Raw genomic sequence first — 255,842 nt, 5'->3', positions numbered from 1 at the left:
CCACTCAGAACTTTGTACCAAATCTGTTTTTTTTTGTTTTTGTTTTTTTTTTTCATTTACACTGGGAACAATGCAGAGCAAATTTCCACAAACAGGAGCAAAATGTGTGATACATTTAGGTCTTTGAGGATAAATTAAAACAGGGAAATTCTCAGATGCCCCCAAAAGGTCAAAGGTCACGTATCTCATGTCTGTAAATAACAAAGAGGCGCCTGCTTCAGCTGTTACACTATGCTAAACAATATCATGTAAAAGCCATAAACGTAGCAAAGTCAATACAGGTGAAGGCAAATTAAATAGCTCATCTCTGTGTGTGATGTTGACAACTCTACCTAACATTATGTGCAGTCTGTATTGAAATTGTGTGTATTGTTTGTTTTCTGTTGTTTAAGGTTGTATATAATTGCTTCTACTCAATATGGTTTGAAGACATGGTCTACCATGTGATGTTACCTGTCACATTAATTCATCTGACTCCTCACCTGTTGCACTGACCTCACATCTGATCATGTGAGTCATCAACGTCTACAAAAAACAGGTCAGAAGCAACCGTTTGGATGATGTAGCAGACTTTTAATTCATCAACTTTGTGAGTGCCTCTTACTTCAATGCCACCATTTATATAATATTTAGTGATTGTTAGAAAAAACAAAATCTAGTTTGAATATTTTTAATTTTTTTAAATGTAAAATGACACTCATAGAGACAGTGATAAGAACATGTGAGGTGTTGTTTTCAGTAGATGTCACAAAAATGGTGCTTCTTTTTAAGTCAACAACACCTTCTTGAATTGTATTTATTTTAGTTAAAATCTGTATCTGTTCCAACCAAACTGAACCCCTTGTGAATCCTAGATCTAGGAGAGTCTCACCATCAGCTCTGGAGGATAGCATGATGGTGTCATATGCCATTGTAGGTATCATGTGATGGATATGCGACACAGCATGGTAAATGTCCGTAAAATCGCTCTGCTAATTTATCTTTAAATATACCAAGCTGTTGAAAAATAAAGGAGCATGAAATGGGCTGAATTTTCTTTAAAGCAGCTGCTCACATGGGATGTCCTGCTCCTCAGATAAGCCAGGACATATACTTCTTCTGACCAGTCACCTGATTAGCTTATCAGGTATGTTAAAAAACACAATGGCTACAATACAACTTGAGTGATTTTTTTTTTTTTAATTCAAAGGGCAAGAGCTGCAAAGTGTCCCTATAGCTATATACATCATAGAAAATGGTCATACATTCACTGGGTTAACTACATGAGGGATGCACACATCCAATGCAAATCATATTCACATAGGTCTAAGGCATGACTGTCTGGACAAATGTACAGATAGAATGCCAAGCTTATGTTTTCCTTTTGTGATTTTAGGCAATGCAGGATCAGCAGCAAATAAAGGGTTGAGTAAGACATCAAATTTAACTTTATACAAATACCTACAACTGTTTGCATAAATACTGAGGGACTGACAATGTAGCAGATGCTAAAATGCCATGATGTACAAACATGGATCTTCTTCCTCGTTGTCTTCAACATTATTGATATGAACATTTATGAGCACGGTTTAGCATGGAGTTTCAACACATTCCTGAGGAATGTTGCAGGTTGTCTGCTTATGACTACATTACATGTGATACACTGCAACAGAGAGACTGATTGCAGATTAATGACCAAAATGCAACTACAACTTTGATCCTAAATCATTTAATTTTGGGCAATTTTTAAAGAGGATTTAATTGTTTAAAAAAAAAAAAAACAAAAAAAAAAGATGTGTAATTCCCTGAAAAAAGGAATTGTGTGTTTTTGTTTTTTTAAACCTTAGAATGATCTGTTTCTATTTACACACAGAGAGGGCCCACCATATAATCTTTTACAGTTTTACAGTATAAGTAGCTTTAAGGTACATTAAATATATATTTACATCCCATACTATGACAGTGGCCCAGAGTTAATATTACCTTAACTAAAAGGCCCAGAATGAACAAAATAAACACTGGCTCTAATGGAAGACTGATCACATGTTTCAATGGAACTGTAAAGAAAAATATGGAATTAAGTTGTTTGCAGTATGCATCTTCATTCATCTAAATCTTGCAGTTAAAGTGCCTTTACATGCTGTTCTGTTCTCAACACACCCTTGAGAAACCAAGAAACCACCTTGATTTAATAGTAAATCATTAAATTACAGTAATATTATGTTTAATATAATAATAACATTGTGAAGACCTCAAATCTCTCCAAAGTGTTGGGATTCTACTTCTTGTATTTACCTTCTTCCATAGCTCCAGTTTATATTTTGTCTAAAAAAAAAAAAAAAAAAACGTTATGTCCATTTTTAAATTCAGTCTTTTCTCTGATTTTGATGCTGATGTCCTCTTAAGCACTAATATTGTTTTTGAATGTGTCACAACCATGTGACCAAAGTTTCACTTCATGACCATGTGATGACAACTCCACAAAAAAGAGTTAAGATGCAGTTGAAAGTGTCCAGTTCATAGGTGGACGTCAAGGTTTTTGTAAATAATCAATCTCCAGCGTAGATAATCTTTATGGTGGCCACATCTTGCTCTTCTCCAGCTTTTGAATTGTTCACTTCATCATTTCCTGTAGAGAAGAGGCTGGAGTTGACTTTAAGGACCCACTCTGTGATCCTCTGATCTGTGTAATACTCATCATCATCACTGTCCCCCCTCAGCCTCTCTAGATTACCTTCGTCTTCAGAGTCTCCAGATTCTGTTTCAATAACCGAGTCATCCGAGCAGAAATCTCTTTGTTGCCTTGCTTTGCAAAGACTGGCATCATGTTTAACCCCGTCTGGCATCATCGTACCGCTGGCGTTGGCACAGGGATCACTCGTGTCATTTTTCTTTTGTCTTTCTGAAGGGTCCACTGGTGCTGGAGTCAATGTTGCAGCTGGCTGGGCATCAAAAGATCGTTTAATCAGTCTGTTGCCAGTCACTGAATCCTGGATGGCGGCTTTGTTTGCTGCTGCAAGAGCAACACTGATTTTTTTATAAGTATTTGACTTCTGACTCGCTTTCCCATTTGTAACCAGCACATGAAACAGCTGATTTTCTTTCATTCTGTTACATGTTGGTAAATTGGTATTATGTCCTTTCAGGAAGGCCGTTTCCTTTCTGTTTAGTGATTGAGCAGAAGAGCGTTCCACTTTTCCAGAGATGCTTCTGGACCTGCTGATAGGTGGCAGAGGGAGGTTTCCAGTCTGTCTTATCTTAGACAGACCTGTGTGTCGTCTAGACCTGGTCAGTGCGTGTGCAGGGTTGACTTGAAGACTGACAGACGATCTTGCTGTTTTGTTGTCCGCAGCATTGTACTTGTCAATCCCCTCAGCAGTGATCTCCAAGTTTGGATTTGTCTTTTCACTAACAGTCACTCCCCATCGTCCAGGCCTTCTGCTCCTGTTTAAATCTGACCGATCCTGCTTATTCTGAACATATGGGTTTGGACCTTTCATGGCTTCTCTGTCAAACAAACTGACCCATCTTTGATGCACATGGACCCACCTGACTGCTGACTTTCTTTTATAACGTATGTCTGTACAAGACGCCGCCCACTCACACACAAACACAACCCCTAAGAGTCACTTGATCTGTAACAGGACCCTTTAGAGCTCAACCTCTGAGGACCTGAACACTCTCACAGCTGATGAAGGACCATGTATAAGCAACACAGAACTACATAAAAGACTAGCATTGGTAACTTTAACATGATTGATTATTGGTGATAACATGGGTCTTGATGGTTAAATAGCTTCCAATCCCAGCCTTACTTAATAACAGTTAAAGCGCCAAAGTCACAATTTTGCTACATAAATGAATGAAACAGACGAAAGCTCCAGAGAGAGTTGCCAAATTTTGTTACCACCTCCCACCAATAAATGGCGGACATGTGCCCCTAGCACCATTTCAGGGCATGTTTCTACTCAAAGTGAAGAAAAAAAATCCAGTTTGAAAGGGGTGATCCTGAGGTGGTTTAGTAAGTAAGTAAAGTTTTGAAACGTGATTATCAAAATGTAAATTTTTTTTTTAAAACTCCGGCACCTAAAGGGTTAATATTCTGAAACTACAAGTCAGTTTTAGCCTTTGAAAATCCACTCTTTTAGTAGAACTTTAAGGTAAGAGATAGGGTTATCACTGAATAAAGATAAAGTTAATATGCATGTGTTCGATTTAATTTGAAAGAGAATATCATCTATTTTCTGTGTCTGTCTATGAATGAAAAACATCCTACACTACATTAGATCAACAACCCATTATCCAGGATAATCCTAAACTCTAAAGAGTGTTGTTAGTGACCTGGATGTTAAGGGGTTGGAGACCTTTGGTTCTAACTACAATTCATTCAAGTTTTCATTTGCTGACTCTAAACCCAGAGGTGTGTTAGTGATGTAACCATTTCCAAATGTCCAGCACTTGCTAAATTAACCTAAACATGTCATTTAGAAACGAAGAGTGCTTTCCCAAATGTCAAACTTCTCTTTCAAATAAAACTCTTAAACTGTTTCATCCTTTGTTCCTGCATCATCTCTGATGTATTTCTTTTATTTGACCAACTTATGGCCAACCAGATCGATCCTCCTGTTTAAAAAGCTGCTGAAATATTCACTACTGAAGGTATCCGATCTGTCACCGACTATAAATCTTCAGTGGAGGAAACAGCAAATGCGTACTGCAAACCTAAACCAGAGGCTTCAGTTTCAGGTCACGTTTTCTGTTTGGAGCTCTGTTGTGGCTCCCTGTGAACCCACTTTCTGCTTATTTGATTAAGAGTTTGTTCAAATGGGGAAAAGGAGGAAGGGATCCTTTAGCAGTTCTGACAAATATAGGCTATGTGGGTTGTGATGAGAAAGACATCTATACGCCATATCATTTTGACAAGAAAACCTCAGAGTGTACCAGCTTTGACCTAACCTGCTGAATGTCTTATGTAAGCACATCAGTCTCAAATGTTCTCACAAATACTGAACAGGCAAAATGAACAACATTGTTTGTTTCACATTCAGTTTGTTTGGACATGTACGTCACAACAACGTGTCTGAGACAGACATCAGATATAGAGTTGCAGTGGATGTTCTATGAGCTGAGTGCTCTGGTCAGTGTCACTATACACCGACTGCACGGGTCGGTCAGCCGGCTGGCCACAGTGAGCTCATTTGTTCCATTGAGAGCCAAGAATCAGTGGAATCAGGAAAAGAAGGTCAGAAAAGAGATGACAGTACAATGTTGAATGTGACTCTAGGTTGAATTAATCCTCAATGGAAAACATGCAACACAACCTACAGGTAGGTTTGACAATTATTAAGTTGAAATAACATGTAATTATTTTATTGATTATATTATTTTGATAGAAAAAAACATAACAAAATAGTAACAACTGGATTTACTCTAATACTAAATTATACATCAAGTCAGTGAGCTTCAATATGTTTCAAGAAGTTTCCAGTTTTTAAATTATAAATCCTGCGCACAGTGTGAGTTGTAGAAGAGAATGAAAATAAATAAACTGTGACAACAAAATGACACATAACACGACTGAACAGGTTTCAAACTTTTTGAAACTTTTTTTTTACTAAAATTATTTATATAAATGTAACTAAATGTTACCAGAAGCCATGGTAGATATAAAAATTTTTTGGTGAAGTATTTACCTGACTATATTTAAAAAAAAACAAACAAAAAAAAAACCCATTTCTATTCATATTTTATCACTTTACATTTTCTCTATAATTCCATTATTCTCTATTGCCATATTTTTGTAAGTAATCAGTGGTTATTTTTATGATATTTAACACATAAATTATGAAAAAGACCTCAGGGTCTGTGTAAGTGACACTAGATACCAGCATCAAAACACATGGATTTTTTTTATTGTTCTATAGTAAACTGAAAAGGATTTGTCAGTGTAACTTAGTCAGACCCGTTTTACCCTCAAAGCTTTTACCCTAAAGATAGTTCAGGAATAATGTAAAATTTAAAGGTCTACAAAACCTAACATCTCAACCAAGTTGGGTTTTGTAACTGTGATAAAGCCATGACAACTGCAGCAGAGGATCAGACATATAGGCTATGTAATATTCTGTAACATTTAAGTTTTTTGGCATTTTTTTGGAAGATGATTAGTTAATGTATGTATGTATGTATATGTGTGTGTGTGTGTGTGTATGTATGTGTGTGTATATATATATATATATATATATATATATTTTTTTTTTTTTTTTTTTTTTTTTTTTTTTTTTTTAGTGTAAATGTTAAAGGAATGAGACACCAAGAATACATGAAGCGTCATTTGACTGGAAACATTTTTACTCTTCTTCTGTAATATAATGAAAGTAACAACATCCCATCATTTACTATGATTCATAAGCCTGCCTAGAATGAGCACTGACTTGCTCACACACAGATCACAGGGTCATCATTATTGTAAGCATTACAGGGCAGTGAATAAAGACATTCTCACTGACATAATCTAATAATGTTATTGCTTTATTGGAGGCTGTCATGTGAATATATCATGGTGGATTAGATTTATTATTGAAAATTGTCTTTGAAAAAAATACATAGATATATCTAAGAATACACACACACACGCACACACACACACACACACACACACACACACACACACACAAACACACACACACACACTGTATATACACACATACATACATACATTCATATATACATACATACATACACACACATAGTAGGTCAGAGTTATTCTTAGAGAGTGAGGCATAATAACATATGGGGGCAGTAATGCTTTAGCCCAGAAGACCTATGATGTGCTGCATTCAGTGTAAGAGATACTTAATGCTTTATAGTTCACTCATAGAAATACTCTGAAATTCAAAATTTCAACAATAGTGTACTATTGGAGGACATAACAAGACTTTATTACTTTTGCTAAAATTTTCAAATTTTTTATTGTCATATAGAAAATAAAGGTCAGTGAAGTTACCATGTTTAGTTCCTTTCCTGTATGTGGCAAAATAAATAAATAAAAATCCAAGAAATAAATATAAAAAATAAAAACAAACAAACAAAAAAAAACAACCCACATGTAATGGGAAAGGAACATGTATATTGGAACATTAGAACATCACTTTTAGAACATTAGAACAACATACGTGCTGATGTAGACACCTGTCAACATCCACATTATCCCTCTGAACATCATTCCTTCCATTAGTACCATTGCTTCATGGTACCTAACAAAGCAGGTACACTCACTGTTCATGCAGAGGTGGACCTTACAGACCCTGTAGACCACATTGGACCTGAGATTGTTGCCTCACTGTCCTCACTGTATCTGGTGCTATCACTATCTTGTAATGTGAATGTGTGCAGAAATTATTAAAAACAGTCACTTGCCAGACAAAGGGTTAAAGGAATGCACTGTTAATTCTTGGTTCTATTTTAACATGGTGTCAAATAATTATGTGGTTATCATAAATTAAACCATTTTGCTTGGGGAATCCTTGGTATTTGCCTCGTTCATTTAGTTAATTGAATATTGTATTGTTATTTCATGCAACCTGTAGCTCGTGAAAAGTCTCAACCTTTCAGTTTACACAATGGAATTTAAGGCACCATTAGAGATTGTGCTGGAAATGCTGGGTGTCTTTTAATGCATTATGGTGCAACTGTGGATAAAACTACAACATGGCATATTATCAAAAGCTACATCCACTGTCCAGCAGGTTAGTGGTTCTAAACACAGGCATACTTTATAAAAAATGCTGTTCAGCCCCCAAAAAAACAGTGCAAAAGTCAATTATAAATAAGTTCATAGTATAAGTAAATAAGGTAGAAAAGTCCATGATATAAGGGTGCTTCTATGAAACTGGGTACATTTTGGTACCTGGCACTTTTTAGACCCAAGAATAAAAGAGAAATTTATACATATTCACTCCAAGGATGTACCTAATGATGACCTCAGATAAATGCAAAAAAACATATCTTCTTCCTTTAAGCCATCCCAAAATTAATGAATTTTTAATAAAATATTGGGGCCAAAAATAGGACCAAAATTGGGACATAAAAAACTACCTAGGTGTTAGTACATTTGATCTGGACCACATAGCTTGAAATGGTCTTATTTATCACTATAAATAAAGACACTATGTTAAATTGGATAGTCCCAGTGGTCTTTGTCACCCTGACATGTGGGTTTTTCACGAATCTTATTCTCATTCCAGGTTTTGTATGTAACTCATCATGTCCACTTGCGTTACATGCCGAACCTGCCCTTTTAAACACATATAAATCGCAAATGATTTTGCAACAGTGGTCATTTTTGTGAAACACTCTGCCTTGCATCATTAGTTCAATTCCCAAAATGTACCTGTGAGAGAATAAAGAGATATTACAAAAAAAAAAAAAAACTTGTAGTGCGTAATTTTCGTGTCCTTTTGATCATGTTACATGCAGATTTTTGTATTAAATATAATGTCAAATGATATAAAAATGTGTTTTATCTGAAAAATAGTTTATCTTTTATATCAGTAAATATTTGTTTTTAAAATAGTCCCAAAATGCTTCCAAACTTGCTTCATAACATTAGTCTACATCTGGTTTGAATTTTTAGCCCCTCTGTCCTGTTTTTAGGGACAAGTTTCATAGAAGCACAACTGGATCTTATTAGAAAACTGCATATTTAAGGTAAACAGCTGTATCTCATGCTGCAGGGTTAATGTATGTGACTGTTTCATACTGACTCCCTTACTGTTAACTGGTTTATGAATTAACAACACCATTTTCTTTACAGCTCACTTATCATTTTATCTTGAACCTCTAATTAATTGGTTTTTTACCACCATTTTCAGTTTATCAGCAGTGACACAGGTGATTTTGTCCTCCACTTTGAAATCTGCTTCAGCACTGATACACCTTAAAATCTATTAAGATCATTCTTTAAATCCATCCACTGTAGCCTCCTCTCTATCAGTATAATAGCCTAACTGTGCACTTTTCATGTGACATGATATCCCATTTTGTACATTTAAACACCATAATTTTACCATTAATGCTCAAACATGTATGCACTTGACTGGAATAGGACCTGAGGACTGAATGAAATATCCACTGTGGATTCAAGGTTACAAACAGGACATACTGAGGTTTCACACCACATCTTGACATAATAATAGACTTCCATCACTAGAGGGCGATATTGGGACACTGTACTTCAAAGTGACATACAGCGAGACAATTCTTGTCTCTAACTGCACCTAAATGTGACTAGAATCACTTAACATTTTATGAAGGTGAAACTAAAGTGTCACTGTGTGAAACATTGTGAAGCTTAGTGACTTCAAGATACAAAAAATACTACACTAATTCATCAATACAACACATGACAACAGGCATGACTGTGAAGTAGGCTAGTACATGAATAGTGCTGATCATTATTCATACAGAAAAAGGAAATGTTGAATGAAGGAAGCCCATGCTGTACTTGAAGATGAATACCAACAACATGGAAAGTTATGTTTTGCTCTTATGTTCCAAGTAATGCATGTTCATGGTATAAATCTGTGGAATTCATGTCTTGTTGTGTAACAGGTCATAGTATACTGTATATCAGGGAGGTTCACACCCTGGTTGGGGCCCTACATTTATTTGGTGCCAGAAGCTCCATTCTGATTCTCACAAATGTACAAAAAACACGAATACCCACCCAAATATCCATGAGAAATACTTCATTATAGATGAGATTCCTCAGTTTGATACTTGGGGATTATACTAACTATGACACAGACTGAAGTATCTCATTTAATGTCTTGTTTATCTGCCATTTAAAGTGTAAACTGGGTCAAACTCAGTGTAACGACACTGCGCATGCGCCCCTCAGAGCCTGGTAGTGCCATAGCAACCGGAGCCGACATCAACATCAAGATGGTAAGTGTTAGTGTTGTCGGCTTATTTCTGTTGCTTTTTTGTGTTTAATAGGTAATTTACTCAGTTCGCAATACCCTATATTAAAAGTGAAGTCACTTAGTGTCCGAACGCCTGGTTGGCATCAAATGCTAAATATGTGTAGCTTAGAGCTAACGTGGGCTAACTAACTTTAATTAGCTGGCTAGCTAACCTTACTGTAAATCGCCCAGTAACATGTGCTGTGTCCAGAAAAATCTGTATGTCTACATGCAGTTTACCCTTTTCCACAAAACTATATCCTATATCGAGTGGTGGAAGAGGAAGTGTCCGTGAAGTCAGGCTGGAGAAAGGCTTCAATATCGCTTTAAAACAAATGATAATATTCAAGTAATTACATGTGGAAATCCTGTAAATCTTAATAGAGGTACTGGTTTAGCGATCGACTGTGTAAATCTTGTCAGATTCATTTTTATTTTGTCATCACAACAGCTTCTCTTTCATTAAATGTGATATAGTTAATACTTCAAATCGATACAGTGTCCAAATTAATGTTATGTAATGTCCCCAGGCGAAGGCAACGACTGTAAAGGAAGCTCTTGCCAAATGGGTGAGTGGCAATTAAATGATTAGCGAGTTAATTACTTATAGTCATATATAATGTTTAGTTCATGTATTAAAGTTTATTCGGAGGTTCATTGTGTATGTATGTGTTCGCAGGAGGAGAAGTCAGGGGAGAAGGTGACTGAAGCCAAAGCTGTAAAACTTTACGGTCAGGTTCCTCCTATAGAGAAGATGGATGCCTCTCTGTCCACACTTACCAACTGCGAGTAAGTCCTTCAAATGGAAAAGACAGTGTTTTTATGATGTTTTTGAACAAGGAGTAGCACTGGTCTACAAGTAAAATGCCTCTAGAATAAAGTAGTGAAACTTTACCAAGTTTGAGTCTCTAATAAAGAAAATTAAGTCAAAAATGCTGGTTGGCTGTAGTTTCCAAGATGCAGTCATTTCATTGTATTTTTCTTTAACTGTTCCTTTCATAAAAAAAAATGCAGAATAACACAATATATAATTGGGAGACAAATTGATTACACATAAAAATCAAGACTTTTCATGATTGGAAAGGAGCAGTTAGAAGAATATAATGTTCCCCTTACTTGTCTTGGGTCAAAATGTGAAATTCTGAGAATTATTGAGACAGTGGGTTTTACTCTAAAGGAGTATTCATCTCAGAGATACCAGATGTACTTCAAAACACTGTCTGCACATTACAATACATTCACTTTAAAGGTTTTGCTAGTAGAAGATTTATAAATCTACCATGCACCTAGGTCATGGAATAATGAACAAAACGTTCTTACACTAAAAACATTCACATCCATTAATGATTTTAAGAGTATCATAAAGAATGCAATGAGGGAGGCATGTCATTGTTGCTTGAATAGCTGTTATTGTGTTTTATTGTTCATTCATGCACCTTTCTTGTTTCAGCTGCTACCTTGGCCAGTTGTCCCTTGCATAAGAGATTTCTGATCTTGAGGGGAATTCTTGGTTAAATAAAAGTAAATAAATAAAGGAAATATGTTGTATAAATATACATAAATCAATATAAGTGTAATAGCACTATCATATACATTGAAAACATCAGTCAATCAGCACTTTCGTCATCAACAAGCAAAAAAAATTTGTAGACTTGGGTAATTATATCAGAATAAATCATGCAAGGACTAAAAAGTTTTCTATTGTGTGGAGAATCATGCGCACCTCTTTATATCCCTGGGTCAGGTCAAGACCATTTTTATTTATATAACCCAAAATCAGGCTTTACAGTCTTGGCAGTGTACAACATTCTATGTCCTTCCACCCATGGTTCAAAGTAGACAAAAGTCACCCACAAATACCTTTAACTGGATGAACAATGTCCATTTGGTCAAAACTAGAAATGTAGTTCATGTAATTTAATCAATCAATCAAATTTTATTTATATAACACCAGATCTTGATCAAGAAACCAGGTTAGAAAACACCTTTTAATTGCTTATGTATTATTCTGGGAAAGATCTGACATGTGATTGTGTTGTTTTCCACAGGAAATTATCACTATCCACAAACTGCATAGAGAAAATAACCAACCTGAATGGCCTGAGTGAGTACTAATCCCAGAAAAAGCCTTGGTGTGTCTTAAGGTCAGGGATGATAATGTGATGTTGTGTTGTGTTATTCCAGAAAACCTAAGGATATTGTCATTAGGTAGAAACAATATTAAGGCACTCAATGGGCTGGTAAGTTACATAAAATGGTTTCACATTTTTCTTTCTGACCTTTATTAGATGTTTTCAGAGTGAGTCTTGGTTTTTCAGTGTTTTGCATTAGCTGTGTGTATGTGTGTACAGGAGGCAGTAGGGGACACATTAGAGGAGTTGTGGATCTCATATAACTTGATCGAGAAACTGAAAGGAATTCAGTGCATGAAGAATCTGAAGGTCCTGTACATGTCCAACAACCTGGTCAAAGAATGGGGTGAGTCAGGTTTATAAGAGTCAATAAAAATTAAAAAGAGGTTGTCATCTTATTACTCAGATTTCTTAATTTATGGAATATTCATGAAGCTCAGTGACACGTTTAAAGCCCTTGCTTTTATTGAAGAATATAAATATGTCAGCATTGATTTTTTCAGTCTTCTTGGTCTGGGGATAAGTATTCTGTACAATTTAATGTACTCATGACTTGTTAAAGTGAATACTCTCCATGTGGCATACTTTATCATAGGGTATTATGTGTGTTCTGTGGTATGTAGCGGAGTTTGTCAGGCTAGCTGATCTGCCATGCTTGGTGGACCTGGTGTTTGTTGGAAACCCACTGGAGGAGAAACATTCATCAGAGGGAAATTGGATGGAAGAAGCCTCTAAAAGACTACCCAACCTAAAGAAACTAGATGGTAAGATTGTTCTTGTAGCAATATGTAGAAGAGTATGCAAAGTAACAGTCTTATATTTTAGGGCACATATTTTACATTACATGGACGTGGCTTTTTGCTCTTTGGTTTTATTGTAGTTACAAGGCACAAAAATAGCATTAAGTCCTTTGTTTGCTGATATGATTGTAGATCAGTGTTTCTCTTGTGTCCAGGTACCCCTGTCATCAAACAGGAAGATGGAGAAGAAGGAGATGGAGAGAGCTGAGAAGCATAACTGCCTGCAGGACTATGACCACATATGCCCAAGAGTCCTCTCTTTTTTAAGTTTTCTTACTGTTTTCATGGTGCTTTTCTTTATAGTAAATGTTTTTACAGCAACATGATTATTTGTTGTAGATCAACAAGCACAAAACCAACACAAAAAGTGTACGTTTTGTGTATGTATGACTTTAAAAAAATGTCAGTGAACACTGACAATACTTAAGCCTTGTGGGTTTGTGGGTACCAGAGAAGTTTTGATGAAACCTTAATAAGCACATCTCCTAATGTTATTCATAGCATAGGGAGATTTTTACTAACTGTTAACCTATGAAGGATGTTGACGCTAATACAGTTTATTTTTGTTTGAATAAGACTGCAAGCATTACTAGAACCAAAGCACAGTTTGGCTCAGACACTAATGAGCAGGGGCATTTGTGAGGACCAGATGATGATCGGGTAATACCATTAGCTCCATGCTGCTGGACCTCCTCCAACCTAATAGGAGTTGGCTGTAAATACCCAGTGCTTCCTCCCCCTCTAACATCACCATGGCAAAACAGTCGACATGTTAACATCTAGCCAGATTATTCTACAGTTGTGTCACATTAGATTAAACACTGAGACAATGTAAAAAGTGACCAGTGGATGAAGGTTACTCCCAGTCTGCTTAGAGAGCAGTGAAGGATACAGTAGCCAATTGAACTGCACAATTCAGCAAATAGCTACTTGTGACTTTGGCACACTCCTGTGCTTACATTAGTATCATTATCAGAGTGTACCAGGGTCCATTACCCAACTCTGACTACTCAGGTAGTGGATTTACATCATCACTGGATTGTTGTAGCATTAAAATTCGATTTTTTAGTATCTTCTATACTGCACTGACGACAAAAAGGGACCACATTCTGTAATTTTATTGTTCACTGTAGGACTGTGAGGCCACATGACCAAGACAGATTCTTAGCAATGTTTGGCACTGTGTTGTTTGAGATCTTCCAAACGATATAATACTGATGCATTAATTTAAGACTGTTTATAATTAGATCTGAACAAAATATGCACTGTTATGAGGTCTAATGTTTTTCATTTTGGGATTAAAACTGAAGTGCTGTATTGTTCTGTCAGCTTTAGGTTGACTTTGTGCACATTTTCATAAAGTTCCTGTTCATGAGGATGTGATAGTTAATGCATGTGGCATGTCTTAATTACCACTGTCAAATGATTTACATGTTTTAAATTATTTTAGCATGTTGTTTATACAATTGTGAGATGTTTATGATTTTAAATGAATTTGATATTTGAAATAAACACTGAAGAAACATTGACACATTCTCTTTGACACTTGATTTTGTGCATGTGATTTATGATTATGTAAAAAAAAAAAAAAAGAACCAAAAAACCCCAAAACAAAACCAAAACAGGCTGTGGTAATTTAAAGGACGAATACAAAGTCCAACTAAAAGTAGTATATGTAATGTATTTTAAAATCCAAATTCCCTCCTGTTGTTAAAAGTGAAATTTTCCTGTTTGTTACTAATTTTTTGTGCAAATGAGGTCTGTGAACATTGTCCTCCTTTAATACATATGCCATCTGTATGCTGTTTATTTTTGGATCTGACTGATTTTCATCACTTTGTTTTTCTAGTGTTTGTGGCTGAAGTTAAGTTTGAAAAAATGTTTTCTGGACTAAAATTTCTAAGACTAAATCCGACTTAAGTCAGAATAGATTCATCATCATTTGCATCCAAAATATCCCAGTAATAAACACGCCTTAAAAAAAAAAAAAAAAAAGAAAAAAGTAATAAAAACGCTTTTCCTGACAATGACCTAATGGCAAGTCCGGAACATTCGCCTTTTTGCCAATCGTATTCATGATTGGTCAGGATAAATGTCAATCATTAAATTTTTCCGGTCGTTTCCTTGGTAACGTTGTTAAGCCCGGAAATTATAGTTATCGCCGTGAAATTACAAGGAACTGATTAACAAACGCTGTATGAATGTGGACTGAAGTGTTTTATATTATTTATAATATGTACTAATTGATAAATACATCTAAACGTTTGATTCGAGAGTAGTGTGTTCTATTCGTAATGCAGAGGAATTAAGCTTTTGTGAGTGTTGAAGTAAAGACAGTAATTGGAGCTCTATGTAAAGTCCTAGCAGATGCTGGGCTGGACTCTGTCCCCACACCAGACCTTCAGACGGGCCAGACAAATGCAAAAATGAAAAAACAAACAAACAAACAAACAAATAATAATAATAATAATAATAATAATAATAATAATAATAATAATAATAATAATAATAATATTCTTCCTCTAAGCCATCCCAAAATTAGTGAATTTTTAATAAAATATTGGGGCCAAAAATAGGACCAAAATTGGGACGTAAAAAAACACGTAGGTGTCAGTACATTTGATCTGGACCACATAGCTTGAAATGGTCTTATATATCACTATAAATAAAGACACTATGTTAAGTTTGATGGTCCCAGTGGTTTTTCTCACCTTGACATGTGGGTTTTTCACGAATCTTAGTCTCATTCCAGGTTTTGTATGTAACTCATCGTGTCCACTTGCGTTACATGCCGAACCTGCCCTTTTAAACACATATAAATTGCGAATGATTTTGCAACAGTGGTCATTTTTGTGAAACACTCTCCCTTGCATCATTAGTTCAATTCCCAAAATGTACCTGTGAGAGAATAAAGAGATATTACAAAAAAAAAAAAAAAAAATAGTAGTGCGTAATTTTCGTGTCCTTTTGATCATGTTACATGCAGATTTTTGTATTAAATATAATGTCAAATGATATAAAAAATGTGTTTTATCTGAAAAATAGTTTCTCTTTTATACCAGTAAATATTTATTTTTAAAATAGTCCCAAAGTGCTTCCAAACTTGCTTCATAACATTAGTCTACATCTGGTTTGAATTTTTAGCCCCTCTGTCCTGTTTTTAGGGACAAGTTTCATAGAAGCACCCATAAGAGAAACCAGTAGGAATCACAACTGGATGTTATTGGAAAACTGCACATTTGAGGTAAACAGCTGTATCTCATGCTGCAGGGTTAATGTATGTGACTGTTTCATACTGACTCCCTTACTGTTAACTGGTTTATGAATTAACAACACCATTTTCTTTACAGCTCACTTATCATTTTATCTTGAACCTCTAATTAATCGGTTTGGTTTTTTATTTATTTTTTTTTTTTTTACCACCATTTTCAGTTTATCAGCAGTGACACAGGTGATTTTGTCCTCCACTTTGAAATCTGCTTCAGCACTGATACACCTTAAAATCTATTAAGATCGTTCTTTAAATCCATCCACTGTAGCCTCCTCTCTATCAGTATAATAGCCTAACTGTGCACTTTTCATGTGACATGATATCCCATTTTGTACATTTAAACACCATAATTTTACCATTAATGCTCAAACATGTATGCACTTGACTGGAATAGGACCTGAGGACTGAATGAAATATCCACTGTGGATTCAAGGTTACAAACAGGACATACTGAGGTTTCACACCACATCTTGACATAATAATAGACTTCCATCACTAGAGGGCGATATTGGGACACTACTTCAAAGTGACATACAGCGAGACAATTCTTGTCTCTAACTGCACCTAAATGTGACTAGAATCACTTAACATTTTATGAAGGTGAAACTAAAGTGTCACTGTGTGAAACATTGTGAAGCTTAGTGACTTCAAGATACAAAAAAATACTACACTAATTCATCAATACAACACATGACAACAGGCATGACTGTGAAGTAGGCTAGTACATGAATAGTGCTGATCATTATTCATACAGAAAAAGGAAATGTTGAATGAAGGAAGCCCATGCTGTACTTGAAGATGAACACCAACAACATGGAAGGTTATGTTTGGCTCTTATGTTCCAAGTAATGCATGTTCATGGTATAAATCTGTGGAATTCATGTCTTGTTGTGTAACAGGTCATAGTATACTGTATATCAGGGAGGTTCACACCCTGGTTGGGGCCCTACATTTATTTGGTGCCAGAAGCTCCATTCTGATTCTCACAAATGTACAAAAAAACACGAATACCCACCCACATATCCATGAGAAATACTTCATTATAGATGAGATTCCTCAGTTTGATACTTGGGGATTATACTAACTATGACACAGACTGAAGTATCTCATTTAATGTCTTGTTTATCTGCCATTTAAAGTGTAAACTGGGTCAAGCTCAGTGTAACGACACTGCGCATGCGCCCCTCAGAGCCTGTCAGTGCCATAGCAACCGGAGCCGACATCAACATCAAGATGGTAAGCGTTAGTGTTGTCGGCTTATTTCTGTTGCCTTTTTTTGTGTTTAATAGGTAATTTACTCAGTTCGCAATACCCTATATTAAAAGTGAAGTCACTTAGTGTCCGAACGCCTGGTTGGCATCAAATGCTAAATATGTGTAGCTTAGAGCTAACGTGGGCTAACTAACTTTAATTAGCTGGCTAGCTAACCTTACTGTAAATCGCCCAGTAACATGTGCTGTGTCCAGAAAAATCTGTATGTCTACATGCAGTTTACCCTTTTCCACAAAACTATATCCTATATCGAGTGGTGGAAGAGGGAGTGTCCGTGAAGTCAGGCTGGAGAAAGGCTTCAATATCGCTTTAAAACAAATGATAATATTCAAGTAATTACATGTGGAAATCCTGTAAATCTTAATAGAGGTACTGGTTTAGCGATCGACTGTGTAAATCTTGTCAGATTCATTTTTATTTTGTCATCACAACAGCTTCTCTTTCATTAAATGTGATATAGTTAATACTTCAAATCGATACAGTGTCCAAATTAATGTTATGTAATGTCCCCAGGCGAAGGCAACGACTGTAAAGGAAGCTCTTGCCAAATGGGTGAGTGGCAATTAAATGATTAGCGAGTTAATTACTTATAGTCATATATAATGTTTAGTTCATGTATTAAAGTTTATTCGGAGGTTCATTGTGTATGTATGTGTTCGCAGGAGGAGAAGTCAGGGGAGAAGGTGACTGAAGCCAAAGCTGTAAAACTTTACGGTCAGGTTCCTCCTATAGAGAAGATGGATGCCTCTCTGTCCACACTTACCAACTGCGAGTAAGTCCTTCAAATGGAAAAGACAGTGTTTTTATGATGTTTTTGAACAAGGAGTAGCACTGGTCTACAAGTAAAATGCCTCTAGAATAAAGTAGTGAAACTTTACCAAGTTTGAGTCTCTAATAAAGAAAATTAAGTCAAAAATGCTGGTTGGCTGTAGTTTCCAAGATGCAGTCATTTCATTGTATTTTTCTTTAACTGTTCCTTTCATAAAAAAAAATGCAGAATAACACAATATATAATTGGGAGACAAATTGATTACACATAAAAATCAAGACTTTTCATGATTGGAAAGGAGCAGTTAGAAGAATATAATGTTCCCCTTACTTGTCTTGGGTCAAAATGTGAAATTCTGAGAATTATTGAGACAGTGGGTTTTACTCTAAAGGAGTATTCATCTCAGAGATACCAGATGTACTTCAAAACACTGTCTGCACATTACAATACATTCACTTTAAAGGTTTTGCTAGTAGAAGATTTATAAATCTACCATGCACCTAGGTCATGGAATAATGAACAAAACGTTCTTACACTAAAAACATTCACGTCCATTAATGATTTTAAGAGTATCATAAAGAATGCAATGAGGGAGGAATGTCATTGTTTTTCTTGAGAGGCCATTGTTGCACTTTTGTCATTTGTTTTCCAATTCATCTAATGAAAGTATGCAAGTTTTAGCGCATTTAATCTCTGAAACACATCATTTCTAAAACAAGCAAAAAAAAATTAAAAAAAATGGTAGACTTCGGTAATTGTATTGGAATGAATCATGCAAGAAGGACTAACAAGTTTTCTACTGTGTGGAGAATCATGCGCACCTCTTTATATCCCTGGGTCAGGTCAAGACCATTTTTGTTTATATAACCCAAAATCAGGCTTTACAGTCTTGGCAGTGTACAACATCCTATGTCCTTCCACCCATGGTTCAAAGTAGACAAGTCACTCCCAAATACCTTTAACTGGATGAAAAATGTCCATTTGGTCAAAACTAGAAATGTAGTTCATGTAATTTAATCAGTCAATCAAAATTTATTTATATAACACCAGATCTTGATCAAGAAACCAGGTTAGAAAACACCTTTTAATTACTTATGTATTATTCTTGGAAAGATCTGTTTTGTGATTGTATTGTTTTCCACAGGAAATTATCACTATCCACAAACTGCATAGAGAAAATAACCAACCTGAATGGCCTGAGTGAGTACTAATCCCAGAAAAAGCCTTGGTGTGTCTTAAGGTCAGGGATGATAATGTGATGTTGTGCTGTGTTATTCCAGAAAACCTAAGGATATTGTCATTAGGTAGAAACCGTATTAAGGCACTCAATGGGCTGGTATGTTACATAAAATGGTTTCACATTTTTCTTTCTGACCTTTATTAGATGTTTTCAGAGTGATTCTTGATTTTTCAGTGTTTTGCATTAGCTGTGTGTATGTGTGTACAGGAGGCAGTAGGGGACACGTTAGAGGAGTTGTGGATCTCATATAACTTGATCGAGAAACTGAAAGGAATTCAGTGCATGAAGAATCTGAAGGTCCTGTACATGTCCAACAACCTGGTCAAAGAATGGGGTGAGTCAGGTTTATAAGAGTCAATAAAAATTAAAAAGAGGTAGCCATCTAATTACTCAGATGTCTTAATTTATGGAATATTCATGAAGCTCAGTGACACGTTTAAAGCCCTTGCTTTTATTGAAGAATATAAATATGTCAGCATTGATTTTTTTCAGTCTTCTTGGTCTGGGGATAAGTATTCTGTACAATTTAATGTACTCATGACTTGTTAAAGTGAATATTCTCCATGTGGCATACTTTATCATAGGGTATTATGTGTGTTCTGTGGTATGTAGCGGAGTTTGTCAGGCTAGCTGATCTGCCATGCTTGGTGGACCTGGTGTTTGTTGGAAACCCACTGGAGGAGAAACATTCATCAGAGGGAAATTGGATGGAAGAAGCCTCTAAAAGACTACCCAACCTAAAGAAACTAGATGGTAAGATTGTTCTTGTAGCAATATGTAGAAGAGTATGCAAAGTAACAGTCTTATATTTTAGGGCACATATTTTACATTACATGGACGTGGCTTTTTGCTCTTTGGTTTTATTGTAGTTACAAGGCACAAAAATAGCATTAAGTCCTTTGTTTGCTGATATGATTGTAGATCAGTGTTTCTCTTGTGTCCAGGTACCCCTGTCATCAAACAGGAAGATGGAGAAGAAGGAGATGGAGAGAGCTGAGAAGCATAACTGCCTGCAGGACTATGACCACATATGCCCAAGAGTCCTCTCTTTTTTAAGTTTTCTTACTGTTTTCATGGTGCTTTTCTTTATAGTAAATGTTTTTACAGCAACATGATTATTTGTTGTAGATCAACAAGCACAAAACCAACACAAAAAGTGTACGTTTTGTGTATGTATGACTTTAAAAAAATGTCAGTGAACACTGACAATACTTAAGCCTTGTGGGTTTGTGGGTACCAGAGAAGTTTTGATGAAACCTTAATAAGCACATCTCCTAATGTTATTCATAGCATAGGGAGATTTTTACTAACTGTTAACCTATGAAGGATGTTGACGCTAATACAGTTTATTTTTGTTTGAATAAGACTGCAAGCATTACTAGAACCAAAGCACAGTTTGGCTCAGACACTAGTGAGCAGAGGCATTTGTGAGGACCAGATGATGATCGGGTAATACCATTAGCTCCATGCTGCTGGACCTCCTCCAACCTAATAGGAGTTGGCTGTAAATACCCAGTGCTTCCTCCCCCTCTAACATCACCATGGCAAAACAGTCGACATGTTAACATCTAGCCAGATTATTCTACAGTTGTGTCACATTAGATTAAACACTGAGACAATGTAAAAAGTGACCAGTGGATGAAGGTTACTCCCAGTCTGCTTAGAGAGCAGTGAAGGATACAGTAGCCAATTGAACTGCACAATTCAGCAAATAGCTACTTGTGACTTTGGCACACTCCTGTGCTTACATTAGTATCATTATCAGAGTGTACCAGGGTCCATTACCCAACTCTGACTACTCAGGTAGTGGATTTACATCATCACTGGATTGTTATAGCATTAAAATTCAGTTTTTTAGTATCTTCTATACTGCACTGACAACAAAAAGGGACCACATTCTGTAATTTTATTGTTCACTGTAGGACTGTGAGGCTACATGACCAAGACAGATTCTTAGCAATGTTTGGCACTGTGTTGTTTGAGATCTTCCAAACGATATAATACTGATGCATTAATTTAAGACTGTTTATAATTAGATCTGAACAAAATATGCACTGTTATGAGGTCTAATGTTTTTCATTTTGGGATTAAAACTGAAGTGCTGTATTGTTCTGTCAGCTTTAGGTTGACTTTGTGCACATTTTCATAAAGTTCCTGTTCATGAGGATGTGATAGTTAATGCATGTGGCATGTCTTAATTACCACTGTCAAATGATTTACATGTCTTAAATTATTTTAGCATGTTTATACAATTGTGAGATGTTTATGATTTTTAAATTAATTTGATATTTGAAATAAACACTGAAGAAGCATGGTGTTTTCTCTATGACACTTGATTTTGTCCATGTGATTTATCATTATGTAAAAAAAGAACAAAAAAAAAACAAAAAAAAAAAACAGGCTGTGGTAATTTAAAGGACAAATAGAAAGTCAAACTAAAAGTAATATATGTAATATATTTTAATATACAAATTCCCTCCTCTTGTAAGAAGTGAAATTCTCCTTGTTACTTATTTTTTGTGAACATTGTCCTCATTTAATACACATGCCATCTATTTGTTGTTTATTTCTGGATCTGACTGATTTCATTTCTTTCTTTTTCTAGTGTTTGTGGCTGAAGTTAAGTTTGAAAAAATGTTTTCTGGACTAAAAATTCTAAAACTAAATCCGACTTTAGTCAGAATCATCATCATTCGCATCCAAAATATCCCAGTAATAAAGACGCCTAAAAAAAAAAAAAGTAATAAAAATGCTTTTCCTGACAATGAACCAATGGCAAGTCCGGAACATTCGCCTTTTTTCCAATAGTGTTCATGATTGGTCAGGATATACGTCAATCATTAAGTTTTTCCGGTCGCTTCCTTGGTAACGTCGTTAAACCCGGAAGTTGTTATCGCCGCGAAATTATAAGGAACTGCATTACAAAACCTGTATGAATGCGGACTAAAGTGTTTTATATTATTTGCAGTTTGTACTATTGATAAATGCATATAAACGTATGATTCGAGAGTAGTATGTTCTATTCGTAATGCAGAGGAAGAAAGCTTCTGTGAGTGTTGAAGTAAAGACAGTAATTGGAGCTCTATGTAAAGTCCTAGCAGCTGCTGGGCTGGACTCTGTCCCCACACCAGAGACCTTCAGACGGGCCAAGTTCGGCGGTGGATCCGACGTGGTACGTTTATGTATTCTTTATATTTTTAGTTACTGTATGACTCTTCACTCAGATAAACCCAGCAACCCAGGCACTGATGTACCTACTGTACATAGAATGGAACCATTGTGAATAATCTGCACAATGTTCTTTTTCTATTCTTTTTCTGAAGTACTTCAACATGTCTCATGTAAAAAAAGATCTATTCCTTTGCAGTGTAGAGGTAAAATAAAAAGAGATTTCATCAGTCATTGAAATTAAAATTATGTTTAAATAAATAAATAAAAAATATGTGAAACTTTTTCAGTTTGTCCCTCTTCAGGAAGGCAAAATATGCCAGGCATACATAACCACAAGATATGTGTTTGCTTACAGGAGGAACACTTTTGGCAGCTGCTGTCTAAAATCCTTCACAAAACTAGCACTGTTTCCTTTGAAGCCATAGCAGGTCTGTGATCATTGTCCTCATTTAATACATGCCACCTGTTTACTGTTTCCCTCTGGATCTGACTGATTTTCAATTTTCTTTTGTAGTTTTAAAGCACCATACTCCATAATTTGACTTACATGCCCTGTCTTGTGTCTTTTCACAGCCTCAGAGACCTGGAAGCTGGTGGCTGCAGGACTCTGGCAGGCTGGTTACTATGCTGACTGGATGTATGAAATGGACAAAGCAAGAGAAGGGGCAGAAAAGAGTTTCTCCAGCAGAGATCTGCTTGTAGCCTTGGGCTGGCTTCTCGCTACAGGAGCAATGGAGAAGCTACTGTCACAGCGAGTACAACAGCTGGACAAAACACTGCTCACACCTGCACCTGCACAGCTGGTAGGGCATTAACAACACTGGAGTACAGTGGAGACACTTATTCTGTATTTGCAGATGTTTACACCCATAAACTCCTTTGCGTCTCAGGTGAGTCCTCAGCTTTCTGACAATCTCCAGTTGGACTCCGCCTCCATGAGGAGACTTCAGTGGCTGATTGGGCGTCTGCGACACCAGGGGCGGACCCTGCTGTCCATGCAAGAAGAACGGGCTCGGCTGCTTCACACTGTGAGAAAATCCCTTCTTTTCAAAATCCTCTATTGTAGAACAACACAATATGAATTATTTCATAGACTTGAAGTTTGAGGGTACTGAAACACCAACCACCGCTGCTTATCATGCCTTCTGACTTCTCAATTTGATCTTAACTATACGTACAAAAATGTGCATTTTACACTAAACAGCTGGTTTTTATCTGACCAAAAGAGGTGAAACTGAATCCTGGTTTGTTTTTGTATTCAGGGTGACAACATTTTTTAGAAGCTGCAGATCACTTACAAGGAGTGATACAAGGTTATTGTCAGTAATAAACAAAAGAAGAAGCAAAGCAAACAGAAGGAGTTAAAAATTAGCTGAATTAACAACATGCAAAGTTGTTGAGTCTGCTCCCAAACTGCAGAGTGAAGGCCAAACTAAATGGACTGGAATGTACACAGTGGATACATCGGTTCAGACTTTTAGATGTGAAAACTCACTACAAAGCAAAATATACTGCCTTAAGACTTACATTTTGAGTTCTGAAAGGTATTATTTGACACTTTAATCATTCTTCTTGGTCAAACTGGTCCTGCAGAGCTCCCCTTTTCTCTTCTCAGAATTACTATGAATCCGCTAAACCTTTACTTGTACTTTTGCTGAATTACAGAATGCATTCTTTCATGTATAACTCATTAATGTTCAGCTATCATGTCAGCGTTACAATGAGACACTCATGAAATATACCACACCTAAGATTTGATGCTTGATATATTGTGACATCAACTCAAATGTTTTCTGCAGGTTTTATCTGTCAGCCTCCCCTCATCTGTGCCCTCCTCCTGTACTGATCAAAGCTCCATGCTAGTAAGAGAGGTAAGCCTTTTCTTTATGTGGATGTAAATATTTTTTCACATAATATCATGTGTAGTAATAGAATAATAATCTGTAATCTAGTAGAATTTCAGCTGTTGTTAAAATGGCTGTATATTGTGTGTGTTTAAGGATTGTGCGCGTATGCAGGAGCTCTGTAACCTCCTGGAAGCATATCTGAACTGGAAACAAGTGGAGAATATTTTCTGGACATGGATGGTGAGATACCCATCACCCCACAGGGATCACAGCGAAACATTATAATTGTTATACAGTCACTGCATTGACCCACAGGACTGACCAGTTTCTTAATAAGTCCTGTGTGTGTGTCTAATATGTGTATTTGTAGGACAGTGTGGTTGACTGCCATCTAACAGATCTCATTGTCAACAAACCCACACAAGTACCTGAAAGAACTTCAGAAATTTGTCACCATGGAAACCGGGGGCTGGAGAAGTTGGATGACATGCTTCAGAGATTTCCCACAGCACAGGTACACAACACAACCAAACACACCATTTACACATACAACACTTACTACTGATTATTGTATTGACACGATGTTTACATGCACTAAATATTCTGGTTTTTGACCTTCTTCCTGAAAATACAACATTCCTACTAAGCTGCAGCTGTTTATATATGAAAGAAGAAAAAAGCCTTAACATGTTGTTTATCATATTGTCAGTGGAGCCAGATGTGCTTCTGTTTGTAAGAGTAGTCTTCACAATCGCCCACCAGTGGAAACTATGAAAATGCTTCATGAATATCCAACAAAAGGCACAATGAATGCTTCAAGAACTGTAATAAATATTGGTTTATATCATGTCTTAATATGAAAATGCTACATACAGAAGACACTCTGAAAACTGAATGTAATGTCCTCAACTTTTGTTTCATGAAAAACTGAAACTGGTGAAAACTGAAAAGGTGCATGATGGGAAATTCTATATGGATCATGTTAAACCTTTGACTAGAGTCAGAGACAGAGTACTAAATCCTTACTGCAGTAAAAGTTTTTTGATTCACCACCTGATGTCTTGAAATACCTCGCTCTCAATGAGGATATAGTGGAAGTCATATTTATTTTCTACAGTGATGAAGTAATATCTTTGATGTGGATGGTGACAGTTACTGTTTGTTGTTGTTATTTTTTGTGGATGCATATGTGTGTTGGTTTTTATCCCTCATCAGTCTTCTACTGGATTCAGTTATTTTTGTCACACAGTTGCCTCTCATTGGCTGTGGTTTTTGTGTAGCTGTTGCTACACCTGCGTTGTATTTATTCATAGTTCTGACAAAGACTGTTTTATGGTTGAAACATGTTGGCTTTTCAGATGATTTAGGCATGACAGTACAAACTTTTTATGCTTCTTTTCTCTCACTGGTGCCTGGATCATCATTGGAATTGGAGCTGAAACAATTAATCAATTAATTGACTCAATTTCAGTAAAATTTTCCTGAATCGAAGCATTGTTTTCTTAATTTTGCTACTGCTAAACAGTGGGTCCACTGTTGTATTTCACTCTGACATTTATTGTGACTTTTTATTGGGATTATTGATGCCAGGATCAATACTATTTAGTGTAATTAGTTTATTGTGGTTGTTTCAGGGGGTTCTGTTATAAAAGACAAGTTATTGGTCATTTTCAGACATGTCTTTTTCAACTACATTTTTTTTTTTGCCTATTTAAATAATCATTTAATTGAATCAAAGACAAAAATTGACAGCTGCAGCTCTAATTACAATACAGCCACATTATCAATAATAGTGTAATGTTACTGTTGTAAACATTGTAGTGCAGATACATGAAACAAAGGCTCCTTTTCTTCTAAATCTCTGTCTCTTCTAAATTGTGTCCAGAAACGGCAGAGCAAACACAGAGCAGATGTGGAGGACAGAGGACATGGATCAGAGAAGGGACGCGGTACACTGGACACTCTTCTCTCCTCTCCCCCCTACGTGCCCTCGTTCGTCCACGTTTACCGAGCCCGGCTGCAGGATAAGAGACCGGTCCGATCCGGAGGGGCCGAGAGTCTGTATGAGGTCCCGGTGACTCAGGCTGTGCAGCAGCTCCTGCAGACTGAGGCCCAGCTGGTGGAGAGGCGGGACCAGCAGAGACGGGCCAATAGGACGCAGCTGGAGGATATGATTAGCAGCATGGACGAGCTGGTGTTGATACCGCCATAGACCCTTTACTGAATATGATCAGACAGTTGAGGAGCGCCTTTACAGATCCACCCTTGTGTTTAAGATATGTTTTTTCTTTACACCATAAATATGGGTTTTGTACATTCAAATATTTCTCATGTTCTTGTCTTGGTTGCAAAGATTATCATAATCCTAATGTCTTAAAAAAAAGTCACTGTAATAGTGCTGCAAAATTGCTATGAGGCACAAATGCAAGATTTAAATTTTTTCACAAGTTTTAATTGGTAAATATTAGATTACTTTAGATTTAGATTAGAGTAGATCAGATTAGATAGCCCTCAGGAAATTAAGATTAAATATGTAATTGGATCTTACAGATGCTAAAAATAGGTCATACCTTAACATGAATTTTGATCCCCTAATATCTCAAAAACTACAAACAATACAAGGTTGGAATTCAGTATGATGTTTACTGGGGTTAATAACATTTTGGGAAAATATTAAGAAAACTAGAGATAATGAGTCAAGAATATTTTCTAAAAGCTGGAGATTTGAAGTGGATTTACCCACTGGCATTTCCATAAAAGTACAGAATAATGTGCTGTGTAGTTAACAGAAATCAACTACGTTCATCTGTTAACCTGAGGCTCATTTGTCAGAATGTCTTGAAGATGAATAAGATGAACTTTAATCCATCACTATTTTCAAAGTTAGAAGGGGATTGAAAAACATAATTGCATTAAAGTAATATTTTGAGAAGTTGCTTTGTTTTGGCAGTCAGTGCTACAGTGGGTGAATGAAAGCAGGAGGACACAGCTAACTAGCTTTACTCTCAACAAAGTTTCAACATGTTCATTATCATGTTGTATCTACCTCTACATTTATAAAAAAAAGACCACAGTTAAATGGGAGTGTTATTAGGTACACATGTTGTCCATCTGCCATAGCTATGTTAACCTTCTAACCCCTGATGTGACTGTGGTGAGCATTCTGAATGTATGATTTATTTTAAATATTCATTAAAATGAAAGTATCTGCTCAAAAGGAAAAATTTCAAACCGTGCTGATAGGATAGACATGGTTCTTTCCATGGAAATCTGAGCTGGCTCAGTGCACCCCCCACTGCCTGTGTAATGGGGGGCAAAACACACAGAGCAGTGAGTGAGACAGATGGTAATAGATGGTTTGGGCTTTTTTTTTTTTTTTTTTTACAGTTTTCCTTGTTGATTTTTGTTTTATACTGTTGTTTGCAGTGTTGTGTGGTAATTTTCTTTTTTTTTTTTCCCATTATTATTGCTATTTTTTTATTTTTATTTTTTTACAATGTTTTGACTGAGTTTTGACCATGTAACTGCTTTTTGGAGTTCAACCAGGTGCCAAAAAGCAGCTGGACTGATTTATGAACAAAAGAGCCCCAAAACAAAAACTACTAGGCCAAAATTCAAACACTTGTTGTTCAGTGTGTTCCAGTTCACAGTTCATGTTCAACATCCTAAATCTCTTACTGATGTATATTCTGAGTGCCTTATTTAGTAAAAACCTATAAAAGTTACATTCCTCTCTTTGTCTTTTTCTGTTATTCCACCCTGTTTTGACCCTAAAACACACAGTAAAACGAAACCACTGAAGAAAAGGAACACAAGCACATACTCATAGGAGCTTTTATGACACTGAAACAGACACAAATGCACAGCAGCATGTTTACCTGGAATAATGTCTCTGGGGTTAAAGGGTTAACAAATCCTTCCTTTTTAAAACTGAGCCAATGGGTATAGAATAGTAATGAGGATGAAGTTAAAGTAAAAACAAACCAGGTGCTGTTATTGAAAACATCTATATTTTTACAAATATACATTAGCTACCAGAAAATAGAATGACAAAAAGCTGCAGTGGAAGCAGAGTAAGTGTGTACGGAGTGAGAAGGGTTTTTGAGGATTACAGCAGCTCTTTTGACTTTAATGCCTCCAGGATCTTCTCATTAAACAACCGACTGAGACACGTCAGTGTAGATGTTGGTGACAGGTTTGAAGTTTGGATCAAATTATCTGGAAGAATTAACCACCAGTAGTTTCTGCATGTAGGAGTTCAGCCACTTCTGTCTCTCCATGGATGTGAGCAGTCTACTCTTCTCCCTGAAGGCGGCGTCGTCGGCCACCACATTCCTCTTTATCATTCCCACGTCAGGAGGTGACCACAAACGCTCCACACTAGGAAAGACAGACACAATGCCGAAAAAATTAAACCTGCATCGTTAAAGTCTAACAAAATATTTATGTTGTTTTCCACCTGAGCTCACTAGATGAATAGTTTCTGATAGATTCTGTTGGGTTTCTGTAAATTGACTTAGAGTCTGGTTTTGACCAACTCTATATATAAAATGTCAAGAGATAACTTTTTTGTGATCTGGCGCTATATAAATAAAATTTGATTGATTGAGTGATTTAATTGGTTTTCCCCTGTAAGTCGCTTTGGAAAAAAGCGTCTGCCAAATGCGTAAACATAAACATAAACGTAAACATAAACATGAATAGAACTATATTTGGTTTTAATAGTCTATGAACTTCATGTTGCCCTGAGGAGTCTGAGTGTATTTTGGCTTTTTTTTTTTATACTTTTGATTTTGCCTTTATATTTCTCATTAAATAACTGTTTACCTTGTCTTATTTGGTATATATTTTTTCAGCACAACCTCACCTGTGTGATTTTACAGTTATTTCTTTCATTTGATATTAACACGCTGAACATAAAATCACACAAAAAACATGAAATCTGAGTAGGAAACACTTTCTTTTCTTTACTCTTTTTCAATAGAAACACCTTGAACGAGACATTTTTATTGCTTAGAATGAACATATAAATTGAAAACTTAAAAAAAAAAATTACAAATATAGCAAATAAAGTTACTAAAGTTAGCAAACATACAACTGTTTACAGGAAAACTAAATAGCTATTTACAAAACAATCTGGTGTCACAATATGAAGCCACAAACATGTTCACTGACTCAGAAAACTATATACAACTGCTTATAAAATTAGGTGTCACAAGACACCACACATCTGATTGGTTGATGTAGTGCACTGTTCCACCAAACACAGTGACATGATTTTTTTTTTTGTTTTTTTTCATGCAAGCTCTTCTCTTAAAAACCCATTTTTACCATCTTTTCCTGCACCAAACATGATGACAATATTGCAAAAAATTACTTTTTTTATTGTGTATCATAAGTCTGGTTTTATTTGGCCTTTCAACACAATTGACTTCACAGTATTTACTTTAGCATCTGCAATCAGTTATGTGATTTGAATTAAAGGGTGCATCCAGGGAAATGAAATAATAAAGAAGAGGAAATAGAATTTTACATGAAGTGTAAACATTCTATTGGTCAGCCTTGTTTTCAGTCAGGTTCATTCCAAACCTTTGACACTGGGTCTGAAATTAGACTCTGGTCTTGTAACTAAAGGTTGATTTTGGAGATACAATAAGGATATTTAGAAGCAGGAAAAAAGTGACTGGTGGTTAATGGGCCGATATCATACTCACTCCTCCTCCTCCCAGTAAAAAAAAAATTAAAACTACCTGAAATAAACTATCTGTGGCTTTTAGAAATTGGAAAACTGTTGAAGTGAACATCAATCTACCACATTTTTTTTTTTTGTGCTACTATTTTCCTTCACTGTCAATATTTCCAGTGGAGAACCCCAACATTAACATATGTATCGGCCACTTTCAGAGCCAAGTTTATCAGCCAAACTAATAAATCATCTTATCTCCACACTCTCATTGTGGTCATTATAATTCTAGAATATTACCATTCTCTATCAAACTCTAATTCCAACTTCATTCCAGTGTTTTCTGTCCCTGTGGCATTATCTTACCTTGCCTCTGCCCTCTCTGGGGCAAAAAGCCACGCCCCCCTCATCATTCCGGTCTTGGTGTTGGCTCTGAATCCAGGAGACGACATCTGGACGCTCCAGTCACGGAGAGAGATGGAGGGAAACAAGGTGTCCCAGTCATCTCGCTTTGGTTCCTCCGAATCATCACTACATTTGGAATCAAAGACAGAATCGAGACAAAATATTAAGTACAACCTGCCTGGTGAGAAGCTGCAAAATAAATGAATCCAATAAAAAAAATAGAAATAAAATACATTGAATCTCATATCCTTACAACTGTATCTATTGCATAAATTTGTTGTATAATCTTGTGCATCATACAAGCCAAAATTGTGCAGGTGCGTAAGTACCACAGAATGCAGGGGCTGATGTAATTTTACATGTTTTTCCACAGACTTTGAGAGATTATCTTGACACCCAAATCAGTTTCTATCAAGGTTGACAGGACATTCACTAGTGTCAGTGACAGTCATGTATTCACTGACTTCTCCACATTACTGCCACTTGAAAAAAATACAAGGACTACATGATGATGATGATGATGATGATGATGATCATTATTATCCATGCTATTCAGTTATCTCTACCTTACTTTAACCTTTAAAAACCCAAACAGCCACAGGCAACCAAAATCTAAATCTAAATGTTTAAAACCTGTTGAACTGCTAATCTTATCAATACATAATAATTATTATAAATAATGAGTTAGTTTGTCATCTTTTCACGGTCATCAGATATGACCCATTTGGACATTCAGAGGCTTCGTAGTGAACGTGGAAACAACAATATCTTCTGCAACATTGACTCACTAATAAAACCCACAGATTTTGACAAATGACAGTGGAAGAAGACACTTCTTTATATGTTCAGATATTTCTATCTTTGCTGAAAAAAAATCACCTTTTCTTTGTTTTGTAATATAATAACCCTCAACTTTACTCTGAGCTTATATGAACTTCTACATGATCAGTAAATTAAACATAAGAAAATACTTGATTTTCACTGAAAAATGGAAAATACAGAGGATAATAGTATGATAAATTATCATAAATGACTTAAGAAAGGTTAAATAGAGAGAAAAATTAATTTGGGAACTGCCACAAAAGTAGCACTGGGTGTTTATGGGGTAAGTGTATGACTGTCATCATTACTGAATAATCTGAATCTGAGGACAGGGCCAAGGATTTCTCACTTCCCTATTAAAGAATGACAAAACTGCTGATGTCTAACTGAATCTTCTGTTTTACTAATTATAACCTGTGATGGTGATGGTAGAGATGATCCACTCACTTCCATCATGATTCTTCAAATCTGTTACACGGTTTGCAAATGAGAACAAGTGATGCCAGGCACAACAAACCCCGCCCCTCGAACGTATTGTATCTTATTTTGGCATCGATCCAGCTGATGTCATCATGTCTATGTTTGTGTTGATGTCAGCATATCAGTTGCCTCTATATATGTGCCAAGTTTGAAGTAAATTGAAACAAAATTGATGTTTTTATAGACATTTGAAATTTCACCTATTATAAGTAAATGGAAAAAGAAAAAGATTGAAAAATTCATAAAAATTTTGAACTTTGACCTACTTTTCCCAAAATGTAACCACTTATATTCTGGGTCACAGGCAATCTATAAACCCAATTTGGTATGAATTCAACTAAGAGTTTTGCTGCTACAGTGTTACAAACAAAGGAACAAACCGAACCAAAAACAATAACCCTTGCCTCCCCTTCCGGGGGGTGGGGTACTAAGAGAGATTAAGGGAGAATTCACCTGAGAGGCAGTCGGGTCTGAGGGAAGCCAGTGGTCACCAAAGTCATACCCAGAATACAAAGCAACAGCAAAGACATACAAGGGACAACAGGCATCCTTAAAGAGAACAGAAAATACCATCAGTTCAATTACATGTGAACTAACCTGGGTTTGTGTAACTGTTTATGAAGACGCTCATAAATACTGCTGTTGATATATGACTAGTTGTTCCATTTACAGAACATCCCTTTTCACTTTCTACAATTGCACAGATTGAATATTAACCCTTTCATGCATGAATGGTTCATAAACTAGTGGTATTTTTTGACATAAAACATCAGATTTCTTCAGTATCTTATTTCTTTTCACTGTAGTGGATTCCATTCATAAACAGATTAACATATAATGGTATTGATTTTTTTAAGCATAAACGCACCCATAAAGCTCTTTCTGCAAAGACAGTATATCACCACTTTCAGAAATCATATTATTTCAGTGTAAAATGTAACTGTCCACTGTGGTGAATGTCATGAATTATTTTCTGAATTCAATATATCTGATTATATTCTGGGAAACTTCAGCCACTGACACAAAATGACAAAAACCATAAGGACTAAAGTGTAACTTATTAGAGAATTTCTACATAACCACATATTTTGGATTCATTAAACAACATATCAGGATAAAATGGGACTTTAATTATCCCAGACTCATGAGTGTCAGCCACGTTAAGTTAAGTGAGCCTAAAAAATATTAGAAAACACAAAGGGATGACAATTAAGAGTTGGAGTCATTACTGCAAATAATGTAGCTTTAATTCAAGACTGAATAACTGTCCACTGCAGTAATATCATGCATGAAGGGGTTGATATATTTATTTCATTTAAGCAGCTTGATTTTAGAAGGTGGTGATTCTTACCTGCTTCAGCTCAAGTAAATGGCAGTTAGTTGAAAAGTTGAAAAGCAAGCAGCGTTTTGGGTCAAAGTTCAGTCGTTGCACAAATGAAGAAACGTTGCAGGATGAACCACCATTAAAAATACAAATGTTCAACAGCGTAGAAACGGTTTAACGTTGTGTTCTGTGTCCACGTATTTAAAAAAAACTTCCAACTCATTTAGTATTTCTTCAGTTCGATGCATCTGTACATGTGCTCATGTGCTTGAAAACCCTCAGTGTCCTGTTTTACATACTTATATACCCTGGAGTGATTTAACCCTCATCCCCCTGACCCACCCACCCACCCACACACACACATATACACGGCTGTAGACACCTCTATAGATCAAACCAGCTTTGAGTTTAGGATGCGGCCACCCCTTGTGGAAGTATTGTCAGCTTGTTAGTGTCCTGTTTCAGAGGCAGGTTGTCACGGTGCATCATTACTGACATTCATTATAGTGTATATGTATGTGTTCATTCACAACTTGGAGCAGGTAAAGAAAAACCTGTAGATGTTGCTTCTTACACACATCAGGAGGTGAAGAAAAGTCAATGTTGGCACACACTTGTATTTTAATGTTTTTGTTTAAATATGTTTATACTATCCACAAAACCTCACACATAACCCTCAAATACACCCTAATTCCTCAAATACATCAATGCAGTACACATAAACCATCATATAAACTAACACTGGTGTGGGTTATGGCTTTTAGTTTGTGTGCACAACATATGTGTTTAAGACCCACACTCACACACATGTTGCCTTTTAAGATGCACTAAGTGAAGAACCCAAGCACCCAAAAGAAGAAAAAAAAAAAAATTGATATAACATGCAACACTTTCAAAATAATGTTCAACAAATGGTGCCAGGCTCAACAAACACCGCCCCTTGCACGTATTGTAGCTTATTTTGGCATCGATCCAGCTGATGTCATCATGTCCATGCGTGTGCTGATGTCAGCATATCAATTGCCTCTATATATGTGCCAAGTTTGAAGTAAATTGAAACAAAATTGATGTTTTTATAGACATTTGAAATTTCGCTCATTATAAGTAAATGGAAGAAAAAAAAGAATAAAAAAATAAATAAATAAAATAAAAATAAAAATTTGAACTTTGACCTACTGTTCCCAAAATGTAGACCTATTCTGGGTCAATGGTAATCTATTAACCCAATCTGGTATGAATTCAACAAATAGTTTTGCTGCTAGAGTGTTAACAAACCAACAAAACAAACAAACCGAACCAAAAACAATACCCCTTGCCTCCTCTTCGGGGGGTGGGGTAATGATGTACTTTACTATGTAAACACAATGGAGACCAGCTTACGAGTCTGGGACACAACGACAAAAAGTCAGTCACAAATAGCAACATAGCAAGAAGTAATGGTAATGACCTACTAGCAACACGCTACACACCAACTAAAGCTTTAACACACACACTTTTTTTTTAATCTTGTGTGCAGCATGTGACCTTCCTTCCTCTATTTTACTATTGCAGGTACAAAAATACATTTCACTGTGCATTGTACTATATTGTATAACTGTGTATGTGACAAATACACCTATTGTATGTGATCTAGCCTTGCAGACACTGAACAGACCAGCACCAAAAAATACTGGTTCAGTCAGGAATAGTTTAGCTCAGTTATTATTTTTTTAATTTATATTTAGTTATTTAGGTAAGTATATTTATAAATGTTACACTACCAATCAGCAACTCAATATAATCATGTTTAAGCATCTGGTTTCGACCAGCTCTATATGTAATGTGTCATGAGATCATTTTTGTTACGATTTGGAGCTGTTTAAATAATATTTGATTTATTGATTATCTGCTCTGTGTCCTAATGCTAAATTTACAGGAGACAGTGCTATATGCTGCCTGTTATTAACAAGTTAGTGGTTAATTTAGTGTGTTGAAGGCTAATACTGAATATGACCATGAGTTGTTATCTGCTCATCCAATGACATCTAAACTCTAAACTTGTTTCAGCAGAAGACGTGTCAGAAATACCTCAGCGTAAAGATATCTCGTTAGCGTTTTAGCATTGAAAAGATTTCTCACCAAACCATCTTTAGAGGAATTAATGCAGAAATCCCCTGTGTCCACTAACACCTGTGTATTGTTTATATTTAAGTGCATGAAACAGCTTCTTTATGTGGGTGACTGCCGCAACAAGAAACCAGACCAAAGGTGACGGAAGGATAGGAGGACTACGCTGGCCCACAGGAAGCTTGTTACCATGTAAGGACCTTGTTATGGGCCTTGTTGCAAATAATGAATGGCCTGAGGACAGGAAGCAGCTGGCTTTAACAATAGCTCTGCAACACACTGATTTCATCAAGATAACAAGCCTAAGGCCGACACTCTGACTCACTGTTCTTGTTAGAAATGCCTTCAAACCCATCTCTGCCTCAAGTCAATCCTGTGTTTACGCTCTCATCAATAGGACGTGACGACACTGGAGAAATGGGTGAAAGATGGTGGGAAATTTTAGGACTGGGTGACCTCACTAAAGGTCAGAGGTAACAGTGGGCAATTTAGTTTAAAATAGCAAAACGGGCAGAAGCTGCGAAGACATAAATGAAGGTGGTGAACAAAAGGGCTGTAAATCTTCTGCTTAGAAAAGGCTGAGCTGAGGCACAGTGTGAGCAGGAGTCATTGCGGGAAGTAAATCAACTAACCTCGATTGGCTGCAGAAAACACACAAAGCACCCACTGGGTGTGTGTCCATACGCTGAAGAGAAAATTAATTCTTCACCTCCTGATTAGATGCTGCAAGCTTGTTAGTATCCACCTATTCTTGTCTGTCACATCTCTGGGTTTACTCTGACCTAGCCACGAGAAAAATAATAGTGTTACATCTAACATGCTGTACTGTGTCGCATCATATACTGTAGTGTCACATAGCGTCAACGTATGTCATTAGAATGTGAATAAGAGTGACTGGCAGTGGTTTGAGAGGTGTTCTGTAACTAAAATCTACCCTGTGATGGAAGGTTTTAGGATTATCAGAGAGATGGAAGGAATACATATGTGACTGGCAGCTTTAAATAGCAAATTCTGTTAAACAGGTGGTAAATGAGCAGATACTCTGGCCTTCTTCAGAAATAAAATGTGCTAAACATTACATACTTTGGCAAGATGAAGTGGAAAACAAATGACAAAATAGGACTAATGTGCCTGTATCTCACCGGCATGTTCTATCAACAATCAATAACAAGTAGAATTTGCAAGGTTGTCAAGTTCTGGTGCTATGTTAGAGTCCTGTGCTGTTGATGCAGGAGATCAATCTCCCAATAGAATTGGGTGGTACTTTCACTGGAGGGGAACTCAGCTAATTCTATGGAAGTCCATATATGATCATATATGTCCATATAAATAAAAGCCAATTTTCAATATTTCAAGAATTAGTAAAAATGCAAAAACCTAAATGTCAAAACTGTGAACAAACTTTGCACATATTGTCCCAAGGAAGCTGCATAAAGAAATTGAAATGAATCTGACCAGTAGTTTTGGATAGGAAAACTGTTGGAATGACTTTAATAATTACAGTCTCCGGTCCAGGATCTGTTTTTTCTACATGCTCCAAAAGTCAGAACAGAACTGGGAGAAAGCTTTTAAATGTTCTGCTCCCACTGCCTGGAACAACCTACAGAAGGAGATAAAACTGAAGGGACTGGTCTCTGTAATACATTCAAAGTCCATTTATCTTTTACATTTTTGATGGTGTTTTATATGTATGTTTTTAGTTTGGTGTTTTATGTATGGTTTTAGAAATGAGTTTTTATGAGTTTTATATTTGTTTTTAATGTGGCGGAAATTTCTATTTTGTGTAACTTCTGCTACTGCTGTGTTGGTCAGGACACTCATGCAAAATAAAAAATAATATATACACACGCACACACACGAACGCACGCACGCATGCACACACACACAGAAAACCTTCAGCAAAAGAAAAAATACTGCTTTGATTTTACACAGTACGTGTTTCTGCTCAGGTTCACTGAATCCAAAACATCACCATACACACACTGAATCACTATATTTCAGCTGTGCCATTATATAATTGCACATTTTGATGGAAATTTAATTATCTGTGGAGCTCCACTAAGTATAGTAAGAGGTATTAAGTGTCATAATTTTTTGTTCTGTATGTTTCCTACATTTCAAAGAGGGTTTTCAAACCTCTTTTAAACATCGCTGCCCCAAACAAGAAAGAGAAGTGGTAAAAGCACCTTTATTTACAGTACAATCATTACCAGTATAAAGAAGACAGATGTGGAATGTAATGTATTAATGCTTATTGATGCGTGTTGATGAGGGTTTTAGAATAAAAATATTGGTCCAAATGTAGCTGCACTGATTTCATGTGCTTCATTATACTATAAAATAATAAAAATACCATTTTGATTTGAAACAAGTGTTGTAGCAGCTCTTGTTCATAAGGTACTACAAATCTAATCTGCTGTGGTTTATTGAGAAAGTTTAGTTTCATCATGATATTGGATTCCTGATCCAATGAAAATGTCCTCATCTCTCCGAATATTTGAGCATCACAGTAGCATCAAGTATAATAATAAGAGCTTAGACAGTAAAAACAACATATATGTGCATTACATGGATCTTTACATTCTATAAAAGCAGATCCTCTGCAGTCCTTGGGGTTCCAGACCCCATGTTAAAATAGAGAATCGTATTTCTTGGTCATGCATGTAGTATGTGCTCTCATACTTCCCATTACATACAATCATTGTGGTTATTTTCTGAACTAACTGGTCATCTCTGTCTTTGATAAAGAGTTGAAGACATTGGAAAAACCTGAAAAACAGCAAATAATTCAGGCTTTATGTCATTTAAATTAGCTTTTTGCGCCTGAGATGAAAACATATGGCTTAAATGTAGTTCCCCTTTTCTTTTAATTTAGTGGTTTGGTGATGCAGTCGCCACTGGGATGCAGTTACCATAGCGATGCAGCAGCAGCCACTAGTTACAAGCTGATCAGACTCCCTTCTTCTGTGTCTGGAGGCACAGCGTCAGCAGCTGCAGTGTCAGCTGGGTAAAGGGTCTCAACGGGCGGAGCTGGTGGTGGGTCGGTGGGGCAGCTGCGGCTTCGGCGGGTGGCGGGCTGATCAGCGGGGTGATAGACGAAGCAGTAGGCCCCTGGCAGGCAGGTGGCCTTAACGCTGAGGGCCAGCTCTGTCGGCGCCAAGGGCTGGTGAATGTCATCGATGTACACACTGAGTATGTAGGAATCTGAGAGAAATACACAAGGAGGCATGGATGAGACCTTAAATTCACCAGGATGTAGACCTGAGGAGTCTGGGTGTGTTTTGGCTGTTTTGGAATACTTTTGATTTTGCCTTTATATTTCTGATTAAAAAACTGTTTAACTTGCCTTGTTTGATACATTTTTTTTCAGCACACCCTCACCTGTATAACTGTACCATGTGTTATTTTTTTTGATTTGACATTTTGTATTAACAGACTGAACCTAAAATCACATAAAAAAATGAAATCTGGGCAGGAAAAAGGTAGATTCTTTACTGTTTTTCCAAAAAAAAAAAAAAAAAAAAAAAAAAAAAGAAAAAAAGAAAAAAAAGACAAATTTAGCAAATAACAAAATTATATACAACTATTTACATGAAAATACAGGCCATGTCTCAGGCGTTTTTTAGGAAAACTATATACAACTATTTACAAAATTATCTGGTTTCATAATATGATGCCACAAATTTGTTCAATTAACCATTTTTACAACTCAGAAAAGTATATGCAACTATTTATAAAAACAGTTAGGTGTCCCCAGATACCACACATTTGATTAGTTGATGCATGCATGATGTAGTAATGACAATATTATTATATTCTGTTTTTATGGTTGGTATTTGATGCTAAACTGGTCTGTTGTGGTAAAGAGGGAGCTAAGCTGAAAGGCGAAGCTCTTGATTTACTGGTCGATCCACGTTCTGACCCTCACCTATGGTCATGAGCTCTGGGTAATGACCGAAAAAATGAGGTTGCGAGTACAAACAGCTGAAATGAGTTTCCTCCGCAGGGTGGCCGGGCTCAGTGCTCAGAGATAGGGTGAGGAGCTCGGACATCCGGGAGGGACTCAGAGTAAAGCCACTGCTCCTCCATGTTGAGAGGAGCCAGTTGAGGTGGTTTGGGAATCTAGTGAGGGTGCCTTCTGGATGCCTCCCTGGGGAGGTATTTTGGGCATGTCTGTCTGGGAGGAGCCCTCGGGGGCCAACCCAGGACACGCTGGAGGGATTATATCTCAGGGCTGGTCTGGGAACGCCTCGGGATTCTCCCAGAAGAGCTCTTGGAAGTGGCTGGGGAGAGGGATATCTAGGCTTCTTTGCTGAGGCTGCTGCCCCCACGGATTGGATAATCGGATGAAGACGGTACTGTATGTTTTTTTTTTTTTTTGTAAATCATAAATCTGGTTTTCCTTGGTCTCTCAACACAATTGTATTCGCAGTATTACTTCACATCTGCACTGAAAGGAAGACTCAGTGAGCCTCCATCCCCTGCTTTGTCATCTTAAATCGGTTTGTGATTTGGACATGAGGGTGTATCCAGGGACTCTTAAGGGTTAATATATTTTAGAAAATATAATCATTGAAGGATGTATGTGAACGTATGTGAAGGGGACATTTCCTACAGCAAAAGTAACTTCCATCTGAGAGACAGATTATGAAGAGACTGTGGAAGTAAACAATTGCAAACCCAGGCAGTAGCTCATCATTTTCATATGTTAATCTTCTATTAATAAACATCTGTCTACATCCTCCCATAAAGTTGTAACAATTGTTTTATTCCTATTTCTACACATCAGTAACCAATTTAACCAGATGCAATGATTACATACTGTGTCCCAGTTACATTTTATCTATCAAGAATTAAGACTAACATTGTATTTTTTTTTTTTTTTTTTTATACTGTACTTGAGAAATTAGATGCTAATGTATTTTTATTTAAAGCTGTATTCCAACTCATCATGTGAGGCCTGAAACAACAACAATCTCTTGTGGAAGAAGTCATGAGATTAGTCATATGGAGAAGTTTTCAATCTAACAAAATGTCCTTTATGTTAATATGGGGCTGATGTTCAGTGTTGTAACAAGTGTGGACTAGAGGGTCCGGCTGTGTCAGGACCCCAGGACAAATGTGGAAGACCTCATCTCTCCTCTGTAGTGCTGAAAAAAGCACAGCTCCTTGTATGTGCTGCATAGGTGGAGGAGGTATAAGACTAGGCTGAAGTGTTAAATAATCCAACCAAATGGAAAAAAGAGAAGCCTGAATTTGACTCTGGCCTTGGTAGGATCAGTGCTGACCTCTCGGAACAGTAATTTACTGTACTCTGGCTCTGAACAAATCATTTTACAAAAAACATGAGCTTAAAGTTTCAAGGCATGAAGATTTTGGCTGTTTTCAGTGTGGTGGTTTCTCAGAATGGCATCAAGTCATCTGTCATTATATTTGGTCTTTTGATTTGGACTGAGAGGACAGAGCTGTAGCAGGAAGGGTATATTTTTTCTGGCTTTAACCACTGCTACCCAACTCACAACAAGGAAACTAGTGCATAAATGGATGCTTCTGTGAAACTGGTCCCTAAAAACAGGGCAGAGGGGCTAGAAATTCAAACAAGATGTAGACTAATGTTATGAAGCAAGTTTGGAAGCACTTTCTATTTTAAAAATAAATATTTAATAAGATAAAAGAGAAACTATTTTTCAGATAAAACACATTTTTGTATAATTTTTATACAAAAATCCACATGTAACACGGTAAAAAGGACACGAAATTACACGCTACTATTTTTTCAAATATCTTTTTTACTCTCACAGGTACATTTTGGGAATCAAACTAATTATGCAAGGCAGAGTGTTTCACAAAGATGACTGCTATTGCAAAATCATTGACGATTTATATGTATTTAAATGGGCAGGTTCTACATGTAATGCAAGTGGACATGATGGGTTACACACAAAACCTGGAATGAGACTGAGATTCATGAAAAACCCGCATCTGAATAAGAAAAACCACTAGGATCCTCAAATTTAACACAGTGTCTTTATTTATAGCAGTATGTAAGACCATTTACAGCCATGTTTTCAAGATAAAATGCACTGACACCTGGGTAGTTTTTCCTGTCCCAATTTTGGTCCTATTTTTGGCCCTAGTATTTGATTAAAAATTCATTAATTTTGTGATGACTCAGAGCAAGAGAATTTTTTTTACACTTAGAGGTCTTCATTAGGTACATCCTGGAGGGAAATATGTCTAAATTTCTCTTTTACTATTGGGTCTAAAAAGCTGGGAAAGTGCCAGATACCAAAATAAACCCAGTTTCATAGAAGCACCCAGATATAAACATTCCTTCCACATCACTGATTCAAGATTATATTATATATATATATGTATTCAAGATTCAAGATTCAAGAATGTTTATTGTCATTATGTGTACCCATAACAAAATTCTGACAGGTGATTCTCGGCTAAGAAGGTAAAAAAAGACTTAAATACTCAGATAAAACACAACACACAGTATCATCAAACCATTCTAAAGAGATATATCACATCTTACTTTCGGCATAAGTTGCTGAATACGTACATATGTTAAATGTTATAGTGAGTTAAATGACTTGTTTTTCTTTGCTAATGAGTAAAACAGACAATGTAAGGGTTCTAAAGCATGCTGAGAGTATGTGGAAATACTTGAGAGGCACATTTCAAGCATCCTCAACAGAAAAATAAATGAATATCTACCTTGTTCAAAGCGTGCGGCACACTGCTCTGCCAGCTGTTGGATAGTTGTGGTAGGAAGCACACCCAGCGTTCTGGGGTTGGCTCCGATCTCAGGACAGCACACGGTCAGGAAGTCCTACAAACAAACAAACAAACAAACACTGGAGGGTTAAACTCATCATGGTTCCGGGTTTACTGTCTCTATGAAGTATTCAGATTCACTTTTGTTCTGGGATTTTTATGTAATAGTAAAACATATGTATAATCTAATAATCATAACTGAACCCACGTTCATAGTTTGTGCGTTGAGATTTAACCCTTTCATGCATGGTGTCACTCAAATTTCACTTAAAACTGTAATATTAGAAAGAATTACACCTTATTATTAATTTTTGGTCCAGATATTAATTATTAATACATATATATCCACTACAGTTACATTTAAGTTTCCATAAATCAAACATATGTTGGTTTTAGGAAGAGAGGCTTTTGGACACCATGTTAAAAAACATATTTATGATTAAAGTTGTGTTTAAGCTACAAACGGTTGATTGTAATTCACACATCTCACGAATTAATCCAATCGCACACAATTAAGTCTTTTTAGGAGAAATAACTATGTTCACTTTTCTAATAATTCATGCATGAAAGGGTTAAGTCAAGTAATTTTAACCTGTATTTATCTTGTAGGAGCCATTTCTGACTGTTGATGTATTAGTTATAAGGGGCCAACAGTTCTTTGACCATACCACTGTGACGCTTTTGTATAAGTAAATAAGGTTAATTTCTTATGTATGTATATATATATATATATATATATATATATATATATATATATATATATGAAAGTATGTATTATTTTGATGGACAGTAAAGATCAACATTGGTCAGCAAAGATTCTCTTCTGTACCTTTTCAAGTAGAGGTCGACCGATATGGGTTTTTTAAAAGGCCGATGCTGATTTTTAAAAAATTTGGTCAATATTTACAGCCAATTTTTGAGGCCAATATTTAAGGCAGTTTTTTTTTTTTAAAGCACATTTGACCGTAAAATACAATTGAAACACTGAAATAACTAAGATTTTTATGCAGCAATATAAATGAAATTATTAATACACGTACACATAGTAGTCTTTACATAACATTTATTGAACTTAAAGTGCTGCCCACACAGGTGCCTGATCAAATCTCTTATACGAATTTTTACTACTGATTAAATATCGGCTTTCAAAAAAAAATTAAGGCCAATGGCCAATATTGAAAAAAAAAAAAAAAATCAATATATTGGCCCAATATATCAGTCTACCTCTATTTTCAACTACTTATCTTATTATATGTGACAATTTTTTGTGCTTTGTTAACTCCACAGATCACTTTTATTATTGCACTTTATAGGATTTTAGCTGCTATAGATTTTGACATACTTTTATTCTATTTATCTATAGTTCATAATATACAGTTCTAATTCTGTGTTGTTCTGTGTACATTTATGTTCTAGTGAAGGACAATAGAGTCTAAGTATACATATTCAATTCACTGCTTTTCAACTACTACAATATCAGCCCTTCAGTGGCTTAATCAGCGAAATAGACGATACAAAATGAATTTTCTCTGGAATTTGGAATCAGTAGAAAAACTCAGAAAACCTGCCATTCGCATGTGTGAAGAAAATAAGTACATATTTTCATGTCCAACAGGAAACAAGCAGAATTATTCTATCACTGTATTTCCTGCTTTGTATATCATATCATACCCTGATACACATTACATCTACCTCTTCATCAGTGAATACATTTTTCTAATGACGCTGGTGATTGCGTCCTGTGTATGTGTGTGTATATAATAGTGCATGTGTGGCTCTGCACCCGAACTGATCCCTGTGACACACGTTCCTGGTTGAGCGTGCGTCGTCTCTCCCAGCGGTGGATGGAGTCCTGAACCTCTCTGCTGAGCTGCCGTGTTGCTGACCTCTGCTGGTCGAAAGTCTTAATGTGCTCCAGCGCTCCATAAGTGGTGGTCAAGTAATAGGAACCTGAACACACACAGGCACGGAGGTCAACTGCATCAACAATATTGAAGCCAACGGGCTTTGTATTTGTGCAGTGTGCGTATGAATTTTACAGCATGGCTCAGTGTAAAACTGTAAAAATGTGTGCACCTTCTCCTAGTGTTAAAGCTGGGTCCATCAACTCCATCATGTACTCAACATCCAGCTGCAAAGCTGACAGATTGGATCTCGCCAGGACGTACATCATTACAGGAAGGAAGTCATCAGCACCATGGGCCCGCCCTTCACACACACACACACACACACGCACACGCACACGCACACGCACACACAGATGTTGATTCCAGAGAAAAGAATAATTAATGTGGGGAAGTTCATCCATGTTATGTAACCTGTTTAAGTATGTATGCTTCAGTTTGAATATTTTAATGGGTATTATTATGACGGATTGATGCAGGAAGGTGAACAGAAGTGGAGAGGTCTGAGTTATTACACACATCTTACTGAGAGTCAATAACTTTCTAAAATTGATTAACATCCTCAGATTGTAGAGATTTGCCCCTTTAACTGATACCCAGCATGCTGAATACACACAAAAAAACCCTGTTAAGTCAGGAATGGTCATGTAAAAATGGTGTATGGTAAATAGTGCTAATGCTAATGCTAAATGATATTTAGAAATTAACATTTGCCCTCAGTTCTGGAAGAAGAACAAGAAAATGATATTTGTGATGCAGTGTCTGTATGATTTTTTTTTACATGGTAGTAGGTGTCTTTATTTCTAAGAAAATGGCAAAAATGTCTAAAAGTGCCAAAGGGGAAGAATCCTTTACAGAAAATTCAAGAATCCAGATCCAGGTCTGAGCTATCTTTGAGAAGACTGACATATGGTAAAGACCTACTTTGCAAATAAATTTCAGGTTGAAAACTGTTGTAGATTTTGCATTATGGCTACAGACAGAAAGACAGAACCAACTGCAATATTACAGCAAGATTTGCAATAAAAGTTTGTTTCTATTGCTGGATGTGTGCATAGTAAAACAACAGCCTGTTAAACACGCAATAAATATTTGTAATATGAAAAGTAAGACAGGGCAAGGAAATGACTTCATTCCAGAATTCGGTTCAGGGTAGAAAGTCCTGTATTTTATGTTGATGATATCCTTGGTACTAAGTAAGTGTTAAAATATTGTAATTTAGTGGTTCCCAATAGTTGTGTTACACCCTAAAAGTTGACCACAAAGATGAGTCACCATCATTAAAAAAAACATATGACTTGCTCAAAGTTAAATGTCAGTATCAGACGTCATTTCACTTAATGGAGATTTCAGTTTTTCATAAGTATGAGGAAGAATCTAATATTTAACACAGTCATAAGCTTTAAATGAAACCTGGTGCTGACCTGGGGAGCTGACAGACATGGAGTCATAGATGATCTTGCAGGTTTTCAGCAGCAGCTCAATCTTTTTCTGAGGAGAATACTCCAGATGGAGGTTGTTCAGTTTGATGCTGATCTTCTCCATAGCGGACGCCTCAGGGACGGCAGTGGTGATGCCTAATGCTGTGGTGGTGCTGCCTAATACCACAGACTGACACAACAAAACACACTGTCAGCATCACAACTCCTACTATTTATTTGTTTACTCTGAAACATGAAGAACTCAATGTCCTGTCACACCTGGTTCTGGGCCACTTTGCTCAGACTTCCGTTGTCATTCTGCAGTTTCTCCAGACTTTGGTATATCGGCTCTCTCAGCGGCTTCAGGACACTTTTACAAAGAGCAGCTTCCACTATGCTCTCTGCAAAAATACAGACAAATACACAAAGAATACACACCTTTACTGTATAATCCCCACAAACATTTATTGCCAGGTAGAGTATCTAATTAAGTGCTAATAGAAATCGGTTACTTAAATAATTTGAATCAATAATAAAAAGAGAGTAAAATTCCATGGGAAAATAATGAAAATTTCCCCTTGTCATTTATGGAGACTAGTAAAACCTAGACTTCTTCAGTATTTACCCTCAAGTCTGTAATACTATATAAATATCAGTTTTTGCCATACCTGCTTATAATCACCTTTTTAGGCACGTCATATAACTTCATACTCATGTGTTGACTATCAGAATGTGCAGAAAATTCTCAGCTATCAGTAAAGTAAAGACTCATCTGTACTGGAACACTGTCATGAAAATATTGGGCCCTGAAGCCGAAAAATTTGAACTATGTGTGAATTACTACGTGTACATGGAAATTTGGAGATTACATGTTGATTTGGCAATGTGTTTTGTTCACAAAAGTACTGTAACATGAAAAATAGCCAAATAAATGGACATTTTTTAAGTGAAACTGTTTTTTTTACTTTTTCATTGTTTTTTTTTTTTTTTTTTTACATAGAAAGCTCTAACCAATGGAGACTCAGAGAAGGGGGGGGTGCTGCCTTTAGGGACTGATTAGAGGCTCTGTAAATCTCAAAATTCACCGTACATAAAACATTTTCTACACAACTATGTTAACTGACTGATATATAAATTATTTCTATGCATGTTTTTTGGCAGAGATTTTACTAGAAAGATGCGGTGCTGGCTCATGCGTGGGCACCGCTTCTAGGGGATAAATGCTCTTTATGTGGACAATCCCCCAGTTAAATGAGTTGCTTCTATACATCATAACCTGAGGTAAAGAGGATTATTATGATAAATAATAAGAGTAAACTTAAACTAGGGATAACAAATAATTGTGCCAGGTGAAAGGAATAAGGTAAAAAATATTAATAGAGTGCTCTTACATAATAAAGAGCCATGCTATTTATATTATTAAACAGCATGTTTGAAATTTGTACAGGAACTAACTTAAATGTAATGACATTTTACAGAGCCCTCTGGAGTCACAGACAACATTAAACAGCTGCTGTCAGAGGCTGAGGGGAATTATATAAAAATGAAAACTTGGACCACATGGCTAATCCTGAAAAACAATGGATGGTAAACACATGAGAGTGGAGTTACCCAGTTTGTCTTGTGCGTACTGATGCTGTGGCTCCAGCATGGCTTGCAGCTCTGTGCTCTGCAGGAGGTAGCTCTTCAGTTGAGTCATCATCTGTCTGATCTCCTGTAATAGCTCAGTAGAGGAAGAGTGGTTTGTCATGGTCTCCAGAGTGAACGCACGGTGCTCTTTAACCTACAAACAAGACATTGAAAAAAAAAAAACCTCATTCCACCTACATATAATGCAGTTCTTACCAGTGCTGAACAGAAGTTGAATAACAATTTCAGTTGAGTTTAAATAACTTGTGCTCCACCTCCCTCAGTGTACTCACCAGGTTACCAAAGTAGCTCTGAGGGTCACGGGCCAGCTCTACGATCCGCTGTGTGAGGCGGCGGTCGTGGCTGATGAGTCCGGTGAGGACTGTGGACAGACGGTAGCGGGCTCGGTCCAACATGACAGTGGTGGGGATTCGCCTCACGCCTACCTTGGGGCTGCGGCTTTCTACAGGACGACTGCGAAACGAATGAATGCTTCTATTATTCTTATGTTAAATGCTAACCCTCTTCCACAGGGGAAATGATCACACACATTTAAATATAGAAAAAACACATGACGTACTTGAAGTCTATTCTAATCTCTTTATCAGACTTAAAATATGATGAGAAAAATGTTTAGGGATTGTCCTTTAATACGTACAAAGCTGATCGACCCAGGCCACAGTACTGACAGCATTTACTACAAACACCATTTGGACAGGGCAGAAGTGTCATTCATGTTATATTTCTATTTGAATTAGAACTTCACCTATAAATAAAGTTCCTCTTTGTGTTATTAATACATACTTAGTAGCGGGTTAAACCCACTCTGCATGTAAAGTGAAGAACATCCTTTGTTTGTAGAGGGGTGTAGAGAGCTGAACTACACTGAACACATTTGTCAACACAGATTTAAGCAGAAATCGATAGTGTTAAATTTCTCAAACTGAGAGATGTCACAATGTACAGACTCAGTTTTCTTGATGCACTGTGAAATATTTATGGAATCAATATTTGGTCAAAAAGATTTGTACTTGAATGCCAAGATTTGTATTTGTATAACAAAACTGCTACATGTACTACTAAATAATTCTATCTGTGAAAAAGAAACAAGATTCATATCTATTAAAAAAAAAGTGTCCATGTCCAGTTTTGTGCAATCTGAGAAATGATTTGTATTCATACAGCAGAAATTAAAGTCGAGCTTAAGTTGTTCACAATACATCTGTCTATGAAATATTTTCTTCCCACCACTAGCTCTGTGTCATTGTGTTTTGTAGTGATATTTGGTGAACCACAAATATCTATTCTAAAAGTCTTCTTCCTTTTTACATACTGTTGGGGCCTGTACTCTGACACATTAATTATAAAAGCAATAGACTGCTCTGGTCTGCATTTAACTATTAATATTTGTCCGATATTAAATTCTGGTTAAACAAGGCTTACACTGTCAGGGTATATCCCAAGGGTATATCCCTGACATCCCCCCAGTCCTCTGCTATATAATAAAGCAAATACAAAACACAATGCACATACAATGTACAATGTGACATCAACTAAACTTCGAGTAACATGGAAAGGATAGATATTTTTGGATGAACCAATTTGAGGTTGTTGGCCTACTACATCTATTAATGATGTCCAAAAAACCCTGATTTTTCAACAGATGGACAAGTGATAATATTCACGGAATACCCAAAATCAATAGGGTTCTTCCCCTAGGGGTCACCTATGTTGGTGCTAAAGAGGGATAGTTATCACATTCACACGAAGGATATCCAGCCTGAACAATGTCAGAAAATTATTTGCTAAATAGTCAATATGAACCAAGTTTGAGCTTGATTGGCCTACTATTTCCTTAATGATGTCTGAAAAAACTCTCCCAGAAGCTCCCCCAGCCATTTGGAAAAAACACACCAGCTGGTATAAAAATATGACATCATGTAAACTCAAGGCAGTGGCATGAAGAAAGATAATTGTTCGACAATCAATATGAACTCAGTTTGAGCTACATCGACCTGATAGTGGCAGTGGTCAGAAAACCAATTTTTCTCCACAAAACTCCACCTAGTGAATGAAAATGACACCATATGAACTCTGGATGGTAGCGAGAAAAAGGACATTTGTAAGACGACCAATATGAACCAAATTTTATTTCAATAAGCCAATTATTGCTTGATTTATGTCCAAAAAACTGATTTTCAACCAAAGAGCCCCCATTTGGATGACTTATAAAACTCACAGAGAAGCTGAAATCGATAGAGTTCTTCTACTAGGGGTGCCCTATTTTGGTTATCAAGGGAGAAGAAATCCAACCAAATCTGTCCTAGTTATCACTTTCATATTAAGGATATACGGTGACGGAAGATATGGTGGATCTGGTGGCGGCGTACAGGGTACAACCATGAAACTCCATTTCAGGAATATAGTAATTATCTATATCTGATGGATACCTGATGGATATGGTTTTAATTCAACAGTTAAAATTTAATTTGCCCTGTGTATTCCTTGTACACTTCTGGAAAGCACAGAATTAAGTCATATCTTTAGTTGTATTTAAAGGTGAAATATGTAACAGCTGCAGAGGCTTGCATGCTTACGTGTGGTCATTTGTTGACGTTAGTGAACTCCATGTAACTTTCACCGAGAGGCAATGATAAAATCACTGCCAACATCTCATATTGTAGTAGCTTTAAATTAGTAATGTCATTATTTTCTAAACTATTTTTAGTTTTTGGTCTTTTGGCTAAACTAATAAGACTTGTGCTTCAACAAAATTTGCTAAATTTCAGTATTTTTGGCCTTCTTTAACATCACCCATTGCTTAATTTAACATTTCTTTTTAAGTTAGGAGTTTAGAAAGGTTTTGGATGTCACCATCTTTGGCTTCTGGAACCAAAAGTGATTATATTTGGACAAAAAGGTGGAGGTGATGGAGTAGTACGGGTGAAGGGTTAGATAATGCTATACATTATAGAACATACAGTAGCTTGCTGACAAAGCAAAATGAGAAACTTCATAGATCATTTATGTAACCCAATCATTTTGATGGTGTTGTTAGTGGAACCCATCAGCCGTGGCTACATTAGAGCTGTCTGTCAGAGAAAAAAATGCTGAAATCAATAAACATAACCTTTAAAATCAGACTCAGATAGGCGAGCTGTTATAGACACTTGTCAATCAAAGTCTCTATTTGCTGCAGTATGTTATTAATGCAGGAATAATTTAAAGATGGACTACCACAACACTCACTGAGCACAAATAAAACTAATGAAACCAGAATGACTAATAAATATTACTGTAACACTATGGGAGATGGGGCTTTTTGGAGATACCATCTAGTGGCTGTCAGTGGTATTACACTTCAAGAGATTTAAGAAAATGAATCACTGCTAAAAATGAGAAGTTGTGGGTCTGTATATGTATATATATATATATATATATATATATATATATATATATATATATATATATATATATATATATATATATATATAACTAACTAACATGTTCAACTCTCTACGAGCAAAAGTATTACAGGCAGACAAGAAATCACATGCAGAGGACTGAAGAACATCTTGATTTGTCTGTAGGTTCCCAGCTTTTGAAGACAGATTAATGCCATCAGTCAAAAATGGTTTGCTCATGCAAACTATGAGATTTAACCGTTAACCTGCTTCTGTTAACTCCAGACCTACTTGTGGTTGTGCTCGTGGTCCTGGTTCATCTCTCCCTCCTCCTCTGTGCTGCTGTTGGAGGCGGAGTCAGGGTCGGTCCCCAGCACAGCCCCGCCCTGTGGCGAGTACAGCGACACATCAGGGCGCCGCGCTGGCGAAGGGGGGACGGCTCTCGTCTGACTGGGTAAACCTCCTGCCACAGGTGTATCAGGTGAGGATGGTTTCCTCCTGGGTGGAGGAACTGGACGGGATGGTTTCTTTACTGACGGCTGAGAGCTGGACTTTTGTTGTTTGTCGTCCTTTGGGTCTTTAGCTGTTATCGTCTCCTTTTCCTCCTTCTCATCTTCCTTGTCTTTCTCCCCAGCATTTTTAACTTGTTCTTCTTGTTGGCTACTGTTCTCTTTCCCTAACCCCTCTTTCTCAGTTTGCTTTGCAGAATTTTGTCCCTTCTCTCTCTCCGTCGCCTCTCCTCTCTCTGGGTCAGTGTTTTTCCTGGAGGTGGAGCGTCGTAGCGGAGCAGGAGGCAGAGGAGGAGCAGCTCGGCTCTGCAGAGGAACAGGAGGCCTGGATGGAGGAGGTGATGTTGACACTGACTTCCTCTCTTCTTTCTCCCCTCCTACCTTTCCTTCCTCTTTCTTCTCAACTGCTGTACTCAGAGAAGGTGAAGTGTGAAGTGAGGGAGGAGGAGAGAAGAGGAGGCCCATCCCAGACCCCGAGCCCAGGCTGGGGGGTCGCGGAGGAGGTCGCTTGTACTTTATTTCTGGGTTGGGCATTGTTTTAGTCTGACCTTTGACCTCTGGGCTGACCTTCTGTGGGGCTTCTCCATTCTGCAGGGATGAGTTCTGAGATGTAATGGTTTCAAGTGTGGAGATAGATGAGTGGTTCAGGTCTTTGGTGGTGTTCTCCTCCACAGTGACCGGATTCACATACAAGTAGGGATTACTGTGCTTCTGATCCACATCCAGGTCCTGTGTCTGTGCATGCTGGTTCAGATCTGATGTCCAGAAATCTGCAAAACATTGGATTATGTTAGAAAAACATATTAATCTACAAAAGAGAAATTGAGTTTGGTCAATCTGAAAATACTAATATTAAATATTTTTAAGTACTTTTTTTTTTTTTTTACGTTTTTAATTTTATGTTGCAGATACCAGACAGATACCCCAGGTAAAGCACATCAATAAGTCAGTCTGCAAAGCATAAAAACACATTTTAAGGGGACATTTACAAATTTGCTACGACTGATTAATGCGATACAAGACCAACATTGTACACGCTGTACAGTATATGTACCAGTTTATGTTACTTAATCTTATTTACTGTCCTATCCATCGATTGTAAACAGTAGTGTTTGCGCCCATGTCCATCTGTGTCTAAACATGCATTGTTTCTTCACAGTACGTCTCATACAGGTTTAACCTCATGTTTCAGCTTTGTATTTATCGGTAAAGTCTATCAAAATAATGTGGAACTGAAATGTACGCTTTTGTGGCATATGGCTTAATGACTTGTGCTAACCCCTGGCTACAGTAGCCCCTGTTGTATTTTATTAACACGATAAAATTTTATAGTCTGTTACGCCATCTTATCATATTCCACAGTAGAGATGATATTCTACAGAAACTTCCATACAAACACATCAACACATTTCTATACCTTGTAGTTTTCAATATATACTATATGTGCTGTACCTATACTCTACTGATGTATGTCTCTATGGGATAAACAAAGGCACATGTCTTCACCTGTACCAGTAGCACGGATGACCTCTAGCTCCTCTTTTTTAGTTGCTGTGGTAATGGCCTGGGGTAACATCAGTGGGATAGCCAGGATGTCCCTGATTGGTGGATTGAATGTGAAGACACCAGAGTAAGTACGAGTAAACAGTGAGTGCAATACATTACATAACCATCTTAACCATAGTGTATTTGCATGAATTAGAAGATACATATTTTCATTGTGCACGGTCATGCATTATTATAAACATTCATGTAACTGCATTTGTGCTTTTGTTGTATATATATGGATTTAACATGTTAATTGTGTTTATGTGCGTACATGGTAATACTTTGTTGTATTACTATGTTTACTCATAATACTACAACATTTATTTGTGAAGGTGTGGGTTACCTGCTAACACAGTAAAATAAGATCAGCTTGAAGATGTCATCAAAAACCAGCGAAGAGCCATCCAAGTGGAGAACTGGGACAAGAAATAATATAAGCACAGTAATGTCTCATTAAATGCTCACCCATATTAACTGTACTCAGCAGTTGTGTACAGTGATTAATGTAACACATACATGTCTTGTGCTGTTTGACCGCCAGGTTGTGTACCAGTGGCACTCCTTGTTCATCAGGCAGCCGCACTGACAGCATCATGCCCTTTTCTTCTGTGCTGTGAACCAGGAAGGCCTGAAAATATCAACATGATTGGTTACACATTGAGGCCAGAATGGATATCAGGTACTGTAAAATGCTGAATGCCATTTTTACAAGAGTACAACCAGGAAACTGCTGGCTAGTATCATATTAAGGCATATTTTCCTTTTAGCTACTTTAGTCTGTGTAATTATACATATAACTGCAAAAAACTGCAATTTAAAGGCCCACTTCAGCCTTCCATATATTCTACAATCATTGCGACATGACCAAGTTGTGCAGGCATAATTAAATTTATTTCATTTATTTTGAGGTTGAGGCCTTATTTCCAATAACACAATACTTGTACAAACTAATAAAAAAAACAATAAAAGCAATTCAGCAAAACAATACGACAATAAAACTATTGAGTGCATTCTTATTACATCAAAAATATACTGAATGTTCTAAAAAAAATCTGTTGATAAATATTATGCATGTGGGTTATGTATGGGGGTGGAAGCTAGTAAGCATATCATATGATTCACATGATTTCTTATGAATCCTGTAAAGACTAACCTTTCTGTTGTTGGACTATTGTGTTTCTTCTGGATGGTTAGCCCGTCAGCTGCTTTAAGAGATACTATGTTCAGCCAAAACCTCACTCAACCTTGTGATTAGAAGCATTATCAGATTGTAACAACGTAGGAAGTGAGTGTTATGGTTTTAAAATGCACATATTCTACCCCTTTTTAACAAGATAATTTAACTCTGAGACGTCCATATACTTTGCTTTTCAGCGTTGTATCAAATAGGCTGTTTCCGTATCTGCTACTTTAAAAAACCCTTTCCTGCCTGCGTCATGAACTCCATCCTGTAGACACCCTGGTAGATCATCCCAGGATGTCGGGATGGTTGTGGTGGGTCTAGTGGTTCTGGAGAACTAACTGAGGACACAGACTGTGTAGTTGTGACATCCTGAGTGTACACAACTCTAAACAGCTTATGTCAGGCACAGAACAGGAACTGTGTGTTTATGCTTCAAGTCAATGCCCTGATACTTGTACAGTATTTTTAGAACCCACATTCTTATATTAGGACATGATTTATACCAGGACATTTTCAGCTAATCTTCAGCAGAGTATTTTTCTGTGTCACTAGTTGGGGGATTCCTTAAAGAAAACAGAGGCTACTACTTCAGCTGGTATATGACAACAGAAAATAACAGCTAAAATATTCCCAGGCTGACAGTGAAAGATGAAGCTCGTTAATGTGAGACCTCATGTTCTCACCTGAACAGATGTTTGTTAGCGATAGGTTAGTTGAAATATATTCACATATATTTGGAGATATCAGCTTCATTGACTTGCCTGGTCAAAGTCATTTGTCAATAAACAATAAATTCCCTTCAATCTCTGCATGTACTTTAGAGATGGTGATTCAATTAGTTCAATAACAACAGAAGCTGCGACACTAATAATAGATAACGGCTGCCAATCTGCCAAAAACAGAGCGCCGCCAAAGCACAAAAAAACGCTCTGAGGCAAGAAACAGTAGCGGTTTAATCTGCCAATTATTTTCCCTATTAAAATTATCTGTCGATCTGTCAAATGTTACAAAAATTATGAGAAATGCCTACAAACCCCAAGGTAACACCCATTAACTGTTTGTTTAATATAACAGTCTTTGGGATGTGTGCTTTGCTTCCTTTTAGCGAGGTGGATAACAATACTGAATCTCATTTCTGTGGGGTAAACATTGACGTCATGTAAGAATGTGGTTTGCATCACAAAATGTGACCCCTGGCCATTTCCACTATGGAAAAACAGACCTACTGACACATTTAAGGCTTATCATTTCACTTGCTGCACACTGCTCTCACCTCTATTTCAATAGTAATGTAAAAAGGCAGAAACACTCCTGTCTAAAAACTGCAGGAGAGCCAAGGGAAAACATGATGATGATGATGATGATGAAGACAATGATGAGAAATTTTGGGATATTTTTTGCTTTGCATTTCTTCTTTCCCTCATCTTCATCATCATGTATCATTATCTAAGTATGATTCATACGATGATAATGATTCAACAGTGATTCACTATGGAGGTCCACTGTGGACGACTCAAAGGAGATTTAGGATGATAAGTATGATGTTAACAATGGAATATAATTGTCTTTTCAGTATTGTATAATGACCTTGAAATAAAAATGATTGTGTTTTCTTGACCTTAGAATGAGCCAATTATATCTACAGAGTGTGGACTAGAGATAATGTCCCCTTAACTAAAAGGTCCAGATAGACAAAACAACTTTCATGTTATTATCTCTACTATATGTCAGTAAATATTACACATTAAACCTTTAATAAATCCACTAGCGTTCATGTTATTCTCACCATTACCAAGAAGAAGCAGTGACACAATACCCTTTAAGTGTACCTGTACTGGTCATACTTATGACACTATTTGTGCTTTGTGTATTACGTATAAGAAAGACCGGCGCAAATTCAGTAAAAAATTGAAATATATTCTCCACACTGGACCTTTTTATGATGTGAATTACATGCAGGGGTAGCACCTGTGGGGAGCAGCCATTGCCAGACGTAAGTGATGTACCTGTTGTTGATTCTGGTTGATGAGTGTGAGTAAACAAGCAGCAGTCAGTGAGCAAGATTGAGTTAAAGCCCATGTTCGCACTTCCTGTTTGTGCAGCCGAAAGCTTTGCACTCCACCATTGTCCTAGAAACGATAATGGCCGATAATGTGTCATCTTAGATTGGTGTCTGCTGCTCGGGGTCAGTGATTAGTCCATCTCAGCCCAGGTAATCAGACAAAACAATGAGTCTGCATCACTACCGGTGCTGGAACAGCCTGTGAAGGAGGCAACATGTCTCCGACCATGACTTACTGTCGGAGCAATGACTTAGTACTTGTATGTACTTGACAACGTAAGTTACCAGACGGAACCGCTTGTATTATACGTGATCTTTTGAGATAGCTAGCAATGAGAATTCACAACAGGTGCCCTTTAAGTTCTCTCACTTAAACTCGAATATTAGCCTGGCTCACTGCATGTACTTTGATGGAATATGGGTGAATATTTCTATCAGCAGTGGCAGGATTGTTGTTCTCCTTCCCTCCACTACCTGCAAGTCCCCCTCACTGCACAAAAGAACACCACCCTCCAAGCTGAAGTTATACCCCTAAAAATGGAAAGTTTTGACAAAGGCATGTCTTTTTCTGTGCTGTTGTCTTTTGTGGGGTTTCAGTTATTTTAATACCGCAACACACTTCCTCCCTCGTTCCACTTCTCTACTGACACTACTTTGCTAATTGACTTTCACAGCACCACCTCAGAACTAGCCAAGCAGCCCAGAGAACTTCTAGTCCCATTCCAGAGCAGTAGTGGAGGGTGTCAGACCTGTCTAGAGCACTGACACGGGGCTAATGAAATGTGGAGATAGATCTGACTATGCAGAAAGACAAAAAAACGTTCTTGAAGTCAACCACTGTAAAAATAACAGAATGAGAAGAACAAATTGCCACAATGGTGCTCAAAAGTATAAAGCAGAAAGCTGGTGCTACTTTTTATCTGTGTTTTTGTTTGAGCTGTTACTCCTACTGTTGTTTCTGACCATGAAGATGTTTTTGTCAGAGTGTGTATCTTACCCCGGCTTTCTCTTTCTCCATAATACTTGTTGCTTGGTCTTGGTTGAGACCTTTGGGCTGCCATACTGAGGATGTCCCAATCAGCCGGTCTATAGGACTCAGAACTGCAGGAGTTGGAGAAGATGGAGGGATAGATGGGACAGAAATGGGAGGAAGAAAGGGGGTCGAAGAGGAGGAAGAAGATGCGGCTGTCGGAGATAAAGGGGGAGGAAGAGGAGAAGATGGGGTTACATCAGAGGGGGTTTGTGGGAGAGAAACCGGGGCTGAAGGGGAGGCAGGAGTCGGGGTGAGAGGGGGAGGAAGAGTTGACGGAGGGTTGAGGGAGACAGGAGGAGCCGACTTGGAGGTGGGGGGGAGCGGAGGAGGGAGGGACGGAGGGGTGGCTGGAGGCAGAGGAGGTCGGGAGGGGAGCTGGGAGGAGGATTTCACAGTCGGGGGTGGTGGCCTGGGGCGTAATGGCCGAGTTGGGGGATGGGATGAGGAGGAGGGCTGGGGAGGGGGAGAGATGGGAGAAGATGGAGGGAGGGAGGCAGGAGAGGGAGTGACTAGAGTGTCCGGAGATCCTGTCAGAGGGCTGGTTTGGCTGTAAATGGGAAAAGGAAAAGGGTGAAGGTGAGGGATGAACAAGGTGTAACTGTACAGATATCGAAAAGTATCTTACAGGTGTTAAGTCAAAAATCAAACAAGGCAGGAACAGGAAAACCAAGGTTTCAGATGCACATAGATTTTCATCAGGCCTTTTCAGACCACCATCGTAAAGCTGCACAGCGATACAGCACATAAACGTAAAACTTAACACTCCTGTGAGTACGGTAACTCATTACATTTAATTATGACTTGACTGAGCTGCACAATTAATTAAGTTGCAATCACAGGCTGTGCAATTATATAATTGCAAAGGGCTATAATTTAAAGGCCCCTTTTGTGTCTGATGATATTCTGGATTAGGTGAGATGCAAACATGCAAAGTGAAAGTCATTGTACAATCTTTCTGATCACTTTTCTAACTAGACAATAACTGAAAAGTAAAAAAAAAAAACAGCTTTAAAGCAGGCAGTGTAAACCTCACAGCAATACTCAACACTGGTAACTGTCATTCATTCATTTGCATTTCCTCAAAACAAGTTGAATTACAGTAAAATGGGAGTGGTTACACTTTGCTTGTAGTCTAAATAATTGACAGCTGTTCTCTGATGGGCTGGACCAAAGGAAAGAGAAGAAATAACAAGACACAGCAACACCACTGTTTTACTCTACAGACACATACTGAATCCAGCTAACTCATAATATATCTTAGATCACATGAACCATCATATTAGCCTCATAGCATAATTGCCTAAGTTATATTTTTTCAGATCATAGCCAATGATGCAAAATGAAGTAGCAGTTTTAGAGGAGTAAAGTTTCCCAGATCTCAACATGGCCAAAAATATGACTTAGATATATGGAAATTAGCCATTAAGGCTAAATATTGTAGAAAAATACATTGAGTCATGTAAATCACAATCATACCAGTGTTGTTTCTTTTATGATTTGTAAACATTTTAGTGCCTTTATAAGCTCTAAAATATTGCTTAACTAAAACTGCTGTGTGTTGACCTTTAGTTTAGATTCCTGCCATGAAGGTCAGGGATTGAAATAACAGCAGAAGGATTTGTTTATGCCTGGTCTCAGTTTGAGTTTGACTCATGTGGTGAGCAAATATAAGAAGACATTCTCTACCAGGTCAGAATGAATGATTACCAGCGGTGGAATGTACGGAAGCACTGACGACGGATGTTTTTGTGAAAAAGTTGACTTTTCACAAATACATAGTTCTCATAGAATGGAGTGATCTTGGAGAGTTTGATGCATTGCTTTAGATTAAACAATTAGTTTTATAAAGTACGTCAAATGAGCTCAGCCATGAACATCTACAGCAGTGAAATACAGCATATACATGAACATAGCAGTAATTTTAACCCATAAAGACCCAATGTTACCTCTGTGGCAGTTCCCAAATGAATTTTTCTCCCCATTTAACCTTTACTAAGTGATTTATCACCATTCATTATGATATTATCCTCTGTATTTTGCATTTTTCAGTGAAAATCAGGTATTTTCCTCTGTCTAATTTACTGATCATGTAGATGTTCATAATAGCTCAAATTAAAGTTGAGGGTTTATATTTTTTAAAAACTGAGAAAACTGAAGAAAAAGTGACTTTTTCAGCAAAGATATCAATAACTGAACATAAAAATATGGATCTACAACCATTGTCATTTATCAGACTCTATGGGTTTTACTGGTGGATCAATGTTGCAGAAGATGACAGTGTTTCCACGTTCACTACGGAGCCTCTGAACATCCAAATGGGTCATATCTGACGACCATGAAAAGGTGACAAACTGCATTTTACACCAATTATTTACATGTATTGATAGGATTAATGAATCAACAGGTATTAATCAGTTTACATCATTGCATGGTTTTGGTCACTGGTGGATGTTTGGGTCTTTATGGATTCACAGTAAAACACTACAACAGACCGATGTGTTGCGCGACTTGTTCTTTTCATACTTTAAGTACTTTTCATTGGCATACTTTTACTTTAACTTTAGTGCAGTACTTTCATAGTACTTTTACTTCATTGAGAGACCTGAATACTTCTTCCCCCACTGATAACTGCTGCCAGGAAAAGTTGTTCTTACCTTTTTCATATTAGAAATCAACATGCTAAAGTGCCAAAGCTATTTGGATTAAACATGTCTAATACGAATGGCACTACAACTAGCGAGAGGCAGTGAACACCATTCTTGTGGTCTGGTGGTTTTACTTAAATAGTACTGACATATTGTATACACCAGCATGAGCTCTATTTGTTCAATGTCTCCCTTGCGCTGCTTTAGATTTTGCAGTGTGTTCACATGGCTTTGGGTTCATTCTGTTCCATTCAATCTGTTCAGCTGCATCAGGTAAAAATGTAAAAATGAGGAAACGATTAGTTCATATCAGGCCAATACTGGCTTCATATAGTGGTTTTGTGAGAAATTCATTGTTTCCTTTTTTTCCCCCTGCATAGCAGAGCACGCTAACACTAGTTACAGTGTCTTGTTCGCAAACATTGTCTTGCATTGCAAACATGATCTAATGTGCTACGTGTGGCCTTTGAGCTCCTACTTCCTCTGCCTTTATACTTGTAGCGGAGATGTGTGTCCAAGCTGAAAACCACTACAATCAATCCTGTGATTCACCTGGGCCCTAAGAACTAGTATGCAGTAAATATTAGTTTTGGAAGAGAACTAAACATGCAATACTTGATGTTTTGAAGATTTAGTACCCTCCATTCAGTCAGTTTCATGCTTTTAAAGGAGTGATATTTTGCTTTTTTTAAATGGAATTATGCATTCTAAAACATTTCCCTGTGGTCTACATAAACTGTAAATGCTATGCTTGGGTCTGAATTCTTCATTAACTCAACTCCACAGGTCCATCTTCAAACCTATTTCTGAGTAATGACACCAGAAAGGTCATTTTGAGCACTGGCCCTTTAAATGCAAATGAGCCACTTCACATCCCACCCCATCCAGGCTGTTGGCTGTACTGCTCTGTATCGTTCAATCAACAACTGAACATTTTAGGTAATCATCTTGAAGTTTGAACATATTTTCAGTATGGACTACAACTGCTGCTCCTGACAAACAATTATGGCATACTCAGAGAAATGTTTGTTGAAAGTCTTGACCTTATATGTGCAAATGTCATGACGTAACTAGTTACAGACTTAACAAATTGAGCAGGAATAAAAACGGGTTGTAGAAATCCACTACATTTTTGCCAAAATGAATGTAAAGATAGCTTTGCAGCACCTGGAGGGTTCAAATTCAAACTTTTTGAACTATTAGGATCCCCAAATACACAGATAAATGAACCAAAGACTAATAAAAGTGGGTTTAGCAAAATATGACCCTTTAAATGAACTCTATTAAAGGTATTAATAGATGAGTAACTTACAAAAAATATATGTACATACTGTATATGTCCAAGTTTTATCTGTCTCTGAGATTTCTGCCCTTAAATTAAACTTAGTTTAACCATCATGTAGAAAAATGTTCACTACAATAATTCAATGACATCATCGTTACTTTTCACTGGAATCTGGCCTTTCCAGCAGTCCTGATGTGAACTCAGGTCTGTCGAAAAACAAGTGAAGAGGAAACTTTCTTTGAAGCAGGATGTTGTGACCATATTCATTTAAATACATATATAAACAACAACAAAAAAAAAAAGGTTGACGGCAGACGTTTAAGGAACACATGTCCAAAAATAACACAAATATGCAAGGCTATTGAGGAAATTACATGTTATTATAAAATAGGGTTAAACTGACTGCTTTATATTTTTCATTACAAAATAGGCCCATTGTAGAAATAAACACCTTTTCTGTTATTCTTATATTCATTTCAATGTGTAAGCGAGATTACTGTGAAATTTTAAGAAATCACATGACTAAACATAGAACACACCCCAGGAGTCCTGCTGTCTATGGCTCAAAAAAAATAACTGTCAGGTCAGCTAAAAAGCAAAATTGAAAAAAAAAAAAAAAAAAAAAAAACGCTAGTTAGCAAAGAGATTGGGAAACATATCTAAGTATCTCCAGAAACATAATAGGGTCATACTGGGAAAAGTCTCATCTACTGAGCCCATATAAATAAACAGATGTGTGGTATAAATGACAATGAAAATCACAGCGTTAAAATCATATTAATATTGAAATACTCTTTTTAAGATGTGAGGCTGTTCAACCAAGTGCATCAAGGCTTGGGGTTGGAGTTGAAAGTGTAAAACTGCAAACTTTCATGTGATGTTCCAACCATTAGCTGCTTACATTTAGAGGAAAACATGCTAGGAATTCCCACGAACCTTCATAACGGTCTCATCTGCTTTTTCAACTTTCAGCTACGCATTCCTTCATATAAACTCCATACGTGTGAACAAACAAGCTCCACATATAAGAAAACCAATAATATTCATTAGGTCAGAATTAGGAATGTGATTTGTTGAAGTGACATGAAATCAGGCCTTCACGTCTGACAAAAACTAGCCACTGACCTATATATTAGTGAGTCATCACATCTGTTTTTCCTGCTCTGGCTCTCTTTGACTTTCGACCCCCGACTCCCCCTCCTCCTCACTTCAACGGTTACAACCCCCCCTCCCCTGTTTCAACAGAGTACACTTCCTGCATTGTATTTTCCTCTGTACTTGATCCACATACAACTGCAGACCTCTCAAACTCACCCTGTGTCTTGGGAAACAACGCTGACTTCCATCATATCTCCGCAGATTGAGTACTGGACTGCTCTCAGTCACTCTCAGTGTCTCGCAGCTCCATCGAAGACCCCGCCTCTTCTCTGGCTCCCCCCTTTTCTCTTCCTCCTGTTGCACAGAGCAGGACTGAATAAGGAAAAAACGAAAAGGCAAAGGGAAAATCTTTTTCTGTGTGTGTCAGCCCTCCCTCTGCTGATTCTGTCTTGACTTCCTGAGCTGACTGTCAGGCAGGAAGAGGCCGAGCCCTCTGGTCAGACTTCCTCTGCTCTTTCTATCTTCTTTTTTTTTCTTTTTAATGACGTGCTCTTTTACAGCTTCTTTGTCTTTTTCTGCACTCACAACTTTCTGCTGATACACCTAACTTTACTGTTTATCTTTTAATAACCACTTAAAAGACTAAACACTTTTCATTGTTTCTAAAATCCAGAAACAGTAACACGACTCCTTCTCAGATTCTAAATATTCAGCAGATGCTCCTTATGCCACCTCCTCCTTTCCTTCTTTAGCCCCTCCCCTCTGCTTTAAAGATTTCCAGATGCTACCCCAGCTCAAACAGTGGAATGCACAACTTCACATTTCCCTCAAAGCAGCACTTCTTTTACCAACTCCTCAATATTTTCCATTTCTCTTCCTGCCTAGTTTTACCTCTCTCATGTGTTTTTTCTGTTTTAATTAAAGTTACTTTTGAAGTTTTTTTTTTTTCTTTTCACTTAAAAATCTCCTCACTGATGCTTATCTCCTCTCTCATTTATAATGATTTTCTTCTCCTCTTGGGATTTTCCGAGTTATGACTGCACTGATCCAACAGAGTACGCCTTTCAAAGTCATAAAGGCCATGTAAGGTTTTCCTACCCTGAGGAAACACATTCTTTTAAGTTTGAGAGCATGAAAATAGTCAAAAGTGGACAGAAAAGCATGGTCTTGAATCCATTCTCCATGAATTTGTATGCATTCATCAAGTCAACATCAATTTTCTGCATTTTCTTTTAAAACTATCAGTTTAAGCTAAAGTAACATCAGCTCCTGTTCTACTCGAGTGTCATTTACTGTAAAGTCTTTCCATGCTCAGGTTCATGTTTGTTCTGTGGTCTGAAACCAACACATTCAGTCATAATGCAGCCAAGCGACACTGACTGTGCAGCTGCTTCCTGTACAAACACCAGTGGACATGCATGTTTTGACTCTGCACAATCTCCTGTAATACTCTTCTGCTCAGCTGAATGTGGTGACCAGGTGTGGAGCTGGTGGTGAGCAACCACTGGAGGGAGCTACTGTACAGAACATTTCACTCCATGGTTACATGGTGGTAACTATGGTGGTGGTCTAACATGGACATTTCTGTCCATAATTAGACTAAAAGGACCATCTAGGTTATGATATTTTTATCAATCTGTCAATCAAAGCTGATCTGTATTGCTCAACTAAAGCCTGGTTTTACTGATCAAGGCTCCATTAAATAAACCAGACAATTTAGAAGACATAAGTAGAAACACAGCCATTTTTTCACGCATTTATGACCATAAGTCCAATATTCCCACTGCTTTTGAATGTTGTTTTACTCTATAAAAGTACATGAGAAAAATATCTGGTACTTAATACAGGAGTCTGCTGATTTTATCAACTGTTGGTTAAGTAACCCATTTAAACCAAGGGGGAAGGACTTTGAAAGTGAGCTAAAAAAAAAAAAAAAAAAATCACAAAGTGTAATACTGCTGGCAACCACTAGATGGTGTCTCCAAAAAGCCAGGCAGCCATAGAATTACATTAAAAACACTAATGGAACACTGAATCAAGAATTTTTTACAAGAGACCATCTCTAAAATTTTCCCCATTAAAAGATTTAGGGGCCAATAAAAGGCCTTGATGTTGACTGTTTGGGTACCGAGGGAAAGGGTCATGTCTCCAAAATGAAGCTGATGTTTACGTATCCTACAGTTGTAATATCACTGAGCTTGTTTCCAAAGAACTCTAGTTCCCATAGATTTATATCAAACTTCTCTCTAAAAACACTAATAATTTTTCCACAACTCATTACAGCCTCATTTCTTTAATTTGGAACCTTTAAGTGATCTGGTGGTCCATCTTTAAATTTTTCCTCAGTGAATCAAATCTCAGTAAAACTACAAAGCTTTGAAGTCTGCAGTTTCAGGCTTTAATTGACAAGTCTGTATGACAGCTCATTTTTCTGCCAAGTCATACTTTTGAAGTGTCTGTTTACTTTCTAAAACACACAGTTCCTCTGTAGTTTTATGCTGCGTTTCAGGCAGGTTTTAGAGCCCGTAAGTCACGACTTCAAGCCACGACTCATGACTTTGTAGCATTCCAGGCAAGTCATGCCAAACTGCCTGAGGGCAAGGAACTATGGTAGCTATATGTAAACAAACCAGCATGGCGGACTGTACATGGCTTATGCCCATTTGCAATCATTTCTATCGCTAGAAGTGCTTGCTCCTTGCTTATTTGAGGGAAACAGAGGAGGAAAAATGGTGCATAACACAAGAGAAGCTGTTATACTTTTTATGTTATTTGTATATTTGGATACATATTTTGTGTTAATTTATTCTTGCACTTCAATGGACTGAAAACTAGCTAACGATAGAGTACCCGTTGATTATGCAGAACATTTACGGATAAATAACATTAGAGCAATACCTTGTTTTAATAGACAACTTGCATAAATACCGCATCCACAGGAGCTGCCATTGTAGTTTCACGGGCTATGTGACGTCAGAGTGCGGAACTGGGAGTACATCGATCTAGTAAGAGTTCACAGGTGGGAAGTCACAGCTTTAACTGCCATTCCAGTGCATTTTCACTGGTAGAAGGTTGGAAAAACACAGGTTACAGGTTGCCTGGAATGCAGCAGTAGTTAATAGGTTCCACTAACAGGACTATGAAAAAGACTTTATTACAGAGTGCTAACTGGCTCCTGCAGTTGTGCCCCTTTTGTCCAAATACGGTCACTTCAAAATTGCAAACTACAGGCTTCAAAATGGCAGATCAGAAACCAATAGGTGATATTGCAGTTCCATATAGTTGTGTAGCTATTTTGCTCCCCTGTTGAGCTACACTTTTGAGTTAGCACTTCAGCCTTACGCTAACCCAACTCAACATCTTTCACCCAAATATGGTAATTTCTGGCTCCAACAAACCAAGATGGCCACAACTAAACTTCTGTCATCAAAATAGCTCTAAAAAAAACTGGACTGGTTACTTTCACCTATATATAGTGTGTGGTTTAACAGCTGTAGTTGAAAATGGGAGCAATAATGAGAGTATGATGCCCAAAGACAAATTAAGTTAACAACATCTACAGTGTCAAACAGCAGAAATGGGATCATTCCAAGTAAATAATCATAACTTTATGCTTATCACCAAGGAAAATCGTTAACAAACAGTTAACCATATACATCAACCTTATTAATATGGGTTTTGTTTGCTTTTGAGCTGAATATTTATTCTGCTTTTAGGTCTATATTGGTCCCCACAACTTCTGAAAAACTAGAAAACTTAAACTCGTAAAAGTGTGGACTATAAAAGGAAAACAATCCGCTAAATAGACATATTAGTGCAACTTTAACTGTAAAATTTAACTAACTCTACATGAATAATGACCACAATTACTTTTACAACAAGTATGTCAGTCTTTGGCAGTCAAAAGATGGTAAAAAATATTCAACATTACAAAGCTCTGATTAGGGCTGCACGATTAATCAATTTTAAATCGAAATCGGATTTTTTAATTAGGACGATTTTTAAAAAAGGGAAGTCGTCAAATCGATTTCATCTCTCTTGTGCCTCCAGGTCGTGCGCCAGCGGGCTACCGTAGGCTCCTCCTCCTATCTGTGAGTGTGATCTTTCACAGAACTCCCTGTAATGACCACAAACCTTAAATCTGTGATGGGTCTGCAGTAGTGATACCAATGTAAGCCGTGGTCCATGCATGGATCCCCCAATTTAAATATAATCGCATGGGGATTATTCATCTTACATGCTCCACGCACGCATGACTGATGCTTGTCACTGACTTACATTGGTATAACTTCTGTGGGCCCATCACAGAATTTTTGGGGATTCCGTGATACCATCTCAGATTTGAGGTGGGAAGCAGTGCCTTGCCTTGCGGGCTGCTCATGAAAACGACATGACAACTTTTATTGTCTTTTGTGGTTTTACCAAAAATCGAAAACTGAGTGTTTAGAAGAAAAAAAATCAGGATTTTATTTTTGGTCAAAATCGTGCAGCCCCAGTTCTTATATGAGAATTTATTTACTGTACATAATTGTAATTTTAAGCCACGTTTCTTGTAGGACTCTGCTCTACTTGGCAAGCTTTCTGCTCTTCCTGTGAAAATGTGATTTGTGGTATTTGTGTCAGTTACAGGGCACCATATGCTGCACCAGAAGCCTACTGTGGTCCTTCTATGTTTTGTATTTTATCATTTTATTTGCAGCATTTTATCATTTTTTTTGGACTTCCACACACAGCTGCCACTGTTGTGCTTTAGCCGAAGCACAGACTGAACATTTGGTCGAGGTGATTCATTTGTTTTGCGGATACCGTCTGCAGGATGCCACAGTCTTTCAGCATTCTTTACCAATGACAATAAATGAGGGGTAGTGATTGAGAGGAGCAGCTGTGTGCTCTTTCAGAATGAGGTTTGATCCTGCAGATGTATGACCATGGACATATTAAAGCTGTCACTGTAAAACTAAATACCATCATATTTATCCAATACAGTATTATCTGGGTCTCATGGTCATCTTGATACAACACAGTCACTGAGTTCATATATAAAGCTGCATGTTATTACAAACTAGATGAGCTGTGAGAACATTTTACAGGCCTAATGTGTCAGATTTCATATTCATAATTATGTTTTCATTGCTGCAAAATCACACAAAAAACTAGAATTGTTCGTATTTGAATGAGTGGGAGTGGGTCATCTCCATGTTACACCAATATGTTTCTAAAGTAGTTTAGAATGAACTTCCTCTTCACCTTTTTTTCCATTTTGGAGTGGGTGGTATCCAGCATTACTGCACCACCGCCACCTACTATGTCAAAGTCTGGAGCAGAGTTTAAATGAAAAGCCCAGAAAAAGCAGAGAATGGATGGAACAAACACTGCCTCTAATGAGGGACTTTTTTTTGGTGGCCACTGTATATTAGTATGAGGATATTCAGTGTTTTGCAATTATGACTAGATGTGAATAGAAACAACACATTCGAGCTTTAAACTCTAACTTCTCATATATTTAATCGGCCCTCCAACTCCAACTACATTACAGTCTGATTAAATGTTAATTAAATATTCATATACTGTTTATAAAGTGATAAAAGGAAACTGATCACATTTAGAGTCTATGACAGAAGGGCTGGTAATGTGAATACAGTGAATAATGACCCTTCCATTTTGAAACACATTGCATCCATGTCTTTCTCGACTATTTATCTACAACTGTGCAGTCAGAGCTGAACAAAGGCTGAGGCCGGCTGAAGATCACACTACAGAGGTGATTCATGTCTGAATACATTAGGCGTGAGCAGCAGCAAATACTCAAAGGATTCAAGTGCTGTGGGAACAAGTGTTTTCACAAAAGCTTGGGGGCTCAAGGGTCAGAGAAAGCAACTGCCTAACCTCCCCTTGCAGATGAAGATAAAAGTGAAGTTTTACCTTCATTAGCAACACAGAAATATATATCCCAGACAAATAAAATCAGAAGCGAAATGAGAAAATCCTTCTGAAATAAATTCCTGACATGATGCATGCCTCTGACACCTACAGAGGCTGGATGATTCTGGAGAAAATGTGAAACACGCTTTTCTCATGATTCTTGTGCAGCGCTTTCATCTTTGTTATTAATATTTTTTGTGTTATACATTGTCTTTGTGAAGATAAGAATCAAATTAACTTCTCGCAACAGGACAAACACCCCCGTTTTTAACAATTACCAAGTGCAAGAATTGATAAATATCCCGTTGCTTGTTAATTCTCACACCTTCAAACTAATGGTTTTGTCTGTGTGTATTTATGTTTACACATCAAAATGGCAGCAACACACCAAACAACACACAACCATACAGCGCAAGACAAGAGTAGCATCTCATTAGCCCCTGTGCACTCTCAGACTGGCTTTGAAAAAACTTCTGTCCTCACCACAATGTCCTTGGCTCATTTGGTGCTTCATTTTGAAGCGTTTTATTTCACACATTAGATTTCTGTTTTAAATCTGCTCCATCTACCTGAATACAGACTGTCACGTAGTTATGCAGTTCTACCATTTGTTGAAAAGGGTGGTTTGGTTATGCAAACAGGCAGAATTGTCATGAAAAGATGAGATTGCAGAGGTGTGCACAAGTTGAAAGTGATTCAAAAATGATAGTGTGCAGCCCTAGTGTGGACACGCCAAGCTGTGCAGCAACAGATTTGCAGGCAAACTTACTCTTTTTTTTCAGACAATGTAATGACTGTGAGATCTTCTCTTCCTGCCTCTGCTTGCTTCACTCCTGTGTCTGTCTCTCTCTCACGCTTGCAGAGTCAACACCACTTGAGCTCACATCGAAAACAAGCTCAATAACGGGGAGTGTGAGTCAGTCTTCGTCTCTGTCAGTCAAATACAACATCTTGGCGAAGACTGGCCCAGTTTTAACAAGACTACAGTGAATGGTACAGCACACACCTTCAAAGTTTCAGTTTTTGCATGATCTTCACATCACATCTTAGCTATATGTTTATATTCTAATGCAGATTGCTTGCATTGCCCAAAAAGAAAAAAACAAAACAAACGTATTTTATTTAGTCTATTCATTGGATTAGTAGAGAGAGGATTTGATGTTTCATACTGGTATTACTGATTCGGTTCAGAAAAACTGATTATGTGAACAGTTTGGGTCCAAAGTGTAATAATTATCATTATCATATTTTATACTGTTCATCTGCTTATGTCAGCCCTATGACGAACTCCCACGAGAACTAAGAGATTAAAAAAATGATGGATTTTTAATGCTTTTGGATTTTGAATAATCATCTTTCAAATGTATTTTTTCATTTGTCTATTTATACCTTAGCAGGATAGATCCAAATGCTATGGTAAAGTTTTGGCAGAAGGTTGGTCAGCTCAATGTTGCACTAACACAGACTAACACTTTGTTCATTGGGTGATATTTAGAAATATCTGGTGGTGAAGTTGGAGATTACAAGCCACTGACTACCTTCTTCATCCTCCCTATGGTGGCTGCAAAAAAGAGCAAAGCCCATCATTAGAGCCATTGTTTGTTCTGGGTTTCTTAGCAAAGTGCATATTAACTCTGGCCCACTCTTAAAAACAGAACTGTAGACGGGACAATAAGTCTGTTCGGAGTTATTGTAGAAACACTGTGGTTTAATATGTCGGGTGGTGTGGAGGTAGAGCTGCTCCTGTGGATCTTAGCGGTTCATTATAAAAACTACAACACTAAGGTTCTTATTTTTGTGTGATTGTACATTAATCAAAGCATACATTTTAATATAATATTCCATTTCAGCAATTATATCCTACTAAATCCTCCTAAGACTTGCACACTGGGCATTTAAGTTGAGCTTAACTAACGATAAAACTTTAAGCTGCTTTGACAGAGGAGAAGTGCTGTACTCAGACAAAGCACCAAGCAAATTCTAATGGGTTACTTCAAATTATTACCCCACCCATTTCCAATAAGCCAAACTAACAGTAAAGATAGTTGATTTAAAGACGGTAACACATGAATGCGCCTATTGTCAAGCAAATTCTATGAAAATGTCTGTAGAAAATGCCTCATGTTGAGTGAATAAGCTACAAGACGCTCTGATTGGAGAACAGAGTTGGGGACTGTTATAATCAAACAAGAAAAACAGGTGATTGTTGCCATCTGATGCTGCCACTCACTGAGCTGGAGGTATTGATTAAATAATTGCAGATTTAAAAAAAAACGGTGACAAACTTGTAAGCAAGGCAAAAGTTGAAGTGTGCTTCATCTGAACAGCATGATATGTGATGCATTCAGTCATTGTATTGAGTGTCCTCATCAAAACATAATCATATGCACATCAAACTGAAAACAGATAAGGCCTAAAATTACACTTTGGGCTATGTAGTGCCAGTGAATGTGAAATAAGAGTCTATAAATACAGTAGTATTGATTTAAATTTGTGCAGTTGCTGTCGGGTTGCATTACAGAGATAATGAAGAACAGGGCAGAAATGCTGTCATCATAAATTCACTGATCATCGCATGATTTCATTGGCTCCCTCAGCCACCTTATATGGTATAGATTCTGACTGTGGAATACAGAGTGATGGATGGCGTTTTGGCTCATCACACCCTGACAAACATCTTGCAAGACTAAAAAAAGAAGAAATCAGGAAAAAAAATTCAAACCTGCAGGCCTGTCCGTTCAATGCTCATTGTTTATCAACCTGTATATTTAGATGCACATTACACATTTCTAAACATGGTCTTATTTTAACCATCATCCCCCAAATTCATTGACTGGCATTGCAGAGATTTGCATAATTGAAAGTTTTTTTTTTTCACTGGATCCACATATTCTCTTGTCAGTCAAACAATGTGGGCAGCACCATGACATCTTCTTCCTTGAACTTATTTATTTTCAAGATGAAATTTGGGTTTCCGTAGGTGGCACTCATTTCTACATCCATAGCTAGTGGCTGCTGCTGCTCATGTTACTTGCTCAGTTCTCCATTTTACAATTTATTCTGGGCACCAAAACATGTAAAATAAAAGCTACCTTTTCTATCAGTCACACAGACAGGAGGCAAAAATAAATCCATTAAAATGCAGCTGAATGTTACTCCGACATCCCTGCAATGATAATACAAATGTAAAAAAAAGAAAAAAAAAAAAAGGATCCTGCTGTTCCAGGTGCACGCAGCTGTTTACGGTCAAATGATGCTGCTGATGACGATGCTCTTAAAAAGGCTTGTACAGTACGTGAGTGTACATTGTTACTCTTTCTTTCCCTGTCTTTCTCTCTCTCCCTCACGCCTCCACAGTGATGCGTGTTGCATTAACGCTGAGGTGAAGAGTGGGAGGTAGAGGGCAAACTGAGAGGGCTACAAGAGGGATGGAGAGAACCAGAGAAGAAAAGAATGTGTGGGAGATTGAAACATAGAAATAAGAGTGATTAGATGGATAGATAGACAGACAGACAGACAGACAGACAGACAGACAGATAGATAGATAGATAGATAGATAGATAGATAGATAGATAGATAGATAGATAGATAGATAGATAGATAGATAGATAGATAGATAGATAGATAGATAGATTTGTCCTTCCTTCTTTCTCTCCTATGTTACCTCATTTCTAAAATGCCTAGTGGTGATGATTTCCCAAGGGAAACCCACTCAGGTCAAACTAAATCTAGAAAGGAAGGAGAGAAGGGGAAGAGAGAACGTTAGCAAAACAGAGGTGATGATGACAGAGAAAGATAGAGGAGATGGAGGAAAAGAGGAAAAAGGGAAAGGCAGATGGAGAGGAGAAGTTGGTCTCTTTGCAGCTCCAAAGCTCTTAAAGCCCCGGAGCTGTGTGGAGTATAAATGGGAGGGAGATATAGAGAGAGAGAGAGAGAGAGAGAGAGAGAGAGAGAGAGAGAGAGAGAGAGAGAGAGAGAGAGAGAGAGAGAGAGCGAAAGAGAGAGAGGTAGAGGAGGAGAAGGAGGGAGCAAGAGGTAGAGAGAGGCTGAATAGAGGAGACAAAAAATCAGAGGAGAGAGAGAGTGAAAGGGAGAGGAGGAGGTGGTGGTGGTGGTGGTGGAGGAGGAGGGTTTGCGTTGGTGTGTTGGTTGGCAGAGAGTGCTTGTCAAAAAAACCTTCCACTGACAGAAGGCATGATTCACAGCAGAGAGAGAGAGGGAGAAAGGGTGAGGGAGGGAGACAAGCGACAGAGAATAAGAAAAACGGCAGAGATAAAGAGAGAGAGAGAGAGAGAGAGAGAGAGAGAGAGAGAGAGAGAGAGAGAGAGAGAGAGAGAGAGAGAGAGAGAGAGAGAGGACAGTGGCAGAGATGCCGGTAGGAGAAAACAAACGGAGCGCGATGCTGATTTGAGGCAGGATGACACAACACACGTTACCAGGACGGGACGACTGATCGACGGGCGGCTGCACTGACTGATGGCTTTAAATGACTGTGACCGTGTTGATAAGGTTCTGACTTTTCTATTGATCGGTGGTGGGGGGGTGGGGGGGTAGATATAGCAGGTGGCAGTGGCGGTGATGAAAGAAGGGGAAGAGGGAGAGGAGCAGAGAGGATGCTTAAGAACATAGTCAAGCTGAAAAGATAGGGAAAGAGAGATGAGGAACGATTCACTGTCAATGGGCTCCTTTGATAGAACTCAGTTCATTAGCGAGGCATCAGGGAGATGCGCAAATTGTGTATGTGATAGTAGCATCAATACTTGTGAGAAAGATGTATTAAGATGTTTGGTGCTGTGTGAAACTGCTCTTTTCCTTTATGCGGGAGAAGAGACAACACTTACAAAGATTATTTGCTCTTTAAGTTTTCATGGTGAAACAGTCGGTGTCAACCTGAGGTTATCAGATTCTCAGACCATGCTTCTGTTGTCGAAAACTGGTGTTTGTAAATGCTTCTTTTCTCGTGTTGTTGGTGAAGCTTGTGCTCCATACTAAACACCATTACCTCCCATACGACAAGAGTTAGCTGGCTAGCTGCTTCAGACCGTAAACTGGGATTTTACAGTTATTACACAATACAATGCTTCAAATTCAACTATTCTTTGAAAATAATGTTGACGTCATCTTGATTTTATTTATGGCACAGAATTTGCATGGGATTTAAGTCTGCTTGGTGTGGGCTGTCGCATTAACAATTCTCCGTCTTGAAAATGTTTTGCTTTATTGTTTGAGGTTTTTATCTTTCGTTACCTCGTGAAGAGCTTTTATCTTTTAGGTTCCACAAATAAACAGCTGCTAAAAATGCTTAGAAACAGCCAAAATAATTTATCAAAAAGTTGAAAATCAGTAGTTATTTTATCACCTCAGCTCTTTCTTGGAAGAATAACAGTAAATTTTACATTGGAGGAGACTATCTTTTGTTATCTTGACTGCTGTTCTTTTACATTATGCAGATATTTGATAGATTGTACCAATGGTTGACAAATTAATTTAATATTTAAGTGTTTCTATGATGTGTTGAGCCAGTGTCTGCCTCCAGAACAACTTCAATGGCTATTGGTTCTACAATTCTCCAATTGCAAATACGTTCCTTATTTGGTGATTTGATGATGAAGGTGGGGAGTACTGTCTGACATTTCAGTCTACAATCTCCCATTGGTGTTCAGTTGGTTTCAGATCTAGTGACAGTGAAGGCCACAACATATGATTCACATCATTTTCATAATCACTGAACCATTTAATGAGTCCTCATCCACTGTCATGCGGAAAGAGACCACTCTTATCAGGTTTTTTCTTTCATTTGACATCCATCTCTATATCTTAATATATATGTTTTAGCAAAGTAACCGTGAAGATAAATAACCACGGGTCGAAAAAGTTAGAATTCTAGATAAAGTACATGATATTTTAAGTATATGATTTTTATTTTTTGTTGTACTCAATTGGAATTTTTGGCTCTGTTAGAATATTATTATAAAATATTATTAACAAGACTAAATAAGAATAATTATTTTTGTAGGAGTGCATATGTATAAACAATGTTTATGAATGATTTACCTTGCAAATTAGAAAAGGCCAAGGTTCGGTCAATTCCATCAGGCTTTTCTAGTCCTGTGCGCTTCCCTCCTCAGATTTACTGATAATCCACTGATGGATGAAGATCCTTCAGTCGGTGCTGTTTGGACTGAGTGCATCATTTAACATGACTAATGCTAATATTCTAATCAATACACAGAGGAAGTTCTTTTTTCCTAATACAGCTATGGGCTACTTTTCTGCTCAGCCGTTTGTCATGTGTCATTCAGACTTTTGGAGTTACGTTGAAATTAATGAGGCATTTTTGCAATTAGGGTGAAACTTTTATTAAGTTGCCCTAGATCCTATATTTTCCAATGCTAATAATATTTTGATGGCATGTTTTTTCAGATTTAACTTGCGTCATCTACTTGCAAAGAATAACTGGTCAAAATGTGAACAATCACTGGATTTCCCTTTTAATTGGACATGCAAGAGATTATGAAATACCGTCCTAATATTGAATATGCAAATTTATTTTACTTTGATATTCATAGGGACATTTCTTCAAGCTGTCATCTGTTGAAATCTTTTGTTGTTTGCTTTGTTTTTCACAGCCTGAAGACGGTAATCAACAAACACAGCCAGAATGAGAGGAGACGATTTGACTGGATTCAGTCCTACATCCACTGTGCTCGGTCTTTCTGTCGCTATGTGTCTGACTGACAAACGCTCCAGTGGATAAAGACTTAATTGGCTCTGAACACACAGTTAGAACAATAAACAGCCAGAATAAATACAAATGCAGTCGAGCCGGCCCGAGAGTGGGAGAGAAGAAAAGCTAACACCAGTAACCCTGTGGACATAAAAAACTGGACATATCTTGTCTTATCTTTTTGTTTTCTCCAGAATGTGGCTGGAATATTTGTCACTTTAGGATTTCATTGCCAAACATTTCTAGGACACGTTTTTAAGTCATGGAGCTTTTGACAAGATGATATTTTTGCAAGACTGAAGTACTTTGATCACAATGTTGCCCTGACTGCTCATTAAAACACAAACATTATGGTTCGGGATTTTTTCCAGAACTGAAAAAGTTGTTTGACATTTCTCCTTATTTATATTATTTTTTTTATTTATTTTATTTTCTAACTTGCCATGGCTGTCTCAAAGCTAGCTGCCATGTGTTGCTCTGAATACAAAATTTTTCAGATATAGTGATATTAACGACTTCACAATTCACACTTCAAACTTCACACGTGCCTCCCACCAATCCCTCCCACCCTCAGCCGTCCGACCAATCATGGGCAAGCCGCTTAGCCGTCCTGGATGTTTCAGGAAGAGCTCCTGCTGCCTGGAGAAACATGGAGCTGGGGACGGAGGAGTGGGAGGGCGTGATGGGGGAGTGGAAGGGGGGTATGGAGATGGCTACATACCTCAGCGTTCCATCTATGACACCATGTGCATCAACCAACAGATAGACAGCCACCACCACCACCCTGGGGGCTCCATACGGCGAGATATGGGAGGAGAAGGAAGTTTTAGCTACTCTGCCAGTGGCTCCCTCAGGGTTAGCAGGTCTCCAGCTGACATGTTTGACACACAGCCTCGCTCTTTGACCCCCAACCCCTCGTTTGTCCGCCGACTTGATGAAAGAGCCATCTACGATTCATTAAAACTTGGAAGTCAGGATGCTGATGGTGGCTGCCATTCGCCAGGGCGTTACACTCGATCAGTTTCTCCCTCGGTCTCCTCATTCTCAGCACCAGGAGTATCTTCATCATCATCAAAGAAGCACCATCACCACCACCATCACCATGGAGACAGCACAAAGAGCAGAGATAGCCGACATTCCTGGAAAGTGCTTACGCCTCCAAAACAGCTGGAGTGTTTGGAGCTCACTACAACTGAAATGATGGACAGAGGAGGGGGATATCTGAATCCAGCCCACTACCCTCCCCCTGGAGGGCAGTCCTCCTCTCTCACTTCCCCCCTCATTTCTCCCTTCTCTGGCTCACCTCTGTCTTCAGGTTACCATACTCCGGTCTTTTTCTCCCCTGCCAAACCTCGCCCAAGTCAGACCCAAAGCTTGCGCTGCTCCCCTCCCCATGTCATCCAGCCAAGGCATTATTCTCAAACCCAGAGCCTCAGGCTGTCCCCACCCCATGAGCTGAGACGATCTCCCTACAGAGCTCCACTGGTCCAACTGTCCGCCCATGACCTCGAGCAGGACCTGAGGGAACGAGGAGGAGGATGGGGTCGGAGTGAGCGCGAAAGAGAGTGGGAAAGGGAAAGAGAAAGGGAGATGGAGCGAGGGTGGGCACAGAGAGAGTGGGAAAGGGAGAGGGAGAGGGGGAGGCTGGAGAGGGAAAGAGCGAGAGAGAGGGAAAGGAGGGAAACTTCAACATTTGGGACCTTCGGGTACGGTCGACCAGTCCCTCTACGCTCAGACAGGGATTCTGTGTTTTTAGACCCAGACCAAGTTTTAGACACAACGCCTCTGTTGCTTCCTCAGCCATCACCTTCACCTTCCCCAAGTGCTGCCCCTAGAATGGGCACATGCGCTGTGGGTAGGAACAGAGCTGGGTCAAAGGTTGGGCCTGATTGCATAGGTGGAGTTATGATTCCTAAATATGACAATGGCAGTGTTGGTTTGGTGCTAGTTGACAGTAAAACTGGCTGTGGGCAAAGGTACGTAAATGAAGTAGGGCCTGGAAGCATGTCAGAGGCTGAGATCAGGGCAGGAATACAAGAACAAAATGCAGCTGAAAGTTGGAGCAAATATGACAATGGATACCGTGCTAGCATTAAAAATGGCTCTGAGACAAGAATGGGCTCCCAAGTGAAAACAAGACCAGGGGGACGGGAGTTGGAAGGAAAAGTACAATCAGGGATGGAGGTAGAAAATGTGGCCCCACTTGTGAACAGGGATGGACACAGGGTAGGGGGACGGAGTGGAGATAAAGCTGGACGGGTGGCTAAACCTGAACCTATTACTGACATGACGCAGCCAACTTTGACTGAGGCTGAGAACAGAGATGAGTATGGAGATAGGTTTGAGATGGGAGCTGCATCTCAACTAGGGATGAAGATGGAGATAGAGGGAGTAGTTGAAGGTAAATCAAATATGACACAGCTGGTACACAAGCCTGTAACAGAGGATGAGGCTATGACTAAAGTTAAGAACGAGCCAGCAACAGAGCCCAGATTAGAAACTAAATCTGAGGCAGAAGATATCATTAGACCCTCAACTGAGCCTGAGGCAGTACAAGATGGAATGGATAATGAGACAGGGACTAAGAGTGGTACTGAGACTGAGGTGGTCAGCGAAGCCCAGAATATTACAAATATGACAGAGAAAGCTCAGATAGAAGTTGGAGTTGTGAATAAAACTGAGACCATCCTTGCAGATCAAAGTGAGAAGAAACCTTTGGACATTAATAAAAAGGACTCAACTCGTGCAGATAAAGGGTCTAGATCTCATAAGTCAAAATCATCTAAGTCCACTTCTAGGACTCGTCCTGGCACGGCCACGGGGCTCCGACCAGGTGTTGTCAGTCCACGACTAAGCAGGGGTCTTGCTGACCTTGAGTCAACAGGTCCTGCTGAGGGTATAGAGTCCACCTGGCCGCGCCGGATCATTGTCAGAAAGAGGACTGTCCGACAGGGAGGGGCGCTTCACAACCTCCCCATCCTCCCCCCACTCCCCTCGGTCCTGTCAGCATTGGAGAAGAGGCGCCCACATGGCCTCCTCCACCCCTGTCCAGGCCACTTCTCTGAGAACCCGCTCACACAGTCTACAAATATTGTGGGACGATGCTCCCTTAAAGAGCCTTCTCATGCAGAACCGGGACAGGGGACTGGTTTAGTGGGCCGGGCTTCTTTGAAAGAACAGAACCTGGAGCACTGGAGGGTTTGCAGAGATCAAGAAGAACCTAAAAGATCCAGATCAAGGAGTAAGGAGAAACAAGGAGAAAAAAGCAAGGAGAATGACAGGGAGGAGAAGAAAGGGAAGGAAGACAGAAGAGAGGAGAAGAGAGATGAAAAAGACAAAACAGAAGAGAAACTTAGTAAAGACAAAGAGAAGGTAGATATCTATGAGGAGCTAGCAGAAGACAGAAAACTAGAAAAGGTAGAAAGAAAGGCTGAAGTCCACAATGGAAACCAGGAGGTGAAGGTGATGGTGGAGGATAGTAGCATCCAAGTGAGGGATGAAATAAAAGAACGGCATGGGCAGGAGTTGCAGGAGGTTGTGGCAAAGTTAAATAAAGAAGAAGTTGAGCTGGAGGGAGAAGTGGGGACATTTAGAGAAGAAGGGGGGATGGAAAGCTGGGATGCCGTGCTTGATATGGTCAACACATTGTGGGATGACGGCTGGGAGAAGGGGGGAGGAGGAGCAGGAGGTGACAATGATTCCCTCTCGGGTTCGCTCCAACGTTGGCCTCTTCTCCGGCCTCCGGTTGGCTTTGGAGGCTCACACCCCCCCTCCTCCGCAGCCTCGGAGCTCAGCCTGACAGAGCTGGAGAGGAGAGCCCGGGAACTGGACTCTGACCTGGAACACCTGGACTTGTCTCAGCCTCACAGGGATGGCCAGGATTTATACCCAACGCTCCTTGAGCCACAGAGGGAACGTGCTGACATGTACCAAACACACCCAGGGCCACAGAGAGAGAAAACTGCAGTCTTGACAGGTAGATATGAAATGCTGTTCATTTCCATTTTTCTCATTTTTACCCCAGCATGAACGGGGAGGCTCCATCTATTCCATCAACATGAGATCAGTTTTCTTGTCAAGAGGAGTAGGGGTGGGAATCACATCAAGGGCTATCTTATCTTATGATACAATAATATCACAAGATTTTCCCATCTATAACAATATATCACAACATGGTCACCACAGAGAAATAAACTGATACATATGACTATGACTGTACCAGGGCTCTTTGTGTGCATTTAACCTTTTATCCCTGGCATCATAAAAAGAAGTGGTAAAACATTTTTTTTAAAAAATATTTTACAGTAATAAATTTGACAGCAGCATTTGTAGACATTTACGTAACTGTGAACTTTTCAAGATGCAGTCAAATTTCTGCTCTGGATTACAAACATAAACAATAAACAAATGTAAAGCTTCTGATTAGAATGTTTTGCTTTCAACGGTCATCTCTTCAAATTAATTAATCAATTACTATTTGTCAGATTAAAGACTAGTACTTAATTTTCTATAAAACTAAATGCCTAATTTACTTTCACATCACATCAACCTCTATGCAGATTCAATTTTGGTGTCTCATAATTTGGAGACTTCTGAACAGTACTGTTTATGATGATGGCTCTGTTATGCTGTTTAATGTACACAAAAAGTACACTTTAATATATAATTTTAGTATCAACATAACCATTGTAGTAACATTACTACTCCATATCAAGTCAGTTTAGTCGGTTCCATCCAGTATTCTTACATCATAATATGTTCGTGCAGTTCTCTCATTCACTAGCAACTTATCAATGATGGACAGACTTAGCATGCTTTCATTTTTTCTGGTTACTGTCCTTGACCTTTGGCCACCAAAGTCCATTCAATCCATCATTTGGTCCTAGTCAGTCCAAGTTGAAGACATTTCCCCAAGGTGTTAGAAGCATTAGAAATGACAGAGACTAGGTGGTTGTGACCTTTGACCTTTTCATCACCAAACCCTTTTCAATTTAACTGTGAGTCCAAGTGGATGTTTCTGTCAAATTTTCAACATTCTATCAAACTCTTCTTGAGATGTAACATTTTATATGTAAGAAGGACTGACTGACAAACCTGATAGAGACAGATGTATGGACATGTACAGAAAGTGCCCAGTTGGTGATGCAGTCTTCATGTTCATTCATAGAAGTGGTGTGACAGTAAACAGAATGTCCATAGTGTCTAATGAATTAAAAATTTGTTCATTTATATTGTTTGGATCTGGTAACTTAGCATAACTTCATATCTTCTATCCTGGGGCTGTTGTTTAAACAAGTGGCTATTGTTTACCTTCATCTTTTCAATAAGGATGATGGATAGCGAGGTGTCAGTGAATGGTTCTTGTGTTTATGTTATACTCTTTGTTTCTTTGTTTAGCTCATGTGAAACCCAAAATGTCCAAATTTTGGAGTGTCTTCTTTGCAGTCAGTCACAATTATGGCTCATCTGTGTCATAGTACATGTGGTGTCTAATGGTTTTGATGCATAAGGTAGAAGTTATATAACCGCTTTGGTTGTTTATATTTTTTCTGTTTTTTTAATCTCTCTCGTGAGTACCCTAACTTTAGAGAACTGCTAAATTACCAGAATGTCCTTTGACATATTATAGGACTTGTTTAAAAAAGAAAATACTTTAAATGTCTTAGCATCTTTATTTCATGGTATGTACAAATGTAGGTGTGTATTTTGACATATTGAAAAGCGAACAAATAACTTTTTCTTATTGTCTACCATTTTGCCCATACACTCTTTAAATTATAATCCTGCATTCATTCCTTTGTTTATCACATCACATGAATAGCCTAAATAACAAAAAATGTACATATTGGGTTGTGTATAATAATAACTCTTGCTGTTGTGCTGATTTTTTTGGTAAATGTGTGAGATTTTCACTGCAGCAACAACAGCCGGTGAATGATTTCTTCAAATGTTAGCCAAAGTAACAGGTGGTGAACCAGTGCCAGCAAAGTACAACTGGTCATTGTTCTGAATCGATGTATTAATCCCTTGCCAAGCACAGACAGTATTTTCAGCTCATTAATATCAGTGCCACGCTGTATTACCACATCCGAAAGTAATACCGGAGCAGGTAAGTGAGAATGTCTGAAACACAATAACTTCAATCTCAAAAACCTGGTTAATATTCAATATTCTATTAAAATCTTGGGGAAAGTAAATGAATCTCTAACCAAGTATAGCTTCATATGTGAATATGCCCAGACATTGTGTGATGGTTCTCTATGTTACAGAAATCCAGGTTGTATTTTCGTCTAGACATTCCTTGTTAAATTGGAAGCCAAGGCTTTCATAATATCATTTTATAGCTCAATGTTCCTCTCTCCCTCGACACACACCTCAATCTCATGATGCTGTATTCATTTTATAAGGAGATCATAAAGGGAATAGATAGGTCTAATAAAAATAAAATACCTGTGATGAATAACAAAACATAAAAAAGGCTATATTAAGAGACTTTTAATAATACTATCATCATCTTAGATCATAGATCATCTTAGTCTTACAATGGTTTTCAGTAACAATTCCGAAAGTCTAGTCTGAGAAAAGTGCTACTCAATTTGGTGCCTAAATTAGAAAAATTCAGGAGCTTTTCTTTGAGAAACAAAAGTAATGTCATTGTTGTTATTCTGAGAGACTGCCTCACATGGAAAATGAGCCAATGTTACATCAGCCACATGGATGACTGTAAACACAAACCCACACAAACATCCAAAGACTTAACCACGAAGGTGATAAACAGCAAAATATATTGATTAACTCTCCTGTTTCTCCTGCTTAAATGTTAAGCCTCTGCTCTGTTTTTCAGGAGTGGGGAGCAGATCCCAGGTCAGTTTGGAGCTCAGTACTATGGCCTCACCAGCAACGGAAACAGACAGATCTCCAGTAGACTGGTCTGGCAAACCTGCTAGTGGGACTTCCACTAGTGGCATGAGGTAATTATGTGTGACTACAGAGTCTCTAATGCAAAAGCAAAAACTGTGGTTAAACATAACTAATGTAAAGCCTGCTGAAGAGCACAGTCTAACTCATAATTATAGTTTATTCTCATTGTTATTACGTGCATTTGAGTCAGGTTAGTGAATACATGACTTTCATAAGGATTTTTCAAAACATTCTGACATGACACTCGGTGTTGTTCTGTGCTGATTTTAATTATAGACTACATTCCTGTAATTGCGTCTTTCATATACCCTTTCTCTGCGTTAAAGCTTTTCAATATATAATCGGAGAACACTGAAAGTACCCACTTTTGACTGCATACTGTGCAGTGCTGTCACTTCTCACAGATGACTGATACAAACAAGCAAAGTAGTTATAAATATAAAAAAAGGATCAACAAATCATTCTTAGAGATTTAAACAGACTGCTATGTTTGTAGTCTTTTTAAGGGTTATTCAGTGATATGAATGCATATGTGGGTGTTTGTTAATTGGTCTGACATTTATAAAGGTTGTAGACCACACTTGTAGATTTTGGGTAATAAACTCAAAGCTTTGTGATGCTTTTTTTTTTTTTTCACTTCATTTCATCTGCCAGTACTACAAACCCCTTTTACTAGGAGAAGTGTTTGCTTATAAATTGGAAAATAAACTATACTTTGTTTTGTACACGGGTGCAGAAATAATGACAGTGGAATACAAAAGTGATTAATGAACAGAATACTTGAACAGAAAATGTTCTAATCTGAATGAGTTATGAATGACCAAAGTGCACTTTACTAAGTACTTTAATTTCATGCTTAAAGATAATGAGTCCATACTGTCAGTTAAACACAAAAAGTAATACGAGACAACATTAGCAAGCATTATTTGTGTTGTGTTTATCTGCCTCTAGATGTAATGACATAGTTTTATTAGTCTTCTTACCTAACAGTGAATAAACTCACCATTGCTTTAAAGTGATCATTAGCAATCAAAAGTCCATGAAGATGAGCTCTGCAGCTGAGCAATGAATGAAAGCAAACTGAACCAAGTGGATCAGCCCAATTAGTGACCTGAAGTAGTCAGAATAATGGGACCATCAACCAGGACATCTGTGTAAGGACTTAAATTAATGCTCTGTGCAGCTGTGAGACAAAACCCAATCAATGGCTCTCATCTGTAAAACTAGGTTAGGATAAAATGGCATCTATAGTAACCAGTAGTAGAAAGGGAGAAAGCATTCCGAAAGATTAGCAGACACATGGGGAAATGAGCGGTCGTTTGACTGCCTTGTCTCTTTTCCCCCAGCTCCGCTAAAGAGGACAGCTCTCCAGACTCCAACCTGACGCTGGAATCTGACTCCAGTGGCATCTTCCTCTCTTTATCCAATCAAAGCCAGGAGGAAACAGGCTCTGACAGTGACCAGCCAATCAGTGGCTCTGACCTCGGCAGCAGCAGCACATCCTTGGAGAAAGACGGGGATGATGGAGGGTTAAAGGAATGGGGAAGGGAGGAGAGCGCAGAGCTACAGTGGTGCTACCCATCGCTCCTCAACACCTCCCAACAGGAAGATACTGAAGGAGATGGTGAAAGAGGGCGAGAGGGGTATGGGAAGATGGGAGCAGATGAAGAGATGTTTTCAGGTGGGAATGTAAGGAGAGATAAGACAGCAGAAATGGTTTCCATCATTTCATCCCCACTGGACCCTACAGACAGCTCCACTAGGCTAAATGCCCCACAGGCTGAAGAAATCCCACCCAGGAAAAAAGTAACCATAATGGGAACTGACTCCCCTCTCGCTCTGTCTCCTTCTAATCAATCAATCAAACACCTTCTAGACCCCAGTCAGAAACCAATCAGAAGCTCAGGACTGGACTGTGGTGACATAGATCCATTTGTCCAGTCTGACAGTTTTGTTTACCTTGCTGTCTCAGCAAGACCCGCCTCTCGGGGTGAAGTCACCACAGTAACAAAAATGTCCCTGCACGACACAAAACAAGACGGCTCTCTGAAACAGTCAGACAGCATTATACCACATTCAGAGCAGACAAAGGCGCAACAGGAAGCCAAACCCACTCACCTCAACCCTCAAAAACCAGAGGAAGGAGACTTTCTGTGCACTGACAGCTTTGTCTACCTGGCAGCTCCAGCCTGCCTCCTACTGGACCCCACAGGAAGTACATCCTACAGCGGCAGGTGCGTGCACGTTATTGTGCTTACTTGTTTACTAAAGTGCCTTTAAGTCAAAGATATACATAATAACTACAAATACATAATACGCTTACTCAAACACCTGGATCATCCATAACCTTAGTCGACTAGAATTTTTTTTTGCTTTTTTTGACAAAGTAAATATTACTTCGTGTCACTAATGAAATGTATTTCACAGTAATTCCCTGGATGACTCATCTTGCACTTACACTAATTTTTCAGTGACATGCTTCTTTGAATGTGACTTCTATAGCTGGAGACTCCTCTTTTTGGGGGTATTTCGCCCAGGGGCGGGGTTACATCCTGCGTCACTGGTTATCATGATGTATTAAGAGAACTGAATATGATGGCACCACTCAGTGCTGTTGACATTTCCCCCTTACATATTTTAAATGTCTCCCCACACAAAAGACAAGACTTTAAGACCTGTGTTGTTACTGCAGTGTTGAGTCTGATCACTCTGTCTTCCATGTAGGACAGCACACAGAGGCAGTGGGTGAACCAATAGTCCACATGTGCAACACCTGTAGTCAGGGCTGGACAATGTATCAAATTAATTTGATTAATTGAGGTTTTGCTTTCTGAAAATCATGAATAAAGCATAAAGTACAAATTTTTGATTATTCATCTGGAGACCTTCCTTGCTCAATAAAAATTCGAAATGATGCCTGTTTGCATCCTATATTATCAACTGTGAATGTGGTTTTTTTCAGTGGTACAGTATATGTTGTGTAGTTTTAATAATGAAAGAGTACTTTTGGGTCATGGTTTGTCTTCAGGTTATGTGTCCCAAAAAACTATTGCATAAAATTGTAAACTGCCTTTAACATTGAAAAAAAATAAAATAAAATGAATGTTTTGGACCTATCACCTAGCTCTAGGTGAGGAAGTAACATCAAAGTCAGAACCTTTTTTGGTTCATAACCAATGACCATTTTACCATTCAAAAGGACAGGCCCCATGTTGGATTTTGGAACCCACCTCTAATGATACATCCATATGCCTCTCAGGATAAGTTCACTAATCAGTGGCTTTTCAGGAGGGGTGCAGCCTCACTAGATTCCTAAATGTACAGGATAAAAGTTAAAGATGCATTAGCAAATAGCATTGCTCAGGCCATTAAATGCACCCTGAATGTACAAGTCACTATTTATTTACTTAACCATGGAGGCAATCCACTAGCATCCTTGCTTTTCATGTCAGGTCCTGCTACTGAGGACAGTGCCCATTTAATTGTGGTGGTACAACTATCAGGTAATGCAGGTAAGGGAGGGCTGACTCCTCCTGTGGAGCTGAATGCCTCTGAGTCATAATGCTTCCAAGATCTAATGGTACCAGAGGTCAGTGGATCTCAGGTAAATTGATAGCTATACAAACATCTAATTTTCAGTTAGCTGTTTGTGACAGGGTTACATATTTTTTATTGACATAAAAACACTCAGAAACAGGTCCCTATAAATCTGTCACACTTATTGGACTCATGATATTTAAATTACTGAAACACATATTGGTACAATTTCTGTTTATTAAAAATGGTTGAATCTTTGTCCAAAGCAGCCCGATCTGATTCGACTGAAATGTGTTTTAGCTCTGACAAATGTTGTTTAATCCTATATATATATATATATATATATATACACACACACACACACACACACACACACACACACACACACACACACACACACACACACACCCTTCCTTAATTTTCCTCCCATCTCTCTGGTAACACATCCTATGCCCTAATGTGTTCACTAGATGTCTTTGAGGTAGCTTATGGTGTCGCATGGCTAGATAGGAGGTGTCTCCTCCCAGTTTTAATCACAGAAAAGAAATACCACTATGGACTAGGGATGGATATATATAAGACAAAAAATACCTAAGGTTTAGTGAACCCATTGTCATTATAAACTAATTATAGGATATTTTTACATTTTTCTGTCCTCTTCCTCTGGGTTTTGTAACTTAGCACTAAAGCTATGTTATTTTAAGATAAAGGTTGTTTGTGTCAGGTGAGATTTCTGCAGCATCATTAAAAGCACTTTCAAAGAGTGAAGATAGCAAGAAACGCTGAACTAGTGAAATGCATCTAATGGTTGCTATAATTTAATACTACTAATATTATGGCATGTTTACTCCATATTACATTGTGCTGTGTCTTTTTAGGGAGTCTGACTCTGAGAGTTCTGGTTCTGGCCCAGTTGACCTGTCAGTGCTTGGCTGTGGCTCGGTGGCGGGGGACAGTGACTGGGATTCAGATCTGTCTGACTCCGATCCCAGTCGATCCTCCAGAACATCAGCTTCTGGTAACAAGTCTTCTGGCGCAGCACTGTCCAAATGGCAGCCCGCCGACCCAGACTGGGACATGTACGGAGAAGCCACTGAACCTGAGGTGCTCAGTGAGCCCTTCACAGAGCAGGATAAGGACAACAATGGCAATGCGAGGAAGGTTGCCGGGGTTACCACCAGCATGGGAGCATCGCCTGCAATTCCCATGGCAACTCAGTCTGTTACCACTACAGTGAAGCAAGCATCAACGGTGGAGACATCAACAGCAAAAAAGGTGACATGGCAGTTTAAACCAGCACAGAGATCGGTCTGCACAGGAAGTAGGAAGGAGAAGGACGTAACTTCATCATCGAGGTTCGCAGAACTGGGAGGCGAGACATACAGACCTCCTCCTTCATCTTCTTCTTCTTCATCATCATCACCATCGTCGTCATCATCTGGTTGATATGTCATGGATGTTTTCGTTCCACCCTTTGGGCCGTGCTTGTCTGTGCCCACAGCTGATATGGTTGCTGAAAGGTAGAATTTAACTTTAACTGATGGCTTGAACACTGAAAGCTTTTTGCCTGTAGATTTTGACTATTGCATTCAGCGTTCTTATAAGCTTGTAAAGGCTGCATAAAATACTGGCTAGCTGTTGCATTTTCTTAGATTAGCCTAAAACAATAACGCACATTATCTTTTTAAGTTCAAGACAGTGTGAGACTCAGGCTAAACGGAATCTTCAGGGTGGAAAGCTTGGAAATTTGGCCTCTGATATAACATTTAACCCCATATCCATGTGGCCAATCCGAAAAGATTGTTTTTGACTAATAGGAAATATAGTTGGTCTCACATTATTCTCTAAATAATATTTATGAATACTTTGTGGAGTTTTTTCAAAAAAATTGTTTTGAAAGTCCTGAACAGGACAGCACAACTGTAAGGAAAGTCCTAAAACAGATACATTCACATAATTTTCAGTCACCTATGATTAAACACTGATGTACAGTTTAAATTGCCATTAAAATGACTACAGTAGAGGAGAAAAGTTTCTGCAAGATAATGACATTGTATGTAAAACAGCTAAAGTAAATGTGTCTAGGGCTATTTCCTATGTCAAATTACAAGTCCTTCCCAATGTTACACTTTACTTCTTACTATTTCATGTATGTACTTTAAAAACTGACTTTTAAAACAGACAGAGGTCAAACTTTACAGTGTAAAATGTATTTTATAATCACATCCAAACTTATAGTGCATTTAATAGTGTGTCAATAATATATTTTGAAGATTGATTTACTTATAGAGCGATATATATGTGATGAATGTGCAATCTGAACAAATAACTGAAAGATTTAGTAATAACATTTATTTTAAATGTTTTATTTATCAATTAGATTTGAAATTGTGAATGTAATACTTGAGCAATATGCTTACAGATATTCTATGTTTCATATATGGAAAATGTTGCCTGGGTGGTGTGTATAGCAATTGCTGAATTTATTTTATTTATAGGGCCAAATACTGATTGTAAATGCAGTCTTGCACTCATTTAGAGGGTCTATGTGTGGTATTTTTAACAGCAATTTATCATTAGAGGTACCTTAGTTTAAAAGCCCTGAAGTAAACAATGAGACCTTGCTTCAGATGACTGATAGCCCTTGTGTCTCGCCAGTGTTATTTTTAGTACTACTATTTCTCAAAATAAAGACTGCATCTCCCATAATCCCTTCTGTGCCTCCCTGGCATATTTGGCTTTTGTAAATGTTTTCATTTCCTCCCTTTTGCCTTTCAGTCCCTCCGCCATTTGTCAGAGTGAGAGAATTTGACAGCTTTAGCTCTATTTGAGCTGAAAGAAAAGCAATCTAGCAGATTTCTGTCCAAATCCAAGTCGGTGGCACACAGTATAAGATGCAATGTGGAGGCTGGTAGAGCTGCCAATCACACTAAAGTCTGGAAATGAATACTATTTCAATTTACTGATGCTAAAATTATACTTTAAAAAGAGAGCACGGTGCTACCAGGTTTGTTCTCCATATTCCAAATGTTAAAGAGAAGGTGGGCACTTGAATCTTGAAGAGTCATTTACACAATAAAAAATCTTATTACAAGTGTAAGGTGGTTAATGTAGGTCTGTGTGGGAAGCAGTGGGGTGTTGTGGCCATGCTATTTCAAGTTTTCTCTTGAATTTCAAATTGGGCAGCAGGATGTTGACAAGTTCCAACTGAACTTACTGTGTGTGTTGAGAGTGATGGTAGTGCGACTGCCCACGAGACTACAATTTGGTTTGGAGGGTGAATCTGTTGTGGGGGATCCTTCAGCCTTGTATTCTGACTATGCCTCATCTTTTATATAAAAATGAAAATAGAAACTGTTGCCTTGTGCAGCTCTAACTGCCATTATTACAACGCTCTTTTTAAACCAGCAGGATTTAGCAGAGGCCTGAATGCACCCGTCAGGTTTAGTGATGGATCTCTAGTGGATTCGAGCACGGATATACAAGCACGTCCTCAGAGGAGCAGAGTGCTTTAGGAGTGCTTTATTTGCTGTATGCTACTGCTGTGTCTGTACTTTTAAAGCTGCAGGTCTTTGTATTTGACTGTCTGAATGTTTCTGGTACTGAATGTGTATCAGGAAAGTGGCAACAAGCCGCAGTTACTGTTTGCATAGTTTATTTTTTTGCTTTTTGCATTTCTTGATTTTGTCAAAGTGCCCCTTCTCCAAGTGTCAGGTAGTTTGTGGTAACTTAACTTGAAATATGTAATATAAAAGAATGCAACAACAGTTTAACGACAGAGGACCACACTGTAATTGCAGTTGTTAACATACTCCTGTAACTGTATTGATTAAATTGATAAAATCCTATGACATACAGCGACTGTGACGTCTGAGGACCCTGGGATCTGGGATGCTTGTTTTGTTGTATTTTACCACATTACTTAAATATCAGAGAGGCTGTCTTTTATCAGCAGGACAGAATTAGCTCTTCCTTGGAATCTCACATTGTGCAGTATGGACATACTCCACCCACATCTCACATGTGAGCAATATGAAGACAAGGAGTGGGTGTTGAGCGTTAAGACATTATTTTTCTGATCTGGTCTACTTCCACATCCTTTTTATTCGATAAGAAAACTAGCATTGAACAATGGCAATAAATCAAGTTTAGCATTAGGGGTTTTGCCCTGCAGCTCCACATTAGGGCTCCAGGCAGTTTCGTGGTCGTTCTCTGCCAATCTGGCATCTTTACACCATTGTGTATGGGTGGCTGTGCTGCTTATTCCTTGTTGTAGAAATAGGACTAGGACATGGTAATTATAAAATTATCTGGACGAACTGTCTGTGGGCCCACATCGCCTATATAGATGCACTTGCTGTACGTCACCCTGACCCTAAGTTCTGGCTGAGGTCTCATTCTAACATGGCTGTTTACATGATGCTGTTCTTTAAATGTACAATGTGTGAGTTTTTCCTCATATATTTAACAATTGGCTCTATGTTGCATAGCACAAGACACCTCTTTCTATTGGAATACTGAAATACTTTCTAACCCCGCTGCTTTATTTACCTGCTGGAAAGGATTTTCGTTCAAGGAAATAACCCTTGAAGTGATGGAAATGGACTAAATTAGAGGAGGAGCCGCATGGCTGGATGTACTATTTTTATCAATGACAAAAACCTTTGGTTTTCACTCGCGTTAAACTGTGGGAAGACATCTAGTTCCACTGTGATGTATTAAGGATGAATTACTTTATACATTATTCAATGAATTTTGTAAAGTTGAGTAACATCAGGTCATATACATAATTATTTTGCGTTTCATGTAAATGCTGATCACTGTTAAAGCTTAGTGGTGACTAACACACAAGAGGGATTTAAAAAGGAAAATGACGACTTATGTGAAATCTTATTGTGTGCTGTATTTCCAAGCTTTGTTAAAATGCATTAATGTACAAATAAAGCTGAAACTTGATGGTGAGTTGTGACTTTGGCCTGCTTCATGTCTCAGTTACTTGAGCCCTGATTGTAACCTGTGTTACAGCCCCAACATTGGGAGTAGATTATCTCCCATTCTAGTAGTTTTCATTTCCATAAGCCAGTATTTAACTATTGACAGAATAACTGACTATGTGTCTTGAGTCAGCGGACTCCAAAAATAAAAATATGGACCTGAAAATGTGTATAATAGGTATTGATAAAGCTGAGTGTTTTACTTATATGGTCCATACATGTACTCCTTTTGTTCACTCTCACCAACCACGATATGGTCGATAATGACAATACTGTAGATACAGTGTGGTGGTGCGGAAATATTTCTAGCAAGCAGTAGAGATTTTACAACCATTTCTACCATAACGTGTAATTTATGACAGGGCTGCTATTATGGAAACCAAGGCTTTGTATTTTGGTGTTTGCCATTTTGGCTTTTGGGGCCAGAAGTGACCATATTTGCGTAAGAGAGTGGAACTGAAGTACTGTGATGGATGATGGGTAAGCTAAAGCTAAACACTGTATTACTGACAGAATTTTTCATCAAACATTACCGTAATAAAATAATTTGATGGTTGCTATGTGCCAATCTAATCCCGTCATGGAAGACATCAAATTGTCTATTAGCTCTGAAGTAATAGCTGTTAGCTGAGGAATAAACTCAAGATAGACTACCAGAAAAACTAACAGGATTAAAATATAGTGAATGACACAATAATGGAAAAAAAATATTGACACAATATTTTTTGGACTAAAATTCAATGTAAGTCTATGAGACCAGACCTTTTTAGAGCCAACATCTATTACACTTTAAGGTACTTCTGCACTGGCTTCACTTTTTAGAAGCAGTCCTTGCCCTTTAACCAATAAAATACCGGTCTCACTTGCACATAAGCTAGACTTCTACAGATATGAACAGCTATATACACACTGGGTTTTCTGTTCTTAACTCTGGTGCTCTTATGCTGAACTGTTGTGTCCATGCGTTAGGAAGTTCCAAACATTTAAAATAGAATTTAATTAAAATATGATAAAATTGTTGATGTAGTAAGAAATTCACAGCGGAATTCAAAGAACAATTACCCAGAACCAGAACCATGATGTAAAATTACATGTACCATAACAAAACATTCTGGCCATATCACCTACCTCTACTACCTGATATTATTAACTATTAGCAATACACTGACTTTACTACAATATTGATTTGTTGAGTTTTTATAGTGATGGTTTCAGCAGCTAAAGAACTAATGGTTTTCTCAAAAGTTGGTGGAGTCTAAAAACAGAGGTAAAAGAGTGATTTTCAGGTTGACAGAAACACATCTACAAGTTAACGCTCAACATCTTGAAATAAACTGAACTGTTTGTTTGTTTGTTTGTTTGTTTGTTTAGCATTAATGTAAGAGACAACTGCCTCTGAACACAAGGTCCAAGGTGTAATAAAGTGAAATTACTCTTTTTACAGGAAAATGGTTGAGTAGGAAACCCTAAAAATCCTCTATTCAATTGTTAAACTTAGGAGTTCAACTTCAGTGTCATATTTAGAAAGGTTATTTAATTTAAAAAAAGGGATAACTACAATTTTGCTTAAGTCAAATGCAAATTCACATCATTGCAAGGAACCGGTGGCACTGAACAAACTGTGATTATGCACACATACATGCATGCCATCTCTGTATTAAATAGTACATGGTGTGTGAGGACTTGTGTCAGTAATGTAGGTCTGTCCATCTATTTAAGGCTGATTAATTAGAGCGCTTTGAATAAGGCCAGTGAGAGGGAAAGAGAGCGCGAGTGACTACCATTATGAATAGTTAATCTACAGTATGTGCCAGTTCCACAGCCACCAGGGGGACTTTGCTGATTTACTGGGCCAGATGACACAGTCTGTTTGTCACACAGTCTGTAAAAATACACGACCAGATTTACTGTAATTCTCGATCTAATTTGAATAAACTTTTCAGGATCAGTGCATCCTGACAAAGATGTCAGACTGGTTTCAGAGAGCTTTCCAGGTTAACTATAGGTGCACTGGCTGCTGTTATTCAGTTGAATATGTCTTGAATGGCATTAAATGCTTTGATTAAAAGCAAGTAAAACCTGTTTTTTTATGTTAATTCAAGGTCTTTCTGCAAGAACCTTTTAGCCTTCTTCCAAGAACCATTTAAATGACACCAGTTCACATTATTTATTCACTATTATTGGCTGCCAAAGAGTTGAGGAATTTAATTAGCGAGTGCATTTACTTATTATCATGTGATCATTTGAAAGCATCAGTACTCATATTTATTTTCAGCAGTTTGTTTCAGTTTTAATTTATTATCCCTGAGGCTTCTGTCAACATTTCTCTGCCACAGTATCTCCATATGCATATGTCTTTAATTTATTGACGTTTGAGTCTCAAGGCCTCCTTCTAGATCAATACCGAGACAGAAGCCCAGTCCTGATGTCCACACTCACAGACTTGCAGACTCTGAGACGTGTTCTTGGTAAATCCCTGAAGACTTAGGGCTGTGTCACTGTCAAATCATGAAGTAACGGAGGACTCTCTTGTGGACATTCTGAGTCCTCTGTGGCTACATTCTGGAAGACAGCAGACTTTGAGGAAATTACTGCTCATATACTTATAACACTAAGTATGAATTTACCAAGAGAAGCTCTGAAGTCTAAAAACATTCACACAAACAAATTAAGACCAGTACGACAAAAATGTACACAGAAACACTTAAAAGCACTAAATCAGAGGAGTACATTGTAAAGGAAATACGACTACAAGGGTCTGTCAATAACATGATTCTTCGTCCTATTTCAGTTGTCCTACATCCGTTAAAAAGCAGGACAGACGGTGTTGAGGAGTAAATTAGTTTTTTCCAGTTTTCTGTTACAAATAGTTATTTGATAGCGAGTCATAATGCTAGCATGATTTCTGTGTTGCTGCAGTACAATATTAGGTACAATTACAAGTTGTGCAAAAAAAAAAAAAAAAAAACTGTGTGGAAATGCCAAAAATTGAGAGAACCTTGAAGTATTGACAAAAAAAAAGCTTGGCTGATAGAAAAGTTGAGTTGGAAAAGGCAGTATATTGATTAAAGGTAAAAATGAATAACTGTGGTGGAAACATATTTTAGTGGTGTGTGTATCTATGGATCGGTACGGAAATTACAACAGGCATGCGGATTAATATAAATAACAGAAGATGTACATAGTTGTATGAAGAACTGCAGAAGCAAATGTTAGTCAAACAGTACAAAAGAGACGTTAGACGAGACATGAGACATTATATAAACCAGACTAGTGGTTTGAGTTTTATATCTTGGAAAATGCACAGATGTTGTATCTATCGACTCCGCAAGCAACAGCTCTGTTACTGTATAAAACACTGCAGCTAATGTGCAAACTTTAAATCATGATAATGAAGAGCCAGCTCTTAATATTCACATGAGAGTAGATGGAATTGTGCATAAATTTACATGTCTTTTGCCAATTTTTTTGTGATAAATTTGGAAGGTTCCACTTACAGTATGTATTCACAAATGCATACAGCTCATCTCTATGGTGTAAACAGCTACTGTATTCTTATGCTCAAGAGTTTGATATTTGTTTAGAACAGTTAACGTATTTTACAGCATTTTATAGATAGAAAATACTAAGATAATACTTGTACAGTGTACTGCATAACCGGTAGAGAATGTACAAATTTTATACATACCATTTTTTGTATGTATTCCACAAAAGTACGTCATCTACAGGATGATAGAGAAGACAGATTGGCCCATCGTTTCCAATGTGACTGGTCAGGCTTGCATCATCATGTTAAAAAAGCCCAGTCCATGTTTTGGCAGTTTAACAAGAGCAAAACATCTCTTTACAGCAGGTGCTATTTGACCCGGTCTAAACAGGTGGGCGGCTGCACTGAGCTGTCTAATTATTCAGGGTATGTGTAAGCATGGAGGCTCTGTTTCTGTGCACATGCAGCCTTATTCATGGTGAATTATCACAATATCAAACAGAAGAGAACAGAAGCTGCATGCACCAAATGAAAATGCCAAGGCACCGCCATGCAGAGTCATAAAAACACAGTCCTTTGTATTCCCACTGACAAGATGGTCAAGGCTTTTTATTTGCACTGACCATTAACAGCATGTCCACATTTAAACTCTCTGACTCAAGGGAAAACCCGGCAAGTAATTCAATGTTTTATATTGAAATGCAGCTTAATGTCTTCATTTTCTGTCTGATTATCAAACATATTAATGATACACATCTATCATATTTTTATCATCACTCAGAGACAGCAGAGCGCTTGGACCTTTCTCTTTGATCAATGTGCTTCATACTGTTGTTGTCGTTCCACTGTGTGGGAGTGTGTGTGTGTGTGTGTGTGTGGGCGGCTGCTGGCTTTTTTTTTATTGTCTATGCGTGTGTTTTGCTCTGAGTGGGTGCTAGCGGTATGCACTGCATGTGTAAAGGGAGGAGGAAAGAAGCTGCTGAATCTCAGCACAATCTAACACACAGAAACACAACCATACAAGAATATAAAATGGTACAGCTTCAAGATTCAAGGCTGTATCCAAGACTGTGTATTGAAGAGCCAAGCGTGTTGTTTTACAGCTTATCTTATGGCATCTGTATTTGGTCCAGGCCCAATAAAATACAGTTTTTATCAGTGCATACTTTTATGTGTGTCTAACAAAATAAAGAATGTTATATAGTGTATACAACAGAACATAATGTACTATATAATACCAAACTCTTACTTGATAATCAGTTGCAAAATTAAAATATTTAATCTCTATTCATATCAAGACTCTTTTTTAACCGTGTTCAGACACTATGAACAATTTACTTGTTTCAAAAGAAAAACACAGCATTGTTGAGCACTCTGATTGCTGGAGTTGAATGTTATTACATTCTGTTTTCACAAATGAGTCAAGTAAAGTACTACAAGTTAAACTCCTCTCATTAATGTATGTCTAAGGTGTCAGATTTCTGAAGTATACTGGACTGTTCATTAATCCATCTAAAGAAATCCAGCCAACTTTGATCTGCAATCTTAATCACAAGTGTTCTACGTATTATAAAAGAGAGACCACAGCAAAAAATAAAATACATTAATTGTGGCTCGATTTAAGTGGTTTATGCATAGCAGCAAATAAAAGTACCTCACTTTGAAATTGCTCATAAAACTGTTATGCTGCAATAGGTATCTCCAAATCAGAACATTAGCACATAATGTCAACTGCACATTGCAGGTCCACCAAAATATGACAATTGAGGTAGTTATAATGTTGACAATTTTCATTACAGGGATACAACATGTCGGTGGGTGGAATATATTAGGTACCAAGCAGACATTTAGTCCTAAAAGTCCATATGTTGGAAGCAGCAAAATGGGTGGAAGCATACGTATCTGTGAGACTCTGTGACTGCTACTTACTGGGTCAGAGTATCTCCACGACTGCAGGACTTGTCAGGTGATCCTAGTCTGCGGGGGTTAGTACCTACCAAAAGTGGTCAAGGGAGGGACAAACAGATTTCAACAGAATCAGGCATCTGTACGATGTGCTCTACAAAAAAATCCATTCAACAGGGGCAGCATGTCACAACTTAAAGGACTAAAAGGATCTGCTGCTAACATCTTGGTCGAAGATCTCACAGCACACCCTCAGAGGTCTGGTGGAGTCCAGGCCACAGATCAGAGCTGTTTTGGCAGCAACAAGGACACAATATTAGGCAGATGATCATGCTATCAGAGACAGTCAGTTGGGTTGGTGGGTTACTAATCACTGCAGACCGTGAACACCCGAGAAGATCTGCTGTTTCTGAGCTAATGTGACACCTTTGTCTATCCATCACAAATAGTAGCCACTGAGATTCTGTCCATTTCCAACACTTAACAGAGGTCTTGTGTATTTCTGTACCTTTCTTAGATCCTAAATCTGCACCTTTAAATTGCATTTTAACTGCTTTTGTGATCATATAAATGCAAAGACTGATATTGCAACTACTGTGATTAAATTAATTGTGCAGTCCTAGCTGCTAGCCTGCTGCTAACCTTATAGATATGACTCATATACCCATAACTTTGTTCTGAATGTGCATTAAATAATATTAGAGCACATTAATGGCTGCACATAAAATACTGTATCATGTTCATTGTCCTTTGAATTTAGCTTTTGAAAAAAGCACTGGAATACAAGGTCAAGATTACAGTTTATGCTACCGATCCAAAACTCTCCACTAGGACTGCTGTGGTGGAGCAGACTAAGCATCCAAAATAGTACTTCAATACAGAAAAAAAAGGAGCTTTGGCATGAAGGACATTGATTAGCAGCTTAACTAGAGGAGATACGACTATATAAAAAGGATCTTTGGTACACTGGGGACAAATGCAATCAGGATGATTAACATATTGACATCCTTCACAGTTATTATGACATTTTTACCTCAGCTACCACATGCTGCTACACTGTGGCAACAGCAGTCAGTCTCTGCTGAGGCAGGCATGATACCTTTGCCATGAAAATGACTTTGACAGTTTGTTTGTTCTGTGTCTTCTGTCAAAGCTAGAGAGAGTTAGAATGAGAAAGAAATAGATACAGGCAGGCAGAATGGGACACAAGCACTAGGATGAAGAGGAAGAGAAGATCAGGAGGTGCGGATTATATAAGACCATTGCAAATATCATGGTAAAGACCTGAGAGGGAACGGAGCTATTTTAAACCTGGGCTACAGCTCAGAGAAATAAGCAGTGTGGGCTGATATGTTGGCCATCACAGAAAACTGTGCTTGTGTATGTGTGTGCAAAACGTGTGTGTTTCCCTCCCTGCAGAAACCTGGCAGATAGCGGACTGGGACTTTAAAGACGTGTTACATAATGCAGACTGGGGTTTTTAATCAGAGTGAAGCATCTCCAAAATTGTCTCCTGGTCAAATAATCACACCCTCCCCCAAAAAGAAAAAAATATCCTGATTGATGTCCAGTTTTAGGACACTGGACAGAATGGAAAAATCACTGAATGGGCTAAAATTAAGCAGACATTCGACTTGAAGGTGAATAGATGCAATGCAGGTGAGCACAGAATACACTGCCAATGAATCACATGACCCAACACTACAAAGCTGCTATTATTTCTGACTGCCATGTATATCAATAGCATTACATCACCCATGTGTATTAGCTATGTTTAGCATCAGTGAGGGTATATAAATGTCACAGTGGTGAAGATGTGGGTGAAACACGAAGAGGTTAGTCAAATATTCTCTATACAAAGATGATGCACAGCATAATTTTGGCATCATCAAAGTCAGAAATATCAGAGGGGCTGAGAATGTCATGTGAATGAATGAAGGCTACATTTATCACAGGTTTTACTGGTAACTATCATTTACTTTATTTTCCACATTGTTTTTACCTATTTTAAGCCCTACTACTAGAGGACTAGTGTAACTTCTAGACCTATGGAAATCTGTAATAATTGTAGAGCTTGTTTGTGATTCTAATCCCACGTCAATCTTCTGTGTCTGTATTTTGTTAATTACTAAAATAACAATAAAATACTCCTGTGAGAATTGATATCTCTAGGATTTAGAGTGATTTCTGATATTTGTTTTTTCCAACATGCATTTATTCTGCCTTATTCCTGGAACTACAGAGGCTGCTATGTAGGGTTAGGACAATGCCAAAGATTTTACTGGACTGATATACTGGATTTCAACATAAGGTGTTGCACTTCAACTATCGGTAAGTATAAGAGAAGATATGAGACCAACAAAGGTCATAGATGAGGTTGTAGTAATTCCAGTCCAATTTGTGAGGGTAATGCACATCAAATAATGAGAAGAAGCGGGAGCGCTAATGAGAAAAGGCTGGTTATGAGACTTAACGGCACTGTAATCAAGTTTGCCATGACCTTTTCACTGGAGAGTTTACATGTTTTGTTGTCTATTTTTTTTGTTTGTTTGTTTGGTTCTTTTATTGCCTTCAAATTGGCCACATTGGTGCCATATTGGTCTCTCATGTCACCATAAAATCCACATGAACTTTCTAATAAACCAACATAATGTGTTCCATGCACATTTTCCTTCTGACTTTGGTTTAACAGTAAATCACTTCCTGCAACAGTCAGTCCTGTTAGTCTGCTTACAACAATATGATATTTTATTAAGCAAGATGTAATGCATTTATGATTCATGATCATTATCAGACTGCTGAAACTTTTTGACATGACCTAAGGACAAATGTCAGTTTGGTAGTGTCCCAAGCTTGTACACCAGAACGGACTGGCCAAACCAGAAACTGGCCCAAATTTGCTGCACTAGTGATTAAAAATGACCGTTTTAAAAGTGTTTTCAGTGCATATTAATGATGCTGCAAAATTAAATCTCTCACAAGCGCAAAGTCTCACAACATAATGAGATGGATAACATACATGGCAATGAACACTAAGGTGCATTTTTCTACTTTCCAGCAGATCAAATGTTATCTGTAAGTGGGAGTCAGTTAATAATGAGCCTTGACATTAGCCCTGAATTACAATCAGTCAGTAATTTTGAACAAAACCAGACTTTGTTCATCATGTGCAAATACACTGCATGACAACACAGATGTAAGGAGGTAAATTAGTAAATCAATAGGGGTCCCCAGGTTAAACTAGGTCTTTGAATGAGATCTGTGTTTTCACATCTCACAAATCTGTGCTGCTGAAACAGAGAGCAGCCTTGAACAAAATCTCCTCATCTGTGTGACTGAAAAATACAACTTTAAAGCCATAATTTTCAGAAGATATGCAAGTTGTGAAAAATGGGTCCAATATTTACTTGGGTGACTATGGACTGAAACAACTGGTTTTAATCTGTGTTTACATTCACTGCTCCCATTTTAAAGAATAGGGTTTGATCTGCTGCTGAAGGGGTGAGACAGTGGAGAAACCCACCTGACACAAAAACAGGAAATCACTTGGGTCTTGGTGCTGGCCTGATCACGTGTCCGACAGCATATTTCAGCAGCTCTGATAACAAATTGGAAAAATTATACTTATCACCTTGAAACAGTACAATACCACTTTTTTTTTTACACTTAATTTTTATTATTAGTTATTTATAATTTTGTCATACAGAACACAACAAACAACAATCAGCAACATATAATAGTCTAATAGTAATGATAATTTAGTTTACAGTTATGAAATAGCAATCAAGTTACCCAAATAATTTTTAGAGCAGCAGTTTATACAGCATTTCACTGGACTATGAGACAAACCACACATTAATTGTTTTTAAAGAAACTAATCCATTTGCCCCCGTTTTATTATGTAAAGTTCCACCTTCAACCTCAGCATAAATGTTAATCTCTCTATTTTGTGAATGTCATCAACAATTTTCTACGAGTCCCCCAGCACTGGTGATTCAAATTGAAGTCATTTATGAGTGATTGCTTTTTTTGCTGCAGCACCAAAGATTTTTAGAAGGTAGTACAATACCACTTTTACTCTTAGTTTAACAAATAACTCCTCCAGTTATAGCTGGAGGAGTACATTCGTCATATATAATATACTATATAATATTTGTCAAAATCACTGAAATTAGTTATCTTGTTATCTCCAATGCCTGCAGCATAGACAACAACAGTTCTTGAAGGTCTGCTTAAAAAAAGGAATCAGGTTCATAAACTCATGGGCACTGTATAAAAAACATTAAAAACCTCCTCTACCAGTAAAGTTCTATTTCTGTACTGCACCACCATATTGTTGTGATGCAGCAAATGGAACTTACAAATTACAGAAATTCACAAAGTGCAATGCTGGTGAGAAGGTAGCATTTTCCTTGACAACCACTATCAGACATTTGATGAGCCACTAATTGATTCATGATGCAGAAACAACACTGTTTGGGTCTGAATAGTACAGTATGTGCTGCAGTAAATGGTCGTAATCTGGAGAAGAAATGCTCAGCTTGATGTGACACAGTAAAGTGAATGTTCCTTTTATGACTGTATTGATTTGCAATATAATATGCAGCGACCCCTCAAAGAGAAAGGCCACAACGACTGCGGACAGATTTGTGAAATGGATGAAAGGGCAATGTTCTATGCAGACAAAAGAAAACGTGGCCCTGTTATAAAACGTGTACTGTGTGGTCCAAGTAGATAACAACTGTACTGAGCAGATGTTTGATTACCTTTGTCTGTTTCCTCATGTGGTAGATTTACCAAAGGAAAAAAAAAATCAGATCCATCATTATGTACATCTAAAGGCCCATTTAAGCTCACTCTACATACGTAAATAGGTACATTCCTTTCAAATGGTGCAAATGTCACTGCCTTTTATACTTCCATGCATCCATTGCATTGTAATGAGTGTTCAGTGATCAAGCCACCAAATGGCGACACTTGGAAAGAAAACATTGGACTGATACCAAGAAGAAGAGTATAGTTGGAGAAAAAGAAGAATAAAGTCAATAATTACAATCACGGTGATGACAGAGGCGGTGTTACTAATGTTAACATTGAGAATGTTAGACGACGTAAATATGCCGGTAGTTTCTCACAACTCACACAGTTGCTTTTCAAAAAGTCTGCAATTTCTGGAAATTATTCTCTTCAAATCTCAACACTGCTCCTGTGATTTCCAGAGGTACTGCTCCATTACCTCTGTAAAATGTGTTCCCAGAAAACGGAAAGAAATACGCACATAATAAATGTATATGAGGGACAGAACACTCCGTCTATATACATATGCATATTTAACATTGATGGGCTTTAACATGTGTTCACAAAGGGCTATGTGTGTGTTATTTTGGTGAGTGACAGTCTACAGAAGATGGGGAGTAAATGTGCTGACTGACAGAAACTAGTAACTGTATCATCTTCCTGCCAGTTTAGAAACTACTGTGGATCAGTCAACAAGCTTTCAAGTGTAGATTCATACAACATATTCTTAAAATTGGAGGACCTTGCAGATCAGACTTCCACACCTGTCACCAACGTCTTTGGACATGCACATTACTAGTCCTGTGCAATCTAGTCAAAATATGACAGGGTAATTTTCTGAGGAAGAATCACAATCATCCACAATCTGAATCACTGGTTTTTCAACAAAATGACAGACCATTACAATCAAATTGGAAATTTTCCTCTAGTTTTATTTTGTTTCTGAAGTTTTGTTTCTGTTATTGTTATTTGACAAGAAACTCTTGGTTTAATCATCATTTTGGACTGACATCACAATCTTGATGAAGTAAACACTGGTTACATTGCGTACATACAGCTGCACAGGGCGCAATTTGTCAAAAAAACAGAGGGGAGGTGTTTTGATTTTTTAAAACATGAAAAATCAAGCAGTCACCAGGTCTAATTCACTTTTTAAGTGAATGGTAGACCCTATTACATGTCAAACACTTGGACGTTCATCTTTAATGCATACTAAAAATGCATGTAACATTTAATTTTCTGTGACGTATACACCTGCGATGTGGGAGAAGTCCTAATGAAGTTTCAGGACCATGGATAAGGGCCGATCATGTGAACATGGTAGAGGATTTATGGCAAACAGGCAACTCAAGACTGTAAAATGTAACATAAAACCTAATCAATTAAGATGCAGTTGAACATGTTACATTGGCGCCTGCAGGTAGAGACAGGTATGTCAGGGTACTTATGGAGAACTCCCTACCCCGCTCTTATGAATTATCCCCCCGTTTTATTCATTTCCCCCCTGCCTTCCCGTCTTACTATTTATTGATCCCCGTCTTATAAGCGCTTTAAGTTTCACTTTCAGTACAGCACGGACCACACCTCCCCATCTGTGGATCTGTGCGTACCTCTGAATTCAGGACTGTAGACGCACCTCCTATATACAGAGAGAGAAAGGTAGGCAATACAATGTATTTATGTGCAAGGAGACATTTGTGAATTCCGAGGCTGCCGACAGTTCGGTTCAGGTGAAAGTTAGTGCCAGCAGCGTAGGCTGTAGGTGTAAGAAAACTCAGTCACAACCTGCCTGTTATTTCAATTGGTTTTTAATCCATGACAGGGTTGTCCCCCCGAGGATGAAATTCATTCAGCAGAAGTAGGGATGTAAAAACCAGAGGTTGATCCACCCCCATCCCCCCCAACAAATCACACCCTGCAGCTGCAATATTTAACTAGACAGTGTTGGCTTATTTTGCCCTGTTGGACTTAATCAAAAACATATTCAGACTAGCATAACTCTAAAGCTTCTGTGTAAAATACACTCACTGCACATCGATAGCTCAGAAGTCAGACTCGCAGCTGACAGACTCACAGTAATTCTTTGTCATCACTATTATCATTAACTTGCAGACTTTGTGTAATGTGTTAAGTATTGCTATAAATGAACTATACCAAAATGGCAGTGACAGTAACGAATACACACACACACATATGGTGTCTGTAAAATACCATGATACTGATAAAGGCACCATTTAAAATTCATGTTTTCACCGTGCTGCTATGTATTATTTTAATGACATAATCAGTACATAATTACCATCTATATCATAATGCTTGAAGGTCTCAGAGCATCTGTGTGTGTGTGTGTGTGTGTGTGTGTGTGTGTGTGTGTGTGTGTATGTGTGTGTGTGTGTGGTGTGTGTGTGTATCTGCACAGTTCAGAGAAATTTTGTCCAGTTTTGTACCTACAGTTGAGGAATAGTCCCATCTCCACATTAAATATCTCGGCAAGTTGATAAGACCAATATTTTGGGAGATATTCGTAATTTTGGAATACAATAGCCTTACAATCATGTTGCTATGTCCATGACGGTTAACGGGAAGCACAGTACCATGCTGTACGACAGGAAATTAAGTTAAAAACAGGAATGATGCATTTGCTAACTTCAGTACCTAGATATCGGTACTAATATGACCCAACACACTAGATAAATGTAATTGTCTAGTTGTAGAGCACAGGTACATGACTCATACAAGAATGGCTTAAAAAAAGAGCCGAGTGCATTCTCACTGAGTACATGATGTTACTTAATGTGTGATTACTGACATCACATGCCAGGCCATTTGCTTTTGTGCAACTCAGTGACTTGGGGTTTTAATGCACTCTTATGGTACTTTTTTCCTTTTTAACTACTGCAACTAAAACTGTACAAAAACAAGAATTGTACACGGAAATGTGCTTCTATGTGTGAATAAAAGTTTAAATACTGTGGAAAATGTATTTAAAGGCATTACATGTAGTATTGATATTCCAAACTCCCAACAGCAGGAGGAAATCATGCACCAGAACAAAACCAAAACCACCAACATATCAACACTCCTATCCACAAACTGTATCACTCACTGAGTAATGTATAAAGCTCATTGTTTACACACACGTGTATTATGGGATCACCAGGTTTCCTCTACAAACAAACACCCATACTCTTGTTATTTTGACAGACAGTTAGAATAACAGTGTCTTCTACTGTTCACGTGCTGCATCAGCTGATAGTTTACATTATAGCTCTGTTAGCTCAGCTCTATTGTTAGACAGAAAACAGCTACAGTAAAACCACAAATCACCTAATTCCATCATCAAAATCCATTCATTTCATTTAGAGCTGTGTCCAGTGGTGGAAAAAAAAATGCCTCTAGCTTTTATCACTTGATCACTTTCTTTGACTCGAAAAGCTGTTTCTTAGTGGTTCTCATCTCATCTTGTCACCTTCAGATACTTTGGTCAAAGGCCCTGTGGCGTTAGTCTTCCTCACCCTAGGAGACCGGCAAAGTGACTCGCTACTCTGTCTAGTGGTCACACAGGATAATTTAACCAAATTTGTATTGATATTTAAAAGTAGCAATAGCAGATATAGCCACTTTAAAGTATCAAAAATAAAAGCCATCATTCCTGTAGATTTTACTATTTTGTCGTTTAGCCTCAACTAGAGCAACAGAAAAATCATATTAACTTCACAAGTGTTAAATGGTTGTGTTTGAGTTACAGTGACATTGTTTCCCTTTGAAAAGACTGAATTTGGACAACGATAAATCAGTCAATCAAATTTTATTTGTATAGAGCCAAATCATAACAAAAGTTATCTCATGACACTTTACATATCGAGCCGGTTGAAACCATACTCTCAATATGGACAATATGGAAATATTTTTGTAATACTCAAGTACAACTACCTAAAAGGACAGTACTACTCAATTACTTCCATCACTCAAAATAGGTGACCTATTCCTTGAAGAAATTAAACTAAATGAGGTATTTGTAAACTCATTCTGAATGGTCTTTCTGGTTTCAGTGTGCTGATTAAAACTCCAACTAGCCTGAAGCAGACTTGGGTTAAAGTCTGTCTGCACTTCTAGAGACAATAATGGTCTGTTTATAGCTCGGTTCAGAGGTGTTTTCTCCTGACTGTCTGACCTTAAATCTAGGAGGGGAAACAATCATTTACACCTCCAGGAGAATACCTAGTCTGAAGGCATGTGTTGTTAACAGGTAGAGCTGCTGCACACTACATAAAACTGCAGGAACAATCAGACAGTTACATTGTTTTTGTCTATGCTTTGTACATCTACTTCAGGTGTTTCAGAACGTCCTCCCTTGTCCTTTTTCCTGTTTCCATATTTCTCGTCTCCAGTCCCCTGATGGGAGGGCTCCTCACCTCAGTGCTGCTAGACACCTGTCCTGCACCCTGAGCCAGGACACTCAGGGCCAGAACTCTATCGACATGATTATCATCCACACCACTGAACACATTCATGCCTTTAGGTCTGGCTCCAGCTCATTATTTACCTACAATGGCTCCACATAACCACCACATTCACTCCTAGTCTTGCTCAATATTTATCATTAGAAAAAGATATAATAGAGATTTAAGAGCCACACTATGAACTTAATTTTCAGAAAATAGCACAACCCTCATAAACAATAAAACTGACCAATAATTACAGGTTTTTATTGCAAGAGGCCCGCATACATTGACAGGAGCCTAAATATACATACATGCTAGTGCATAAGCTGTATAAACACAGCAGGGTTCATTTCTGTAGAGACAGCTGGCATATATTTGCAGATGGCATAATCCAAACCAGCTCTAGTTCTGGGGTCACCAACCCTGGCCCTCGAGAGCTACTATCCTGCATGTTTTAGATGCATTCCTCTTCCAACACACCTGATTCAAATGATGAGCCTATTATCAAGCTCTGCAGAAGCCTGAAAACAACCGTCAGGTGTGCTGGAAGAGAGACGCATCTAAAACATGCAGGATAAATGCAGAATTGGTGACCCCTGCTCTAGATTATGCATCTTGGGTATTAGTGTACATTGTGACTTCGGTTTGGAAACAGGTTTAAAAAAAACATATGCATCTACTGTATCTAGGCCTATTTATGCAACTGACTGTTCCTTTCCTATAGATAAAAAAGTTTTTAGATGCTCAACTCCAAACATCGATTAAAAATGAAATACAATCTATAGGGTTACATTTAAGGTGACCAGGTTTCCCAATTTGTATGAGATTGCTGAGGATTTTTATCCCTGTTGACACATCCCACATACTGACACAATACCTCACATTTGAACTCTTAAAGCAGGGGTATTCATATCTAAAACATGCAGGATACCGGCCCTCGAAGACCAGACTTGAATTACGGAATACATAATACTATTCAGGTTTATATCAAAATGTAGTGAAAATGGTTAAGTATTCAGAAAATCTGCACAAGAAAATGAGAATTTTGGTACTTTTGTCCCTCAGTGTCTCATATGTATAATACACTTATTTTGGCATAAGATAAGGTTAACGTGAATATTAAAACTTGGTGGGAAAGATGTAGTATTTAATGCAATAACATCCAACCTGAGTTGCTTATTGGTTAAGCTAACCAAAGGCTAACTGGAGCTAGCTTTAGCTCTGCCCTCAGTAGGCAGAGAATGACTACACACCTCTTTATATAAGACTAAAAACATGGTGTCATTCAAATGCATTCCAAGCAATGGGTTAAGCCCTGTAGAGATTTAAGTCTTTTCCGGTAACCTGTTAATTTTTTATATGCTGGTTTTTTGTTAGAGACTTAGAGACTAACTCAAGTCTGCTAATTAGATAATTTGCTAGCATGCTTTCAGCATACTCACTTATAGGCGAACCTGTCCGACTTCTTTGCTCCTCGCTGTTGTCATTATCGCCTCCTCGAATATTCAGTTTAGCTCGATGAAGAGGAGGAATTGTCAAACACGGCGTAACAGCCTTGCAGAACCCTGCAAGAAGGCAGACACTACTGCTCCAGAGGACTTCTGCTAATGTAATGAGGGGTGGACAATTAGCTAGCCGCGCTGTCCTTTGTTAGCTAACTGTTGCCTTTTTTTATCCGACCTTATTGGAAACTACTTTAAACCAGTCAACGTACAATCATTTTCTTTGTTTTCAAGTTAATATTCCTTTACTACACAATTTTGTCCCGTTCAGCACCATTTTTGTATTTGAAAAACCTACTTTTATCTACAACTGCAGTAAGCACTTTTCTGTAGCTATTGTTAGCTGTTAGCGATTAGCTTTAGCTATAGTTTCTGTAGCTGTTACACTTTTACCAATAGCAGTTTTGCTAGTAGCAAGCCTGTAATAGTATTTTTGATTTGTCATTGACAGGAAAAAAAAATCTTAAACATAAAATAACCTGAAACTGCCATATGAGGTATGTTAAAAAAAAAAAAAAAAAAAAAAGTATGGTAGTGATGTGACGTTCATGAACGAATCGAATCTTTTGAACGGCTCTTTGAAATGAACGATGGGAATCGAGTCTTTGTAAAGAGCCATTGATTTTTTTTTTTTTTTTTTTTTTTTTTTTTTTTTTAAGGAGGGAGTGTCCGATTGCCTGTCAGTTTAGCGTCACTGGGGAGGCATTGGGCAGGAGGAGAATGTTTAAGCAGAAAAAAAGAGTTTTTGAGCACTGTGCATGTCTCATGGCAAGAAGTTAGCAAAAAACAACAGTTTGAAGCGTGAGGTGAGCATACTGGAGGAGGTGGAGCTGGAAGACTGGTCAAAACTGGAGAAAAGTTTGAGAGCGAGTGAGTGACCACCTGTGAGTAATGAGCCAAAGAAAAAGGAGGAGTATTTGGATACACTTTTCAGAAAGAAAAGATGGGCATGCAACATTTGCAAAAAAATCTATATCTATCTTTCAAGTATGGGCCAACGAATAATTTGCACCGCCATTTGAAAACTCACATTTATTGTTCTTTTTTTGAGGAGAATAAAATGTTATTTCATAAGAAAATGTTTTATTTTCTTCTTCAATTTTGGGCTACAGACTAGTCCACATAATGTGTAATGTTTTGTCAAATTCCAGCATTTGCCTAATGTCACCTGTCATGTATTTAGCCCACACATTTGAACTAACTAGTCTTTTTTACGGTAAGATAATATTCACTGCCGCGCCAATTAAACACCTTTAAAATGTAATGTCAATCATCACATGTAGCCTATCTAGTCATGAAAACATTGGTGTTTCAAAATAATGCAAAAAACATTAAAAAAAATACAGTATTTTGAAAGGCTCTTTTCAGTGAACGGCTCCTGATTGAACGGCTCCCTTCAAAGAGTCAAAAGTCCCATCACCAGAGTATGGTAAGCCTTACTAAAATAACAGGCTTCAAGGGTTGGTCTGTAGTCAGCATGGTTTTGTTTTGCTACTTACACTTAAATGGCTTCAATATGATGTACTTTTTAAGCTCCATCAACCAAAAATTGCAGTTCACCTCCACCATAGTTTACCAGAAGTGGTCTAAAAGGCGACTCACATCCTCTTGTTCATAGGTATTTTCAGAGAAGACAGTTAGAAATGTGTCAAAAGAGAAATAGAAGCAAAGAGGAGAAACTGGTTCCTTTTTGACAACTGATTTCAGTCCAGTGTCCGAAGGGTAGATCTGCTTCACTGAACAAAAAATGGTAACAATGGAACAAAAACTAGGTTTCACTTCTTATCAATTTAAGTTGTTTGACAGTAGCAAAAAGCATATATAAAGAGATAAGAAGAAAAAGACAAAACTGTGGCACTTTTTGACAATCACTTTTTGTCTGGTGGCAGAAAAGTAGTTCTGTTTCTGTGGAGCAAACGATTACCGTTCACTTCTTGTCAGTAAGAATTCTTTGTATGTGACTGAAAGCTTTAAATGCAGATCATTGTTAGAATTCCATCAGATGTCTGTATTTCTCTGCTTCGTGGTTCATCACAGTAGAAACATGGCAGCTCCTACAGCTAGGATTTTGGCTTCACTTTTCCACAGTGTCATGAAATGGTTTTAGTATTTAGTCTTTTCATTTGGACAGAGAAGGAGAGGTGCAAGAAGAAGGTGTGTCTTTTCAGATTGTGGTGTTCCCAGAACAGCTGGATATGAGAGCATTAAACATTATTACCTACACTGAAGTAATGATCATCTTCATGCTAAGACACAACTGTGGTTAACTAACATGATTGCATTGTCCAATAAAAAAAATTCAATTACAATTTTCCCCAACTGAAGCTTTAGCTCCTTAATTTTGCTGCCGCTAAACATTGGTTCCACTGTTGTGTTTCACATGGACGATATTGTGATGCACATGACACCAGGATCAACACAAAGTTGTTTGTTAGTTCCATCTTAAGCTGTTAATAAATTGGATACAAATGTGTTGTAGACTACAGTGCTCATACTGTTTGTAGATATTTGTTATATACATATATTTTTATATATACTTTTAAACTGTTGTTATTTCTATGTAGATATTTTTTTTTATTTAGCCTCTTACATTTATAATTTTTGTGGTTGTTTCAGCTCATTCTGAGACATGTCTGTTTCACGTCTTTGCTATTTTTTCGCCTATTCAAATAATTGTTTATTCAAATTGAATCGAAAATAATTAATAGATTACAAAAATAATACCTGCAGCTCCACAAGTTAGGCCTCCAATCCATACAATAATAATAATAATAATAATAATAATAATAATAATAATAATAATAATAAAAGTAAACATTTATAGAAAAGTCAGATAGACTATGTTGTCAGCAGGATGGAGGTTTCATGATTGACACTTTATGGCAGTTTCAAAGGTTTATTATTTTTCTTCACTGAACTATTTTTCTGTCTCTTTCTGCCAGGCTTGTTTTGTCCCTGTCAAAACTGGGGGCTGAGCAGTGAATCTGCACAGGCGACAGTACCTTGTGCCTCTCTGCCACTGGCAGCCCCTGAAGTCATACGGGAAAAAGTTTCTTTAAATGTACCACACTGATTTGGGACAGTCCCATGATTCTTTTCATGAAGTTTCCGACTGTGTTTCACCATATTCTGGGTCATTTCTTTGATCTCATGAAGTTTGAAGTGCTGAGCCCACGGGGAGGCTGTCAGTACATCATGGACTATCTGTGACGGGATCGAGCTGAAATGGGGCCAAAAGCGTGACGATTCCTACATTTTAGTAATGACACATTGCTTCAGTACATTTCAGAGTGTACAGATTATCCCACCTGACTGGAAGCTGAAATGCTGAATAATAAGTTTCTCCCCCGTGGATTTTCTTCTGTGATCTGATTAGGAAAAAAGCTCATGGTGTCCTTGATGATTAGCAGCCGAAGCATAAACATAAAACGGAATCTTTCTTGAACATACGGTGTTATAGGCATTTTAAAACACTGCATTATTCATTATGATTTAAAACAAAGAATTGAACCCATCTCTGCTGTCCTGCAACTCAAGTCTCTCCATTTTCATTCTGTGCTTTTTGTATAATGCTGTTTGCTTCTGTAGAGCAGCATCTAGTGCCAACTGATTTGACACATCCACATGACGTCCTCCCACAGCCAAGGCCGAGGCGTTGGCTTCACCTTGATACAAAGGACACAGGGTAACAATGGTTGGTTGTTTCATAAAAGCCCCCCTTCAAGCTACAAACACAGTCTCAAACCTGATAATCTACTTTGGTGTGCTTGATTTCAGATGAGTCATGTTATGATTCAGCATCCTTGTTTCACACCTCTCTGGCCTGCTCTCTAATCCTGCTTTATGAAACACCCCACAGGTGAAAAGCAGGTGCTATTGTTTTTACGGGTGAGATATGGCGCCATCTGCTGGTACAACTGCCACAATGCCGTGTTTGTGTGGTTTCTCTCCTTTTCACTGCATTATGTTGCTTTTGTTATCAGTGAGGTAAAGCCATAATTTTGATCTCCACTAGTTTTATTAGAAGACTGACAGAGGTATCAACGCACCACCCAGGTCTCAGGTTTACAGCCTATAATCAATTATAAACCTAGATTCAGAAAGAAAAACATTACATATGCAGACTGTTTTAATTCAACAGAGTTTATGTGCAGTGATAATGCATCTAAACAATTAACAGAGATTACAACTACATGTCTTTACTAAAAACATACGTGTAAACAACTGCCTACTTGTTGGTTGAACATTGTATTTATGAATAGAGATGCAGCTATTGATTATTTTTGTAAATGATTAATCTATCAATTATTTTCTTCAATTCAATTAAATGATTATTTGAATTATTGGATTATTTGAAAAGACATGTCTGAAAATTACAAATTGTCCTTCACTCCAGAACCAGCTGAAACACTCACCCAAAAAATAAAAAATAAATAAATAAAAATACACACACACACACACACACACACACACACACACACACACACACACGCACACAGAACTAAGTCAGGTGATATGATGACAATATGTGCACTGCAGTCAAGTAGACGATTTAAGTAATCGTTACAGCTCTATTTTTGAATATTGTGCAAAAGTCTTACTTCACCTTTAGACATGCTCATTTTATTTAATTCAGTTATATTTAACCATCTTTTAACAAGGAAAGCCTAATTGAAGTTAAAATCTCTCTTGCAAGAGTCTCCAGGCCACAATAGGCAGCAGCACAAAGTACATGTCAGTGAAAATCAGCATATAATCAAACTGACAAATAGTACAGATCAAAGTAGAAATGTACAAAATATACCATTGATACCCAATTTACAAATAACTTATATAAAATGACCATGAGACAGAATGAGCAAAATATATTTCTGTTTGTTTTCAGGCTTATAATTAACATATAATAACTGTTTCTCAGTCTCCATTTACAGGAAATATATGCTCCATTAAAAACACTCCACTAACACAATGGCATCTGCAGTCAAAAGTCAGTATTAATGTGATATCTATCCATATCCTCCTGAGATCCAACAAGTGAATTTTTAAAGTAAAGCTGTAAAACTCTTGTCCGCTACAGAGGACAAAAGTGCATTGCAAGTGCAAGAGGATATGACAAAAAGTAGTTTGACTGTGAAATGAAACCTGATGTAATATGCTATAAGATTAGTGTATTATACAAGTGGCCCTGGTGTCATCTTTTCGCGTGAAATATAGCCATACCTCAACACCATGTTGGCTACGTTCTGACCAAAACAATGCAGCGTACACGTGATGTTATCGCGCATGCGCAACGAGGGCGGAATCGATAAGCAGAATCGTTAAACAGGCAGGCAGACGATTCCAAGGAATTGAGCTACTGGGAACCAGTTCTTTTTGAGAACCGGTGTTCGATTCCTGTCCCTAATCATTAACCTCATAGCATAATTACCTAAGTAATATTTTGGCCAAATTGTGATATCTGCATAAAAAGAATCAGCAGTGTAAGGAGAGTAAAGTTAAGCAGATATCACAATTTGGCCAAAAATATGACTTTGGCATTTATGCTATGAGGTTAATGATGTGTTATATCCAATGAGTGTTTACAGAAATGTGACATCCTGACAGGCCAAACTGTTAATGTACAGAGGCCACATAATTAGGTACACTTAAATAGGGTGTGAGCTGCTTTATGAACACTTGTTGACATAAAGGAATGTCTGGTGGGAAAAATGCTGTGGTTTTTTAACACTGGTGTGTTACAGTGCTCCATGATGCTTGCTGTGTGCAGCAGTGATGTGTCGGTCGCGAACGAAATGTTTTTTTTTTTTTTTTACATTAGTAATTCATATTGCGCATAACTTTACATTATTGTTGGTAATAAATTAATTTAAGCACCAAAAAATCTTAAGAGCCACCTGGGAGCCGAAAGAGCCGGCTCTTTTTAATGAGCGGAGCCAGAAGAGCCGGTTCTCTAAAAAGAGCCGAAATTCGCATCACTAATATGCAGGAGGCAGCAGCAGTGATTTATGAAAATGAAAATTATTTGATGTGTAGTTTAGGACAAATAAACTGCGCGGTCAAAGCAGCGCATGCGGACGAGGTGGCCGAGTGGTTAAGGCGATGGACTGCTAATCCATTGTGCTCTGCACGCGTGGGTTCGAATCCCATCCTCGTCGGCAGCGAATCGTTTTCATCTCACAGGTTAAATCTTTTTACAACCAGTAGTAATACCTCAGCATTACGTTGCACCTCAAGTAAACGGTTACTTTCCTTGTTGTAATCCTTATATCAACTCATCCAATGGACAGGAAAGGCTGCTACAAAGCACATCCGGTATCAACCCACGTGTCGTGACCGTGTCCTGGAAACACGACTCATACCAGGTTTACAGGTATAATGAAGCAGAACAATAAGGATGATAGCACAAAATATGAAGTTGTCATGTTAATATTTGCCTGTAGTAGGGTATAGACATCCCAAACACATTTCTAGCACTCCTATTATCCCAAATAAACAAATATGCGTCCCAGATTTGCAAAATAATACTAACGCGGTGCGCATTTCTAGATTGCAGTTCCTCACTCTAACTCTAGATGGCAGTGTGTGCTCATGGTTGAACTCACACCGCTGCACCTTTTTGCGTAAAGCTAACCCACATATCGGACACCAAAATGCTATTTCCTGTTAAGTACCGTCAGAACAAAATGACGACACGCTCCAACTTCTCCACATATTCAGGTATATTTTTACTGTTTTCTCATATAGCGTCATAATTAAACTCAACATCTGAATCACCCTCCTCCACAGACCGCTACTGTAAAATACAATGGTACGCAACAGCAACACGTGTCACGTGTGTAAACAGGAAGTGAGGCTAATACTCGGTCATGCACAACAGCCCATTCATGACTGTGAACATATCCTGCACTGTTTTGTCCAGGTGTGTAGCTATTAAAACGTCAGTATGAGTCTCGAGGCCTGGTACATGGACAGTTCTGATGAAGACCAGAGGAAACCGCACAAACTGAACCCGAACCAGCCGGTGACTTTAGACGAACTGAAAACGCTTGGTGTTTATTACTGGAAGGTAAGGCAGCTGCCATGTTAGCTGCTTTCACTAAGTATCTGGATCAGCTCGATTACTGGTGCACTAATATTACTGTAAGCTGTTTCTCTTGTGTTTAAACGTTGTTGGAACATAACCGTGCTGGATAATAGTCTATAATGGAGCATTCTTTAAAGCATGGCCCCTGTTAAATCAGACACCCTCAATCTGACCCATTTTCACAGATTTCCTCCATTCTTTCAAGTTTCGTAAAAATCTGCGCTGTAGTTGTGCAATCCTCCAAGGACACAATGATCACCAAATGGGTAGATCCCAAACACAATGAAAAGTTAAGCATCGTGTAGTGTTTATTCGAGCTGCTGCTGACCCAGTTTACTTTTAGTAGGGTGAAGATACTTCAAGGCCTTGAGGTAAAATTGGGACAAATAAGGGTTTGTATCTTGGGCTCTACAAACACTACTAGCCTGTCACCAAACATGCCATTGTATTGTTGATGCAAATACCCTTTTTTTAATGAAAATTATTGGTCTCTGAGCTCCTAAGGTATGGCATAGTGATTTTCTTGTAAAATGATAAAACATTGTTTGACACTTCTCAGAAGTGAGACCATAATACTAAGTAGAGTGAAACCACAGTACAGTGTCAGTATCTGTGCCACTTCAAAATGAATTTCACAAATGATGCAATGAGTCCATTTCTGCAACAACAGGACAAGGTTTGACAAAGCAGGATCCAGGACAGGGGCGAAGACAAAATCTTTTGGCCAGGATGTGTGTGCTCTTCTGATCCCATTTATCATTATATTTAATCTAAAACCTATATTAGCAAAAATACAATAAAAATTTTGGTGAAAGGGACTAATATGTAGCCAAAAGCAGTATATAACTTTCATCCCAATTTTTTTTTCTGATTTGTAAAACCTGAGTAATAGCCTAATTATCACTAATCCATTAGTCTTTCTGTGTTTACGCAGCTGAATCACCCCCTTCACGGTGAACAACTTCGAAGATGACTCCATCATAAACACAGTCCACTTGTTTATATAACTTATCCAAACATCACTTGGGCCTTTTTACTCTCGGCCTTCACTGCAAGGTATTGTCATCAGTTCATCATCCGTCCATCTGTATGTGCAAAAACCTTGGGCATGAACTGAAGGCCGAGGGTTTTCAGGTGCAGGCACATAATGTTCGGAAATTTTGTCACCAACTGCGTTGTGGAAATGGCGATGAAGCGTAAGCAGTTTCTCACAAATTCGGCAAGAAAATGAGCCAGATCGCTACAATGTAAACTTCTCCAGTCCACCAGGGTTGTTTTAAAGAATAAGTATAGTCGATGGATGGAGATAAAGGTGACATTTGGGTTCAGCACTCACCAAGAGACAGCGAAATTGTCGCAGAGTAGAATTCACATTCCCATAATGCACTTTGCAGCAAAATTTCCAAACAGGCCCGAGTGACTTTTCGGTTTGTTATGTAAACAAGTGGACTGTGTTTATGATGGAGTCATCAAGTTGTTCACCATGAGGGAAGAGATTCAGGTGCATAAGCACGTAAAGACTAATGGATTAGTGATAATTAGGATATCACTGGGGTTTTACAAATTTGAAAATGAAAGTCATACACTGCTTTGTAGAGCTAAAGATATAAAACATTGTCTGTCCTATTTTATCTGAACATCAGAGTGAAGTTGGAGTTACTGATGTGTTTGGATTTCCAAAGTTTGCGAAGTACATGTTCTTTATTGAAATATAGCAGCATGATTAACTTTTATTTAACCTGGAAAAAATGACTCAGGTTTAAAAATCTCTTTTGAAAGAGTGTCAGGGTCAAGACAGCAGCAGCAGGAGAAGTTAAAGAAATAGGTCCTTAACAAGCAAGAGTGGTAATCTTCAGAACTGTTACTTTACCTTTATTTGTAATTGATGTTCTATTTCCCGCAGTTGAATGCTGACATATATGAAACAGACCCAGATCTGGAGCAGATCCGCAAAGAACAAGGCTACTCTTACATGGACATCATCACTATTCACAAGGACAAACTTCCTAACTATGAGGAGAAGGTACATCTGAAATCATCTTCTAACAAATTAACTTTATATTGGGAGACATTGGCACTTTGTGTGAGGAGGAGCTTTAAACAGTTGAAAGTGAACAGGAGAGAAGTTCAGAGTGAAAATTTATGACCTGTGGGAAATTAGTGTAATAACCTAAATTGGTTTATAGCCATCATTTGAAGCCAGTGAAGACAATGACATAGGTAGAGTTACCATTTTGATGTGAATATTACTCAATGTGCAAACCACCATTAATCAGGCCTCTTTGTGTGTCCCTTTAGCTGAAGATGTTCTTCGAGGAACACCTGCACCTGGACGACGAGATCCGTTACATCCTGGACGGCCGGGCCTACTTTGATGTCAGGGACAAGGAGGACCGATGGATCAGGATCTCCATGAGCAAAGGAGACCTGATCACTCTGCCGGCTGGTATCTACCACCGCTTCACTCTGGATGAAACGGTGAGTCCAAACGCTTCTGTTAATGATATGAAGATTCCTGATATTCCTTGGTGCAAACATAAGCATGGCACTGCCTCTTCTAAAAAAAGAATGAGAACTTTTTAACAAGCATTATTATGTCACATCACAACTAGTCTGGAAGGTAAGTACTGTGTCTTGTGTCTAGCAGGTAACCTATTTGGATATTCAATGTTTTTTTCTTCAGTTTTTTTTTTTAATGATGCCTGAAGGGAATTGCTGTTGATGGAGGAAAAACTGACAGCATTGCATGAACAGTGTTTCACTTTTTCCTCCGCCATAATCAGTGCTAAAAGTATCCATATTCTCCATATTAAGAAGTTTAGTTTTTACTGTATTATGTTGTGCAGGTTTTTACTCCAACTACATTACTTCAGCAGCTATTTCACCATGAACTGGGTTCTGTTACGAATACTAACACTGTGTATTGACTGCACTGTACAGTCAAATGACAGCATTCCTTTTAAAATGAGGTTCAACCTAGAGCACCACACACAGTACCTGAGCACTGTTTTTATTCCCACAGAACTACACCAAAGCCATGAGGCTGTTTGTTGGGGAGCCCGTGTGGAAAGCTTATAACCGGCCCGCTGATGACTTCGACATCCGTCAGAAATACCTGGTGTCTCTGCAGGGATCATGAGAGCGCCATCGAAACGCTGGTCATTAAGAGAATACTGATAACTCTACAACATTATTTTGTTAATCTGTAGGTTTACTCACTTATGATTGTAAATACAGGACTTCAGTCTGTAGAGCTGTGACCACTGTACAATCAATAGTGCCTTTTCTCCAAATCAAGTAGGAAAAATGAAATATGCAAACATGTTTCTATCTTCACATAGAAAATCACGAGGTGTGATGCTCCTAGAACATGTACAGTAGTGTCTTCTGGAAAGAGTTCTTTTTTTGTTTTTTTTAGATTTGTGAATTACAAAATAAACTTGCTGCTATTTCCAGTCTGTTTTACTTTATATTATATAATTGCTCTCTTGTTCAGACCAAGATGTTTATTTAAAAGAGCAGTTTTATTCTGGATAAAACAAAATTAATTTCTCTTACATACATAAATATGATTAACAGAATATGTAAACACTGATTATTAAAGATCCATCAGAACAAATCAATAAAAAGATTTAACAAGACAATCATTTTGATATTATTCAAAAGGAAAAAAAAAACAGCATGAAAAGAAACTGTTGAGAAAGGTACGATTTTGGGTTTGAAATATTTTATATTTTTAGTGGACAGAGTACAATGCAATCTCAAGGGCTTATTTATTTATTTTTTTCTGAGGTAATGAACCTATGAAAGACAGACAGCTGAAATGGAGTGGTCTTTAACTGTTAATCCAGTATTACAGGTGTCTGCTGTGGAGACAGGAGGAAGGAGCTTAAAACTGGACCTCTGTGGACATTTATTAGTCTTTAAGCACACTGAATCTCAGGATAATGCCCGTGTCAAGTCTCACATTATGAGCCTGAAACTCCCTTAAAACCACTACCAATCTGTAGTGCAATAAATATGTCTGTTCCGAGGTCTGTTCTCCAACTTTGCCATGCTTCAGCTTTATGGTTTCCTCTGTAGTGGTGTAAGTAGCATTTTGACAAAAAAGTAACATGATTTCTAAGGAATAGTTTAACATTTTGTGAATTACTTTTGCAAAGATTTATGATGGCCTTGTCTAGAGTCGGAAAAGACAATCGATTTCACTCACATTTGAAATATATGAAGCTGTAGCTGGCATTGTAGTCAGCTTATAGCAAAAAAGACTGAAAGCAGATGGAAAGCACTAACCCACCAGCCCCTGGAGCCCCTCATTAACAAGTTGTTTGTGTAGGATCCATACATGCATGCAGTAAAAATAAATGAATGAATTTAGACTGTGTGATTTTTCAGGAATCTCTACATTAAGTGAACACTCTTTTTTTCATGTAGAGGCCACAGATTAAAGCCATTGTAGTAAAAAGATCTTCATATTGTTTGACACGTATTTATTTTAATGCATAATCCTAAATAACTGTCAATCCCACAGCCTGTCAAACACTGATGTGAACTTGTGGAGCTAAAAGTAAACATGCTAACAGGCTAGCTCATTAGCCGTATGCTAGCTCTTCCCCTGCAGGTCACAGCATGAGGAATACACTATAAAACCCCAACTTTTTCATTTTCATATGCTCATGAATATGCTTTTTACATAGGTTAAAATGCATGTAACATGCTTATTGTACATTAGAGGTGTTGGTGTTTTGGGGGGTGTTTTTGCAGAGGCAGGTTAGCTTTGTTTCCATTTGAAGTCTTTCTGCTAAGCTAACTACCTGCTATACTGCGCTTCATGTTGAAAGGACAAATTTGGTAGCGGAGACTGGTAGCGGTGTAGTCATGTAAGACAAACCAAAACAACAAAAAGTGTTGCACAAAATGTCAAACTTGTTCTTAAATCTGTAAAACAAAACTACCTCCTACACACAGGGATTTGCGCTCATTTCCTCTCCAAAATGTCAACGCACCAGCATGTATGAGCTGACCATTGTCTCTGTTTGGGTGTCTGTGAGTACATGTGTGGATCATTACAGGGATGTTGTTACAAAGGACAGGTGTCTTCTTTTAGCAGTGTCCTTTCCAACCCCCCCCCCCCCACTGTGGACTAACATGAAAACAAATGTGTACTGGGCTTGGTTTCTGAAATGCATTTTTGAAGTTTTTCTTCTGAAGAAACCAAACCAAGTGCTAAACATCCACTTTCCTGTGACCAGTAAAAGGAATGGGTTCCTTTCTCTCAACACATTCTACTCTTGGGGCTTTATTCCCTGTCCCACAGAAGGATAATGCAGTAGTGTGCGTACAGTCCCTCGTCTTGCCCCTTAGACCAGTTTTAGACACTGTGTGTTGAAGCTGTCCCCCTCGCGAGCAGCCACGGCCTCCAGTAGTGCCTGCTTTTTCTGTGTACTGCGAGATGACTCCAGTTCATACATAGTGGTCAGGTTGAAGAGGACACTCTCATGGAGGTATTGTGTTGGGTCCTGCTGCACCAGGCCCTCCAGCTGGCCCAGGGACTCCTTCAGTCGGCCCAGGTAAAGCAGGCACACTGCTGCATTGTTATTGGCCTGAGACCATACAAAAAAAATTAATGTTAGAGTTAACAAAAACTAACACTTTTAAAAAATTAAATAAGCACTACTTTTTCCATTCAATTTGCACTGTGCTTGAAAAACAGCAAACTTTTAATTACCAGTGGTTTTGTAAACCACCTTTGATATTATGCACTCTTATCCTGCCATTTAAACCTTTAGAAATTGGCTCTCCTTGCAATACGTGAAAACCTAATCTGACCTAAAGCAACTCAATTCAATATTAATCTAAACATAAAAAACTACTTGTGAACTTAATTAAAATGATACTGAAAATAAAAACAGCATTGAAAGACTATATTTAAAAAGGAATGAAGATGTGAAAACTACAGTAAAATGGTTCTGATTTTAATGTAAACTAGACTGTCTTATTCTGCTTGGAGATGTGAGGCTGTTGAGCTTTTGGATTTGACTCAACATCTTTTAGTTCAACAAATCAAATGTTCACACCGCGGTAGAATCCTCTAGACAGGACAAGGCATCTATTGTGTTTCAGTACAATGAACGTGGTAGCACTTACAACGGGGTTTTTTGGGTCAATCTTCAATACTTCAGTAAAAGATGAGTGTGCTTCAGCGTAGTTGTTCTGACTGAGGTAGACAAAGGCCCTGGAATGTAAAACAGAGCAGTTTTGGATGGGTTTAAGGTCTAAGGACACACACTAAACTAGAGAAAAGTTTATGGATGTGGGTGTGTTGCCTTGAAACAGTAAAAGGACATGTGTGAGCTGTTGGAAGTACAATATTGTGTAAAATGTCACTGTATGCATCAGCGTTAACCATTCCCTTAATTGGAATTAAGTGATCTACAGACAGGATGTGGTTGACTTGATAAAACACCCAAATCATTACAGTATGTTTTTGTCTCCTAATTAAGCATCTATTACCTACAGCAGATCTTTATGCCTCAGATGGAGGTAATATTCCCAATGTTAAGATAGCACGTTCTCTGTTCTCAGTTATATTGTATAGTTCAAGTTTTATCCGTAAAGCCCTTTAATCTGAGAGGCAGACAGACCAACTGTTGTGATGATGTCATCTGAGACCCACTGTGGGGCGGCTGCTGCTCTGAAAACTCTTTGTCATTCACAGCTGTAAGCCATGCATTCAGACTGAGCTCATTTGGTTGGAATACATTAACCCTCAAAGACCTAGAACGATTTTTGCGGCGCCTGACTCTCCTGTATTTATTTAATTTTTCTATTCTATTTGAGCAGTCAGTATCAAGTGTCACACATTATTTGATTCAGGAGAGCCTCACGTTTCACTGTGGTTCATTTAAAGACCCCAGTTTTGCATCTGCTTTGTGGAAGTATGGATCTACCTGAATTTTAAAAAATGCTGGTAATACATTTCTTTTGTAAACTCAGACAAAATCTCAGGAAGTTTGTTTGTTCCATGTAGAAAGTTGTAACCTCTTCTATAAATATCCCTTCCTTAGCAGCTGCCGAGTTTGTGTATTTCATTAACTGATTATGTAGATTTGTCCAAAAACATTCAAAGTAAACAGACATAAGATCATAACAGAGGACACGGAAGCAATCCCCCCCCCGAGAAACCAGGACAGGGTTATTTACATGGTCTATGTGGTCCACAAACACTCCCACTTCCTTCATTAACTGATGTTACAGAATATGACTGCACAACTACATTCACTATGAAGCCTCTGAATACCCAAAGGAGACATATTGGAACACACATGATACCAATGAGAGAAATTTTACCTGACTTTTAAAGGCATGTGCATAGAATAGTGGTTCATAAGTACTGAAACATTTTGGAACAGCAGCTATCTTTAACCAACAGCCTTGGGTTTTGATGGGTTAGGAAAAATATTTCAGTTGGATGCATTTTACATTGATGTTTTGATGCTTGAATTTTCAGCCCAGAGAAAAGCTTGTCTTTTTATTGATTGCTAAGAGGCTGATGTAAACACTTTTTGCAATGGCTAAACTGTATTTACAAACCATGAGCTATGGTCCTGCTGTTGGTTTACTACTGCACGAGCATGCCCCCCCTCGCGTTTTTTTTCCTTTAAACTTGCCTTAGCTGTTCACTTTGCCCCTCGGAAGCAGTTTGTTCACAAACAGTCGCATATTTGCACATTCTGTTATCGTTCAGTTAGAGTTGTGTTTCTAGCCAAATGACAAATGTTAGACCAGGGCTGATCTGCCTGCTGCATCAGGAGGTGATACTGATGATAGCACTGAGGATGATCCAAAACAGTCAAGCTGTGGACAGAACAGAAAGGCACAGGACTGTGGAAATAATGATCACTAAAGGCTGCAACTGCACTCAGCTGTTCATGTCTGTAAGTGGATCTTCAGTAGCCTTAAGTCTTGCCAGTGTGTAATGATATCAATCACCTGCCTCTATGAAGTGTGCACCAACACTCCCACTGTTAGTGAGAGCTTCTGTCATCTTAGCTTTGCCTTATCCTCTACATCTCCTAAGGCCAGAGCTGTAGAGGTGTGACCTCCTGTGCTAAATCACACGCCAGGAGGAGGCACGAACCTGTGAAAGGCCCTGGAGGATGTACTGCTACCATGGAGCCAAAATTATCCTAGACATAGCATCCGCACTGTAGGGAGGTGCTGAATGCATGACACATACATACCTGTTCATCACCATGCATGTGGTGTGACTGGGCTGGCTCCCTTTCATCTGGCAGGCTTTCTCCACATCCAGGAAGTACCGCTCTGCTGTTTTAACATCTCCAATCTGGCCAGAAACAAAGAACAGCAACCCTAGAACCTCTTCTGTGTGTTGTATTCTAAAATGAGTTCATGATCCCCCTGGGAAAACTGGCTCATCAGCAGAGAATACATACAGGAACAATTCTAAAAGAGAGTAATGGTGACAAGGAAGTAACAAAATACAATATGGTACAGATGGTACAGGTGGAGAGTTATTTTAGATGTATGGGTTTTATAAATTCTCCATACTGAGTGCAATGTGACTCCTCTGGTTGAATTGCTACTTCAGATGTGAGTGGATGTGTCGATGCATATCTGGGTCCTTGATACAAACTCAAAGGCACATGATAGAGGACATGGAAATGTAAAGCCTAAATGATGATGAATCAGTTAACTGTGACTCTCAAGGTTCATTTGTATGAAACGTCCATTCGGTGACCTGAAAAGAGAGCTGCATATACCGCTTAAGAGGAGGTTTTATAAAGGCTTTGAAAACATTCAGCTTTCAGTTTCATTCCCTTGTAGATTCTGGGAAATTCTATTTTGAAGGGAAAGCAAGGTGAGTTTAATTATATAGTGCATTTCACTCACCTTGAAAAAGGTGAATTAAATTTGTTCTCATAACAATTAATGATTCTGAATGTAATAAACTGTGTTCTTCTTCTTCCATGCTAAACAACATATGGTTTTCACATAGAATTTCCTCCTAAATTAATTCTCAAAGCAGAGTTTTGAGATGTATTTTCTGAAGTAATAGTCTTAATTACCATGATATGTTCTCTAACACTGGTACAAAAGCTTCTGTCATCACTTGTGCACAGTTGTCTTCCAGTTAAGTCAATAAGAAGAAATATGAGCAATAAGTTAATTATTTGTAAGTTGAAACACTGACAAAAGTTAGCTTTAAGCTGGTCATTGTATATATCTGTGTTTATTATTACAACTATGTCAGTCTTGATACTGTTTCTCTTCTGAAACTTAAAATAAATAGTTCGAAAAGCACAAATGCTGTCAAGACAAACCCAAACAATACAGTATGGATCAAATAACCCTCTGATTAGTGCTGTAATTAAATAGTAATCAAAATTGTTTCTGTTTATCACTAGGAGATGAAACATGTCTGAAGTAATAAGCATAAATAGTTTTATAACACAAATAGTTAAATAGCTCCAATGGAATCTATGAATGCAAACAGAAGTGAGCGTACATATAAAATCATTGTTATGATTATGGACGAATCCTTGGAAACTTTTCTCTCCTACAAGCGTCCTTGGCCCCAAAAAGTTTGAGAGCCCTTACAATAACATAATAATCTCCATGGTATATCCTTTGGACTATAGGCTGAAATTTCATGCATCCGACATACTCAAGGGTTGTTATTTCCGACAGCATGTTAACAAAGCTCCATCTTCAGACCTCCAGTGTCTAGACATGATGTGTTCAGGGTCTGCACAGTGTACAGGTCAGCTGAGTTTAAGCAACACTTGTCACTGAAAACACTTTTACAGCAGACACAAAAACACTGCTGACCTAGCTGACATCATCCATCCACCGTGTGTTTACAATGTATGTCCGAACCTGCAAGAAGATGCGTCCTATGCCACTGAGCAGCTGCACTCTCTGCTGGGGTTCATACTGGATAATGGACTGATAGGTCTCCACAGCCAGTACATAGTCCTGAGGAGAAACAGAGATACGCAAAAGAAGATGGAGGGAGATGTGACAGTGAAGTGTACACGAACGCAAAAGTTGGAAAAGAGAGAGGTAAAAGCAAGGTAAACGGTAGGAGGCAGAGACAGGTGGAGGGCGAGAGAGGAAAAGAAGAGCGGAGAGAGAGAGAGAGAGGGCATTAATCAAACATATGGAGTATTAGCAGGGCGATGTGACCCTCCTCCCACCTCCACACTGCACTGCTACACATCGCTCACATGGTGACTGGACTGCTGAGCGGGCCGACGAAGAGAGGTCACCGAGAAGTGTGTGTGTGTGTGTGTGTGTGCAGGCTGTGTAAGTCTATGACTATATTTCATGATTGCTTTGACTCAGTTTCCACAATAAAGTTTTAATGAGCGTATCTCTTAACACAAAAGCTTTTATGTTACAGCTGGGCTTATACTGCCACACAGAATGCAAAATGAAAACAACTCTATTAAATCAGGTGATGCAGCAAGTTTATAAGGACATCAAAACATTGTATCATGCCATTTAAACATTATATATCTGTGAATCAAAGACGACATGTAGCTAACATGTTAGTATCTGAAATCATATGTAAACTAGGAAGTATTTTCAAGGTTTTGTTCTAATTAATGCAAAATTGTAATTGTACAGATGACAGTCATAATCTTATTTTTAAAACAGCGCATACTTCGCTGCATCACTGTGCTATTTTCTGTTCGACAACTACAGTTTGTTTTTTTTCATTTTGGCACTAAATCACAATATGTCCCAAAATACACTACCACGATAATGGAATATTAAGCAAATGTCAAACAGAAACATTACATGAGGGTTGAAGTGACGTTATGATGCACAGTAAGCTCACTTTAAAGGGTTAGTTTGGAGTTTTCAGATTGAGGTTGTGCAACGTGCCTACCAACAGTCATTGTTTGGTATTAACGACAGTAGCTAAGTGATCAGTGCCTCCTCCAGACCGGTATAGCAAAAAATAGGACCAATGTCCATGTATCTCACAGGCATGTTTTATAAAGAATCAATAACAACTTGAATTTGTGAGGTTGTCAGGTTCTGCCGCCATGTTAGTGTCCTGTGGTTGTGATACAGGAGATCAGTCTCCCGATAGAAGTGGGTGGTACTTTCTTTGGAGGAGAACTCAACTAGTTAAATCAAGGTCCATATATGACTTCCTACACTGGTCTACAATTTTTTAGAAATGATTTGCTTCAGAGATTAAATGTGCTAAATTTTACGTATTTGGATAAGATTAATCGGAAAATAAATGACAAAAGTGCCGGTTTGCTGATGTTTTCCAGGTATATGATTAAGTGTTATTACACATATATATTGGTTTATGTACATTTATATAATAGTTTTATAAATCTTCCACTAAACAGAACCTGTAAAGTGAATGTATTCTAATGTGCAGACAGTGTTTTGAAGTAGATCTTGTAGCTCTGAGACAAATATTCCTTTTGAGTCAAACCCATACTCTCGTTAATTCTTGAATTTCACATTTTGACCCAAGGCTGTATCTTGGAAAGTTCAGCCAACCCACATTTTTTACTTGATTTTTCTTTATCAGTGACTCTCATGTGGTAAAATTTCATTACTTTTATTCTGGAAGCATTTTCCTCGTAGACCAGTGCTATCAGTTCTCAACAGTAACTATATTGATATCTGTAACCATTTCCATGTTATAAGCCATTAAAATATGGTCCATTATGAGTCATGGCAAATTTTTAATATTTCAAAAATTTGTCAATAATTAAAAAATCTAAATTTCTCAAAACTGTTTACAAACTTTGCAGACATTGTCCCAAGAAAGTAACATAAAATTTGAAATGAATCCAACCTGTAGTTTCGTCAGAGAAGATGTTCGGCGAAATTGCTAACAACAACGATGACGGCTACAGCGCCTTCACAATAACTCATGGCCTATCAGCCAGTGGGCTAAAAAGCACACTATGAAAATCAGTCTCAGTTTAAGTGTAAATGCTTTATTACTAAGCGCAGACTTGTGTGTAATAGAATACAGAGGTACAGAACTATTTAATTCACATGACTAATCACATAAACTGTAACAGCAGAATGCCTTATTTCTTACAGACATGTGTCACATAGCCTACATATATTGCCCCCTTTTTACAATACTACATAGTCTTGTTAGCCCCAAACTGTTTATTTATTCATCTATTTTGTCCATCATTCTATTTTAGTGACATGTTGAAGGTGTAACCCGTCCCGCAGGGGTAAACTCTGGTATCCCTGCAACCCTAATGAAGACTAAGCACTTTGGAAAATTATGGATGGATGGGTGGATGGATGGGTGGGTGGATGAGTGGATAGATGGAAATATGCATAATTCACATTTTTTTGTTTATCTTTATTGTGACATTATAAAAGTATTCTTAAAATTCACTTTGTGTCTCTTGGAAACACAGCTTTTCTCCAACTGAATGATAGTTGAGATGTGAAGTAATATCAAATCTATGGCTTTCACTTTTATCTGACGCCAAAGCGTAGTGATGAAAATATTCTTAGCATAGCACACACTGTAGTAATACATTGTTGAGGTTCTGTAATTCAAACTGGGGCAGTAACAGCTACCATGTAGTACAGAAAATACACTGATATGGACAAATCCCTCATATGAAAAATATGAATTAACCCTTTAAGTTGTAGTTAAAATTGGACATGCTTACACTTGTACTGGCTGATGATGATCTGAATGATAGAATAAAATTTGTGCTAATCTGAGCTGAATGCACAAGTGCCTGGCAACGAATGACACCATTTCACTTTAAAATGATGATGATTTTATAAAGGAAAATATTAGTGTAGATGTAGCTTGAGCGTATTTCACATTCTGTATTTACATAGCTGCAACTTTCACTCTAACAGCTAATCATATGCATGTGGTTGTTTTAGGGTACTTTTCTAATGTATAAGATGTTTAATGTCACTTACAGGGGAGTCACAATACCACCAATTAATCTAATGACGATAGTGCCAAGCTGAGAATGATCAATAAGAACACTGGCAGGGAGCCCTAACAGCCTGGAGGTTAACAATACAGACAGCCCTGATGTGTATTTGGACACAGGCCTTTGTTGTGTGTAATTGCCCCCCCCCTCCTCCAATTTTGTACCATCTCTCCACTGTGTCCACTAGAATACGAAAAAGGCACAAAAATTGAGGATATAACGTCAGTATTACTCATATTAAAAAGCAAGCTCATGATAAATCCTTACCAATTCTAGCAGGTAATGATTTCCATTTTTAAGCACAAACTAACACACAATGAGCAGCTTGAGTTGTGTAATCCATCACACTGCACATCATGCGTGCTTCATTTTCTCAATAATAATTTAATTATTTTATTAACATTATGTGGCACACTATTATTGGCAAAAATAATATGCAGTAATATAAAATGTAATCATGCTTTGTAGTTAATGAACAGTAAAACGCTATATTACAGGTATGCTCTTGTAAAGGAGACTTGAGCTGATGTGAAAATTGAGCCTAAACAATAAAGAACAGTGGTTCTCACCAGTAGATGGCACTGTGGTTCTCTCCACAGTCTGATCCACATCCACACCCCACTCTCTCTCCCCATCGCTCTTGTTCTCTCTCTCACTGACCAAGAATCCAATTAGTGGTCAGTCTGGGGGGATTTCACTGTGAATCCTCCACCAGCCTGGCATCAGAGATCTTTGAGTCTCTCTCGAACACGGTCACGCGCACACACACACACACACACACACACGAGCACGCACATGCACGGACGCGCACGCACACACACACACACACACACACACACACACACACACACACACACACACACAGGCGCACTCAGACACGCATACAGGACACGTTCAATCCAACACACGGTGACACACCAACAGCAGCTGACAAACACAGACACACACACACACACACACGCACGCACGTACCTTCATCAGCAGCAGGCAGTTGGCCATGGAGTACATGACCCGGCTGAGACGAGACCTCCACAGCGTAAGAGATGCTAAAGACAGGGAGAGAAGAAGAATACAGGCTGGAGGTTTATTTCTTTAACGGGCAACTTCTTCTTTTCTTTGCACCTGCTTTTTTTGGGTGTCCCTGTAACGTCACCCATTTTCCCCACTCTTCCCTCCATCCCTCTCACTACTCCCCTCTCCCCCTTCCCTCCTACCCTTCCCCACCAGGGTTTATTTTAAGGCGAGGTGGTGAGGAAGACACTGCGGCACACTCCGCTTTCCTCTTTTCCTCAGACAGCGAGTGCGCCCTATGTGCAGGCCTATTAGTATTCATCGCTGCACACGTGTGTGTCTGTGCGTGTGTGTGTTGGGGGGAAGAGCTAATCACTCAGTAGGGGTCTGATGTGTGAAGGCAAGGCCCTGCGTTATTGACTTGACTGTCGACTGTGTGCGTGGGCAGGGAGAGGAGAGACAGAGGGCACAGCTATTACGCTGCTTTTAGAAGGGTTTGAGAAGCTGGCAGAACCGACACGCTCGCACATACGTACGCACGTCACCCCGCCAATTTTCCCAATTATAAGCAGGCATCGTGCTACATTTAGCTCCACTTCGGCAAACGCCTTGTTGTTATCGCCCTGAAATAAGCTAATTAAATGGCCTCTAGTTGCTTTTTTGTCAAACATGTGACAAAAAGCGTTTGAAAAAGTTGAAACAAGACTGGTCACAAGGCTTGCAAACAGAGACACCACTGCATGAAGATGTACAAGAAGAAAGGAGAGAGGAGAAGCAGCCCATTTACATGAGGTTGCGAGGAGGCGTGTTTTCGTACCTAAAAACTGCCTGCCTATTTCCCTGCCACACTTGTGCAGATGTGAGTGGATTGGATGGGATTGATCTGTATTGATCTGCTTGGCGTGAAGGGCTGGAGAGACCATTTGATATTCAGTGCAAGTACTGAAGCAGTGAGGTGCTAAACACTTTTAGAGCGCCGCATTGGTGTGTTTGTGTGGTTTGAAGTGTGTGTATGTGTGGCCGAGGTATGCTGCAGTCCTGCACCAGGTGCGCCTCTGCCTCAGTGTGTGTGTGTGTGTGTGCACTCATGTGTTTATGTGTGTGTGTATTACCCACTGGGGCCCATGACCTCACTCTCCTCCCACAGTGTGATGCAGTCTGGGATTGGGGCCAGGGCTGTAGCAAATGTCTGTGTGAGTGTGTATGTGTGTGTGTGTGTGTGTGTGTGTGTGTGTGTGTGTGTATGGACTTACCTTGCCTGTTCTCTTGTGTTAAGGTGATCATGCTGCCATCCTCAGCCAAGCCTTTCTCTAAGTTCTCCAGAATCTGTTAATGAAGGGAAAACATTCAAAACTTCAGTCGGGCAAAGTTGCTTCCTTGCCAAAGCTGAAGGCTTTTTATGTGTGTGTTAGAATCTGCATATTCAATAACTCAAAAATCCAGCCATATTTGGCTGTTTACACAGGTGGGCTTAAGGATTTGTATGGCTAATGTGCCTTATGTGGGTGTGGAGTTTAATTGTGTGAATACTACAGAGTATGCATATCTTTATGTTCATCCAGAGGCTTTGTTGGTGAGTGAGTGTGAGTGTGTGTACTAACGGTGAGGCAGACGGTTTTCAGATTGTGCAGGCGGTCCAGAGCCTCCTGGGGCTTGGCCAGGTACTGGGGAAGCTCGGCATGCAGCAGCCGCATGGAGAACGGCACCATGGAGCCTGGTGGGGAGGGAGGGAGGGAGGGAGGAGACGGGAGGACAAGAGGAAAGCAGGGAGATAATATGTGAGGGAAGGAGGGGGGGATAAGAAACAGGGTGGGATGAGGACACAGCAGGAGAGAGAGCGAGTGAGGAAGGGAGAAAAAAAGAAAGAGGGAAGGCGGAGAGAGACAGAAAGACACAGAGCACGGGATGAGAATATAAACCCATCCACCCACACACAGACTGCACACAGCCCTGGAGGCAGGAACCTACAGATGGCATTGAGCTACGTATGGCTGCTTATTAAACCCTCTCATCTCTCTCTGTGTGTGCTGCACAGCTCCATCACTCATCGCTCTGCCTCATCCCTCTGTGTCTCTCTGCCTCTACATCATTCACACTGTCTCCCTTTCCTCGCATACTCACAAACACAAAGACACACACATCCCTGAGGAAGAGCCTATATTCAGGTGAGTCCCCAGGCTTTGATCAGGGCCTCTTTGATACTGTCATCAGATCTGAAGCTCAGCTACCTGGTCCATCTCAGCTGCTGCTGCTGCTGCTGCTGCTTCTGCCCGTCTGTGTATCTCTATTCCTATCTCTCTCGTCTCTCTGCTTGTGTTTTCTATCTCAAATACATTTACCCCAGTGACTGCATTACTGCCCTGCATTACATCGTTTTATCTTCTCACTGACCCGGCGCTTACTCTCTCTTGGCTTAATTTTTTATTCCATCCCTCTTGGGGTGTCAGCAAAGTTTCATCATCTTGGACTGAAGATTTTAAATACCTTTTGTGTCTGTTGGAATTAAATGTTAGAAAAATTCCATAAGTGGGAGGGAAAATAACCCATGAAACCACAACACTCTAAAGCCCTTTGAAAAGTTTTTGAAAGCCAACAGATTTAATCAGTTCACCTTGGGATTTCTGACCAGTAGGAGCACAATGGGTCGGTAATTTGCACTTCAAGCTTATACTAGTATGTTGTTGGTAAAACAGATAAAAACAGATAAAAATCAGGATATATATTATTACTATGTTAGATTTTAGAAAATGAATGAATGGAAATATGTACATTTGGGACATGTTTTTTTTAAATTATCCAGCTAGAAACCTATAATATGTTTCTGCTTCATTTATTTTCTAAAATCTAATATAATAATATATATCCTGATTATATATAATACATATCCAGATTTTTATGATCAAATTAAAGTCACACATGTATAAATTATTATTGTTTTAAATATGTTTTACACCTCATTACATTATTGCATTTAAATTCAACACAAGAACCCCTTTTACTGTTTTAATGTAACCTGTCTGAGACTTCAGTCCGTACTTTGACACTTATGCAGTCACAGCCAACATGTCGAGTTTACTCTTAAATGTTTAAAATCAGAGATGCTGTGGTGTACACATGCTGCTCTGAACTTATTCATATCTGGAGGGTACGCGGGCCGTTCCAGGATGATTGTAGACATTTAGAATAGATCTTTATAAAGATTTAAATCACTCAGATCAAGGGCCAGCTAAAATATTCTTCTTTGAGCAACATGGGTTGCAAAGATTAATTTTCACATGTGGCTCATTGCTATTGGAGCACCTGCTTATGGGAACTAAGAACTAAAACAAGCTGTAGAAAACAGTCCAGTGTTCACGGACATGAGTTGACTGCAGTTCTAAGCAAACAATATCCAGTTTTTAACACTGTTCCAGCTGTAGAGGAGCAGAGGAGAGACTGAAGAACTCAAAAGAAGTGTCGGATTTTTGCAGAAATTCTGATCTGAAACCTTTCCACAGAAATTGATATATTGTTGTACATTATATACTGTAACAGTGACATTCATTAGCTTAGCAATGGAATTAGCCAACATCAACAATCAACCAGTTTCTACACAAAACTCGTGAGCATATCATTAGCCTCACAGCATACCTGCTTAAGTCATATTTTTGGGTCAAATTTTGATATTAGCATAACTTTACTCCTCTAACACTCCTGCTTCATTTTCTGCAGATATCACAATTTGGCCAAAAATATGACTTAGGCAATTATACTGTGAGACTAACGATATATTTTCCATAGTCCATCCTTAATTACATAATGCAAACTAAAACAAATGTTTATTTCCCCTCTGTTTACACTGTGATTGCTACATCATCTTGGTTCATATTGGTCAAACATAACATGATTTTTAACAATACAGGACCTTTAATCAACAATGGTTTCCTTCATCATATTTTATGCATTGTTTTATTCTACCCTTTTCAGTGGAGGCTTTGCTCATAAAAACTAATACTAAAAGTAGATTAAAATTCCACTAAAACTTTAACTCCTCTTAATCTCTAGAAGATGCAACAAGATAAAAAAAAACAATGTAAGCGATACAAACAGCCAAAAATAATTTAAAAAAGAGGCAACAAGACCAAAACAACATAAAAGATACATTAAGGCAAAAACTATTTTAAAGACTCATTAAGACGAAAATGACATAAATGACGCAATAAGATGAAAATATTGTAAAGGATTCAACAAAATGAAAAAAAAAAAAAAAGGAAAAATGACTAGCAGTAGTTGAGTTGAAATGTAGCTCTATGGCAGCGCATGATGCATTTTTCAAAGTTCAGGTCTTGAGGAGTTGTTGAATTTCTCTGGGAACAACTGCTCTGAATAAAACTCAAAGTACATGTAAAACTAGGTATGATTGAAAACTAAAATGAATGACTAAATAAGGGCAAAAACTAATGTTGATTTCAAGACTCCAATATCAAATGCACACTCTTAGTTTCTGTTGTGGTTTAAAATTAACTCACAGTTGGTGAGACATGTAGGTGATGGACAAAAGGACAAGAAAAAGCCCTTTTAATGTAAATGTTCAACATTTTAGATAAATATTGTTTTTATACTGCTGATGCATTTAATGAAGTCAAACACTTGAAGAATCCCTTATACTAAATTTTGCCTACATCAATAACCCATGACCAGCTGAGGTAAGAATGCTCTACAAAAACTGAATGATTCCAATTGAATGTGGTTCTTATGGGTTCTCTGGACTGGACTACCGGTCTGCCTCTGCATGTGAACTAATTTCCTCACATTTGCCTGCTTGTCCATCTTTTAATTTTTGCTGACATTAAACGTCGACTTGGATTTTTTAAAGAGCACAAATGCAGAGGCAGACATTCTTTCATCCAGAGGAAAAAAAGGGCCTAATTTTTTTTTTTAAAGGAGCAGAGAAAACTAGTGTTTGACCATGAGTTTGTTTTATCTAACCTGTGAGAAGACCAACACATCACACTTAATACGATTTGTAGAAGAGTTCACACTCAGAGCACACGAACAATACGAAGGGCATGAATGAAGTTGTGTTTCAGGCATGTGGTATGGAGTTTTAATTGGGCCCAACTTTTCATCTGGCAAACAAATTAATAACGGACAAACATTGATTCTTTCTGGAGCACTGAGTTGATGCTAATTCTTCAGAGAGCCATACACAGGCAGCTGTCTCTTAAGGCGTTCAAAGAGTGCGATCACGGGTAATAGATAGTCGATGCAAGCGCTGGGTCGGAGAAATGTTCGACTTCTGATGCCAGGCTACAAAACCCGTGCCAGTATGTCTGCGAGCACCTAGCAGGGCACAAAGCGTTTAATATTGAGCAACGGAAAGTCAATCGGTGCTCTCTTTACAAGGCTGTGCGGTGTAGCTTCAAGTGTACTTTTTTTTTTTTTTTGGTATGAGTGGGTTTGGGTTTGTGTGTGTGTGTGTGCATGCAGCTGTGTCTCTACTACTGCCTTCACTGTGGTAGCCCGAGGGGCGAAGCAGATCCAAAGTAATGGGAATACATTAGAGAGCAATTCATGCAGTGTAAAAAGAGGAAAAACAAAACCAAAGAACTGCTGGAGACAAGCAGAGTTGTTGGAGCTTCTCGACGATACAGTCTAATATCAAGCTCCTGGCAGAAACTTTCCTTTGAATATTTAATAGGACAGTGGTGGTATGCTTGTGTATTCAAAAAACGTGGGTAAAATGAATAATCCTTTTGGAGACTGAGCTGATAACATATTCTAAACTAACAGATAAGGGCTTCACAGTCGCTCCTCTACACAATTGTAGAGGCAACACCAAAACCAGCTTTCGGAGAGAAGTTACTGAACATTTAGACATGTTTTAGACACCGAAAAATTAATAACTCTACCACATGGGACAATCAAGAAACTTTTGGCAGCAGTGAAAGAGTCAGTGGAAGCCACTGCAGTTCCACTCACTGAGTGACAGGTAGGCAACAGCCCACTGAGCGGCAGTGTTGAATGCTGTGAAGCAAAAAAAAAACCAAACATCTAAAACGTAAGAGGCAGTTGCGAAGAAACACGCCTCCAAGGTCTGTTATATAACTGTAAATTACTTTTACATTTCATTTCAATATAGCACTCAATTAGCCTACCAGGAACAGTTTAATTTAATTGACTACCAAGAAATTGATTGTTTTCCGATATAGCTTGGTGACAGCTGTTGGCTTACAATCAAACCAGTAAAAAATGTCAGTAGTCGCTTTTACATTGACTGTCAAATTGAGCAAATGTAACTTGCACATAAAAATGTACCTAATGGAAAAACGACAATTTCGCCAAAAAGTTAAAAGTTTTTGTGCTGGCAATGAGGTGATTTTTGAGGCGTAGCGTAAATGCTATATCAAACAAAGCTGCAATGGAAAGACCTTTTTCCGCAACTAGAGTCATGCAAATAAAAAAAAAAAAAAAACGATATTGATGGACGTTACAACAAGCGAAGAAGAAGAGTTTTAAAAGAAACATGGCGCGGTATGTGTGGACACACCAAGAAAACTAATAATTTCTTAATTTAGTACAGAATCGAGGGGTAATATATAATAATAATGAATACATCTGTAACTCAACACAATATTTACATTCATCACCATGTTTATGAAACGACATCTCGTGTCATCTCCTGATTATAAATAAACAAATCATCACATTTGTGATTTAATGGAACATCCAACATTACACACTTCTGTTTTTCGACATTTAGTAAATATCTGTAAAGTTTTGTGCATATGTCCAATGGAAAAGTGACTACTGTGTTCTTCGACAGTTGTAAGGTACCACTATTTAGCCACCAGCTAAAAGGAAAAACTGATGTCAATGTTCAGAGTCTGACACTTTTTGGTTATCATTCTGGTAATATTTTTATTTAAGTGCTGAGAAGATGTTTTTCAATATGGCACTAGCTTACTGATTCCTGTTTGTTTATTATCAGTCTATTAGCTGGTAGAATGCTTACAGCTAACAGCAGCTACTGGTAACAGCCAATAGCTTGCAGACTAGACCTTAGCCTTCACATTAATTATTGTCAGTATATCCAGAATTAGACACTTTTAAGGCAACAAGTTTGTAAAATGTTTAAAATATTCACAAAAATTATATTATCCTTTAGCTTACTACTCCTAAGCTAACAACTAAAAGGGAAAAATACTTACACAGTACATGTCACAAGCACCTACGTAGAACTCACATTATTGGATAGGACTTATATTAAACACAAAGTGTTGCTGAGGGGACAGAATGATGTCAATACATGTCCTTTTCACCAGGTCAATATTTGTGACCCTTAATGAATGTGAGTGTGTGTAGTGTGTGTACTGTATGTATGCGTACCTCTCCTCCCGGGGTAAACAGCAGGGTAATATTCATAGTAAAGGTCTGGTTGGTCCAAGTTGCCGAAGGGTTCAATCTCCAGCTCAGCGTTTTGGAAGAGGTTCAGCTTGGTCAGAAGGGCGAGCCGCACAAACCAAAGCTGCAAAACACACATATACACACACAAACATGACTCCCTCTGCTTAGTAAAAACATGCAAAATTAATCCAACACTACATACAGAAAAAAGATACTGCAGATGCATCATGAAACTCATCCAGGCTCCTCCGACTGCTGATCTGTCATTAAAGAACAGTCCAGTAATCCTTTTAAAGGCATAATAAGTCATTTCTGCCATTAGGTTGTTGTTATTAAAGCAAAAATAAAAGACAAACACTGTCAAGTGTGAGATGGGATGAATTAATACCTGAATAAAACAATGTTTGTTCAATCAAATAGACTTACACTGAATGAACCATTTAAATCATTTATTGATTTAATGTTAAACAATTTGAGTGGCAAAAATATAATTAACACAGGAAAGAAAAAGTTTTATTTGACTCATGTTGAAGTCATTCATTTAAATCATTCTGAAATTTCATCGGATATTGTTGCTTTCTGTAAGTTAAGTTTAATGATACTTTCATGAAAAAAAGACTTGTTCTTGTAAAAAAAAAAAAAAACGTGTACAATGCCATGTCATTTGAACCATTTATATGGTGTTCATCAAGTGAACAATGACCGATATTATTAAGTACAGTGGAAATAAAAAAAAGTTATCCTCAATATTACTGAACAGTTGTACATTGTTTGAATAATTAAATGTACTATAATTTAAAAGAGCTTTATTAAAGCTGTAATCTAAATGCATTCTTATGAAATACTGAAGTTTGAATCTACTTTTCTTGTTAAATATTTGTTTTATATCTAGGGTGCATTGAGTGCATTTGATTAACTTTTTAAAATACATTTTAAATTATATAACAAAACTTTAATTTACTCAGTAATATTACTTTTCACTTCATTGCCATAGGCCTTTCTTTTTTTTTTTTTTTCTTTTTTTTTTTAAACAGTGTCTTACAATAAGAGTGTTTTCATCCCAACTGCCACTGAAAATCTGACCTGACCCTCATTTACAGACAATATAACATTCAAGGTTTGTCACATTATATTCAGTCAGGTATATATTCATGCTGATGAAATAGCTTCAAGTTATGAAAAAACTTTGACATCATCATGAATATTAGTAACAAAGCTGTGATTGATTGAAAGGTGACTAAATGATTGAATAAAATTATGAATTTCATGATTTGAAATATCTCATATTGAGTAAGTGCAGAGGTAAAAAAGTCCTAGACATATTTAGATATAATAAAGCATAAGCATATTTATAAATCTCTAGCAGCATAATTTCAAAAAACGTGTCCCAAATATGTAAACTTCAATTCACTCTTAATAATACCGTATACATACTGATATCAAGATTTTTTTATGATCAAGTAACAATAAAGTCACATATTTATAAATCATTATTTTTTTAAATATATCTAACCCCTCATTACATTATTGCATCTAAAGCCTAAATTCCACACACTTTTACTGTTAATGGATTTCTATAACCTGTCTGAGACTTCATTCTGTAATTCGGTGTTCATGCAGTCACAGCCAACATGTGGAGTTTACTCTTAAATGTTTAAAATCAGAGATGCTGTGGTGTATAGATGCAGTTCAGAACTTATTCACATCTGGAGGGTATGCAGGCCGTTCCAGGACGATGTTGTGCAAAAAATCTCGAGAGCCTTTGACAGCACAGAGCCCCGACGCACTTGGAAAGAAGCCCAGGCACAAGCAGCTGCATCCTCATCTGATAGAGTTGAAGCCGGACTGCCTCCCTGACCCGCTGAGGAAGGATCTGACAGCTCCGGAGCAGTATGGGAGCCCGTGAGGAGGCAGTTCTCTCAACCCCTGTCTCCACTCTGTACCGCCGCCGCAGCACTGCCTGCTGTCATTAGCACAGACTCAGCGCTTGTGGACATGGCGGAGCAGAGCAGAGATTGTGCAGAGGTGTTGGGTTAAGTGTTTACCATCTTTATGATGGGTTTCAGGAGGATACATGCAGCATTTAGATAACGCTCGATGATGTAACAACTACTTAAAATGCATGTAGGCAGAGTTTATGAGTGCCTGATTAGAACATTTACATATTCTTTCAGGCCACAGTCATTTCAAGGTACGCCAATATCACATTTTATTGTTTGTTTTACATCTTTGATAAACAAATCTCTGACACACTTGGAATTAAATACTTTTACTGTCTTTTTAGAACATATGAGTAAAACGCCTTGATGTTTACTGAGCAGATAAATGGTTTTAAATGGTTTTCATTTCTGCCTCTGGGTTCAGAGGATGCTGTGACAAGACTGTAGGTCTTTTGCTTTTGTATGTGCTTTATATTGACTGTCTGCCCCTGCTGGTGATGCTCAAAGATTTCTCACAAAGTTTGCATGCACATTTCCCAAAAGGAATCTTTAACCCATAAAGACCCGGTGCTACTTCAGTGGCAGTTCCCAAATTAGTTTTTCTCTATATTTAACCTTTCTTAAGTGATTTATCACCGTTGATTATAATATTATCCTCCATATTTTGTGTTTTTTCACAGAAAGTCATGTATTTTTCTGTTTAATTTGCTGATCATGTAGATGTTTATATAAACTCAGATTAAAGTTCATGTTATGTCAAAAACAGAGAAAACTGAAGAAAAAAGTGACTTTTTCAGTCAAATATATCATTAACTGAACATGAAGTATCTCTATCCACTGTCATTGATCCAACTCCATGGGTTTTCCTGGTGAATCAATGTTATAGAAGATGAGTTTTTCCACGTTCACTACAAAGCCAGTGAACATCCCAATGGGCCATATCTGATGACCATGAAAAGATGACAAACTGCATTTTACACCAGTTATTTACACGTATTGATAGGATTAGTGGATAAACAGATATCAACCATTTTAGATCAGCAGATGATTTAGGTTGACGGTGGATGTTTGGGTCTTTATGAGTTAATACCAACGCTGACATTTGGGATTGTCTAGGTAGACCTCAATAAATTTCTGGGCACACGCCTATGTAGGTGCACAGACAGTGCTTATGATAACATATCACTTGGTCTGACCTACACTCTCTCACGGAACGGAGAGTATTTTGGCGGTGCTAGATGACTGCTCCGAATGCCATGAGAGCCACTTCTGTTCAAAATAAACTGATCGTATAAGCAAACAACACTGGGGCAACAGTTTGGAAAAACAAATATTTTTCCATACTGTGAAGAACCCTGAAGCATTCAGGCTGAAATATCATGAAAAAAACATCTATCAATTTGTGTATTATGTAAGTTAATATTCATGTGTCTCTTTTAGTGTTAGCAGTATGTAAAAGTTATACACAACAAAAATGTCCTGTGGGTGAAAGAGTGGGTGGTACAAGTTCGAGTTGGCCGGACCAAAACTTTACTATGATGCACTATGATGCTCAGCAATGATCTTTTTTATTGACCTTAGAGTTAGAGTTTAGATTATCCAGTTTAGGGCATAAAACAAAGACCAGATTTTTTAAAAACTGTGGAAAGTTGACGAAGAATGTAAAACAAACAAGTAAGAAGTGAACAAGTACGCAGAGCTTACTAACACCCCCGCCCAGTAGCACAACATTTTGCCCCTCCTGTTCACCGATCCCCTGCCTACCCAGGGATTATGTTTGAGTCTTAACTTTCAATGTTTTCAAAAACTTTCCAAAAAATTTGTAAAAAAAACAAACAAAAAAAAACCTCCAAACAAACAAAAAATGCAAAAATTGAGAGAAAAGCACATGTAAAAATGTGTGTCAAACTTGAAAAGAATTGAGTGAATAGTGTCTGAGAAATTCATTCATTCATCTTCTGAAATCACTTTATCCTCACTAGGGTCATGGGGGGTGCTGGAGTCTATCCCAGCTACTTATGGGCGAAGGCGTGGTACACCATGGACAAGTCGCCAGTTCATCACAAGGCTGAAATATAGAGACAAACAACCAATCACTCACTCACATTCACACCTATGGGCAGTTATAGGTTGACCAGTTAACCTATCAGTGCATGTCTTTGGAAGGTGGGAGGAACCCAGAGTACTCAGAGAGAACCCAGGCAAACATGGAGAGAACATGCAAACTCCACACAGAAAGGTCCCTGGTTGGACAAATTTTCTTAGTTAAAATTTTCAAAACTTTGTAAAAAATTAAAAAAAAAAAAAAAAATTCAGCCATTAAACTGTGCACTGTACCTCTCCTAGTAGAAAAGAACATGTGTATCAAATTTGAAAAGTACTGCGTGAACAGTGTTGGAGAAATGGGTTGGACAAAAATCTTGGATGGACAGAATCCCTGGTATATCTATAAACCCCGGCCCTCTGGGACGGGCGGGGGGTATAATAGGTGAGTAAGTTTGAGTTATTTAACCGTCTAAGCAGAAAAGCGTGGCCTCTTTCAGGACTTTCTGCAGCCACCCATCTTCTGGACTGAATCCCACAAACCAGCAAAACACATGCAGAAGCATATTCTTCATAAAGGTCTTTGATTGTCTTTTCTTGTACAGTAAAACTCCACTGTTAGTTTGACTGAACTGAGTAATTATACGGTAAAGAAAATAAATAATATAATAGGATATGTCATTACTCCAAATGTTATATAATATCAGTCTGTACATTTGATTACGCTGGTTCCATTTTCAATTTAATTTATCTGCAAACACAACTGTTTGGAGATTATTTCATTAATATGTAATATAACACATGTATTGGCTTCAGTGACTTCTTACACTCACAAGCCCACAGAGACAGACAGACAGAGGGACAGACAGATGAGCGGTCGTTGGCGTCCTACCTGCAGTGAGTCGGTGGTGTGGGAGGTTGCCTGGCCAGCCTTTCCGTATCCCTGACCATGAGCTGTCAGCAGCCGGCCTGTTAGATCCACCGCAGCCCGCCAGTTCTTACTGCTCTGTAGGGGAGAGGAGAAGCAAGGAAATGCAAAACAAGTCTGAGTGACGGACGGATGGACAGAAACACAGAAGTTGACCTGTGGCTATAAACTGTTTATATGTGGTTACTGTAGTGTTGACACTGATGTATGATAACATGCTCAAAAAGACAGAGTACTAGCAAGGTATGAGTATCTTTGTGCGGGCTATTTGGAAACCTGATGTACAAGAATAATGTGACACAGACAGACACAGAAGTGTGATTTTAACATCTAATCCAGGGGTGTCAAACTAATTTTAGTTCAGGGGCCATATTTAGCCCAATATGATCTGAAGTGGGCTGAACCTGTAAAATAATACAGCTAAAATTTACTTAGGGGGTCAAATGAGTGGCCATTTTTGTCAAAAAAAAAAAAAAAAAAAAAAGTTGTAAGAAATGCATAGAACTGTGTTGAAATAATGGCAATACATTTGTGCACAGACTACTGATATTATTTGATGGTGGAAGCTATATTTTCAGAAATATTGGATTTTGAATAGCACGTGTATGTGAAAACTTGCTGGTAGACGGACGTGACAGTGGACGGACGTGACATTACCCATGACGCTCTGGTCAGTACCAGTACTTTATTAGTAATAAACTTATATACTAACTATTGCTAATTATCCTCTTATTCATAAATGTTAGCATTGTGGATCTAAAACAATAACAGCTGACACAAAAACACAAAATGTGGCAGTGGACGGATGTGACATGGTTGTTGTGGATCCCATCATACTGATGCTCGGAAGCCATGTCACTGTTTCCAGAAATGATCCCTGTGCAAAAACTAGGATCATAATTATTTATTGTACAGTTTATCCTCATACTAAAGAGTAAATAACAATATAGAATTGTTATTTCTTTATAAAAATGCTTATTATTAGAAAACTGTTGATTTAAAAAGTGGCGTGTGACATTCTTAATGTATGTATAGGCGTAACATAAGCAGGATGGATCAGCACCATACTCCATATTGCAACCTGTAAAAATAAAACGTGATATGTTGTATATAATCTTGTAAGAAAAATTGGGGAATCTAAAAGAACAGAATATTTGTTTTTCAGGTAAATTCAGTTAAAATATAACTTGGCCATTTGTGACATGAAAATATAGCATTAATTGCAATGAAATTGGACATTTTTGACCTGAAAACATAGTTCATAATGGCCATCAACATGTTGACACAGAACTGAAATCCTGTACATTTGCATAACTTGCCTTTACCAACACAAAGTTCCTTTGGGGATTCACTTATATTGATTTCTTATGCATAAAGACATAAATAAGACCTCTAACCAAATTTTAGCTGAATAACTGTGAAAAAAGTACAATTACATTATGAAAATGTTCACGTCTACACAGTTTTCTTAAAAAATAACATGAACCTGATGTGACTTAAAAAAAAATAAGTGAAATTTTAGGAATATTAGTTTATCATTTACACATGTGCATTACAACTTACAGATCAGAGTGGATATACAAATACACAAAACAATTACAGGCAGAATATTGTTAAAATTGCTCTGACTTCTTTTAAGACATTTCAGGTTGTTCATATTTGTTCATGTTATTCACATTTTTTGTGAAAGGATAGTTTGTAAACGTAAACATTTTCATGTAATATTACTTTTTTTGCAATAAAACAAAGAGAAAATTTTGGAGCTGTCATTATTTATAGGTTATTATGACTATGACTATGACTGGTCTGACCCACTTGAGATCACATTGTTCTGTACGTGGAACCTGAACTAACATGATTTTAAAATCCTTGATTGTTTATATCTTCAGTGTAATTTTTGCATTTCACAAATTCATCCCTCGGGCTGGATTGGACCCTTTAGTGGGCTGGTTTTGGCCTGCAGGCCGTATGTTTGAAACTGGTGGTCTAATCAATAAAAATGCAGTAAAAACAATAAAGGAATCACAGATGCAGCCTAACAACAGAAACTAATAAAAATATCCATCAGTGTTACAAACTACCATCTACCCTGTTTGAGGATAGACTGAATTTATGATGTGCACTTGAATGCACCATGAAGTTAATGCTAGTTTTTAGTTTAGTTTATCAGTTTATTAAGTTGTGGACAATCCCAGTTAATTAACTGTATCAATAATGGTAAAAAGGGCAGCTTTAGCTAACATGGCTACTATCCTGCTGTAGTCCCAGGCCTGATGACAAAAGGCACCCTAAAAAAACAATATATTACAGCATATTAATTAAAAGAGAGTTAAGACAGCTAAGAGACAAGATAAATCAATAAAGATAAGTGTTTGCACCCACATTCTCTGTCATACAAAGTCATGTAGATTTCAGTGTTTTCTGACAATTGGAAAAACAAGAGACATAACAGAGTCAACTTAAGACCCACTTACTAGGAAATAAGGACTGCACTGTTTGGAGGGAAAAGTCATGTTGTGATTATTGTGGACAACACTGTGATTTGCTTCTGTTTGCTGGGTTATCAAGGAAAATGCACAGACTGATGATCATTTTGAAAAGAAGATTACTTCCCCCTTGACTCAAACATTCAAAAGTGAAATAGGATTAAGAAATACTAAAGTTTAAATAAAGTAATATATTAAGTGGGAAAAAATTACACCTATTCCTGCTGATTGTCATTGAATGTAAAATATTACAACACACACTGGACTGGACGTGGATAAAATGCAGGCTTTGGTGATTACATAATTCTGTGCACCTCTACAGCTGTGTCCAAAACACAGACTGCATGTAAAACATGGACAACACAACTGCTCAGCAAATGTGGAGCCAACATATTTTGATTGCCTCACAGTGGCTGATTGCAGTACAGCTCATAAACCCATATCCTCTCTGTTCATCAACTGGACTGATGTGTACTTTTAATTAAACATTTAGCACACATCCAGTGAATTTATCATGAATGTGATTTTGGCCTTTTTAGGTCCATTTCATTAGGCTGATTTATGTTCTAGATGTCTTTAAAAAATATTGTTTTCTAATGAGCTATTTGATGATATAAAAGGGGTGATGCTTTCTATGATTGGCAGATCTAATAACCATTTGCTGTCATGATTCTTCTTCAGCTCCCACCTCCTTGACGCTGATTTTGCCTTCATTCTGCATAACAGGAGGAGGCTGTGTTACATTTGCTTGACATGTAAAAGAGGCTGTATATATAGGCTGTGGAAAATTCCCATAATAGAATTTTAAAAAATAGGACCAATGGCCTTATATCTCACCGGCATATTCAATCAAGAAGCAGTAACAAAATGAATTTGCAAGGTTGTCAGGTTCTAGATTCTAGACATTGGAGACCCTGTGTTAGACTCTTTAAGGTCGCTAAAGGTCAAAGGTCACAGACCCAAATGAAAGTCAATATATGACTACCTATCAGTGCTCAATAGTAACTACATTGTTGTAAATAAGAATGTTTTCTTGATCTGTCTTGCCTGGTTAAATAAAAAAAATAAATAAATAAATTATAACCAAAAAAAGATTGATATTGCTAACCATTTCCATGTCACAAGCCCATGGCCCATTATAAGCAAAGGCAAATATTTAATATTTACAAAATTTGTCAAAATTAAAAAATCTAAATTTCTCAAAACTGTGAACAAACTTTGTAGACATTGTCCCAAGGAAGCTATAGATAAAATTTTAAATGAATCTGACCAGTAGTTTCGTCTGAGAGGATGTTTGAAGAAATTGCTAATGAATATGACAATGAAGACGACAACAATGACAATGACGAAGACGCTATCAAACGCAGCGCCTTCCCAATAGCTCATGGCCTATCAGCCAGTGAGCTAAGAATTTAATCCCAAAATAAATTGGGTAACATTTTACAGGTGTGTGAATGAATAGGGTATAGGGAATAGTAAAGGGGGATAGGAAATGATAAGAGAAATCATTGACTGTTTAAAGTAAAGTTTAGTATAGAGTGAACTGAACCTGTTGACCATGAACATGTCATATAGCCAAAAACACCTGATCAAGTGACTAAATTGACCACTGGTAAGTGTGCAGTTACAGTTTATACTCCATCAGGACTGTCTGTCAGATTACAGTCTCACAAAGCCCCTATCTCAACAGCTTTTCACCTACCCATTATAGAAAAGGAGGTCTGCTTTGTACAAAACCTGTGACTTTCTTTGCTGATCATTGGTCAGCTGTGTGGAGATGAAAAAAAGGAGCCAGGATTTGAGCAAATTTCTGTCTCACAATGCCTGTGATTATTTCTGTCACTTTTCATGTGAAAATGTGTCAGTGTCCAGACACTTTGATGGCACATTGTAGGAGCCGGTCCTTTTCTAGTGGCTCATTCCATGCCAGCTCACCTGGGCCCTCCCAGCTCATGTCACGGAGATTTTCTTGAAAATGTTCATGTGAAAACTTCTATTAAATTCACAGGACCTTGAAAAATCCTAAACCTCTACTCACAATCCTTTTTTTTCGTCGTAAATTTTTGAAGATTGGCCCTTGGAGCTAAATTTCACCATAAATATAGGCATTTCAAGCCCCACCAATTGCTTTTTGTACCAAACATGAAAGAAACCCTAAGGATAATTTGCAACGCATTCACATGAAATTAAATTAATAAACATGAATAATCTCTGACCCAAACCAATGCAGTTTCATTTTCAAAAAATATTATCTCCACTGTTTTATTGCAAACCAGATTTTGACTCTACAGTAGTTTTACATTATCTGGTTCTGTATAAAAAATGGGCTGATACAGAACTTACAATAAATTCTGAAAACAGCCTCAAATAGCTGAAACACCCAACAGTTTGACTGGGTTATTTAAAATCCCTTGAAACTCTTTTTTTATGATAAAGTGTTAATATTCAATGCAGATATGTTTACATTTTAAAGACATTTGCTTTAATTTATTTTTAATTAATTTCCTAATTTTATTATTTTTAACTGGGGTACTTGATCACCTCATGCTTCTAGACTTATTTATCCCCTTGTGCTAGTACCAGTTTCTAAGCCTGAGTGAAGCTCTGAGTTTCTTCTCCTTCTTTGAATTATGCACCATTTTATCGGGTTCGTAAACACTTTTGAAGGTCATATTCAAGCACTTTTAAGGGCCATTTTCAGCACAGCACCTTATCATTGAAGTAAAATATATATTTACAGGAATACGTACACTCATGGTTATTTTTTTCACTTTTTATCAAAATGATGTACTTCTATTATGCTATAAACATCTAAAATTGTTTCATAATAGCAAAAAGTTTTGAAATTAAATGAGAACATAAAATTTTATCCCAAAAAAAAGGAAGCCACTTGGCGTTCTTCAGGCATACTCACACGAGCCATAGATTAAGGATAAAAATTTATCTGGAGTTGACCCGAGAGCACCCGCTGATTTTATTTTTTTAACATAAATTTTTATTTTTCAAAATGTATCACCTCTCTGTAACATAAAATTTTTACGTCACTAAAATGGATTTTTGAAAACACTTTGCAAAGTCCGTATTTTACTCCAGTTCACATCTATCTGTGTGGTTTAGAGAAAACAGAGTCTTTAGGAAACAATTACATTCCGTTGCACCCCATTTTGTGGAACCCCATGGCTGCAATACTTGATGAGCATATGAAACAAGCACAGTGGCAGATGCATATCGGTAAATATGGATATCGGTATCTTTAACCCTCGCTGTAACACCAAGATTGCTATGATGTTTTGAAGTCAGTTTTTAGGGTCAGCACCATTTTAGTGAAACACATTTAGTGAGACATGTTTCCTTTGTCCTAGACCTGCTTAGACAATAGAGTAATGCTTTGTTTGTGTTATTTTTATGTACTTATGGACATATTTCTTAAAATGAAGGTTGTTTTGTCAAATTTCTATTTTTTTTTAAATAGGGCGGCAAAGTCAGTTTAGAAAATATCTATATTTGTTTAACAGGAATAAATGTGTAGCTTATCAAAAAAGACCCAACTTGTAATTACGTTCTAATGTCAATCACACTATAAACCTTTGATCCCAAATGGGAGAAAACAGAATTGCAGGTATCTGAATAAACAATACATATCTACACTAAAAAAAGCAGTCCCTGTTTATGAGAGAAGAAAAAGAAAATCAAAAGGAAAGCACCTGAAGCTTTGAATTTACAGAAAGGCAACAGCCAACACATCTGAGATGCCCAGTAAAGGGACGCTGCTTCGTTTTACTAATCAGCTGGTATTCCAGTGTCAGCTCTGCACTGATCATAATGTGATGTCTAAAACTGCAAAACAAAAAACCCTTCATTATTAAATGAGGCAGGTGTGTGTGGGTGAGTGTTTACAGCAGTGTGTAGAAATGCCACCCATTGAAGCTGGAGGACAAAGAACTCACACACACACAAAAGGAAAATGAAACACGGTGGACAGGTGAATATGCACACACACACACACACACACACACACACACACACACACACACACACACACACACACACACACACACACACACACACACACACACACACACACACACACACACAGCTAGATATTAGCAGCATCTGCTTCCACAGGAGGTGGTACAATAGGTAAGGGAAGGGAAAGGGGGGTGTGGGGGGACAGAGGTGGGGGATGGGGGGAGGTGTAGAGTCACCCCACCCTATCAACACACATGACAAGGTCAGCTTGCCGATTGGGTCCTAAGTGCTATGCCATTCATCACAGCCAGAGAGCTAATTAGGAGAGAGAGCGAGAGAGAGGGCTACTTTCTTTCTACTTATCTTCATCACGGAACTCATCAGCCTTTTCTCTCTGCTGTAGCTGTCCTCGCTCCCTTATTCATCTTCCCTCCTCTTCTCTGCTGCCTTCTCCGGATTCTCCCACAGTCTCCATCTCCCCCTTCCTTTCCTCTTCTTCTTCTTCTACCCTCCTTTCGGCCTCCCCTTCTCTTCCTGCTGTCACTGCTTCCTCCTCTTTTGCTTCTTCCTCATCCCTCCCTCCCTCTCTTTCCTCTCCTCTCCTCTCCTCTCCTGCCCTGTGCCAGTAGCTGTGCTGCCTCTGAATCTTCATTAGGGGGGGAAATGAAGCTGAAAACGAGGAGGCAGCCTGGATGGCCAAAAGCAGCTGCAGTCACTCACACACACACATTTCCTACAGTACGCTACAGTACACCGCTGCCCTGCCACAGGGCATAAGAAGACAGGTGTGCAAGTGTGTGTTTCTCAGTGTCTGTGGAGGGAGTATGGGAAATGAGAACAGTCAGCAGAGAGCCAGCAGTGGTGTACTGTAGCTGCATTCCTGCACACGTATACAGAGAGCTGAGACAGAGCACACAGGGATAAAGAGTTTCAACAGAGGATAAGCAGGATATGGGTGGAAGAAATCTGGCCCACATGTAGTGAAAGTCTACAGAAGTCAAAAGTTGGCTGTAGTGGAAGGAAAAAAAAAAGTCAGGGCCAAAAGAGTTGGAAGACGGAAAAAAGAAGCGGAGGGTAGCAGAGTGGAAAGCAGCAGATGAGGAGAAGAGGAAGATGGAGAGAGGCAACATCAGGAGCCAAACTGAAAAAAAACACTCCCGCCACGTTCAGAAAGCGAACTTCAGCTCAGGCCTCAGTGTTGCAACATCGCTGGCACTCGGAACGTGCATCTCTACCATGGAGATGCACATCCCGATGCAGCGCTGATGATTCAACACTTTATAGATACAAATAAACTGCTACCAATGCACCACAATTCACTCCTCTTGCGATTTGACAAGATTTAATTCAACACTATGTGATGTAATCCAACGCAGAAAGAATATGATGATGTGCAATTCAGAAGATAGTTTCACTTAAATTCTCTGGATCTTTTTGAGACAGTAATAATAAAGTAACTAAAACACTTCAACTTCACATATTTGTTTCTCTCAATGCGGTTTCTCTGAAGATGGATATAATAAAACTAGGCTTGGATCTTACCTTAAATCACTCCTCGTGTCCTGTTTTGTCTCCAGTTACACATTCATAACACACCTAAGCCTCAGAAGCAGCCAACAGCTTTGCTTATGCACTGATGAAACAGCTAAGAGAATACGTGAGTATCATAAATACTGGTCCCATATTTTTTATCATATTTCTGTAACTTATCTTGAGTTGTATCCCAAGTTGTATTCAATGCCCACTCAGTCAGGAAAACATCTTAAAGCTTTATACGAGTTGGTCAAACATAGCATCCTGAGTCGTCTAATACAGTAGTGTCATGGACTGATGTTTTGTTAGACTTACCTACTGACCCTGAACCAAACCTAAGTGAAACATAATACAAGAGCTATGATTTGAACAAACAGCAGGCAGGCATTATGCTTCATGAGATTATCTTCATTGACCTGAGAGTCAAAAGTTCAGTTGCTTTAAGGACAATTCTGACAGAAATCTCACTCCTCCACTGTCATTTCTGACCCCGCAGAAGAATATGAATAATCACAAAATGGCCAGTGTTCCAGATGCTAATCTGATGTTTCACATATATGGGGTCATGTCTCTGGCTGTCACGATACATTACAGTGGTCTAATCTTATTCTTTAATCTTTTTAGTTTCATGGAGTCAACATTCATTAAAAGACTTTTTTGTTTGGTATTGATATATCCTGCTTCAACCATACTGACATGCGGCCACACTGTACTGATTGACCCAAAAGTAAGCCATGACTTTAAACTAACAGATGAATACTACAGTAAAAAATAATAAGGGTTACTGGTGACCTTAGAGACAGCATTTGTTTCTGTAGTTTAGTTTCAATCCTGTGTTCCTATTCATTAGAAGATTCTTAATGTTAGAGACATTCTTACATAACTGGTGGTTTTATCCATGTCTTTGCTCTGAGGTCAGGTTGCAGCCATGGTGTGCTGCTGTTTTCACACTTTGCCTTGTTCTCTGTTCTCCGTGTGGGTTGGCAGATAAGATGTCTACAGCCCAAGGTTCATAGACATATTTTGCCTAAACTACCTCCTACTCTTTTGGAAGGGTGTAGACTTAAAGTTAGGCTCACAACTAGGTTATGGCTGTATTGACACTATGTGACCAATCATGTGGAGACGCACTGTCTCCATCTGATATTTGCACTATTTTACTTTATACAGTGCAAAGTGAATTCAGAACTAGACTCTTCAGTCTCCTGCATTGAGCAATCTGTTCTCACAAGCTCGTTCCAAGAAATGTTTCCTATGTACTACATCCAGAGATTTTTCTGAGTGTTCCTCAGTATTCAGTATCTTCCTGCACCTGCTCACAGAAAATTCATCATTTAATACTTACTAAAACACTTATTTATGTTAAGTAACTTTTAATTTAACATTTCTTGCTGTTCTAGTTTCATATTAAAAGCTTTCCAAGGAATTTTTTTTTTGGCGGCACCATTAAAGGAAAAACTGGTCCATTAAAACTGATGACTAACTAGCTCTGTTGTAAATACACTGACACCAAAGAAGAGATGGCATTTATCTGTATTACCTATTTATCATTTCCATTTGCATTCAAAACAATGGCATAAAACACAGACAAAACAGAAAATTAGTTTTACTGATTCCAATGTGACCGATGTCTCCTTGGTGCAAGAGCATTCAAGGTGTTTAATTTTAGCTCGCCGTGAATGCCATCAAGAAGCACACAAACCACGCTGTCACTCCCCAGGTTTGAATGATTTCAATTAACGCTGAAGGGGTGGTGGGAGGACTAAAGAATAGAAAAACAATAGGCTGATGGTGATTAATAATTTAGCTCAGCTCAAATGACTCCGCAATAAGGCATAATCAGATCCCCCTAAATCAAATGAGGAGGCATTACCATGGTGATTTATTGCCGGTGATATTAAATGAGGAATTGACTGTAGAGGCTTGGTGAAGAAGTGTGGGCATTGTGTGGTGATATGTGTAGTAAAGTGGTGGGGAAGGGCTACTTTTTGTTTGTTTGGAGAACTGTTGGGGAGTACACCCACCATTGTTCTTGATAACACAAAGCCATTAGACAAAGGCTGAGTAAATGAAGACTAAAGGAGGACGTAAAGTTACAGGGTGATCATGATGAGTCCCAAGGTGTTTGCTCAAATTCAGAAGCCACCAGGGTCAAACAAACTTTCCTGATTGCAATTAACAAGTCCAATTTTAGTAGCATTAAAACACACATGAGCGTTTTAGACACACAAATGTGTGTGATGCAAATGTACACGTCCTTTATCTCTCTTTCACACACACAAATGCATATACATAATTAGTCTCGTCGCGAGTTTAAAAGGGGTGAGGCTTCTTAATTGTGTTGAAGATCGTAAGTTCAATGCGCCTTTCCTTTGGTTGAGAAAAAAAAACCCTGCATAACAAAGCTTGATGAACAAACGAACGCCCACTTGTTCTCTCTCAAGACCCAAAGCCTCCAGGCGAATCAGACTTAAAAAGGTTTCCTCACACCAGCTTTGGTTAACACAAGCAGCTCCTGTGCTACTTCAATTAAACCCTGGCATTTTGGATTACATAGAGACTGTGAGGGGGGAAAAAGCATTAGTAATATGCTAAAAGTGTCTTTGCAATAATGGCTAACTTCACTTTGAAGCCTCTGTAGTTGGTCTACAGACACTTGAACCAGGGGACAGAATGCTGCCCTCAAGCTGGATGACGGCCTGTTTGGAAAGTGTACAGACATGCACTTCACACAGCAGCCATTTTGTGTATTCCACAGGCGATTGCCGGACTCTTCAAACAATATCACAGAGAGACGTTGAGACACAAACTGGCATAATATATTACGTGACGACACCGCAGTAGCTCATGGCTTGTAAAAGAACTCCCTGTGACACTCCCTAAGTTGGTTCAACAGATCTTCCAAGTTCTAAGTGATACTCCTCTGGGTAATATCAGCTACTGATTGACTAGTGGGCTACTGGATCACTTTTGAAAGCTCTGCTGTCAACAATAACATGACGTCCCACTTGTCTTCCCCTTTGAGAATGCTTCTGAACACAGTGCTCAAGAGTTGAAGCCAGGCCTGATTCTTGTCCGATGCTCCCAAAGTGCAGCGCGCACAATAAGTTTTCCCAGTGTTATAAGACCTCAAGTTCAGAATGACTTATTCGGAGGGTTATTGATCAGCCATGATTTCATTTACTTGTGACAATACCATGTTTTGGAAAATAATTATTGAAACCAGAATCATGATGACATCATTCAGCATTCCTATTCAGTTTTCCAAAAGGTTAAAACTTTGCTACATAATTCTAGGACCACAAGCAATGATCATTCATTTTATCATCCATTATTTCATTACATGTTTAGTGTAGTACAGTGCCAAAAACTATGGAGTTTTGCAATTCTCTGAAGCACAAGTCTTGTAATGGCATCTTTTTATTAACCAACAGTCCAAAAGATGTTATAGACTACAGACAAGAGGCAAATTCTAACATACAAGGAACCTATATTTTGTACATTGTTTGAAAAATAACCGATTCATTCATTTTCCAAATCACTTAATCTTCAGGAGGGTGGCAATGATGCAGGAACCCAACCCAACTACCAATGGGTGAAGGCGGTGTACACCTGGAATGTGTCAAAAGTTCATCACAAGGCTGACATATACAGACGAACAACCATTCACTTTCACATTCATACCTATGCAGTGTATTAGGCAGAAATGAAGGAAGCAGGTGTGTAAAAAAAATAAATAACAGGGTGTGTAATATTCTGGTGGGTGTAAAAGTGACTTGAAAATGAATTTGCACTTACACGGGGTCTTTACGTGGTTACCCCCCTGAGAAACACTCTAACAACGCAACCGCTTGCATTTCGACATGGTAATACTTGTGACAAGGTAAGAGAACAATATATTGATAAGTAGCACGGCTCTGAGTAAGTGGTACACCATTTTTTTGGCCGTAATTTTCGAAAATTACCTGTTGAAATTATGGGTGCATGGCTCGCTGCCTAATACACTATACCTATGGGTGATTTAGATTGACCAGCTAACCTATTGAGGTGCATATCTTTAGATGGTGGGAGGAAGTCAAAGCGCCCAGAGAGAACCCATGCAATCACTCACCACAGTGCTGCAGAGAAAACAGCATGTTTTTTTTTAAGCTGAATAATGGATTCTCAACTAGTCACTGCAGCTCTAGATGTTGCCGTCATTAGCTTTCATTTAACAGACTTGAACAAGCATGTAAACCTGCTAATAAATATTTGTTTTAATCATTCAATAACATAGATGTGGGTTTATTACAGGAACAATGTTGAGGGCCTCCAACCAAAGAGTTGATCTTGACCTAATCTGGTTATTTATGTGCCTAAACCTATCTACTTTTTAATCACATAACTGTCCCAACTTCTTAGATTGAAGTTATCTCTGGAACTTCTCGTCCTGCTGATAAAACCGCTAATAGTGGAAATTCACTTGTGGCTTCTGGCTTTTGAGGGGAGGGATGGATGACCTGAACAACTGTTAAGGTTGGAGGGCTGGTTGTTCTGTGGATAAAGTTAATCCCCACCTGAGTTTCACTGTGAAGATGTATCTTCAGAGTTTGACGCTGCATCTCTGAATGTTTTCATTTTGAACTGCTACTGGTGAACATTTTCTTTAAGCTCACTTGAAATCTAAGTAGTCCAACCAGCAATATTTAGACATATCAAAAAGTAAGAAAAATCTTGTATCAAAACTTTTCAAACGCATCATTTTTGAGGGAGGTGGAGGAGATGCCATTCATACAATTTCTAACATTAAAAAACAAACAAACTAGGCAACATCAGACACATATTTGAAAAAAAATACTTTTATTTTGTCTCACAGCTTGATTAGAGTCAAACTTTAATTTAATCATTTAATCTAAAGAAAACAAAGTTAGATACTGACAGATAAAATACCGCTACAAAACAAACAGCAATGGGATACATCTGTATGGACTGAACTCTGCTAATATAATTACAAAAGACAAGTGTACCGATAAAAGGATTGAAATGTCATTAAAAATGGGCAATATACTGATCAGCCATAACATTATGAATACTGACAGATAAAAGGTAAGAATGTTGATGTTGACACAGTGGGTGCGATATATTAGGCAGCAAGTGAACATTTAATCCTCAAGGTTCTAGGATCCACAACAAATCCAACCCATGGAACTTGTTGGAGTCAGACACCAAAGTACACCTACAGAGGTGTTGTGGACTCCTGCGTCAGGGCTCAGAACGTCAGAGCTTTTTTGACAGCAAAAGAAGGATTTACATAGCATTAAAATAATTTTGGTAATAATTTTAAGGACGCTCAAATGGGCTGACATCTGACTGTCCTTCCTTAAACTTCTGGTAGGGTACTAATCACTGCAGACCAGGAGCACTCAAGAAGTACAGTTTTTAAGATACTCTAAACCAGTCATTTAACCATTAAAACTTGGTAGTCGTCAAAGTCGCTATGATCCTTGGACTGTCCGTTTTACTGCTTCACCTGTCAGTGATCATATATCAATGATGATTAAGATTGAAGATTCACTTCATTGAATCATGAAAATCACTTAAAAAAAGCCTTTGTTGCTCAATATGACTCCCCAGTCATTAGCCATTGAGGGTGCTCTATTTTATTGAAATATATTGTTTTGCAAATATGGCATATTGACACTCTTGCAACTACAGCTTGGGTAGGTTCCTCATCTCACCTCCTCAGTAGCTTCTTAGAGCATTGCCTAGATTAGGTTTTAACATGGGAGTTAACGGTCTTTCTTTTCAGGCGGAAACATGAGCTACTGTATCTGTAATGAATATGTACATTTATTGGCTGTGTTTCATTGGTGAAATTCTATACATATATTATCCCATAGTTTTTCATTGTCTTTGAAAAAAGTGTTGATCTCTTTTTGTCTAAGTGACACAGCAGGAACAAAATGTATTTTGTGAGTTCTGTATGCATTTCTGATCAATAATAATTTCTTAAATCCTACCGAAAAACAGTGTCTGCGCATTTATTTCTATGTAGCCTAAGTTCTGTATAAAGCATATCAGTATTTTGTTGCAGCTCATTAAAATGGTGTATGTGCATGTTATTTTGTTGCCAAAATGCCATTTTAGTGAAGACGAGTTGGGTTCCGATGGCAGTTTCATTTCATTATAGAAGTGAGATGCTTGGCTCCAAGAGTTATGCCTTAGTGGCGTTGTGTGGAGAGCTTTGACACAGCGAGACAAATTCTGCACTATGTGTGAAAGCAATCTCAAAAAACTGTAACGTGATGCAAAGAGTACAAAAATAAGACTCAAGTTCTAATATACCGCAATGATCCTTTAAGCTGGCAGACCAACAGGCTAAACTCCATCTGCTATCTTACAAAGGTCTGAACATATGGCTGGAGCTAACATAAACAGAGCAAGGTGAAAACAACTACCACTAAGGTTTAAACATGCCCTTCAGCGCCACAAAAGCTGACGGTGCATTACCCAGACCTCTGCTTGCCAGTGTAACTGGTGGCGGAAATGACAGCAATGTAAAAAGGTTACGATAATGACAAGTAAAGGTTACAGCAATGATATCAAAGTGCGATGCAGCAGCTGGGTTGTTGCAGTGATTATGAGGGTGTGTCTGTCTGACCCATCCAAGGTGGGTCTCTCTCTCTCTCTCTCTTTCTCTCTGATACACACACACATTTTATATATATATATATATATATATATATATATATATATATATATATATATATATATATATATAGGCTGGCCCCCGTCCCAGACAGCATCACACTGTGGGAGGAAAGAGAGGTTAGAGAGTAGTCTCTGGTGGGTAGAACAGAGGGAGAGAGAGAGAGGGAGACAGAGATGAAGGAGAAGAAGGGAGACGAAGAGAGAAGGGAGGGGGGTTATTGCTAATGAGGGAGACAGATGAGGCCAGCTCAGGGTGCTGCTGAGCCAGAGACTCAGCCTCTGCTGACCACACCACCGCCAGGACTAGGGGAGACGGAGGTCACTGAGAAGACAAAGGGTGAAGCAGAGGGGAGGCCGGTGCAGACGGCCAAACTCACTTTACAGCACAGTCAAAGAGAACTTTGCCCAAAATTCATGAATTTCCAATTCATCCAAAGGCTATTCAGTAATGTCTCATATACTATTTAGTGCTGCAACAGTGATAGACCTAGAAGGCACCCAGACACTGCAGCCCTCTGCCCTTCTTATTCTTGTTCAGTAATATTATTTAGCAGAGCTGCTCAATAAATCTCAACTACAATGTCAGCTTGCGCACTTGTATAATCACAAAAGACTGCATTTTAAGTACCTGGAATATATATACCGGAATATATATAGTGATAATTTAGATCAAGTGATACTGAGCAGAGAGGTATACAACATGCAAAATAACAGTTTCATAATCTTCACAAATTGTGTCAGCTGATAGTTTACACTATAACTCTGCTAACTTAGATATAAAACAGCCACTGTAAAACCACAAATCGCCTCCTGTATGGTTTGTTGTTGTCAATAGCTGCATTAAACATATGTTTAGAATCATCCAAACAAAGTCAGAACTGTCACAGTTTAGTCTGAATGGTCACTCAACGAAATCGGTCAAGATAATAATATCACATAATAACTTTATATCTTCATACACCTCAAAATCAAACTCACCCATGTAAAAGAAACACTGTGATTTCAGCGTCAAATTCCATTGTTTTCATTTAGATTTGTGTCAAGTGGTGAAAACAAGACCAGTGCGTCTAGCTTTTAATATTTTGGCACTTTCTTTGACACTTGATTCTTAGTAGTTCTTACCCTACTATTATCTTATCCTCTTATCCCGTCACTTTCTGACACTTCAGTCAAAGGCCCTGTGACGTTTATTTTCCTCATTATGGGGGATTCAGTACTCCCTCTAGTGGTCACATAAATCTGACAGTTAATCAGTATTATGAGAGTAAATACATTCAGATCCAATTCATTGGCATGTTCAGCACAACTTGACAACTCTTCAGTATAAACACTAAGTGATTCTTCAACATCAGAAAATACAAATACAATATATATAACAAGCAATAAACAAACTATGATCTTTTCCTCAGTGCCAGTAATTTTAATTGCTTGTTACCACTGTAACAAAGGTCTTGTTGTAGTTCATCACTGACAATTTTTAGGGACCTGCTCGATATCCTCATCTTTCACTAAGGCTACGTTCAGACTGCAGGTCTTAATGCACAATTACGATTTTTTTGGTGAAATCCGATTTTTTTTGTGTGTACTCATTCATATTACACATTAAATATGACTTCTATCAATTTTGAGTATGAACTGAATGAGACCCTGAAGTGACCCGCATGCGCAAAAAAGAGGTCCTGACATAATATGTGACCACGCAAGCACGCACTGTGTTTACAGATGTAAATATGTTTTTCCCGCCGCTCCTGCTCCTGGGACGCAGAATTGCGACATTTGTCGCATTTCAATGATGTAAAGGTCAGACAAATGCGACCTGGCTGGTCAGACTGAAGTCACATTGCAGAATATAAGATATGTGTTGGATTCAGGACCACATATGAAAGTGGCCTGGGTTGAATTTGTGCTGTTCAAACTGTCTTTAACAGATCGGATACAGGTCACATATGGGCAAAAAAAAAATCAGATTTGGGCCAAATTTGCCTGCAGTCTAAACATAGCCTAAGTTTCATGAAAAGCCCTGCAAAAACAGGTTGAAGTTTTTTTTCTGTTTGTTGTTATCTTTGTTGGTTTGAAAAATGATGGAAATGACATAAAAACATGGGAAACAATTGTAAATTGATGTTGCATGTAGACAATGTTTTTTTTCCTCAATAATAAAAAAAAAAAGGTTGAAGAAATGTTTGAAATAATACCTCAATGCCAAAAGAAGTCTACCTCCACAGCTATAATTAGATAAATTTAAACCAAGGAAGTCAATGAAGTCAGTGGAGTCAAACAGCTGAAAAACAAAAAACAGTGTAATGAGTATCTCAAATACCCTCTTCAGTCACGATAAAAGACATAATAATTCACAAAAACTGTTAAACTGAATCATCCCTCCATCGTTATTCAAAACTTTGGAATCTCTAAATGCTGTTAATTTATTTAAGTTTTCCTGCTGGGCCCTAGGTGTTTCCAGTATCCTTCATAATTTTTGCGATGTCAGAATTCCTGCTGCTTAAATTCAGATTTTGAGCAGAGAAAAACTTTCTCCTTTCAGCAGACAGATGTGAGAAACCCCTCAGAGTGTCAAACTCTACACAGACAGGTAAATTCAAAGATAAAAGTCAAAGAACAATGAAAATTACTTGTTTTGAGGAGGAGGACTTCAGGAAAATAAGCGTAAGTTTCAGTCCTTTTTACGACGTAGTAGAAAAACAGACCTTATCCATTTAACAAAGCTGGTGTAAAAGCTGTGCAGACCAGTCACAGCAACACACACAGCAGCTGTGGCATCACAACCTCCTTCACTAGTTTGACAGGAGCAGGAATGTTATCTGCTACATGCTTCATCTGTAGTCCAGATGGGAAACAAACAAAGCTTTTTTCATAGGACTGAAATAATTAGCTGTTAACAAAACAGAATTTATCGACAATTGGACATTCAAATAACCACTGAGGTCATCCTTTGATTACAACATCTCTTTAAATTGAGACTCCTATACCATTTTCAGAACCACCATAGATAGTTACAAAGTACTTAAATGAATACGAAAGAATCAGAGACCTCTTCTTCACTGGTAAAACCCAGTGCCTACATTACCCACCATGCAACTTGAGCAGCCACAGTTCAGTTTATGGTATGCTGTGGTAAGGAGCTACATTAACTCATGCCCACATCCCAATAGTGATTTCATTATTAATTTACCAAACTTACAGTCAAAGTGGAATAGAGATAATAAAAACTCTTCAGTTATTTTGTGTTTCTTTAAATGAATCACACTCTTCTTGGGAAGCAGAGGATGTATGCCATTCCCTTTGCAATCAGGGAGAAGTTGTTTTGGTGGAATATGAGGAAAACAACCTTGGTATTAAAATGACTAAATCCCTGCAAAAAAGGCGACTCGCTATTTTCAATGTATAGTTCGAGCTCAGGGGTTCTTGATCTTTCATGTAGCAAAATGGCAACATGCAAAAGGTGGAAGAGAGCAGAATAAACACTAAAAGAGTCACCCAATGGGAGAGTTATTCCAGCTGAGTATATCCTATGAACCAGACTAGGCTTCAAATGAAAACACTGTGCTTTGTGCTTCTCCCTATTTGATAAGTCTCCACTTCCAATGACCTACAACAATCAGTGTGTGGTTCCCCTTAAATGTCCTTGCTACTCGCTAATGTTTATTTAATGTAAATCGGATATTGTTGGGTTTTAAATGATTGTAAAATGCAACTCACTGAACTGAACTGAGATTCGCAAAATGTTAGTTGGTGGGATTTAAAAACCAAAACCATTTATCAAAAAGAAAATCAGATAAACCAATAAACAAATATGCGGGTAATGAGCCTCAGTTGGAGCCCTGGTTTATAAGTCATGACCTCACTTTGTTCAAATGACATGAAAGTTACAATGCTATAAGACTGCCATTTTCCCTCAAATCTATGTGTTCAGGGATACAGCTGTTTCTCAGCAGTGGAATGCTGTGCTATGTTTTTACAAAATCATGTCAGTTTGTTCTCCGTATGAATGATTATCATACCAAAGCATGCATGTTTTTGTGTGAAATGACAGATCTACAGAGGTCTCTGGTATATTGTGTGTGTATGGGGCTGTTGTAGTTGCCATAGTGTGCATATGTATGTATGTAATGTGTGCATGAACAGAGTGTGCGGTGGCACTGGGTGCAGTCACACTCTGGCTCTGCAGCATGACTCATTCTGCCAGCTCATAGCACAGCTCTGCATCACACAGGCAGAGTGATGCCACACAGTCCAACAGTGTGATTACTAGCTTTGTCCAAGCCCAAGACAATACACAAAGGATAATAAGAACTAAAACAAATACACAATGACATTAAATGTGTTAGCAATGCTTATGTGTTACACATAGGAAGGATGACACACAGGACACACTAGCATGAGCCAAGTACAGTAAGTGATCAGGTGTCCCAGATTCTATGTCATCGATCAGATGTCTGTCTAAGAATACAGCACAGAGCCACACAGATATTTTCAATTCCCCATGTGTCTCTGTGTGTGCATTCTGGCTGTGCACATCCCCTCAGTTCCTCAATTCCTTCTCTTGGAGCTTAGTGAGCTCCATCACCTAAGACAGCTTTGATCTGTGGGTTTGTTTGATCTCAAAAGTTTGGAAATCTCATAATTTATTGGCAAGTATACCATTTGAATAAAAGTAGACGGTAGTCGATGGAGAAGGCAGATGGTGTCTGATCCATTCATCAGTGGGAGTGACTTAGTCAGTGATTATTATAACAGCAAAGCCGTCACATGGGGGCTGCTCTGACCAGGACCACACTGAGCTCCTTATTAGGGAGCAGGGTTTGTTGGCACCATGGCAGGTGTTGCAGAGAGTAGAGGCGTCTGTCCTTCAGCTGGAGGCTCAGGGTTCAAGTCCCTTTGTCTGCAATCCCATGCCTTACTGAAGTGCTGTTGTTGTATAAGACACTGCCTGTACTCGCATCAATAGCACCGCCCTACAACTGGTTCTGACCTTTGGACTCCGTGAAAAGGAGGCAGGTGTAAAGGGAGTTTCTTTTCAAGGATCTCATGAATCACATTACCAAGCTTTACTAAGTCTTTGGTGATGCCGCTGTGCTGATATCATGTGATACTGTAATTGGAACCATAAGCTGTAGTAACGTCCATGTGTCTGAAATTTCATCAAAGCAAATCAATGATGATTTTCAAGCTAACTTTGATCTGTGTGGAAGCAAAAAAAAGAAAATGCTTTTCTTGTGTTTCCACTGTACATAAAAAACCCCTCAGTGTTTTAGGCAAAATAGGATTTAACACATGAATATTTTTTCTAAGGACTAACATGATGTTTGTCTCTGCATCTGATGTCAGTTTTCAAGAAAAATAGAAAAATAGTGCAACCAATGCTACCAAGGTTTGGCAGCATAAAAAGTGCCTTGTGGCAAAAAAAAAAAAAAAAAAGTAGAATACATTAAGTTATAATCCAAGCCATGCTTAGGGTTCCTGCTTCCTTCTTGTCACAGAGGTCTGTATGTCCCTTTGCACATCTGTGCATACACTGTCCACATCCAGAAAGTGTACTCTCATACTACTGTCTTTGCTGGAGCTGCCACTGCTCTCTGACACAGTAGTAGAAGCTGTTGACAATCAAAACCAGCCATTGCTGAATGTGGGTTATTGTTATTTACTTTTCATTGGTGTGTTTTTCAGAAGCACACAAGGGCTTTACATTAAATTTAAGACCTTTTTCAGATTAGTGTTAATACAACTCAAGTTCTTTTTCTTTTGAGATCATAGTGAACTCACACTTATCCATTAGATGAATGTAATATTATTAAAAACAATTTTACTTTATTATTAACCAATGACAGATTTACCAACCAGGAATCGAACCCTGGTCTTCAGCATCACAGTCCGAAGCATTACCTATTAAGCTAAATCCTACTTGCTCAAGTAGCCGACCTATTTGCTATCTGATTATCTTGGTACTTTTCGAGATGTGATGTTTACATCTAAGTTTCAGGGTTAATTGAGATTAAAGTGTATATTATGTGTGAAATATGACTGTAATGCACAGTACGTTCTGTAAACAAAGCAAGCAGTCCTGCTGAGCAGGAAAATGACAATTCAGAGAATGATATATCATTTGTATGTTTATATAGCGCTCTCCCCTTCCACTTTTTCTGGATCCACCACTGTTAACAATATCTGTTTTTGTTATTGGTGGTAGTTTTGTTAGATCAATAACATAAGCATGACTGATACAATTTTACGTGGTACTTTTTTCTGTATTCTCTTATTACATGTGTAGCCCAGTTCACCATGTTATGCAATGCTCAGGATGTTATGCTCACTGGTCAAATTAAAGCCCTGTCTTTATGAAGAAAAAGTTTTCACCATTTTTGGTACAACTACCTTCCACCTCACCGCTATATAAAATCATAAAAGAAACATCTGAATCATGAAATTAAAAACTGGGTTCATACCTGCAGAAAAGATATCTAAATAGTTAAATATTTTGTGCTAGCTCCTAATTTATAATAAATAATCATGAAGATCAAGAAAGTAAACCACTGGACTCCCACCCTTGGTAATCCTGTATATTCAGTTTTAAAATGTGTGTACTTGGGGCCAGGTATAGCCCTCCACCTGCCTGCATATCTCTCTCACACATCACTGCTTTCTCTTCCTTTCTTTCTCTCTTCCGTCATGTCATTTCTTGACATCTCTCCTGTAGGCCTACATTGCCTTACTGGCTCACAGTCTCTCTTCTTTCTTTTGCCTCTTGCTCCAGGGAGCCACCCACACCAATTGGCAGACAGTGTATGATCCTCTTTCACACACTCACCTACACCATATAGTGCAGATGACTGCAAGCTGAAAGTACCATCTTGTGTGTGTGTGTGTGTGTGTGTGTGTATGTGTATGTATGTGTGTGTGTGTATATATATCCAAGTCCAGAAGGCCCTTGAAATATGCACAGCAGTCCCATGCATAATACATGGGCACAGCAGGAGAAAAAAACTTGTGAGCAGAGTGGATCTCCACCTCTCCATCTCTCCACTCCACCCCTCCCCTCCCCTCTTCCTCTCTACTTTCCCCTCACTCCATCACAGCGTCTACTGCTGCGCATATGTTTTAAATAACAACTGTCTCTCAGGGTCATTCGTGGGTCCCAAATTATGGCGGAGGGATGGCACAAGAGCTGGATAGATAGATATAGAATGACTGCTTGGTCACAAAGACGACATGCAATTGTAGAACCCAGAGAAATGAAATGTGAAGAGAAAGCAAAGTAGTGACTCATGATTTTGAGTCAGCCGAAGCCCGGCTGGCGAGCAGTTTCAGCAGAATCACTGACTGTCAAAAGGTCAGACAAACTTCAGAGACCACAGGATGTTAAGCTCTGGTGATTTACCCACGGTTCTACCATTTATGCCGAGACAGAGAGTTAATGTTCTCAGAGAGCACATGCACAGTATGGAGACACATTGAATCAGAAGCTAAACAAGCAGCATTCCAGCTGCCGTGTTAAGATGGGTTATGTAGCCTGCAACATGGATTAAATTCCTCAAATGTAAAAAGTATTTCTGGTGACACGCTTCTCCTTGTGATGGGTGCACACTATAACACTCCTGTCTGGTAAAATGAGCCAAGAAACATGGCAAATAATAACAATATATATTTGGATACAGAGCTATTCTGTGGAGCTAAAGTTTCTAATATAGTAATTTTTACCTCAGTGACAAACTGTAAACGACCACGACCTTTATTATAAATTAATCTAGACATTATTTTAGTAAGTACTTGGTTGAATAAAAAGGTCAATTCAAGTAGAAAAACCAAGGGATTGAAGGAAATTGTAACCTACAAATGACTAAATGTATTAACTAAAGTTCCAAAACTCATGTTTTACTCAAATACTCACAATTTATCATATTCAAGTAGCTGGAATAAATGTTTTTCTAGACTGTAAGGATTAACCTCTTATTACAAAAGCTTTACAGCTTTAATCATTGCAGCAAAAAATACAAAACAAATATATTTACGCAGGAAAGAATCTTCATTCTAATCTGTTCACATCCTTATTAAACTTGCAATTAAAAATGTCAACAGTCTCTTTTTAAATTCTGAAAAGCCTATTTTTTGTATATTGGCATCATATCTTTTATTAATGACAAATAACAGCACATAGAAAGCAATTCTTTACTCTGGAAAATGCAAACAGCAGAATTAATATTTGTAATGGGGATCCTTCTTTGTTGGCTTTGCTGCTCGTTCCAAGGGATCGGTCTAATTGCTGGTGTTGAAGAATGCAAGAATGCATAGCAAGGCAACTTAGTATGTGTAGAGGAAACCCAGTTATTCATGGTATAAAATTACCTGTACACATGCAGTTTGACCTGAACATGCACAATATGTATATTGAAGAATTGAGAATCTTAATATTACCAGGTGGTCATAAACAAAATGTTCAGGAAGGGACTTACAATGAGCTGTTTGAGGCCTGTAAAGGATTGCTCCACAGAGTTGGCCGTAAGGACCTGACGCTTCATGGCTGCCTGCTCTCCCAGGAAACGAAGCATTAAGTCTTTGACTGCATCGCCCTGCAGCAAAACACAAATAGTGTATCATTGCACAGACCGACAGGAGCACACTGGAGGAACAAGAAACCTGGGAGCTTGAATTTTGGATCTTACATTCAGTGTCTTAAAAAAACAGCTGCAATAGTTAATTCTAATTAAAATTTCTGAAAATGCTTTTTATTTGGCCATTAAATTGTCAGTTATTGTAACTCTAACTGATATGTGCAGCGGATTTGAACATGTCTATGTTAGCAATTAGATTATATAAGTAAACAAAGAGGGCAACTTAGTCTGGACACCCTATTTAGATAATATAAACGATAAACCAGTCGTAGTATGAATGAATAAAATCAGGCTGCAGAAAAAAAGCTATATTTAAACCAGCTTCAGAGTGGAACTCATTTGTTTGCTGCAAACCAGCTCTTAGTGGGCAACAACACCACTAAGAGGATGGAAAATTCCTCGATTCTTATTCATTTATTCAAGCAAGCATTCGCACACATTTTGAGGGGATAATGAACACAATCTGAGCAGGGAGGAGGACGCACACCATAACATTCAACTGAATAAGTAACTAAATTGATGTTTCATCAGGGTTGTTATTACGGATAAATGTTGCTGTTAAAGGAGCTCAGAGGATGTTTATGAGAAAAATACATGATATGGAGACTCACAAGCCAGGAAGAGTGTGTGTGCATTTGAAGACAACTGAAAACTGCCTTCATTCCATGTTTATGTGGACAAATGAAAGATTCATCCACTGACATTCTAACAGATGAAAGGAATTCTTATAAATTATTAGCAAACATATGAGGATGGCTTAGTTTCTAACCATATTAAAGCTTCAGTGAGTGATTTTTGGCATCAATGGGTAAAAATTCCAGAATTACCTTTCAGCATATTGTAACTCAAGTGGTTTGACAAGAAAACAGACATATACATCTTACTCTGTGGCTCTTCACAGAAGCTTGGAAAAGTTGCTTCATTTTCCACAGGTGTGAAACAATGTCAGATCAAATATTTTCATTATTATTATTATTATTTAAAATTCGGACAGAGAGGAGAGAGCTGGAGATGGAAGATGTGTATTGTCCTGTTCTGTTGTTTTTCCCCCAAGTTTTGCACTTGAAGATTTAAACCGTAGTGATATTTTTGCAACTACAAAAGCAGCTGACACCACAGAGCTGGCTCTGTATCACCTCTCTGGTGATGTCACTGAAAGGGGTCAAAATGTTACAACCAACAGTGACTGGACGGCCTGAAAAATATCACTATAGATCATCTTCACTGAGAGAATAACTTATTTTCAATATCATTTGAATCATCTAATCGTGTTCATGATTAACTGATTCATTATTTTGATTCATATAGTATCAAAAAATATTTAAAAGGTCCAAAACAATTCCTCAGTGTTATATTTTCTTCCTCACAATCAGCATCCATTTGCAAATATTTAGTTTGTCATCATACATACTTAAGAAAACCAGCTGACTGACAAAAGGCTTTAACATACTCTTTCAGTATTTTAATAATGCACAAACAGGATTGTTCTGATTGTTTTAAAGTAACTTATGATCTACTAAGCATTTTTCTAGCTGTAGCCTGTCTATATATCCATCCATCTGAAATAATTCAGGTAAAATAGTTCAGGACAAACGATATGATGCTGCAAATGGAGCCTGTAGCCTATGCTTCTCAACATCCCCCTTCTCTAGTTTGGCTTTTACACACACAACTATATAAGCAAGCAAAATGTGCAGATCCCACTCACAAAAACACAGTATACCACAGACATATAGCTTGTCCTACCTGCAGGTTGTCAAACTTGAGGCCAGGCATGGTGAGTTTGCTTGTGTCTACATACACTGGGCTGTACTGCTGGGTGGCCACAGAGATTAAAACCTTCCTAGTCTCCTCAGATGGGAGCCAAGCATCATGGCGCCGGTCCACCTCACTTAGGCTCAGTGCTGTCGCAAACGGGTCGTCACTGCCCGAGAACACGGCTTGGAGTTGGTTGAAGGGCTGTGGCTGAGCAGCTGGGGCTGAGGCTGGGGCTTGAGTAGGAGCTGGGACTGTTGGATGTGGAGTGGGTTGGGACTTTGCAGGGGATTCAGTTGGGGCAGGGACAAACACTGAGCTAGGTGTGGGAGCACCAGAGTCCAGAGGTCCTCCTGGAGTTGAGATGGAGGAGGAGGTGGAAGAGAGCTGACGCTCAGGAGTTGGAGCTATGGGTGTTGGGCCAGGGCCAGAGGGAAGATCAGCATTGGGGTTAGAGACAGAGATGAAGGAGGATGGGGCTGTAAATGAATCAAAAAAATCTGAGGCTGGATTGACCTGCCCGTTGTCAGTGAAAAACTTACTGAGGCTGGGGCTGGGCTGGCATACAAGTGGGGCGTGAGGCTTGCTGGGTGTCACAGCCTCATCATTTCCTCCACCACTCCCCATACTAAAGCTAGGAGACTTGATGAGAGTGGGCTGGAAGCCATCAGGAACCAGAGACTTGGGCTGGTTGCCCTGGCTGAATATGGTGCACACAGGCACAGGTACTTCTTTTGGGTTGGTCCCTTTGGGTTCCTGTAGTGCTGGCTCCTCACTTTGGACAACAGATGGGCTCTGTGCGTCACCTGAAGGAGCACCAATCCCTATGACATGTTCTTGACCGTCTATCTCCTGTGTAACCTCCACTCTTTTCTCTTCTAAACTCTCCTTCTCCTCTTCTACCTCTGAGACTTTGATCTCTGTTGTATTCTGTCCAATCTCACTTTGCTCCTCTATGTCTCCTGACCTCTCTCCTTTATTCTCTTCCTCTTCTCCTCCATCCAGAAAAGAGTCGATGGGAGCCACATCATCCTCCTCACTATTATTAGGAGAATCTGAAATCATGACGCTCTCCATCATCTGGTCGTTGAGCTTGTCCATTAGACTCTCTGAGGGTGTAGCACTGCTGTCTTCCTGAGGGGTGATAAACTCTCCACCCAGGTCAATGCTGTCCTGCTGAGGCAGAACATTCTCTCTGGATGGTGTCTGACTGGTGGTTGGTTCTGGAGATGCTGGAGCTGGCGTTTCCTTGGATATGTCCTCTACTGTGATGTCCAAGGTGACTGGCCGTTGGGCAGGAGTCTCCCCACTGTCCATCTCTACTGCTGCTCACCATTAAAACAGAAAAATTGCAAATTATATCAAAATTTAAAAAATATAAAAATAAATACATATTTGGCTACAAATATGAAATGGATTATACAGTACTTACATAATATAGATTGTTCTCACTATTTGTTTTTTTCAGTTACAGATACAGATGAACTTTATTGATCCCCAGATATCCCTATATCGATTACATTTATCATACTAACATTTTGCACTTGCAATTTTTAATTATTATATTTTTGTTTTGAATTACTCTTAGTTATATCTATAATTTCTCAAGCGTTTTTGAATTATTGTTTGACTTTTAGCTCTCCTCTGAGCATTCGGCTACCAAAGCACTCAAAATAAAGCAAGTAAGCCTTTGTTGGAAATAGCACCATATGAATAAATGTATTATTGTAAGTTTAAATGAATGTGATTAAAGCTGTATCTTTCATGGTCACTTCCTGACAATTTCTACATGAGCTCATCTTATGAAAGTCATTTCTCCTGGACGAAGGAAGACCACCAGATAATGGGTCGATCTGTAACCTAACATATCATTGCATTCAATTTTGGAGGTTTTTTCATGATAACGAAAAACACATTACATTAAAAGTAAGGTTTTTTAATCTGATCTCGACCAGCTAGCTTGTTTAGCTAGGTTAGCTGACTATCGTTAATCAACCGCACTGAGCCGATGTAAAAATAAAATACAAGCAACTGGATAACTGTGTACGATTTAAAAAGTACCGTATACAAATCTACTCCCAATTACACAAAACAAAACGAAAAACAAGTCAGAAAAATATTATGTTGTCATACCTTACTGCAGACTGACAGATAGAACTCAAGTGCGCTTGCGCCGTTCCTCCAGAAACGACTTGTACGGCAAGCCATAGCAGACAAACTTAACTCGTCCGCAATATATGCTATTCTTGATTTAATTTACGTACTTAGTAAAGCCCGTGCAACGTTGTACTGCTGTAGTTACGCTATTAATACACGCTGAATTTCTATCCACGTTTCTAAACGCGGAAGTGCGATGTGTACAATCTGTGTTGTATTTTCCGAAAGCTAGAGGTAATATATGTTTGGTTTGGCTTATCAAGTACCGCTTTAAAAAGGACTAAAAATTCACAACAGACTGAAAATGGAGGATGACGCTCCTGTCATTTATGGTCTCGAATTTCAGGTATCTATTTCACCTATTCAGCGTAATAGTGTCAACTCAGTTCATTGTTATTTACCTGCATGACAGCGAGGTATATTCTGTTATTACAGCTGCTGGTACATATAAGGGTTTCTTTTATATTATTCTGAAATTTTTGGTTGACAGGAATGATTGCAGTATCATGTTATCGTCTTCTCACTGCTTTCTTCGTGTCTAAACTATGAATGTAAATGTAATTGTGAAATTTATTGCAGGCTCGAGCACTCACTGCCCAAACAGCTGAAACTGATGCCATTCGTTTCCTTGTTGGCACACAGTCGCTGAAATTCGACAACCAGGTAAGAAATAGTAATTATAACATTTTAACGCTAAAGCTACATGGAAAAGAAGCTTTATGGAAGCAACCCAGAAACTTTTACCACAGCAGACAATTTTGCTTGTCGCAGCAGGATAAACCAGGGGGACCCTAATAACATTAATGATGGATCGGTTCTATTCAGGTGTCCCAGAAAGTTTTCTGCCATATTGAGTCAAAATGGTAGAATTTATGTCTACAAAACATGTTTAGTCACTAACTTTGAAAGGGAATGAGCACCATAATGCTGCAGTGCAGGTTTCAGGGAAAAAAATAACTGTGGGCATCAACATGCTTGATGTATAATACTGAAATACAAACGAACATCTAAAGTAATTTACAATGTATGTGTACATTCAAAGAATCGAAAGCAAGCATTCTAGTCTAAATTATTTTTAATTATATTCTTGTACAAAATACTATCGATATACAAAGTTTGAATTGATATGTACACATGATTATCCTTTTTCTTTTAATTAATCAGTCACAATTTGTGTGTATTTATGGATATTTATTTCCCAGCAGATTAACAAATTGCATTATCAAGACATTATAAAGTCATACTTTAAACTAAATCTGCTGCATGTCCGAGGCAGACAAGGGTTTTGTCACTGACACAGTAGGTTATCTCTTAAGTGTTGAAAGCAAATGAGAGTCAAAGATGGTTGAAAGGTTTCTTGGAGAGACACCAATATGATATTATGGTTTTTATGGATGTCCAGTGTCAGACTGGAGGGGCATTAAGATCATGGTTTGGACATGTGTAGTTAATTAATTTCAGAAGAAGTAGCAACTGTTTGTATAAAGAATGTCTGCATTGGAAGGAAATTCTTTACAAAACAACATATTATTGAACTCTTCTTGTACCACAAGTGTTGCTATTGTTTTGTCCTTTTGAGACAAAACTTCTTATCTTATTCAGTGCTCTTTTGAAGTAGGCAAACTTGTGCCCCTCTTCTTTGTATCTACAATACAACTTTTAAACTGAATTTTTAAATACATCGGCTTAACAAAGCTGCCAGTTCAGATTTTAGTCAGGGGATTTGTTTTTGTCTTTGGGTTTTTTGCTTTTTTTTTTTTTTTTGTTTTGTTTTTTTTTTTTGTTTTTTGCTGACCTGAAGTCTTAAAAGAGGAATGAGTTTCGACTGCTAAAATCCATCTAAATCCACAATACACACCTTTTATGTTCCTCAGCTACAGATAGAAAAAAGAAAACAAAGGAAATCCCCACTCTCTAGTCTCTAGAGTTTTGTGTTTTACCTCATAGATATACATCTAAGGGTCATGGCAAAGCTTTCTACTACTACCTACTGAGTTGAGAGCCCTCAGCATTCTGTTCTGAGCCTTTTGGAGTTGTTCTTCTGTCAGAATGAACGCTAAAGCATAGATTCAGCTGTAGATTTGTCAGACTGGACAGATGTCTGCTTCGTCTTGTTTTTCATGCTATTGCACCCCTACTTCCACCTATCCACCCCCATCTCTAGACAGTAGTCTGTGCATGCATCTTGTAGATGTCTTGTCTAGTAGTTAAATTTTTTTTATCTGTAACTCACTAATTTTACTATTTTTTCCCCATTTTCATTTATACTATTTATTAGCAGTCATAAAGATACAGTAGTCACATTTACCATGAAGTACATATTTTCTTTAACGTCAGTGCTGTTTGGTTATAAAGAAGCTTTCCCTTCCCTTTTGCAAGGCAGAAGTATGTCATTCAATGGCGAGGTTCAGTGTTTTAATCAACAGTGGAGCTCTGTGGCACATACAGTCGAGCTAAATTAGGTTATGGATTACACAGACAATAAAAGTTGTAGGATAATGTCATGGCTGATGTTAGTATTTTCATAGAAGTTGACAAAACAACAGGAAATCGCCAGACTTATCCTTGAAGATGTTCACAGTTGTGTAAAACGGAGATGCAATGATTTTTCACAGCTGAGAAGAAGAAATTGAACAATGATTGGCGTTTCTGCTACACAAATAATTTATCATACTAATCTGTTATCAAGACTGTTTTCAATCGCTGAAATTAATTGCGGTAAAAAGTGATTTGATTTATGAAGCAGTCTCTTCAGCTGTGCTTTAAACCCCAAATGGCAAGACACAGCCTCAAACTCTCCCCCAGAAAGCAGCAACTGCACAAAACCCAGTGCTGGCTTTATTAATAGATGGAATTCTATGACCAGATGAATATGTATCGATGTTGTGTGTGTATCAGTAGTTTCTCTGGAAACCAGTGGGTGTGTGAGTGTTTGTGTTTTTTGCTTTTTGTACTGTCATTGTGTTTGTGCGTGTGTGTGTGTGTGTGTGTGAGTGTGTGTGTGTGTGTGAAGAAGAAACACTGAAAATGTGTGCATGCATGCATGCATGCACATCTTGCAGAGGTCATTACAGAGACAGATGACAGAAACAGTTGGCTCTAAATGGGGGGAGAAATAATTAGCTCTCTGAGAGTGAGAGAGAGAGAGGGATGAGAGGGAGAGAAATGTCTGCCTCAAAAAAACGAGCCTATTTTCTGGCAGACTTCAGTGTGAAAACGGTCTGGCACTGAATGCAGACGTAGTTCAATCCAAGTCTTGTGTAGCGAGTCTAATACAGAGCTTATTGGGAATGGTGACAATGCATCCCAGTCGATCTGTGTGATTTCTTATTACACACTGTCAGTAGCTTAATATACTCCTCCTAACACTTTCCTCCACTCTGGCATGAGCAGAGATCTGAAAACTAAAGGGACTAATTCTTTATGGTTGTGTAAACATAATCTTAGAACCGTAGTCATATCTACGTCATAATTAAAGTTGTTATTGTTGTCTGATTGTGTACTGTATCTGGACTGCCCCAGAAAAAAGTTTGGTCATGGTTGTGTAAGAAAAGTACCTGAATTTGTGATCATTTGTGCAGAATTGGGGACATGCTATCTCTTGTCTCTGTCAACATTCTGTCAATGTCTTAAATAAACTGTTTGTCACATCTTCTAGCAGCATCTGAAATCAGGGTGGGCTTTAACCAGCAATAAGCCACAATCACACCCCCATAAGAATAGAAACGACATACTGCATTGTTATTAAGAGAAATTTGGCATGGGCAATAGTGCTAATCGACTTAAGGACAATATGCATATGTCTAAGATTAAATGTGCCTAAGGAAAAAGTATAGCCATAAAAATGAAGAAAGTCTAAATTTGTGATGCCTAAAACCAGATAAGTAAGGACTGAGCCGATTGTTTATTGAATAGCGCTAAAAAGTTCGGAGACAAGAAAGCTTTAAGCTCGTGCTGGCACATTTGAAGGCTTTGTAATGTTGACCTCTACAAGTCATTTACTGAGTACAGAATGTCTGAAGGTCCTTCAGGATTTTTGCGTGCATGTCTGACAACAACTCTCTTGTGGTCTGAAGGGAGCAGTACCATGATTCCATCCAAGAACCGATAAAACTTTTCAACTGAGAATGTTAATAGTATGAGTTTTGTCCCGACACTAAATACTGCAGTAGTAGACAGACCCTCAAGATGGATGCTCCATTTTAACATTAAGTCCATAAAAACATACAGGAGAAGACCTGCTCAGTTTCAGTGTCAGGATGATTACAGTGTCATGAAATATCATCTCCTTGAAATCAAGTTTCATTTCATTATTAATGTTTAAAATGAGGCGCTGCACCTGAGATGTAACTTTTAAGACAGCAGGCAATGTTTGAATCTTTTTCTCAAGCTTTGTTTTCTGCTTTTCATCAAACTACTCGTGTCCCTTTTGTTTGCACAATTCTTCGCAACAACTTGAAAGCTATCGAGAGCAGTCTATCTGGAGGTGCTCACCAGTTTTCCCATTTCCACAAATGATCACGCTGAGACTACAAAGATGAGAAAAGAAACTGAGTCCTTAGAGGAAGCTAGCGGATGCAGTGGAACGCTGCTTTTTGTCCCACCTTTGAACAACTTTTACTTTTGATGTGCCTGCTCGGCATATTGTACCGCCTACTTTGTTTGAAGCGCATCTCGCAATGTGAGTGTTGGATTCCACCCACTGTGAAATTATGCCAAATATACAAGTAATACTCGGCTTCACCTTCAGATCCAGACTTTATTAGGTCAGACTTAATGGTAGCTGATGTAATTGAATACTTAATAAAGTTTTAAGAAACAGGAATTCAGGATATTGTTCATACCAAACTACCAATCTATACGTTGCCTTCAATGCCAGTTCTTAAACAATTCTTTTTTTTAATAAGATACTCATTTGCATTTTTATAGACTCAAAGCAGTTTTACAACATAAAACATAAACCTGTTTACCACAACTTCAATGAATAAAACTGTATAAAACCCATCTGTGCACATTGTATGGACTGTGCTGAAGGGATTTACGTCGTATGTATTGAAATTAGGTATCAAACGATACAAAAAATATCAGTCATTGTTCTGTACACTGTAGTGTCAAAGTAATTCGATTGATTCTGTAAAATTATTGAAGTCCAATACTCGGCCCTAAGAAAACCAAGAGGAAAACAAACTCAACAAACTGTTGTTAAATTTTGGTAAAAGATTATAATCGACATGCCATTTGTGTCTGATATTAAAATGTAAGAGCTGATAAAGCTGTAGAAGCTAATATTAATCAGTATTCATCTTCATCTTTGAGGTCAGGGGCTCAATCAGTGGCCTCTGTGATGACACTCATTGTCTTTTCGACTCTGCACGAGTTTGCTGGCCAACAGTGGTTAGCCGGGCTCGTCTGAGTTTGAACTTGCAATATGAAAAATGTTTTTTCGATTGGCATTTCAGCCCTGATAGCTTCTGCTGTATCCGTAAGCCTCCTGGCCTCTCCACCTCCCATTAAGCATAATGCAGGGTGGAAATGTCTCTCTTAACTCTCCGAGCACCTCTCAAATCCCTCAGAGACCAATAGCTGGAATGACAGATCGGAGGGCGCGTCGGCATGGCATTTAAGGCTGCTAACGAGATAAAGCGCTCGAGCTTGGCACCTCTCACCCGCTTGCTACTCCTCCGCCCCGCTTACTGTCATCTGTGCGGCTAAAGAGCTTTAGCGTAGAGAGGCCCCTGAAGTGGGGGCCACGAGCCAGCTTGGCTTTATCCCTCCCTCTCCCCCTCTTCCCTCCTGCCTCAATTCCTCCCACCATCCACACATAATTAAAAGCGCTGGGCTGGCTGCCCAAGTGGCTGAAGGCTATGAGTCACTCCCCAGGCCTGCAAGAATGAGGGATAAATCACCTGAGGGAGGGCTGGAACTTCTCTCTCCCCTCACACCTGGGTTCATTCGGGGGGACCCTATTACTAGGCCCTCCAATTACCCTGTCCCGCCGGCCTGAATTTATTTGTACCGCTCCCCCACCACCATAAAATTATAACTTTGCGTAATAATTTTTTGCTCGATGCAGTCCAACCCAAGGTTAATAGCCGCCTAGCTGACTTTGAGGTGGCTGAAGGATGCTGCCGCTCCGATGCTCTTCTCCTCCTCCTCCTCACGCCCCCTCCTTTCATCCTCTTGTTCAGCCTGTAAAAGTAGTACAGGCAAGGGGAGTGGAAGTGCCTAGCAGGAGTTATTGTCCAGTGCAACCCCATTAATGGTCCCCCAAGGTGCTGTAAGTGTCTCTCTTATGGGACAAACCGCCATTAATTGTCTGATCAAACCTTGAGACCCTCACTGTTTTACTGCATTGTGGGCCCTGAACTGCATTCAATCGAGGGCCCTCATAGAATAGATTTCCATCTAATGAAAAGAGCTCAGTGAGGAAGAGTTTCTATTAACTTCTTATGGATAAAAGTTTAGCTTGTTTGTTGAACTTGTGTGCTGTATAGTTTAGACAGCAGTGATTGTGTTTTCAACCAAGGCCTCTGTTTTACAGTAGGTCAAGGAGCTCACATTAAACAATACACCCAGTATTTTTACTAAATAATGTGTCAGCTATAACGGCTAATAATTTGTTAGTCTGATTCATTTGTATTTTTGAAGTTGTGTTGAAATTAGTAAAAGAGTTAACATGCACAAAGAGAAGCATCCAATAGTGATTAAAGCTACAGTGATGAATCTGCTAAACTGAGTACTTATACTAGTACTTGCTGTACTTTTTCATCTTGTATCTTCCTGTAAGGAAAATAATCTGTTTTCTGTTATTAAATATTTTCCTTTTGAGGGTCTAAGGATAGAAGGTGTCATGTACTGTTCAGACTCTAAAGCCTCTTATGGCAAATGTGAGGTTTTGAAAAATTATTTCATTTGATGTAATAGAAGAAGCTAAACTTATCAATATCATATATGACGTTATGAAACAAGTAATGAAGTTATAAGTGATGAAAGGTATGCATTAAAGGTTTTCTTTATTAGGTTAGACCAATTAAGAAAGCCTAGAATGTATAGAATGTACATGTTCAACCAGGTCTCTTGACGCCAACACATATTTTCTTATGTCTCCCAGATAATATTAGCACTCAGTCATTTTAATTTGTCTTCTAATTTCACTTCAAAACTTGAAATAAAATGGAAATGAATGGCTGAATATTAAACACTTCGCACAAACGAGATACAGTGAGACTAAGTACAGCAGTCATGCATGTTTGAAAGATGTGAGATCTGCCGAGGTTAAGGAAAAAGAACTTCAGTAATGTTTTTTGAATGCCTCAGTAGATGGCATTGCTGTACCTATCCTGTGTGAATCTAAGCATAGAGCCTGATCATCGTGTTGGTGAAGATGGTTTCTGAAGGGGCTCACTGCTCCTAATGTGTGTGCTATGTGCTAATGCTAATTGCTAACACTATAACACTAGGTACTTTATGTGTGTATCATGATGGATACAATACAGAGACCAAATTACCCCATGGCAGGGTTGTCAAACTTGTTTTAGTTCAGGAGTCACATTCAGCCCAATTTGATCTCAAATGGGCAAGAGCAGTAAAATAACAATATAATAGCCTATAAATAATGTCAGCTCTTAATTTTTTCCTCTTTGTTTCAGTGCAAAACAGTAAAATTAAATTATGAAATTGTTTACATTTACAAATGATCCTTTCACAAAAAATGTGAAATCTGAAAACCCTGAAATTTCTAAAGAAAAATAAATGCAATTTTAACAATATTATTCCTCAGTTTATCATTTTTACAGATGCATAAAAATTTACAGATTACAGTGGATCTATAAAGACACAACACATTTAGTAAAAGACATAATATTGTTAAAATTTCTGAGTGTGGAACTAAAATGAGTTTGACACCCTTAACTGTTATCTTAAGTGTAATTTTTGCACTTTTTTTTTTTTTTTTTTTTTTTACATTTCCCACAGGATGAATTTGCAAAAAGGTTGCAAAGGTTCCAGTCTGGTCCACCTCTGGTGAGCCGGTTTTGGCCAGCAGGCCTTATGTTTGACACCCATGTTCTTTGGGGACAATAAAGCAGGTTAACCTCAACCTTAAACTCCTCCTCACTGAGCTCTTTATATTATTAAGTCATTTATGACATGAATGCTTATATCACAATGGATGGTATTATTAGTGAATAACCAGTGCATTTCAATGCAAGATTTTTCACCAATCAGGTCACTGTATAATCCCCAAGCCCAGTTAAAAATGATTTACTGTATCAGAACAGCATTCTGCAAATTTTCTCCTGCATGCGTCAGTGAGTCTTTGGTGGAGGTCTCTGAAGAATCTTTTAACACTGGCATAGTTTTCTGGAGCACTGAAAATAATACAGAGTGAAAGGTGAGTTTTATATTTGTTTGTTTGTTTGTTTGTTTTGTTTTGTTTTTTCTTTTTATACAATGTCCAGCCCTAAAAGCGTCTTCTTAGAAAAATTCTGTCTCTTTGTGAATGTAGTTGATGACCCCTGGTTGTAGGAAGCTTGGGAAACAGCTGGCTTAATTTGTCAAAGTTTAAAAATATGCCTAAAAACACCTGTGCCCAACTTGAATATTCTAACAAAAAGTTTCAGTGTGTAACTTCACATGAACCCATCCCCTTTTTTTCTCTTTACATTAAACTAACATTACAGAAATTGCTAACAAGTTAACTTGGTGTACATTTTTCTCCTTAGACTGTGTATGAGTTGGTTCTTCATCGTGATCATCCTCACAGTTTGATACAATTAGATCCTGTTTTATACAATAATGTGTTACCTGTGTCATGAAAACCATGTCATAGTTTCAAGCTTTATATCAGTGATTTGTCAAAGCCTTTGTTTAACATTTGTTTCTGCACCTCTTCATATAGTGTTTTCTGTTGATGTTTCTATATATTATGGTATTTGTGGTCATTCCTTGTATTCATTCAGTAAATGTTGCAGCCCCATATTGATCCACACATGCAACACTGATAATTATTTACTCAATCTCATTAGCTATACTTAATTACATTTATTTTTCCACCTCTTTTAACCCATTTTTGCACCAATTTAGCTTTGTTTTCTCCAAGTTTTCAGCATTTCCACTGTTTTTTCAAAAACAGCCAGATGTGAATACATCTATAGACTGACCACTAAATAAATGCCCTGTTTGCTTTGCTCCCTGCATTAGTCCTGTCTTATTTGAGTTCAGCAGTAGCTTTCAGTCTGCTTACCCCATTTGTAGGATAATCATGAAATGTGAAATTTAAAAAGCTGAAACAAAAGAACATTAGATCCTCAGCTCAGCTTCATTGTTTTGCTTCAATTTTCCAGCATGTCCTAATATTTTACAATTATATTGTATGAATAGCATTATTGACCACATCATGCTCTTGCACGTGAATATTATGTTCCTTCTAAACAATTGTTTGCTTGTTTTTTTTTGTTTTTTTCATTTTGTAGTCTGCTCACTCCATCTATTGTATTTAATTGAGAGTTGCACATTATGCAAATCCACATAGACATGTACAGTTAGAGTACACTTATGTGAAAATAAATTATTATCCACTACCAAATGTTTACTTACTACAAATATCTTTTTTGTGATATTTATTTATTTATTAAGGGCCATAATTAAAGTCATCTCACAGCTCTCATGGATAATGCACTTCATCTTCAGCCCCTTTTAGCAGGGCCATTTGTCTCAAAAAAATAAAAAAATAAAAAAGCTGGAATTAGCTTTCATCGATTTCCTCTTCGTTTTACCCTTTCCTTTGACTCCCAACATGTCATATGCAGAACTCTCTCAAATCCAACATGACTTCTAAAAGTGTCTTAATCGTCGCTTTAAAGGCCAAGTCGAGATGAAAAGTCTTCAGCCGTATGAAGCTGACAGTGGGAAAAAAGAAACCAAAGAAACGAGTGCCTTAAAATTAAGTTTACTGTCACATTAAGAGCAGGAGCCTTCTTCTTCTTCTTCTTTTTCCTTTTTTTTTTTTTTTTTTTTTTTCAGTAGAATCAGAGGAGTGTGGAGCTTTGAACTGTGGCTGCTGTGTGGAGGGAGGTGCACACAGTGTTTTAACTCCAGCTTCATCTTCAACACATCTCTCCACTTTGTTTCTGCTTTCTTCCAGATCCACATCATTGACTTTGATGATGAGAATAACATCATTAATAAGAATGTCCTTCTGCACCAAGCTGGGGAGATATGGCACATTGGCGCCAGTCCTGCAGATAAGGCTGTGCTTACCACCTGCTATAACAAAAGTGAGTCCTACTGTTTCCTTCTGTCTCTTTCTCCATTTACTGCCTCTTTATGCATTATGCTTCACTTTTTCCCTCTATATCCCGTTCTGCATTTTATCTGCCGTTTCTTCATTCTCAGTTTTGCAGTTTTGTTAATAATCTTTACATGTAATTGGTCTTTAACAAGTGATCAATAACAGCCAGTCTGTCTTCTCAGGTCCGATAGTAGCGGCTGTGTTAGAAGTCATGTTCAGACACTGATAGAATCAATACTAATGTGTGGACATGATGGATTGTAGTAGCAGCAAAGTCACTGTCTGGCTGAGGAAACCTTTGAAGGTCACACCGGCTTTTTTTGTGTTTTGTGGACTTCTCGTGAAAGTAAAAACCATTTATAGACTTGAGTTAATTGAACTATACTGAATCTGAACAAGAGAAAATATAAAAAATAGGTAAAAATAAGATTTTTGAACAATTTAATGGAGATCATTTTAATATGACAATACAATTTAAGTGACACTTTGGGAACATGTGTTGAAATAGTTTTTCCCAAAGGAACCATAAGTTGATTAACGTAATGTGTTTTATTTTACAAGAAATCCCTTTATAATACACATGATAGGGCCTCTATGTTTATCATTACTGTTCTGATTTCCCCAAAAGACGATAGAAATGAGATATTTTGAGCTCAAAAATAGACAAATCTATATAGTATCATATAATATTATCTTTTTAATATTGAAGCTTTTACACCTGGTTGCCCCAGGTACAGAGGGCTGTTCTGTCTGTGTTGCCATGGTAATGCTACATGTTGCTTGTGCCAATATACATAAGCTATACATCCACGTAACTAGCATAACGTCAGCTAAAAGCTCAACAAAACCAATTTTCACAAAACAGAACACAAGCCAAACAACAAGCACTTAAATGGGCAAATATCTAACACAAGCTAACAGTCCGAGACCAGCCTGTGTCATGAATAATTAAATAAAACAACAGACCAAAGTGACAAACTTTGCACCGCTAAGCTAACACTAAGTAGGTCCAACAGTACGTATAACAGTAAGTTTTATTTCTCTACTACTAAAACTCACTGAACGAGACAGAGAAGAGCAAAAATAAAGGTTGCATTATGACACGATGATGACAGATTCTGTCTTACCTTTGCTGTTTTCCGGTCATAATTTGGTTTTATATGAATGAAACTTCTGCTATCAGCTAATTCATTGTTTTGTGTTAGACAGGTAAAACATGCAAAACAGAAACTTTCTTCAAGCAGAACATATTATGGTTGAAAAAAACAAACCTTTATCTTGTACAAGCTCTGTTATAGCAAAATAGTTTTTGAATAAATAACATTGACCCAAGTCCTCCTCCCTATTTTAGTCATGTTTTCTTTCCCTGACATGTCGATTACCTTTAGTCATGTTACAGCTCAAGGCTCATTTCCACTGTAGTCCTCGATTGTAAATAAAATACATTAAATATGTAGAAGTGGTGAAAATGTTTCACCTTGGAAACAACAGGATCTGTTTTCCTGCATTCTTCCTGCAGCTTTTGTCTGTATTTTATTGTGTGATACCATGAGTTGTTTTTTAAAATGGTTTCAAAGGTCAAGAATGAGCTGTCAAGCTTCATCTTTAAGCTGAGATAGAGCACATATTCCTAAATAAAAACTGAACTACTGATTAAGACCTTGTAAAACTGTATAAAACTCAGAATCAAGGGGATGCTCCCATGACTCACATGTTTGAGTGAATACCACATAAGCTGAGGTCTTAGTACAGTACCTCCTCTTCTATCCTCTCTCTGTATCTAAAGGCTAAAATGACCTCTCTAAAAAATTTTGTGTGTGTGTTTTTTTTTTTGTTCTTTTGTTTTTTTGTCTGTTGCTCTAACTTCTTCCAGATTTTTCACACATACACAGCCTGGTCATAAAAAGTCATACACATAATGTCTTTAGTTTGGATTACAGGAGGGTTTATGCCACATAGACCTTACTCATCCACAGCATTTACTTCCGTCCAGAGTTGCATTCATTTGTTGCTAAGATCTTGTATTGATGATGGTAGAGTTGGATCTCTTTGTACATTAAATCCCAAAGACTCTCAGTGGGGTTCAGGTTTGGACTCTGTGGTGGCTAATCCATGTGTGTATATGATGTCTCATGCTCCCTGAACCACCATTTCATAATTTGGGCAGATGAATCCTGTGTTGTCATCTAGGAATATGTCTGTGTCATCAGAGAAAAATATCCACTGATGATCAGACCTGGTCATTCAGTATATTCAGGTTTAGCGGACCTCATTTTATGGACACATAATTTACTGAACTTAGACCTGATCAACTGAACCAACGTCAGTTCATAACACTGCACTTCAGGTCCTCGGCATGATGGGTAATCACTTTTTCCATCTCTCTTATCACCCTAATGTGTTAGGGGTCAATATGGCCTCATCAGACCACATGACTGTTTTCCATTGTAAGATAGTCCAGTCATGACCTCTATCAAACTGATGGTTGTGAGAGCTACTCACTGCATTAGTTACAGTTAAATAGTTAAATCCAAGTGGCAACTATTTTTTGGCCTTGCAGTCTACATTATATTAATAGTGGTCCAGAATCATATAAGATTATATATATTAATTTTCTCCTCTCACTCCAGGTTTTCCACAAACTTGGGGAAAATGCTTAAATATAGGGAAAACCTGAAATGTAAGTCAGATCAGTCTTTATATGTGTTTTAACCCATAAAGACCCAAACAGCCAATGGAAACCAAAACCATCTACTGATCTAAACTGTTTATTACCTGTCAGTCCACTAATCCGTTCAATCCATGTAAATAATTGGTGTAAAATGCAATTTGTCATCTTTTCATGGTCATCAGCTATGACCTATTTGGACGTTCAGAGGCTCCGTAGTTACCATGGAAACACAGTCATCTTCTACAACATTGATTCACCAGTAAAAACTATGGAGTTGGATCAATGACAGTGGATGGACGCACGTGTTTGCATGTTCAGTTATTGGTATCTTTGCTGAAAATGTCACTTTTTCTTCAGTTTTTACTGTTTTTGATGTAATAACCCTCAAGTTTAATCTGAGCTTTTATGAACATCTACATGATCAGTGAATTGAATATAGAAAAATACACGATTTACACATAAAAAAAATGCAAAATAAGGAGGATAATATTACAATAAATGGTGGTAAATCACTTAAGAAAGGTTAAATAGGGAACAAAATTCATTTTCTCTATATTCAGAAAAGTAGCACTGGATCTTTATGAATTAAAAGAACACATAAGAAAAAAGAACTCATGATGTCAGAAAAGGCCCTCACAGCAATAGAAGCTACTACACATGTATGTTGTTGAGGTTGCATCACTGAGGAGATGGGGTGATGCAGGGTTCACTGTAAGCCTTTAGGGGTAGATACTTCTGGGACAAGGTTTGGGAAGTGCCCCCCCCCCCCCCCCCCCAAAAAAAAAGAAACCTCAACCATTCTCCTTCCTCCTTTGTCTCGTTCTTTGTCAGCTGACGTTTACATGCTTGAGTTCACAAAGTGACAGCTACTGTGGACCAGGCTGAAGCACAGACAGCCCACTACGCACTGATGAGCACACTACCCACTCACAGATATATACATACACAACAAAATGAAGATGCACGCTCAAACACACACACGCAAGTGCATTTATGTTGCGTTTCCATACCACTGGCGCTCCAATATGTGAGCAAGAAAAGGCTTTTGTTCAAGATGATTGCTTGCCCACTTACTCCAAGCGCAAGGTTGTCTAAAACCACTCAAGACCCTGTGGACTCGCACCACGTTGCTTTTTAATTTGACAAATAGGCCTAACGCCAGTGTTTCATAGCCTGCCCACACACTGTCAATATCTACACCAAAAAGAAATTAGGCTCTTTTGCTTGTGCTGTTTGCGCTCTCTTCCCTTTCTCTCTCTCTTTTTCTGTGATTGGTTCTGCCCTCCAGCCTCAAACTTTTAGTCCAATTACTGTATCAATTCTACGTTTACTCCACTGGTTGCAATTAGCAGCTCTGGCTCGGGTGTGGAGGTGCCAAAATAACTCATTTGTGATGTAGATTTAGAGGAAAGTGTACTCACACAGCATTAGTGTCTGTACATACACACACATACACTGTTCTAACTATTTGTCAGTGATAATTTATGTGTTTGTGTTGTGTGTGTGTGTCGTCACCCCCCCCCCCCCCAGCCAGCGACAGCAGGGTGGTATCCTGTGCAGCCGTGTGGCGAATGCCCTCCGACTGGGACACCGGAAACCACGAGTCACCTGACGACTCCGCCCACAACCCCCAAACCCTGGAGCTGCTGTGTCACCTTGACGACAGTGCCCACGGCAACGCCGCTTGGTAGGTGTTGTCAGAGAACAATAACATTGAGGCGAAGTTTCAATGCGAGTGATGCAAGTGCAGTTATTGTTCTGAGCCGCAGTAGTGTGCTGATATGTGCCGGGCTCCTCTGTGCTTTGGGACAGTGGGTTATTTTTAATATGAAGATCCTCCAGAGGCCTTTTCATTCAGCCAGTCTCGACTGTGTTGGGAAAACTGTATGTGCAATTGAATCACATATGACACTGTGATGAATAGAAATATCACTTGGTGTGCATCATTGACATGATTAATGTGATCATTACTGGCTTCAAAGCTTTAGCAAAATATATTGCGTTGAACTCAGGTATTAGCCTGTATTTTTCTCCGTATTTCATAACAAAGCTTTTAAATATAGTCTTTTACAGGCTTTTTATGCTTGTCGCACATCGAAGTGGTAGGGTTTCACAAGCTTTACTGAGTGGTTACTAATGCCAACCAGAAATTGCGTTACTTGTTCAAAAACAAAGCACAATTTGAAAGAAAGTCTTTTTTACCTGCATCTCACGTTGTTCCTGCAACATAAATGTACAATGATTCATATTTAGTAACATATTTGTTGCAAATTTTTAGTAGTCATATAATAATAATCATACTTCCTCAAAATTTACAATACGTTTATGTAAATTTATGGTTTATGAAAATTGCTGTTACCATATAAAATAGATATTTACCCATATTTTAGCTGCATTTTCCACTACAGTAATGCCACTGAGGAATAAAATTGAATTTAAAGTATTTATTATTGCAAAAATGCATAAAGCAGTCCTGTCCTTCTTTATTCTGTAGGCCTTGATACTGCACTTTGTGTGTAAACTAAAGATCAACTGATACCTATCATTAGTGGGTACAAATTAGTGTCTGCAAGATGAGACTGTTGATGTGCTTTTAAGCTGACTAAATCAAATAAGTGCACAATGTCTACAATATGTATTTTCACACTAAACTGAAGGGATTACAAATAAGTACAACATGTTCTTTTCGCATTTCATAGACATGTAACCAATCGGATAGTGCTGTGGGAGGGACGGAGTAGAGACTGCAGACTGAGAGGCGGTTGCATTAGAGCCAAAATAGCACATTTTCACATTTAGTTACTTTATTGGATATCATGTTTAAAAAGAAATGCTGATACTGATCTGACAAATGTGAATATCAGCTTCAATAATCAGTCATGGCTGATGAGTAATGGAACCTTGGTGTAGGTATTTTAATTCATTTTTCTGACTCAGATCTTTAATCCTCTGAAAAAAACACAGCAAAACAAAAAACAACCAGTGGCCCCTTCTTCCATTGTTGATCTTTTCTTTAGTTCAGAAATAACAAATTAAAGATGACAGTATAAACCAAACAGTGTAATTGCTCTTGAGATTTTAAGCCTGTTTAATTTTGCTTGTCCTCTTGTTGAACCGCAGTCTTGATATACCTTCCTTAACAACCTATATAGAATAAAACAAACAGATTTATGTGTTCCAAATGATAAAATGAGTGGGAGTCATTCTAAACTAAACATTGACCTCATGGTAGGTAATGGAGGTCCTGGTCGTAGGCCGGTTTGTGTTGAAATAACCCACACTCACCACAGTCCATTCGATTCTCACCTGCTCTTCTCCTCTCCATCATTTTACTTATCTCCCCTCTGTCCTGTTTTGTATCTCCCCATCTATATGAATGCTTTTTTTTTTTTTTTCAGGCGGGTGGGAGCAGACTATTGACTGGCCCACATCTCAGATTGTAGTCACGGCCCGATCCTTTGTCTTTCAGTCGGGGCTCGTGTGCACAATGCCTCACCATAACTCACCGCCTATGAGAATGAAAATCAATGGTCATTCCCCTTTTTAGTCCAGTGTTCATCGGCTGCCTCATGATTGCTATCATTTTTAGAAGCTCCAATCAGTTAGTGTGATGCATACTGTAGCAGGTGTCTGCGAGGAAGAGATAAAGATGGAGTGAAAAGACAGGGGGAAAGCGGGAGAGAGAAGAAGAGGAGATTGCATTTGTGCAGCTGGGTGTATGTTGTGTGTTAAGAGCAGGGTTTTGTATGTGCAGAGAGAGAGAGAGTGTGTGTATGTGTGTGTTAGAGGGCAGGTCAAGCAAGGCTGCTGGGTAAAGATTGATGGCTCTGGACTCCACCATCTTAACACCCAGAGAGTTGCAACCCTCACAAGGGCACCATGCTGTGTATATGTGTGCCTTTGTGTATGTGTGTGTGGCAGGAGTGTACATTTGGTGCTGTGAAGCCTGTAGTCTATGCTGTGCACTATTGGCTTCTCTAGATGGATGGCTTTGGTCTGCTGCCCACCTCCTCCATCTCTTCATGACACACCAAACACACACACACTCGTTCACTCACTTAGATAATACTGCCAGCTCGCACCAGTCTCTGTGTGTGTGTCCACACATGTTTGACAGAGTGAAGAGATTGGAGTTTGTATTCTTATGAGGCTTTTTCTGTGTGATATGTGTTTGTTCACCTGCCTATGTGTGTGTTTGCGTCCACTGTTGCGTATCTGCCAGTGTGCAGCCCACATCCTTCATGTGTGTTTTCTGGTTTTCTGCGTGCTCGGCCACTGGTGTCCCTCCACTCCTACTACAATAACACTTTCTCCTTCCTCCAAATCCCCTAATTGTTTGGGTGGGCAAACATTTGAGCCTGTGCCCTGTTGTGAAGCGTGCTTGGAATGAAAATATTCAGCAAAATAGATCTCCCCTCTCTCCAAAACGGGGCTGAACAAAGCTGAGGAAAAATCATGTTTTGTGGTTTGAATGTGTGTGTACCATCACTGTTTTTTTTTTCCTCTTTCTTTTTCTTCTTCTTTTTCTTCTGCTTGCACTTGGCTTCGATTGGGAGCCGTGCCAGTTGAGCGAATCGATTCCCGTGGAGCCATTTGAGCCAATCAGAGCCCTAGGAGGGAATTGTAAAGCGCAAAAGGCAACAAGGTTGATTTTCTAAAGTGGGGTGTGACAGGAGGGGGTAGGAGGTGTTTGTGTGCTCGTGACTGAGTGTGTTTGTGCACATGTGCGTGAATGCAGTCATGTGTATTATTGTGTGATCATTTGGAGTCAAACGTTTTGAGTCTTCGACTGACTGTACTGGCTGGTCTGGCTTTGTACACTATATAAAATGTTAGCATTGATGTTTTGTGTGTGTGGGGGTTGTGTGTGTATGTGGGCTAATATCTTAGTGATCACTGAGCGTGGTTTTACAGTGAGGGTTCCCAAATCCCAATCAATTGAAACCCAGTAGTGGGCTCTCATGCAGTCTACCAGTACATGTGTGAGATGGGGGTTGTCAGCTGCGCTAAAGTTCATGGTCCTTTGTTTTTTGTTCTTAATCAAGACCAGAGTGGTGTAAAGCTTGAAGAAAAAGTTTAAAAAAGTGAATCTGCTTTAGTTGATAATTATAATTTAGTTGTAGACAAATTAGTCAGTCCCTTTCCACTGTGAGATAATTGGCAGTGGTCAGTTATTTCATGGTCAGTGCACAAAAAATGAATACAGAAACATTTACAAATTTTCATTCTCTCTTAGAAACATGAGATGCTGCTAAAGATGGTGAAAAATGATGTTAAGCACACTACAACACATTTTATTTGTCGCTCTGGTGACCACTTTTATTTAATTTATTTAATGCTACAAGGGATGGAAATCAGTGGGAAAACACAGAAAATATACAGCTTCCTTCTGCAGCTGTCGATCCTCTGTCCAAATCCACAGATGAAATATGAATACAGACATAGAGGGCAATGCTCCCACTTAAAATTACTATTGAGAAGAAGAGGTACTCAAATAAAGCAAAAATGTCTCTGAAAATAAAATATTTGTATATTTTACAATCTAATCATTGTCTGTCATGTACTTCATGCCAGCGTTTACTCTTTTTTTTTTTTTTTTTTTTTTTTACTGTATTTACTTTTTTATTTTACATTTTCTGTGTGAAATTGCGGACTTCCGGCTAAAGGTTGCAGGCCTAATGAATGTGTATGTTGCTTGTGAAACTACCTGTGAGCAGATGATCTGAGACTGTGGAATCACTGGAGAACACGCTGGAGAAATGTTTCCCCACACGTATTCCAACTTTCACTCACAGTGCCTCAGAACTGCGTTATTGGATCATTTTGTCTGCATCGCTCTGACTGACCAGTATTAGATTCTCGCAAATTACTTGAACCCAGACAGTTTTATCAAACATTAAAATCAGAGGTTTTTGGCAAGTGACATACATGTATCAGCTGACTGATGCATATACAAATTCATAACTGCTGTGTTCATATCCTCTTGTTTAGTCCCAGTTGCTACTGCAGCATTTGATAAATAAAGCTGTCAGAAGGAGATGCAGGAGTTTTATTTCCTCTTAGACCACTTGAATTACATTATGCTGAAATTAAAGATACACATTTTGCCTAAGGACAATATGCTATGTCTGAAAAACTGTAATGTTTACTGCATTGTTTCTCAAGGTGATAATCTTAGGGTTCTAATTTTACCTGTACTTAAAGAAACACATAATACCACCAGTAGGGTCGGCCATGTGTATTGTTTGCCATGGCTGCAGGTCAGGTCATAGTTAGAAGTTTTGGTTGTGGTTCAATTCATAGAAAACATAGAAAACAACTGGTTGATTAATGCTTTACTAAAAGACAGATCCTCATTCAAGACCCAAACTAAATCCTAAATACTGTGTCAAGAGTCAATCAGATCTGTATCAGAAAACAGGTAAACGGTAACACAAACTGTCTATAAAACACTCAAACATTTTAAAGACAGATTTCCTGCTAAAACTTTGACCTCTTGCACTGGTAGAGATTAATGAAAACACAATTTGGCATTTCAGTGAGGGATTATCTTCACTATTTTGGAGAGTCCACTTCCATTTTATAGAATTTACTTAACTAATCAGATGAAACTTGAGGTGGACTTCATCATAACACTGTTGCTATGTGGCACACTGTGGCTTTTAGTTCCAGCAGTTGAGTAACCAATAAAAAATGATGACCAAAAATACAAATATAGGGGAGCCAAGAGGTAAGAAATCCTTTAACCTCAGAATTCGTAACTACAATACTAATGCCTCTTTAAAGAAATGTTCTCTATCTTTCTCACACCCAGTAGCGCACACACATTTATATAATCACATTCTGCCCTTGGTGTCCCTTTATCCATGCAAACATCTCATCCAGAAGGAGGAAAGGCACACACTGTTTGTGTTAGTTGTTGGTTTTGTATATGAGAAATCTGGGATTAAACTCATGTGGATGCAAAGCACAGCAAAGCAGAGGAACAATCTGATGGGCGAGAGACATAGGGAGAGACAAAGAGAGAGAGAAATGCATCTCTGTCCTGGACTTAGATATATGGGGCTGTAAAACCTCCACAGCTCTCCTAGACAGTATTTACATACTATTCCAGTAGGCAGCGTGCCAGCTTGTTGCAGAGCTCAAGGTCAAATGCACATAACTTATATTCTTTAATAGGAAAGGCGAGGCAATAAGAGAGACCGTACACCTTACTGTCTTGCCTCTCCCTCACGCTCCCTCTGTTGCATGATTTAATTGATACTATAGGGAAGCATACGGTGTGTAAATCCCAAAGTGGTGAGTATATTTTAATTGGCCCTATGTTGTGCTGATGTATGTGTTTGGAATGGGTGTGTATGTGAGAGCGAGCGCAAGAGAGGAAAAAGAAAGCGGTGTTATCTGACGCGCTGCAGTCTCCATCTATAAGGTCTATGAGCTGTAGACCAAGGTGTGTGTATTAATCACATACGGTGTAGGGACATAAATCTGTTCACACCATTCTGTAATTGGTGTGGCTAAAGTCTACCATAATACAATACCTGCATTGCTGTACATGCCTCATGTACATATGCTCAAACAGTGACTTTTCTTTTTTTAGTTATTCCTCAGTGGACATAAACAGAGTGACTTTACAGTCCCCTTGTGCAAAAATGCATTTCAGCATTTACCAAAACTAGCACAGAGTAGCACAAGTTAGCCAAGTTGAGTATCCATCAGGTCTGCACTTTTAATAGGTTGTAATTCCCTCTTTTTCACATTTTCTTGTTGAGATGTAGTGGGGAGTACATGCAAGTAACAAAAGGTCAGCGATGAATAATTTTAATTTCTAAATTATAATTTTACAAAGGTAAAAAAATATTCCCTGACTAAATAACGTAACAGTATTTTGTTTGGTTTTGTTTTGTTTTGTGTTGTTTTGGGGTTTTTGTATCAGATTTTGATTTTTATCTTTGGTTTTATTTAACATTTTGGCAGAAGATTTTCAGAATTCAGTGTTTATTTAAAGGGGCTATAAAGCACTTTTTTTTTTTTTTTTTTTTTTTTTTTTTTTTATATATATCTAGCTTACTTGATCTGAACTTCCAGAGTTTTCAGTTTTATCTGAATCACATTTTCAGTGTAGTGTGAAATATCCATTGCATCTGACAAACTGATCATGATTAGATTAATTTACAATGTGAAGACACTTTTGACAAATGCTTAGACCTCTGAGGCAAGTACAGGAAGCTCTTAGTATTTAATAATGACGAAAACAAAAACAAAGTTAAAAATGAGTTAATGACAGCGTATGGAAGTCAGATGCACACCTGTCTAGAAACAAATCAATTTCAAGCATAGGTTGAAGCAGTGCGCATAGATGATGAGGACAGGGCGTAGGTACGTCATGCAAAGTTGTTAAAATTGCGTTGTTAAAGCAAAACCAACTGCAAGATGGAATAAAAGAATGAAACCTAGTCGAAATGAAAGTAGCTTAACATTTAAAAATTAACACTACATTAAAAGGGAGCAGCATTTCACCAGAAAGCCATGCCATCCGCTGCCTAATTGAAACTCTGCACGCACGTCGAGATAACACCACGACTATAGAGTCTTTGAAGTGGTGTCAGCCTGTAGTTTATATTATAGCGCACTTAGATAAGTTACAGGATCGAGCAAAAATTACTGCATCAAATTTCTTGAAACTCAGTGAAAGGGCAGGACATGAGCCAAGGATGAACCCTCTGGTGTTTGGAGAAGATACTTATAATGTGCAGGAGCTGTGGTTTTTCTTGCATTACAAGGTAGTGCTTTTGATTTCCAGGACTGTGGCGCCTTGGTGAAGGTATGTGCGGTTGAAGTGCCCTTGTAGTTTAAGGTTATGTCAAGTCTGAAGGCAGGGAATGCAAGTCGATGCCGTGTCCTCTTAAATGATGAATACAAGGCGGGTTGTGCGTGTGAGGCTGTACATCCAAAGCCCATGACTTCCTGCTCCTCAGGAGGGCAGTAAAAGCTGTCCCTCAGCAGCCGTGAATTTACAGCCCTTATAAACACTGCTCTCCTCCTCCTCCTCCTCTTCCTCCTCTACCTCTCTTCGACATTCCCTCTCTCTCTTTGGCGTTCTCCCTCTCTCGCCCTTCCCCTGCTCCAGCTTTTCTAATAGGACTATGCATATTTGAAACTTGGATTAAATCCAAAAGCAAACTTTAACTTTGTCTCTTCCCTCCCTTCCTGCGTCATTTCTTTTATCTCGCACAAACACTCTACCTCCTGTAACACACACTCGCTCTCAGGCACTGGCATTGTTGCAACTGCTTCACATTGACAAATGAGTCCAACAAAATGGAGTTGTCTAATTGATGAAGTCCTTAAATAAATGGCATCATTTTGTAAACCTCTAATGACAGCAGCTTGGGAGCTGTGACGAGCTCAGTAATCTAAACCTTCAGTCAGACCATGCCTGCACCTCTGTGACATTTTACATCCTTTAACCCAGATTAGTCACAGATTTTAAATTTTTTTTTTCAAGCCGAAAAGTCACACTAAGTCAAAACCTTAACAAGCATGTGGCAGCTTTTCCAGACCACGGTTGGGTCTCTGACTGTACAGACATATTGCTTTTCGAGTGCTGTCTCACTTGGATTGCATCCTTTTTCTTATCCTGTGTCTCTGCCTTCATTTATCCACAAAAAAAATTCAAGCACAGGAGAGCAAACCAACAAAAACATACATATGAACCAATCACCAGAAAGGGAATTATAGAGCAACAATTTAGGCTCCAGTGTGTCAGCTCCGGTAAAGTCCCCGGGGCTCGGTCACAGAATGCATACTTTAAGTAGAGCGCGGCACAGAATCAAAACTCCAAGAAGCATGCAGTGAGGAATCAATACTCTGCAAAGAGTAATATGTAGGGAAGAATCAAAGCTAAATTCACAGTAAAAGCTACCACTTCTTTAACACCAGTGAGGCAACTCTGTATCCCACTGCTGTGTTTGAACACTAGATTGACAGAATTGGGGTGCTGGATTTGCCAATAAGCACTCGGCTCTGAGCATGCACGGCTTAGTTGGATTCTATTGTCCCTTCGTCTGCCAGTTATCGATTAGCTGCTGCAGTCTTATTTGTGCTAATTAACGTTCTTAGTAACCTGACGGTAAAAATCAAGTAACAACAAGTTCCTTTGACTAGCTGTAGTGATAGTGATAGCAGTCTTGATTGAGATGGGTTTGTGGCTGATGCAAGGAGTCATTTCATTGTTAAACATGTGTGCAGAGGGGGATCAGTCCAAATTTCTAAGAAAGGAAAGCTCCCGTAGCCCAATAGCCCAATACCAGTCACAGTCCATCTGATACCCTTGTGACAAAGCCTGGTTATTGTTGAAAAAACTTACAAAACACACCATAGTAGTATTGATATATTTCCCATGACTTCAAAACCGATGCCTAAATGATAATTTTTTTTATCAGGAAAAAAGAATATTGCATTACACGTCAAAGTCATTAGGTATAATTTTCAGCTTTTTTATTTTTATCCACTTATTAAAGTAAACCTGTTTACTACAGATTGACAAAACAGCTGACATTTTACAAACTATCAATAATGGCAAAAGTTGGCGCCAATATCTAATATTAGGCTTCTAAACAAAAATACTGACTTTGTGGGATCCCAGTTTGTTTTTTTGTTTTTTACAGATAGAAAATAAATCAGTCATTATTTTGTTGTTTTTACTTTGACACAGATGTCCATTCTACACAACAGTTATCCAGTATCACAGGCCATTTTAGTAGGTACACCTTGCTAGTGCCAGGTGTACCTACTAAAGTGGCCGATGATTTCACATAATGCATTTTCAGTGTCAATATTATTAGGAAGGGTTTGGGAGCTGATTAACTGACCTCCTGCTCAAAGCTATCATTAATGTACTGGATTTTGTACCACAATTTGTTTTTACTTAAGTTGCCTGAATCTTTAGCTTTGTGTTTCAACATCCTGGCATTTTCCCACTCAAAGCAGCATCATAAAAACAACATGAATAATAGAACTTATAATAACTTGAAGTTATCTGTTAATATTATTAATACAAGTATATAAAATCTGTGTGTCCAGTAGGCATTGACACTGATTAGATTTACTCAAATGGTATCAAATGACATGACATTTTCCAGTATTCCATAGTATTTCAGTGGTTCAGGTGGAGTTTGGTAGCCCTGTATGTGATTTGCTGTAATCCAAAAATTGTAACTACATTTTTGAGAAGATGAACAGCTACATCCTTTCTCTCCCTTCAAATCTACAGCCTTTTGTAGGTTCAGTGCATCCACTTCACTTGAATTCTAAATTGCGTTACCTAAATGTGATTGCATTACATATGTAATGTACACCATGAAATGTATTTAATAGTGTCAGTGAGCACATATTTATTATTTTAATGGTGCATCTATGTGATATTTAGAAAAGGCAAATTACGCACCTTAAAAAACATCATATTTTTCTGTTTACACATGGATTAAACAAGAAACACTGAGCCTGTTTACATGCACATTAATACTTCGATCATTATCTGATTTCTAGAGTTATCAGATTATTCAAGGGATCATGTAAACTGGATAATCTGATATGTTTTACCAGATAACAGCAGTAATCTGATTATGAGAAATTGGATTAACACATCTGGATTTCTCCCCAATACTTCCTTGTCTTCCTGCATGTATACAGGTTAATGCGCTTTTTGTTCTTTTTTACATCTGCGCATGTGTAAACACTATTAAAATCATAGAAAAAAGTTACGTAGTCAAACGTGAGTGGAAGACAATAACAGGAAGTGTAAGTCTACAATCACTGCAATGTTTCTGGTTATGTAAACAGGCTCAGTACGTTAACAGGACTACTTCAGACTGAAATAACTAACCCAATAACTGCCCAACACTGACTTTAATCCTGTACTCAACACACAAGCCAAAAAACATTCTTAATTTTCCTCATAATTGCAGGCACAATTCACATGTTTTCATAGTATTTCTGTGTCTTTGCAAATCTATGCCAAAATCAAATGAATCATTCAATGCTCTATATGTTCATTCAGCAAACAAATGGAACCAACACAACTCACTTAAGTCATTAACATCCAGACTCAAAGAGCACACAGTTCCCCAGGCGTAAACGCAAAGCCATAGACTTCTTTTTGAGAGTTTAGACCATATATCGAGATGTTTTAACCATGGAAGAAGACTCCATTCACACTGGTAGTAGTTTGTCTTTCTGTTCTACATCACAGATACATGTGGATCATGCCTGGCTCTCTAATCACACAACACAAAGGTCAAAACCAAACTGTCAGGGAGAATGAATAATATTCTCACCTTGATATTTATAGCATTGTGTTGGAAAAATGGTGTCCATTTGACTGAAGGTTAAACTAAATGGTGATAGGTTTTTATGTGCAAACTTAAAGAAGATTTAGTGACCCACCAGTCATCAGATGTGTGTGATCCATATAGATAAAACCATTTTTTTGCACATGCTTTCCCAAACTTTGCCGGCTTGAAACTGAAAAAAATAAATAAATAAATAAATTTCATGTCTCCTTAGGGCACAAAATTACAAAAATATGTCACATGAAAAAACAATCCGAACGCTAACGTACACAAAGAAACACAACTCCGTCTGACTCCTTACATCTTTACATCTTCTGCATCATTTTCATCTTTTTTACCTTGTTTTTCCATTTTTTGTGGTATTGTTTTTGTCTTGTTACATCTTTTAAGCCATGTTTCATCTTATGCTGTTTTTGTCTTGTTTCATCTTTTCTCATCTGTTACTGTCTTTTCTTTCACTGAAGCTGTCTTTTATGAATGAGGTTTCTCCTCTGCATTTCACATGGCTTTGCTGAAGTCAACGTCTATAAACTCTTCTACTTTAATTAGGAAAATTAATTCACATATATTATTGTTATTATACAGGGTGTCTATAAAGTATTTTTACAATTTAGCAAATTTATTACAAAACAAATGAATAGACAAATCTGTTAAAATTGTTACAAAATGAAAAGTAGATATTGAAAGTTTTTTTTGTTTTTTTTTTGCCTCATTTAATCCACCTCTATATGGACACCATTAGTTGCACGAAACACACCCAGTCATTAGATGATGTGATACAATGATGGAACACGCGTGAGAGGCAGAATATTGACAAAACACTTTGTTATGATGATATGGGATTCAACAAAATTTGTGTATCCAGTTTTGACGAATATACAAAATGTATAAAAATATATAAATGACATCATGAGGAAATCAAGTGGATGTGTTTGGGATAAAAAGCCACTATACTGATAAGAAGACCCCTTCTTGTTACAGATGAATGGGCAGGTGGGTAATTTACCAGTGTTCTAATTTTAATGTGAGATGTGCGATGATGTGATATGTTTGGAAAAACAAAAAAAAATGCAAGTCATAAAAATATATTATAAATGACATGTACAGGGTGGGGAAGCAAAATTTACAATATTTTGAGGCAGGGATTGAAAGACAGTGTATGACCAATTAGTTTATTGAAAGTCATGAGAATTTATTTGCCACAAGAAAATTTACATAATAGAAAATGTTTTTATTCTATGTGTCCTCCTTCTTTCTCAATAACTGCCTTCACACGCTTCCTGAAACTTGCGCATGTGTTCCTCAAATATTTGGGTGACAACTTCTCCCATTCTTCTTTAATAGTATCTTTCAGACTTTCTCGTAATAGTTTTGCTCATAGTCATTCTCTTCTTTACATTATAAACAGTCTTTACGGACACTCCAACTATTTTTGAAATCTCCTTTGGTGTGACGAGTGCATTCAGCAAATCGCACACTCTTTGACGTTTGCTTTCCTGATTACTCATATGGGCAAAAGTTTCTGAAAAGGTATGGATAATAGTGTTAAGTATGATTATGACATCAATATATGTTTGGTTTCAAAACAATTGACGTAGTGCCTGCTGAGAAAAAACAACTAAATGTTCATTCTAAATTTTGCTTCCCCACCCTGTAAGTAGTAGTGCAAATGTATTGAAATCAAATCGAATGACATATTGGGGTAGATTGCAGGAATACGTTAGGAAGCCAATGGCGGAAATACAGCAGAGCCAAGAAGGAAAGTTCACAAGCACCAACTGAGACTTGCATTCTTAGGTAGTCTGCTCTGTGGGACCGTTTTTACCAAGACCGTACACAAATTTGATATTGAGAAAGCCCTAATGTCAGTTTCCATTGGGTGCTCTCGTTCACACTTTGACCACTCTGCATTCGCAAACCTATTTACCTGCATATTCCCTGTTCCTCAGTGTAATAGGGGAACTTTTCTCTGCATGACAGTGGAGGGTTTATGGCAGAAACCCCTATAGAAGAGAAAACCTCATGATTTCCACGGAGGACGCCTGTAGGGTTGTGTTCACAGAAGAATGCAATGCTGAATTAGACATACCAGGACATGTTTCCTCCACTGCCCGACCAGGGAGAACATCCTGAGTGATAGTGATGAAATGTGTGGATGTAGATAGGAGGGAAGACCGTTAATGTGAAGACAACTGATGGGGAGTAACTGGAATAAGAGTGGACTTACATTTGTTTTGAGTAATGTATTGTAAAAAAAATAAAAAAATAAAAAAAAATGTTTGAAAGATGGATTTTTTTCCAGATATTTTCACATCTGTGCTCTACTATTTCACATAGTTTTCTAGAAATAAAGTGTTGGAAAAATGTGTGCTTTTAAAGTGAGTTGCTAGTGTGACTTGATGTTGTCTAAAAGGTGCATACAGGATTCTCAAAATACTGATTTCAGAAGAAAAATTGTGCAAGTTTTGTATTTGTCCACTAGTGTCTAAGGGCAGTTCTGAACTGTGTGTTTTTCATTGATTTTATGTGTTGTGAAGGTAAAGTCTAATTTTGAGTGGAAAGTCAAAGTCGCTTGTAGATGAAAATCATGTTTTGAGAATGTGTTTGTACTTTTCAGAAAATGTTGAATGGTTTCAGAAAGTGTGTCTTGTCTGCCTGGAAAAACAGTAATCTTCCTTTCTCCTTCCTACAAAGAAAGGAAAAAAAATAATTTCCCCCAAATTTAAAAAAATATTTACTACCACTCCAGTGAAAGCATGATACAGCTTATTGATTGTTTATCCTTGTCTGAAAACACATCAATAAAACACCGTTACACCGCCAATACCATATGTAGAAGTGTACAATTTCATTCTTCATAATGAGCTCTCACCACCATCATCATACCATAGAGTTAAATACCGCCCTGTAAGAACACTTTACATATGAAATACCAGTACACTGTTGCCTCTGCATAATTGTTGTGGCCCTTGTTGACTTTCCACATGCAGTTAACATCTGCATTACCCCACATCTGAGAATGTGTGCACATGCAAATCAATTGATATCCCAGGTTCTGTATTTATCAGATAACGCACCTTTCCCCTGTGTCCACACTGTGTGTGGATTAGTCTATGCATGTATGATCAGCACATGTTCTAATAGACTCTGACTTTGTGTATGTATTTGTATCTTTGTGTATTTACAGCGTCCTGTGGGAGCCCATGGGGGACGGCAAGCGTGTGATTTCATTGGCTGATAACCACGCACTACTCTGGGACCTGCAGGAGAGCTCCACACAGGCCACGGTAAGAAACACACACATACACACAACAAACCACAGTATGTACACAGACACACACCATATCACACAATACCTAACTCATTATTTGATAACCACCATATCGTCTTGGTGGTATCAGGCGCACACATCCTCACTCTGCAACAACAGCAGTGACCACTATTCATTCTGTCACACATACACACACACACACACACACACACACACACACACACACACACACACACACACACACACCCCTTCGCAGCTTCTTAAACTGATTCTGTTCCAAGTCTCCCCTGCTCTTATACTAATAATTATATAGGGTAATCGTGTTTATTAAAAGACTTTCGTCATCATCCAATGGACTCTTAGACGGTCACAATAAAATCATTTTTCATATTATTTACATATCATTTAGTTATAGCTCACCAGCAGATTGGCATTGAGCTACTGGGAGGGCACTGTGTCCGGCGTCGTAGTTGTTGGCAGTTTCTTCAAACATCTTTTCTGATGAAACTGGTCAGATTCATTTCAAATTTTATACGTAGCTTCCTCGGGACAATGTCTATAAAGCTTGCTCACAGTTTGAGTAATTTAGATTTTTGCTTTTTTAAAAATAAATTTATTTATTTATTTATTTTTACAAATTTTTGAAACATTAACAATATACTTTTAATTATAATGGGCCTTATTTTGATGAATCATAACATGCAAATGGTTAGACATATCAATATAGTTACTATTAAGCACTGATAGGAAGTCATATATGGACTTTCATTTGGATCCATGACCTTTAACCTTGAGTGATTTTGAAATGTGAAACTCCAGGTCAAAAATGTCTAGATTTTTACAATCTTCTTTTCTGAAACTACTGGCCTGATTAATTTCAATTTTTTTTATGTAGCATCCTTGGGACAATGATTACAAAGTTTGATCACAGTTTTGACAAATTTGGATTTTTAAAAATTTTTTAATGTGTTTTTGAAATTTAAAAAAAATTGCCTTCACTTATAATGGGCCATATTTTGATGGCTTATAACATGGAAATGATTACAGATATCAGTATAGTTACTATTGAGCACTGATAGGAAGTCATAGTTGGACTTTCACAGAATTAGTTGAGTTATCCTCCAGCGAAAGTACCACCCACTTCTGTTGGGAGATTGATCTCCTGCATTAAGACCACAGGACTCTAACATAGTGGCAGAACCTGACAACCTCACAAATTCAAGTTGTTACTGATGATTGATAAAATATGCCAGTGAGATACAGGGACATTGGTCCTATTTTTCAAAGCTGCAAATCTGTAGAAAAAAAGTGAGGAAAAGGTGTAGGGTGACTAAAAAGAGGAAGAAAGTGTAAAAGAGGAGAGCGGGAATGAGATGAGGGGGCAATCCAAATGATATCATAACAACAACTTTCCCATTCATTCATTTTAATGCCTGTAGTGTTACCAAAAATGAATGAACCATGAGAGTTAGGACTGGTCTCCCAAACTAGGGCGGCTGTAACTCAGGAGCCAGCGCAGGTCATCCACAAATCAGAAGGTCTGCAGTTCAATCTGTGGTCCCTGTCCACATGTCAAAGTATCCTTGAGCAGTGACTGTTTTACTGGTGTGTGAATGTGTGTGCGAAGGGTTGAAGGTGGTACACTGTGAAGGGTGTGTGGTAGGAAAATACTATAACAATCCAACACCCTGTTCTATGATTACGTAATTTCTTTGTCATGGGAGCTGATTCTGCTTCATGTTGGGTTCCTGCATTATCTTTTATGGGTTTCTGTGCACTGACCTACACACAGCGTTTATATCATGGGTGTCAAACATACAGCCCATGGGCCAAAACTGACCCTCCAAAGACTCAAATCTGGCCCACAGGATGAATTCAGTGCAAAAGTTACACTGAAGGTATTAAACTCGTTTTAGTTCAGGTTCCACATACAGACCAATTGTTGTCTCAAGTAAAATAATATCATAATAACGTATAAATAATGACTCCAAATTTTCTTCTTGGTTTAATGTGAAAATAATATTGCATTATGCCAATAAATAATGACCAATTCAAATTTTTGTCTTTGTTTTAGTGCAAAAAAATAACATTAAATTAAGAAAATATTTACATTAACAAACTATCCTTTAACAAAAAAATGTGAATAAGCTGAACAAATATGAACACCTGAACTGTCTCAAGAAAATTAAGTGTAATTTTAACGATATTCTGCCTGTTACTCAATGGCTTTTTGCCTTTGTAGATCTAATCCGTAATGCACATGTATAAATGATAAGTTGAGGCATAATACTGTTAAAATTGTACTTATTTTTCTTACGACATATCTGTTATTTTTGAGGGTATTCACATCTTTTTTGTTTGGATAGCTTGTAAATGTAAATATTTTTGTAAGTTACAGTTATTTTTTTAATACTAAAATGAAGAGAAAAATTTGGAGTTGTCATTATTAATAGGTTAGTATATCATTATTTTACTGGCCTGACCCACTGGAGGTCAAATTTGGCTGAATGTGGAACCTGAAATTAAATGAGTTTGACACCCCTGGTTTGCATGTTATATTTCAGAAGTTATTTCCATGTTAGGAACTAGGAATGTAATTTCGTTCCTGTATGTTACTTGCAGGTGTAAAAAATGTCCCAAAATCAGGGAACCTCTGATATCAAGAAAGAGTTTTGCAGGGATGAAAGTCAGCAATGGGTTGAATGTGAACCTTGTGGCTACTTTCAATTTGTAACTTTAACTGTGTTGCTCTAATGTCAGTATTACTATGAGGGACGAAGTTAGACATGTAAAAAACAAAGTTATGTTGTTGAGCAAACTCATTTTAAAAGCGGGATAGAGAACAATAGTGTGTGAAGGTGCTAAAAGCAGGAGCAAACAAGAAGGAGCAGCAGCTGAGGGAGCAAGTAACTGAATAAGAGGTGAAGTGTTCATGGCAGGAATCAAGAAAAACAAGAGGAGAAATCAAACTAAATACTATTCCACTACGGTTTCTCTCTATATTATATGAAAATATAAATAAAACACTCCAAATGAGGCGTGGCTCTGTCTTTCCACATATTGAAAGCGTTGAAAGTGTTTTTTGTTTTTTTTGTTTGTTTTTTTTTGCTGTTCAAGTGATTTTTTTGTCTGATCTTCACAGTACTTCAGATACGGTAGAAATGCACACAAGAACATACAAATAGTCCTTTTACTTGCCAGTTTCATTTCCTTGTAATTGGTTCCTGGGATTCAGTCTAGCTGTGTCCTTCCTAATGCAAGGTGAAGAGGCTTTTTGCTGTAAATTCCACGTCCTCCAGCCCACCAGCTTTGCAATTAAAATGCCCATTATGTATTTAAAGACTCAAGATAATGGTGTGTGTCAGGTGAGCATGCGTGAGAGGCAGAAGTAATAGAGTAGTGGTTTGTCGGCCCATGCTTTCACGGGTGTGTGTGTTGTTCCATTAGACGGTGTGAGAGATGAGGAATATAGATGAGTCATTAGTAATTCATGCGCTCATTGAGGGATTCACATAAAGGGCAGCCGGGTCACATGCCAAACAGATATGAGTGTGTCTGTGCCAGTGCATGTATGTATGTTAATTTATAGCAGTAATCGGACCATTTCATAAAAATCGCTCATCCCTGTTTGGAAAAACGTGCACTCATGTCCCTCATGCAATGTGTCTGAGTCGATAGACATGATTACAGGTTTTTTCCATTAACTTTCACATCAGTAAATACAAGGAGTCAGAGCAATCACTTTAAAAGTCTCCAGTTGTCCACCAGATGGTGTTATTGAATGGATGCTATATTTCACAATAATGGCAGCGTCGCTAAAATGAACGCACTAGACAGTTGGAGAGGACATAGTGTAAATTTGTTTTTGTTCTAGAATGAAGGAGTCTGGCTTTTTCAGCTGTTGGTAACTCATGACACGACTTCATTTGACCCTGTCTGTATGGACATTAGGCTCAAGCTAGCATTGATCCTGTGTTTCTCAGTGATGCATGTTATTTCTAGTTGTTATTTAGGGCAAAAAAAAATAATGTTAATTTTTTTGTTTTGTTTTTATTATGAGTGTACAGATTTTTACATGCAAAATTCCAGACAGGAGTAAAGATTTTATGTACAGGGTGGGGAAGCAAAATTTACAATGAACATTTAGTTGTTTTTTTCAGCAGGCACTACGTCAATTGTTTTGAAACCAAACATATATTGATGTCATAATCACACCTAACACTATTATCCATACCTTTTCAGAAACTTTTGCCCATATGAGTAATCAGGAAAGCAAACGTCAAAGAGTGTGTGATTTGCTGAATGCACTCGTCACACCAAAGGAGATTTCAAAAATAGTTGGAGTGTCCATAAAGACTGTTTATAATGTAAAGAAGAGAATGACTATGAGCAAAACTATTACGAGAAAGTCTGGAAGATACTATTAAAGAAGAATGGGAGAAGTTGTCACCCAAATATTTGAGGAACACTTGCGCAAGTTTCAGGAAGCGTGTGAAGGCAGTTATTGAGAAAGAAGGAGGACACATAGAATAAAAACATTTTCTATTATGTCAATTTTCTTGTGGCAAATAAATTTTCATGACTTTAAATAAACTAATTGGTCATACACTGTCTTTCAATCCCTGCCTCAAAATATTGTAAATTTTGCTTCCCCACCCTGTATGTCTTATATACAAGGTGCCCGTAAAGTCTCCTTAGAATTTAACAAATGTATTATAAAAGCAAATGAATAGACAAATTTGTGGAAATTATTACAAAATGAAAAGTAGATATTGAAGGTTTTTTTTTGCCTCATTTAATACACCTCTATATGGATGCCATTAGTTGCACGAAGCACATCCAGACGGTGCTGGATTTCTTTCCATGTTGGCTGTAGCATAACCTCATCAATGGTGTCAATGGCATCAGTAGTGGCTTTTCAATTGGACATCTCTGCAAAACTTTACCAATATTTACTAAATGTTGAAAAAACAGAAGTGTATAATGTCGGTTTTTCCATTAAATCACAAATGCGATGATTTGTTTGATTTATTATCACGAGATGACACGAGAAGCAATTCCATAAACATGGCGACGAACATAACCCCATACTAAACTTTAAAATGATTTGGTTTCTTGGTGTGTCCACGCATACCGCACCATGTTTCTTTTAAAACTCTTCTTCACTTGTTGTAACATCTGTCAACATCTGTTTTTTTAAAATTCATGTGACTCTAGTTATGGAAAAACAGAAGTACGTAATGTTGGTTCATCCATTAAATCACAAATGTGATGATCTGTTTTTTATTGTTGCGAGATGACATGAGAAGTCATTCCATAAACATGGTGATAAACGTAAATATCGTGCTGATTTACAGATGTATTCATTATTATTATATATTATCCCTCTATCCTGTGCTAAATTAAAAAATGATTCAGTTTCCTGGTGTGTCCACAAATACGTAGTGCACAATGTTTCTTTTAAAACTCTTCTTCTTCGCTTGTTGTAATGTCCATCAACATCCGTTTTTTTTTAATTCACATTACTCTAGTTGTGGAAAAAGGTCTTTCCATTGCAATTTTGTGTGATATACCAATTTTGCTGCGCCCGAAAAACCACCTCTTGCCAGGGCAAAAAACTTTTCATCGAAAAACGAGAGATTTGGCGAAATTGCTTTTTTTCCATTAGACAAATTTTTATGCGTGTGCAATTTGAGGGTCAATGGAAAAGCGACTTGTGATCTTTTACTTCAGGTCGTTGATGTCCTGTGTCTTTGTTCGATACGCAATTCCTTTAACATAACCTCATCAAAGACCTGAAAGAAATCCAGGGGGTGATAACTGGGGATTCAGGTTTCCAGGGAGTTGGACCATCCCTTCCAATCCACCATTATTAAAATGCATGATTTAGGAACCCACCAACATTATTTTATTTTTTATTTTACCTTTATTTAACCAGGAAGACCTATTGAGATTAGAAATCTCTTTTGCAAGGGAGACCTGGCCAAGGTAGCAGCCATACAAAGTCCAAACAAGTCAAAATACATACATGATACACAATGAACAATAAAACACAATAACAACTATTCAACCATAACAGCGTCAAGAAAAACAGTGACATTCCTCCTTCATGCAGTCTCCAATGTGGTGGTGCACCATCTACCTGGAAAATGATGGTTGGTTGAAGGTCATCCAGTTGTGGTGACACATGTTCAGTCAAAAGGTCAAGGTAAACATTTTCGGTAATTGATCTCTCATTGAAGAAAATTGGAAGAATGATTCGATTTCACATGATCCCCCAATGTGATTAAAAACTGATAACCGATGAGTACATAGAACAAATCTGATTAACATACCTCATTGATTGATTTTGTAATAAATGTTTTAAATTGTAAGGAGACTTTGTGGACACCCTGTATATTAATACATTTTACATCATGACAGATTATGTGACTTCATTGTTCTGTTAAATTATGAGACCCCTGTTTTAATGGGAGACAAATAAGTTTGAAAGTCACGTTAGTCAGTGCCTTACACTGGCATGGATCCGAACGCTGCTTCTTTAAATATAGTCTATGCATGAGTAAAATCTTTATTTCTGAAAGATAATTTCTTGCTATATTCCTTTTTTTTAATTTTACAAAAATTAGCGTGTCTGAATAACTGATAAGCCAGATATAATAAATCAAATTAACGGAGTACACAAAAGTACTTTTTTTTTTTTTTTTTTGTTTAGCTGACTTTGCAAGTATAATCATAAGTAACAGAGTGAACAAGGTGGCAGTATAGACTCAAGGGAAAAACATCTAAAAAAAATACTATAAATATATGCATTTAATTTATTTTGGGCAAATTTAGTCTGTGAACTGATTGTGTTTTCACCAGCAGACTCTGCTTTTGCTGTGTACTTCTTTTTTCCTCTGGACATTCAAAAAGCAGAACCCCATCAATATCAAGTACCTGGAGAACTTCTTACATTGAAAAAATTTGCATCTAGCCACATCTTCACTTAAAATCTGTCTCCATTCATGACTGGCTTCTTCATCCTGCTCAACAATCTATATATGGAGTGCTGCCAGTCAAATAGATCATCTTTGCTCACTGTGAATCAGCTCCCTCCGGTGGACATTTCTTGTAATTGGGGTCAACATTAAATTCAAGACATTAGGTCATTGTCATTGAACCTGAATGATAAATAGTCAGATGTTAATAAACCTGTCCAGCCCTTATTCTCCTGTTTTGTCTGTAGTGACTGTATTAAATGCTCTGCTTGTTACCCTTCATCATTTGTGTATGTGTGAGTGTGTGTGTGCCTCATGCTGTGACCCCAGTGTGAGGTTAAGAAGAGCCACGGAGGCGTTGGGTTGTTGAACTTATCCTCTGACTCCGACACCGGGCAACATTAGCTATTAATCCTGTGTCCAGGGAGAGGGAGAGAGGTGAAAGTAACGCTCAGCAAAGTAGTATAATGAGAAAGGGAAGACGGAGGGAAGGGAAGGCATCGAGGGTCTGGCTGATTGGAAAGATGGAGATTAGGAGGGAGAAACGCAGAGACACGGATATGGGAAGAGTGTGGGCTTGATGAGGAGAAAGGGAAAAGGAAGGGGAAGAGGAGAAAGAGCTTGGCAGCCAAGACAAATTCCTCCAGTGCTGATGAGAATGCTAATCTCCTTCCCTCCCTCCCTTCATCCCACTCGCTGCTCTCCCCTTCCCTCTATCTGTCAGAGGGTGATGTGTTCATCTCCAGCCATGTCCAGCTGCAGCGTGGATGTGTCTCTCTATCAAGGGCCTGGCCTAGATTAGCGCGCATGTGTTTTCCGTGTGGGTGTTTGCGTGGAGTGTGTGTATGCATATATAAGAGCGGATCATGTGCATAGGCGTACAATGTGCTTTGTTTGAAGGAAGATCTGTGTGTGTGTGTCTGTGTGTGTCTGCATGCGCATGGCTCATCAATTAGAATCGCTGGTGAGATTGAGTGAGAACATCTCCGCCGGCTCACAGCACACCCACACACCTTGTCCTGCACATCTGCTTACACACACACAAACACACACACACACATGGTCTCTTCCGGAGTCTAGAGAAAGCATAAAAGCAGGGTGATTTGACAGATAGCTTTGCATTAGTGCCGCTTGCGTCCTAAATGAATGCGTCCCCTAGTGTTGTGTGTACTGCCTTGTTAGGGCCCCTAATTTGGTTAGTGCACTAATAAAGCTGGGAACCTGGGATGCACGAAGCTCAGGCTTTGCTGTTGCACCAGTAGTTTAGCTGCAGAGAGGGATACTCCTTTTCCAGGCTTTCCACTGATCACGGAGTTTACTGGGCTTCTGGTCTGTCAGAAGAAAATCAGAGGCTTTAACACGGCACTCTGGGATGGTGGATGAGTTTGCAGATGAGTTGGTTTAACAGGAAGAGTGTGCAGGACAGCTTGTTTTATTCATGTCTGAATGTTCTGCACTTGGATTTGACCAATGAAACCGTATTGCACCCCCTTAAAATCTTAAAGAAAATAGAATTCCTACTTATGTTGGAAATAAAGTTAATCATTATCATCATTAACCCTTAAAGACCCAGTGCTACTTTAGTGGCTGTTCCCAAATTAATTTTCCTCTGTCTGTATGTAACCTTTCTTAAGTGATTTATCATCATTTATCATAATATTATTTCCTTCTTTTTTGCACTTTTTCAGCGAAAATCAAATATTTTCCTACACTTAATTCACTGATCATGTAGATGTTCATAAAAGCTTGGAGTAAAGTTGAAGGTTATTATTTTAGAAACTGAGAAAATTGAAGAAAAACTGACTCTTTCATCAGTATATATATCATTAACTGAACATAAACCCAGTGTCTCCATCCAGTGTCATTGATCCAACTCCATGGGTTTTACTGGTGAATCAATGCTGTAGAAGATGACGGTGTTTCCACGTTCACTATAGAGCCTCTGAACGTCCAAATAGGTCATATCTGATGACCATGAAAAGATGACAAACTGCATTTACTCCAATTATTTACATGTATTGATCGGGTTAATGGATAAACAGGTATGAAACAGTTTAGATCAGTAAATGGTTTTGGTCACTGGTGGATGTTTGGGTATTTATGGGTTAAAGGAGTGATATTTTGCTTTTTTAAATGGAATTATGCATTTTAAAACATTTCCCTGTGGTCTACATAAACTGTAAATGCAGTGCTTGGGTCTGAATTCCTCATTAACCTTTTCATGCATGAATTATGAGAACCTTAGTCAAGATTTTTTTTCTTCAGTGTTTTTATTCCTCCTTTGGCATGAAAAAAACCCAAAACAATGTTATCGATTTTGTTTTTTTGTTTTTTTGTTTGTTTTTTTCCATCTAGTTCCAAAAATGTCCACTCAGGTACACCATGCATTTGATTTTTGAAGCAAAAAAACAAATATATAAAACCCAACAGCAGAAAGTGATATCAAAACAGTAAAATTAAAACATTTTTAATGCTGCTAATCTGATGTTTTCTCACATTTTAACATATTCTAATACAAGTTATTATTCACTTCATGGAGATAATATGCAAAAAAAAAAACCTTTTTGTTTGAAAAACAAAACTTTTAAATACAGTCTAACAATTAACAATTAATTTACCTTAAAACATGTTACTGCAGATCAGGTCTATCAAGAACAGCAAAGTTACAGTAATGGTATGAATTGCAGTGTATGTAATGATGCATAAGCGTCCACTGTGTTGGCTGATATGGAACTAAAACAACAGAATCCATGAATATACAAGAGAACAGCTGTAGAATAACCGTCCACTGTAGTGACCACTATGCATGAAAGGGTTAATTAAACTAAACAGGCCCATCTACCCTATTTCTGACTAATGGCATGAGAAAGGTCGTTTTGAGCTCTGGTCCTTTAAATGCAAATGACCCCTCCTCCTCCAGGTGGTTCAGCCACTTGAGTTTGTTAATACAACCAACAACTGAACATTTCAGGTAATCGGCTCGAAGTTTGAACACATTTTCAGTATGGACTACAACCACTGCTGCTGACAAACAGTTATGGCGTACTCTGAGAAATGTTCGTCGGAAGTCTTGACCTTATATGTGCAAATGTTGTGATGTAACTACTTATAGATGTAACAAATTAAGCAGGAATTAAAACGGGTTGTAGAAATCTACTCAATTTTTGCCAAAATTAATATAAAGATAGCTTTGCAGCACCTGGAGGGTTCAAATTCCAACTTATTGAACTCTTAGGGTCCAAATACACAAACAAATGAACCAAAGACTAATAAAAGTGGGTTTAGCAAAATATGAGCCCTTTAAAGTCACTTCAGAGTCTCTTCATTATATCTATTAATGTTTAGTTCAGTGTAGATCTATTCATTTTGAACATAAAACAAATACGTAAGCAGCAGATATGAACAGACAACGTGTGCACCAATTTTTCAATGTATTATTAATAAGTAAATAAAGAAGCCCTCACAGAGTACAAATTTCCATCGAAGCAGCTAAATTCTCCACAGCAAACCATCCCCTGCATGATGATGTAAATGTCTGCTCATGGTGCAAAGATATCTCAATTAAAGTAGCCTGTGAATTGTTGATATATATAATTTTTAGAGAATTGTCTGCTGTAATCTTGACCTTTAACCTAAACTTTTTTTGGAGCAAGATTTTTGTAGTTATTATTAATTGCACATATCATGCATGTAGCACATTGAAATCAAATTAAATGAGATGAGGTCTGACTGGTATGATTTATATTTCACCCCATGTTAAATAAATGGGAATTTTTCCTGACCTTGAAAATCCAGATAATTTAATAGACGAACGTAACCTCCTTCAATAAGGTAAAGATCCATTTACATCACATCACATGTCTGAAAGGGAGTAGGAAGAAGCATCAACTGATAACCTCCTACCATTTACATTAGTCATATTTTTTACATAAGTATTTATATTCCACTCTTGTTCTTCCCATGCAGCATAAAGATTCATCCTTTCCTCAAATAACCTCTCATTTGACAGCTGACCCTTCCTCCTTTTACACAGTTACATGCTTGTAATGGAGCTACATCATGATATGTGTTTTTTTTAGGCAACAAAATCTTTATGTACATTTCTAAAAACTTGGTTTGGTTTAGTTATGGACTATTTTATTTACTTTCTCTTGTCCCACGCCTCCTGATCTAATGACACCAGTGAAGAAAGTGTGGGTGGATGCAAACAGTATACTTTAAAACTCCAAATCTTCATATTTTTTTTAGAGATACCATCTTTGCCAAGGCTTTTCTACTTTTGAGCAATCAAGTCAAATATCTGAATGAGCCGATCATATCCCTCTTGAAAGTCGTCCTCCTCCACATATAGGTTTCTTCCACAGAAAAATCATATTATTGATGCCAAGATTTCTGATATACTTGCTTTTTACCAACACACACTAGTAAATAAGCAGCTGCCAGTGGAGTTGGATGTAAATTCTTGCCTGTGTGTGTACTTTGTGTGTTGCTTGATCATATCTACTGGGGGAGAGTTTGGGCAACAACACAGTGAAATGATACAATGATTATTATTAATTTTTTTTTTTTTTTTTTTTTTTTTTTTTTACAGAAAGTTTACTTTTTACTATACGTCCAATGTTTAGATATTTGTTTTGTGTCTGCTCTGAACTAGGGGTTTGTGATACAGTGTGACACTAGAAAAATGTATTATGCCCAATTGTTTATGTTTTGTGTCACAAATCATACTCTCCCAGCATTATTTTTGTCTTCATGGGACTTTGTGTTGTTCCACATTGCACAAATTCAGGCAGGAAATTTTCATGACAACATAAAAACACAGAATAGACTGAGATACTCGAAGTCCTAAAAATAGACCATAATCAGATATGATACAAGTACAGTACAAGTATCCTATTGAGATTAAATATAAAATAAATATATATATATATAAACATACGCACACTTAATCTCAATAAGATACTTGTACTGTACTTTATTACATCAGATTATGGTCTATTAGTAGGACTTCCAGTCTCTCAGTCTCTTCCATGTTTTTTTATGTTGCCTTTGTGAAAATATCCTCCCTGAATTTGTGCAGTGTGCAACAACACAAAGCCCCGTGTGTGTGTGTATATGTATGCATATCAGTCAGTTGTTAGTCATCACTGATATCACTGATATCAATAAGCAGTCAGTAGTCGCTTCTCCATTGGACATCAGTGCAAAACTTTACCCATATTTACTAAATGTTGAAAAAACAGAAGTGCGTAATGTCAGTGACATGAGAAGTCATTCCATAAACATGGCAATAAACGTAAATATCGTGTTGATTTAGAGATGTATTTATTATTATATATTACCCCTCTATCCTGTACTAAATTTAAAAAATAATTCAGTTTCTTGGTTTGTCCACACATAGTGCACAATGTTTCTTTTTAAACTCTTCTTCGCTTGTTGTGACGTCCATCAACATCCATTTTTTCAATTCACGTTACTCTAGTTGTGGAAAAAGGTCTTTCCGTTGCAGTTTTGCGTGATATACCAATTTCGTTACACCCAAAAAACCACCTCTTGCAGGCGCAAAAACTTTTCATCAAAAAACGAAAGGTTTGGTAAAATTATCATTTTTCTATTAGGCAAATTTTTATGCGCAAGTTGTATTTGTGCAATTTGAGGGTCAACAGAAAAGCAACTAGTGATCTTTCATGTCAGGTCGTTGATGTCCTGTATCTTTGTTCGATACACGATACTGTTAACATAACCTCATAGAAAGAAATCCAGGGAGTGATATCTGGTGAACAGGGTGTTCAGGGAATTGGACCATCCTTTCCAATCCACCGTTATTAAAATGTATGATTTAGGAACCCACCAGCATTATTTTATTTTTTATTTTACCTTCATTTAACCAGAAAGTCCCTTTGAGATTAGAAATCTCTTTTGCAAGGGAGACCTGGCCAAGGTAGCAGCCATACAAAGTCAGCGCAAAAATTTTTAATCGAAAAACAAGAGTTTTGGGCAAATTGTTGTTTTTCCATTAGGTTAATTTTTATGCGTGAGTTATATCGAGGGTGAATTTGAGGGTCAATGGAAAAGTGACTACTGGTTCCATGCATAACACATACAGTACATTTGATTTTTTTGATTTTGCTGCTTTTTTTAATTCATCTTCCACACTTGCACTTGTTTACGGAGTTAACTCTATTTACAACCTCTGATTAAAAAGGCTGAAGAAACAGCCTGTGGTAAATTTTTGTTGCAGTCACACAAAGAATGAGATAAAGAAGTGAAGTTCTTATACTTTTGGTTTACGTCCAAGTTATGGCCCACCATACACATTATTTTATTGTTCTGTAGCGTTTCTAGTACTTGCTAAAATATGTAACCAAAAAATAAAAAATAAAAAGCTCTATAAATAAAAAGTTAGCTGTAAGTAGGCTGTATCTCTGCCTGAGAGACAAATCAGGCCAAAGCAGTCTCAGAGTTACAGAAACCTCAGGCCCTGTCTAACCCACTGTCTGGCTGTATTCAGTTAGAACTGTCTCTTATTGTTTTGTGTTGGTGCTTTTGTGGTAGTTCAGTTGTTTTTTTCCTCACCAAGACTCCCCGCTCTCCTCATTACGCTGCCACTTGACCACCACTCTTTCACTTATTCACTGAGTGGTGGATAGGGCATATTTTACAAGATGTTAAGGTTGTTATGCAACTTATAGACCTTAAACATTATAAAAAATGTAAACATTCACATCCATCTCTGTTTGCAGTTGTAAATGTCCTGCTGGCAGTTTTACAGACTTTTTTTTTTGTTTCCATTGTTGTCTGGGAGAAAAAAAAGCTCTTTCGGCCACAGGGGCTTTTAGCTGCAGTACCGTGAGTGGCCACTTGTAGAATTGGCAGTATTGATGAGTGGTCACACAAGCTCTCCTAATACACAACCTGGTTTGATTATGGCATTATTTCTGTGATATGATGTTGATAAGCTTATGTAGTATCACTCTTTATTTCTGGCATTTTTCGGACACATGGATGCAGATAACTTCCTCCCCTGTCTTCCCACCAGATGCACACATCAGTCTGGAACAGGGTCAATCTGGACTCAGCAGGCCACATGACCTTTTTTCCACTGAAACACAGTCTAATCTTTATGCTCGTTAACGAACTGATGGTTGTTTAAGAAATGAGAAGCTACTCATTGCATCAGTTAGGGTTTAAGAACTTGTTAAAACATATTAATCACTGATGGAGTACTTTGCAGACCAGTAAGAAGCAAGGAGTTTATTTTATATGAGCAATGCCAGACTGGGAAATGTGCAGTGTAAATAGAATAGAATAGAATAGAGTAGAGTAGAATAGAATAGAATAGAATAGAACAGAATAGAATAGAATGTTCTTTATTGTCATTATACTGAATGTACAATGAGATTGGAGAGCTTCTCCTTTTTAAATGCAAACAGGTAACTATATATAAAATATAAGGTGCAAAATATGTACAAGATAAAGTCCTACAAGACAGTGCAGTTAGCTTTATAAACAAATATGAAGATAGAAGGATAAAAAAATGAGAATATGAAAAATGTGTCTCAATCCCACGGCTCAGTTCACTCTGTTATAGCTGACATTTTCCTTCATGGGTGTCAGTAATTGTTTAGAATTGCTTTTAGTGTTACTACTATACACCTTGAGTCCACAGTGAATGTCCCTGCACACAATTTTTTTTAGGTTTAGGACAGGGCTGTTGAACTCATTTGAGCTCAGGGGAAACATATAACCCAATATGATGTCAACTGGGCTTGACTAATAAAATAAAAACCTCTAAATAATGTCAACTCAAAACGTTTCTCTGAGTGAAAAATGTAAAATTACATTATGAAAATATTTACATCTACAAAGTATCATTTAAAAAATGTGAGTAACATGAACAATCATAAAAAAAAACTGAAATTTTTTAAGAAAAATAAGTGCAATTTTAACAGTTTTATCCCTCAGCTTATCATTTACACATGTGCATTAGAACTTACAGATCACAGTGGATCTTCAAATACACAACACTTTTAATAACAGGCAGAGTATTCTTAAAATTGCACTTAGTTCTCTTAAGACATTTCAAGTTCTTCATTTTTATTCAGGTTATTCACATTTTTTGTGAAAGGGTACTTTGTAAATGCCTACATTTTTGTGTAATTTTAAGGTTGTTTTTTTTATATATATATATATATATACTAAAACAAAGACAAACTAAAATAAATGGGTCTGTATGTGGCCCCTGAAGTAAAATAAGCTCGACACCCTTGATTGTTAATATCTTCAGTGTAATTTTTGCATTTCACAAATTCATCCCACGGGCCGGATAGGACCCTTTGGTAGGCCGGTTTATGTTTGACACATGTGCAACCTGCAACACAATGAATTAGATACCAACCGAGGCATGATCTGCATGCAAACTCAGAGTAAAAAGCAAGTTCTACAGATTCTCTGACTGGGTTTTTACTTCGTCCTTAGAGCTATGAGTTGCAACATGTCTGTGTGTTGAGTTTGCGGCTATATAAATAAAATTAACATGCCACTTTAATAAATGAAGACATATTATATACATTTGTAGTTTTTGGATGCAGTCTGATTTAATCTTAAACGTTCCTGGAAAAATCATAGAATTTGACATGAAGGCCACAGTGGAAACCCTGCCTGTCTCCTGGTGTGATTTCTATCGGTCCCCCCACCGTGGCACCTTTCCTCAGCTCCTCTCTTTTCTTCTCCTCTGCTCCCTTTGTTCTCCATCCTTTTATCCATTTCTGCTTTTCTTTCTCCGCCTGCCTCCCTCCCTCCCTTCTGCTCTGTTGGCCTGTCTCTCTCTTTCTCTCTCCCTCGCTCATTCGCTCTCCCTCTGTCCTCTCTAGCTGAAATAATGAGAGTGTACCAGGGAGCTGTGCGGTGACGGGGCGATCGATGATCCCTGCTCCAACAGGCAGAGATGGGAGAGAGAGAGAGAGAGAGAGAGAGAAAGAGAGAGAGAAATGGGAGACGGAGAAAGATGAGGATAAAAACCCACAGATAGTCAGAGAGCAGAGAAAAATGGTGCAGTGTGCTGCTGCTTTTTAGAATTGTTAGATGCATCATAGTTTAAGGGAAAGATAATCATTTCCAAAGCCAGCCCGCTGAATTAATTGGATTCCATTTTTAAAGTAGTCTGATGAAGTGATATGCTTTTATAATTCAAAGTCCTTGAAGTGTTTTGACTTTGATTAATTTCACCTACATTGTTGCCCTGTAAAATATACCTAGCAAGTTTGATAAATATCCAATGACAACCATGTCGTCTTGTTTGAAAAGTCTTAAATGTTGCAATTTATCCTGACTGCCTTTCAGCTAAATGTGCTCTAATTTTAGATTCGGTGACATTTTGTCAGTTAAATGTTTTTCCTGTTGAGACATTACAATACATTTAAATGATTTTAAAGCAGCATAAACAGCCTTTCACTTGCAGCTTTATTCAGCTTTCAACACTCATCAGACTTAAAAGCTCCGAGGGCCCATCTTTGACTCAAGGATTTGATCCATAAGTAACTCTGAGCGATCTACTGTATAGATCCCCTTTCTAGGAGCAGGGGAAGGCAGGGGTCAGTGGGGTCTGCTGACTGAGCAACCGCTTACAGAGGAGCCACTATCGATTCCCAGTCTCCACACTGCAGGTTGTGACCAGAACCCCCAGCAGTGTTTCTCAAACCAAATATGGATCTAAATGTTACTTAATATTCACACCTGTCACCTTGATTAACACCATGTACAACTAACTTCTTTCTTTACAGGTTATTTAAAGCAGCATTACTGGAATTTTTGGCCACTGAGGGGCAATAAAACAAGCCAAAATTCAGATTTAATCACATCTTGTGACGCTGGAATGGCAAAGTTCGTAACAAATCAGTTAGTCTACAGTTAAAGTTGTGTTTTTGACAATCTAATAATATCTAATTTTCAATCAGTGCGTTGTTTGAGCTGTTACATGCTCACTTCATCATCAATCATATGATGTGGAAAAACAACAACAAGCTTTAGAAATTCTCATGTTTTTAGACCTTCTACTTTTAACAAGTTCTAACTTGATAATCATCCCTGCCAATCACCATCATTTATGTTATTTTTATACCATTATATTATTACTGCTATTTTTCAAGAAGTTGAACCTGTTAAATGTTAATTTCCCCTTTTATGAGTAAGAGTATGAGACATAATGAAACATGGTCAACACTTTTAAGAGGACAGGGAAGATGTTGAAATAAATCTTAGAAATATGAGAAAAAAAAGTATATATCACAATTTGCATTTTTAATTTGAGGTCAACTGACTGGCTTTTTAAAGGCTGATATAAAAACTATAGTTTCTGACACGAAAGAGCAGATAGCCTATTAATTTGCCATCATGACCGTTCTACAGGGAAAAGAAGTTTTTAACATGATTAGAAACTATTTAATTGAACATGTGAGTCAATGTAATGAATACATAAATTAGTCAAGATGTCTGAATATCAATCTCAGTAAATGTGTAACTGAACATCAAACTAAATTGTAAAAATATGCATAATTCTCTGTGTATATCTTGATATATAATCTATACCTACAGTATAACCATAACCATTAATTTTAATCTGTGTGAATATTCTACAACACATACTGTATTTCTCCATCTATGTGAATATAAATAAACATAGCACATACTTTTATAAAACATGTTCAACTTGACAGTTTAATACATCTCTTGTTATTTCAGTAAACTTAATGATGCTGCAGTATCTTTCTGTAGACTTACAGTAGCATTCACATTCTTTCCATGTTTTCAATAGCGCAGAAACTCCTCAGTTTTTACCCACTTTGTAATTTTTTTTTTTTGTCACCTCTTTCATTTTACACTGATTCAAAAATAGTGATCAGTGCAGCGTTAAAGTCTTTTTCTTAGGAGTTCAGATGTGATGGCTGTTAATTTCAGGACTGAATGAGACGTAATTATGTCTCGAACTGGACAGTCGTCTCCAGATTTGTAGGAATGATCCAGCACTTCATGTGACATGCTTCAGTGTGACATGAATCTGCAGGCAGCTATTCTGCCAGTAATGCCCAAAATATTACTACAGAGTGATACTGAACAATGGCAGTCTTGAGTATGTCCTGCAGAGAAAATGATTTCTATTAATGCCTTATTATGCTGATTGAATGCACTGTACTGGCTCAACCTGTCACAGATATTTGGATGAAATTCACATTTTCTCTAAGAGATGTTAATGAGGTGTGTTTCCAACCTCCGCAGGTCTCCAGCACTGCCACCCTGGAGGGCAAAGGTCAGCTTAAGTTCACCTCTGGAAAGTGGAGCCCTCACCACAACTGCAGCCAACTCGCCACAGCAAACGACACGGCCATAAGAGGCTGGGACCTGCGCACCATGAGGTGAGATCCTGTCTGAAAAAGACACATGTCCAAATCATTCTCTTTGGCTTAGGCTTTTTCATATTTTGCAAATCCTGACACTGATACTTTAAATGCTCCTTATTTAAGGGACACTGAGTTTTGTGTTCTTTTTTCTGTCCTCAAACCTCCTCTCTTCTTTCATTTTATTGATTATTTTTTGGAAATTCGAACAAGTACAGATGCTCCAGTTAGTAGAACCGCATGGGTTCACTGATACTGTGGCTGCCATTAAGCCAGTGCCAGGAAAGAGAATTTTTAAAGCTGTGCTTTAGTCACATTGGGGATTGAGAATTTAAAAAGAGCAACATGAGGCATGTTTTCTTAACGCTTTGCCACTCAGAATTAAGTTTTAACCCTGCAAATTTCCTACACACACCTGACTTAAAATCAGCCATTTAAGAGGCAGAAGTGAGTCATTTAAGTTAAACTGGGAGAGCTTAGCATTTTCAGCGTGTGTTTACATGTCATTACATGATATTTCAGTGCAGAAGAACACATGCCTTAAATCTGACTTATCAGGCTGAATTTTACAAACAAGTTTTGCCACATTTCCACCCCCTTAATCCACGTCTGCACAAGTCTAGTAAAGATGTCTCATTTATTGGCTACAGTTTGCAATTAGAATTTTGTGTTATCCTCTTAATAATGTCTAATTTAATCATTCAGTTCCATATAATAATGGCAGAGAGGTTCCTCACCTTGAATGGGTTATTTATAGTTTTGAGATTAAAAAAAAAAAAAAAAAACCCTCCTGCAATACAGATCCATTTTAATTGTTCAAACAAATGCAGAACTGTCACACTTTGGTGAATAAATGGTCTGAGCTGCATGTCAACAAACAGTGAACTGGGCAAATATAATAACATAAAATAGTAACTTTCTACTTTCATAAACATCAGTTCCTGACCAAATTACCAGTACAAGAGAAATATGAGTCTAGCATCAAACATTTGTCATTCACTAGCTTAGTGTTAAGTTTTGAGTGTGTGTTGAACTGCTCCAGTGCAAGAAAAGACCAGGTATATGTATGATTTCCTGAAGAGATTAATTTATAATTTTCTATACATGCTTTCTAATGAAATGAAAACAAAATATTACTATACCTACTTAGTAATTAGTTTAACAAGCACAGGCTAAAAAATATAGACTTTATCTCTGAATGAAAAGGTTTTGTAGATTTGGACATGCATAGCAATCAGGACATCATTCTACAAGTAATTCTGGAGCTTTAAGTTAAAGTTGGTGCTTTTTTAATTTCCCTGTTGTTAGAAATGGAAATATTAATTGATATGTGCCTATATCAAAAAATGACAGGTCCACAGTATATTTCCGTCACATCATATCCTGGCTGCCTTCTCAAAACTTGCCTCTTTTTTTTTTTGTACCATATTAGTGCTTTATTTTTTACTGCTCTCATTTATTATTGAATGTCAGACATCACTTAGATTCATATATAATTTCCAGGTTCTGGGTTGCACAGATGAGCACAAGAGGGAAAGCCGCACAGTTCATTTCAGTACATTTAGATCATGATTTCAAATCAGATCTGGAGCTGTGTATTTCTGTCTGTCCTGTGAAATGAAGCAGAATCCTCTCCATGGAGCAGCGAGCAGGCCAGAGCTAACAGTGGACTGAATGGCAGAGGGGAATCTCTGTGAATTTCCCCTTGTCTTGTTGTGACACATTTTATTTGCAGTCCTGCGGTCGTCCATGAATCTAATGAAGTGTATGCGTCTCTTCAGCACATGATAAAGTGTGAGGCGGCAGTGAGCTAATGCTCCTGCTTGACATGGAGCATGTGTACTACCACACATTAACCTTGTAACTGCAGGTTATCAGCAACACACCTTATAACCTCTGCGAGCATGTGTGTGTGTTTTGTTTGTGTTTCTCGTCACAAACCTTGGAAAGGTATGTGATGAGAGAGGTCAGAGTGTGTGTACGTGTGGGCTCTGCTAGAGGAATAATAATCACCCTGCTATCGATCGCTGTGATAACAGCAAAGTGCCGAAGAGATTGAGAGGGGTGGTGGGTGAAGGAGAGAGAGAGAGAGAGAGAGACGGGGAGGGAGAGAATATATTTACAAGATGCGTATCACCGGCCCAGATAAGATAGTTGAATCATTGATATCACTCCCTGTCAGACCCGTAACAAATTAAAGAGTTCCTGCGTGCTCCATTTTGGCCGCTCTCCTCCCGCTGTGCTATTTTGAAAGATGCAACAGTGCTGATTTGGCCGTGGGCACAAAGGGAGGGAGGAGGCGGCAGCACGGGGCTTGTTAGCAGAGACCACAGCCTCATCTCTCATATCGCAAAACACACCATTATTCTGTGAAGGGACAGGTACAGCCAGTAGATGGAGCACGATGCTGTGACTTGGAGCAAAAACATCTAATTTGTCTTAAAACTGCAGGAAGCAAAAAACAGGAGGGAAATGCCAGGATTTGTGTTATACTGCACACCTTCCCTCTGCAGCCCTCTCCTGTCTGTCCAGAACAAAGGACTAAAAATAAAGATAAATGATCTGACACCATTAAATCCTGTCTGGAAAGGTGAGATGAACAAAAAAACGTCATGATGCAGCTTGAAAACAAATTCCACCATACTGCTTAAATACATAATGCATAAATAAAACATTACAAATGCATTTTAGTATCATATTGTTATTAAAAATGATAGTGTGTAATGTACTGTGCATATCTGTGAAATGATAAAACTGTAACTTATGGTAAAATCCCTTGAAATCAAGGTAATTTACACTGTACTTAAATCAATATACCATTTATATCTGCAACCTCTACAGTCTAAAGAGCTATTTTTGATCTGTCTGGAGCCCTGGGAAAAATATTTAACCCCTTGATGTTTTACCTCAGGGAGGCCACTCTACAGTACCCTATTTAAGGTACTTCACCATTGCACTTCTTTTGCAACAATATAATATTTGCTGCAGTTATTATTATGGTGTTCCGCCCCCACAACACAAAACTGAACATATAATGGTATATATAGGTGTAGAAACAAACTACAGACAAGTGCAAATGGAGATTGTGCTATTGAGTTTGGAAAAAAACTGAACTTAAACTAGCATGTGACTTATAGTTTAGCTTTTGAAAGGTTTGTAGTGTGAGTAGGCTGCTCATATTTACAGGTGGACGATGAAAGGAGGCCTACAACAAAAGCTAAGATAACTGTTATTCATTTCAGTGAAGCCACAGGCAGTCGCTAAAAAGCCATATCTGGCTCAGGAGCTGTGGTTTACAGATCCCAGGTTTACATTGTCAAAATATCCTCCTCTATTTCACCTGTATTCCATATGCCACCCTATATGTCTGAATGATGAAAATTTAAAGATTTTAATTAGATTGTGACTTCATAAACTCTTATACTATTGGATCATTCCTAATTCTGGTTCAGTTTGTTCAGTGTCAAACCAAAATATTGCTGCCATGTTGCTTTTGTGATTAGCCTTGGAGTAGAGCAGTAGAGTCAGGTTTCACATCTTAACAGAGCATGGTAAGTAAAGCTGTAAATCACATATTTACCCCACTCCCTGAAGGGGATGCAAGGGGTATTGTTTTTGATACAGTTTGTTTGTTTTTTTTTTGTTTGTTTGTCAACACCCTAGCAGCAAAACTATTGGTTGAATTCATACCAAATTGGGTTTATAGGTTGCCAGTGACCCAGAATAAATAAGATTATATTTTAGGAAAAGTAGGTCAAAGTTCAAATTTTTTTATAAATTTTTAAAATCTTTTTTTTTTTTTCCATTTACTTACAGTGGGTGTAATTTCAAATGTCTGTAGCAGCAAAACTATTAGTTGAATTCATACCAAACTGGTTTTATAGATTGCCAGTGACCCAGAATAGGTGTTATTACATTTTGGGAAAAGTAGGTCAAAGTTAAATTTTTTTAATGAATTTTTTTACATCTTTTTTTCTCCCATTTACTTACAATGGGCACAATTTCAAATGTCTATAAAAACATCAGTTTTGTTTCAATTTACTTCAGACTTGGCACATATATAGAGGCAATTGGTATGCTGACATCACCACACACGTAGACATGATAACATCAACTGGATTAATGCCAAAATAAGCTACAATATGTGCAAGGGGTGGGATTTGTTGTGCCTGGAACCACTTGTTACCTCTGCCAAGTGTAACGGCAGAGGTTATGTTTTCATCGGGGTTAGTCTGTCTGTCTGTCTGTTTGTCTGTTAGCAAGATAACTCAAAAAGTTATGGATGGATTTTCATGAAATTTTCAGAAAATGTTGATACTGGCACAAGGAACAAAAGATTAAATTTTGGTGGTGATCGGGGGGGGACGGGACGGGGGGACACGAGGGTTTGATGACATTTTCAGGAAATGTTGATACTAGCACAAGGAACAAATGATCAAATTTTAATGGTGATGTGGGGTGGGGTGGGGTGTGTGTGGGGGGCACTTACCTGCCTTGGCGGGGATCTGCGCTCTCCGAGTGCTTTTCTAGTTAACATTATGATTGGCCTTGCATCATGGTACAGCCTAGGAGGTGTCAAGAGGAAGCACAAAAGTCTAGCTTCCAGTCAGACCACTTGAATTACAATATACTGAAAGGTAACGATGCAATTGCACTGAAGATTAAATGCAGCTGGAAAAACTAAAATCCAAGACTCCATGCTTTTTATAGTTGTGGAAACATTCTGCAGGTCTTGTGCTCCATTTTTTCCCCAAACATGTTTGATCTCTATGGCCATCTGCACTTGTATTTGTGTGGTTTAAATTTTGCCTGCAGTTTTGAGCAAGGTTTGCATGATTTGTGTGCATGTAATGTGACTGACCCTGAATGACCCATCACTGCTTGTGAGGCTTTGTGGGGGTTTGCATTTGAATTTTATCAGCAGCCTGAAAATTGAGCACTTGAAATGTAAGTACCACTGTATTTATGTAATGGAGCTACTCAACTTTAGACACCAATTTTTTTCTTTTTGCTTCCCCGTTTTTGTCATCAAAGCTAAATATATAGACCCCCTTGAGTTTGATCAAGCCATACATAGAGAGGAGGAACATGGATGTTACAGCAGATTATATAGGTAAAGGAAGTACAATCATAATAAGGTGAGAAATGCTTTCTATTCTATAGAAGTGCATCACATAAAAAAAAGAGAATAGAAGGCAGACGCTGTCAGATAATTGAATGTTTCATTTAAGTAAAATAACTGTATGCATTGACACTTAACATCCTACACAGATGTAAAATTAGAACAGTTAACGGTAAAGAGGAAAACACAGATAGTTTCAGGTGTAAATTGGAGATCTGGTTTCTATGGTTTCTTGAGCTTCGTATCCTCCTTCACTCCTTCAGTCCATGGTTTTCGACAGACACAGACAGCAGCCAAGGGCACCGTGTGTGTGTTCATGTGTGCACATCCATGCACAAGTGTGAAGTGGCTGCCAGTGGTAAGCTTGCAAGTGTGAATGAGCGGTGAGTCACGTTCGTCTATGTGTGTCTGTTTGAGTAAGTGACTCGCATGTGACAAGTGACTGCGTGGCTGCCCATGTTTGTTGTGCGCCATGTGTGTACCTTTCCGCTTTTGTGTTTCACGCGCACATGCCTGTACATCAGTGCGTATCTGCGTCGCTGTCCTGTGTGTGTGTGTGTGTGTGCGTGTGCGTGTGTGTGTGTCCAGTTGGCGTGGCAGCTGTGTGATGGCAGCCTCTCAGCACGCTCCAATGCCTCCTCAGACGACCTTTGAGGTGTCCCCTCACACATACACAAAAGCAAATGTACAAGTACACACATAGACACACACACACTCCCCGCCTCTCCCCACAGTCCCCAGGTTTGTCACCCACTATGCCAGCCCAAACACGGCTGCCCTGCTCTGAAATAAGGACAGGGAGAACAGCCCAGCAGCATCCGCCTCTAGCTAGTTATCTAACACCCTGGAGAGGAGCGCAGCATCTACAGCACCCCGTCTCCCAGACACAGCGCTTTAAAAAATACAAAGATAACACTGCTTATAAAACATATATGGATCCTGTTCCAGTTTGTACTGATGTAATATGCAACATTATGTAAATTATGGAATACTTCGCTGCAATATTGGGGACAGAAAGCGGCGTTTAATAGAAAATCCTGACACATTTACACTTTTTATTCGCCAGTCTTTTTCATTGTACCTTTGCTTTTGCATTATTCACAGTGTAATCCCTGTTGTATGGCTACTGATGTGATTTTTAGCCAAGATCTTTTTCATTAATGTGTTTTTAAGAGGTCGTATTTCAGAGAAGCCATTAGGTCATCAGAAAGTGCTTGGCACCATTTGCACAGTTGCGCTATTATACAATGTGTGTAATTAGACATCAACATTATTGTAATGAATATGGTGGCTCTATTAACTGTAACAGGATTTAATTTGCAAAACACTGATAAGTGGTAAAGTAGTGTTGAATATGCAGGGAATTTGTGTGGATGTAACTGTTCTGCACATGTAATATTTGAGATGATGTATAACATTTCCACATTCAATCTGAGAGTGTTGAGGTGTGTTATGTAGTTTGTTGACTCATCCACTAATGTTGGGATTTTAACAAATTGGTAAATTTATTCAGGGGAACCATTTCATTTGGTCAGCTGAGTAATCAAAAGCCTTATATTCGCCTAATCATTAACATTACCTTCAACTGATCAAAAGAGCATATGACAATGCTTTGTGGTAGAATCATGATCTACAATATGTAAACATTTTTTTCACTTCTTGTAGGTGAGTAGAATGTAAAATTTATGTTATTTATGATATGTTTATAGCGGGACCTTTCTGTGTGGATGTTCTCCCTGTGTCTGCGTGGCTTCTCTCTGGGTACTCTGGCTTCCTCCTACCATCCAAAGACATGCACTGATAGGTTAATCGGTAAATCTAAATTGCCCATAGGTGTGAATGTGAGAGTGATTGTTTGTCGCTATAGGTCAGCCCTGCGATGAACTGGTGACATGTCCAGGGTGTACTCTGCCTTTGCCCATAAGTAGCTGGGATAGACTCCAGCGACCCCCGTGACCCTAGTGAGGATAAAGCAGGTTCAGAAAATGAATGAATGAATATTGTGTTCATGTATAATGCAATGTTAAAATCAACTATGTTTTCCTAGTTTTCCTTTAGGCTATATGTGATTTGTGTGTGTTGCTGTTATCTGACTAGAAATTCTGCATTTTTCCCTTTTTTTGGACCGATATCTAGATGAAGTAAACACTGGTCCACATGCTCATGTGCGTACAGCTGCAGTATTACCTAGATCGTGGCCTAATTTGTGCCGTTGGAGTTTTATAACGGATCAAAAAAGTTTTTACCCTCTAACATAACTCTTCTGTAAAGCATCTGTGAATCAGACTCCCTGTCGGAGTTCAGAAGTCTGGCCCTCAGATGATGGATTTACAGTAATTCTTTGTCAATGCTTCTTCAGCAGCAAAACAACACAGTACACTGCAAGTCAATGCAAACTAAACCTGAACACTAGTGTGGACAGATGTTTAAGTATCGCTATAAACTCACTGTCCTGGTGATGACATTAATGTACAAACACATGATGACATTAATGTACAAACCCATAGGTTAGTGCAGCGTCTTTCTTAGAAATATTATAATTTCTCTGACAAATTGTTAAAGTAAATTTTACAGAGCTATTTTTTATTATCAGGATGAAACTATGTAATGTTACTATTATATATTTATTATATGATTATTATCATATTGTATCATCATTTTATATACCATTAATATGTCAGTAAATGTGAAAAATAATTTACTTTTTCTACGAACACGATTTCTGTCTGAGATATAAGATACATTTTTGTTCAGTTCAATGAAGGAAAAACAACAATGGCATCATCTTCTATTATGCTTTGTGTTATTGTCTTCATTAAGAGACACCCAGTGCCAGAAATCATGTACTTTGTCTTTAAACATATCAAACACACTATTCTTTTTGAAATTAAAAACTTTTTTTTTTTTGGGTTTGGATAGGAAAAGCAGTAGTCTTATTTTGGTCTTTTAATCACAAAAGTAAAAGCAGGTACTAAACTGTTCAGTTCAGAGTAAATAACACAAAGCTTTTCTCAATATTGGCAGCATGCAGCACGTAGAATTAAAGTTTTTAGGCTAGTTTAAGTTTGTATGTTTGATTTGAAAAAAATACAAATTTCTAAAAGACTAATTTGTACTTTTTCTTTGCTAACCATGCAAGTAGACTTGCAAAAAACACAATATGACATTCACCCAATCGTACAGCTTTATATCACAGTAAGCCTTTTGGTTGTTTATTTTCATAGTTTATATTGTTTCGCAAGTATACTCTAGAAAGTTTCGAACTGAAAAAAAAAAAAAAATGAAATCCCCTCTGGGGTGGCATAGCTCTCAGTCTATAGCCATGTTATAGTACAGTAGGTCCCAGCAGGTCTCACTCTTTGCAGCAGAAGTTCTCATTCTCAGTCAGCAGCGGAGCAGCGACCCTAGGAACAGTTTCCTCAGGCACATAATCTTTCTCTTTGCCTCTCTGCCTCTGCCTCCACCCTTCATCCTTCCTCTTTCATTTGTTTCAGCTCCTCATGTTTGTAATAACTGATGATGGTCCTCATAGTCCACTGGATAATCCCGCATTTCACTTATCTTTTTAGTATAGCCTACTTAAAAGACGGTATAAGCGTAAAGGTCAGAAGAATAAGTGGGTGGTTAGGTCAGCTCACAAGTTGCCCACATGTGGATATTATGCGTTTACTTCCAGTCCAACTCACAGCTTTTCAAATGATTTGTTACAATAACAACAACAAAAAAATCATGTTTATTTGGAAAAGTTTCAAACATTCAACTTCCTTCAATATATGTGATTTTACTTGATTCTCCAGCGAACACTGAGCTACAATAAACACTTTTCGAGGAAATGCTGCATAACTCATGTTATCCTAAGGACACAAACTTGAGAAATTGAAATTGTTTAGTTTCCCTGCAGGACAGAGACAGTAATCAAAACCTAAACACACACACACAATACAGACCCAGTTATAGTTTAAACTATGCTATATGTTCACAAACATCCACATGTGAATATATGAATGTGTTAGAGTAACAAATTCTGTCTCTAAGTTGAAAATGTCTTTGTGGAAAAATGATGAAAACCAATGTTGTGTTAGTTTGTGGGAAACCAACTGTGTGTCATTCCTGGCACACTGGGGTGCTTAGAGCCTTTGAATAATATTAGGCTAGCTAACAGGCATGTAGTACTAGCCAGTGGGCATACAGATGTGTGTGTGTGTGCGTGTGTGCATGCGTGTGTGCATGTGTGTGTGTGTGTGTGTGTGTGTGTGTGTGTAAGACAGAGACAGAGAGAGAGACATGGTGCTGTCATTTGGGATGTTCTTACTCTGTGTCTCCCTGAATTCCCTCTTGGAATGACGGTCCACAGTGAGGGGCAGCACACACACACACATACACACACACACATACACACTCAGACTGGGCTGTGTAATAGCTGTCATGCCTGCGGCCATACCATGCACTGCGGGGTGCATACTGAAAAGCAGTGCAGTGCTGCAGTGAAGCATGGACTCTACACCTCCCCTGTGGTGTGTGTGTTTGTGCGCATGTTTGTGTGTGAATGTGAGAACGAGATGGACAGAGAGTGAGAGAGAGAGCACAATGAGCAGATATGGGAAGAGAGAGTGAGTGTAAAAGACGGCAAAATGATTGATAGTGGTGCTATTTGCTCCCTCACAATCCAGGTTAAAAGCCAGCTGTACAAAGACAAGAACTAGACAGCATCAAAACTCTTCATCCAGACAGACAACACAGGCTTACGTTCACACCACACACACCATCTGACCAAAAGCATCCCTTTTATACCACCTATTCAACAGATTTGGCAGTGGCTCAGCGTGCCATAATGATAGGGTACCCAAGGTAAACCATTATTCAAAAGCGTCTTCCATCATATTTTATTCACATATTCAAATATCCCACCATTATGCAAAAAGTGTTGCCTATTACGAGTATCGTATTTCACATTCAAATAGGGGCCATTATGCAAAAGATATCAGCTGTTTTTGAAATAGTGGTATTCCATATGCCGCTGTTGATTTGAGGGTGACCTTTTGAACCCTGCTACTGTCAAATCGATCATCTGTAACCTTTTCTCCAAGCCCACCCCTCCCTCTCAGTAGACACGACGCATACATCCTACTGTAACTCTCATAATGATGTATTCATGACCTTCTGTAGAAGTGAGAATTAAAGAATAGTAAAAAAAAATGTCATTTAGATTGATGGTACAGGTGTAAAATAATGTGCTTTATTTGATGGTTTTACATTTTTACTGACAATTGAAACATTTTCATGACTTAATTACAATAAAGTGAAGTGCTGGGGATATAGTTTTACTTTTTTGAAGTTTATAGGTGCAGTTTATCATCTAATTTTTTTCCTGTTTTTTTTTCCATTGTGACTTTTGTGAACCAATTGTGAGAGCTTTGTGCTAACCACAAAGACCTCCCCGATCAGTAAGGCTGCTTGATGTCATGATCCCAGACTTTAATGCATGTGCAGACCCTCCCCCTTCCTCCCCCTCCCCCAGCTCTCTGCCTGCCTGCCTGCCTGCCTACCTGCATGTCCTCCTCGCACCTTTTCTTTCTCTGCCAGCCCCATCTCAAAACCACGCTTTAATTTTGATCAGCGATGAAATGATTGCTCTCCTCTTTCGATTTTTCTTTTCTCCCCCTCCCTCTTCACAGCAGTTGTCATAGAAACAGAGACGTGTGTGTATGTGTGTGTGTGAGTTTGTGTGTGACTGTGAGCGTCTGTGTTCCAGTCGATCCCCTCAGTAGAGAGATTTATCACCCAGACTAAGCCAGGAGAGTGTGTGTGTGTGTGTGTGTGTGTGTGATTGCCAAACGTGTGCTTGTCTATCTACCTTTGTAGCTCCCCTCTTACACACCTATATCTTCTTCTGTGTTTACACACATAACAGTGTTTGTGAGAGTGTGTTTTCACAGTTTTATTTTTTTATCCGCTTGCGCCCAACAGTGTGTGTAATAAGTCCCCTGTCCCCTCATCAACCCCCCATCACACACACTCACACACGCTCAACCTCGCTAGATGAATGACTTTAGATTGAGTGTGTTTGGTGGCTTATGCTGGCCACAACTATAATCCCCTGCACTCGTACAAACACACACCCACATATAAAACGTCCCAGGTCTCTCCACGATTAGCCGGGGCCGAGGGAGTGTATGCCTGAGTGTGTTCCTCCGTGTGTGTGTGTGCTTGGAGGGGATTGCTCAGAGACACCGGAGAGGGAAACAGCGAAACTAACCCAATTTCCTGCTCCATTTCCTTTTCACGCGGCGGGCGCGTCCCATTCCACGGCGGGCTGGGTTGAACACCAGCCACCCTACAGCCTGGGGTCACGCCTTTTACCTCAGAGTCACACGCAGAGGAGGGAGGGAGTGCTGTAAATAAATCATGCACTCCTGCGAAAAAATTACACTGGATTTTGCTATTTTGAGTGAAATAGAAGTTCGGTTAAACTTCTAAATCGACTCGGATTATTACTCCAACGGTGCAATAAAAACATGGTGTTAAGATTGTTTTAGGCTCCAGTTTCCAGACAGAAATTAAACTTAGACCAAGACTTAAAACTTTTTTCAACTGATGACTTTTTCTTTTAGGCTCAGACAGGGTTTAATCCATGACTGGGAAACTGGTTGTTAATGCGCAGGAGCATGAAGAAGTTGTCTATTGTTTTTTTTTTTTGGGGGGGGGGGGGTTTACACCACAAAGTTGGAATAATTTTGTTTTCAGACATATTTCTCTCTTATTTAGTATATCACGAATCACCTTTGACCTGGTGGCATCATTACATGCTGAGTCCCACTTACACTTTATCTATCAAGAATAAATCACAGGAAGAGAAGAGAAAATATTTTATTCCAACTTCATAGGCAACAGTGTAGTTTTAATAATTATTTAAAAAATAATTGTAGTTATTAAATTGCATTTTACATGATTTTTTTAATTGCCCTTATTGAAAAATTTGACGTCTAAATAGCAAGAATTTAGTTGTTGTTTTGTTTTGTTTTGTTTTTTTTGCAATATGCTGTTGCACTTTAAGAACAAGTGGTTTAAGGTCTGCATTGCTAGATGTAACAGATCTCTGTGTTACTTTATATCAGGGCTGGGCAATAATATGCCAACGATATTTATCACTAGACAATTTTCTTCAGCACAATTACTATATAACAAATGGGTGATAAATGTTTAATATAATTTCAATGATAGGATAGGAGCTAGAAGCCTGATTTGTTGGCCAATAGAAGATAAGAATACACCCAGTACACACAGTGTAGGGTCCAGTCTGCTGAACTTAAAGGAAAGATGACAAAGAATGGGAACATGCTGTATTGTTTAGAGCAGGGCTGTCAAACTCATTTTAGTTCAGGGGCCACATACAGACCAATATGATCTCAAGTGGGCTGAACCAGTAAAATTATGTCAGTGAATAAAGTAATATTACATCATGAAAATGTTTACATCTGCAGAGTTTCTTTAAAAAATGTGTGCATAACATGAACAACCTGAAATTTCTTAAGAAAAATAACTGAATCTTAACAATATTATGTTTCAGTTGATTGTACATTACAAGTAAAAGTACAGTCATGACAACTCAACATTTTTTAGTTAAATGATATGAAAATCTTGACATTTACAAACTATTCTTTCACAGAAAATGTGAATAACTTGAATAAATATAAACAATATGAAAAATTTTGCAATTTTACCAATTTTCTACCTGTTCTTAAGTGTTTTGTGTATTTGTAGATCCACTGTAATCTGTAAGTTGTAATGCAAATGTGTAAATGTTAAACTGAGGCATAATATTGTTAAAATTGCATTTATTTTTCTTAAGAAATTTCAGGTTCATGTTTCAGGTTCAGGTTCATGAACAGTTTGTAGATGTAAACATTTTCATTGAGTAATTTTACTTTTTTTCAATCTAAAACATAGAGAAAAGTTTGGAGTTGTCATTATTTATAGGTATTTATGTTATTATTTTACTAGTCTGACCCACTTGAGATCATGTTGGGCTAAAATGAGTTTCACACCTTCGATTGTTAATATCTTCAGTGTAATTTTAGCATTTTTTTGCACAAATTCATCCCATGGGCCAGATTGGAGCCGTTGACGGGCTAGTTTTGGCCCTCGGGCCCTATGTTTGACACCTGTGGTTTAAGTATCTGCCACGATTTGACAGTAAAGAGAAGGTAAGAACCACAATTAACTATCAGGTTTCTTCAACTCTCACTCAAGGGCATAAATAAACTTTGAAGAAATATAATCATTTGTTATCCACAGCAACACAAAACTGTATCCTGATAACATTTCTGGTAACGTTACTTCGCCGTACTTTTTACAGTGCTATGCAGTTGTGTTGCAACTATTACATAATCACCATATTACAATTATTTCAGATAATCACCATATCTTTTACATAATCATGACAATTGCCTGCATTCTTCTGAACTAATACATGATTTGCCATTGTTTAAAGGCCAATCTTTAACTGACTTCATCTCGGTCGAATATTTCAGTGACAAATTTTGTATATTTAAGTCTTGTCATATCTGCCATGTTCAGTTTGTATTAAGAACAGGCAACAGAAATAGAACTAATTCATGTGTCAAAATTCTGAGCTCTGTTCTAATCTGTTCTATAAGCTCAATTTAACTGTATGACTTAAAGCTGCAGGAGGCCATATCAGGTGGAGAAAAATGCCAGACTTTGAAAATATAGCTCTTACTTATGCAGCTCAGCTCTCGGTCCAAACTAAAACATATATAAATGCCCCTGACATTGTTTGACCCTGTTAGATAAAACTGAAGCGGTTTCTCCAAACTCTCATGTCTAGACATGAAGTAGAGAAACAGACTCATGTCTAGGTCACGTATGTTGGATTCAGAAGATCATTACAGTTGTCATTCAGGTTTTTAACTCCCCTACCTGTCTGAAAACCCCTGTGATTAGACAAAAACCTGGGTCAAAGAGTAGACTTTCTGCAGCCTGAAAACACAAGCAAGGAGAAGATGCAGACATATAATGTCCACTTAGACCACTTGGATTAAAATATGCTGAATGGTAACCATGTCATTTTTCCCCATGATGCTAAAAAGCTATCACATACTGAAACTTTAATCACCAGCTCAAATTTCATTATCGTGACTGCCCTAAATTGATTCCAGTGCATGTAACTCATCCCACAGACAGGAGGATTTTTAACGCTGATCACAGTTTGTGTAGGTATGTGCTATGCTAATTTGTGCAAATCTAGTATCAATACACTGCATCTGCACCTGCATGTACATTTATCTGTACACAATAAGTAATACAATGCGCATTTATGCTCAATCTATTGTTTTCGGCTGAAGCTCTTCTTTGCTATTTGACATTTTCTGCCAGACTCCATATGCTCACACCAAAGCCACGGTCCAGTGGCAGTGACAGCACATACCACCACCGACACACATGCACACACACATTCACCCACACACACACAAAGTCACAAAGTCCCTGAGTTGTCTTGACCTAATTGAAGCCCAGCGGTCTGCCCCAGGTCATTCTCTTATACTTGCCTTATTTTAATGAGATTTTTAATTAGCATGTTAATTGCCTAACGTGATCAGCAGGGTGACTAGCTAGCTGGCTAGCTGCTGTTGGCATCCAGCTGGGCCACAACACTGAGGCGTTCCACTCCACTGAACAAAACCAAGCCAAGCTGAGCTTCGCTGGGCCAGCCCGGAGAGGAAATGTTGCTGTGGAAAACAAGTAGACATTTTCCACCATTTCATGTTGCATTGATGGTGGAGGCAGAGCTGTAGATCTAATTGGTTATTTAAATGCCTTTCCATTCTCCAACTCCAGTCAATTTGTTGCTTTCTGATTTTTTATTCAGTAAATTGCCTTCAAAGGTAGCTGTTACCAGCACGTGCATCATTAATACATATGTTGTAACTGGCAGGTATGCTAACATAGGAAATTATGTTTTCATACTACGGTTTACAATTTCAATTATTCATACCTATAAATGGAAGCCCTGTTATTAATTAATATTTTCATCCAAATGAGAGCAGTGGAATATTGTTAGCCTTCCAACATAACTTGACAAAACTGTTTGCAGATTTTCAGGTTTCTTTCCCAGTTAGTTTTGTCTTCATTTTGATGTTGGGTAGGTAGCATCATTCAAGTTTATTTTTAAGGGACAACGTCTGTTCAAGAGTGGTGCATTAAAGTGTTAGAACAGTGTAACACAAAGAACCAAAATATTGAAAGCTATTGTATAGAAAAATGAAAACAACAACAACAACAAAGCTACAAAGGGTCTAATTCTAAGAGCTTGAGCTTCTATTGAAAAGCTACATGTTCAGCTCACGAGAGACCAATGTCCCCAGAGTCTGATCCAAACATGTGAAGAAGCATTTAGCTTTTATGCTCCAAAAACTGGATCTTGAACAACTCCAACTCTGATGTCTCAACACTTTTCTGTTTGCTACTGCCTTTAAAATACAACACTTAACTTCTCTACATCTCTTCCACTTACACTGTAACTATAAACTGTACTCTTTTACTTTTTACATTTATTAAAAGTTTTGTTTCATTTTCATCTTCTTTAAAGTAACTTGCATAAATGTATCTATTTTATCTACTTTTGTCTCAGATTTAATGTGTCTTTGAATTGTCTGTGTGTAAAGAAATATACACACATATAATGTGCAAAAAGGCTTTAACCTTCCACATAATCACCAGCTGAGTTTGTCACTCTTCATATTAGACAATAAGATGGAGTAAAAATATTAGTCGTTGTGCCTTTGCATTACATGGGTGCATTCAAAGCAATCTATAGGCAAACCTTTTGTCATTTTTTACTCTGTTTCCCTGTGAGTTCAATTCTAATTAGCACTAGTAGAACTGAATGTGATCTTGAAACCATAAGAACATGTAAAGAAAGACATGGTTGAAAGACAGAAGAGGAGAAATGAAAAAAAGAATGTTTTTTTTTTTTTCTAAGTATGTATTTAAGGAGAGCAGATGAACTAAGGAAAATATATTGGGTATAAAAGGTGGAGGTGGATGAAGTGGCCAGAAAGATGGAAACAAACACAATGCACAGAGCGTCTCTCTTCCTCTGTCATGTCATTCTGTTAACTTCGCTCTAGCAGGAACTCAAGGCTGTGTGGTTATGAGGGTTGCCTTTATAATTTACCACCGCCGGTGTCGGCTTCTTTATTGAGCCTGGCCTTCACTGACAGACACAGACACAGAGGAGGCTTTGATTTAGCTTGGGAATGTTCTCGCCTGTGTGGACCCAGTGAATCATTCTCTCTCTCTCTCTCATATCTCCTTTTGTTGTTCTGTCATATCCCCTTCTCTCTCTCTCTCTCTCTCTCTTTTCCTCTCTCTTTCTTTCTCTCTTCCTTATCACGTCTCTACCCGGCTGCTTCCTCTCATTCTTATCCCTCCATCCCAATGTTTTTTTCCCATTCTCATCCGTCTTCCCTTCATTGCCCTCTGTCTCCTCCCTCCCTCCCCCTCCCTCCCTCTGTTTCTCCCCTCCAGTCAGATATACTGTATAGAGAATGCCCATGGCCAGCTGGTCCGTGACCTGGACTTCAATCCGAACCGCCAATACTACCTCGCCAGCTGTGGAGACGACTGCAAGGTCAAGTTCTGGGATGTCCGCAACGTCCAGGAGCCTGTCAAGACCCTGGAGGAGCACTCTCACTGGTGGGTGGAGGGAGGTCACACAGACCAGGGCAGGGGTGGGTGAGAGGGTGCTGTCCTTCAACTGGAAGCCCTGGGTTCCAGAGTGCACCAGTTCTTCTTGCTTCCCTTTTGTCCTAGTGAATCTCTGAGCTCCAATAGTGATGGTGGTATTTGGCCTTGAATGAAAATAATTATAAACCTTTGGATTAACTCAGGAAGGCAACAGGAGGGCAAGTTTTTACAATGTTTAGTTTAACTGCATCTATCAGAAGAAATAATTCAGCCCTCTAAGGTTTTAATGTGTGGGATTTAGTGGGATCTACATTCAAAAATCAAATATTCTATTCATAATGATATTTTTATTGGTGTGTAATCACCTGAAAATAAGATTTGGTTTTTTCATACCTTCCAATGAGACATTTGACACCATTTGTCCAAATAAACAAGTCGCCACCTGAGCTTAACTAAGAACAGGTAAAAGACTTCCATCAGATAATTTACACCATGATTAATATCTTTCAGATACAACACGTTCTTTAATTCTAACTGATCCAGTGACTAGCTTCTCATTTTTTAACCAACCATCAGTTGATACAGAGCATAAATATTGTGTTTCAATGGAATAAGATCATGTGGTCCGATGAGTCCAGATTGACCCTGTTCCAGAGTGGTGGATGCATCAGGGAGAGAAGAGAGGTTTCTTCCGTTGATCAGGTCTAGTAACAGTAATGTTATGTGTCCAAACAATGAGTTCAGGTGAATCTGAATATACTGAATGACCAGGTCTGAACATCAGTGGGGGTTTTTTTCTTCTCTGATGATGCAGACATCAGAGAAGACAACAATACCAGGATTCATCAGGATCAAGATGTGAAAGAGTGGTTCAGAAGCATGAGACATCATTTTCACATATGGATTGGCCTCCACAGAGTCCAGACCTGAACCACATTGAGAATCTTTTGGATGTGATGTAGAAGACTTTATGCAGTGGAAATAAATGTATTATGCATAATCAGTGGCATAAACAATGCAAAGGGCAAATGCATCCAATATTCAGAGCAAAAGGTGATCTAATCAAATACTGTGCTTGTAACTTTTTTTTTTTTGGCTTAATAGTGTATCTGCATCGGGAGTACTAACTAATGTACCTAATAGTGTCACAGTGTTTCTACTACTTCTTCAGAAAAGACTGTCATTCTGTTTTGTTTTCTTTGGTGGGTTGAATCAAGTGTTACCATGCTTGACTATAACCTACTTTATCTGATTATAGATCAAATTTAATATACACGTGATCAAACATCCCTGAGCAGACAAACCAAACAATGGCTCAAATGACAGACTGTGACGGAATGACAATTGGAATTAAATTTAAGTGATATATATAAAACTAGAAGCACTCGGAGAGCGCAGACCTCGGCCAAGGCTGATCAGTGCCCCCCCCCGTGGGCCCCCCCACCCCCGATCACCACCAAAATTTAATCATTTCTTCCTTATCCCATTTCCAACAAACCCTGAAAATTTCATCCAAATCTGTCCATAACTTTTTGAGTTATGTTGCACACTAACGGACAGACAAACAAACAAACAGACAAACAAACAAACAAACCCTGGCAAAAACATAACCTCCTTGGCGGAGGTAAATATCTTTTCATGTTGAATATTCATGTTGGAGTTATGCGAGTAGAACATTGTGGCCGAGGTTGTTAATCTCTATGGAATGTCACGACGGTGAGTATCTGAATAACTGCAGGAAACATCTGTGGTAGACACATAAATCTAAATGGAGTTCACACCAAACAACTTGAATTATTAGTTGCCAGAGTTAAGAAAATTGGGATGCTGATGTTGTTCATAAATATCTTCACTTCCTGGTTATGTCACAGTTTTCTAGAGTTACATCCCAACTTTTCTCCCATTTTACTGAAACTTGATTGTCATCTTGTTCTCGGGGCTTTATTAGATGCCAGACTATTCATCAGTTCATCTTTAAACTTTATTACATCATAGGTATAGATAGATAGATAGATAGATAGATAGATAGATAGATAGATAGATAGATAGATAGATAGATAGATAGATAGATAGATAGATAGATAGATAGATAGATACACACACACATATTTATATTTATATATATATATAAAAAAAAAAGTATATATATATATATATATATATATATATATATATATATATATATATATATATATATATATATATATACTTTTTTTTTTCATAAAACAAAACTATTTTAATTTGAAAAAGTATTACTGGTTTTTCTGATTAGAGTGTGTGCAAAATGGGCAAAAAATCTTACACACAGTGAAATTCACTCAGACATTCAGGAAAATGCACCAACTGTAATGATAAACATGATGATAACTCCTTTGCTCTACTGTTGATTGGTTTCTGGTTTTATTAATGACTTTATCTCCTAACTAATGAAATGCCTTAACTACTGCTGGTGCAATAAAAGGTAGTAATATACCACTTACTAATTAAATAGGCAGCTACTCGTTATGTCAGTAAGGATTTAACCACTGTGGGTTGAATTCCTCCCAGTCCTGCTCTGGGCTCTGTTCTGTGAAGCTTCAGGCAGAGCTACAAGCTGAACACAGTGTACCGCAGAAACAGTGTGTATGTGTGTGTGTGAGTGTGTGTGAGTGTGTGTGTGAGTGTGTGTGTGTGTGTGAGACATTTTCCCTCTCTCTCCTGTGTGAGCTGAATAGATGATCAGTGTGTCTGCAAGCCAAACTGGGCTACTGCTGCAGCACACCAATCCTTACCAATACACACACACACACACACACACAATGGCACGAACACTAGCATGTGCACACAATTTTCCTTTGTGTATGTGAACATACACACACACACACACACACACAGGAGCGGGCGTTATCTCCATAAGAAAGATAGACTTGGCAAACATATCCATAACTGTAGATAGCTGCAGATGGAATCTCTTCTGATAGTAGATAGGTGTGTGTGTTTATGTGTGTGTGTGTGTGTGTGTGTGTGTGTGTGTGTGTGTGTGTGTCTGTGCTCATACAATGCCATCTAATCTGTGATTTTGCAAGGGCTCTCTCTTTTTTTTATCTTTATGTGTGACTACATGCAGTTGTGTGTATTCAAGCTTTTCTGTGATGCATAGGCATACAGTGTGTGTTTGAATTGTGTGTATATTTATCTTTAGTGTGGCACATATGTGTGGGTGTTTCCCTTGGAGTGTGTATGTGTGTTTGTGTGTGCACTCATTTTTCGGAGCGCAGCCAGAATATGGCCTCAGGGCTGCTGGGGGTATTAGGGACTATTTTTTAGCAGGGAAGCGGATTAGGGGAGCGCAGGGAACGGCGTGGCCGAGGCTGATTTTCTGTCAACAGCCTCGGTTATCCCTCAATCCCCCCCTGTGAGGGAACTGGGACCGCACTCTGAGCTGTGCCCCAGGCTCACGGAGAGAGAGAGAAAGAGACATAGACAAAAGCAAACAGAGAGAGAGAAAGGGGATGAAAAAGAGCAAGAGAGAGAGACGTGTTGGCAATCAGAGAAATAGAAACTGAGGGACAAAAATGAGAAAAAGAGAGGGCTGGGGGAGGAAAGGTGAGCAAGAATCGCATTATAACAAGTGAAACTGAGCACAAAAAACAGGATCAGGGATTTTATGATGGCAATCATCAACTCATGTGAGCTAAACCTCAGTATAGACTGCAAGGTACCAAATCCCCATTATTGGCATCTGAATACACACCCTGATAGGCATATTTTGTTGTGAATCCCACTGTGAGATCGCTGCATTTTCTGCATGACTTGTGTGAGCATGAGTGTGTGAAAGAGAGATACAGACGGGGGTGGGGGGTGGGGGGGTTCTCTGCATGTCTGTGTGTTATGGCATGGGTGGTCTGCCAGTAAATGCAGACTAAACATGCGTATATGTTTGAGTGCTTTTAAACATTCACCATAGTAGTGCTCACTGATTTTAAGCTTTTGCATAAATTAATATAAAATATGCGGTTTTCATCATTGCTGGGACCCATTGTGTATTCATGACCTTAGAGTGAAATGTTTATATCTACAGAGGGAACATGTCCGCTATGGTCCATGAAGTTGCCTGCTGAAGGGGAGGGAATGGGGGGGTGGGGGGTGGTATTTGGTCGGTTGTGATCGCATGGCAAACTTCACCTTTGGATGTAACTGAATATCACACACTGAAGCTTAACGTACAGAACAGAATGCATGTTTGCTAATGTGTGTTTTTTATCCAAACCCAGGGTGTGGAGTGTCCGCTACAACCACAGCCATGACCAGCTGGTGTTGACAGCCAGCAGCGACAGCCGCCTCATCCTCTCCAACATGGTGTCCATCTCCTCAGAGCCGTTTGGACACTTGGTTGACGACGACGAGCTCAGTGAAGGGGAGGACAACCACCAGGATGACAAGTAAGACCAAGTGACACTACTTAAAGTGCTACTAGATCATGATCTTTCATCTAAATAGAATCAAATAACTCACTTGGGATAATGCACATAACAATTGACAAATGTGTAAAAAAAATCTGCATTTTGATGGTGAAAACTTCTCAACTCACCATTTTCTGAAAATCTTTTTGAGCCTCTGTACCTTCATGCTGAAACTGAAGCTGTTTTATTGCTCTGTCATGATCCACTAGACTCACACTGGTGGAGTTTTTGCCTCATAAAAATGCCTCGATCGGTTAATTTGTTGGTCGGTTTGAGTAAAATAATGTATTAAAACACCACAGTAACACAGTAATGCAAGCGGTTGAAGTGCACTTTTTGGCAGGGAACTTTGGTAGGTTTAAGAGCACTTCAGGGCTTCAGTTCCCCAAAATAACAGTATGTAAGAGAAAAAGTGGTGAAAATGTAAATATAGCTTACATATAAATGGATATTGATTTTTAAGGCATTTATTAGGTAGTAAAATAAGTACAAAAATTTCAACTAAGATTAAATCAATGGTTTTTATGTCATCTAGCGGCTGTTTTTGGTTTTTTTTTCCAAGTAGAACAGTGGTTTTGTAGCTCTTACCTCTGGATCATTTGGGTATTCACTTAACTATAAAGTTGACACCCTGAAGCAAAAGGTATGTAAAGTGACTGCAATCACAGAGTTCACGCTTACAGCCAGTAAGACCAAAGAACTATTTTGTACAAGAAGGTGTTAAATGGATCATTTGGGTGGTGAACTGGTCAAACATGTCTTTTTCAACTCTTTTTGTAACATGCATGTGTCCATTTCCCTTCAGGACAAACTTATACGTAAACTTTTTCTGGTGAACATAAATTATCATTGTGATAACTGGATGTATGCAGTATGTATTTACTGTATCGTTTCTCCATCAGTGACTAAATCAGTTACCTCAGACTTACACATTTCTGTTCACCATCCCACTGACAAAGCAATAATTATTTGCATGTAACGCTTATTGAGGAAGTGGAGAAGGTGTGAAGCTCATACATATGCATGGACATCCACTGTAAATGTTATCATGACACAGGCACCATTACAGTTGAATGATGCAGATCGATTCTATAATAATAAATAGTTGTTAAAGTTTATAACAACCTATAACCCAGTGGTTGTTCTTTGGCTCTGGTGCATAAAGGATTTGAATCACGGTATTTTGTTAAATAGACAATAAGTGTCATCCTATCTGATAAGGAGTTTTGTGTTCATTAAATTATACTTTTGCTGTTCACTTCTAGGATGCCATAGAAAATCTAATAAAACACAAACCCTGAGATATTAAAGGCTTGTACGAACTTGACTTTATTTGACACATAGTGTGTAAGAGCAGACAGGTAAAACATTAAAAAATATGCTCCTGTCAAAACACTCGAGCAGATTTCATCTACAGCATTTAGTTGATTTCTAAAATTGCAGGGATATCATCTGTAATGGTGATCATTCAGTTCTTTCCAAAACCTGCCACTGTCCTCTATCCATTATGGTCCCTTTCCCCCTCTCATCCATAACGACCAGCTCTCAGACTCGATGACTGACTCTCAACAATAATTATCAACTCTTCTTTCTAATCATCAGCACTCAGTGTCAGTTTTAACCCTTCCACCGTAGTCATTGACCCCTCTTGAATGTACAGTACGTGTCCACTCCACAGTACCTGGACACCACACACAGAACCTTTCCAATAGATAAACCATTTTCTAAACTTTATGTGTTTGCGTTCACTTTCACAACATTCGCTTGTTAAATCCACTGTGGATGGTGATATTTTTAATTTTTTTTTGTAGAGGATCCCAAGCAGAGGAGGCTTCGATTTTTTTTTTTTTTTTTTTAGATTGGTCTGTATTAAAATTCTGTCACATGAATTCAGTAAAGATTAAAAGACACTCCATCAACTCATGGCTCTCACATCATATCCACGGACAGTTGTACACCTCAAGAATATACGCAAATATTGTATATTCATGTTCAGCCCTTAAAAATGTAAAATTGCTTTCCCATAAAGTTTTTACCTGCTGCATCTAAATGACGTGTTTATATTCTGTCACTTGTGTGACAACAGAAACTGACAAATAAGTGAGTAAAAATAGCATTATTGTGAATTTAGCTAAATTTTAAGAAAAGATAGAAAATTAATCATTTAATTATTTTACCTTAATTGGTATTGGTAGAACTTCACACCAATAGCTTGTTTGCAACCACGTGATTCTGGTGATGTGTGAAATTCAGACAGAGGGTAATAGATAAACATCAGAATGGATGAGACAGGAAAGCGTGGACTGTGCTAGTTTAGACAATATTACAGGGAAATCTTCAACATAAAATCATAGCATGTATTTGACATGATCCTTATGTTGAGAGGAGGAGCTCTATTTCAACTGAACTGAAAGGAGAAACTTGCAGTTCACTAAAAGTGGTTCGCCTGTATATATGTTTTTTGTGTAACTGTACACCTGATTTAAGCGTTAGCGGCATTACTTAAAGCAGCGTATGACTTTCATCACTAATTTTTCTTCATATTTGTAAAACCTGAGTGATCGCCTACTTGTCACTAATCCATTTGTCTTTTTGTGCTTACGCACCTAAATCACTTCCCTTATGGTGAACAACTTTGAAGATGACTCCATCACAAACAGCCGTTTGTTTACATTTGAAACCGAAACTTATATGGAGACATTTTCTGAATATGTCATTGTGTAGGCTTATCATACACGTACTATAAGGAGTGAATGAGTGGTGAGGGCGTGGCCATACCCTGTATGCATGCTAGGCATCTATGATAAGCCTACACAATGATATATTCCAAAAATGCCAGGAAACTGATGTCTAAGTATCGTTTTTCATGATCACCTACCCCATATTATAAAATGACAATTGACTTACAGTTGTTCCTTCCATTTCTTCTGACCCAGTTGTAGACACGGGTTCTTGCTTGTCTCCATATGTTTGTTGCTGCTGCGGCTGCATGGAATTCCCGTTCTCGCAATGCACTTCGCAACAACATTTATGAAAAGGCCCAAGTGAAGTTTCGGTTTGGAATGTAAAAAAACGTATTGTTTGTGATGGAGTACTCTTCAAAGTTGTTCACCATAAGGGAAGTGATTTAGGTGCATTAGCACAGAAAGACTAATGGATTAGTGATAAGTAGGCTATCACTCAGGTTTTACAAATTTGAAATAAGTGTGAAGTTATGATGAAAGTCATACGCTGCTTTAAAGGTGTTTTTATAAAATCACTATTGTACACAATTAAAATATACAAAATCTAGTCAAACAAACAAATGTTCCCATGCTGTTTTTGTTCACTGTCTTGCTTTTATTCCTCCTCATAAACAACAAACTGTTGTTACTTGATGAAAGCTCATTGTAGATTCTTAAATTGATTGACTAGAGCGACTAAATGATTTAAACCACAGACATTTTGACAGTGTTTTCTATGGAGAAAATTGTTCCACCTGCAGTTTATGCTGTGACGTGACGTCACCTGCAGACAACCTGTATGTGCTGACGGCTAACATCAGGCTTCTCTACTGGAATTACTTATTTCAACAGAAATTAACAGTTCAGAAATCACTCCCACTTAGATTTTTTATACTGAGTCGCTCAGTTATATATTTATTGATAAATTAAATTGAGTGTGATGTTCAGTGATTCAGATGTATTTATTTAGGTGGGGGGTTTTTTTTTCGGTTGCTAATAAAGTTCAAAATAGTACAGTTCGGACATGAATGAAGTGGGAGGGGCAGGGAAGGTATAGCGTGATTAACTGGTTATAAGCTTTTCCAAAAATCCACTCTTAGTCAACTTGTAATTCAGACATGCAGTGTGTCACAGAGCAATAGAAGACTGAACTTGAGGTGTTACTGCTGATGCTGAACAGTGACAGACTGCAGCTTGCATATTTTTTCCACTAAAACAACGACAAATATTTGGAGTTGTCATTATTTATAGGCTATTATGCTATTATTTTACCAGTCTGGTCCACTGGGGATCAGATTGGGCTGAATGCGGAACCTGAATTAAAATGAGTTTGACACCCCTGAGCAGGAGGATACTTCCAGATTATATAGATATAGATATTCTACAGCCTCATGCATCTTAAAAACACCCTCAGTGTGAACACAGTAGTTACAGTATCATCTACAAAGTTCAATAATGGCAGATTCTCACCATGTATCAAACAGAACTTACAGAAACTGCATAAATGATCAATATTCCTCTACTCATCCTGTCTCCTTACACTACTCACTTGAACATGAGTTTCACATTTTCACAATAAAGGCATTTATCATGTTATAACGTGATAAATTTCTGTGCCATTTTAACATGAACTGAATTTTTATTTTTTTGACATGGCAGCAATACACACCCATAGCCTGCGGTGTGTCACAGTCTGTGGATTTGGACTTTAGTAATGTTACCTTTAAAATGACAATTAAAGGGGCCATATTTTGCTAAACCCACTTTTAGTAGTCTTTGGTTCATTTATTTGTGCATTTGCACCCTAATAGTTCATAAAGTTTGAATTTGAACCCTCCAGGTGCTGCAAAGCTATCTTTATTCATTTTGGCAAAAATCAAGTGGATTTCTATAACCCGTTTTAATTCCTTCTTAATTTGTTACATCTATAACTAGTTACATCACAAATTTGCACATATAAGGTCAAGATTTCCCTACGAACATTTCTCCAAGTATGCCATAATTTTTTGTCAGCAGCAGCGGTTGTAGTCCATACTGAAAATATGTCCAAACTTTGAGCCAATTTCCTAAAATATTCAGTTGTTGGTTGAACGGGACAGAGCAGCACAGTCAACAACCTGAAGGGTGTGGGGCATAAAGTTGCTCATTTGCATTTAAAGGGCCAGCGCTCAAAACGACATTTCTGGTGTCATTACTCAGAAATAGGGTTGAAGATGGACCTGTAGAATTGAATTAATGAACAATTCAGACCCAATCAGAGCATTTACAGTTTATGTAGACCACAGGGAAGTGATTGAAAATGCATAATTCCATTTAAAAAAGCTAAATATCACTCCTTTAAAACAAAGTGAATCTGAATATGAAGTTTTTCCACTAATTACAAATAAGAACTGAGGAGCGCAGTGACACCAACAACCATATGTCTATTTTTAACTCTCATTAGGGTAATGAAATGATTCATGTGACATACAATTAAATTAAATTATGCTTGTACTCAGATAGAAAAAAACTTGAATGGTTTAATGTGGATGCGCACACACACATTTACGTAAATCAAACAGCAACAATGGCATAAAAAAGCTTAAGACAATGCCTGTATGTTGTAACGTTTGATTGTTGCCCTCTTATTTCCCCCTTTTGATTCCTCCTTCTCCAGTGAACCTATAGGAGCAGAGCACTTAACAGTGTTTTTATTCCAGGCAACAGTCCAGGGGGAGCAGCTACTGTCTGTGAGAAATGGTTAATGTGTAAAATAAATCCAAATATGTATGTCACAGTTGTCCCTGTGGACTACTTACAGTTGTGAGTTTGGGAGGAATTGAGGGTGGCAGTAATGCTAGATCATAATTCTAAAATTTTCTTTGGGATTCTTACATTGTTACAGTGGTGAGAGATACTTTGTGTTGCAGCACAGGGGAGGCTGCTGTTTGTCTACAGAAAGCAGCAAGAAATAGCGAATAAACATAAATAAAGTAAATATTCTTCATTCGTCAGCAGGTGAAGGAATGTGTGCGTTGTCCACAGCAGCAGAGATATAAATGGAAAGAGGCCCCATCTTTCAATAACTCAGCTCACATTTATTTATATGGCCCTTTACAGTGAGGAAAACTAAACAAAACAGAGGTGAGGGCAAGGAAAAATAATCTAATAACTCTTAATACATATCACTTTTTTGTGTTTTTACATAGATGTGCATACTTGCATATCATATAGAGTATTTTAGACTCAGAGTAGAAATAAAGGTTATAGCTTGGTCATAAACTCTCCACCTCCATGCTCACAGCCACCCACTGGAGCTAACCTGATGGAGCTAGTTTCCATGGGAACTATTGAACACAATATTAGATAAACTTCAACTTACATCAACTCAACATTTTGTTTCATGCTTGTATGACTATAACTTATATTTAAAACTGTCTGTTACTAATAGGTTTTCTCAGGTTTGGAGTCAGTTTTGTAATGTTTTTCATGTCACAATGTAAATATGTAAATACTATTAAAGTTTCAAAAATGTTTAATTCTAATTCTCTATCTATATAAATACCAAATTTCTCATTTTCTTTATATTTCATTTCTCCCCTGTGGTATTTTTATTTATTTATTTTTTTCCACTTGTGTGTTGTATGTTGCTGCTGTCAACTGGGAAATTTCGATACGGTGGGATCAATAAAGTCTTATCTTATCACATCTTATTGCATCTCATCTCATCTCGTCTCGTCTCGTCTCGTCTCGTCTCGTCTCGTCTCGTCTTGTCTTGTCTTGTCTTACCTTATCTTAGTTTAACTTATCTTAGCCTTATCTTATTTTAGCTTATTTTACGTCACTCAGTTTATTTTTCCACCCCAGTATCTTTCATTAGCGTTATGGTTTTGGAAAAAAACAAATGCCACAGGTTCTCATCCATGTTTTAGTATCCATATAATAATCTGACATAAAACAGCACCAAGTGAGTCGTAGTCTGTTTCTTTTTCTCTAAAGTCCATCCCTTGTAAAGAAAGTATAGAATCCTCCCCACCACCGTCAGACTGTACAACAGTGTAATCCTGCCCTGTTTGTGTCTCATCTGTACTGTCTGATATTTTACATTTCCACTCTTTTGTAAATATGTATATAGTCTATAGAGTTTTATCACTTATTACTGTTATTATTTTTTATATTTGTCTTTTTTACTGTCTTTATGCATGTACATGTTTTCTTGCACTTTATTCTGTTGCTGTCTTGACCAGTGAATTTCCCCATTGTGGGATAAATAAAGTTATAAAGTTTAATCTAATCTAATCTAATCTAATTAATGACATGTAATCTAATCTAATCACATCCAATCTAATGCAATCACATCTAATCTAATCTAATGTACTCTAATGAATGACATGTAATCAATGCAATCACATCTAATCCAATGTAATGTAATCTAACATACTCGAATATAATATAATATAATCAATGACATGTGATCTAATCTAATGTAATCTAATCTAATCACATCAAATCTAATCTAATGTAATAACATCTAATCTAATCACACTGATGGAGGCTGCTGCGGTTTCAGTTGAAGGTTGGTTGGATCGCTCCTGGTGAACATGGTTGTAGTGAAGGTGTGACCTACAAGTTTGGTTCAAAGATCAGCAAACTAGAGCTAGTGTTGGCACTTTAAGGCCTAGAACACACTGTTTACTTCATCCAAGTGCAGTGCATCATGTAGAAAATAGGAGACAAACCGACTTTTCACATATGGAGTGAACGGCTCACCCTGAAATTAGGCTGTAAACTTCTGTTGATTGTCAAAATGACATATTTTACATCACTGACACCCTTCACCATAGGTTTAACATGTAGACCAAAACACAGTGTCTCACAGACATGAACAAAAAAAGTCTGATGTACACACCACTCCTCTTTTTCTCTCTCTGTTTCTCTTGGGCTGAATGAAAATCACATGACTGCTTGACCTCCTTTCTTTCCTTACAAACTGAATTTGTGGCAAAATGAAGTCATACTGATGGAATATCAACGGGAAACTCATTGTATAAGGTCTGTCTTATAGTGGCAGCAGCACAGTAAGACACCTGCCACATACAACAGAGGTAGGCAGTGTGTCCCAGGTGTAAGGTACGATGATGGAGAGCAACGTACCAAGAAATTCTGACATCTATCATGAGCTAATTCCTTATGTCCAGATTGGTTTCCGTCACATACAGTCAACGTGATTTGCAGAATAACTCAACAGGCAGTAGTATTATTTCCAGTAAATCGTCTTCCATATGGTTTTCCTGTGTGTGTCCAGGAGTAAGGAGCCTCTAAAGGACAGTGTGGTGTCCACATATGAAGAACATGAAGACAGTGTGTATGCGGCGGAGTGGTCATCGGCCGATCCATGGCTGTTTGCGTCACTAAGCTACGATGGACGCCTCGTCATCAACAGGGTTCCCAGAGCCCTCAAATACCGCATCCTGCTCTGAGAGAGAGACAGGTGACCTCACTGAGTGTGTGTGTGTGTGTGTCTGTGTGTGTTCGACATTCCACTATGACATGCTACAGTGTGCTGCACACACACTGGAAATTGCATGTGAAAGCGGCAATAGACAAGACTGTGTGTGTGTGTGTGTGTGTGAGTGTGCATGTGTGTGCGTGTGAGTATGAGTGTGATGTAAATATACTGTAATACACATTATGTCCTATTGTCCACTGTAAACAATCTGATCTGTGCTGTTATTAAAATTAAAGTCAAAAAATGCATAGGTAAGAATGTTTTTGTATTTATTTTTTCAAGTTTTTTATTTTTATTATTAAATAAGAACATTTAAGGACACAAACTTGAAGAAACAATTTGGAACAGGGTGGATGCTTTTGACATTATGACATTGGTTCTTATAGAGAGCTGAAGCCCCTTGGGATTTTCTCCTCTTTTAATACTTTTTCACCTCAGTCTCGATGATTAAGATAAAATGTACCAAGGAAACAACTGTTTTGGTATTGGTGACGTGTATCAAGTGTGAGGAAGCGTCTAGTCCACATATGTCCAACATGGGGCACGTGGGCCAAAACTGACCCACCAGTGGTTCCAATCCAACCCATGGGATGAAGTTATGAAATGTAAAAATTACACTGACCATATAGAAAGATTGACTTATTATCTGCGGATCAAGGAGCATATCTTCATCAAGCACTGGAGAAAAAGGCTAGACTATGAACAAAACAAAGCATAATAATTACCACTGTCATTTTAAATATTTTGTGTTCAACCAGTGACCTCCAGTTTCGGTGTTGTATTGTCTGTTGATAAAACAAATAAATATGAAGTATATATATTTTTTAAATTACACTGAATATATTAACAATCACTAATATGATTTCAAGTGGGTCAGACCTGTAAAATACTGTCATAATAACCTATAAATAATGACAACTCCAAACTTTTCTCTATGTTGCAGAGTGAAAAATGTAAAATTACGTGATGAAAAGATTTACAACTACAAACTATCCTTAAAAATGTGAATAACATGAACAACCTGAAATTTCTAAAGAAAAATAAATGCAATTTTAGCAATATTCTCCCTGTTCCTAAATGTTTTGTGCCTTTGTATGGCCTGTTCGATGGCCACGTCTGGCCCATGCACCTGAAACAAAATAACTAAAATACTGTGATCTGTAAGTTGTAATGCACAAGTGTAAATGAGAAACTGAGGCATAATATTGTTAAAATTGCATTTATTTTTCTTATGAAATTTGAGGTTGCTTTACAAGGATCATTTGTAGATGTAAACATTTTCATCATGCAGTTTTTCTTTTTTCACTCTAAAACAGAGAAAAGCTTATAGTTGACATCATTTGTAGGTTACTATGTTATTATTTTACTGGAGATCATATTGGGCTGAATGTGGCCCTTGAACTAAAATGAGTTTGATACCCCTGATCTAGCCTACTATGCTGTTTGACATGAAACAAGATGTTTCTTTACTATCTTAGCAACAAACTGTGACTTTTTTGGCTCATAAAATTATTTTTTAGATTGTGTGTGTAAATAAGGCCCAATAAGGGATGAAAAAAAGCCCCATGGGGCATAAACTGACATTTGTTTTTAGGCCATAAATGCAACACATGAAACTGTAAACTTTAATCTTTATGTTGTGTCTCCCCTGTTATGTTCTTGTAAATTTTTTTGTGTAATGTCCATATGTTTCTAGATACTTCTACCTAAGAAAACAAATGAAAATACACACAAGTATGGTGGGTGTGAGTACCAAGATGCTTCAATGACATTTTTACCGACATGAGCTTTTTTTTTTTCTATATTTATTACAGTTTAATATAGGGACAAACATTCAACACTGCTGCACTTTTTGACTTTTGTTTACTTAACGTTTCTAGGTTATCCACTCTAAAAAGTGTGATGAAATGTCAGTTAATATGTGGATCATTGCAAAAGCTGACAGCGAAGTCATTGCACTTCATTGCAGTTGCACGCCAAGGTAAGTGTGTGTAAATGTTAACCTGCTTTTAAATGTTGCTATCGTTACTTGTCTCTGTTGTTATACTTCTTTCAGCATCGCACATCTACAGAACTGTGCAAAATGCAATTGAAACAAGAATCCAAAAGCTATTTTTCCTACATTTTCTATACTTTCTTCCTTTTTTCTCCCATGTGAAAGTGATGTTTTTTTGTGCTCAGTGAAAGCGCCTAGAGGTTTCTTGGTTTGATTGATTCAAGGAATGGTAAATGATGCAAACCAGGGTGTTTACTGAGTATGTAATTGTGCTTCCTACAAGGTAAATCACTTCCTGCCCTCAACCTGTACTTTACAACACAGTGATATAACATATACAAACCGCTGCAAAAAATCTAAACGTTTTATCTTTAAAACACTGACTGATGACAGATTGACTGATGAAACCTCATGTGCGGTGTTGATATTACAGATCATGGGTTTTTCCTGCTTTTTCAAGAGAATAGACTCAAATTATCAGTTACAAGCTTAAGAAATAATGGCAGTTGAATTTACACTGTATGGACAAAAGTACTGGGACACGTTGGATTCAGGTGTTTCTTCTCTAACAAGGGTCTGGGATACAAAACAATAATGATAAAATGTCAGTTTTGTATTGTGATGAATATCATTGCATTGGTTTAAATTGTTATCTTTGCTTTCAAAATGTTTTTTACTTAATTTCTCTCAACATTGATTTTTTTTTTGTTTTGTGTTTTTTTTATCCATGTCTATGATTTTAAATGTTCTACCTCTAAATTTCTAAAATATTTTTAGTGCTCTAACTGTAAACAATACTGACGTTTAATAATAATAATAATAAGAAGAAGAATAATAAGAATAAGAATAATAATAATGTATTGATATTTATATCTCAAATCAGCATTAACAGGACAACTTACGAGTTGTAGCCCAAAACTTTTATTCATATAGTTTATAAACATCAATATTTTCTTAAAATTTAATTTGACATATTTCTTAAGTGAGATGAAGAAAGTAGATGGTTAGTTGTGGTAGAAAATTATTATGTACAGTATAAAAGTATTTTAGAAATTTTCACGTTGAACATTTTAAATCATAGTCATGGATTTAAAAAAAATAAATAAATAAATAAATATATACACACAGGGTGGGGAAGCAAAATTTACAATATCTTGAGGCAGGGATTGAAAGACAGTGTATGACCAATTAATTTATTGAAAGTCATGAGAATTTATTTGCCACAAGAAAATTTACATAATAGAAAATGTTTTTTATTCTATGTGTCCTCCTTTCTCAATAACTGCCTTCACACGCTTCCTGAAACTTGCGCAAGTGTTCCTCAAATATTCGGGTGACAACTTCTCCCATTCTTCTTTAATAGTATCTTCCAGACTTTCTCACAATAGTTTTGCTCATAGTCATTCTCTTCTTTCTATTATAAACAGTCTTTACGGACACGCCAACTATTTTTGAAATCTCCTTTGGTGTGACGAGTGCATTCAGCAAATCACACACTCTTTGACGTTTGCTTTCCTGATTACTCATATGGGCAAAAGTTTCTGAAAAGGTATGGATAATAGTGTTAGGTATGATTATGACATCAATATATGTTTGGTTTCAAAACAATTGACGTAGTGCCTGCTGAGAAAAAAATCTAAAAAAACCTAAATGTCCATTGTGAATTTTGCTTCCCCACCCTATATATATATATATATATATATATATATATATATATATATATATATATATGTATATATATATATATATATATATATATATATATATATATATATATGTGTATATGTATATATATATATATATATATATATATATATATATATATATATATGTATATATGTGTATATATATATATATATATATATATATATATATATATATATATATATATGTATATATGTGTATATATATATATATATATATATATATATATATATGTGTATATATATATATATATATATATATATATATATATATATATATATATATATATATATATATATATATATATATATATATATAATGTATGTTGAGGGACATTAAGTAAAAACCATCTCTGAGGCATTTTGGAAGCAAAGATAACAATTGAACCAAAACTAACCAATGTAATGCAATGATATTTATCACAATATAAAACTATATAATGACATTTATCATTATTGTTTCAAAGTGGCTGCTGACACAGTACTGTGGCACAAAATATTGGTTTGTCTATTACCACAGAGCCAATCAGCGTCCTCGTTACCTCTGCCAGGAGGTATTGCAATCGCTTTGCTTTGTGTGTCTGCGTGCGTGTTTGTTTGTTTGTTTGTTAGCAAGATAACTCAAAAAGTGACGGACGGATTTTCAGGAAATTTTCAGGAAATGTTGATACTGGCACAAGGAAGAAATGATTACATTTTGGTGGTGATTGGGGGGGGCAGATCTGTCTTGGTGGAGGTCTGCGCTCTCAGAGTGTTTTTCTTGTTATATCATGTCTAGACTGGTAACTTGTTACATCCTGAAAAGAACCAAGGCAATCAGATAGCAAATGGGTCAGGTATAGATGCAGTGGAGATTTAGCTCACACGGTAATGTATCAGACTGCAATGCAGAAGACTTGGGTTTGATTCCTGGTTGAAATAGTATTTTTTATTACCTCCGCCAAGGAGGTTATGTTTTTGCCAGGGTTTGTTTGTTTGTTTGTCTGTCCGTTAGTGTGCAACATAACTCAAAAAGTTATGGACAGATTTTGATGAAATTTTCAGGGTTTGTTGGAAATGGGATAAGGAAGAAATGATTACATTTTGGTGGTGATCGGGTGTGGGGGGCCCAGGGGGGGGCCCATTTCCAACAAACCCTAAAAATTTCATCAAAATCTGTCCATAACTTTGTGAGTTATGTTGCACACTAACGGACAGACAGACAGACAGACAGACAGACAAACAAACCCTGGCAAAAACATAACCTCCTTGGCGTGGGGGGGCCCACGGGGGGGGGCACTGATCAGCCTTGGCGGAGGTCTGCGCTCTCCGAGTGCTTCTAGTTAATTTATTTTTTCCTGAAGACTTAAAAGGGGGGGGGGGGGCATGGCACTGGTAGGTAAATCAGACATTGATATAAATCAGCCACTGGGACAACATTCAGAGTGCAGAATTTGGACCACAGCACTCAATACACTGAACCAACACAGAACTGAGAAGTCACATGACACACTGCCTCATCTAACATGTAGCTCTGCCCACCTTCTCCAGCCTCACTGACTGCAAAGAACACCATAAAACAACATGTAGAGTATTTAGAACAATAATTCCTATTCTATACTGTATACTATCACTAATTTGTCTTTTTTTTTTCATCAATTGCCACAGTACTGTGGTAGCAAAATGCACAAAAGAGTGCACTGAAGTATATGCCATATATCACCACAGTACTGTGGCAACAAGAGGATAATGAGTTCATGTAACAGCATCTATGATTGGCTCTAGTACAAATGCTCACATGTGATTAGCTCTGAGGCAATAGACAAACCAATATTTTGTGCCACAGTACTGTAGCAGTAGCCAGTGCCTTATTGTTTTGTGTCCCAGACCCCTGTTAGAAAAGAAACCCCTGAATACAACATGTCCACATACTTTTGTCCATGTAGTATATATTTATCCTTCATCCTATTTGTCTTTTGTAGTCATGCTTCAAGTCTTTCGTTACCCCTGCTATTGTCACATCTTCACTTCCTTCACCTTCTCACTCTCTTTTCCTGTCTCCTTCATTCTTTCTCCATCCCTTACTCTCCTGTCTTCCCTGTACCCGTACAACCCCACCCCCACCCCTCGCCCCCTCCCTACAGTGCTGTGTAGAGGCTGGTCGATAGTGACAGTCCGAGCCTCTGTTATGGCAGACACCATTGACAGGCCTTTTAATTGCAGCTTGACTCTATGGATCACACATTTCCACACTCACACACACGGCAGTGCCAAGGGAGGGGCACGGCCACTTCATTAGATATGCCAGTCGGAGCAGGCAGTGCCGTGGCTGAATACAGAGTACATTCAGCTATCTAATCAGAGAAACCATGCACGCACACACACACATACATACATAGACACACAAAGAGCTGCACTCACATAGAGCCTTGTTACCCTGCAGTCAATTACTGAGAGGAGGGATCAGGGTGGAGATACAGATGAATGGTGAGCGCTGAAAAGGTAATCTCACCCATCTGGAAACTTGTGATGGTTGTCACAGACATGTGCCTGTACTGTCTCCACGGCAGCAGTGTGTCGAAGATGGCAAGTGTGGAGTTGAGGGTGTGTCAGTGTGTGTAAAGAAAGACAGATTAAAACTGAAAACATAGTTAAGTTAGTCAGAAGATTTACACTATCATTATTAGGATCCCTTTTAGTTTCTTTCCAGGAAAAATCACACCACTGTGATGCAGTCAGTGGTGAAATTCTCACACATGTAATTGTTTCCAGTCCTCATGGTGCAGTATATTTCTTGAAGCGCATACAGGTTTTAATGGCGACAGCAGCCGTGCCTCATGTAACAGTGCGCTTTTCTGCCATTTACAAAAATGGAAGAAATGAATTCATGTAGGAATAACCTTTTTTACATGACATTTACATTAAGCATAAACATCCGAAACAACTAAAGCAAATCATAAGTAGATGTGAAGTATGTATGTGGCCTGTGCTCATGCAAGTTTAACCATGTACAGAAAGATACACACATATCGCATCCCCAGGGATCTTCAGTAGTGACATAGACACAGCTTCAAATGTATAAGAACATTAAAAAAAATCATGCATAATGGAATGCACCAATTCTCATATAAACATGAATTCATCGGAAAATATACAGTATGTTATACATTTTTAAAATGTTTTTTTATTAAATTATTAACTTAATTTTGGCCATATGTTATTATTTTTCTTTTGATTAAAATATCATAAGCATTAAATCCAGATCATATCTAAACATAGAACTCAGATTTTTTTTTTTTTTTTTACCTAAACTCCTGATATAAAGGGCAGCCTAAAAAGATTGAATTTAATTTGCCACTTCATTAAGTCACATTATTCACAGATCCTCTCATCTCCATCCACCCTCGTCATCTTTAATTAAGTACTGTCGTCCAACCAAAATCCAACCAGTGTACCTCGTCAATCTGGTAATACAACCTAAATAAACACATTTGGATTTCTTTTTCTACTTACTGCTACATGACATTTGTTCATATTATTACCATAATTGTCAAAGCTGGTACATGTTTTTGAATTGCCTTTTAATGAGTGTATTGCATCATAGCTTTGTTTTGGTCTCAACCAGCAGGATGTTTTCTTACCTCCAGGTAAGTCTTCGTCATGGTTCTAAGATTGTACAACATAAAGCACAGATATAAGGTGCTTCAAAATAATAATATCTTTGTATTTGTCATTAGCTGGAACTTCATCCTAAATCTTTGCCCATTCATTTGTTTGCGAGGCCAGATTGGACCTGGAAGTACCCCAGACCTGTATACCCATCTGTATATAATATGTAAATATCCTAAAATTTAATACACTAAAAATCTGTCGGATCTTCTCGCATCCTCTACACATTTTTGATATACACAGTTTTGCGATTTGTGTTTGAAGACCTATAACAGATGGCATTTTCTACATTGATTAATTTTTTGATAGCCTAAAAGATCTTAACACTGGATTGCTACAGAATCCTTTACAATACTAAATTGTTTATTCTTGCAATATACTGTATATTTTATCTTAATTGCAAAGTACCTGTGACCAGTTGAGGGAATTTAGGTTTTTGTGTAGCTGTTTTCTTCTCAGTGGCAAAACTTTTGTGTTTTTCCAGTATTTCTTTGTTTGTTAGTTGTTACTTTGCAGATTTAAAGCATGTCACAATATTAAACTTTGAGATTTTAGTTTCTTCAGATATTTTATAAAGGCTATGACGAGTCAAGTGCTTCCTCTAATAAGTGGATTAATGACAATAAATAATAATACATTTGATTTATATTGCACTTTTGATCAAAGTGCTGTACAGTGCAGCAACAATAAAAGAGTAAGAGTAAAAACAGATTCAATAAAACAAATAAAGCCATTGTAATTAATCCAATTCCAGCAAAGGCAAAAGAACAAGTTAATATATTAGTCATGTCTGTATGTCTTAGTTGATCACAGATGTCCTTGCTACTGAATGTGAAAATACTCATTCACTGTTTTACAAAAAAACAGACTGTACAAACTCAGAGAAACATACCGAGAAAAATGTTCTTTTTCTCGAGGTGACAAGAACAAAGTTAGTTCTGGTCAGGACATTTCGTACTTCAGGAGAAACTGGAGTGCAGAGCTCCTGGGAAGTCATGAACCATGAGCAACCTGAAATATTTAAGTGCAATTTTAACCATATTCTGCCTGTGTATAAATGTGAAAGTGAGGCATAATATTGTTGAAATTGCACTTATTTTTCTCATGAAATTTAATGTTGCTTTTAAAGGATAATTTGTAGATGGAAGCATTTTCATCATGTAATTTAGCGGTTTTCCCTCAAAAACAGAGAAAAGCTTGTCATTGACATTATTTATATATTATTGTGTTGTTATTTTCCTGGTCTGACCCATTTTAGATCATATTGGGCTGAATGTGGCCCCTGAACTAAAGTGAGTTTGACACCCCTGATCTAGTCCATTGGCCTGTTTGACAAGATATTTACTATTTTAGCAACAAACTGTGACTTTTTTGGCTCAAATATTGTGTGTGTACTTTTTCTCGAGAGGACAAGAACAAAGTTGGTTCTGATCAGGACATTTCATACTTCAAGAGAAACTCGAGTGCAGAACTCTTGGGAAGTCTTCCGCTTTTCTGCATTAACCACACTCACTTCGAATTTCTGACCAATCACATGATAGTTGTCGGACACCACACGAGAATTAAGTTCTGCTCAGGATGATGTGTCAAACAAGCTGTGAGAAAGAATGACGTCAGTGTTTTGTTACAGCTCTGGGAAATAGAACACATTTTTCTGTTCTTGCAGAATATCTTCCAGTGCTGATCAGATCTTGTACAGACGACGCTATTCGGCTGAAAAGTGGAGCAGGAAAACCAAAGCAGTAAGTTAAAACTACTGGAGGCACCAACCCAAGTCTAAAGACTGATGACCTGCCCCTGTTAGGGAATTTTTACCACCAAAATACACAATCAAATCAATCAATCAATCAATCAAATTTTATTTATATTGCGTCGCATCATAGCAAAAGTGAGAGAGAGAGAGACTGGGGGAGAAGGGGGGAAATAGGGGGAGACACATTGATGCACAACAAACTGAACTACAACTATTAAAAATAGGACCAACGGCCCTGTAGCTTACCAGCACTTCCTATCTCGTATAATGGGGAAATTTTTCAAAGTCGCACCAAATCCAGAACCAGAGGTGGATCCAAATAATTTAACTAACTTTTGTTGACATCATCATAAAGAAGCTGTATACCAAGTTTGAAGTCAATCGGAATTGTAGTTTCGGAGAAGAAGACAATTGAAATTTTTGTAACCAACGACAGACGACGACAACAGACGACGATGACACTGGACACCGCATGATGACAATAGCTTACGGCCTGTCGGCTGGTAAGTTAACTAGAACAGCTGTTACTAGTATAACTACCAATAACTACAACAAATATCTATAACTGTTAATATTACTATAAATACAAGTACTAACAGTGGATATACTACTACTGCAGCTGTTAGTACCAGTAATAGAAACCTCTACCATCTATGTAACTGTATAACAAACACTATCACAACTATATTGAAAAATAAGTGAATGAGGTGAAGCTTAAGCTGTTAATTTTCTGAATGTTGTTCATCATCAACTCTTTAGCCACTTTTACACAGAGATCCTGAGAAAAAGGTGAGATAGTGATCCTACCTTTTTTTCCACCACTGACCGATTTCCAAAGCCAAGCCAAAGGAGTAACAGAGGTGAGACAGACTGGACTTTTGCACAGCGGACCAGCGTTCCGGAATCAAGGGGCGGTGACGGAGCGCAGCGTATAGTGGGACGTATAACTTGTGTGTTGGAAATACCCCGAGCATAGCTTCTTAGCTAACCTCTCCAGAGTCTTTCACTGTTCCACAAATGTTAGCATGGATAGAGTCCTCAACAGCTCGCAAATCTCGGCGTCTCCCCAGTTCGACATCCTTCTGGTTGCATTGATATGTTTGTTTACTGTACACAGCCCACACTCATTTTTAAATCCCCCCGGCACGGGAGTCGCACATGCAATACGTCATCAAAATGTCACACCTCGGTTGAGGTGTTCCTTTTACATAGCGTTTCGGAATCATGATTCCACCTTTACCACGGCTCTTTTACTACCTCCAGAGGTGTTACAGAGCCATGACAGAGGTGGGAAAAATGATCCCACCATTTCATTTACACAGACGTTGTTCCGGAATAAAGGTGAAATATTCCCAGAACAGAAGTGCTGTGTTAAAGGGGCTTTTGTTTTAAAAAGGATGTATGTTTCTTACTCAATAAATCTCTGTATGTGACCTATAGAAACGGAGCACTGCTGCGTCACCAGACATAACATGCAGGTCTTGTGACCAGGACAGTATTTGTGCCACTGGGTTTCTTCAGGTCATGAACCTTTTGACCGGGAACAGGAGATGACAGTGCTGTTATGGCTGCCAGCCTCACGCGAGTCGCTGCTCTCGCCTGGGAGGTTACTCACATGAAACGGAGAAAAGAGGACTGAAATATTCATGCGGCTGGGAAATGTCCCAAGAAGAAGGACATGTCAGTGAAATATACCGGGAAAAATTATTGAGGCATCTGCGTCTCATGTTTCAGGCTACAGAGAAATTTATGATGAAATCGCCATAGAAACACGATGTTGAGATCAGTGTGCAGGGCTGTACATATTAAACATATATTTATTGTACTCACTGTTCCTCTGTACATGCCATTGATGTTTCCAGTTGTTTCATATGTTACTTTATTTTTGACTTCGACACAGATCAGGCGTGTCTCTGAAAGAAAAAAACAAAACAAAACAGCACACATCTAAAACACTTGTGCTTGTGGAACATCTTGAATGGCGGTAATTGTACCTGAGGGTCACCCGGGTGTCGTCCTCAAAGGGTGGAGGCGGAATTGAATTCAGCTGCTGTGGAAATGAAATAAAAAAAATTAGATTTCATTTAATTATTTATTCATGTTGGCGATGCAATATGGAGCCACCTGGGGTGTTTGTGTGTGTGTGTTTGTGTGCGTGTGTGTGTGTATATGTGTGTGTGTGTGTGTGTGTGTGAGCAGGGTTTTCAGGTGATTATTACCTCGGAGAGTTTGACTCATTTGCATGGAGGAGAATTTATATGACCCCTTGAAATGAAAATTATGCACAAACACGTTACACTCCACAGGAAGGAGAGGGAGGAAGACGAAAAAGAAAGTGAGTGATAGCAGGAGACTTCAGAGGTCCGTACCGTGTGCCCATGGGAGAGGAGGAAGCCAGGCTAAATGTGTGTGGTCGCCAAGGGACGCTTCTGTTTTCAAACTGTTACTTACCTTACTGTCCAAGTCCCAGTTGATCTAGTTCAGACTGAAAACGTGCAGGAGAACACTTCAGGAAGGCATTTATGTGCCAATATCGGCCAGAAAAGTGGCATTGTGTTACCTGCATTTCTATCAAAAGCAACAATTTACCGCAGAGAACATGTTGAGGAGTTAAAGAAAACAAACCACTTGAAATATCTGACGATTTACTGTACTGGGAAATAGGCTTGGCAAAGGAATAAAAATGGTTTAATGTTTATTTACCTTTATTTAACCAGGAAATTCCACTGAGGTTCAACATCTCTTTTGCAAGGGAGACCTGGCCAAGTATCAGCCATACAAAGTCAAAACTACATAAAACACATTCGGGTTCGATCAAGTGAAAGTGAACATCAACACGAAAATGTAAATTTGCACACATCATTTATCAAGTGGGCTCATTTTTTAGCTAAAGATCTATGTTATTGAACTGTTATCCTTTTTAAAATACCATTTACACAGTACAGGAGAAGTTAGAACCTTCTGCAAGGCTGCATTAAATTAACAAAAAGGTATGCAAAAGACCGTTACTGTGAAAAATTTTAATTCTGAATGAAGAAGTTTGTGAATTCATACACTGGTCATTTAAAAAAACTATCTGTGAACTGTTACTGAGAAATTACTCTTTGTTATTTACCTATATCAGTATGGACCACCACAAGTTGTAAATAACACTGTGTTAGTATTAAATACATTAAATAAAGCATTGTGATTATATTTGGCTTGTTTTAAAGTATAGGTTAACATTTTGGGTGATGCATACAATGGTAAAGAGTCGTCCATGTGTTACTATGGCAACCTATCCATGTGTTTTCTTTGAATTATATCTAAAAAAAAATTGAAAATGTATTCAGTCTGTTGATTATATAGATGATTGTTAAGTTTGAAGTATTAGATTTTCATTATTGTGTGAATTTTATTGATATTTATGAATTTGAACATTTATGAGTTGCTTAAAAGGCCCTGTCCATGTGTTACCACAACAATACCTATTTTTAATTTTCAAGTTACTTATTATTCAGATATTTGAGTGAAACGTTCAGAAAGTAATGATGTTTTGATACATTTTGGCTGATGCATACAATGGTAAAGTGCTGTCCACGTGTTACTATGGCAACCTGTCCACGTGTTACCACATTCTCATGTCAATAAAACAGAGACTTTTCAATATTTTACTCCAAAATGTATTTTCAGTATAGCTGAACATAATATCTAAAAGGTTTTG

At 38.0% G+C, this 255,842-nt stretch overlaps 9 protein-coding genes, 1 long non-coding RNA gene and 1 other non-coding gene across 15 annotated transcripts; 8 read left to right on the top strand and 3 right to left on the bottom strand.

Moving 5' to 3' along the window:
• The first annotated feature begins 9,891 nt into the window (after positions 1–9,891).
• On the top strand, positions 9,892–14,402 carry LOC115413954 (dynein light chain 1, axonemal-like). Its single transcript, XM_030127096.1, has 8 exons — positions 9,892–9,924; positions 10,472–10,510; positions 10,621–10,730; positions 11,990–12,045; positions 12,126–12,181; positions 12,293–12,419; positions 12,697–12,837; positions 13,029–14,402. The coding sequence occupies exons 1-8, from the start codon at positions 9,922–9,924 to the stop codon at positions 13,079–13,081; spliced, it is 585 nt and encodes a 194-aa protein (XP_029982956.1). The 5' UTR covers positions 9,892–9,921; the 3' UTR covers positions 13,082–14,402.
• Positions 14,403–17,306: 2,904 nt separating this feature from the next.
• Positions 17,307–20,535, top strand: LOC115413953 (dynein light chain 1, axonemal-like). The gene is made up of 8 exons (XM_030127095.1): positions 17,307–17,380; positions 17,930–17,968; positions 18,079–18,188; positions 19,330–19,385; positions 19,466–19,521; positions 19,633–19,759; positions 20,038–20,178; positions 20,370–20,535. The coding sequence occupies exons 1-8, from the start codon at positions 17,321–17,323 to the stop codon at positions 20,420–20,422; spliced, it is 642 nt and encodes a 213-aa protein (XP_029982955.1). The 5' UTR covers positions 17,307–17,320; the 3' UTR covers positions 20,423–20,535.
• Positions 20,536–22,313: 1,778 nt separating this feature from the next.
• On the top strand, positions 22,314–27,807 carry tedc1 (tubulin epsilon and delta complex 1). Its single transcript, XM_030125922.1, has 8 exons — positions 22,314–22,597; positions 22,952–23,024; positions 23,170–23,399; positions 23,487–23,624; positions 24,396–24,467; positions 24,597–24,683; positions 24,814–24,957; positions 26,329–27,807. The coding sequence occupies exons 1-8, from the start codon at positions 22,454–22,456 to the stop codon at positions 26,653–26,655; spliced, it is 1,215 nt and encodes a 404-aa protein (XP_029981782.1). The 5' UTR covers positions 22,314–22,453; the 3' UTR covers positions 26,656–27,807.
• A 464-nt stretch (positions 27,808–28,271) lies between these two features.
• pth2 (parathyroid hormone 2) lies at positions 28,272–33,446 on the bottom strand. The gene is made up of 3 exons (XM_030127088.1): positions 32,287–33,446; positions 30,493–30,657; positions 28,272–28,823 (listed from the first exon to the last, which is right to left on the bottom strand). The coding sequence occupies exons 1-3, from the start codon at positions 32,379–32,381 to the stop codon at positions 28,658–28,660; spliced, it is 426 nt and encodes a 141-aa protein (XP_029982948.1). The 5' UTR covers positions 32,382–33,446; the 3' UTR covers positions 28,272–28,657.
• Positions 33,447–37,304: 3,858 nt separating this feature from the next.
• rin3 (Ras and Rab interactor 3) lies at positions 37,305–62,358 on the bottom strand. The gene is made up of 14 exons (XM_030127087.1): positions 61,984–62,358; positions 56,704–57,286; positions 52,978–53,089; positions 52,805–52,877; positions 52,420–52,511; positions 50,696–51,683; positions 47,294–47,474; positions 46,983–47,154; positions 45,651–45,772; positions 45,375–45,561; positions 44,123–44,254; positions 43,830–43,996; positions 41,987–42,101; positions 37,305–38,467 (listed from the first exon to the last, which is right to left on the bottom strand). Exons 1-14 carry the CDS (start codon positions 62,016–62,018, stop codon positions 38,202–38,204), a joined length of 3,225 nt encoding a protein of 1,074 aa, XP_029982947.1. The 5' UTR covers positions 62,019–62,358; the 3' UTR covers positions 37,305–38,201.
• Positions 51,177–75,063, top strand: LOC115413949 (uncharacterized). Of its 2 annotated transcripts, XR_003934526.1 has the most exons (5): positions 51,177–51,251; positions 52,462–52,543; positions 53,003–53,140; positions 68,552–68,682; positions 74,319–75,063. It is a non-coding gene; the product is annotated as an uncharacterized LOC115413949 (long non-coding RNA). The 2 variants fall into 2 exon arrangements; XR_003934525.1 differs by lacking the exon at positions 51,177–51,251 and having other exon boundaries at positions 51,848–52,543.
• A 73-nt stretch (positions 75,064–75,136) lies between these two features.
• On the top strand, positions 75,137–89,836 carry LOC115413946 (uncharacterized). The gene is made up of 4 exons (XM_030127086.1): positions 75,137–78,392; positions 81,261–81,387; positions 82,684–83,571; positions 85,753–89,836. The coding sequence occupies exons 1-4, from the start codon at positions 75,161–75,163 to the stop codon at positions 86,318–86,320; spliced, it is 4,815 nt and encodes a 1,604-aa protein (XP_029982946.1). The 5' UTR covers positions 75,137–75,160; the 3' UTR covers positions 86,321–89,836.
• Positions 89,837–112,077: 22,241 nt separating this feature from the next.
• On the top strand, positions 112,078–112,159 carry trnas-gcu (transfer RNA serine (anticodon GCU)). The gene has a single exon. It is a non-coding gene; the product is annotated as a tRNA-Ser (tRNA).
• A 705-nt stretch (positions 112,160–112,864) lies between these two features.
• On the top strand, positions 112,865–116,727 carry adi1 (acireductone dioxygenase 1). Its single transcript, XM_030126494.1, has 4 exons — positions 112,865–113,070; positions 114,992–115,111; positions 115,387–115,566; positions 116,111–116,727. Exons 1-4 carry the CDS (start codon positions 112,948–112,950, stop codon positions 116,225–116,227), a joined length of 540 nt encoding a protein of 179 aa, XP_029982354.1. The 5' UTR covers positions 112,865–112,947; the 3' UTR covers positions 116,228–116,727.
• Positions 116,728–117,579: 852 nt separating this feature from the next.
• trappc12 (trafficking protein particle complex subunit 12) lies at positions 117,580–166,628 on the bottom strand. Of its 3 annotated transcripts, XM_030126493.1 has the most exons (13): positions 166,573–166,628; positions 164,982–165,764; positions 164,431–164,846; positions 162,526–162,642; positions 139,347–139,460; positions 134,454–134,592; positions 128,687–128,799; positions 128,339–128,411; positions 127,047–127,120; positions 122,989–123,087; positions 121,332–121,435; positions 119,236–119,323; positions 118,449–118,691 (listed from the first exon to the last, which is right to left on the bottom strand). In XM_030126493.1, exons 2-13 carry the CDS (start codon positions 165,754–165,756, stop codon positions 118,449–118,451), a joined length of 2,355 nt encoding a protein of 784 aa, XP_029982353.1. In that variant the 5' UTR covers positions 165,757–165,764; positions 166,573–166,628. The 3 variants fall into 3 exon arrangements, with proteins under 3 accessions (XP_029982352.1, XP_029982353.1, XP_029982351.1); XM_030126491.1 differs by having other exon boundaries at positions 164,431–165,764; XM_030126492.1 differs by lacking the exon at positions 166,573–166,628 and having other exon boundaries at positions 117,580–118,691; positions 164,431–165,756.
• A 158-nt stretch (positions 166,629–166,786) lies between these two features.
• On the top strand, positions 166,787–243,294 carry eipr1 (EARP complex and GARP complex interacting protein 1). 2 transcript variants are annotated; one of them, XR_003934609.1, is made up of 10 exons: positions 166,787–166,942; positions 167,176–167,259; positions 176,741–176,873; positions 181,089–181,245; positions 195,099–195,198; positions 213,437–213,573; positions 230,228–230,395; positions 234,640–234,807; positions 242,836–243,157; positions 243,193–243,294. XR_003934609.1 is itself a non-coding variant. In XM_030127660.1 (9 exons), exons 1-9 carry the CDS (start codon positions 166,901–166,903, stop codon positions 243,008–243,010), a joined length of 1,164 nt encoding a protein of 387 aa, XP_029983520.1. In that variant the 5' UTR covers positions 166,787–166,900; the 3' UTR covers positions 243,011–243,294. The 2 variants fall into 2 exon arrangements, 1 of the variants encoding a protein (XP_029983520.1); XM_030127660.1 differs by having other exon boundaries at positions 242,836–243,294.
• Positions 243,295–255,842: the final 12,548 nt, after the last annotated feature.

Source organism: Sphaeramia orbicularis, chromosome 22, assembly GCF_902148855.1.
Source record: "Sphaeramia orbicularis chromosome 22, fSphaOr1.1, whole genome shotgun sequence".
Classification (NCBI taxonomy): domain Eukaryota; kingdom Metazoa; phylum Chordata; class Actinopteri; order Kurtiformes; family Apogonidae; genus Sphaeramia; species Sphaeramia orbicularis.
Note: the sequence above shows the minus strand (reverse complement) of the source record. Positions and strands in the feature narration are given on the sequence as shown.

Excerpts from the sequence above, each read along its gene's own strand:
- trappc12 (XM_030126491.1), bottom strand. The coding sequence starts at position 165,756 with ATGGACAGTGGGGAGACTCCTGCCCAACGGCCAGTCACCTTGGACATC. Across the intron at positions 128,800-134,453 it reads TGTTTACCCCGGGAGGAGAG|GCTCCATGGTGCCGTTCTCC; the intron begins GTACGCATACAT and ends CCTCCCCACCAG. Across the intron at positions 118,692-119,235 it reads TTGACCCAAAAAACCCCGTT|GCCAATAACAATGCAGCAGT; the intron begins GTAAGTGCTACC and ends GTATGGTCTCAG.
- LOC115413954 (XM_030127096.1), top strand. Across the intron at positions 12,182-12,292 it reads TTAAGGCACTCAATGGGCTG|GAGGCAGTAGGGGACACATT; the intron begins GTAAGTTACATA and ends ATGTGTGTACAG. Across the intron at positions 12,838-13,028 it reads CAACCTAAAGAAACTAGATG|GTACCCCTGTCATCAAACAG; the intron begins GTAAGATTGTTC and ends TCTTGTGTCCAG.
- LOC115413953 (XM_030127095.1), top strand. The coding sequence starts at position 17,321 with ATGCGCCCCTCAGAGCCTGTCAGTGCCATAGCAACCGGAGCCGACATC. Across the intron at positions 19,522-19,632 it reads TTAAGGCACTCAATGGGCTG|GAGGCAGTAGGGGACACGTT; the intron begins GTATGTTACATA and ends ATGTGTGTACAG. Across the intron at positions 20,179-20,369 it reads CAACCTAAAGAAACTAGATG|GTACCCCTGTCATCAAACAG; the intron begins GTAAGATTGTTC and ends TCTTGTGTCCAG.
- adi1 (XM_030126494.1), top strand. The coding sequence starts at position 112,948 with ATGAGTCTCGAGGCCTGGTACATGGACAGTTCTGATGAAGACCAGAGG. Across the intron at positions 113,071-114,991 it reads TTGGTGTTTATTACTGGAAG|TTGAATGCTGACATATATGA; the intron begins GTAAGGCAGCTG and ends TATTTCCCGCAG. Across the intron at positions 115,567-116,110 it reads GCTTCACTCTGGATGAAACG|AACTACACCAAAGCCATGAG; the intron begins GTGAGTCCAAAC and ends TTATTCCCACAG.
- pth2 (XM_030127088.1), bottom strand. The coding sequence starts at position 32,381 with ATGCCTGTTGTCCCTTGTATGTCTTTGCTGTTGCTTTGTATTCTGGGT. Across the intron at positions 30,658-32,286 it reads CAGACCCGACTGCCTCTCAG|TGATGATTCGGAGGAACCAA; the intron begins GTGAATTCTCCC and ends TTCCAAATGTAG. Across the intron at positions 28,824-30,492 it reads CCAGAGAGGGCAGAGGCAAG|TGTGGAGCGTTTGTGGTCAC; the intron begins GTAAGATAATGC and ends TGTCTTTCCTAG.
- tedc1 (XM_030125922.1), top strand. The coding sequence starts at position 22,454 with ATGCAGAGGAAGAAAGCTTCTGTGAGTGTTGAAGTAAAGACAGTAATT. Across the intron at positions 22,598-22,951 it reads TCGGCGGTGGATCCGACGTG|GAGGAACACTTTTGGCAGCT; the intron begins GTACGTTTATGT and ends GTTTGCTTACAG. Across the intron at positions 23,625-24,395 it reads GGGCTCGGCTGCTTCACACT|GTTTTATCTGTCAGCCTCCC; the intron begins GTGAGAAAATCC and ends TGTTTTCTGCAG.
- rin3 (XM_030127087.1), bottom strand. The coding sequence starts at position 62,018 with ATGATGGAAGTCAGCGTTGTTTCCCAAGACACAGG. Across the intron at positions 52,512-52,804 it reads TTATTTTACTGTGTTAGCAG|GGACATCCTGGCTATCCCAC; the intron begins GTAACCCACACC and ends TCCACCAATCAG. Across the intron at positions 45,562-45,650 it reads GCAAAGTGGCCCAGAACCAG|TCTGTGGTATTAGGCAGCAC; the intron begins GTGTGACAGGAC and ends TTGTTGTGTCAG.
- eipr1 (XM_030127660.1), top strand. The coding sequence starts at position 166,901 with ATGGAGGATGACGCTCCTGTCATTTATGGTCTCGAATTTCAG. Across the intron at positions 167,260-176,740 it reads CGCTGAAATTCGACAACCAG|ATCCACATCATTGACTTTGA; the intron begins GTAAGAAATAGT and ends GCTTTCTTCCAG. Across the intron at positions 213,574-230,227 it reads TGGGACCTGCGCACCATGAG|TCAGATATACTGTATAGAGA; the intron begins GTGAGATCCTGT and ends TCTCCCCTCCAG.
- LOC115413946 (XM_030127086.1), top strand. The coding sequence starts at position 75,161 with ATGTGCATCAACCAACAGATAGACAGCCACCACCACCACCCTGGGGGC. Across the intron at positions 78,393-81,260 it reads GAAAACTGCAGTCTTGACAG|GAGTGGGGAGCAGATCCCAG; the intron begins GTAGATATGAAA and ends TCTGTTTTTCAG. Across the intron at positions 83,572-85,752 it reads AGTACATCCTACAGCGGCAG|GGAGTCTGACTCTGAGAGTT; the intron begins GTGCGTGCACGT and ends GTGTCTTTTTAG.